The sequence below is a fragment of the Hippopotamus amphibius genome, chromosome 13, assembly GCF_030028045.1.
Source record: "Hippopotamus amphibius kiboko isolate mHipAmp2 chromosome 13, mHipAmp2.hap2, whole genome shotgun sequence".
Taxonomy (NCBI): domain Eukaryota; kingdom Metazoa; phylum Chordata; class Mammalia; order Artiodactyla; family Hippopotamidae; genus Hippopotamus; species Hippopotamus amphibius.
In genome coordinates, this window is record NC_080198.1 from 131867 (window position 1) to 375015 (window position 243149).

At 58.4% G+C, this 243149-nt stretch overlaps 6 protein-coding genes across 11 annotated transcripts; 3 read left to right on the top strand and 3 right to left on the bottom strand.

Moving 5' to 3' along the window:
* The first annotated feature begins 41325 nt into the window (after positions 1 to 41325).
* On the top strand, positions 41326 to 80554 carry ALDH1L1 (aldehyde dehydrogenase 1 family member L1). The gene is made up of 22 exons (XM_057706548.1): positions 41326 to 41467; positions 42874 to 43108; positions 43809 to 43974; positions 45544 to 45645; positions 46370 to 46459; positions 47565 to 47702; positions 49548 to 49673; positions 52198 to 52289; positions 57392 to 57539; positions 58883 to 59002; positions 60027 to 60154; positions 62187 to 62337; positions 63269 to 63339; positions 65751 to 65856; positions 67137 to 67224; positions 72881 to 72974; positions 74284 to 74383; positions 75605 to 75703; positions 76419 to 76584; positions 78774 to 78879; positions 79286 to 79485; positions 80315 to 80554. Exons 1-22 carry the CDS (start codon positions 41341 to 41343, stop codon positions 80368 to 80370), a joined length of 2709 nt encoding a protein of 902 aa, XP_057562531.1. The 5' UTR covers positions 41326 to 41340; the 3' UTR covers positions 80371 to 80554.
* An 11002-nt stretch (positions 80555 to 91556) lies between these two features.
* On the top strand, positions 91557 to 145055 carry SLC41A3 (solute carrier family 41 member 3). Of its 4 annotated transcripts, none has more exons than XM_057705982.1 (12): positions 91557 to 91599; positions 100475 to 100760; positions 112618 to 112725; positions 113167 to 113286; positions 135148 to 135219; positions 137547 to 137691; positions 139543 to 139689; positions 139964 to 140108; positions 140837 to 140916; positions 142306 to 142440; positions 144199 to 144347; positions 144846 to 145055. In XM_057705982.1, exons 2-12 carry the CDS (start codon positions 100506 to 100508, stop codon positions 145053 to 145055), a joined length of 1566 nt encoding a protein of 521 aa, XP_057561965.1. In that variant the 5' UTR covers positions 91557 to 91599; positions 100475 to 100505. The 4 variants fall into 4 exon arrangements, with proteins under 4 accessions (XP_057561965.1, XP_057561966.1, XP_057561967.1 ...); XM_057705983.1 differs by having other exon boundaries at positions 139564 to 139689; XM_057705984.1 differs by lacking the exon at positions 113167 to 113286.
* Positions 145056 to 145210: 155 nt separating this feature from the next.
* On the bottom strand, positions 145211 to 178104 carry ZXDC (ZXD family zinc finger C). 3 transcript variants are annotated; one of them, XM_057705979.1, is made up of 11 exons: positions 177192 to 178104; positions 175036 to 175188; positions 174871 to 174949; positions 173912 to 174042; positions 170963 to 171133; positions 161389 to 162032; positions 160482 to 160544; positions 159842 to 159926; positions 148361 to 148485; positions 147507 to 147608; positions 145211 to 146641 (listed from the first exon to the last, which is right to left on the bottom strand). In XM_057705979.1, exons 1-11 carry the CDS (start codon positions 178084 to 178086, stop codon positions 146564 to 146566), a joined length of 2526 nt encoding a protein of 841 aa, XP_057561962.1. In that variant the 5' UTR covers positions 178087 to 178104; the 3' UTR covers positions 145211 to 146563. The 3 variants fall into 3 exon arrangements, with proteins under 3 accessions (XP_057561962.1, XP_057561963.1, XP_057561964.1); XM_057705980.1 differs by lacking the exon at positions 145211 to 146641 and adding an exon at positions 146691 to 146741; XM_057705981.1 differs by lacking the exons at positions 145211 to 146641; positions 147507 to 147608; positions 148361 to 148485; positions 159842 to 159926; positions 160482 to 160544 and having other exon boundaries at positions 161383 to 162032.
* Positions 178105 to 188181: 10077 nt separating this feature from the next.
* Positions 188182 to 215942, bottom strand: UROC1 (urocanate hydratase 1). Its single transcript, XM_057705987.1, has 20 exons — positions 215817 to 215942; positions 211743 to 211873; positions 211014 to 211107; positions 210153 to 210212; positions 209754 to 209882; positions 209199 to 209260; positions 206656 to 206722; positions 206430 to 206573; positions 205373 to 205461; positions 203993 to 204055; positions 203478 to 203657; positions 202769 to 202866; positions 202525 to 202597; positions 201333 to 201454; positions 200955 to 201025; positions 198404 to 198502; positions 196984 to 197083; positions 194540 to 194621; positions 189223 to 189322; positions 188182 to 188335 (listed from the first exon to the last, which is right to left on the bottom strand). Exons 1-20 carry the CDS (start codon positions 215940 to 215942, stop codon positions 188195 to 188197), a joined length of 2031 nt encoding a protein of 676 aa, XP_057561970.1. The 3' UTR covers positions 188182 to 188194.
* Positions 215943 to 220486: 4544 nt separating this feature from the next.
* CHST13 (carbohydrate sulfotransferase 13) lies at positions 220487 to 232290 on the top strand. Its single transcript, XM_057706728.1, has 3 exons — positions 220487 to 220589; positions 229616 to 229698; positions 231441 to 232290. Exons 1-3 carry the CDS (start codon positions 220493 to 220495, stop codon positions 232281 to 232283), a joined length of 1023 nt encoding a protein of 340 aa, XP_057562711.1. The 5' UTR covers positions 220487 to 220492; the 3' UTR covers positions 232284 to 232290.
* Positions 232291 to 236162: 3872 nt separating this feature from the next.
* C13H3orf22 (chromosome 13 C3orf22 homolog) lies at positions 236163 to 238380 on the bottom strand. Its single transcript, XM_057706280.1, is given in 3 exon segments — positions 236163 to 236394; positions 237152 to 237283; positions 238208 to 238380. Coding segments are annotated over 3 exon segments (537 nt in total).
* Between the last annotated feature and the right edge of the window lie 4769 nt (positions 238381 to 243149).

Below are 243149 nucleotides of genomic sequence, written 5' to 3' on the forward strand. Positions count from 1 at the left end.
TGGAGCTTTCCTGGGGCCGCTTTCCGGCCTGACCCTGGGTGGCCCTTGTGCCGGGGGCCCAGGGACACAGACCCCTCGGGGCGCTCGCTGTCCGCGGTTCTCTTCGGTCATCCTCGGGCTGGTGGTGGTGCCGTGACGTCCAGGGCCCTGGCCGCGTGGGCCGGACGCCTTCCGGGCTGGGTGTGATCCTCCTCCCGGGCCAAGAGGCATCCCGTGCACCCGGGCTCCGGATGGGAAGGTCGCTTGGGCACCCAGGAGACAGGGATTCGAGGAACGCCCGTGCTTCTCTTGGGGTGGGGGTGGTCGTGGGGGCGGTCCTGGTGTGCCTGGGCAGAAGCACAGACGTGGAGGAATTAAACTGGAGTCTGGCGAAGTCCCCGGCTGTCAGTGGGGTCCCCTGTCGGTCCCGGGGCCGATCTTCAGTCCCTGATTGAGGCCGACAGTGGCAGACCCCACAGTCAGGAGGAGTCCAGCCCTGCTGAGTGGCGTGTGTGGCATTACAGAAGACATTAACCTGCCAGGGAGAGACAGCAGGCGGGACCATACGAAGGGTCCACCCCCGCATTTTAGTTGGGGGCGGTGTTTTATCTTTAGGGTGTCTTCAGACGCTTGGGCTCGGAAAGAGGCTCCCGTACGCATTCTGGCCGAGGGGAGTCTGGCTGGGCTGTAAGGTCAGGGTCTGGAGCCTGTTTGACCCAAGGCTGTGACATCTGTAAGGTGATTCCCTGTAAAAATTCCTTGGTGTCAACAGAAGATCTAGGAAGACCTTGTGACCACAGGGTTGCAGCTGCTTGGAGAGTGACTGGAACTGTCCTTGGGTCTGATACAGCTCAGAAAATTTAGGTTTTCCGGAATATGTCTGAGTCTTGCCCACAATGGCCATCCAGCTCTGTCTTGGATGCCCGAAACACACTTTATTTTGGTTTCTAAACATGTTTTTCCTTAATAATTAAAGCAGATGTAGGGTGCATGTTTAATAGACCACAGAAGCAGGCTAGTCAAGTTAAATCATAGGTAAATCATATATGACCCATACCTCAACATGTGAAAACTTTTTCTCTCATTTTTCCTTTTTGTTTGTAATTCCCTTAATAGATCAAAACATTCGACCCTCTGTCCAGGATGGTTGCGGCCTGCCTGGACGTGTGACGCCCCTCGGTGGTGGGCCTGCTTTGTGTTTGTGCATTTGCTTAGCCATCCACCTCGAGGAAAACTAGTCACATATCATGAGCGAGCCCAGAGGTGTGTTGGTGGGGAAACATTTTATAGGCTATGCATTTGATTAGTTGTACCAAGTTGTCACGCCGACATTGTGTGTGTGCGTCTAGCAGCGAGCACTGTACATGTCACGGTAGTTATGCTCTGGGACCATTTCACTACAGAATTTCCTTTCCTTGCCCAGTATCAGGGGCAACAGTACAGCCAACACAACAGCTTTCAGTTCTGGCAGGGCCTGGTCTGTGGGGCATGTGACCCTCCTGTGAAAAGAGACCACTGTGATAAGCTTCGGAAACAAACTTAGAGTATCTTTTTAATAATTCAGCCAAACTTTACAAGTACGAAACAAAACAAGGACATCTGGGAGGTGTCTTGGACAGTGAATGCAGACCTCAATGAACAGAACCAGAATTTAATATCCACTGAAGCAATCCTTTTATCTCTACAATTACCCTCATTTCTACCCAATATAGCCCAAATAAGACTAATTTATCTGCGAAGTAAGTCTGGTTTCAATAAACTTGGCCTGATGATTTCCATAAGTGTAACTGATCATACACGTTCTTTAAACATTGGCTCTGCTGGAACTTTTTATAAGGAATCGCAGATTGAAATTTTAGATGTTTCAAGGCCAGGAAAGCCATTTCAAGGCCTTGCCATCAGATTCTTCCTGCAATATCTATAGAGTTGCGTGAACTGCTCCTTTCTCATGATTCCAAAAATATCTTGAAATTCCTGTACCTGTCAGGAGGTGGCTTTCTTTATTCACCTGATGAAGGTCCTAGGAACCTAAGAGTCTCCAATCTTTGGAGTGATCAGGTAGAGAGAAAAGAGAAATGTTTCATTTCTGCTTATAAAGGTGTAATTTACCAAACTGCTGTAAATTGTAATTAGCTTGAGGGGAAGGATTTCCTTGTATCTGGAAAACATAGATTAAAAGCCAGTAATGTTTCAGAGAGAGCCCATAAAAATTATAACCATATTCACCAGTTCATTCAGTTTTAGGTAACTGCTCTTTCTTCTCGTTCTAACAGTTTTATTGAAGCCATCAGGGTTTCAATTAGAATTCTTTAATTTCTTTACCCAGTTCAGTGATGTGATCTAAAAGTTATATGAAAGCTATGCTTGTCAAAAAGTCTTTTCTATGAATCTTCTTGAAGATAAAGCATTTTTGTAAAAGCATCAGAGTGAAACAATAACTGTTCATGAATGACAAAAAGACTTTTTAAAAGCCTGATTAAAGATCTGATTATAATGCACTTGACAATGCTGTGACACTCATTTTAAGATAAAAACTGGTACTGTGACCAATGACGTTATACCAGAACATATTCAATTTTTAGGACCTTTGTATAACATTTTTTTCCTAGAGAATTTACATTAATGACACTTAGCCGTAGAGTATAACCTAAGAATGTTTATCACCATCCTTCTGGCGTAATTTAACATACCAGGCAATCCTAATTAGTTTCACAGTTCTCTCTGAGATGCCTCAGGGGCTCTTTGGAAAACTACAAGCTAGCTAGAGAAAGAAACTTACAATCTGTGGTCAAGAGCAGCTCAGTATGCCAGGAAGCCTTGTTCTCTTAGCAGAGGACACATCAAACTTCAGCCTTGCACCAACTTACTTTTAACTATAAAGTTCACTTACTTAATTAAATTCAATCAACTCTTAGGCAATCCTGATCACACACAAAACTCTCTTTTCCAAGCTTCCTTTTCCGTGCACCTTTTACAACTTTTGTCTATATTAGTTCAGAAACATGAAGCTTCAAGAAATAATCACCCTCTTTTTCTCTCAAGATTGCATTCCTATTCTTCATATTTTCTTTTACTGAAAACATACCTTTTATTTCTCTTGCATATTAAAGTGTTTCTTCTATTATTTTCAGTAGCTCTATATATTTTAATTGGAATTTTCAACTCTAAAACCCCTTAATTTCTTAGCAGAAACTAAGATGTAAGTGATTAGAAACTGTCTTTTACATTATATTTCTATAGATTGGCAACCTTATAATTACTATTGGTGGTTTTTAAAAACGTGTTTTCTTACGGAAAATGGCTCTGTGTGGCACCAGACCTGTTTATTAATAGTTGTAGACATTTTTATTTCCTCTATAAGAGGAAGCCAGTGTTCAATGATTAATGCTTTAGTATCTTATTTATCTTGAAATGACTTAGGTATTTATTGGACTCATCATTTAACTCAGTTGTGCAAAACTCTGAAGTTTTAAGTTACCAAGCTTCTGGAAAACTAAAACATGATTATTCATAAAGAGTTTACCTGAAAGCTTTTATCCCATTTATCTCTATTTTATTACTTCTGGCAGTATCATCATATCAAGTTAATTTCCTTCTGGAATTTTGCGGCAGGGTTAGGAAGATCTTATTTGAGTTTCAGTAAACCTAGGTGCAGTGAGATATTGCACTTACTGCTGATGACTCTAAAGATGTGTCTGTGTTAATTAAGCCAACAAACAAGCTTGGTCTTATGCATTAAAGAATGAGTCGTAGATCCTATGATGGTGAAATTTATTCTGGCCAGCTTTCTTTTCTTTCTGTCTTCTTCTTCTTCTTTTTTTTTTTTTTTTTTTTAACAGAAATTGACTTTTTTGGTTGAAATGTAGTTGAATTCCAGTATTGAGTTAGTTTTGGGTGTAGAGCAATGTGATACTGTTATACGTGTATATGTATACGTCTGTATATTCTTTTTCTACCATCCTTTTCTATTATACTTCATTACAAGATATTGAATATAGTTCCCTGTGCTATACAGTAAATCCTTGTTTTTTATCTATTTTATATATAATAGAGTGCATCTCTTAATCCCAAACCCCCAATTTATCCCTCTCCCCCACATCCCATTGGTAACCATTAGTTTGTTTTTTATGTCTGTGAGTCTGTTTCTGTTTTGTAAATAGATTCATTTATACTGTTTTTTAGATTGCACATATAAGTGATATATTTATCTTTGTCTGACTTGCTTCACCTAATGTGATCATCTCTAGGGCCATCCACGTTGCTGCAGATGGCATTAGTTCGTTCTTTTTTATGGTTGAGTAATATTCCATTATATACATGTACCTCATCTTCTGTATCCACTCATCTGTCCATGGACACTTAACTTGCGTCCATGTCTTTCCTACTGTGAATAGTGCTGCTGTGAACAGTGGGGGCGTGTATTTTTTTGAACTAGAGTTTTCTTTGGATACATGCCCAGGAGTGGGATTGCTGGATCATATGGTAACTATATTTTTAGTTTTTTAAGGTACCTCTATACTCTTTTCCATAGTGGCTGCATCAGTTTACATTCTCACCAACTGGGTAGGAGGGTTCCCTTTTCCCTTTGCTCCACATCCTCTCTTGTATTTATTATTTATAGACTTTTTGATGATGGCCATTCTGACTGATGTGAGGTGATACCTCATTGTAGTTTTGATTTGCATTTCTCTAATAATTAGTGATGTTGAGCATCTTTTCATGTGTTTGTTGGCCATCTGTATGTCTTCTTTGGAGAAATGCCTATTTAGGTCTTATGCCCATTTTTTGATTGGGTTGTTTGCTTTTTTGCTATTGAACTGTTTGAGCTGTTTGTTTATTTTGGAAATTAAGCCCTTGTCAGCAGCATTGTTTGCAAATATTTTCTCTCAGTCCAAAGGCTGTCTTTTTGTTTTATTTATGTCTTCCTTTGCTCTTCAAAAGCTTGTAGATTTGATTAGGTCCCATTTGTTTGTTTTTGTTTTTATTTCTATTGCCTTGAGAGAGTGACCTAAGGAAACATTGGTATGATTTATGTCAGAGAATGTTTTGCCTGTGTTCTCTTCTAGGAGTTTTATGATGTCCTGTCTTATGTTTAAACCTTCAAGCCATTTTAGTTTATTTTTGTGTGTCATGTGAGGGATTGTTTTAACGTCATTGATTTACATGTGGCTGTCCAGCCTTCCCCAAACCAACTTGCTGAAGAAACTATCTTTTCTCCATTGTATATTCTTGCCTCCTTTGTCAAAGATTAGCTGACTGTAGGTGTGTGGGTTTATTTCTGGGCTCTCTATTCTGTTCCATTCATCTGTGTGTCTGTTTTTGTGCCAATACTGTGCTGTTTTGATGACTGTAGCTCTGTAATCTGAAGTCTGGGAGGGTTATGCCTCCTGCTTTGTTCTTTTTCCTCAGGGTTGCTTTGGCAATTCTGAGTCTTTTGTGGTTCCATACAAATTTTAGGATTATTTGTTCTAGCTGAGTGAAAAATGTCATGGGTAATTTGATGGAGGTTGCATTACATCTGTAGATGGCTTTGGGCAGTGAGGCCACTTTGACACTATTAGTCCTTCCAGTCCCGGAGCAGGGCTGTCTGTCCACTTCCTTGAATCATCTTCAACTTCCTTTATCAACATTTTATGGGTCTCAGCATTTAAGTCTTTCACCTCGTTGCTTGGGCTTATTCCTAAATAAATTTATTTATTTTTGATGCAATTTAAAATTTTTTTTAACTTTCTAATATTTCATTGTTAATGTAAAGAAATGAAACAGATTTCCATGTGTTAATCTTGTATCCTGCTACCTTGCTGAATTCATTTATAAGTTTTAACAGTTTTGTTTTTTTTTTTTTCCTAACAGGTTTTGTGTGGAGTATTTAGGGTTTTCTATATGAAATATTATGTCATCTGCATATAAAGACTATTTTACCTCTTCTCTCCAAATTTGGATATCTTTTATCTATTTTTCATGTCTGATTGCTGTGGCTAGGACTTCCAATACTGTATTCAATAGCATTGGTAAGAGTGGGCATTCTTGTCTTATTCTAGAATTTAGCAAGAAAGCTCTCACCTTTTCACTGTTGAGTATTATGTTGGCTGTGGGCTTGTCATAGGTGGTTTTTATTATGTTGAAATATGTTCCCTCTTTACCCATTTTGGCAAGATTTTTTATCATAAATGGATGTTGAATTTTATCAAATGCTTTTTCTGCATCTATTGAAATGATCATGTGGTTTTTGTCTTTGTTGATGTGGTGTATCACATTGATTGATTTGCGTATGTTGAACTGTCTTTATGACCCTGGGGTGAATCCAGCTTGATCATGGTATATGATCCTTTTTATGCTTTGTTGCATTTGGTTTGCTAATATTTTGTTGAGGATTTCTGCATCTATATTCACCAAAGATATTGGCCTGTGACTTTCTTTATGGGTGGTGTATTTGTCTGGTTTTGGTCTCCAGGTGATGGTGGCTTCATAGAATGACTTTGGAAGTGTTCCGTCCTCTTCAATCTTTTGGAATATTTTGAGAAGGATCCATACAAGTTCTTCTTTTATGTTTGGTAGAATTCGCCTGTGAAGCCATCCAGTCCTGGACTTTTGTTTGCAGGGAGTTTTTACATTACAGATTCTATTTCACTTCTAGTGATGGGTCTCTTCAAATTATCAATTTCTTCTTAATTCAGTTTCAGTGGGCTGTGTGTTTCTAAAAACTTGTCCATTTCTTCTAGGTCATCAAATGTGTTGCCATGTAACTATTCATAATAATCTCTCTCTCTCTGTCTCTCTATGTATTTCTGTGGTATCACTTGTTATTTCTCCTCTTTCGTTTCTTATTTTGTTTATTTGGGTCCTGTCTCTTTTCTTCTTGGTGAGCACAGTTTTCTTTATACTTAGGAATATGTAATTTGTAGGCATTTACTGTTTATCTAAGCCAAGTAGGTAGAGCTCATTTACAAATCAATTTATATGTATAGATAGACAGAACCAGAGATCTCATAGCTTCGTTTTGAGACTTAGTTATGAGCCAGACATCCATATAGATCACAAATCCAAATTCACTGAAATTCCCTGAGATGAGAGACAGACTAACATTAGAGACCTGCTCTTGGACTCTCGATTCTATCCTGAAGGTGGGCATGCCGCAGGGACTGGGAATGTGGGTGGCCGACACTGCTCCCGACGGTGTGGATGTCTGCTTCAGGTTGGCAGGGAGCCTAGAGCCAGTCTACCGTGATCCGTGCCTGACGTACCCTTTCATGGGAGTCTTAAAGCTGTGAGCACCCTGGTGGCTCTTAAGTGCTCGACCCATGCCCACGACTGAGACAGAGACTCACAGGAGCGGCTGGACAGACAAAGCTGCGTGAGACCAAGATCCTGCCAAATTCTTTGACTGAGACTCAACACGTACCTATGACAGAAGCTTAAACTAAATACATAAACAAGAAACAAACAGATGATCTTACTGCATGGTGGCCTCTAGAGGACTTTGTCCAGCCCAGCTCCTCTCTCGCCTGGCCCTCTGCCAGCATGGCGCCAGTGGCCCTGTGCCTGGCATCCCCAGGACACTACCCCCCTGTATGACAGGCATCCCCATCAAGGAATTTTTTGGCGGGGAGGGTCTTAACCTGATGGACACTCTTACGCAGATACTTCAGTGTTATGAGATCTCAAACTTCAGTTTATTATTCCCGTAGAGCTCATTGCCTCAGAGGTCAAGGGTAAAGGCTAAATTGCCCTGTTCTTTTGGTCAGCTGCCTGTTGGCCTCGAGTCAGACGGCCCTCTGACTGCACTCACTGAATGGAACGGTGGGTAAGGAACCACCATCCCACCAGATTCACCAAATTTGCTACCAAATTGGTCGAATTGGTCGTAGGGACCCCCCACTGGGCCCTAGCCCTGCCCCCACCTCGGCAGGGAAGACCCCTTTCCGCTCAGATTCGCAGCCAATAACGAAACCGTTGCTGAGACTGGAACAACACAAGCCCTAGTCAATGGCCAGGGAATGGAGACGCGGGAAGCTAGTTCCCACATCAGCTGCTCATCGGGGGACAGTCAGGGCGCGGTTTTAAAGGCAGGGTTGGTGTGGGGGGGGCACACGCATTGGGTTTCTGGGAACAGGCAGGGCTCTTCCGGGGGCTCCGACGCCACCTCCTTTTCCTCCTCCTGGGTCTGTACGTCCTGCCGTGGGTGCTGGCAGGTGTGCCTTGTAGGTGCTGATGTGTCACAGTGAGAGTATAACGAGGCGAGGCTCAGGGTCTCCTGGAGGTCAGGTCTGCCGGCCGCCACCTTGGACTTGGCTGGTTCCAGCCAGTGCTGGTGGCCTCTTGTTTCCTCTTCTGGCGGTTTCCTGTAAGGCAAAGATAACCCTTCTCCACTTCTTAAGTCCCCTCAAGGAAGCAGGGGCAGGTGGAGCTCAAGGCTAACAGCCATGGTAACAGGTTTACCTGTTGTTGGGTAAACTCTGCTCAGTACACGACAGGCCAACAAGTCGGAGATGAGGTGCTGAGGCAAGGAACACGACCGTGCAGGAAGCTGGCAGACCGAGAGGATGGCAGACTAGTGTCTCCGAAAAACCATACGATCGGGGTCTGGATGCCAATTTCTTTTGTAGAATCAGAGAGGGAGAGGCAGTGAGGAAGTAGAGTAAAAAGGTAGAATAGAGAGGGAGAGGTGGCGGGGAAGTGAAGTAAAAGGGCCGTCAGTCTTGCAAAACATCTCCGGGCATGACGAGCCTCGGTGAGGGGATGTGTTGATTTCTTCTTTTCTGCAGCCATCCACAGGTGGGCAGGGCAGTGTGTCTGTCTGTGAGCTGAACAGAGGCGCTTTAGTTGAACCTTCAGGCAGAGGGGCAGGGTTCCCTGAGGCAGGCCAGCACGTATGATTATAATAATAAAAGCGGCGAAAAGCAAAGATTAAAGTCAAAGAAACAGATTGAACATGGAGTCCGTGTTAGCTTTGCCCTGCTACACCACTGTGGACGACTCACATGAAAGGAATCATGCAGCAGGTGGCCTTGTGGGTCTGGTGTCCTTTACTTCACATAATGCTTTTGAAGTTCCACTTGCTGGCAGCTATCAGTATTTATTCCTTTGCTGTGGCTGTGGTGCAATAAGCACTTTGTCTGACCTTAGTCCCAGGGGTAAGTTTCTAAAACTCTCGGGATTTTCTGCGAGGTGGGATACGTGTGTTTTTCTAACAAGGTGCTCATGCCTCCAGATAACTTCAGGATGGGGGCTGGTCGCCAGAAAGGCCAACCGAGGGCTAGAGTTTGGGAGGCGAGGGGGCCAGAGATGGAGTTTGATCGTGGCCGTTGCCGTCACCAGCCACGCCCATGTGATGGACCCGGTAGAGCTCTGGACCCCGAGGCTCAGTGGACACGTGGATGTGCCCAGAGGGGATGCACCTTGGTTCTACGTGGAGAGGCGTGGGTGCTCTGGTTATTTCCACACTGGCCTGTTTCTTTACTTACCTGGTTCTCCTGATCTGAACCCTTTATAATGAAACTGCAATCACAAGTATCACACTTTTGGGACTTCCCTGGTGGTCCAGTGGTTAAGACTCTGTGCTTCCACTTCAGTGGACACAGGTTCAATCCCTGGTTGGGGAACTAAGATCTTGCATGCTGTGAGGTAGGGCCAAAAAAAAAAAAAGTAAAAAAAAAAAAGTCACTTTCCTGGGTTCTGTGAGTCATTTTAGTGAATTGTTGAACCTGAAAATGTCATAGGAACCCTGAATTTATAGCCAGTTAATCTGAAGCATGGTAGCCTGCAGACCCCCGAGACGTGCAGCTGGCATCTGAAGCAGGGGCACACTTGGAGTCTGACGCCAGCCCCAGGTGGTTAGAGTCAGGACTGAATCGCATTACACTCAACGGAGTTTCCACCAGATTAGTGGCCGTATAATATTCCATCGTATGTGTGTCACAATGTTTATTCACGCGTACGTTGACGGACCTTTGGGCTGTCTGCACCTTTTGGGGCCACGGTAAATGGTGCTGCTATGCACGTGTGTGTATCTGTTTTCAGTTCTCTGGGTAAATACCTCCAAGTGGGTTTGCTGACATATAATTGCTCGATGCGTAAGTTTTTGAGGAGCTTCTGCACATTTATCCACAGCAGCTGAATCTTTTACATTCCTACCAACAACGTGCAAGGGTTCCCATTTCTTCACACTCTTGCTACCCTTGCCTGTTTGAGCTGCTATAACAACCACGTGACACAGGCTGGGTAGAACATGAACAACGGGGATTTCCTGCCTCCAGTCCTGGAGGCTGGCTGTCTGAGATCAGGGTGCCAGCGTGGTCTGGTGAAGGCCTCCCTCCTGAAAAGCTGGTGCTTTTCTGCTGTGACCTCACAGGGTGGAAGGGGTCTCTGAGGGCACGAATCGCATCCCCGAGGCTCCACCCTTGTGACCTAAGTGCCTCCCAGAGGCCCCGCGTCCTAATACCATTACATCAGGAGTGAGGGTTTCAACATACGGGTCTTGTGGGGACATGGACATTCAGACCATAGCACTTGCCAATATTTGTCATTTTCTGTTTGCTTGTTTGTGTTTTGTTGTCATTTTAGCCATCCTGTTGGGTGTGAAATGGTACACCGCTGCGGCTTAGATTTGCGTTTTCCTAGTGATTAATGATGAAACATATTTTCGTGTGCCTTTTACACATCTTCTTTGGAAAAACATCTATTCAAATACGTTGCCTATTTTTAAATTGGTTTGTTTGTGTTTTTGCTTGCTCAGGGTTTTTTAAAATATACATTTATTTATTTATTGGCTGCGTTGGGTCTTCGTGGCTGCACGGGCTTTCTATAGTTGCCGTGAGCAGGGGCTGCTTTTCGTCGCTGTGCACGGGCTTCTCAGTGCGGTGGCTTCTCTTGCTGTGGAGCACGGGCTCCAGGCACGTGGGCTCCTGTGGTTGTGGCTCCCGGGCTCTAGAGCGCAGGCTCAGCAGCGGCGGCGCACGGGCTTACGTGCTGCACGCCTTGTGGCATCTTCCCGGACCAGGGACTGGACAGACAGATTCTTAACCAATGCACCACCAGAGGAGTCCTTTGTTTGTTGAGTTTTAAAAGTTCTTTATATATTCTGGATAGTAGGCCCGTATCAGATATGTGATTTGCAAATATTTTCTCCCATGGTGTAGGTTGCTTTTTCACTTTCTTGAAAACGTCCTTTGAGGCCCAAAAGTTTTATATTTGATGAAATCCAATGTATCTAATTTTTTTCTTTTGCTGCTTGTGCTTTTGTGTCATTGCCTGAACTGCAGGCGGGGCCCTCCCCTGCCCTGCCCTTGGTCTGCACTGCTCCAGACCTCTTATTTATTTATCGTGATTTCTGTCTTACTTCATATTTTTGTTAGCTTCTTTGTTTTTATCTTGTGATCACCTTGCACTGTATTTTCATCTTCTTTATTACTAATATGTAGGAATTTTTTATACCTAAATGCTATTAACTCTCTGTATTAGTTTCCTAGGGTAACACAGTCCCACAACTCTTCCTCTGTTAGAACAGCAGAGATGAAAGTCTCCGTTCTGGAAACTAGAAATCTGAGATCGAGGTGCTGGCGGGTCATGTGCCCTCTGACACCTGCGGGGGAGTCGTTCCTCGCCGCTTCCTGCTTTCGGGGCTTGGCTGGCGACCTTTGGCATCCCACGGCCTGAAGACGCATCGCTCTGACCCTGTCTCCACGCAGCCTTCTTCCCTTTGTGTCTGTCTCTGTGCCCAGATTTCTTCACCCTAATGACTTCGTTTTAACTGCATTACCTCCGTAAAGACCCTCTTTCCAAACAAGGTCACGTTCTGAGGTGCTGAGGGTTAGGTTGTCAACACACCTCTGTGGGGGGCAGAGACACAGTTTAGCCCAGAACTTTCTGCCATGTTCATTTCGGTCGTGAATTTTCTTCACCAGTGACTTCTATCTCTTTTAATATTTGTGGTACGTTTTAGCATAAAAATTCACATTTTTACATGGTTCATTCAGTTATGTTTTTCCTTTCTGACTTCTGAGAAACAAAATACTTCTTACCCCAAGTTTTTAGAATTATTATTGTATATCTTATTGACATAATTTTATTGCACTTTCATGTTTAAATATTTAATCCTTCTAGAAATGAATTTGTGTGTGGTGCAGAAGTATCTCTTGAATTAAATGTAAATGCATACTTCTTAATGAGCAGTGTTAGTTCTTGCTATGCTGAGGAAGGAAACATCTCCTAACTGCCTCTTAATTAGCAAAGAGCCCCCCACTCCCGTGGACTCAGTAAATCACACCATTATCTGAAGTTTGTTCTTTTCCTGCTTCCCTTTCAGGCCTCGCCGGGTGAGAAAGGACCCACAGACCCCTTCCTTTACAGGCTGCTCCCCTGGCAACACGATGAAAGCCTCAGAAATGAACAGTCCAGAAAGGACTGGATTAAGTTATTAGCCAAGGACTGTTACTGTCCTCGGTCTCCATCTGGGAGAAGAGAAAGGAGGCTGCCCGTTCTCACACACAAGCGCAGCCACGTGCCCGTGTGCGCACGCGTGTTACAGTCACGTATACAAGCGCCAGAGTTAAAAACTGTAACTCTGAGGTCAGCAGTCTTACATACTCTCTTATCGTTTTGAAATGGAGAGTTAATATAATGACACTTCTGTCTCTTTCCTTTCCAAAGTTTTTGCCTCATTTCCTGGTCTTTTTGCATTGTCCAGAATTTTGTGGGCAATGTTGGTTGACAGCATAGGTCTTCAATACAGTATCTGCAGTTTCTAAGTGCCAGAAATCTAAGAGTCCTTTCTTAGGTTTGTGGCAGACTCATTGGGAAACACACCCTGACCTGAGCTAATGTTGGCTGTTCACACTCCTGACGTGCACAGCTGGCGAGCGCACCTGGCTGCCGAGATACTGACGTGCTGAGTACAGGGTGCCACTGGCCCCCGTGGCCTGCACCCCGGCGTGGAGTGTACACGGTGCAGCCTTGGAGAACCAGGGAGACTGCTCCCAAGTGTCTCAGCCACTGACCAGCTTGCTCGTGCACTGGCTGGAGTAAAGGCCTCAACTCTAAGCTCGATCTTAGCTGCTGGCTTGTGAGAGAGATGCTCAAGTGGAAGGGGTTTTCTGTGAGTCTGTATTTATTGATCTATTTATGTTTTCTGCCACTTCTTGGTCATTTCTATTTTCTGTGAAAAGATTCAGGCGTAGTTAGACTTTACAATGTCTCGGGACCCCTGGTTTCTGTCCCTCTGGGAAAGGAGTTTGGAATCCATTGCTCCATCCACACAAATAAGAAGCTGAACAAACTGAACACCAACAGCCCTTCTTAGATCCGTTGGAGAGCTGAGATTGTTCCAGAGTCCAAGCTTGCTCTGCTCGCCGCACGACAGGCCAATGAATGGAAGACGAGGTGTTGGGGCAAGGAACACAAGTTTATTCGGAAAGCCGGCAGACCGAGAAGATGGCATACTCGTGTCTCCTAAAAAACCATCTTATTGGGGGCTGAATATCAGTTTGTTTTATAGAATCAGAGAGGGAGGGGCTGGGAAGTATAGTAAAAAGGGTTCTCAGTCTTGCAAAACATCTCCTGGAATGACCAGCCTCGGGGGAGGGGATGTGTTCACTTCACGGGTGGGCAGGATTCCCTGAGGCAGGCCATTGTGTGTGAATAAAGCAGCGAAAAGCAAAGGTTGAAGTCAAAGAAACAGGTGCCACGTGGAGTCCGATGTCGCGCCACACGGTAACAGGATCACAAGGCACGTGCTGCCCCCAAACTGGGCGACGGGTGGAGTCAGAGGCTCAGAAGCTACCAGAACAGAAGCCTCCCAAGAACCAGAGCCCACGCAGGAAAACCTGATGGCCATTGGTGAGTTTCTGGAGCTCAGGATGGACGAGGTTGAGAGTTAAAAACTTCAGGGGGCCCCGTCTTAGTCGGGGTCTGCATACCTTTGTGAGTTTTGCTTCCTCAAACTTCAGCAGATTCACACCGTGAAGATCAGAGAAAAATCCCCCATGCTTCTGGCAGCGGGAGGGGGAGGGGACCATTTTGAAATTCACCCAGAACAGAGTTCTTCTTAGTAAGACCTGCCCTTAGGGAACTATGTACTGAGCCTGCCTGTCCTGGGCGCGGGGGGGGGGGGGGGGGGGGGGGGGGGGGGCGGGGAATACCCAGCTGCAGCTTTCCTGTCCCTCCCAGCAGTAGAGATGGTCACAGCCCGGGGGTGCAGGCTCGCTGAAAGCCTGTAAAACCCATCCCCCCCCCACACACACCTCACCACCACCTCAGCCAGGCTCCTGTCAGCAGAGAAACAAACAAGATGCGACAGCTACAGCCAGCTGTCCACATAGCCTGATGTTGACGTAAAAAAAATATGTATGCATAACGTGAGAATGGCATGCTCTGTTTTATTTGGGGCAAGATGAGGACTGCAGCCGGGAGACAGGGTTTCAGACAGCTCCGGGAAACGGCTCCACGCAGGCCAGGAGAGGAGCCAGGACATCCAGGAGTTTTGCAGCAAAGGGAAGGCAGTCTAGTCAGAACATCAAAAGACGGTCGTTAATGAAAGACAACCAGGTATCTCAAGTTAAGGAAGGTAGCGCTCTTCTCTGTGCGGGAAGATGCGGGCTCTGGGCTCCCGGGAATCATGCCCTGGACGTGCACCTCAGCTGCCTGGGCCTGCGTCTTCACGCCCTGAGGGTCCTCGGGGCTCCCCGTCAGGAGGGGCTGCGGTCTGACGGCTGCTGGATGGCAGGGATTCTCTTCGGCCCTCAGGGCTCCCCGGCTCACCTCGGAGGGCTGCCAGGCTGTGACACGCTTTGTGTGGAAGGAAATCCTGCATTTCTCACTGACACACAAGGATTTCCACGGTCATTACATTAGGTACCCGCAGTCTTCCCTCGTTACCGGGCAGGTGCCACCGGTGACCCCTCTGCAGACGTGGGGAGGCTGACGCTGGACCTCGCAGCGGGCGGGGGGCAGAGCTACAGCCCTGGTGTCTGCTTCCACAGTCACGACACTGCCTCTTCCTTCCAGGGCGTCACAACAGGTGAAGAGGAGGCCATGGGTGGAGGACCCTGTTCTTCCTCGACGCACGTCCGCGCTCTTCTAGCTAAGTTCTGTGTGTTCTCATGTACTTTCTGAGTCAGGGTTTAAACATTTGATTCTGTTGAAACAAAAGTCAGAATCACTTGACTACAAAAGATGACAGGCATGTTGCCATGCTAAGTGTCACTGCCTTCCCATGCTAAGTCATATTGATATGTGTTTCATTTTTAAAAGGAATTACTCCACATTTTTTCCAGAAGGGCTCATTAAGTTTTTGTGTGAAAAAATGAGAATCAGAAATATATAAACTGGTGAGAGTCTTAGAGAGTTCTTTTAACCAAAGCAGGATGAAGAAATACTGATATATGATATGAAGCTGTCTAAATCTTTTCCATCTCTATATAAAGTTTATATGTGCATTTAAAACAGAGTGAGAGGATATTTTGTGGACCAGACTCAACACACTGATTAAGACAGAGCTGTAACTGGGAATGGGAAGGAAGCCTGGGTGACGGCGATGGGGTGGGGGGCTTCCTTTTATATTTTTCACGTATATAAATATATTTTTATATGTTTAATTGTGGTAAAAAAAAATAACTTCTGCCATCTTATCCATGTTTAAGTGTATGGTTAAGGAGTGTTATGTATATTCACATTGTCATGAAACAGATCTCAGAACTTTTTCATCTTGCAAATCTGAAACGGTACCTGTGAAACAACGGCTGCCCTTTTCTCCCTCCCCCAGCCTCTGGTACGCACCATCTTCTTTCTGCTTCTCTGAATCTGACTTTTCTAGATACTCCGTGCAGGTGGACTTATACAGTACTTCGCCACTGGCTTACTTCACTGAGCCTAACGTCCTCAAGGTCCGTCCATTTTGTAGCAGGTGACATGACTTCCTCTTTAAGGATGAACAATATTCCATTGTATGGATGGACCACATTTTGTTTATTAATTTGTCCGCTATAGACACATCTCTTGGCTATTGTGAACACTGCTGCTATGAACGTGGGTGTGCAGATATCTCTTTGAGACTTTGCTGTTATTTCTTTTGGATATATTCCCAGACGTGGGATTACTGGAATAAAATTTTTTTTGAGGAAATCCCATGCTGTTTTCCATGGTGACGGCACTATTTTTTTTTTTAATCCCACCAACAGTGCAGAAAGGGTTCCAATTTCTCCACATCCTCGTCAACACTTATTTTCTATTTCTTTTAATAGCCGCCATCGTAATGGGTGTGAGGCAAGTAAGTACCTCACTGAGGTTTTGGTTTGCACTTCTCTCCTGAATAGTGATGGTGAGCACCTGTTCACATGCTGTTGGCCGTTTGTGTGTAATCTTTGGAGAAATAGCTATTCAAGTCCTTTGCCCACTAAAAAAAATCTAGTTATTTGGTTTTTTAAATTATTGAGTTGCAGAAGTTATTTATATATTCTGGTTATTAACTCCATGTAAAATATATAATTTGCAAATATTTTTTCCCATTCTGTAGGTTGATTTTTCACTCTGTTGACTGTGCCTTTGATGCATAAAAGTTTTTAAATTTGATATAGTCCCACTTGTCTATCTTTGTTTTTGTTGCAGGTGCTTTTGGTGTCATATCCAAGAAATCATTGCCAAGTCCAATATCATGAACATTTCCCCCTATATTTTCTTCTAGGAGTTTTATGGGTTTAGGTCTTACAATTAGGCCTTTAATCCAGCATCACTTTTTTTTGCATGTTGACATCCAGCTTTCCAAACATCATTTTTTGAAGAGACTGCCCTTTTTCCACTGGGTGGTCATGGCATTGTTGAAGATCTTATGACCATATATGTGAAGGTTTATCTCTGGGCTCTCTATTCTATTCCAGTGGTCTTTTTGTCTGTTTTTATGCCATCACCACACTGTTTTGTTACTCTAAGTTTGTAGTATATTTTGATATCAGGAAGTGGGGAGGTCTCCAATTCATTCTTCTTTTTTCAAAATTATTTTGGCTATTTGGAGTCCCTTAAGATTATACATGAATTTTAGGATAATTTTTTTTTTAATTTCTACAAAAATACCATTCAGATTTTGATAGAGATTCTGTTGAATCTGTAGATTGCTTTGGGTAGTAGTGACATCTTAACAAGATTAAGTCTTCCAATTGGTGAACAAGGAATGTCTTTCCATTTATTTGTGTCTTTAATTTATTTCATCAGTGTTTCATAGTTTTAGTATACAAGTCTTTCACCTCCTTAGCTAGGTTTATTCCTGAGTATTTTACTCTGTTTTATGTTAATGTAAATGGAATTGTTTTCTTAATTTCCTTTTTGGATTGTTCATGTTTGTATGTAGGAATGCAACTGATTTTTGTGTGTTGATTTTTTTATTCTGCAACTTTGATGAATTTATTTATTCTAACAGGGGCTTTGGTGGAATCTTTAGGTTTTATACAAATGAGGTCATGTCATCTGTGAACAGAGATAAAGTTACTTGTTTCTTTCTAATTTGGATGCCTTTTATTTCTTTTTCTTGCCTAATTGAACTAGTTATGACTTCCAATACTATGTTGAACAGAAATAGTGAGAATAAGCATCTTGTCATGTTCCTTTTCTGGAGGAAAAGCTTTCGGTCTTTCAGCAAATATGATATGTTAGGTTGGGCTTTTCATAAATGACCTTTATTATGTCAAAGTAGTTTTCTTCTTTTCTTAGTTCCTAATTTGCAGAGTGTCTTTTTTTTTAATCATGAAATTCTATTGACTCTTGTCAAAGGCTTTTTCTGCATCAATTGAGATAATACTGTGTCTTTTTGTCCTTCATTCTGTTGATGTGGTGTATTGCATTGATTGATTTTTTTGTGTTGAACCATCCTTGTATTCCAAGAATAAATCCCATTTGGTCATATTGTGTATGACCTTTGAATGTGCTGCTGAATTGTCTTAAGTTTGTTCGTATTTTGTCAAGGATTTTTGCATCAGTATTCATCAGAAATGAATGTAGTTTTCTTTTCTTGTAATGTCTTTACTTGATTTTGGTACCAGAATAATGGTGGCTTTATAGAATGAGTTAGAAAGTGTTCCCTCCTCTTCAGTTTTTTTGGAAGAGCTTGAGAAAGATTGGTGTTACTTCCTTAAATGTTTGGTAGAAGTCTCCGATGAAGCCATCTGATCCTGGACTTCCTTTTTAGGGTGGTTTTTGATTACTGATTCAATATCCTTACTTGTTATTGGTCTCTTAAGATTTTCTATTTCTCCAGAGAATCTGTAATTATCAATGGGGCCTAATCCAAAAATCAGCTCCTCGAGTGGCATATCAAGAATTTTCACCTGACATGGGATGAGCCTCCCAGCACCGTGGGACAAAATTTGATCATGTAACGTCTCCCACATAACTGGTCAAATTCCTGACCAAGAGGAGAGGATCAGTCACCAGCGGCTGCAGCCCTCCAGTGTGAGCGGGTGAGCCCTGAGGAAACTCAGGGAGGAGAGGAATACCCGCCATCTAGCAGCCATCAGACTGCAGCCACTTTTTATGGTGAGCACTGAGGAAACTCAGGATGTGAAAATACAGGATACAGGCCCTAGACAGCTGTGGTACATATTTTTAAAAAATGATTTCAGTGAGCCCAGGCTCTTGTATCTTCCCATACATAGAAAAATGCCAAATTCCTTAACTTGAGATGCAGTCTTCTCGGTCTGAAGCCCTCAAAATTCCTGATAACTCTCAACTTTTAGTTTGTGAATATTTTTTAAGTTTACAGGTGCAAAGTAGACCCTTCCAAAACAGAACAAAAGACAAATCTCAACATTTGGAACACCGACACTGATGACGGACACTCCCAAAAAGATCCACCTGGAGGGACAGTTAGAACGCTGTCACCCCTTTTCCCACAGGACTGTGGAGTGGCCATCGACAGTGGGGGGTTGTATCCGGGAGGAGCTGAACCAGACTCCATGTTGGATCTGTTTCTTTGACTTCAACCTTCGCTTTTTGCTGCTTTCGTTATTATAATCACACATGCCGGCCTGCCTCAGGGAACCCTGCCCCTCTGCCTGAGTGTTAAACTAAAGTGCCTCTGTTCAGCTCACAGGCAGACAATCTGCCCGGCACACTTGTGTGAATGGCTGCAGAAAAGAAGAAATTAACACGTCCCCTCACCAAGGCTGGTCATACCCGGAGATGTTTGGTAAAGACTGATGGCCCTTTCACTGTACTTCCTCGCAGCCTCTCCCTCTCTGATTCTATAAAAGAAACTGGCATCCAGACCCAGATAAGATGGTTTTTTGAGACGCTAGTCTGCCACCTTCTTGGTCGGCCAGCTTTCCGAATAAAGTCATATTCCTTGCCTCAAGAAAAAAAAAAAGACTTTCTATTCCTTTAAGACTCAGTCTTGGTAGGTTGTGCACCTAGAAATCTATCCATTTCTTCTGGGCACCTAATTTCGTGGTGTACAGTTGATCAAAGTATTCTGTTTTTAATCTTTTTTATTGCCATGGAATTGGTAGGAAATTCTCTTTCACCTCCAACTTTAGTATTTGAGTCTTCTCTCTCTTTTTAAAGTTAATCCACTAAGGGCTTGTCAATTTTGTTGATCTTTCTTTTTAAAACACCAAATGAGTTTCGTTGATTTTTTTTTTTTTACTGTTTTTGTTTGGATTCCTTTTTCTTTTGTGTGTGTTTATCTAATGTAGATTTTCAGTTTGCAGTTACCATGAGGTTTTGATGTAACAGTCTATATATAAACAAGATTGTTTTAAGTTGCCAGTCTTTTCATTTCAAATATATTTCTAACATCCTGTATTTGTGCTCTCGTCTTCTCACAGTTGCTGGCTTTGATACCACATTTGTGGGTGGATCATTTCCTACCTTTACTGTATGTTTGCCTTTGCTGGTGAGCTTTTCCATTCATAATTTTCTTGTTTCTAGCTGTGGCCTCATCTGTTCCATCTAGAGAAGTTCCTCTAGCATTTGTTGCAAAGCTGTTCCTGTGTTTGTGTTCTCTGTTTCATTTATCTCTGCTCTAATCTTTATTATTTCCTTCCTTGTGCTAACATTGGCTTAATTTGTTTTCCTTTTTCTAGTTGATTGAGGCATAGAGTTATATTGTTGATGTGAGTTTTTTTTAATGTAGGCATTTATAGCTATAAAATTGCCTCTTGGCACTGCTTTCACTGTATCTCATAAGTTTTGGTATGTTGTATTTTCATGTTCATTTGTCTCAAGGTATTTTCTAATTTCCCTTGTGACTTCTTCTTTGACCTATTGGTTATTTAAAAGTGTTTGTTTAATGGTCAAATATTTGTGGATTTTTTAGTTTTCTTTCTGCTATTTATTTCTACTTTCCTACAATTGTGAGTGAAAAAGATACTTTGTATGATTTTAATTGTCTTGAATTTGTTAAGACATATTTTGTGGACTAACATGTGGTCTATCCTGGAGAATGTTTCCTGTGCACTTGAGATGATGGTATATTCTGTTGTTGAATGGAGTGTTCTATTTATGTCTGTTAGGTCCAAGTAGCCTATAGTGTTGTTCAAGTCCTCTGTTTTCTTATTGATCTGTCTGGTTAGTCCATTATTGAAAGTATAGTACTGAAGTCTCCTACTGACAATACAAACTTTGTCAGAATTTGCATCATACATTTAGGATCTCTAAGGTTTGCTGTATCAATGTTTATAATTGTTATATTTTCTTAGTGAGTTGATCCTTTTTATCATTATACAAGGTATATGTATATGTCTCATGTAACAGCATTTGTTTTAAGGTGTATTTTTGTCTGTTGTTAATATAGCTACTTCTGCTCTTTTTTGGTTGTTGTGTGACTGCGACGTCTTTTCCATCCTTTCACTTTCAGTCTATGTGTGTCCTTAGATCTAAAGTGAGTGTCGTGCAGACAGCACGCAGTTGGATCCTGTTGTTTAATCCATTCAGGATCTATATTCATAAAGAATTTTGTTCTGTAATTTTATTTTCTTTTGATGTCTTTATGTACCTTTGATATCAGAGTAGTGCTGGCCATATAGAATGAATTGGAAGTGTTCCCTCCTCATCAAGCTTTTGGAAGTTTGAGAAGGATTGTTGTTAATTCTTTTTTTTAAATTTATTTTATTTTTATTTTATTTATTTTTATTGTCTGTGTTGAGTCTTTGTTGCTGCACACGGCCTTTCTCTAGTTGCGGCGAGTGGGGGCTACTCTTTGTTGTGGTGCATGGGGTCCTCATTGCCGTGGCTTCTCTTGTTGCAGAGCATGGGCTCTAGGCGCGTGGGCTTCAGTAGCTGCAGCACATGGGCTCAATAGTTGTGGCTCATGGGTTCTAAAGCGCAGGCTCAGTAGTTGTGGCACACAGGCTTAGTTGCTCCGTGGCATATGAGATCTTCCTGGAGCAGGGATTGAACCCATATCCCCTGCATTGGCAGGTGGATTCTTAACCACTGCGCCACCTAGGAAGCCCTGTTGTTAATTCTTTAAATTCACCAATGAAGGCATTTCATCATGGGATTTCTTTCATTAGGAGGGTTTTTTTAACTACTGATTTGATCTCTTCACACAATACAGCTGTATTGTCCCTCACCCAGAGAGCACGGCACATCCAGGCAACGTTCTCGATGCAGGACCCCACCGTCTAGTCCGTGATGATCTTGGGACTTTGTGGGGGGAGCTGCAGCAGGGCTGCAGGGGCTGGAGGGTCTGACACTGGCAATGAAAAGCTTCAGCTTGGAAGCGATGTTCTTTATTTCTGGGCCAGAGCTGGTCACAGGGCCTCCACTAACGACAGAGGTGGCAGGAACCGGCTGGAGCAGGAGCTGCTGCCACGACCTGGTGCCTGGCAGTTTTGAGAAGAAAAGGTGAAGGATGGAGCTTAGCTTTTTTTTTCCTTTCTCCTGAAGGGCAGTTTGTCCAGCAGAATGCACAAATCTCGTGTGACAGGGTGATGAAGTTTTACACATATAAGGACAGTTACGTGGCGGACATCGTGTGAGACAGCACCCAGATCAAGACATACCCCAGGCCCCCAGAGGGTCCCAAACGTCCACTCTGACCTCTCACACTGTAGATCAGTTTTGCTTGGTTTGTATTTTAAATAATGGAATCCACAGTTGTGTGCTGTTTCGTAGGAATGAAAATTTGAGACTGTGCCTGTGAGATCCACCCACATTGTTGCAGAGTTCGTGTTTGCTTTTGTTACTCTATGGTATTCCATGGCAGTCTTAAATACCACCATGTAATTAATCTTTCTACTGTTTAGAGACATTTGTCTTGTTTTCCATTTGGGGCTAAAAAAAAAAATTGCCAAGGGTATTCCCGACTGTAGCTTTTGGGGGATGTGAGCCCTCATTTCTGCAGATTATGTACCAGGAGTGGAGCTGCCGGTGCACGTGGTTGGTTTGCTTCATCGGATGCGTCCTTGTGGTTTGCCACGTGGCTGCACCAGCTGTGCTCCGTCAGCAGTGCGCTGGTCCACACTCTCGGCCCCACCTGATATGGTGATTGCAGCCACTCTGGCAGGCAGGGTGTGGTACCTCGCAGTGACATTTTATTTGCATTTTCTGGTGAGTGACAGTGTTAAGTGCCTTCTCACCTGTGGACTGACCATCTGGACATCCCCCTTGGTGAAGTGTCTACTCCAGCCTTTCGTCAGCCAGTCTTCACTGAGTTATGTCCTTTTCTTACTGATTTGTTCTTCTTCCCATTTTCTGGTCACAAGTCCTTTACTGGATAAAATGTGGCTTTTTTTAGTTGTTTTTTCACTCTTAACAGTGTCTTCTGGTGAATAGAAGTTCCTTTAATGAGGTTTACCTTTTCGACACTTTCTTTTCTGTTTCATGTTTGGCGGGTTTGGTGCTGTTATAACCAGGCAAACGTAACTAACCACAGTCTCCTTGGCCATTATCCTCGGCCCCAGGGGACACCCCCCCCAAAGCTGAGCCAGTGGCATCACGCGGCAGGGTGTGTGTCCTCTTGTGGAGAGAAGGGGACCAAGGCACCCTCGCTCGAGGGCCCTGTGTGTCAGGGAGCAGGACGTGGACAGGAGATGGCAGGTCATGGACCCTACCTCCCCCGGGGCTCCTGCCTGCAGCAGTCAAGGGATGACCAGTGCCTGACACGTGGCCCTGCAGGGAGAAGCTGGAAAGGTCCACCCGGGCTTTGTCCCCGCTCCTGACTCAGGGGCTCTTGGCCACCTCGGTGGTCAGCACAGCAGGAGGCGGTGGTGCATCACGGCTTCTGGCCTCCACCCTCGTGCTCCTGCACCCCGTGACCCTCCCCTGGGTAGCGACTGTGGACTGTGCACCGGCTTCCCCCAGCTGCCAAGTCTCGGCGAGGCTCTGCCCCAAAGCGCTGGGCGGCAGCAGCTCCACTCCTGGGCGTCACTCAAAGTGTGTGTGCACATGCACCACGAAGCACTGGCTCGAAAGCTCGTCCAGGCTGTTCCTCACAGTCCAGACAGGGGCCGCGCAAGTACAGGATGACTTCCGTGTACTTGCCCAGAAGAAGCCAGACACACAGGAACAACTGCCGTGTGATCCACGCACATAAAGTCCCCAAAGCAGGCAAAACGAACCCATGGTGCCAAAATCTGGACAGGACGGCAGGAGATCGGGGAGCGAGGGGGCTCCTAGGAGCGTGTAGCGTTCGCTTTCTGGGTCTGGGTGATGGTGACATGAGTGTGTCCGTGTAAAACGTGACCAGCTGCACACTGCGGGGATGCACGTTTCCTGCGTGCATGTCGCACGTCCAGAGTGAGAAAGGAAAAGGTCCTGGCCTGGGGAGCCCGTCGGGGTGGGAGGGGGTACCTCACAAAGATAAGCGTCCTAGCCACCACGGGCGCAAGTGTCGCTGGGGCCCGAGAGGGTGGAATGTTTCCAGGAACCATAAAGCCATTTCCCCGGTGGCTCTAGACTCTGGAGCTCCTGGGCAGGAAGGCCCACGTCCCGGGAGGCAGCCCTTTTGAATTCTGGGCGAAAGGACTTTGGCCGCTGTCCCGGAGGCGTCTGCGGACGCTGGGCCGCACGGTCTGCGGCCAGAGCAAGGAGCAGCGAGGAGGCCACGGGCTCAGACGTGCAGCCGGCCGGAGGCGGCCGTGCGGCGGCTGGGAGGGGCCGGCAGCGCCCCAGCCCCTCGGGCCCCCCGGGCTGGGGAGGGCAGGGGCCCTGGCGCTCCGCGGCTCGCGGGCTCTGGGGCGCAGGCCTAGGCGGCGGGGGCGCCGGCTGGGCCCCTCCCTGGAGCCGCCGCCGGGTTTCCGGGCCCGGGCTCCCATCTGCAGCAGCACAAAGCTGGCTGTCCTCACCTCCCCTGGCAGGGCAGCCGCGGAGGGCCGCGGCCAGGGCGGCTGGACACGCTTGCCATGCAGATGAGCCGCGGCAGCGCCGCCGGGTCCTCCGCAGCCCGTCTTTCCCAGGGCCCGGGGGCGCCCTGGGGGCACAGCGGGCGCGGGGCGGGGTGCGGCTCGGCCGCGCCCCCGGGTCTGCGGCGGGGGCCGGCCCCCTGCGCCCTCCCTCTCTTCAGGTGACTTGTTGCAGCAGGTCCCACGCGGACGTGGTGCACGATGAAAAGGAAGCGATGATGCAACGGTCCCTCGCGAAGCCGCGCGTCCGCCGGGCTGCCTGCTCTCCTGCGCCCCCTGCCGGCGTCACCCGCTCTGCGCGCCCGTCGGGGGCCGGGGCGCCCGCGCAGAAGCGCACGGTCCGTGCGTGCTGTGCTCCACGTGCTCCGCGGGGTCCCACCCAGGCCCTGGTGTGCGGGCCCCGTGCTGCGCTCCTGCCGGCGTGTGTGTCACCCTCCCCGACGCTCGAGGCCTCGGCGGCCAGGGCGGCACGTCCCGCGGGCCTCACTTACGGGCCCCCCAGCCCGCTCACCTCCCCTGCAGGAGGCCCGGGCTCAGGGAGGATCCGTGGGGCCTGACCGGCCTGCTGGGAAGCCCCTGAGAGGTGACCCAGGGTGGGCCTTTGGTTGTCAGGGACCAAGCTCGGGGGCTCAGAGGGACCCCTCCGGTCCTATCGACCACCTGGGTCACGAGTGTTCAGAGACCCTCGGGCACGGAGGGCCGCAGGACATGGCGAGCCCCGGCCGGGTGGGGTGGCCCTGAGGCCCCGCCAAGGGGGATCTGATGTGGGGCCCCGGCCAGTGTGGACAGAGGCGTGCCCCGGGGGCTGGGGATGGACCCGTCCAAGGCGTCCGCCTGCCTGTGGGCTCTGGGCCGCCAGAAGAATCAGGCAAGGTGGCAGGGAGCTTGAGCGAGGACGTGGTCGGGAGACAGAGGGACTTCCGGCTCCCGGGCCGGCCTGGGACGTGGCGGTGGGCTTTCCGTCTTGGTCGCAGGACAGGTGTCCGGGTCAGGGGGGAAGGGCACGGCTGAGACAGAGCGCTGGAGGAGCCCAGCGTTCACCCGGGCCCCTCCCGTGGGGCGCAGGCTGAGGCGGGGGAACTTGTGCCACAAGATGTGCCAGGAGTCGGAGGATGCTTTTACCTCGGGGGGTGACGGCCAAGGGACGGGGGACACCCGCCCCTGAGCTGTGCCTTGGCTTCAGCCTAGGACTGAGAATTTGTCCCATGTTGGGCCAGGACCCCTCGTCCCCGTGTGGGATCAGGGCCCCTCGTCCACGTGAGAGGCTGATTTTTCATTTTCAGTGATGGCATTACACATTTTTAAAAGATACTAAAGATATTACCTGACTTAAAGAAAATTTTAATAATTGTTCATACAGCATACAAATATGCCATAAAAACCCAAGGACTCAGGTTGGAGAAACGCTGCCCTGAAGGTAAATCACATGACGGGTGAGCAAGGGGGTCTCAGGGAGGTCCAGCATCCCGGTTGGGGTCTCCCCCCACCCAGGCCAGGTCTGGAACAAGGTCGACTCCCTCTGAGGCCAGGAGGGGAGGGCCTGGACCCTGAGCCCTGCGGGCCCCTCCCTGCTGGTGCCCTCCTGGGCAGCACGGCCCCCCAACCCAACAAGTATGTAGCAGCTCATTTCCAATAAGAACTTGGCCCATCTCAGAAGTGTCTCCGTCTAACTGACTTTGACTTTATGAGCAAAGAGCCACACTGTGTGCTTGAGTCCTGGGGGCTTAAAAATGCGCCTTCCAGGTGGGAAAACGTGTGGTGGGAATTTTGACAGGCAGTTTGGGAGAAATCATGGTCAGAATAGAGAGATGTATGGGAAAGAAACCATGGCCAAAGTGTTCAAATGGTTTGTCAAAATGCCAGTTGATGGTATCGTTTCAGGAGAAAGATGTGGCCAAGGTTGTGTGAAGGCCCATGGGCCTCCGCAGACCTCGTCCAGCTCAGGCCCTGCACGGGAGCTGGGGGTGGGGGGTGGGGGGCAGGGGCACGGGGGCGCCTGAGCCAGCAGAGAAACTCCAGATGGTGAACCAGCACCGCCTTCTCCAGGCGGCGGGAGCCTGGCGGGCTGGTGCTCCAGGAGGAGGCACTGGGACCTGGAGGAAGCAGTCTGGGCATCACGGAGCCCGACTCAGGCCTGTCACTCACACGCCGTGATGTTGGTCACTCACCTTCTTCTCTGGGCCTCAGTTTTCTCACCTGCACAATGGGCTTTTTGCTTCATGGGGTTGTTTGTGGTCTGCAGGCCGTGGGGCCTGGCACATGTCACTCCGCGTCTTCCCAGGAGCCTCAGGTCTCTGCTGCTGTTGGCACAACCTGGACTGCAGGCAGCAGAAACTGCATCTGGTCGACTGAAGCAAGAATCGCGGAGCGACATGGCAGCTCCCAGCATCAGAGAGAAGGTGAAACATCAGCGCTCAAGAACCAGAGCAAGGGCGGCTCCCCCTGCAGAGCTGGAGGACGCTCTTCTCGGGGTGACGGCGGCTCTGCTGTTGTCCACGTGTGTGTTCCTCCAGCCAGGACACAGCTTCCCGGGGCAGAGCCTGGGCGTGTGTCACGCCTGTTGCCCAGGAGGCGCCTTGGCTGACTTCTCACCACAGCCGCGTGCGCCAGGAGCCGTAGGTCCCAAAGCAAGACCAGCGAGCACGTCGGAAGTGGGGCTGGGGCTGGGGGTGCTGGAAGGAAGGGGACCTGTGGCCATCCGGCCCCCCACCGAGTGTCTCCTCTCCTGAGAGCCTCTCCCCCTCCCAGGGTCCCGCAGCTCCAGGGCTCTCTGAGGGCCTTTCCGGATAACAGCACACCTGCTCCACGGCCGTCTCCACGTCAGAAGCACGTTAACATCCGACGTGGGCACCAACCTTTAAGTCCCCTAGTGCGGTCACAGCTCTTTCCACATCCCCCGGCTCTTCACCGTTTGCCTTCGCGCTGGCAGGCAGGGGATCCCCCATTTTCAGGAGGCTCCACAGAGACTCAGACGCGAGGGAGACGTGAGGGAAGCAGCTGACCCCAGGTCGCGGAGCTCACAAGATCGTACTTACTAAGTGTTAGTACTTTTTCTCTTTACTCTCTTTGGTTTTTGTGGATGGAAATAACCATAACTTAGCATAGTGGTGCTTTCTCTCTTCTACTGATTATGCATTCTGTTCTGTTGTTATTTTATTTATTGTTATTTTATTACACTACCCCAGAAACAACAGTCGGTGCCGCTGTTCGCTTCCTAAACTCAATGCGTCTGCCCCTCAAGCTTTGCCTGGAAGCACGATGCTGGTCGTGTGCTTAAGACGCAGTGTTGGTATACAGTAGGTGCTGCCTACATGTTAGTAATTATCATCCCTCTGCCTCACAAGCACAGCCGAGAACCCTCACCCCTTCCCCACCGGGGCTTGGGCGGAGCTGAGGGGCCTGGGGTCGTGAGGCCAGAGGCTCACACGCGGCGGGGCGTGCCCGGCGGACGGTGAAGAAGTCCTGGCCGCTCCGACGGAGACGTGGCGGCCCCGCAGCGGAGGGCAAGGAGCCTGGCGGGACCGAGGCTGCGGACTGACCCTGTCCCGACCCCAGGTGAGCGGGGCTGGGTGTTGGAGGCGTGCGCGTGGAGGGGAGAGGGCGGTCGTCAGGGGAGACGGATGAGGAGGGTTTGCCGCGTGGAGGACACCGAGCGCACCCCGTAGTGTCGGGCAGTGAGCAGCAGGGGGCCATGCAGAGACGGCGCGCCGTGAGGGGAGAGGTCCGGGGTGCCCCAGAGGATGGGGTCCAGAGCCCCGGGGCCCGGGCGCCGGCAGCGGAAGGACACCCCTCCTCTGGAGCGCGGGCAGGAGGAGGAGGCCGCAGGCGGGAGGGCCCTGCTCGGGGCTGGGACTCAGCCTCTTTGCAGGACCCTCCCAGGCGCAGGCCGGGGGTCACACCCCCTGCACGGGACACCGTCCCTGCCCGCATGGGGCTGGGAAGGGGCAGATGAGGGAGCAGAGTCTTGTTAATAAACTGGAATAAACTGGACCACTGCAGGCACGGCTCAGCGCTGGGAGGAAGCGATCGGGGGATGAGAGAGGGGCCAGTGGGGCCCTTGACCAGGCCAAGGCAGGGCCTGGGGCGGCCGGCTCTCCGTGCTCCCGACCTGCAGCTTCCTCCTTCTGCCTGTAACGCTCGCTGCCCACCGTGAGGGAAGGAGCCAGGGAAGGGGATATGCGGTCTGCGGCCCCCGCGACCCAGGCCCTCAACACTCCCCTTCGCCCGGGAGCTTGCCAGGCACAGCCCTGCCCCAGAGCCTATGCTCAGCACGCCCTTCCCCGGGTCTGCCCTTCTCCAGGTGTGCCTCCCCAGGTGTGTCTTCCCCCAGGTGTGCCTTCCCCAGGGGTATCTATCTGCCCCCAGGTGTGCCTTCCCCAGGTGTGTCCTCCCCCAGGTGTATCTATCTTCCCCCAGGTGTATCTATCTTCCCCCAGGTGTATCTTCCCCCAGGTGTGCCTCCCCAGGTGTGCCCTTCCCCAGGTGTGCCCTTCCCCAGGTGTGCCTTCCCCAGGGACCACATGGCTCCCTCATCTCTAGGCCTCCGCTCGCCGGCCCACACGCCTTCCAGGAGCCCCTGGAAACACATCGCAGGCGTCTCCTTCGTCACCTCCTGTGCTGGGCCCTGTTTCCTTGATCCAAATCCTGCTGTTTCTGGGTTTATTTTGTTGTTTTTCTGGGTCATGTACTCCAGTGGCCTCTCGGAAAGAGTGCTGTGTGTGTGTCGGGGCGGGGGGACTTTCAGAACTTTCTTCAAAGTGTTACACTCTCTCTGCGACTCACTTTGTTGGGAATAAGACATTTGGTTGAAAGAGACTTTCCCCCGTGATTCTGAGTGCGGGGGTTCCTGCTGCTGAGGAGCTCCTGTATCTGACTCTCCTTCTTCGTGTGACCTCTGCGTGTGGTTCTCAGTGTCCTCCCTTCTCCCTGATCTGAAATTGTGTGGACACGTGCTTCTGCGTCCATGGAAGTGGTGCTGGGCGAGTCCTTTCCACCTGGACATCCTGGTCCTTTGACTCCTGCAGGGCGGGAGGCACCATTATTTGAGACTGTCTCAAATTATTCACTTTTCATAGGAAACTTGTTTCAGAACATAAAAGCTTTTCTTATTTCCAGTATACAAACGCTTCTATAAATTGACAAGAAAAAGAGAAAAAAAGGAAAATGTAAGCAAAGTATAGAAGAAGAATCCACATTATTAATAAGCATAGTGAAAGGTGATAGCTTTCTCTGGTGTCACAGAGTTGCAATTTTAAAGCGACAGTAAGATTCTGGTTTTGAGTCTCAAGACAAAAAAGTCAGACAGCTTCCAGTGGTGGCTTACCTGCGGGGTGTGTGTGTGTGTGTGTGTGTGTGTGAGACATAATATTCTCAAAAGGCACGTGTGACATCTATTAAGATCGACACTGTCCGTACCACACAAGTCAGCGATTCAGCATTTGGGAAATTGGCCTGCAGAAAAGTTCCCGCGTGTAAGGATGCTCTCCACAGTGTTGTTGGGGGGAGGGGGGAGGGGGGTGGGTGAAGCACGGAGATGTGCCCAGAAGGGCTGACGCTGTCCCAGGGGCCACACGGGAGCCCAGGCCTGGGCGAAGCCGTGGACGCAGGAGCGGCGGTGACCGTCGGCGTCTGGGAGGAGAGCAGCGCGGGGCAGACCAGAGGGCTCGGAGCTGCTGCAGCTGAATTTGAGCTGAAAGTTTCAGTATGACCTTGTGATAAATTCTGTCTTTGCAGGTGTTTCCTAGCTCGAGCTCTGAGCACAATACAAATTTTCTAATCGTGGGGGGTTGTAAGTGTCGGAAAAATCACTCATTCCTGGTCTGGGACAGGAGATGCACAAAGAAGCTGCTATATCCTCTCCTACCAGGGAGAGGAGGAGCTTCAAAGGCCGTGGGGCTCCAGGAAAAAGGAAAAGTAACTGCACAGAGTTGAAGTACACAAAATACATCAAATTCCTGAGTCCACATGGCGCTTAAACAAAAATCAATGGTCACCTTCGAGAAATGCTAGTGAAACCGGTAAAATGAAGTAAAGGATATGGGGAATGACCACAGACATAAAAAAGAGACACAAATAGATATTATGTCGAAAGTGACAGCCCTGCTACCAAATATTCCCGCAACAAACACAGCCAAGTCAAACCTGAGTCTGACGGTGCCTCTGGCTCCAGCTACCAGCCTGCAGTGCAGGGATGGAACACCCCCACATCCAGCAGAAAGCTCGAGACGACAGGTACTCCTTTTCTTTTCTGTATATATTTGTTTATTTATTTTATTGGCTGTGTTGGGTCTTTTTTGCTGTGCACGGACTTTCTTTTAGTTGCGGTGAGCGGGGGCTCCTCTTCGTTGTGGTGCGTGGGCTCCTCATTGCCGTGGCTTCTCTTGTTGCGGAGCACGGGCTGTAGGCACATGGGCTTCAGTAGCTGCAGCACATGGGCTCAATAGTCGTGGCGCACAGGCTTAGTTGCTCCGCGGCATGTGGGATCTTCCTGGGTCAGGGATCGACCCCATGTCCCCTGCATTGGCAGGTGGATTCTTAACCACTGCGCCACCAGGGAAGCCCTCCTTTTCTTGAAAAAATAAATTGTAAAGAATGGATAGAGAGCTGGCGGTAGAGAAAAAGACAGAGACGGGGGAAGGGGAGAGGGTGGGGTTGGCGATTAAAAGGGACTTGAGACAGTCAACTCATTGTAGCGCATGGACCAGACTCACACCTGCTGTGACAGGTGACAGCTGCGGGAGCTGTGACACACGCTGGATGTTTGACCACATTAGGGAATTACGGTTAGTTTTTAAGTGTGATGTGGCTTTGCGGTTGTTTCTTTACAATGATCTTGTTCAGAGACTCATGCTAAAATACTACAAATGGGATGACACGATGTCTGGGTTTGCTTCAAAAAATGTACTGTTTCGGGAGAACATGGGTGAAGACAAGCAAGACTGGCCATGAGTTGGTAATTTCTGAAATGAGATGAAGGGAACATGAGATTTTATTATACTACATCCTCTGATTCTGCATATGTTTAAAATGCCCTGTAATAGAAATTTGACCAAAAAGAGGCAAAGAAATGTAACACATATTTAGTAAAGATTCCTGGGGCCAACACAATTTTAACTACTGAATTTCCTCCTAAACAAGCCTTTTACAGGGACTTGAAAAAGCAATACAATAAATAATTAGTAGCATTCTAGAATATTTGTCTACAAACTATAAATATACACATGCAGAAGGATTTTTTAACGCCTGTCAGTGTGATGTGAAAGAGTTCTTGTGGCTGTGGGTAAATTTCCTAGCGACGTCGCAGATGTAAAGGCTGCGGTATTTCACTCTGACGTGAAGATGACCAGCTCTGGGAAAGTGGGTTCAGGAGTCGACAGGGGCCCTGTGGTCATAACACAAACACTCACGCTTCCATAAAACTGTCCCCAGGGAAAGCACTCAGATCCCTGCCTGCTGACTTCTAGGGACACGTGATGCATTTTTACATGAGGAAAGGCTCCTCAGAACAGCAGGGTTAGCGACGTGGCTCCAATTCCGTGAGAGAGCAGCAGCCTCAGTACCTCCAGGAAGTGCGGTGGGCTGTGGGGAGGATCGGTAACGTTTCCTTCACCCATCTTTGCGTTGTTTCACGTTCTATGATGAGCACATGTTACTTTTGTGTTTAGTTTTTAGCCTTTGTGTAACTTGTATACAGATCTCACGTGTCCCCTTGAGTTTTGACAATTGCACAACTGGTGTAGCCACCGCTCCGAAGAGCTATGGGAGATTTCCATCCTTCTAGAAGGCTTCCTGGTGCCCCTTTTCCACGGCCTCCCCCCACCCCAGCCGACCACTGTCTGACGTATCCCCAGAGGTCGGTTTCAGCTGATCGCATTGCCGCTGTGCGCCTTGGAGCCTGGCTTCCTCGCTTCACATCACGCAGCTACAGCAGGCCTTCCCTTCCATCGAGAGGTCGTGCTCTGCGTATAAACACACCGCGATCTGTTTATTCTTTCTGCTACTGGTGGCCTTTGGGATGTGTCCAGTTCACGGCTATGATGAATAAGGTGCCGTGAAGACTCTACGAGGCTCTGTGTGGATGTACTTTTTTTTCTCTTGGGTAAAATATCTAGGAGTGGAATGGCTGGATCACTGGGTATGTGATTCACTTCTAATAAAATAAATTGAAAAAGCAAGAAAGCTTCAGCAATTAAAATAGGTGGTTGCTGGCCCAGGAATAGAGACAATGCAGAATTGTGTGTCTCCCAAGCACCAGCCTCAAACAGGCCCGCGCTGCCATCGCCTCCCCACGACCTTTCCTGAGACCAGCGTGTCCTGGGACCCTCCACTTCCAGGACCACTGCTTCAGGCAGCTCCCCTCCCACTCTGTCCACGTGTTGTCTCCTTCAGCCTCTGGTCCAGTTGCTCCAGCATGACCACTCGTTGGCCCCTCATCCACTGACCTGTGGAATTGCTGTCATCCATCAGCATTTTACTTGTCCTGCTGAGACTCCGAAGTTCACTACCGCCCTTTGCTTATCACTGGAACTATCTGGGAAAACTGCCAGCCTTGGATGAAGCCGTTGTTTCCTTTTGCTCAGTGCCTGCTCTTCAAGTAGCCTGGTGCTGCTGAGAGAGGGTCTCAAGACAGTACACATTGGTCCTACTCATGGACACCAATCTCATAAGAGCCTTCAACACTGCCCAGGCTACTCAGACATTCTCAAACCAACCCCCTTTCCTCCATCCCACCTCAGCAGATGGTGTTTGGAGAGAGAAGGAAAGCCATGAGGTGAGATCTACCATCTTGTACCAACATGAAACACTGATAAAGGAAATCCGCCACTCATCCATCCACCTTCCATCCATCCATCATTCATCACCCATTCACCCATCATCCATTCACCCATCATCCATCCAACCATCCATCCATCCAGCATCCACCATCCATCCATCCATCCATCATCCATTCACCATCCATCCATCCATCCATCCATCCACCACCCACCATCCATCCATGCATGCATGCATGCATGCATCCATCCATCCATCATCCATCCATCCATCCATCATCCATCCATCCACCCATCCATCCATCCATCATCCACCATCCATCCATCCATCCACCACCCACCATGCATGCATGCATGCATCCATCCATCCATCATCCATCCATCCATCCATCCACCATCCAACATCCATCCATCCATCCATCCATCTATCATCCATCCATCCATCCACCATCCAACATCCATCCATCCATCCATCAATCATCCATCCATCCATCCATCCATCCACCATCCAACATCCAGCCAGCCATCCACCATCCACCATCCATCCATCCATCCATCCATCCATCCATCCATCCATCAATCATCCATCCATCCATCCATCCACCATCCAACATCCAGCCATCCATCCACCACCCACCATCCATCCATCCATCCATCCATCCACCACCCACCATCCATTCATGCATGCATGCATGCATGCATGCATCCATCATCCATCCATCCACCATCCAACATCCATCCATCCATCCATCCATCCATCATCCATCCATCCATCCACCATCCAACATCCATCCATCCATCCATCAATCATCCATCCATCCACCATCCACCATCCATCCATCCATCCATGCATCCATCCATCCATCCACCCATCATCCATCCATCCACCCATCCACCTATGTTTTCATCATCCACCCATCAATCTATTCTGCCTGCCTTGCTTCCCTTTGGTTTACAGTGTCATTGAAGGCCACCCTGAATCTGTTTTCAGGTGCCTTCCCATCCCATCTTTTCAGGAACCACGGACACTACAAATCCTCCCTTTTCTTCCTTAAATGCTCACCTTTTCTTTCTTAGTTGAATCCTTCCCACTGACTTCTTACATGCTTTAGTCTCTCTCATTAAAAACCTTTTCCCCTGACTGCAGGTCTTTCTCCCAGGAAGCCCTCTCCTTATCTTCCACTTAGAGGCAAACGCCTCATACATGCTTGTCTCCAGATTCCCTGCACGCTGGATCCTCACACCCTCCAAGCTGACTCTGCTCCTGCCACTCCAGACACAGAGCTCATCGAGGTCACTGAGGGTTTCGTGGTGCCAAGCCTGATGCACACCCCCCCCCATCCTGGCCTCTGCACGGCAGGGGGTGCTCTTGGCCCTGGGGCCCGAGCCTCCCCTCTTGGCCGCAGCTCCGTCGCAGGCGCCTGGCCTCAGGGCACATGCTCCTCAGGCTGCCTCGCCGAGTGGGGGCCTCTCAGCTTGTTCAGGCCCCAGGAAGCCCTGCTGGGGCACTGGAGGAGAGTAAGCCGAGGCCGTTCTCTCCGGTCAGGTCAGGCAGCCGCTCCAGCGGGGGACATGACTCCTCGATGCCCGGGGCAGCCCTGCCAGCCCCAGTTCCCTCATGGTCCTCTCCTAGGTTTCCTTCCTGCCGGGTGACGCCAGCTTCAGAGCAGAGGGGGCCAGGGATTTTGCAGCCAGTGGTGTGACTGCCACGGAGAGGCCAGCACAGGTTCGTCGCTGGCGACCTCATCCTCCCCTCATCCGTCTGGACTGCGGGTGGCGTTGGGTCTGTGTGCTGCTCACCTCCGGGGGCCTCACCGCTTCTTGTTCTCACGTTCTGCTCTCCTGCTGCTTTTGTAACTGCCGCTCCTGCACTGAACCCGGGTGGGCTGTCTCCTGACTGGACTGGACCAGCTCGCCCGCTGGGCTCCCCAAGTCCGCCCGCCTCCCCTGCTTGCTTCTCTGGAGTCGGACCTTGAAAGACCACATCCCCTGGCCTCTTGGCTTCTGACTTACAGTCACCCAATCTGCAGAGAGGCCTGGCGGGAGATGGAGGCGACGAGGAGGGGCGGGTGTTTAGTCCCGGCCCCCCTCTGGGTGCGCTGACGGCTCCACGTCCATCCCTTTGGGCCCGGAGGTGGTGACGGCTCTGCTGCCCTGGCCCTGGGCACCCCTGCGCGCCCTTTGACCAGCCTGTGTCCTCACTGGACCCCCACGTCCCGGGCTCTCGCCTCATGTTCTCCAGGGCAGACACTGCTTCCTGGATGCCAGGCCCAGGGCCAGCTGGCAGCCGGGACAGTTTCCAACAAGAACAGCTCTTCCTTTATGCTGTTTGATTCTAAATTAACTTTTTAATGAATGTGTGATGATGGCCAGGGGAAATTGACTTTTTTTAAATGAATTGTGGTAAAATAGCACAAAATTTACCATCTCAACCATTTTTAAGTGTCCAGTTCAGTGGCATTAAGTACATTCATATGTTGTGCAGCATCACCACCATCATCTCCAGAACTTTCTCACCTTCCCAGACTGAAGCGCCGTCCCCGTCAGACACGGGCTCCCTATTCCCCTCCCCGGCCCCGGCCCCCACCACCCTACTTCCTGCTTCTATAGACTCGAGGGACCTCATACGAGGGAGACCACACGGTATCTGTCCTTCTGTGACTGCCTTGTTTCACTGAGCATACTGTCTTCCAGGTTCATCTATGTCGTGGTGTGTCAGGAGTTCCTTTTTAAAGCTGGATAATATTCCGGGAAATTGATTTTTTTCCCCAGATGTTCTCACTTTGCAAAATAAAAAGTTGGTCACCCAATGTCAGCTGCCCAAATGCTTCTGGAAGGGCCCTGGCCTAGGGAACGGCACGTCCGGCCAGCACCGGCCTCAGGCGCACGCGCAGACTCGCCGGTGTGGCAGCCTCCTGGCTTCAGCCAGCCGCGTGGCGCGTCACGCTTTCTCAGCCTCCCTGCAAACCACCCCCACGCCCCGCCTCCACACGCCCCTGCCTCCGTTCTTACCCTTCGTTCCACCTGGAATCTTTCTTCTTGTTTCTTGATTCAGTTCGTCCCAGTCCTGCCAGGCTTTATGCCCCCAGGGAGGCCTGATGCACCCCAGGCCCCTCTCCTGGTGTCCCCCTCTAGCGGCCACAGCACTTCCCCAGCTTTGGCTTCTGCGCCCCCACTGGGCGACACGCACCTCCAGGAGGGAGATGGCACCCGACCTGCCCCCCCCCAGTTCTTACTTGTCCTCTTGCAGTGAGCTCCTGGGGGGCCCCCTGCAGCCCAGGCACCGTCCCAGGCGCTGGGGATACAAACCCAAAGCCCGACCCGCAAGGCGTGATGTTACACAGGGGTCAGGAGGCCCCGGGCGAGGGCTTCGCGGGAGAAGGGCTGTGCACTCTGCCCGTCAGCCCAGCTCTCCAGAAACACCTGTTTGTGTGTCCAGGTCCTTGGCTGGTTCCCAGCTGAAAGCCTGGTGCTGTGTGAGGCCCACTCACGCTCTCCTCTGGGCTATGGGCCGAGTGTTTGTGTCCCCCATGTTTGTATGTTGAATCCTAACCCCCAAAGAGGCTGCTATTAGGAGGTGGGGGCTCTGGGAGGTGATCAGGTCAGGAGGGTGAAGCCCTCCTGAAGGGGATCAGGGCCCTTATGAAAGGGACCCCAGAGCTCCCTCACTGCTCCTGCATGTGAGGACACGGTGAGAAGTCTGTGGCCCAGAAAAGGGCCCTCACTCAACCGCTGGCGCCCTGACCTCAGACCTCCAGACTCAGAACCCTGCACGATGAATGCCTGTTGTGAAAAGCCACCCAGCCTGGGGTATCGCATTACCAGCCTGAACTAAGACAAGATGGAAAACCGCAGGAAAACCATATCAAGGAAAACCGCCCTGAATTCTCAGTTCCCGCGGGGGGCCGAGCACCCGGTGACACCACGAGTAATTCACAAGGCAGGCAGAGTCCGGTGGGTGTGGTCGCACTCCGCACCCCAACAGAAGACCCTGGGCAAAGGGAACACTGGCCCCAAGTTGGAAGAGAAAGCTTGGGTCACGCAGTCCCTGTCTTTACTTTCCCAAAGGCCACGGACCTCCCGAGTTAATGTTTCCTCCCAGCGTACACACAGCACCCAGCTCCTGAATTCCCAAAGGACAGCTGAATCATCCTTACACAACAGAAAGAGTCCATCTGGCCACCCGCACGTGGCCTGAGCTGACTTGCCCTCTAAGCTGCCCCGAGACTGTCAATATAATTCTTTTAAAAACCCTCTGTGTCTTCTATGAATCTTACTGAGGTTCAGTCCTTTCATCAACTGGCAGACCCACCCATCTCTTTGAGATACACCCTTGTCTACCTTGGGCTTCTGCTGAATGACAACTTTTAAGCCCCCTGGCAGTCGTACTGTTGAGCTGAAGACTCAGAGGTGCCACTTTTGACCTTTTCGAGAACTTAACAAAGGACCTTACAGCACGCCCTTGGCTTCGTCTTTATTTTATTTTATTTATTTTATTTTTTAAGTTTACTTATTCATTTATTTATTGGCTGTGTTGGGTCTTCATTGCTGCACACGGGCTTTCTCTAGTTGCGGCGAGCAGGGACTACTCTTCGTTATGGTGTGCAGCCTCCTCATTGCCGTGGCTTCTCTTGTTGTGGAGCACGGGCTCTAGGCACACGGGCTTCAGTAGTTGCACCACATGAGCTCAATAGTTATGGCTCACAGGCTATAGAGCACAGGCTCAATAGTTGTGGCGCACGGGCTTGGTTTCTCCGTGGCATGTGGAATCTTCCTGGAGCAGGGCTCGAACCCGTGTCCCCTGCATTAGCAGGCAGATTCTTAACCACTGCGCCACCAGCAAAGTCCTGGGCTTCGTCTTTAGACCCTCTTTTCCTGGCGTGGCCGTGCCTCATGGCTTCCTTCACCTGGGAGTTGTGTGTTACTTTTCACATCGCTTGACATCCAGAGAAGCTAGGAAATTTCAAAACCAGCAAGTGCTGTTTCCTCTTTACTTAACAGTTCTTCAGCGTCTCCGCTCTCACATTGCAGTGTGAGCAGCCGGAAGGAGCCGGACGGCCCCGGCGCCTGGCACACCTGCTTTCCGCGTTCCTGCAGGCGGCGGGGGCAGCGCTGCCAAACCTCCCGCTTAAACTTCTCCGCTCTCTGTACACCCCCAAGACTACGGTTCTTCTCTGATTTCCCAACACCTTTTGGGGGGTCCGGTCTCCAGCCATTCTTTCCGTGTCACCTGTCCCTCTGCCTTCTCTATGCCAGGTTCAGAGTTCTCACAGGATTGTCCCACCCCAGGCTTCTCGCAATCACCATGTATTGCACACGTTCTGCTGAACCCCTGCTACACCCAGGGCACGACACCGGGTGCTGGTGCTTCCTGGGGCTGAGACAGTCCTCGTCCTCATGTTCTAGTGGGGGGACAGTCAGATACTCCTGGAAGCAGCGATGAACCCGCGGTTGAGAGGTGCACGAGGGAACATTAAAGCCCTTCTGTGGCCGTGGGATGAGGGGGTCTGCCCTAGCGGGTGTGTGGTTAAGGCAAGCTTCCCTTGAGAGGTGACCTTGAAGCGGGAAGAGGGTGACAGCGTGCGGAGAGGCCCTGAGCGAATGAGTGAAGGTACCCGGTCTGACCGCTTTCCTCGGTGCTCACCACCCCGGGGCCTTTGCAAAGTCCGGTGCGTCCTGGAAGGGTCGCAGCCCTCCGCTCCCCGCCCCCCCCCCCCCCCCCAGCGTGACTTTCCGCCCGCCCCGCGCCCCTCCCCTCCAGGGCTCCGGGACTGGCCGGGCCCGGCCCCACCTCCCCGCCGCCCGGGCCGGGCCAGAGCCCGCGCGGTCCCCGGCCCGGACCGGACTCGGAGGTCCACTCCGGCCAGAGACGCCTGCGCTGCTCCCTGCGTGGTGAGTCCCCGCTGCCCGGCGCCCCCGGGAGGGAGGCTGCCCCAGCCCGCGGCGCCGGCTCCAGGGGCTCCGGGGGCTCCGGGCGCAGGTTCCCCCGGCGGAGGCGCCTGGGGGGCGCACGAGCCTGGCCGCCGGGACGCGAGTCGGGGTCCCCCTGCGGGCAACCGAGGCTGCGGCCTGGCCGGGGGTCCTCCGGCGGCGGGACCGCGATGCTGGGCGGGGCCGGCGGAGGATCGCTCGGCGCGGGCGGGAGGCGGCCGGGGCGGGGAGCCGCAGGGCCCGGCGGGCTCATCGGCCCCGCGTACGGACGGGAAAACCGAGGCCGGGGAGGGAGGGCCGCGAGCCGCGGGGGACCGGGTGGTCCTGCCCCGCTGCACCGCGGGCCCCCGCCTCGCTCGCTCACCCCACGCTGGGGACGCGGAGCGGCGCCCCGCCATTGGCCAGAGCTGGGGGCCGGGCGCGAGGGCCTCCGGTGGTTGGAGCGCTGCCGCCCCCCCGCCGCTGTCTTCCTTGCGCGCGCGGAGCGGGGACCCCAGAGCCCCGGCCCGGCCCCACCACCTGGGTTGCGGCTCGGGCTAACCCCGGCTGCTCAGAGCCCGCGCCCCCGGGGCACCTGTCCAGGCCCCTCACCTCCGCCTGCCCAGGCGAGGCAGGAATCGCCCCCCGGGTACCGCAGAAGGGGTTCAGTGTCCTCGGACTTCAGTTCCTCCCCTCCCCTCACGGCTCCGTGAACGTGGGCAACGCTCTTAAGCTCTGAATCTTAGTTTCTTGGGCTAAAATTGGGAAGGGCGGTCAATAATGGTCCCTTGCCGCTAAGACTGGTTCCGAAGGAGAGTCCGCAAACGGGTGTTGACCTTCTCAGTGGCTTTGGGAGACAGTCCTGTCCCTTTTGGAGACAAGGAAACTGAAGCCCGGAGATGGGAACGGTTCGCCAGCTGCCACGGTGGCCCGTCCACTGTGCCCAGGACTGTGGGATGGATCGTGAGCCTGCGGGCTGTGGGGGGCACGAGTGTGCCGACTGCCAGGTGCCCAGCAGGACAGACGGACAGCGGGAGCCAAGTCGGCACTGTCCCACGCCCTCCCTGCCCCACCCCCACCCCCCACCCAAAGCACAGCTGGGGACCCACGCCTGTGGCTGACCGCCCAGCTCGCGGGCCTCTGCCCCTCTTAGAGCCGCCACCCCCGGGGGCCCCGCGACCACAGCTCAGAACAAGGGCCCGGGACAGGGTCTGGCTGCTGGGGCGGGGGGCCTGGGGAGCCTGACGGTCCCCCTGCTGCCACCGCAGCCCCACAGCGTCCCCACTCACCACGGGACGAGGGCACCGAGGGCGCCAACTGGGCAGGAAGCCCTCGTGGGCTGTGTCTCCTCCCACCCCCAGCCCCGCCTGACTTTGCAAAGCTCAAGGTCCCCCCAGGGCTCCTGCCCCCCAGCTCCACAGGTGGCTTCCCTAACCCCACCTCCCTGCTTCCAAAGGGGTCTTCTTTGTCCCCTTTATTTTTCCACAAGTAATATACGCTCAATATTAAAAAAATTCTGGTAAGAAAAAGATAATTACCATTATCAAAACACTTCCAAACCCCCAAACCCACCTCTCTGGCATCTCAATGGGCTTCTGGAGTGTTTCCTCATCTGAGCGCTGCTTAGAGGGGTCTGTTCAGTTTGTGAAACTTCATTGAGCTACATACTTATGACTCGTACGCTTTTCTGTATGTCCGAGGCAAGTGATACTTAAATAAAATTTTCCCCCAAATGTATATTTTTTGTAAATAGATAACGTAAAGGAGTGTATCAAGTAGAGAGTAGGCTTCACAGACGTGAGCGTGGGCAGTGAATGAGCTGCCTGCCGTCCAGCCCAGCGTCCTGCCGTGCAGCCCACTGGCACCTGTCCCGCCTCCCACCCCACCTTCTGTCCACGGCCCGTCCACTGGGCATCCTTCCCTCTGTGGCCGTGGTGGACAGGCCCTGAGGCCCAGGCCCCTTGCTCCTTCCTGCTCAGGGAGAGCCTGGCCCACAGGCTGCAAGCATCTCAGGAACGTCTTTCTCATCAACAAGTGAGAAAACTGAGGCTGACGTGACTTGACCGAGATCACAGAACTGGCTGGTTACAGACGCAAGCTCAAACGCGCCCAGGGGGACACGGCACGCAGCGCCTCGTGCCGTGTCGGAGGCTCCAGGGAGGAGTCCCTGAGTCTGCGATCACGTGCGACTCACCACCGTGGCATCTGCAGTCCCAACGTGCAGACGTCCTCCTCCATCGCGCTCGTGGCCGCCTCCCGTGGCGGCCGGCCACCCCCCACCCCCCGGGCCTGCAAGCGCATCTGACGCCGCAGCCGTGTTCCTTTCCCAGGTCCCCCCGCCCGGTGCTGCCGCCATGAAGATCGCAGTGATTGGACAGAGCCTCTTCGGCCAGGAGGTGTACTCCCGCCTGCGGGAGGAGGGCCACGAGGTGGTGGGCGTGTTCACTGTGCCGGACCAGGACGGGAAGGTGGACCCCCTGGGTGAGTGGGTGGCCCAGGGGCACGGAAGGGGGTGCCCCGAGGGCAGCGGCCGGAGCAGAGTCTGCGGCCCCCGTGCGGGGTCGTGGGCTTCCCTGGCCAGAGGCGGCCGCACACGGTCCACCCTGGGCCCTGCCCAGGTGCCAGTGGGCCTCCGAGCTTTGCTGAAACCACGTGGATCGCAGGGTGGGGTTTGTGTCCCGGAGAAGGGCCGCAGAGCAGCCCGGCCTGCTCCCAGGGCCCCGCAGTCTCCGGCCCTGGCACCCGGGCGAAAGGGCCGCCGGGCAGGAGTCACCGCGGCCAGCGTTCTCGGACGCGAGCGTGCCCCGCACTCCGTCTCGGGGTCGGGGAGGGGGGACGTGTGGAGCAGATGGCTGAGGCCCCCACACGGCCCCCGGCCCCGGAGTTTCTGCTCGGAGGGATGGGATGCGCCTGGGGACCTGCCTTTCTAACAAGTCCCCGGGCAGCTGGTGCCCCTGCTCCGGGAGGATCACTGCTGAGCTGGGAGCCTCAGCAACGCGGCAGGAAGCAGGGGCCTCCACTCGACGAGCAGACCCTCGAGCCACTCCCCGGGCCTTCTCAGGCCTGACGGACTCAGAATGCGGGGCCGGATTAGGAAGGGGCCCTCGGGGGGCGGCCAGGCCTGGGGGCCTGGTTCATTAGGAACAGTGAGTCTCCCCAGGGGAGTGGTGCCAGCGGCCCCCGTGCCAGCCAGGCCTCCAGCCCAGATCTGACCGCAGTGTGACCGTGACACAGCCTGAGTCCTCCCCCAGCCTCTCAGTGACCCCGGACAGCAGCTCCGCACCGGGCGGGGGCTGCTCCTTGACCTGGCCGCAGGTGTCCAGCAGACGTCCCTGGTCACGGGGGCACAGCTTTTGCAAGCACAGGCTGGTCTGCTCACATGGACGCACCTGCCTCCACGCAGGGCAGAGGCGGGGGGCCCGAGAGTGCTCAGGCCAGGTGTGTAGCAGAGAACCGGCAGCCGCGCCGCGCTGGACAGGTGCTGAGGCAGCAGGCAGGCAGGGCTCTGAGGAGTCAGGGAGTGGCTGCAGGAGGCAGAGGGAGGAAGCTGTCTTCTAAAGCTTGGAGCCTTGGGGACTGTACATCAGCCCTGCGAGAAGCACGCCCTGCTCCTGGAGCAGTGTGAGTTAAAGAGGTCAGGGGCGAGACAGGGGTCTGAGAGAGGGAGGCAGTCAGCAGAGTCAGTCCAGGCAAAGCTGCCCCCGAGACCCGGCCCCTGGCCGGCGCTGTCCCCTCTGTGCTGCCCGGGAGAGCCCGGCTGGGCAGCGGGGGCGTGGGGAGGGACAGGCCTGGAGAGGGGGTGCAGGAGCCACCCTGCGGGGGAGGCAGAGCTGCTGAGGGTGAGTGGGTGCGGGGGTGGGGGCAGTTTCTCACCCACTGTCCCGCAGGCCTGAAGGCCGAGAAGGACGGAGTGCCCGTGTTCAAGTTCACCCGCTGGCGGGCAAAGGGACAGGCTCTGCCCGACGTGGTGGCCAAGCACCAGGCCCTGGGGGCCGAGCTCAACGTGCTGCCCTTCTGCAGCCAGTTCATCCCCATGGAGATCATCAGCGCCCCCCGCCACGGCTCCATCATCTACCACCCGAGCCTGCTGCCCCGGCACCGCGGGGCCTCGGCCATCAACTGGTGAGACCGGCCCAGACGCCCTCCTGCCCGCGCCGCCCCCCTCCCCAGTGCAGCGGGCGTCACGCGGGGCCTGTGCGTGCTGCCGGCGTGGGGGACAGCAGCAAGGTCCCCAAGCGAGAACCGGTGTCAGGCAGCGCCGCGCACCCCGCATCCCCGCGGTGAACCGCGCGGTGTTCCTGTCCTGCAGCAAGGTTGCCGCGGCAGGGGTCTGAGGGGCTCCCCGAGGCCTTCTCTAACCCCACTGGCTGCTGGTGCTCTCAGCCACTCCCCATGTGGAAAGAGAGAGAAATGGAGGAAAGAATCACCTGAGCAAGATAGTCTGGGATGAGAGGTGATGAATCTGGTGGGTGGAGCCGTTCAGGGAGGGGAGAAATCTGAGCTGGAAAAGAGAGCAGGTTTCTAGTTGGGCTGGTCTGATTGGGATTCAGGCCCCCTGACCTCCAGGCCTGTCGGCTCCCTGGGCCTCAGTCTCCTTATCTGTGAAAGGGGCACGTGGCGCTGTTACACCGACAGAGAGGATAAAGCCCACGAGGCGTTAGGGCCCCGGCACATCGCCTGGCACACGGTCGGTGGGCATCAGGAAACACCATTTTCCCTCTTCAGTCCTCCCCGGGGGACGGGGGCATGCTGCCGGGAGGCGCGGGTCCCAGGGGCGGCCCCCTTCTCCTTCCTCCCGGACTCGGGTGTCACTCTTTCTCAGGACCCTCATCCACGGAGACAAGAAGGCGGGGTTTAGCGTCTTCTGGGCGGACGACGGTCTGGACACCGGGGACCTTCTGCTGCAGAAGGAGTGTGAGGTCCTCCCGGACGACACCGTGAGCTCGCTCTACAACCGCTTCCTCTTCCCCGAAGGCGTTAAAGGGGTGGTAAGGCCGCCCCCGGGCCTCCCCTCCCGCACCCCCCAGCTCCAGCCTGCTGCCGGGAGCTGGCCAGGATTCAGGGTTCCAGAGGCAGGGTTAGGACATGTGACAAACACTGGGTCAGGCGGGACTCTTGCTTACAACCGTGAGAACCACGCAACAGGCTTTGGCCAAAAAGGGATCTTTTTGGCTCATTTAAGAGAGAAGTCTCAGCAGGATGTCGTGGAGCCTGGCTGAGCCCAGAGGCTTACGGCCTGTCATGGGATTCTTCTCTCTGTTTCTTCATCCTGATCCTGCTTCCTCTGCTTGATTCGCGTCTTCCTCAGGTTGGCTGCCCTTAAACAGGAGGAAAAGTAGTCACTGGTGGGTGAAGGTTTACACCTCCGGGTTCCAGGGGGAGAGAAACCCTCTTTCCCCCAGAATTTAAGAATGGAGTATCAAAGGAGACTCTGATTGGCTGGTTTTGATCATGTGATGACCCTGAGCCAATCACTGGCTGGCACGGGGGGGCGCTCTGATTGGCAGCCTCAGTCACATGGTCCAGCCTCGGCGGCTGGGGGCGGAGCCTGTCCCAGGGGTGGTCGCTGCGCTGAGGTCTCCGGGCAGGAGGCTGGCGGAGCGCAGCCGCTGACGTCGGAGCTGGCTGTGCGGGGCCCCGTCGGGGCAGTGTGTCCAGCGGGGGAGGCCGGCAGGGACGGGAGTCGGACGGGGACGTCTGCACAGCTCAGCAGCGACCGCCGCCCCCCGCCCTGGGCCCCGCTCCTGCGGCTCTCAGGAGGGAGCGGGAGACCTGCCGCAGGTGGCGTGTGAGAGACCGGAAGGGGTCACCTTGCTCATCCCGCAGAGGACAACCGAGAGCATCCTTCGGGGCGGGTCCAGTGGGCAGCCGCCGCTCCCGGGTGGTTATTCAGTGAAACTAACTTAACTGAATTGTGTTAACGACTGAGTTCGTCAGGCGCTCTGGCTACACTTTAGGTCCCCAGCAGCCACACAGGGCTGACGTGGACACGTCCATCCCCAGAGAAGCTCCTCGGGCAGTCCTGCCCTAGATGTTGCTGACCTCTCCTGGCCTCTCAGCCTCAGGGGCTCCCCCCACCACCTTCCCTCCCTCCGGCCCAGCCCCCTGGCTCTCCTCCCCTGCTTCCCTGACTCCCTCTCCCACAACCTTCCTCTTTACTGGGGCAGAGAAACTGCTTCCTGCTGAACGTGCAGGGACCTTCAAGTCCACCCGGGATCCTTTCTCCTTAAGAGGCGGGGAAAGTTTTAGACAAAAGCATGGACACTGGCGTGTGTTTCCCCACGTAGGGCTTTAGTGTATACACTCTCCTAGGACCCTGTGTGTGTGTTGGGCGGGGGGGGGGGGGCTTGCATTGCTGTCAGATTGGAGGCAGATTCGGGCTGACTCTGTCTGCTCCTCCAGCAGACATTCCGTGGGTGCCTGTCACATGCCAGGCGTGGCACCAGGCAGGTCTGTTCAGCGAGTGGCCTGGTCCAGACTCAGTGTGAGCCCAGGGGCTTGGAGGTAGGGGCGGGTCCTGATGCTGGGGACCCCAATGACCGACCGTGTCTCCCCAGGTTCAGGCCGTGAAGCTGATCGCCGAGGGCAAAGCCCCCAGGCTCCCCCAGCCTGAGGAAGGCGCCACGTATGAGGGGATTCAGAAGAAGGAAACGGCCAGGGTGAGTGCCAGGGCCCTGGCCCCCCCGAAGCCTGCCTGTGCACGGGCTGGGGAAGACGGGGTTCGCGGGGCGGCCAGGCCGTGCCTGTTTAAGGAAAGAGTGGCCCCGGCGTGGGCAGGCTCACGTGGCACCTGCACAGGCAGGGACCAGGGTCCATTTGGGTTCGTGCCGGTTCCTCCCAGGGAAGAGGCAGGCAGGGCCGCCTGGGGGAGAGCTGGCGGGGGCAGGGGAGGGTGCAAAAGTCAGCGGGGATGCTGGCTCATCACCTCGTGATGAGACGTGAGAGGGAATTCAGTTCCTCAGGGCTGTCGCAGGTCGGGGCGCCTTGGTGGGCCCGTGGGCTGTGTCTCTGCCCAGGCTTGTGGGGTGCTGTACAGGGACCTGTGTGAGCCCCGCAGGTGAGGAGAAGCTGTGGGGGGGCGGGGGATGGGATGGAGGGGACGGGGCTGCACTTTGTGTAGGGCCTTGGCCATCTTCACAACAGACGTTATCTCCCCCAAACCGTCCTGGAGTTTACATCCTGCGAGAGACTGAGGACCCACACGCACCCAGAGCTGGGGTCCCAGGGGGAGGCCCAGCCCAGCTCCGGGACTCGGACTTCCCAGCCCGTCCCCAGGGCGCCACCCAGTGTCACAGTCGTCAGGGCAGGAGGGGGGGCCGGAGGGGTTGCCCGGAAGGTCAGGGAGCGGGAGAGACCGCTGAGCACACGTGTCCTGCCCCACAGATCGACTGGGAGCAGCCAGCAGAGGCCATTCACAATTGGATCCGTGGGAACGACAAGGTGCCAGGCGCCTGGACAGAGGCCTGCGGGCAGGTGTGTCCCTGCGTGGCCAGGGCAGGCCGTGCCCCGTGTGCCCCAGCTGCCAAACTAGCAGAATGTGTGTGAACTAAATGGCAAATAGCCGTTGCCCAGACCCCCAGCGCCCGCCCTGTGCGCCCGCCCCCTTGGTGCCTTCCTCAGGACCCGTGGCTGGAGGACAGGGCTGGCTCTGGGCGAGGCTGCCCGGCCCGGCAGTGGCTCTGGGGTTGGCTGTGCTGGTTGTGAAGTAGTTTGACTCTCACCCCCGGGCTGTCAGAAGTTCCGAGATAGCAGAAGTGAAACCAGTGAACCAGCGAAGTGGTGCTTAGAAAGTTTATCCTGCGCACATGGAAAAGGCAGCTCCGGAACCAGGAGACCAGACCCGACGCGGTCTGTTGATGAGCTTGTGTATCGAGGAGGCAGTGACTGGTTAGAACAAGACTTTTCTTAAATGCTAGGGATTTGGCTCACAGTTACTCCGTATCAATTTTGAGGAACAGCTTAAATTTTGCTTATGATTTCCAGAGACACAAGCGAGACGTGACAGAGGTCAAGCTGGTCCTGCTTGTCTTGCAAAATAAGCTGAGTTAAGCTCTGCTTGTGTGGCTGCACTGGTCTTGTCTGCTTGGGGACTTTTCAAGGCTGGTCTCCATTTGTGTTTGCTTCGAGCAGCTCTCAGAGACCCCAGGCCCAGCCCTGACTTGCCTTTGCCCTTGGTGTTGTGAGGGCTTTGGGGGGACCCTTTGGCCGCACCCCATTGAGGGCAACCGAGTCCACGAATCCCCCAACTGTCCAAACCCCTGCTCACGGGCTGGCCGCCCAGACCATCTGGGGTCTCTGCTGCCCTCGCCACCAGACCGTTTGCACAGTGGCGGGGCTTGGCGGTGTCCCAGGCAGTGTCCTTACTCGGGAGTGCGGGGGCAGACTTTCCGCCGGCGTCTGTCCCCTGGGTCGGAGGTCACGGGCCAGCGTGCGGTGCCACAGGGCCCCTCCCAGGCCTCAGAGCCTCCTCCAGGTCTCGTTGTGCCCCCACCCCCACCCCGTCATCTCCCAGCCCCACCTGGTCCGCCACTGTGAGCCTCTCTCATCCTCTGCCTTCCGGTTTTCCTGCCCTCAACAGAAGCTGACGTTTTTCAACTCGACGCTGAACACGGAAGGCCTGGTGCCTGAGGGAGAGGCTTTGCCCATCCCGGGAGCCCATCGGCCAGGGGTGGTCACCAAAGCAGGACTCATCCTCTTCGGGAATGATGACCGAATGGTAACAGGGCTGCTGCGGGTCCCCTGTGCGTACTGTAGGCTCAGGCCCCACAGGCAGCCTCCAAGCTGTTCTGGAGAAAACAGGGGAAAAGGAGACCACAGGCTCCAGGAGGGAAGACCCTCGACCACTGGGTCAGCCCATTTCCCTGTCCAGGGAAGGCCGGCCCCGGGCTCTTCCTGACCAGGTGCCCCCACCCAAGCTGGGTGCCCTGGGTGGGCATCAGATTCGGGCCCTCTCCAGGGAGCCGAGAACTGGAGTCCGGGGGCACGGGGCACGGTCATGGGACCTCCGTGCTTCAGTTTCCTTCTCTTTGAACAAGGAAGCCAAGCCAGCTTGCGCATAACGTGCAACGACTCACCTTAGCGGACCACAGCTCAGAGGGACAGCTCCGGTTTACGCACTAAATATTTACGGGGCCAGGAGCTGTTTAAAACAATCTGATGATTTAGTTTTTCCCAACAACTGTATGAGACGTGTATTAATATTATACCTATTTTACCGCGTGGAAGCAGAGATGGAATCACCTGCCCACCGTCACCCAGGGTGGCCCGTGACGGAGCTGCTCTCGGGCGCTGATGCTCTCCCTTAGCGCTCACCGCACGCAGTGGTGGGCAGGTCTGGGCCTTAAGGTACCGGGGGCAGCGTAGAAGGAGGAGAGGCAGGGGTCTTTGAGCGCTTCGGGGAATTTCAGCAAACACTGCGAACGTTGAAAACCCTCGGCCTTGGCGGTGTGTACGGGCCGGATGAGTGCAGAGCAGATTTGTTTGGGCTGGTGTGCGCTCACGCCGGGTGCCCGCCCTGCAGGCCCGAGGCTGCCTGGGATTCACAGGGATTGGGTGTTTTCGGCGCTCAAGGTCGATGCCTGCAGACGGTCCGCGTCTGTCTCGGGCCAGGGTCCTGGGCAGGGCTGAGACGGCGTGCTAGCGCGTGGAGGCGTCGAGGGACGCGGCCAGGGCGGGGAGCGGCGCTCAGCAGACTCGGTGCTGGAGCCGCGCGCGCTGGCTGCCCCCACCCCGGCGGGCTCTGCACTGCAAGTGACTTGCGCCGCCTGGGCCCCCATCCTCACGTCGCTCAGGCCCGGGTTCCGCCGCCCCTGGGGAAGGGCGGGGGCAGTGAGGCGCAGCGCCCAGGCCTCTCCGCGTGACCGTGGCCGTTTTCCCGCCAACGGCGGCTGAGGAGGAAGGTGCGGGTGTAGACCACGCGTGGCGGCCGGGGGAGGAAGGCAGCGGCCAGGAGTGACTGGGGCCGTGTCCCCCTGAATCCGCGAGGACAGCAAAGCAAAGAGGCAGCCTTGGTGGAGACCCTCGGTTGAGTGTCTTTCAGGACCTTCCAGCGGGGCCTGGCTGGGCGTCGGCCCCGGAAACCTCCAGAGCCTCTTTGGAAGGCGGCGGGGGGAGGGGCGGGGCGGGGGGAGTCAGCAGGGAAGCCAGGTCTGCTTCCGTCAGGCGCGTGCAGGGGGTGCCGTGTTCACAGACCACCCTCCCCCGACAGCCGCGTCCTCTGCCGTGAGCGCCCCCGGCCCTCCGCCCCAGGGGGCATCGGACGACCCGTGCCAGCTTTCCAGGGGGGTTCTGGAAGCTGGGCTGTTGGGTTGTTTTCTCCATCGACTCTCAAGGTAGCGCTTGAATTATTTTAGTCTAATGAGTAGGCATCAGTTTTATAGGGTAACACGACCATTACTCTTTCTCAGGCTTGAGGGTGTGGGGGGTGGACGAGAGGGAAAGTGAGCCCGGCCGAGCGCCCGCCACAGCCGCCTGCCCTCCGCTCGGGTCTCCCCCAGGCCGGGCTCCCGGGCCTGCCTCCGGGCAGGTGCAGCCGTGGGGCCTGACAGCCGTCCTTTCGCAGCTGCTGGTGAAGAACGTCCAGCTGCAGGACGGCAGGACGATCCCCGCCTCGCAGTTCTTCACGGGCGCAGACAGCAGCGCCCTGGAGCTGACGGAGGAGGAGCTGGTCACCGCGGACGCCATGCGGGTAAGGGCTCTGCAGGCTACCGTCTGGCGGGGCAGGTGTGCGCTGCGGGGGTGTTTCACAGATCGCACCCCTGGGCTCGGGCGGTGCCCACCCCCTCAGGACGTATGTCCTGGCCCCCGGCGCACCAGTGCTTCTGTCCTGTCGCGGGGCGTCCTAACGCCCCACCCTCCTTCCTGTGCCCCCGGACCTGGGATTCGGTCTCTGGGTCCCACTCCTCTGGGGACTCATCGTCAGCGGTGGGTGAATGAAACCGGAGCCCCTGGAAGAGCTGAAAGAGTCAGGTGCCCTGCCGTAGGGGGTGTGCACCGGAACCTTCCGGAAAGGCTTCCCGAGAGGGAGACCCCTGCCCAGTCACCAGCACAGGAGTCACGGTCGGCCGCCCCGGGCCCCGGGCCAGCCTGCCTGTGTGCCGCCGGGCAGCGCTTCCCTCTCGGAGGCCCGGTCTCTCCCACCCGGAGTCCAGCAGCGGCCACTTCCTGGAGCTGCCCTCCTGGTCCCTGCCCACCTCCCTGCCCCGGCAGGCGTGGTTTGAGGGTTTAGCCATGTGGCTCAGAGGGCGTTGGAGGGATCTCCAGCCATTCAGGCACACAGTCGCGTGTTTGCCTGTCTGTGATACACGTCCAGACACTGGGGTGTGGCGGTCGGCCGCGGCTCTGCTGTCATGGGTCCCTGCTCACAGGCAACAGAGCCAGCGAACAACCAGGCCAGGGAAGAAAGTAACTTCTGACGGGAGACGCACTCGGAGGGCAGCAGCGGTGCCTGGTGGCCGGGGCCGCTGCAGAAGGAAGGCTGGGGAGGCGCCCCGGGGGGAGGCAGTTTGAGCTGAGACCGGAGTGGAGAGAGAAAGTCCACGAGATGGAAGGCACAGCCAGTGCCGAGGCCCTGAGCGCCAGGGAGCTGCGGAGGGCCAGGCGGCGGCCGCGGGGTGACTGGGTGCCATGACGCGTGTAGAGCAGGACCCCGTGGGGGGGTGCCGGAGCCCGCCGGTCCAGGGGCCCCAAGCACCTCCTCCGGTGAAGGCTGGACGTTTTGAATGTCTATTTAAAAAAAACAAAAAGCCGATTCATTCAAAAACTACTCTTGGAGCAGTCACTCTGGCCCCGGGTCTGAGCCTGCCCTGGGGTCACGGGGCCAACTGGACCGACAGACTGCCTCCGGGAGCGTCCGGCTGAGCGGTGCTCACAGTGGCCGAGGCTGTGTTTGTGGAGGACGCTGGGTGGCAGAGGAGGTAACAGCTTCGTGGCACCTGTTAGGACCTCAGTAAACGCTGGCAGTGAGCCTAACGTTCACGAGAAAGGCAGATGCTCCCAGAGTATCCGGGCTGCTCTAAACTGAGTTCCAGTCACGGAGCCGAGGCCGCACGGGCTCCTGAACCCCGAGCTCCGCCGGCCTCTTTCTGGGGATCCTCCCGGGGCTGTCCCCAGCCCCTGGCACAGATGAGGAGACCGAGGCGGGGGGGCTGCCTACACCTGAGCGCTTGTCAGGGCCGAGCTGGGGTCTGGACGAGGCCGTGTGGCCGCTCGGGTTCCACGCACCCCCGGAGGGCCGGTGTGCAGTGTCCACACAGCAGCGGTGATCGCTGACCCCGGGCCAAGCGAGCAGAGGGGTCGGTGACGCCTTTGGGGAAGAGGTGACGTCGTAGTTGACCTGCAAGGACGCCCAGGATTTAAGCATGAGCTGGGGGTTCAAGGGTGCATGTCACCAGCGGGTGAGAGCCGGGGCGGAGGCCCTGGGGAGAAGGCGCCGTTGTGTGTGGGGGGGCAGCTCGGGAAGGCTGCTGACGGTCGCCGTGAGCAGGCGGAGCTGGAGGGCGGAATCCGGGAGCCTCCCGCGAGAGGCCAGGGCGAGGTCAGCCCCGGGGTCACGGGGGGCTGGTCCCGGCTGGGCCACGGCCTGGAGCCCGGCCCGCGTGTGGCCCTCCCGGCTCCTGCCCTGGAAGGCCTGGCCCGGAGCTGCGCAGAGAGCAGCCGTGCCCCCGTGTGCCGTCGTGACCTGCCAGCCGGCCTTCCTGGGCCGCTCGCTCAGCTCTCGCTGCTGCCCTCCATGCGCCCGGGACAGAGGGCACAGAGCCAGCCGGCCCCTCGGGGAGGACGAGGCCCAGGCCCCCTGAGCCCCCGCGGCGGGCCCCGGTCCCTCACAGAGCCGCCCCGTCGCTCTCCCTTCCGCGTGGCAGCGCCCACACCCGGCGTCACGTGGGGACGCCCGCGCCTGGGCGACGCCGCAGGTGGGGCCGGGGGGCGGGCTCGGGAGGCACGCAGGCACGTCGGCCGTCCCTCCACCCCCGGAGCGGTGTGGGGGCCCCGAGAAGCTGCGGTCGAGGCGAGGTGGGCACAAGGGCAGCAGCCTGGGGTCCTGCTTCCGCGGGGAGGCGGCCCCCCAGGGCTGTCAGGCCCCCGGGAGCAGCAGCGCGTGGAGGGGACAGGCCAGCCTGTCGCCGGGCGGTGCGCCTCGCCGGGGCCGCTCTCGCCCCCAAGGCCCACACCCAGGCCCCGGGAGCCGTGTTCTCACCGCACCTCCTTTCCAGGGGGTCTGGACACGGATTCTCCCCAGCGTCCCGGAGGTAGAAGACTCCACCGACTTCTTCAAGTCAGGGGCAGCATCGGTGGACGTCGTGAGGTAAGGCCGGGCGTGGGGGTGGCGTCTCGGGCGTCTCCAGGTCAGCAGTCACCCCAAAGCTGAGCGGCAGGAAACCGTGTGGGTCGGGGGCCCAGGAGGGAGTCACGTGTGCAGGCCCCGGGCCCACCTGGAGCGGACCGGCCGGAGCTGGGGCCGCGGGGCAGGCACGTCCTCCCCCGAGCCGTCACGGCCCCAGAGCAGCCACGCTGGGACCTGGACGTCCAGCGGGCGGCTCGCGACTCTACAGGCGTGGGGCCAGGAAACAGACAGGTGCGGCCCACCGCCCTGACTGGTCCCAGTGGTCACAGGCCCGTCCAGGTTCAAGGGCGGGGCGGCGGCCGAGACCGCCCCTCACGGGAGGAGAATCAAACAACGTGCAGCTGTTTTAAAACTGCCACACGCCCGACACCCGGGTGAACGCCAAGGTGTGTGTGGGGAAAGGGCGCAGGCAGGCGGGGCCTGGGCACAGGTGGCCCCACCAGGCTGGGGCGGGGCCAGTCAGGGGATCACGACTGAGTGTCTTTTTACACTTGAGGAATCACTTTACGTGCAGTGACGTGCACAGATCCTGAGGGAACAGTTTGGTGGCTCTGATTCAAGGTGTGTATGCACACGTTATGGCCCGTGTGTCACATGTATGCTGTGACGTGTTTCGTATCTCACTAGCCGCGCCTCGCCCCACGGGTCCCCTCCTGCCCCTCCCCGTCTGTGGCCCCGGGGACGATCTGTCAGCACAGATCAGGTCGCCCAGCCTTCAACTTCACGTGCACGGTCCCGCGTGCCCTCGGACGGTGGTGATAACTGTGACTTGTGTAGAGAGAAGGGTACCTTTGCATCTGTGCCCTTCAGGGATGTTGGCTTGTAGTTTCGTGTCTTGCGGGGTCACGCTCTGGCTCAGGTGTCAGGATGCCGCTGGCCCCGTAAAGGGCGTCTGGGAGTGCTTCCCCCTCTTCCGTTCTGTGGGAGAGTCTGAGTAGGAGGGGTGTTCGTTCGCTGTAAATGCCAGGTGGCCTTTTCTTTGTTGGGAGGTTTTCAGTCACCAGTTCAGTCCCCTTTCTCGTTCCTGGTTTGTCTGGATTGCCTGTGTCTTCGTGGCTCAGTGTTGGTAGGTTGTGTCTGCGGGACTTTATCCACGTCTTCTGCTCATTTAATTTGTTGGTTTGTAATTGCTCATGGGAATCGCTTATGATCCTTTTTATCTGCGTGGTGTCCATTGTGTTGTCTCCTCTTTCATCTAATTTTTGTGTTCGTCTTAGTCTTCTCTCTTCTTTTCTTAGTCTACCTAAAGATTTGTCTCTTTTTCACCTTTTAAAAAAAACAGCCCTCAGTTTTGTTGGTCTTTTCTATTGTTTTTTCTATTGTTTTTTCCCTGGTTTCTATTTTATTTCCACTCTGACCTTTGTTATTTCCTTTCTTCTGCTACCTTTAGGTTTAGTTTGTTCTTCTTGTTCTAATTCCTTGAGGTGTAAAATTAGGTTGTTTGAGATGTTTTTCTTAATGCAGACATTGATCACCATACACTTCCCTCTAAGAACTGCTCTCTCTGTGGTCCGCAAGTTTGTTATGTTGTGTTTCCATTTTCATTTGTCTCAAGGCAGCTTTCGATTTCCCTTTTGAGTTCCCTGACCCGCTGGTTATTCAGGGGTGTGTTGTATAGCATCCACATTTTTTTTTTAAGTTTACGTTTCCTCCAGTTTTTGATTTCTAGTTTTTACCACTGTGGATAGAAAATACGCTTGGTATGATTGCAGTCTTCTTAAATTTAAGACCTGTTTTGTGACCTAACCTGTGATCTATCCTTGAGAAGAATTTGTGCCCTGCTGCTGGGTGGAATGCTCTGTGTATGTGCATTAGGTCCATTTCATCCACAGAGTGAAATCCTCTGTTTGCTTATTGATTTCCTGCCTGGATATTCTATGCATGATTGAAAGTGAGGTATTGAAACCTCCTGCACGTTTCCTGAGGCTGTTTCTCCTTTCAGTTCTGTTAGTGTTTGCTTCATACGTTTAGGTGGCCTGCCGTCGGGAGCACATATGCTAATAGTTGTTATCTCTTCCAGGTAAATTGGCCCTTTAACCACTATAAATGTCCTTTATTTCTTGACAGTTTTTGACTTAAAACCTGTCTTGTCTAATAAGAGGATGGCTACCCCAGCCTTCTTCTGGTTACTGTTTGCATGGAATACCCTTACTATCCTTTTACTTTCAGCCTTTTTGCTTATTTACATCCAAAGTGAATCTCTTGTAGGATATGGATGAATGCTCTTCTTATCCAGTCTTACAGTCTATGTTTTTAATAGGAGAGTTCAGTCCTTTTCCGTTTAACCAGATTATTGACAAAGGCTTTACTTCTGTCTATCTATCTGTTTTCTGTTTCTCTATCACTGCCTTTTTCTGTAGTGTACCACGTTGAATCCCTTCTCTCTCTCTCTTTTTTTAAGCTATCTCTTAATTACCTTGGAGATATCTAACACCTTTAACTTATAACAATAAGTTGGTATTAAGTTGAATAATACCAATTTCAGTGACATACAAACACTCTAATCCTATACATAGTCACCCCACCGCTTCTATTGTTATTATCATAGTTTACATCTTTGTACACTGAATACCCTTTAATATAGGTGCCAGAGTATTGTTTTATGTATTCACCTATTATGTAATATAGTAAAAGGGGAGAAGTTGCAAACCGTACCAAAGGTACAGTAATACTGGCTTTCCTACTTACCTAAGTAGTTGCATTTGTGAGTGCTCTTCACTTTTCCTTAAGGCTTTGAGTTACTGTTTAGTGTCCTGTTATTTCAGTCTGAAAGACTCCCTTTAGGGGCAAGTTTACCAGCAATGAACTCCCTCAGCTTTTGTTTATCTGGAAATGTCTTATTTTCTCCTTCCTTCTTGAAAGATAGTTTTGACGCAGATGGAACTCTTGGTTGATACTTTTTTTCTTTGAGTACTTTATACATTCCATCCCACTGCCTTCTGACTTTCGTGGGTTTTGTGGGGAAATCAGCTTTCAATCTTACTGTGGATCCTTTGTGTGTGATAAGATGCTTCTCTCTTGCTGCTTTCTGAGTTCTGTCCTTGTCTTGGGTCTCAGCAGGTTGACTGTCACGTGTCTTGGTGAGATTCTCTTTGAGTTTATCCTGCTTGGCGTTCACTGAGCTTCTTGGATACACATATTTGTGTGTTTCTTCAGATATGGGAACTTTGGGGGCATTATTTCTTCAAATGTTTTTCCTGTCCTGTTCTCTCTCTTCTCTGAACCTGCCATGATGAATACATCTGGGGATGACATAGCACTGGTCCCTCAGGCTCATTTTTATTTTCATTCTTATTCATTCTTTGTTCTTTCTACTCCTCATACTGGATAGTTTCAAGTTCTCGATCCTCTCTGCTGCTTGTTCAGATGTGCTCTTGAACCCTCTAGTGAGTGTTTCATTTCAGTTACTGTGCTTGTCCACTTAAGAATTTGTTTATTATAATTTCTATCTCTTTCTTGATATTCTCATTTTTTTTCATAATCATTTTCCTAGTTTCCTTTAAGTCATTGAACACATTTAAGACGGCTGATTTAATGTCTTTGACTAATAATCCCTCACGGATGGTTTCTTCCAAATTCTTTTTCCTGTAAATGGGCCTATTTATTTCTATGTTCTGCAATTTTTTGTTCAGACTGGACATTTGGAGTGTAGCGTGTGTCAGTTCTGAGAATCTGATTCTCTTACTCCTGGGAGGTTGTTAAATCTCGTTTACTGAGTGTGTATTCCTTGTTGTGTGTGATCATTGACGTTTCTCTTCTGTTGTCTCTGTGACCATACACGCTACGCAAAGAAAAGTTTGGAAAGGTCACAAGTGGGTGGCTCCAACCTGTGACCTAACCAGGATTTTCTTGAAAGTCTGGCTCCCACAAGGAGGTGGAGAGGGGGAGAGTACTGCCCCTTGAAGTCCCCTGGAAGCTGCTTCAGCCTGTGGGCTTGGCCAGCCTTTGTCCCGGCCCCTCAGCAATCAGAAGCAGCCTCGTTTCTTGGAACCCATGACCCAGATGAGTGGAGGACAAGGTCCCAATTGCCCTCCCACGCCCTCTAGGAGGCTGCAGCAGGAGTGACCTGCCCGAGCCCTGCCTCCTGTCCCGCGCCTGGAAAGCCTGGACGTCACTGCTGGGCCCCACCTCTTCACATCCTCCCCTGGAAGCTGCACGTGTTGACCAGGCTCTAGAATTCCTAAACGCTTGATTCAGACAATTCCTGCCTGTTCCATAGTTGTTTAGGTGGAGGCATGATTTTTGGACCTTCTTGCTCTGCCATTTTGTGTCTGCACGTAGGCTTTTATTTCTCTTGGGTAAAAACCTAAGGGTGTTGGGAAGTGTATGTTTAAATTTTAGGGAACTGCCAAACTGCCTTCCAAAGTGGTTTCCAAAGTACCGTTTTACAGTCCCGCCAGCAGTGTAGCAGGGGTCAGGGGCTCTGCACCCTCACAGTGGCCGGTGTGGTCAGGCTCTGAGGTCTGGACATACCGGGACGTGTGGAGCAGACTCTCTCTGCGGTTTGGTTTGCGTTTCCTGTTGACAAGTGATGTGGAGCGTGTTTTCCTGTGCTTTTCTGCCGTCCGTGTTATTTCCTCGGTGAAGCATCTGTTCAAACTTTGCCTATTTTTCCTTGGGTTTTTTTCTTAGTATTGATTTTTTAAATTATTTATGTATTCTGAGGCCAAGTCTTCTATCAGATACATGATTTGGAAATATTTTCTCCTAATCTGTGGCTTGTGTCTTCATTCTTTTAACACTGTCTTTCGGTGATTATTATTAACCTTCCATTAATTATTAACAGGTGGATGGTCTCATTTACTCATCAGAAAATAGTAGACGAGCCATTGTTAGTCCAATTTCACAGGCAAAGAAGTGGCTTAGAGCGATTGGTCACTTGCCCAAGGTCACGCATTTGTAAGTGCTGGAGCCACAACTTGAAAGGACTGGGCTTTTAACCCTGGCTCTGGGCTGCCACCCACACTTTGGGGGCTGAGATGAGCCACCAGCTGTGCCACCAGGGCCAGTCAGGTCTGCCAGGCCTCTTCCAGGCGCCTGCTTTTCCGTCCTCTTCCCTCCAGACTGGTTGAGGAAGTGAAGGAGCTGTGTGACGGCCTGGAATTAGAAAATGAAGACATCTACATGGCAACCACCTTCGGGGACTTCATCCAGCTGTTAGTGAGGAGGCTGCGAGGCGACAACGAGGGGAGCGAGTGTGTCATCGACTACGTGAGTCCTGGTGCCCACGTGGGCCCGCCCTAGGTGTCTTCGACCACGTGAGTCCTGGTGCCCACGCGGGCCCGCCCTAGGTGTCTTCGACCACGTGGGTCCTGGTGCCCACGCGGGCCCGGCCTAGGTGTCTTCGACCACATGGGTCCTGGTGCCCCACACAGGGCCTGGCCTACAGACCTCGGAGGCACCCATACCTGTGGCTCCCCAGTGATACCTGGGGAAGCCTGGATGCCAGAGCTTCAGTGGCCCACACTTCCCTTAGCAACTCCAGGTGGCCCGAGGATGCCAGGCAGTAGGACAAACTCAACAGAGGAAATTATCATCCAAGACTCAGTATAGGGGACGAATTCGGTCCCGAGACAGGGTATTAAGGAGAGACTTTTGCAGTATTTTCTCTCCCCGCCTCCTTTCTCCTTTGATGTGTTTTCTGGTGTGGCTTCCAGGCCTGCCCATTCGTCCTGCATCCCCAGGTGACCCTCACCCCTGGTTCTGGTGCCGCCACCTCCCCCCTCTGTCCTGGTCATGCAGTGGCAGCGGCCTCCTGCTGGTGTCAACCTCTGGGTTGACTCGAGGCTTCTCAGCTCTTCCATCACCTGTGCAACCCATCACCTGCGTGAAATTCCTTTGGTTGAAATGAGAGCGAGGGAGAGATAGCGGAATTGGGAATGTTTTCCTGACAGATGGCCCTCTGCACTCAGCTTGTGTATCTGAAGTGTGCGGAGTTAACTGCAAAGCTCTTTTTAAAGAAACTGGGAAAAGCATCCCTGGGGCATCTTGGAAGGCCACCACCTCCTATGGGAATTAGCTCTGTGACAGTTCGTCTGGAGGGTAGTTTGGAACAAAGGCTGATGAAGAAAGTGCAGGTGACCAGGTGGACACCAGGCTGGCCTTGGGGCTGTGGACAAATGACCGAGCAAGGAGAGGCAGCATCCCAGAAGCTCTGGGTTCAGTGTAGGGCTGCAGGCCCAAGGAGCAGTGAGTGGGGGCCATGTCCTGTCTGGTGGCTGCACGTGCTGTCCACCCACTGGCACTTCCAGTGTGGAGGCCACGCAAGCAGCCCAAGGTCGGGCGGGCGGGTCTGTGGCGGAGCCAGGGCTCCAGCCGGGCAGTCTGGCTGCAGAGTCTGGCCCTTCGTCTCTTCTTATCACTCAGCTGCCACCTCTGCCCACACGACAGTTCCCTGGGCACCAGGGTTGGGTCCGGCCAGGAGACCAAGGAGGCCGAGAGGCCTTGAGCCTGGCCCCTTGCTTGTGTATTTGGGGGTGGGGCGAGTGGTCCCTGTGTGTCTGGCGGGGTCGTGTCCGTCACAGATGCCCGTTCATGAAGCATTTCCTCCCCAGGTGGAAAAGGCCGTGAACAAGCTGACCCTCCGGATGCCCCATCAGCTCTTCATTGGGGGTGCGTTTGTGGACGCCGAGGGCGCCAAGACCTACGAGACCATCAACCCGACAGACGGAAGTGTGAGCGCAGGCCCAGCACCCCCCAGCCCCACCGCCCCCTTACGGCCCCTTCTCCCATCTACCCCCCCTCCCCCGCCTGGGAGCCTCTGGGTCCTGGCTGGGGGCCTCTGCTTGGACGAGAAAGGGCCGCAGTCAGCCTCCAGCCCTCCCTACGGGAACGGAGTAGAGGGAGATGCGGTGGGGAGGGTGGTGGGCGCAGGAGGCCTCTGGAGGGTCTGGAGTGAGTTAAGCCCCCCAGGAAGGACATGGAGGCTGTTCCCTCCCCTCCACGCTTCAACAGCAACCCCAGCATCAGGAGGGCCCCCCTTGCACCCTGGGCCAGACTCCGCGGCTGCCACTGTCCTGCTCAGAGCACACACACAGCACTGTCACACTCACACACACTCACTCCTGCAGTCACACACCTGTAGAGGACAGGGCCTCCGGACGGGTCCTTTGAGGGGAGCTTAAAGAAAGTGATGGGCAGGGCGTGTGGACCAAGTCAGGTGCCCTCGGGCAGGAATGTTGGGCGCCATCACCACCGCGGGGCCAGTTTTGCGAACCGCGGGCAGGAGGTTGTGTGGCCGCCTGGTGTGGGGGCCGTGGGCAGGGAGGGCACAGCCTGACTGTGGTGACCAGCAAGGAGGCACCAGCCTCAGCCTCTCACCCCGCTCAGGTGGGGGCAGGTGTGGGGGCCTGAGCTGTGGGGCAGGTGGGCACCCTCGGGGACAGAATGCAGGGGGCCAGGCCGGCCTATTTCACTTAAGAACTAAACCTCCCGCCTGGGTCTCTGCTCGTGGTTTGAACACGCTGAGCGGACCCTCGGCCTCGTGGCTGCAGCCTGAGTGTGTCGCCCGGTTTGGGGTCAGTGGGAGAGTGGAGGGGAGAGTGGAGGGGAGGCCTCTGGGACGTAGACACGCAGCCCTTTCCGCGGGCCCCCCGGCCCCCCACCGCGCAGGCCCTCCCCCGCCCTCCTGCCGCAGACCTTCCCCTCCGCGGCTGCCCCGGTGGCCGGGTAGGGCTTCAGGGCTCCGCTCCCCCGCAGGTCATCTGCCAGGTGTCCCTGGCCCAGGTCGGCGACGTGGACAAGGCTGTGGCTGCTGCCAAGGACGCCTTTGAGCGCGGGCTGTGGGGGAGGATCAGCGCGCGGGACCGGGGCCGCCTCCTGTACAGGTGGGAGCCGCGCGCACACGCACCGGTCCGCACCGCGCCTTCCTCGGGCTGGCGCTCGGGCCCTGATGCGAGGAGGCGGTCCCAGCGGGCGGCGCGCCCACGGCCCGCGGCTCCGGACCTGCCTCTCAGAGGACGTGGCCGGAGGGCCAGGCGGGGCTTCAGCAGACGGGGGCCCTGCGGGAGGTGTCCCCGGGGGAGGGGACAGTGTCGGCACAGACGAGGCACAGGGTGAGGGCGTGTGAGAGCAGGGCTGCCCGGGGCCGGCCGCGCACGTGCCGCGGGGGGCGGGGCCAGGGCGGGGCCAGGGCAGCCTGTGGGCGGGGCGGCGTGCGGGCCCCGCCTCCTCGTCCCGCGCGGCTCTGGCCGCCGCAGCCTCCCTCCCGTTCACGCCTTCGGCCCCGCCCGGAGCCCGGGGCAGGACGCGGGGTGCTCGCGGCCGGGGAGGGGCTGCGGCCCGGAAGAGAGCGGCAGCCCTCCGGGAGCCAGGTGGGCCCGCTGGGGAGGGCGGGTGCCCCGGGAGGCGGGGAGGTGCTTCCAGAGGGAGGCCGCCGTGCAGACGAGCCGGGCGGTGTCGGGAAGCCGCTGTCCCCTCTGGGTCCTGGGCAGCCGGTCCGGGGCCGGGTCGTGCAGTGGTCCGCCTGTCTCTGGCGGGAGGGCCCCCGCCTGCCCTTGCTCTCAGAAGGCCGTCAGTTTCTACCCCGGGGGCCGGAGACACCAGGGCAGCCCCCACGCAGGGAGCCAGAGAGGGAGTCTCAGTGGTTTACAGAGGGGCACGGAGCGGGGGGCTTGGGGCAGGCTGGGGCTCTCCCAGCCTTTGCTCCACGCACCCGGAGAGTGGCCGGTGCGTCGCCGTCTGAGGTGATGGTGGGCCCGTCCGCTCAGTCCCCAGTGTCGCTCGCCAGTCTCCGGCTGTGTGTGGGTCGTGTGCCCAGCGGGTGCGGGAGGTCTGGGGCGAGACGGAGACCAGAGCTGTCTCCGTCCTCGCGGGAGAGGCAGACAGTCTGGACACGCGTGTGAGGGAGCGTCTGTGTCGGTCGGCGAGGTTGAAGGGAGGCAGGATGCTGGCAGGACACTGGGGGTGGGGTGGGGGGATGTGATTCGGGGGGTGGGGGCTAGGGTCGGCTCCCAGAGGGTGTGACGTGGAGTCGGGGTCGGAACGAGGTGCAGAGGTCCGGACAGGAAGCGGGAGCGTGGAGAGAGCAGGCCAGGCCCGTGGCACGTGGCTCCCAGGGCCTCGGGCAGGCAGCTGACATACCCGAGCGCCTGGACAAAGCGGCCGTGAGGAGGAGGGGGCAGCGGGCAGCGTGGTCCCAGGAGGAAACGGGCAGGGCCTCGGGCCGGTCAGCCAGGCAGGGGGTTGGGCTGCATCCCTTTGGGGGTCCTGGAGGTGCAGGCAGGCTGGGAGCAGAGCTGGGGTATTCGGGCCGTGCAGTGGCCGTGCGGTGGCCGTGCCGGTGGCCGGGCCCAGAAGGAGCGGGTCAGCGGGCTTCGATCACACGGCCGGAGCTCCCGTGTTCAAGACCAAGGGCAGCTCTGGATGGGTGGTCTCCACCTGCCCAGTCCGCCCTGCCCCCGACGTGTGAGGCCCTCAGATGCGGGGACGTGTCCCAACTCTCAGGCGCCCATAGCAGACGCCCACCGGGACCTCCGAGGGCGGCCGGATGTGGGCTCAGCCTGGAGGGACCGTGCAGGTGTGCTGTCCCAGCACGGCCAGCGTGGTGTGGCTGCTGCTCGAGGCCCGCTCACGGACACTGTCTCTGCGCGAGGCCTCCTGTCACAGAAGCAGGAGGTACAGTTAGGAGGCAGCGGATCCTTCGCTGTCCCAGGAAGGAGGAGAGAGGAATGGGGGATGGGGTGCCCTCCTCACGCCCCTCCAGCCAAGGAAACGCCGCCGTCCCATCTCACAGATGAGCACGCTGAGGCCAGACCCGCGTGAGGGGGCGCCGGCAGGGCCCCCGGCTCTGAGGAAGGGCCCCGAAAGGGCAGGCGAGGCTGAGCCTGGCTTCCCCCCCACCGCCACCCCCCCCCCCAGGCTGGCAGACCTCATGGAGCAGCACCAGGAGGAGCTGGCCACCATCGAGGCCCTGGACTCAGGCGCTGTCTACACGCTGGCCCTGAAGACCCACGTGGGCATGTCCATCCAGACCTTCCGCTACTTTGCCGGCTGGTGCGACAAGATCCAGGTGCGGCTCCCAGGGGGGCTGGGCCGGCAGGAACCCCGAGGGCCGCACGGCACTCTGAGCGCCGTGTCACAAACCGCCTCAACTTTGTGGCTTTAAAACAACGCCGGTTATCCGCTCCTGGACCTGCAGGCGGGAAGCGGGTCGCGCTCCGCCGGGTTCTGTGCCAGGGTCTCGGGGTCCGTAGTGGGGTGTGGCCGGCCGCTCCCGGGGGGACCAGGTGTTGGCAGCGCTCCGGGAGCGGGACTGTGGCCGGGCTCCTGCGGGCCTCTCCTTGGTCCCCCCCCCCAGCCCTCTGCGCCCCGGCCCCACCCTCTGACTGCTGCCGCTACCCGGAGGGAGGGAGCCCTGCCCACCGTGCCACCTCCCCACCCTGAGGCCAGCTGGCATACGTTGTCACCGCAGGGGCAGCTCACCAGGTCCCGGGGGCAGGGCGTCCCTGGGGGCCACTGCTGGAGGTCCGCCTGTGGCCGGCCGTGGGGGGTGAGCCCTTCCAGGGAGAACCGCGGCCGCGGGGCTCTTGGTGTCTCTGCGGGTCTGGCTCCTCTCCCCGCCTGCATGCAGGTGCGAGGACCAGGGAGGACCGGGTAGGTGGGCCGCCTGGTGTCTGCTCCTCGTCAGTGGCTGTGTCACGGGCCTCCTGGGCCGGCGCAGCCCCCAGAGGCAACGGGCCCCCACCCCGGCCCTTCTCTGCCCCAGAGGCCATCCCGCGCAGGGCCTGCTTCCTGTCTGAGGACGCGGCCAGGCTCCGCAGCTCGCCCCCCGCGGCTGCCCACTGCGCCTGGCTCTGGACCCCTCGGCCGTCCCGTCCTGCACGAGCCGGGGTGTGAGGACACAGCCTCTGTCCCTCCCTGGGTCCCGGGCACAGGCCGGCTGCCCCGAGGGAAGAGGTGAGGGGCTGGAGCCGCCCCAGTGACGTGCTCGCTTCTTCCAGGGCGCCACCATCCCCATCAACCAGGCCAGGCCCAACCGCAACCTGACGGTGACCCGGAGGGAGCCCATCGGGTGAGTCGCATGCCGGGCACTTTTCAGGGCTGCGTGCAGAGGCGCGGACGCCCCCTCTCTGTGCATTTACCAGGCAGCGGTTTAGCTGCCGACCGCTACCTCCCAGACGTGGCAGGTGCTGGAGGTGCGCCAAAGAGCAAAGCCCTGGAGACTCCCGTCCTCGGGGGAGACAGCTGTCACCTCCACAGCCCTGCTCCCTGCCAGGCACCACTTAACGACTTTGTGACTCCGGTTGTGTTTACTCTCCCTGCACCAGTCGGGCGTGGGGGGAACAGAGGACACGCCAGGCGTGTTATCTGAAGAGTGTAACGACCAGTGTCCCCAGGGCGAGGATTTCCTACACAGCCGCAGGGGCAGAAACCTGCAGCGAGCCCGCCCCCGACACAGGGAGGAGGACACACGTCCAGTCGACCTGGAAAGACTAGGTGTGGGGGGGTTTTTAACCCACAGCAAGAGGCCACATCTCACCATCCGATGCCCAAAGGCCTGTGGGGGCGGCAGACCCGCCTCGGCCAGGGCCGCCCACCAGTGAGCGCTGAGACCCGGTGTCCTGCCCCGAGGCTCAGTGTGGGGACTCGAGGACGTGGGAGGGGACGGGCTCCCGAGGGGACCGCGTGGGGCAGCGCGAAGGGTTCAGCACACAGTCGCGGATGCCACCCGGACGGGCTCGCTGCCGGGGGAGAGCACGGGGTCAGGACGCAGGGGCTGTGGGGCGCGCCCGCCCCCCGGCAAAGCACCGCTCAGCCAAGGGGTCAGGAGTGCGGAGCCAGGACCGGCTTGGGCCCCGCCAGGCGCAGTCCGCGAGGTCACGGAGCCTCGGCAACACGGTGGGTGCCCACGCCATCGGACGGCGGGCGATGCCGTCGCTGCCCGGCTGCCCGGCGCGTCGGGGGGAGGCCTCCCCGTCCTGGCAGGTGGGGGGCTTCGCTGGGGCCGCGTCGCCAAGCACACAGCCTGTGAGACCCGCACAGCAGACCTTGGTTGTCTCTCAGTCTGGGGACGGGGTTCCCAGACCACGTGTCGGCCGGGCTGGCTCCCTCCGAGGCCGCCCCGCTGGCCTCTGGTGATGGCGGCCACCTTTGTGCTCCTGGGCTCTGCCCTCGCGCCCACGTGGCCCCCTTCCCCTGCGCGTCTGTCTTCACAGGGCGCTCCGTTCATAAGGACGGCGGTCACATGGGGTTGGGCGCCCACCTACTTCAGGAAGACATCCTCTTCGCTAATTACATCTGGGATGACCCTGTTCCCAGATAGGATCACACCGCGGGGCTCTGGAGTTAGGGCCTCGTCGGGGCGTGGGGCGCATTTCAGCCTCGAGGGCAGGATGGCTCTGCTCTGCTTTCCTCTCTGGAGCCTCAGGGCAGCCCCGCTTCTCCCCGGGGGCCTCTCCCGCTTCCCGGGGGCTCTCGCCCCGCTCCCTCCGCTGCCTTGGGTCTGCCGGGTGTGTGGGGGGTGGGGACCCGCTCTGCTGACCCCGCAGCACAGCCTGCTACGCCCAGGAAGGTGTGCGGGGGCCCTGTCCCCGCCCCAGCCCCCACCGGACGCCCGCTTTCCTGGCCCGTGGGCCCGGAGGCGCCTCACCCACCCGTCCTGCCCTCTGTGCACGCTCTCCCGCTGCCGGGGTCAGCTAAGCCGCTGTCTCTCGGGGAAACGTCCTCTGCGGTGGATGGAGGTGATGGGGATGGTGGGGATGAAGGTGAAGATGGTGGTGAACAGCAGTCACCCGGTCTGCGCGGGGCTCCCGTGTGGGCCAGCTCGCCGGACTGACGCGCAGGGAGGGGCCGCCGTCGCCGAGTTCCGGGGGTCGGGAGGAGGCAGGGCCGCACGCCTGCTGGGAGCACAGCTGGCATCGGCGGTTCTCCTGGGACGTGGGGGCTTCCTCCGCGGAGACGCTGCCCAGCCAGAGGCTTCTCTGGGGTGAGGGGCAGCACCGACCCTGGACGCCGTCTCTCGGTGCACGGCAGGCCGGCAGGCTGGCCGCGTCCTTCTCTCCATGGCGCTGACCCGGGCCCAATGCCCAGAGGACCCTCGTCCACATCCACCCCTGCGGCCCCCGACCCTCTCTGGAATCCTCCCGTCCACCCCTGCGGCCCCCGAGCCTGCTGTCACCTGTGCCTGCCTGCTGTCCCGTCCCCATCTCCTGGTGCTGCCCCACCAAACTATCCCTGGACTGTATCCCATCAGGAGCTGTGCAGTGTCCCCTGTAGTCACACCCTGCTGGGAGGAGGGGTCCCTGCCAGACGGGACACACTGCCCTGCCGGGGTCTGGGAGGGCAGGTGTGAGCTGTCCCTGTGCAGGGCCGTCGGGGCCGCACCGGGAGCCTGGCCCTGGGCTGAGGCGGGGCGGCCGTGGCCGGGCCGCAGGGGGCCCGGGCCACGCGGGGAGAGGCAGGCCTGCGTCCCTTGTCCCGCAGGGTCTGCGGCACCATCGTCCCCTGGAACTACCCCCTGATGATGCTGTCCTGGAAGACGGCCGCCTGCCTGGCCGCGGGGAACACAGTGGTGATCAAGCCTGCCCAGGTGGGTGCGGGCGCGTCCTGCTGGGGCCTGCGGCGAAGGAGGCAGGTCGTGGGCCCCTCTCCCCCCGCAGGCAAGGAGGAGGGCTCTGTGCAGGGGGGTGGCTTCGCGGGCCGGCGCGCGGGGCAGAGGCAGCCTCGGGCAGACCCGGTGTTGTCTGGGCCACAGAGGCCAGGTCAGGCTGGCCGGGCTGTGTGCACACCTGCTTGGTGAGCGGTCGGGGTCTTCCCGCAAACGCCATCTCCGCCCCCTTGTGTGGCCGGGGCTGTGGGCTCCGGAGCACCTGCTGGTAAAGCTGGTGCTTCAGAGCCCAGGCGTCCTGGGGAAGCGTCTGCGTGTCCACCACCCGGGCCCCGCCCAGAGAAGCCACGTGACGGGGTCCCGCATGCACGCTGGAGGGGTCTGAGGGGGTGCCCGCGGTGAGGTCACCCCACGAGCCTCCGTCCTTCCTCTGGACTTCGGAGAGTTCAGTTAGGAGCCGAAGGCCAGATGCTGGGGGGCAGGGGCCCCAGGGTCTCACTCCCTCAGCTCCTTTGGGGCAACGCGGCCTCAAGGGTATTAACATAATAAAAACCAGCGGAAGGATGCTGAGTGAGGCACTCCCCGGGCATCTGAACATGCACAGCACACCTCCCAGCGATTGCCTGCATCTGCCTACCTCAGCATCGGAGGTGACCCGCAGCCTCGGCCCTTAGCGTGGGGGGCGCTGCCGAGAGGTCACAGCCTGGACGGCCCCCCTCACCCCGCCCCCTCAGGGCCCGAGCGCCCGCAGACGCACCTCTCAGCCTGAGGCCCCGCGGGGCGGGGAGCTGCAGACCACGGCACCAGGCGGGGAAAGCCACCCTCTTCCCCCGAAGAGGGGCAGCTGCTGGATTGTGGGGCGTCGGGGGCAGGGCTGGCCGCCAGCAGGACCATGCGTGGCCTGGGCGCGCCGGGCACTGCCCGGGTACCGAAGTGCTCCGGGAGGCCAGGGGTCCGCGGCGGCCAAGGCGGCCCAGAGGAGGAGGCCGGTCGCTCTGAGGGGCGGGGCCTCTGGTGCCCCGCGAGCTGGGCGCAGACAGGTGGAGGAGGAGTGAAGGTGCAGGAGGCGCCCAGGCCCGGGCGCGGGGCGGCAGCCCTGCCAGGAGAGGCGCTGGGAAGGCGGCTGAGGCCCGCTGGCCTCGCTCTCCGCTTCCGCTGCGGTGGGGCAGGAGCACGGCTGCTCCTCCCTGCTTTTGAAGCTGCTGCAGAGGAAGGCTGGGGCCACTTCCCTCTCGACCTGATCTCCTGTCCTCTGTCCTCAGGTGACCCCACTCACAGCCTTGAAGTTTGCAGAGCTGACCCTGAAGGCCGGCATTCCCAAAGGCGTGGTCAACGTCCTGCCGGGATCTGGTAAGGGCCGTGGACGGGGGCACCAGGTGCATGTGGTGCCCTGCCCCGGTGGGCAGGGCAGCGAGGGGGTGGCCTGCCTGGGGGCGGGGGAGGCCCTCCGCGGCGGGGAGACGCACACCCGGAAGGGTTAGCTTTCCACTGCCTCCCGAGATGCTTTCCTCCTTCTGCACGTGTGTGTGCTCTGGAATAAGTGACACAACTTGGGGTGATCAGGTGAGAAAGGAAGGGAGGGTGCGTCTAGCCCGTCTCTTACAGTGATGGGACCACCGTTACTGGGGTCCTTTGTTTTTTCTCTGGATTTGAATTAGCACCTGGGTCACTTGTCTCCCATTAGTATTTCTCACAGGTGGGTCTGCTGGCAGCGAATGGTGTGTTTGTTTATCTGCAGATGTTTTATTTCGCCTTTGTTTTTGGAAAGACGGTTTTGCTGAATGTAAGACGCTTGGTGACAGCTCTGTTCTCTCAGCTTGTTGACTGTATCTGCCCACTGCCCTCTGGCCTCTGCTGTTTCGTGATCTCATCAGTTCTCTTCTCTGTAATGGGTGGTTTTCTCTTGCTGCTTTCAGAGTTTCTCTCTCCCTGTTTTCCAGAATGTTCACTGTGATGCATCTGGGTGTGACCTCTTTGTGGCTCTTTGGTGTGGAACCCATTCAGCTTCATGGGTGCTTAGAGTGGTGTCTTTCACCGAATTTGGGAATTTTCCAGCCATTTTTCATTCTCATAGTTCTTGTGCGGCTGTGTCTTTCTCCGTGGCCCCCACGATGAGCAGACTGGCGTTCCTACTGCTGTCCCATTTGTCTCTGAGGCTCTCTTCACGTGTCTTTGTTCTTTTTCTCAGTGTTCTTTAAACTGCATAATGTCCATCCATCTCCAAGTTCACTGACTCTTTCTTCTGCCAGTTCAAACCTACTGTTGAGCTCCTTTACTGAGTTTTCATTTCAGTTGTACTTTTTAGCTCCTGGTTCTTTTTCCATTTGTTCTTTTTTTTTTTTTTTTTTTTTTAAACACAGCAAGATTTTCTGTTGCTTTTGAGGGTTTCCCTAGAACAGACCTCATCTGTTGCACAGCTGTTTCATTTTGGCAGTTTAGAAAGTTGCAGATACAAATGCTTTCTTCAAAGCAAAGACAAGTGAAATGCCCGGTGTGATTGAAGGTAAAGGAGTGCGGGCTTCAGAGGGACAGGGTCCGTTGCTTTTCCTGCCCGTGTGCACCATCTTTGATCAGCGGCTGCATGTGGCTAGTACGTCTGGCCCCCAATTTCCAGACATCCTTTTGAAATCCTGATCCATGGGGCCCCATCTGTCAGGGAAATCAGAGCCCAGCCCTTCAGAAATGTGAACAAGTTGGACACCCGCTGGCCGCATGAGGATCGCTGCAGAGAGCTGGAAGCCGACCCAGAGCTAGTTGGGGCGATCCTATTTTGTCTTAAAGCAGGGGGAATGGCGTGCCAAAGGCAGGACAGGAGCCCATGGTTGGTCCCCCTGTTCTGCGAGCTTAGTAACCCAGGAGACAGGCACCCACCGCGGAGAACTGCACGCTCGGTCAAAAGCGTCTCGCCATTTCTTAAGGGTGTCATCGACGCCATGGTTGACCAGGGAGAGGTCAGAGCAGTGAGCGTGCTGGCTGCGGGTCTCTGCTTGATGAGACATCATTTCACAGCTGCCTTTAGATGCGCTTCTGTCCAGTTCTCTGAACGTCTTTGTGACAGCTGCCTTGAGGTCTGTGAAGGGTGGCGTCTGGGTCCTCTCATGTCAGTTTATAGCGCCTGTTTTTTGTTTCCTGTGATGGGTCACATTTTGTGGTTTCTTTGCATGCCTCATAAGTTTTTTGTTAAGAACTAGATACTGTAGGTAACATATTATACCAACTCTGGGTACTGGTCCCCTGCCCCTTTCCAGAGCTTGTTTTCACCATTTTCCTGTTGGTCTGTTTAGTGACTTGTGGGACCGTTTTTTGCCCTGCAGTGCGCAGCCGGCGAGGCCGCGCCCCGGAGGGCACAGCCGCCGCCACGCAGTGGCCCCGGGGCATCGGGGTGGAGACGCCTCTCTCTCCCCTGGTCTGTTCCTGGGTCTTGCTCCTCTGTTATCACAGCAGCGGTTCAGCTCCACTCACTGCAGGCTGGTTGCTCTGCTGTTTCCGGTGATGCCGTGGGGCTGAGATTGCTCTACAATCTGATCCGAGTACAGTTGGGCCTTTTTGCTCAGCCCTTGAGATTTCTTCTACTCGGAAGGGCTCTTCCCTGGTTCTCGCTGGTGAGCTACCTGACGATGGCTCACCTTGTTGCTGGCCTGGAGCCACCAGCCTCTTCTTAATTGTTCACCCCAAAAATCTCCAGTGTTTTTGAGAACGTCCTTAGGACTGAACGTCCTCATACAGTTTCAAATAAAGTCAGTTCCTCTGGGGAGTGTTTTGGAGCGCTTTGTTCTTATAGAAAGCCTGTTCCCCGGCTAAAATCTCTGAGCCACGGGCCCCAGGTGCTGGGCCCCCTGTGGGAGCTGGGGCCAGGTGGGGGAGGCTCCGGGAGCCTCAGCGACTGCAGTTGGGGAGGGGCCCTCACCGTAGGAGAGGGGCGGGTGGAGGCCACGCTCACCGAGAATCCAGCCTCGGAAACTCAGAGCTGGAGGAGGTGAGCGCCACCGCCAGCCTCCCCTCCTGGAGAGAGGCCGCATCCCTGGACCATCTTCCTGACCACACCTGCCTAGGCTGGAGGCGAGGGCGGCGGTTCACCGCGCGGGTGCACAGACTCTCCTGAATAAATGCCTCCTCACCTGCTGTCTGTGCTTAGGAAAACTTACAGAGACTTTCAATGGCTGTTTTTTAATGACTTTCACCAGTTAGGGTTGTTTCCCTGAGAAGCTGTCCATAGGGCTCCTCACACTGGTATTCAGTGGTGACTCCCACCTCAGACCTTTTGAATATATTGTGTTCATGTTTTTATTATTCTTAAATAATACGTCATTGGAATTTTGATATCCTCTCTGAGACAGTAAGTAAGAGGTTTTTTTCAGGTGCTTTTCCCCCTAAACTTCTGTTCTGATATTTCTAGTTTTATTACGTCACGATAAGAGAACGCACCCTGTGTGTCAGTGTGCTGGGGCCGCCCGAACAAAGTTCCCCGAGCCAGGGGGCTTAAACCACAGGGTTGTCATGTCTCACAGTTCTGGAGGCCAGAAATCTGAGATCCAGGTTTCAGCAGGGCCGTGCTCCCTCTAAAGGCGCTAGGGGAGGACCCTCCCTTGTTTCTTCCAGCTTGTAGAGCGTCCCCCTGACCTGTGCCTTGACCTTTACGTGGTGTGTTTCCTGTGCATGTCTGTAACCAAGTTCCCCCTTTTATAAGGACACCGTTGTCCCAACAACAACCTACCCTGTTCCCAAATACAGTTACATTCCGTGGTGCTGGGTGTGAGGATGCCAGCATACGAGCTTGGATGGGACGCAGTGAAAATCCTGCTTTCTAAAATGGAGAGTTTCCAGTGACCTGGCGTGTGACCCTTCTGATGAATATTTCTTGGATAGCCTAAAACAGTGATAGTATTATTATTAAATAAAGTTTATTTTTCAGAGCAGTTTTAGGTTCACAGGAAAATTGAATGAAAAGTCTAGCAACTCCCATCACGCCCTGTGTCCCTCATCGTGTGCGCCGTTTGTCACAGTTGGCGAGCCTACACTGACGGGTCTTTGTCACCCAAAGTGCATCGTTGACATGAAGGTTTACTCTTGCTGTTGTACATTCTGTGAAGAGTGTAGTATCAGATAGAATGGTTTCACTGCCCAAAGAATCCTCTGGACGAGGAAAAATCCCACTCATTTCTCTCTCCCCCCCAACCCCTAGCAACCACTGGTCTATGAACTATCTCCAGAGTTTTGCCTTGTCCAGAATATCACTTAGTTATCATCACAAAGTGTAGCTTTTCCAGATGGGCCTCTTTCACTTAGTAATGTGCATTTAAGCTTCCTCTGTGTCTTTCCCTGGCTTGATAGCTCGTTTCTTTTTAGAGCAGGGTAACATTCCACTCTCTGGATAGACCACAGGTTATTTATCCATCACCTACAGAAGGATGTCTCGGTTGCTTCCCAGTTTTGGCAGTTATGGTGTTTTTCCTGTGCACGTCTGTATCCAGCCCCCTGTGCAGGGTTGTATGTAGACATAAGTTTTTCACTCCTGTGGGTAAATGCCAAGGAGCATGGTTGCCGGTTCACATGGTGAGAGTGTGTTTAGTTCTGTAAGAAGCTGCTCACGGTGGCAGCACCTTTCTCGCAGTCACGGGAGCTCCCGTGGCCCCACACCCTCGCAGCATGTTTTGTCGTTAGGGTTCTGGGTTCCGGCCGTTCTGCAGGTGTGTAGTGGTGTCTCGTTGTTGTTTTGATGTAAATTTTCCTGATAATGTGTGATGCTGAGCATCTTTCCATGTGCTCACTTGCCACACGAATGTCTTATTTGGTGAGGCGTCTCCTCAGATCGTTCGCCCATTTTTTAATTAGGTTGTCCGTTTTCTTATTGTTGAGTTCTTTGCATGTTTTGGATAGTAGTCCATCATCAGATATATCTTTTGCAAATATTTTCTCCCCAAAACAGTGATTTTTTTTAAACATTAGCGGGGGAAGGAAATCAGTGTCAAAATCACTTATGGACCCTTAACTATATAGAGAAGGCAGGTGTCCTACCCTGAACCTTCGGAACCAGAACTTCTCCAGCGCCGCTGGGCACAGGCAGCCCTGCAGGCGCAGAGGCGGTGATTCATGGACGGGGTGGGGGAAGGTGTGGAGACTGCCGGTTGGCTTGAACAGCTGGCTGCGCGGAGCGGCTGCTGACCGAAATGGAGAACGTGGAGGAGGGGCAGGTCTGGGGGTGCTTAGGAGCTCAGTGTCAAACACGCGGAGTCTGAGAGGCTGTCAGACACCCATGCGGAGGTGCCGAGCAGGCCGAGGGGTGATGGACGGGTCTGGATCTAGGGCTCGAGATACAGATGTGAAGGATGGAGTGCCTGAAGAGGTGGGGGGGGATCACCGAGGGGAGCACGAACTGAGAAGAGAAGAGACCCAGGGTGCAGCCAGAGGCACTGTGTTTTGAGACTGGGGAGAGGGATGTGGAGGCACCACAGTCAGGAGGCAGGAGTAAAGCAGGAGAGTCAGAGACAGGCCCGAGGAGGAGAGAGCTGTCAGCAGGGGCTGGTGTGACGTGTGAGCAGAGGTGACCTAGAGGTCTCACTGCAGAGGAGCCTGGGAGGGTCCGTAGGCACTGGCCACGATGGGAGTGTCCCACAGGCCGGGCAGGGTGTGGGGGGCCGTGGAGCGCAGGGCGGCCAGGAGCCCAGGCATCCCCAGAGGAGGGCAGCAGTGCAGCTCGCTCACCGCCACCCTTCTCTCTGCGTCCTCACAGCCGTCCTCTGTGTCCCTGTGTCCTCCTCTCCTCTTAAGGGTGCTGCCCATACTGGATTAGGGCCACCCTAGTGACTCATTTAACTCAGTCACCCCTTTAAAGACTCCACATCAATACAGTCATGTCTGAAGTCGGGGGCCAGGGCTGCAGCGTGTGCATCGGGGGGACGCAGTGCCCCCCACGCCAGGGGCCAAGGCGTGGTGCGCCCGGGGCACGGAGGCCCCGGGTGGACGGGGCGCGGTGGCCACCCTGACCCCCCGCCCACGCCTCCCCCAGGCTCAGTGGTTGGCCAGAGGCTCTGCGACCATCCTGACGTGCGGAAGATCGGGTTCACAGGCTCCACGGAGGTGGGAAAGCACATCATGGAAAGGTAGGCGGCTGCGGCGAGCGGAGGGGTCGGCCTCGCGGCACCAGGGGCCTCTGGTCCAGTGTGTGGAGTGGACGGTGCGCGGCGTGAGCCCGAGCCTGCGGCCGTCCGCTGACGGGGCCACGGCAGGCCCGGTTCCGGTCCGCGAGTCTGAGGAGCCCTCGGTGCTGCCGGCACAGCGGGGCGGGGGCGGGGAGAGGGTGGGGCCGGGGGCGGGGCGGGGCCTGGGCTGGACGGGGGCGGGGCCTGGGCGGGGGGCGGGGCGGGGCGGCTCAGCCCTGCGGAGAGCCGCGGGCGCAGGCACGCAGGTCCCGGAAACAGCACAAAGTGGGGCATCGCAGCAATTTCTGTATCGGTTACAGGCTGAAATATCATTATCGGTGGGGTTAAATAAAACAGAATTAATTTCGCTGATTTCTTTTGAGCTTCCTTTTAACGGGGCCACGCAACAAACCTTGCCACGAGCTGCGGCTGGTGGGGGGGAGGGGGAGGGGAGGTGCCCGCCCCCTCCCCGTCCCGCTGCCCCGCGCTGCCCCGCGCTGCCCCGCACCCCACTCCCGGCTCAGTGCTCGACCTTCAGCCCCGGACCCACGGGCGTGTGTCGCAGGCTCCCAGCACGGCGTGTGGCGCTGCTGGCGAGCTTGCAGACGTAGCTGGGGCCGGACCCCAGGGCAGCAGAGCTTCCCGGGTGGGGGCTGGGCGTCTGCGCGTTGAGTGACAGGTGCAGGGGGAGAGGAGCCGGGGCTGCTGAGCACACGGACCTGCAGGGTCTCCGAGCCCTTTCTCTGAGGACACCTGACCACCGCTGCTCTGCTCTGAGGGTCCCACGTGTGACCTCCCGGGCCGTCCAGCTGTGGTGGGGCAGCTCCACAGGGGTTACGGCTGCAGCCCCTACCCCAGCCCGGCCCCCACAGGCCTCTCGGTGCCCCTCAGCCCTGGGGGGGGGGGTGTCCCCCTGCTTGAGGACACCACGTGTGTGCCCATCTCAGTGGCCCTACGTGACCTCCCTTGGGGTTGGGCCTGAAGGAAGTGAGGAGGCTTGTCTGCAGGGGGAGGGGTGCAGAGGGGCCATGAGACCAAGGCCTGGGGTGAGCCCTGGGTGGGGCTGGGCTACGGAGGTGTCAGGGTGTCAGGGAGGGGGCGCACAGCGAGGGGGGAGAGCGGCAGGAGGAGGCGCGGACCTGGGTCGCACGCGGCTCCCCCCAGCCCAGACCCTCTGCTCTCCTTGGCCCCTCACCTCGTGGCGCCTCACCCGGTGCCCCCTATGTCCCGGGCTCCAGGGACGCAGCCCCCAACTCCCTGTTCCTTTCAGCTGTGCCCTGAGCAACGTGAAGAAGGTCTCCCTGGAGCTGGGCGGGAAGTCGCCCCTCCTCATCTTTGCTGACTGCGACCTCGGCAAGGCCGTGCAGATGGTGAGGGCTCGGGGGGCGGGGCCTCGGGGGCCGCGGGCAGACGCGCAGTCAGCCTGGACCACAGAGGAGGAAGGAAGAGGCCTTGGGGACGAGGCGTGGCCCGCGCCCGCAGAGCAGACCGCCCAAGAAGTCCCACACCTGCAGGGATAACAGCAGCCAGTTTCAGAGACGGGGAAACGTGAGCCAGGGCTCCACCTGCTCTGGCCGCACGGCCAGGCTTCCTGCCCCACAGAGCAGCAGGCAGAACCTCGGGCACTTGGGCGGGACCCTGCTGGCAGCGGCCAGCCCTGCTGTGCCAGGGCCACGCTTGCTCAGCCCCGCCAGGGACTCGCTGGGCAGCCTCGGGCAAGTCACGTAGCCTTTCTGGGCCTTGTGCTCTCACCGGAGGATGGGGAGAGTGGGAATGTGGGATTCGGCCGTTGTGTCTGAAGGGCGTGGACAGCGCGGCAGGTGCTGTGGGCCAGTTGTCCTGGCGTGGTCATCGTCCCCGTCACGCCTCGGTGTCCCTCTGCATACCTGTGGGTGCAAACAGTCAGGCCACATTCAGCCCGGTGCCCCTGCTGTGCCCCGGAGGAGGATGTGGGCCCGGCACCGCATGAAGGGGGGTCCCTCACTCAAGGGGAGACAGAGGGGGGACTGTCTGTTGGCCCGAGGGTCTTGCCGGCCAGGCGGAGGCCCGTGCTGCTGGGCCGGAGTCCCATCTGTGCCGCTGGGCAGTGCGGTCCCAGCTTCCAGGGGGGCCGAGCTGACCGGTGCTCCCTCCCCCACCCCAGCTCCCCAGGTCCGAAGAGCAGGCTCCTTGGGGCCTCTGAGGACATTTACTCTGGACTTGGGCCTGGGCTGGCACCGTCCCTCCTGAGAGGCCCACCCCTGCTGCCTGCTCCAAGGCACAGACCCCCGTCTCCAGGCTCAGCTCCAAGAGTGCAGCCCTGACCCCTGGTCACCCCCGGGAGCCCGCCCCGTGTGCGCGGTGCCCAGGCTCAGCCACCTCGCACCTTCTCATCCTCTGCTCTCTGGCCTGTCCCCCGGCAGCCTCCCTTCCCACACGGTCCCCTCTGGCCTCTCCTCCCTGGGGACAGTGCCCAGGGCTGCCGAGCCTGGAAGGCCACAGGAGGTCAGGACGCCTGCCTTCCTCCCCTTCCCTCCAGGGGCACCTGGGCAGGTGCGGCTGGGGGCTGACGCCTGGGGCCGTGACCCGGCACTGTCCTCTCTTCTGCAAAGGGAATGAGCTCTGTCTTCTTCAACAAAGGCGAGAACTGCATCGCTGCTGGCCGGCTCTTTGTAGAGAACTCCATTCATGACCAGTTTGTGCAGAGAGTGGTGAGTCGTGCCGCGGGGCCTTGGCGCTGCTCGCGCGCCGGGGAGGGGCCTGAGGGGCAGAGGCAGGTGCAGCCGGGTGCCAGGCCCCTGGCCAGGGCAGCCTCGGGGGAGCCGTGACAAGCCTTCCCTGGTTCTCATGACTCCGGCAGGAAACAGCACCCCCGCAGCTCCCACTGACAGGAGCTGCAGGGCCTGTCTTTGGCCAGGGCCCTCGCGGTGCAGCCCAGGCAGGCGGTCGTGGGGCCAGGCTGGGTGGGCTCCGGGTGCAGCCCCTCCCCTCTGCCCGGTCCGCGCGCCTCGTCACAGGGCCTTACAGAGCTCTTTCTGCACCCCCAGCCCACCCGGTGCCCTGGAGTCCCCAGAACACACACCCCTGCAGCTCCTCCGTCCAGGAAGCCGGGTGCAGGAGCACCCTGTGCCGCCCCCGTGCCCCACCCCCAGCGTCTCCCGACCTCCCCCGCCTCCCTGCACACCTGTGCTGTCCCAGCCCCTGGCACGGGCCCAGGTCTCCTAGCACAGAGGGTGCATTTGGGGCTTCAGCCTGGAAGGCAGGTTTGGAACCAGAATACGGTCCCAGAAGCCAGAGTCCGGTGTGTGGGCTCTTTCAGGGCCAGTGGCCGGTCACTGAGAATACTTCCGTGGGAGGCGGGTCAGGCGGCGGCGGCGGTCAGAAGCCGCGGCACCCAGGCGACACTGACCGGGAGGACTTTGGCAGGTGGAGGAGGTGGGGAAGATGAAGATCGGCGACCCCCTGGACCGGAGCACCAACCACGGGCCGCAGAACCACCAGGCCCACCTCCAGAAGCTGGTTGAGTACTGCCGGCGCGGCGTGCAGGAAGGGGCCACGCTGGTCTGCGGGGGGAGCCAAGTCCCTCGGCCAGGTCAGCCAGCCCTCCCTGCCGCTGGGCAAGCCGAGGCCGCGGGTGGCACGGTCTCTGGGACAGACCGGCGGGCTCCCAGCTCCGGACCCCCATTGGGGACCTCGGGGGTGGGGGGACATTGGGGCTGGCAAGGGGAAGGCACTGGACCCTCCTTTTCTACGCGTGTCACGGCGTCCTGGAAACCCCTTCCTCCCGTGGAGCCCTGTGCTGGATGTCATGGTTTTCCTGTCTTTGGCCATCACTCCTCCACAGCCACGCTTTACCAGAAAGCCCCTCCTCCTGTCCCTTAAATGTCGGGCTAGCCGCAGGTCTGTTCTGAGCTTGCACACTTTCCCTCAAGGGTCTGTCCCCCCGCAGTGGCTCAGAGCCTCCCAAGACCGGTGTCCTCACCCAGACTCCTGAGCCCGGGGCCCCTCCATCTTCACGTCACCCAGGCCCCTCAGTCTCAGGGGTACCAGATCCGCCTCATCACAGCATCCCCAGCCCCGACCTGACCCTAGACGTGCACCTGCCCTCTAGAATCTTCTGTCCAATCCAGCATCAAGGCTGGGGAGCCAGAGCCAGGGACACGGACGGTCTGTGCCGTTTCCGCTCGGAGCACCTGCTCCCCCGTCAGGCGCACGTCTGTGTCCTGCACCGTCCCCATCCGGCCCTTGGTGCCGGCGTGAAGCCCCCGTGGCCTGAGTCACTCACTGGCGGGAAGGAGGGAACAGCTCCTCTCTTTCCTGACCCCAGCTCTTCATTAACTGCCGATTCTCTCAACCCTGGGGACCCTTTTGGACCCCTGCCACCATCGTGCCGACCTCTCAGTCCAGACCGTCGCGGGGCTTCCTGGGGGCCTCCTGAGCCCCCCCGTCCTGCACGTATGCGGCCGCTGAGCCTGGCTGTGCCGAGACCCTCCCGCGGGGGCTGCCTCCGCAGCGGCCAGCCCACACCCGTAGCCGCCAGGGTCTCTCCCCACCGACGTCTGCCTTGCTGCACCTCACCCTCCCTCCTCATCTGCCTGGCGTGTTCCCGCTCTCGGGGCCAAGCAGACAGCCTGGTGGCCTCCTGGCCCGGGTGACGTCAGGCTCAGGCCGGGGCGCTGCGGCAGGTCTCAGGCTCTCCTGGGCACCTCCGACCGCGGCAGAGGGCTTGTAGGCGCTGCGGCTGTCGGCTCCCCCCCCCCCCCGCCGCCCCCACTAACTCGGGGTCCACGGGGCCACAGCGTGGGGCTGACGTGACGTGAAGGCACCTTTGCAGAGCAGTTAAGGGGTGCGGCACCCAGGAACCAGGGGGAGCCGTCCCTGCAGCCCCTGGCCTGAGGGGCAAGAGCAGGGAGCAGAATCCCAGGACCCCGTGGGGGCAGCGCTGTGAACGCAGACCCCTCCCGGTGGCCCACCCAGCTGGAGGCCAGAGGGTGCGGGATTCCGGGTACAGCCCTCCTCCCGGGGCCCAGAGCACGGGGGGCAGGAGGGCAGACTGGCCCCCCAGAGCGCCAGGACCTGGGGGGCACATTTCCTTTGCAGACAGAGTGAGTACAGGCCACACCCAGGGAGTCGACGTGGTCATACATGACTCGTGTTGTAACAATTGTAATTACTGTTAAAATATAATTTATAAACGTAAAAATAGGGACTATTTTATCAAGTGAAAAGTTAAAAAGTGTTTTTTGTTTTCTAAATATGAGAGAAAATTTCAAGTCTCGATTTTCCCTGCGTCAGGTCAAATTAAATCTCCGTCCAGCGGGTCTCAGGGCCCACGGCTCTGTGTCCAGAGGAGAAATAGTCAGAGAAAGCCTTTCTGCCTCCAGAAATGGTTCTGGGGGTGGCAGTCGGGATGGGAGGAGGTGTGTCTGGCCAAGAGCACCAGCCCCTGTGTCCGGGGAGGCAGCCCCTGCCCCACAGTGCCGGGAAGGACGGGGAGGCCATCCTGGGAGGCCTGTGCACCAGGACCACTGTCCCAGCCGCCCTCCATGGGGCCGATGGAGGGCCATCCGGAGGCTGCACCAGCCAGAGGATCCAGAGGTGCTTTCAGACTAAACGTCACTAGAAAAACCCAGGTTTTTTCTTGCGCGAGCTGCAGCCCTGGCGGGGGAGAGACCAGCTCTGGGCGTCAGCTCACGTCCTCACAGCACGTGGTTAAAAGGCCGCGAGGGTCAGGACGCCGGCGCCCACAGCGTCCCGCGCTGCCCTGTCTCCACGCCGCAGGTTTCTTCTTCGAGCCGACGGTCTTCACGGACGTGGAGGACCACATGTTCATCGCGCGGGAGGAGTCCTTCGGGCCCATCATGATCGTCTCCCGCTTTGCCGACGGGTAGGGAGCCCGCGCACGCCCCTCGAGGGCCCGAGTCCCATCCCCGCTGCCGGGGTCTCCGCGTGCGCTGCGGGGCCCGGAGGGGAGCCCAGACGGGCGGGGGCCCGGGACGCAGCCCAGCCCCGCAGCGCCCTCTCGGCCGTGGGGTGGGGGCCCCGGGCAGCGCCCTCCGCGTCTGCACGGCGCACTGGCTGCCCCCCCAGCCCCCGCGGCGCGAGCGCCCCAAACCCCAGAGGCCGCCACAGCAGCCGCTGTCTCCGTGGCTCGTGAGGCTGCCGTCCGGTCGCCGGCTGCCCGTCTGCCCCGCGCCGCGCCGGGCTCCCCTCTGGGCCGGGGCTGCAGGTCCCCGCGTCCTGAGCCCGGCCGTGCGGCCCCCTCACCGCGGCCTCCTGCGTGTCCCCTGCAGCGACGTGGACGCGGTGCTGTCTCGGGCCAACGCCACGGAGTTCGGCCTGGCCTCTGGCGTGCTCACCCGGGACGTCAGCAAGGCCCTGTACGTCAGCGACAGGCTGGAGGCGGGCACCGTCTTCGTCAACACCTACAACAAGACGGACGTGGCCGCCCCCTTCGGGGGCTTCAAACAGTCGGGATTCGGCAAGGACCTGGGTGAGCTCAGCAGGCCGGCTCCCGCTCATTCACTCACCACCCCCGCGTCGGGGGCCGCGCCGCAGGGCCCGTGGGCCGAGCTGACCCCTGGCTGCTCACTGCCTCCTGGGAGGGGACAAAGCACGGCGGAGGCTGGAGGACAGAGCCAGCCTCTGAGCAGCCGGGGGCCAGGTGGGCCTCCCTGAGGAGGTGTCCCCTGGGCCGAGGCCCCCGTGGCTGGAAGAGCCGCCGTGGAGGCCCAGGGTCGCGTGTTCCCGCCAGAGGGGACGGCGGCTCCTAGGGAACCAGCTTTGGTCTCGGCTGCAGAGAGAGGCTGAGGGCTGCAGGGGCCGGGGGTGGGGAGGGGGCCTTGGAGGTGGGCAAGGGCTGCATTGCGGGGGCCTGGGGGCCACGGTCAGGGCCCAGGATTCACCCTCAGAGAGGGGCACCCATGGGGGCCGAGCGTGCCCGTGGGGCACGTGGAGTCCAGCGTGGAGACGGTGTCACCGAGCCTGCCCGCCCGGGGACGTGACTTCTGCCCTGCACCCCCTTTCCTGGCTGCTCCCTGGTTTAGGGTGGGCCCCACTCCCCCATCCTGCTGCTGTGGAAGCCAGCCGCGGGGGACTAGATCCAGGCGGGGGTCAGCTCTGATGCCAGGCTTGGGGGCAGCAGGGCGCAAAGGTGGAGGAGGGCAGCGGGCTCCTCTCAGCCTCGGGACGCAGGGGCTCTGGGAGACGACGTGGGGGGTGGGGGGCATGAGACAGCCGCGCTGGGAACCGCGTGCTGCCCGCCTGCCCGCGGGAGGACCCGCTGGGCCCTGACGCTGCCCCCGGGCTCGCGTGTCTTGCAGGTGAGGCGGCCCTGAATGAGTACCTGCGGGTCAAGACGGTTACCTTCGAGTACTGAGGGGGTCTCGGGATGTGTCCCCCGCTGTGGGTTCGCCCCTCCCAGTGCACAGCCCTCCCCGAGAACGTGGTGGAAGCCTCCTGCCTGCACCCCGTCCCCGTCTGGGACCCCCACCTTGTCCAGTCAGTGTGACCGTCGGCTTGGTCACAAAGTGACCCCATGGAATAAAGGTTCCGGCCAGCGCCTGGCATCCCGGCCTGTCTGTGTGCCCGGGCCCTGCGCGTCCTGGCTCTCAGGCCCGCTGGCTGGGCCCAGGGGAGCCGGGTGACCCCCCGGGCAGGGTGTCCGCTCCGGCCTCATCCTGAGATGGCGTTAGGACGCAGGTCTGCGGGGGCGACCCCGGGAAATGCCAGGGAGGAAGCAGGATGGGCCGCAGACGCCCCCGCCGGCAAGGGGCCGGGCCCTCCCCCTGCACCCAGCGGACCCGTGCAGGGCCCTTCGGGAGCGGCTGGCCGGGCTCGGGCCCCAGGCTGGCCGTCCCAGCAGCTGTGCGCCCGCTTCGCCCGGCTTGTGTCTTCGGCGTCTCCCGGGAGCCCCTGGCCCAACAGCCTCCCCACGGCACTCTCTCTCTCTCCTGTCCTGCCCCCCAGCCGTCCTCCCCGCCCTCAGCGTCCCGACCTCCCCAAGGAGTGGCAGGAAGAGCCGTGGGGAGCGGGTTCACTGTAACTGGACATTCACTGGGCAGACCCAGCCCCCTGGCCCGCGCGTGCGTCCGTCCGTCCGTCCGTCTGTCCTTCCGTCCATCCTTCCATGTCACCTAACCCTCCCGCTGGCCCACAGTTTTACCTGTTTATAAACAAGGGGCCTGCGTGGACGTCACTGTTCTCAGGTCCCAGGTGTGGGGACCGCAGAGCCCCCTGCCTGCAGAGGAGCCCACGGACTCAGAGCCGGCCTGGGGTCCCGGACGCGCCCCAGGGCTGGCCTGGGGAGCAGGCTGCCCCCTGCCCCGCTCCGCCTCGGGGCGGCCTGTCTCTCCGTGTCCACTCAACCCCTGGGGTGAGGCGGCCCTGCTCCCCAGACCGTCTTGGGGTCAGAAAGAACCAGCGGCCCCCCCTCGAGGGGCGACTCAGCCCTGGAGTCAGACCCCCCCCCCCCCGCCCCGTGCCCATTTGCCTGCCCGGCAGGACCAGCCCCCTGCCCCAGCGCCGGGGCTCCCGTCTTGTTGCCTGCAGGGTGGAGACGTGTGTTCCGTCTCTGGGCTCTGTGCCCTGCCTGGGGTGGTCGTGAGGACCCACCGTAGAGGGGACCGGCCCTATCAGCCCTGCCTCGAGCGGCACTCCCACTCCTGCCCCTTTGTCAGATCCCTGCCGTTCCCCCCTCCCCAACACCAGGGCCAGGGCGTCCACAGCAGAGTCTGGTGCTCTCACGGCCCCCTCGCCAGGCGAGAGCCCGCGGGGTCCCCAGGGGGCAGCCTGGCTTCCCTGAACACAGCCGCACGGCGGGAGAGCAGGCAGGGCCTGGAGCACAGGCCGCCCACGCCCAGGCTGAGCCAGGAGACGCCTTCCTCCCGGTGGCCCGGGGCTTGGCGGGCCGGGAGACGAAGCTCCGCTTGAGAATTCTGGTTCAGATGCGAGGCGGCGCCCAGCTCTGTCCTGAATCCAGTCTCACGAAGGGATTCGAGAATCCTCCAGAAACCACAGGCAAGTGTGTAAGAAAAGCATCCAGGGCCCCCCTCCTGGATCTGGCTCTTCGGTGAAGCTCCGTTACTTCCATAGGGAACAGGTCACGTCTGGTCACTGAATGTGCGGGGGAGGTGTCCCTGCACCAAGCAACTCTCTGTGTCACCAGCGTGAGTGTCCTGCGATGTAGCCACATTCTGACCCTGTTGCCCAGAGGTAGCTTCAGACCCCACAGATCGAGGGCTCAGCCCCGCAGGACTGCCCCCCAGGTGCCCGCGCCAGCGGGGTCCCCGGGTTACCCACAGCTTCTGTCTGACGAGGCTGCGGAGCCGAGGTTCCCACCACCCCTTCCTCAGGTTTGATCAGGTTGCTAGAGCAGCTCACAGAACTCAGGGAAACACTCGCCTACGTTTACCAGCTCGTTAACGGGTGTGATGCAGGACGCAGGGCAGCCGGAGCGCTCAGGGTGAGGCCTGGGAGGGTCCGCGCACGGCAGCGTCTCTGCCGCGGACTTGGGGGCGCCCCCTCCCGCCCGGGGGGACGTGCTCCGCCCGGGACCGCCCGCTGGGTGTCCTGGAGGTGTGACTCACCGTGAACTCCATTCACAGCCCCTCCCCTCTCTGGAGGGTGGGGTGGGGAGCTGAGAACTGGAAGCTTGTCATCCTGGCTTGGTCCTTCTGGTGACCAGGACCCAGGAGCCCCCAAGAGTCACCTCAGTAAACAGAAGGCGCGCCCGTGTTCATATCACGTAGGACGTTACAAGGGTTGGGGGCTCTGTGACGGGAACGGGGCAGAGAGAAGGTGTATTTTCTCTGATCTCACAGAAAGCATAAGACTGTGAGTCACCTCCCGTTTCTTCCCCTTTATCTCCTTCTTTCCTCAACCACACGACTCCCAAGTTGCAGGCGGGCGCACGGCTGCCTGAGGAGGACAGAACTCCCAGCCTCCCCTGCAGCCGGGCGGTGGCCGCAGAGCCCAGCCGGGTGGACAGGGCTCCGGTGGACGTGACGCCTGCCCCTCCCGAGCAGCGGCCTGTGCGGGGAGTCAGACTCAGGCTGTCCCTGCCTCCGCCGTCCCCTGGGCCGGGCTGCAGGCCGCCCGGTGGGCGCCGCCCTGGGGGTTTTCGCACCGGGAGGCAGTGGCGTGGCGCAGGAGGGCGCGCGCCGAGGCCCCGCCGTCTCGGAGGGGACCCGCCAGCAGCCCGTTCCGTGGGGAGACGGACCTTGCCTCTCTCTTTTCTATACCTGTAAATGCATCTATCCTCACAGTGTTACGAGAAGGGGTCAAGGCAGTTTAGGAAAATAATACAATTAAAATGCACGCGCGCGAATCAGGGCAGAGAAGCGCAGTGGGAAGAGGAGCGGCAGTGCCACGGGCGCCCAGCCTGCAGGGAGACTCTGCCCGCGTCTCACGCTGGAGCGCAGCGCAGCCAGAGCGCCCCAGCTGCCGCGAGCGGGGAGCCCGAGCAGTGGCCTCATTCAAGGTGTCCGAGTGACGGAAACAAGCTTGCTTTTCTAGAGAAGACAAAGAAGTTCGTCTCATGAGTCCTCCTAAAATACACTTCACAATGTGACGAGCGCTGTCTTACACGGTTTCACACAGCGTGGTGATGAAATAAAACCCGTGTTTTAAGGCAAGACGAGAAACACTTAAAACATAAACTTTTTCTCTGCCTTTGGCCTCCTCCCTCCCCACAGGGTGCACGTGCACCTGTGCTCCGTGTTAACCGGCCCCCCCCCCCCCCCCCCCCCCGGTGGCAGAAACGTCTGCTCAGCCACAAAAATCCGTTTTTCTCCTTCTGGCAACAGCCACGTAGCTCCTTAGAAGATAACATTCCTCTCCTTATCCTGCACGGGGTCACGACGACCCACCACTCGTCTTGTACATGCAGACGTCTTTGGTGGATGGACTTTATGGATAAGGCCGATATATCATTTCCCGTAAAGATAATGACCGGTGCAGAATGGATAGGTCAGGCAACCCGGGGAGATGCGGGCCTGCACCTAAAGGAAGTTCGTAGCTGAGACGCTTACTCATGACCTTATTCACGTCAGTAGCTGTATTCCTCGCATTCTGCCTATTTTACAGAGCTACTGTTTCTTGCATCACCAACAGTGTGACTGAGCCTCCGCTAAAAGTAATGACGACTAGGTGACCTAAAACAATTGACCAGTTACGTAGTTCTGTAAGATCAGTGATGGAAATAGTGTAGCTCTAGATGTGGGAAGAAGCCACAGAGGGAACCATTTCCTGGGCCGTAACAGACACTCAGGACAGGGGGCCCAGAGGCTTCGGGCTACCGTTAACAGCGCTCGTCCAGAAACAGTACCTTGAGTGGCCTGTCCAGGAAATCCTCACCTGACCTGGAAGTGAGCATTTCTAGCGCCAGGGGATAGATTCATCATGAAATGCCTCCTAAACCTTGGTCACGTTAAGACCAAAAGGGAGGGGATTGTGACAAAGAATGTTGCCCACCATCCAGTTCTACAAGAATTAAGTCATCAACTTCCACCGTCACGGACTCACAGGACAGCCTGAAAGGCATTCAGGGAGAAGACCAGGATGAGGCACGTTGTGCCCTGGGGAAACTGGCAGAAATGGCCTTCAGAGAGATATTTTCAGGACAAAATTTTATGAACCTGGATTCTTACCTTTGCTCACACTTAGAAAAGCACTAAAGCCATGAAGACATCTGTCCCTCCTGAGTAGCATTGGGCTCCCACCAGGCTTCATGCTCGGCTGCCCGCACCCCTTCGTCAAAATCACGTATATACGCCGCTCCCCCCCCCCGCCCCCCCGGAACAGCCCTCGGAGCTCTCTGAGAAACTGTCTCCAAGGTTATTATCCTCAGGTTGGCGCACATGAAAGCCTCCGTTTCTTTCTTGGATTGACCACTGACTGATTTTTCGTCAGCAGCAGTGCGTTGCAGACAGTTGCTCTCAGGACCTTCCGCAGGGCGAGCTGAGGACGCGTCCAGCCACAGCCGCTGGGACCCCTGCAGGGCGGCTGGAGTCGGGGCTCCCCTGCCCCAGCTGCAGGGGGCAGGTGGGAGGGGGCTGGCAGACGCCGCCGTTCACGTGGCCGTTCTGGGCTCTCCGAGGATCTGGCTGGAGGAGATGGAATTCACCAGAAGCCTTTTCAGGCCGAGCCTGGCCTTATTCAGAAGAGAAGTTCTGATGTGGTAAAACTGGGGCTGGTGGTGTGTTCAGGATGGAAACACGGCCATGGGATTGTTCCACATAATAAAGGAGAGAGGATGAGAGTGTGGTGAGGGGAGGAGGCCTCGCGGGGCTGGAGGGAGCGGGGGTTGGGGGGTGGGGGGGGCGTGCAGGGTGACAAGTGCTTGGAGAAAACCACCGCAGTGAGGCCTGGGGAGTGCTGTCTGGGGGGAGAGGGGGTGGTGAGCAGGGACCTCAGGAAGGCCCTTCTGATAAGCTGGGATTTGAGCAAAGACCTGCAGGGAGAGGTGAGGTCGGACCACGTGGCGAGTGCTAAAAGCACCACGATCTTTCAGCTGCTTCCATCAGGTAACGGGGTTGCTTCTCCATCCCTTGAATCGCGCAGGCCTGCACCTTGCTGTAACCAGCAGGGCATGGCAGCTGTGATGCCGTGCCTGGTCCAAGCCTCGGCTGCAAGAAGACACACGGCTTCCATGCTTGAACAGCCAGAACCAGTCCTGTGGAGGGTGAGAGACTTGGGCCCAGCGTCGCCGGGTCCCAGAACAGAGCCGCTGGGGTGGCCAGGAACTGACTGTAGATGCACGGGTGAGGATCCACAGAGGCCAGTCCCAGCACTGACCACTGAATCACGGGATAACTGTGACTGCTGTTTCCAGCCTCACAGCGGCTGGTGGTTTTCGTGCAGCAGAGGCTGATTCCGACGGCTTTAAGACGTGACCTCTCTGAGTCAATGTTTCAGTGCGGGTTAGACTAGGGGACTCAGGCAGGGAAGGCAGGGCTAGACTATCGGAGGCTGTAGTAAAGCTATATGTTTTTGAAGCATCCAAAATATCAACCACGAGGGGAAGAGTTGTCAGTGACCTTCAGTGCTGCCCGTCCCAATATCTTCATTTTATGTAACATATTTTATATCACCCTCTTTCCATATCCTCTGATGATTCGTAGATCACATTACCAGCCTACACACATAATCTAAATGAAATTTACATATTGCCCTCACTTTAATCTAAATGAGAAACAAAAGAAAGGGATTTTTAAGTAAAATAATATGTGCTTCTATACACAGCGGGTGGGAGAGCTGGGGTTCCATCCAGGCTCTGGCAACTCACCTGAGTTCAGATTTCTCTCAAGGTAGAACCAGGGGGCTCAGTTGTAAAGTAGGTGAGGGCTGATCAGGCCCTGTCCATTTACGAAAAGCTCCAAAATTATGAATTTGTGGTAAAATACACATTACATAAAGTTTACCATTTTAACCACTTTCAACTGTACAGGTCGGTGGCACTTAAGCATGTTCTCGTCCCCATGCAACCATCACCAGCATCATCTCCAGAAACTTTTCATCTTGCAAAACTGAAACTCTCCCGGCAGAGGCTTTAATGTCAGTGGCAAGTGAGGCGATTCCGGGAGCTGAGCTGTCACTTACCGCCAGAAGGAAAAGGATGCACACTAGTCACCTGTAAATCTGTGCCCAGTCGCTACACAGCACACAGCGCTTCAGAGCTTCTACTGAATCCTGTGATGATTTCATCTAGCACCCTCACGTTACATTGTATTTTAAGCATTAATGTGTTCTAGGTTAAAAGGTTCTGCACTGAATTACAATGTGCGTGTGTGGCGGGGCGGCGGCGGGTGGGGGGCGTGTCTCCACACCAGTTCGCAGACATCCGCTGGGTCAATTCGAGTCAGTTCTGACACAACCTACCTGGACTCAGCGCAGACCCCACAAGACTCCTTCCCACAAGGCTGCCCCCTTCGGACACCAGCTGGGTGTCCTGCAGCTCAGCCCGCCTCTGCCACGGTCGGCCCGAGACGGCAGGTCCCCAGGTTCAGGGCTCGGTCCCGCAGGGCTGTCCCCCCGCCCCTCCTCCAGCTGCAGACGCCAGTGGGAGGCAGGTTGTCCCCTGTGCTCCTGAGCCACGGGCTGCGGGTGGGAGGATCCCACGACCCCGCCTCGGGTTCGGTCCACTTGCTGGAGCAGCTCACAGAGCGCAGAGGAGCGGCTTACGCACCCGATCGCAGGCTTCTTATAGAGGATGTGACTCGGGAACAGCCAGCTGGGGGACGTCCGGGGCAGGGCTGGGGGAGGGTCCCCGCGTCCTCGCCTCCCCGGGCCCCACCCTCCTCTCCCTGTCTCCACGCCTCCCCCAGCCCGACGCTGCATGGGCTGGCCGTGGGCTGCTCATTCCACCGCCGGCCCCCTCCCCGCCCGGAAGGTCAGGGGCTGGGACCCACGTTCCAGGCCTCTGCGCACATGGTGGGCTCCACGGGCAAGCGGCCCCGTCCTTGGGTGGTTCCCCAAGGTCGCCTCATCCACAGCGACTGACGCCGTCGTCCCTCTCAGCCCAGGACGTCCCCGGGGCTCGGGGAGCTCTGGGTCAGGAACGGTGGACAAGGACCAAATACTTATTTCTCATTATAAACCACGATGTCACACACATTGACATTTACGACGCACTGCAAGGAAGCCCGTTTTGGCATTTCTTCGTCTGTTCAACACCCTGCCAACCTCTAAGCCAAGGCGCGGCCTTTGGGAGGCGCTGTGGAGGGAACAGCTGCATCTCTTGGGTCAGCGGACAGACTCTCGCTGACCCCAGATCTCTTCCCTTTGCCAGCTTCTCTGAAAGTGAAGTCAGCCAAACCTGCGAGACTATTTTTAGCGGTGGCTCCGTCACCTCGAGCCCTGCAGGTCCGGGGCCCTGAGGCGTCTTCCCAGTGGCCTGTCCCTCCGGGGGCCCCACCAGGCTGGGTCCTGGGAGCTGGACCATTGCTCCCGACGCCCCACCTCGAGGGAGAACCAGCAGCTTCTCCAAGGCCCACGGAGCCCCTGCATTTCAGGCAGGTAAGTCCTCCCGTCCCTCAAGGCATGGCCTTGACCTTTGGGAGTTTCCTTATCCTTGAAAGAGGCCGTTACCCTGGGGGTCCGTGGTGATGTGCAGACAGCACCCGGACCCGGAGCCAGTGCCTGGAAATCGCCCTCCCTGCCACCTGCACCCACTGCAGCCCGGGTCGTGGGACCTGCGGGGATGCCCAGGAGGTCTCTGCCTTTGGGAGCCGCCCACCCACCTGTCCTGAAGGTCCAGGGCACCACTGTCCCGGAAGCAGCCCTCACTTAAAGACTGGCGGGAGAGGAATTGGCAGGGCCTTGGGGTGGGATCTCTCTGAGGCCCCTGGAGGTCCTGGCAGGACAGGACTGAGCTCCAGGCGCCCACAGCTGCCTCCCCGCGCCGTCCCACCCCCACTCTCCCACGGTGTTTCCTGGGACCACCTCCCAGACAAGCTCCCAGAATGTTCATCTCCAGGTCTCTTCTCGGGGCAGGACTCCAAGGATGAACCAACAGAGCCCCCTGTGGAATTCACCGAGTGAGAGGCAAAAATATCCTCCCTCATATAGCAGGGTGACACAGCTAAGAGGTCGGGAGATGGCAAGGAAGGAGGCGAAGACCCGTGCCGGAGGCTCCTGGGGCGACAGTCGAGCAGGGGCCGGAGGAGGCAGTGTGGAGGGAGCCGGGCGGGGCGGGGCGGGAGCAGGCCGACCTCGGCTCCTCCGAAGGCGCAGCTGAGCAGCACGCCAGGCAGGTGGGCTTGTCGTAGGAAGAGGCTGAAGGCCCTAAACTCCAGTCACTTTGTGGGGTCAGTGTGTGGGGCTGGGCTGCACCCCTCCCCTCCCTGCAGAGGGGAGGGCAGGGCTTGGCCAGCCTGTCACAAGGACCTCTGCCCAGCTGGTCTGCCCGCCGGGCCTGAGACTGGGTGGGCATGGAGGGGCAGGAGGGAGGGGGTGGGACCAGGGCTGCTGCCACCAACCGGAAGGCCATTTGGGGAAGATGAGGACTGGCCGGGAACATGGGATGATGCCATGGTAGCAGAGTGACAGCAGGAACCTGGGACAGACATGAGGACAGGTGCAGGCAGGGTCAGGCTTTCCTTGTGCCCCGACTTCGCCCAGCGGGCCATGCGGGTGCCTGGAGTCCCCGTCAGAACTTTAATAACAACAATAAACCCAGTAGCAGCAAACACACACTGGGCCGAGGGCTTCACAAGGGATTCCTGTCATCCTCAGTCCTGTGAGGCGGCACTAATACCACCCCCACTTTACAGATGAGAAAACTGAGGTTCATAGCTTGCCGTGAGATACAAATCCCCTGTCTTGGTCAGCGGGGGCTGTTGCAGCCAAGTGCCATGGACCGAGCTACTTAAACAGCAGACGTTTATCTTCTCACGGCTCCGGAGGTGGTCGTCCCAGGTCAAGGTGCCTGCAGGGTGGGTTTCTGGCGAGGCTATCCTTCCTGGGGCTCGGAGATGGCCCCGGCTTCTCATCAGGACACCAGTCCTAGCTGGGCCCCACCGCGTGACCTCGGTTCACCTTTACTGGCTCCTTTAGGCCCTATTTCCAAGTGAAGGCACGTTGGAGGGACGCACAGTATCCCCCACGTCGGGTGGACTGTTATCACTTGCAGACGTCTGTGTCTCTGCACATCTTATACCCCCATCCCCAGACTACAGCTTGGGCAGGGTAGCTCTTTGCAAGAGCTGCTCACTGCTTGGAATCCGGCCAGCGCTCTGGACTCCCAGCACCGTGGGCACCTGCCAATGCCGGTAAGAGGGACGCGAATGGGCAGACTGGGCACGACAGCTTGCAGGACCTGGTGTGCGCTGCCTGCCCCCTGCCAAGGCCCCTTCGCAAGAGGGCTGTGTTCTCCTGTGGTTTCTCTACTATGGAGGTCAACTGTAAGTTGTCATTTACGGTTATGCCTTTGCTGGCTTATTTTTCTTGTAGTGAAGTTAAGAATACAATGAAATGTTTCTTGTGCCCATAACTATACTGAAACAAGACAGTCCCACCTCAAAATTTACAGAACCCAGGGCAAGGGTACAAATGGGGGCCCACAAGCCATATTTGCATTTATAGGCATTGCAAATAAAACACACAAGCTGTAATTTCTGGCCTTGACAAATGTACCTCCACAGCAACCTGGGAGGCCACCGGACTTGGCCCTGTGCGAAAGGACAGCCTGTGTTCCTGGACCCATTTCCTCTCTGGAGCACTGAGCTGCGCACACATCCCGGAAGGGGCTTGGAGCCAGTGGGAGTTCCCTGGTCCCAGGTAGCTGGAGCAGGCCTAGAAAGCTGAGAGCAGGACTACTGGCTACAGGGGACATGACCCCTGTTCCATGGGGGGGACAGGAGGGTCCAAAGGAGGCGGGCCCTCTGAAGCCCAGGTGCCTGGGGAGGTGTGCGGGCAAGTTCCAAAACCAGATATGGGTCAGGAAGGCCGCGTGCTCCTGAAACACAGAGTGACGTGTGCCTGTGACTGGAGAACTGTCCGTGTTTCACAGGCAAAGCTTTCTCTTGCTGAGAGAACAGAGGGCAGCATTTACTGAGGCTTGCCGGATATCTGGCCTCCATCTGCATCCCATGGTCCCTCCTCTGCCCCGACCTCCCCCTGAGGCACCACACGGTGGCTCTGGCCCTGAGCAGATTCCCAGCAAACCCTGCAGGTGAGCGTCCCCTGGGGCCTCCCTCCAAAACCTCCCTTTTCTCCTCCCACCTTGGCTAGAGCAGGCCAACGGTCAAAGGACAGTTTTGAGTCCCTCGGGGAACACTGGGCCGCTGGGTGCTGTTCACTTTGCCAGGTGTGATGCTGGTATCACGGGGACGTTCCAGAGAACAGGCCTTATCGATTAGGTAAAGACTCGGGTATTTACAGGTGAAGTGCGTCTGCCGGAGGCTTTAAAATGACCGCATGAGGAAAAAAAGGTGTGTGCGGGGGCGGGATTTACGGCAAAAAAAGAAAAAACAGGGCAAGGCGCAGCGCAGGCCCGAGGCGCGTGGGGCCGCTTCACCGCCCCCGGCGGCCAGAGCGCGTCCCGGGCCACAGCGACCGGGGGGCGCGGGTCCTCACGGCCCTCCCGCGCGCTGCAGCCGCCTCCGCAGAGGACCCCCCGGCCCCGGGCGGGGGTCGTCGCACGAATCCCGGGAGCCCTGCGCCGCAGCCAGGAAAGGGGGCGGGCGATCTGCGCGGCTCGACCCTCCCTCCCCTCGCCGCCCCCCGGCCTGTCCCGCCCCCCAGCCCCCGATCCCGGAGTCCCGGGCCGCGCGGCCGGGCGGGGCGACGGCCGCTCCAGGACCCGAGGGCCCGGGGGCGGGGACTCCGGGGGCGGGGGCGGGGACTACGATGGGGGCGGGGCTCCGGGCCCGGGGGCGGGGACTGCGATGGGGGCGGGGACTCCGGGGTCGGGGGCGGGGACTCTGGGTCCCGGAAGCGGGAGCTCTGGGCCCGGGGGCGGGGACTACGATGGGGGCGGGACTCCGGGGCGGGGGCGGGCTTTGGGAGACAGCCGTCCCGCCTCCTCCGTGGCCCCTGCGGCCGCGCAGCCCTTCCCGCCGCGCCGCTTCCCGCCGCGCCGCTTCCCGCCGCAGCCCGAGCGCGTCCGGTGAGTGCGTCTCCGCGCCCCGTGGGCCCAGGGCTGGGTGCGCCGTGGCGGCAGCCGGGGGGTCCGAGGCCCGGGCCCGGGTGCGGCAGGACGTCTGCGGAAGAGGAGGCGCGGGCCGGGGAAGCAGGGGGCGCCCGCAGGGCCGGGGCCTGGGGAGCGCGGTGGGGACGCCCCGCGGCCCGGAGCGTGCAGGCTGGTCGCTCAGGCGGCTCTGGGGCCTGGGCCCCACCCCCACCGCCCATCTGAAGGCACCAGGTGGGGCCCGCTCTGCCTGCCCTGCACCGCCGCTCCAGGCGGTTCTGCCGCGGCTGCGGTTAACGCCGCCGCCCTCACCCCGCAGAGCCTCAGGGTTTGTGCCGGGGCGGGGACAGGCCACTGGGCCTGCGATGCGGATGCACTGTCCCCTGTCTCTCCGCGACCCCAAGGACACACGTATAGGAGGGGAGCAGCTGGGATTCCAACCCCACGGGCAGCTCCGGGGCTCCCTCTGAAGCAGGGCCGCTGTGAAGCCCAGAGGCCCTGCGGCAGCCCTGCCGGGTGGTGGGCGGCCAGGTGGAGCCCGTTGCTGCCAGCGCCTCCTGCCCAGTGAGTGGTCAGGAGCGGCCCCGCCTCCCTGCTGCGGGCCAGTGCGAGGCAGCAACCAGGTCCCAGACCTGATGTGTTGGAGCTGGGGGCGCCAAGGCCAGGGCACCTGGGTGTGGGGGCTGGGGAGGTGTGGGGGCTGGTGTGATGTGGGTGCTAAGGTCTGGGGGCTGGTGTGATGTGGGTGCTGAGGTCTGGGGGCTGGGTGGAGTAGGGGCTGGGGAGGTGTGGGGGCTGAGGTCTTGCTGGAGATGTGTCTGTCACCGCTGGCCTGGCTCTGGCGGCATGCAGGGAGGGGGCAGATGGGTGCTGGGCGCAGAGGGACGTGTCTCTGTAGTTGTGTCCTGAAGGGCAGCAGAGAAGTGGACTGAGAGCTCGGGGGCAACTTGAGGTCAAGGGAGCTTGCTTTTGAGGCAAATCCTAGAGCAGGTTCCTTTCCCAGCAGACAACCCTGCAGAGGTTGAAGGGAGAAACTGAGATGAGGTGACCTTGCAGGTGGGCGTCCTTGAGTGGCTGAGGCTGGCCTGGGGCAGGGTCTGCCTCCCTGGCCCCCTCCGCCCTCTGGTCGGGGGTCAGCGGGGCAGTCATGGTCTGACCGTCGTGGGGTCTGGTGAAGATGAAGGAGGTAAAGAGTCCCCATGTGTCATGGGAGTGGGGTCGTTAGTTTTGAAGTGATTAAGGATACAGCACTGAGGCCCCGGGCCCACAGCCCTGTTGTGCTCCGCATCCTCCTCCCGGTGGGTTCCACGTAGGGCACGTAGAGTGGAGGCCGGAGATCCCGCGGACGGCTCCGGGCGGGGCTCCGTGGGGCGGGCCTGGACCCCCCCCTCCCCCGCCCCGTTACTGCCTCTGGACCGTGGCCTGGCGTGGCGTCCTGGCTGTTTACCAGCACTGCCAAGAGTGTGGCAGGAGTTTGCAGGAAGGGGTTGGGCTCAGAGGGTCGAGCATCAGAAAGCCACCGGGAGGTAGAAGTGGGTCCCGCCCTTATGACGGGCCAGGGCCTGGACCCTCGGTGAGGGCAGCCCCTGTGGGCGCGCGGGCGGGCGTCGCTGGGCCGGCCAGCAGGAGGGGCAGGGCGGGTGGGAGCAAGTAACTCCCTTCCTTGTTCAGTGGTTTACTGCCTCTTTGCCCCAGTTTTGCAGGCCAGACCCTAGGGCTGCCTGGGGGGCGCTGCCAGTTAAACTGGTCGCCGCGTGCCTCTGCTGCCTTCTTCCCTTTGCTCTTCCTGAGCCTGTAAATCATGTTGGGAAAAAAGTTCTGCCAGCAGCTGGTGCAGTACCCCCATCACCTCATTCCTTGCCTGAAACTGTCCGGGATCAGGTAGAGGGTGACAGGAGAAGGTGTAAAGAAGAGAGGGGTGGAAAGATGTGTACATTTTATATTTAAAAACACCCAGGGTCTAGCATGTTGATTTAAAAAATATATAGTGTGAATGTGTGAGTGTGTGTGTGTGTGAGAGAGAGTGAGTGTGAATGTGTGTGTGTGTACATTGGAAGGATATACACTAGACTTAGCATTAGTGACCTTGGAGCAGTAAAGTTGTTGGGGACTTAAACTTTCTTATTGATACCTTTTTTGTATTGTCAAAATCTGATTTCTCATGAACACTACTGTAATAAAAGCAATCAAGCGATTTTTATTTTGGAAAGGAAAGTAAGTAGAACAGATGAATGGATTGTGGGGTATTCACACACTTGCCTTTTGTACAACACTAAAACGAAACGGATTCAGCAATGTGGCTGAATCTCAGAAACAACGTCAAGGGAAAGGAACAAGACATGGAAAGCGGCAGGGCAGTGAGATTTTACTGCTCTAAGTTGCAGAGTGAGCAGACAGTGTGATGGGGTTCCTCCCGTTACCCCGGGGGTCCCGTCCCCACCCGCACCGCCCGCCCTGTACCTGTGATGGAGTTTAACTTGTAAACCAGCACAGCATCGCTGCACTGTGCTTGGGATCATTATGAAGTAAAACAAGGGTGACTTGAAGAGCAGCACTGCCGCAGCACGGCGGTGGGTCTGGTGACCCTCCCAGGCTGCTGAGGGAGTGACTAACGGGTGGGTACACCAGACGAAGGCGTGGTTCACGTCCCTAGCAGAGCCGAGCTGAACAGGCCGCACGTTCATCACACGGCTCAGAACAGCACGCAATTTAAAATGTGTTTCTGGAATTTTCCATTACTTTTGGACTGTGGTTGACCTCAGGTAGCTGAAATTGTGGGTCAGGGAGATGACTGCCTACCGTTAGGGCTGTGGTCAGAGCTGGTAAAACTGAAGGAGAGCGAGAACAAACTGAGGTGGGAACGCGTCCGGAAGCAGCACGGTGGTCCCCTCTGGTGCGGAGTAGGTATTTCAGAGAGTCTGGGAGGCCGGGTGTGTTCTGCTTCTTGATCTCACTCCACAAATGATTCCTACTTTTTAAAAAAAATTCATTAATTTACTTACTTTTTTATCTCTCGGCTGCCTTGGGCCTCCGTTGCTGCGCGTGGGCTTTCGGTAGTTGCGGTGAGCAGGGGCTGCTCTTCGTTGCCGTCATGGGCTGCTTATTGCATTGGCGTCTCTTGTTGTGGAGCACGGGCTCTGGGGCACACAGGCTTCAGTACTTGTGGCTCACGGGCTCTAGAGCGCAGGCTCAGTAGTTGTGCACACGGGCTTATTTGCTCTGCGGCATGTGCGATCTTCCTGGCCCAGGGATCAAACCTGTGTCCCCTGCCTTGGCAGGTGGATTCTTAACCACTGCGCCACCAGGGAAGCCCCGATTCATCCTTTTTATTGAGATATAAATCACATACCAAAAAGTCACCCTTTAAAATGTACCGTGCCGTGGAACAGAACACCCGTGTGCACACGGACTCGCCCGAGGAAGGTCAGAGCAGCATCTCTCCTACAGCGTGAAGGGGAGACAGCCCAGGTGTGCATCACGTGAGGGCAGCATACCCGAGAGCTGGTCCAGCCGCTCGCGGAGCGCTCTTCAGCCGTAAACCGGGGCGCAGTGCCGATTTGCGTAACAACGTGGCAGAACCTTGAAAATAGCATGCGAGGTGGTATCTTCGTGTGGTTTTGATCTGCCTTTTCCAGACAGCAAATGTTGAGCATCTTGTGATGGCTTGTTTACTGGCCGTTGTGTGTCTTCTTTGGAGACGTGTCCATTCAGCTCCCTTGCCAGTGTTTAAATTGTGGATGTTGTTGAGTTGTAAGTGTTCTTTTTATGTTCTGGAAACTAGACGCTGATCAGGTCCATGATTGGCAAATATCCTCTCTCATTTTGCGGGCTGTCTTTTCACTTTCTTGATAGTGTTCTTGGAAGTGTAAAACTTTGAAATTTGATAAAGTCCGTTTTACCTAATTTTTCTTTGACTGCTTGTGCTTTAGATGTCACTTCTAAGAAACCGAAGCCTAATCCAAGGTCACTGTTTTCACCTGTTTTCTTCTATGTGCCTTAGAGTTTTAGCTCTTGGGTTAGGTCTCCAACCGATTCTGAGTTAGTTTTTGTACATGATTTGAGGTAGGATCCAGATTGGTCCCTGTTGAAAATCAGTTGATCGTAGATGCCCGGGTTTATCTACAGCCTCTCAGTTCTGTTCACTGATCTGTATGTGTAGCCTTACCCCCGTACCACATGGGCTTGACTACTCTAGATTCATAGTTAAGCTTCGAAATCCTGAAGTGCATGTTCTCCAGCTTTGTTCTTTCCTCTAAGATTGTTGCGGATTCTGGGTGTCTTGCATTTCCACATGAATTTTCTCCAAATTAGGCCACTGGAATTTGGACAGGAATTGCGCTGAATCTGTAGATCAATTTGAAGACACTTGCCATCTTAACAGTATTCAGCCTTCCAAACCATGAACGTGGAATATCTTTCCATTTGTTAGGTTTGCAAAATTTTCTTTCAACAATGTTGTACAGTTTTCAGGGTAAAAGTTTTATACTTCTTTTGTGAAATGTGTTCCTAGCTAATTTATGCTTTTTGATGCCATTGCAGGCACAACTATTTTCTTAATTTAATTTTTGGATTGTTCATTGCTAGTGTATAGAAAGACAACTTAACTTTTTTGTGTCGATTTTGTATCCTACACGCTTGCTGTACGGGTTCAGTAGCTGTAATAGTGTGTGTGTTCCTCAGGATTTTCTACGTACACAATCGCGCCGTGTCTAAATGGAGGTAGTTTTTCTTCTTCCTTTCCAACCAGCATGCTTTGTATTCACTACTGAAGTTGCCTGATCTTGGAGTTTTCTTTCTGAGAATATTTTTATGACTAATTCACTCTTTCGTTATAGGTCTTTAAATTAAAAAATTTTTTTCCTGGATTAGCTTGTGTGTTTCTGGGAGTTCGTCCATTTCCTCTAGGTTTTCTAATTTGTTGGCATACAGCCATTCATAGTATTTCCTCATAATTATTTAAAAATTTATAAGCTTGGAAGTAATGTTCCCTCTTCAGTATTTGAGTCTTTCATTTTCTCAGTCAGCTAAAGGTTTGTCGGTTTTTCCAGTCTTGCCAAAGACCGGGCCTTTGCCCTTGTCGGCTTTCCCTTGTTTTCCTCTTCTTTGCTCCACTGTTAGCACTCTAATCTCGATCGCTTCCCACCCTCTACTTTTTTGGGGAGGTGGTGAATCTGCCCTTCTTGCTCATTTTTCTTAAGGTGAAAGATTAATTTATTTGGGTTTCTCTTTTGTAACATTGGCTCTTATAGATATAAATTTCCCTCTAAGCCCTGTCTTCCCCAGCATTCTGTAAGTGTTGGGATGCTGTATTTTTATTTATCTCAAATAATTTTCTGGTTTCTTTTGTACTTTCCTCTTTGGCCCCTCAGTTATTTGAGCATGTTTTTTAATTTGCACATATTTGTAATTTCCCACATTTTCTTTTGTTGCTTATTTCTAATTTGATTCCATTGTGGTTGAAGAACATACTTTGTATGATTTCAGTTCTTTGCAATTTGAGGCTTGTTTTCTCCCTGACATGTGGTCCATTCTGGAGAATGTTCTATGTGTACTTCTTTTTAATTTATTTTTTCATAAATTTATTTTATTTATTTATTTACTTATTGGCTGCGTTGAGTCTTCGTTGCTGCACACAGGCTTTTGTTGCTCAGCGAGCGGGGGCTACTCTTCATTGTGGGGCACGGGCTTCTCAGTGCAGTGGCTTCTCTTGTTGTGGAGCACAGGCTCTAGGCGTGTGGGCTCAGAAGTTGTGGCACACGGGCTTAGTTGCTCCGCAGCATGTGAGATCTTCCCGGACCAGGGCTCGAACCCTTGTCCCCTGTGTTTGCAGGCAGATTCTTAACCACTGCGCCACCTGGGAAGCCCCAGTGCTGTGAGTTCTTGATGATGATATGTGTGTGCTGTCGCTGGGCTGGCGTGCTTTGTTTTCTGTTTTACGGTTCTTTCTGTTCCTCTGCCCTCCATCACTACCTTCTTTTGTACTAGATCAATATTTTCTAGCGTGCCCTCACCCTTATCATTATATTTATATACGTAAGATATTTATAACATATAACTGGTTATTTTCTCAGTGGTTGCCCTCAGGGTTACAATGAGTGCTTTAGCTTATGACATTCTAACTCAAATTGATAGCAACCTAATTTTACTGCTGTATAAACATTGTGTCCCGTGTAGCCCTGTGCCCGCCCCGTTGTGGCCTTGCTGTCATGCAGCCTGCACCTCCTACACTGTGCCCGTCAGCACTGGCTTACAACTGCAGCATTAGGCAGCTCTCCTTAAATCCGACTTGAGAGAAGAGTTACTGACGAGAAGATATGCTTACACCAGTTTTCACATGTGCCTGTTACCGTCTTTACTTCTTCATGTGGATGCACAGCTGTCTGGGTCCCTTCATTTCAGCCCAAAGGTCTCCCTTTGGTGTTTTCTCTAGAGCAGATGCGCTAGTGACAGGTTCTCTCTTCTTGTTTATTGGGGAATCACTTAATTTCACCTTCATTTTTGAAGGTTAATTTTGCTGCTCGTAGGACTCTTGAAGCACTTTGAACATGTTACGGCTTCTTTTTTGGCCCCATGACTTCTGATGAGAAATGAGCTGTTAATCTTACTGAGGGTGTCTGTACGTGAGGGGTCATACTTTCCTTCTTTAGACATGGTGCCTCCAGTTCTTTGAACATATTTTATTTTATTTTAGATTTTTTTTATGTGGACCATTTTTGACCCCCCATCCCCCCTTTTTCTGGCTGCACCACACGGCACGTGGGATCCTAGTTCCCCAACCAGGGATGGAACCCATACCCCTTGCGGTGGAAATGTGGAGTTTTAACCACTGACCTGCCAGGGAAGTCCCTTTTGTTTTTTTTTTTAAGTGTGGACCATTTTTAAAGTCTTTATTGAATCTGTTGCAATATTGCTTCTGTTTTATGTTTCGGTTTTTTGGTCACGAGGCATGCGGGACCCTAGCTCCCCAACCAGGGATCAGACCCACACCCCCTGCACTGGAAAGCCAAGTCCCAACCACTGGACCACGAGGGGAGTCCCTGAACATATTCTAAATAGCTAATTTAAAGCTTCTGTCTACTTGGTCTGGACATTTAAAATAACATAACATGACAAGCCTGGAAATCCGAGTCTCCCCTCTTCTCAGGGTCGTTGTTAATGCTGCTTGTTGTAGATGTTGTTTGTTTCATGACCTTTCCAAGCTCATTCTTTAGTCTGTTTTCTCTGTTGCATGCGGCACTGGAGTCTCTGCGCAGTGACTGGTGGAGATTTCCTTGAATGCCATGCCTGGCGCCAACAGGTCCCCCAGTCCTTGCCTCAGGGGCCCCAGGGGCACGTCAGGGCATCCCGTCAACCCTCAGTTAGGTCATGGACAGCCCTGCCGAGACCAGCTCGGCGACTCGAGGTGAGTGACGGGTGCCACAAGCTTGAAGATGACACAGACACAGACTGAAGAGAAAAGTGGGACCGGGGGGCTCAAGACCTCTCGGATCAAGAGCCTTGCTGACTCATCCCACGTTGCTTTTATTGAGTTCTTCCGCTAACATTCTCAGGTTACACCCATAAACAATCAAAGGCCTCACATGACTGGGGCAATTATCTTTGTTTGCTTCCTGGGTCCGAGTTGAGCAGGTGTGGATTTGAGCTGGGCCTGGAGAGCAAAACAGCCCTGGGGGCAGGAGACCTCTCTCAGATATTGGGGGTCTGTGCCCCACCCCTGTTGGCCCCCTCTGCGGCTGTGCCTGTCTTAGGTTGTTCCTCCTCTGAGGAATCTTACCCGTCTTTGGCTAACCAGCCATCCTTCAGGGCCAAACAGGGTGATATTAGTCTCCATGCCCCGCACCCTTAGCTCCTCCACTGCTCAAGCAGGACATTCTGAATCCCATTGCTCGGCCCACACACTTTAACATTTTCAAGGTTTCAGAAAGGTTCCCGAATGTCTTCCCACACAGCCCTACCTTAGCCTTCGCTTCCTGCTCATGCCGTGCCTCCGGATCTACCAGCGGTGAGAGCCTGGGCCTCCCCGGGTGTTTCCTGAGCATGTGCACACCCAATCCCCATGGCCTCTCACATCCCAGGAATATGTGGGGACTCTTCAGAACCCACAGAGGTGTCTCATCCCCCAGCTTTTCCTCTTGCACTAGGGTGTTAACCCCAACTATTATCCACTGCTTCGGGCAGCCTTGAAGTCCCCCAGGGAAGAGGCGTTCTAGGCAGAGTGAACCACAAGTCAGTTTTGAGATACGGAGAGTCTGCAGGAGGCATCTTCTAGTGAGCTACCTGATGTCCAGCAATGGCCGTTCTTTGGGAATAGGCTTTGAAAAAGCTCCAGCCATTCTGCTCTTTCCAGGCACGTGGTTTTTAAGGCTGCTGCAGAGTTGGAGAGCAGGGGACAGGACGAAGGCAAGTGGAAGCGTTACAAACGCTGTGAGCATCAGTCTGAGGCTGTTCTTGTTGCGATTCAGCATTTTTTCTTGAAGAAATATGTTGCTGCAAGCCTTTGATGATATCTGTAGTTCTGAAAAAGAAGATTCTGACAGTTTTTGTCAGTTTTCTTGTTGCTTTTATGGAGGAAAGGGTTTCAGAAGTCCTAATACCTCCAGTTTTGCTGATTCCAGTTTATTTATATTTAATGCTCCCTTCTGTATGTATTTTTTCCTCAAACGCGCATATTAAACTAAAAACTGCTGTGGACTGGGGTTGCCGGAGGCCACGTGGAGCGGGCGCCCAGAGAGGGGCTGTGGATTAGCCCGGGTGATGCCGCCTCCGCCAGGTAGAAGGGCCTGGGGGCTTGCATGCTGTCGGCCCCGGGGTCAGGAGCTCTGCGCTACAACCCTTGTTGCTCTGTGTCTCCCAGGTTAAGGCTGCCGGGGCCCAGCTGTGCTCACATGGACGGGACGGAGACCCGGCAGCGGAGGCTGGAGGAGCTGGGGCTGCTACACGCCCTCAGCACAGGAAGACTCCCCACAGTCTCGGAAGATGGACTGCTGAGTGTCCCTGAGAGCCAGAGGGCAGCCCCTAAACCTCTGGGGCCTGAGCTCAGTGGGGAGACTGCCTTGTCCATCGGCCTCCAGGTGACAGTGCCCTTCCTGCTTGCAGGCCTGGGATTGTCCGGGGCAGGCATCCTTCTGAACTATTTCCAGGTAAGAGGGGACTAAATGGGGATGGTGGGGGTGGGCTACTGTCCAGTGTCAGCCTGGGGAGTAGGACATTGTGTCCAGCTTGGGGACAAGGGGCAGGGCCTTCTCAGATACTACTTTTCTATAATTTAGGCAAGACTCTTTTAGTTACTGATGGCAGAGACTAAGTTTAACCCAGGCTGAGCTTTAAAATACAGTTATTCGCTCATATAATTGAAATATCTGAGGGGTTGGATTTCAGGCATGGCATGATCCAGGTGCTTAAATGGTATCAGGATGCTGGCTCTTTATCTGTCAGCTCTGTTTCATTTTCAGGCCACTGAGCACTGGTTTCCGCAGCCACGTGCCGAATCTGTACCTCCTCTGTCTCTGGTGACACATACACACTGTTGTGTGCTTTGCGGTTTTTACTTCACAATGTATCTCAGAGGTTATCCTTTGTACACACGTTAGGGGCGTCCTTCTGTTTGACAGTGTTCAGGATCCCATCGGGCAGACACACCAGGGTTTAGTTACCATTTCTCTTCCGATGTTTAAGCTTCACAGCTGTGTCAGTTCGCTCGGGCTGCTGTGGTGCTTTAAACAACAGACACTTGTTCTCCCACCCTGGACACTGGACGTCTGAGACCCAAGTGTCAGCAGGGCCGGCTCCCCCCGGGGCCCCTCTCCTTGGCGTGCAGACGGCCGTGTCCTCCCTGTGTCCTCGCGTGGTCGTCCCTCTGTGTCTGCGTCCTGGTCGCCTCTGACTGTGGGGACTTGTGGGATCTGGGCCACCCGGTGACTTCCGTAAAGATCCTGTCTCCAAACAGGTGCATCCTCAGGTGCTGGGGGTTGGGCGTGGGGACACGGTCAGCCCTTAGCAACTTCGTGCCATGTCTCTGGCGGTGCCACACCTCCACACGTCTGGGTGCACGAGGGGGATGGATTGTCGCAGCGAAAGCGGCCGGATCAAAGGGCACGGCATCCGTAACCTTGATGGACGAGGGCCTGCTCCCCGTGCCCCTCGACACGGTGTGTTTTCAGCCTCTGTGAACTTTCACGGCCGTGCACCGCGCGCCGTGGTCTCTGCTCCAGGGAGTGAGCGGTGCCAGGACTCCGGCTTAAGCAGCCCTGCGCCCCGCGGCTGCGGTGTGCCAGCAGTTGCAGGTGTCGTGCGGCTGCGGCCGAGCGGCCGGCGTGCTGTGGCCTCCGTCCCCTCCCCCTTGGGCGCGTCCAGCATGGCGGCTTCATCCAGGTGCGGGGCTGCAGAAGGAGACCGTCTGCTGGGGAGGCGGGTCCCGGGGCAGCATCTCTGGAGGCTGCCGGACAGGTCAAGTCCCTGGGGTCCGCTCGCCCGGGGTCGTGGTTCAGAGCCCGGGACCGCGGCCGCCGGGTGCCCCGCGGTGTGATTTGCATTTCTCCTCAGGAGTGCGTGAGGTTGAAGGTCTCGGGTGTTTCTGTTTATGCCCTTTGTCCGCGTTTCTGTGCAGTGGTCGCCCTCTGTGTGTGGACTCCTAGGGGCTCTTTACAGCTCAGGGGAGCTGGCCCTTCCATCCTCATGTGGATTGAACATATGTTTCTTGCTTCTCTGCTTATCTTTTGACCTTGCTTTTGGTGGTTTGTGCTGTGCATGTACTTTGTTCTGTAGTTAGATTAATACACTCTCTTTCAAGGCTCCGAGACTGCGTCCTGCACAGCGACAGTGGTCGCCCGTCACGCAGCCCCTGCAGGCCGCACAGCTCACAGGTCACGGGCACGTCTCCAGGAGACGGAGGCCACGCTCTGTCACGGCTGCTCTTTGTGTTGCGGGTAGGGAGAGTTCAGGCGGCCGTCCGTCTGCAGACATTGAGCTGGTCTGCCGAGGGATCACCAGCCCAGGGCCCTGTGTCGCAGCCCGGAGAGGCTGGGGGGGGGCACGCGGGCGGCTGGAGGGCAGAGGCCTGCCCCTCCCCTCCCGCCCCAGGGTGGGAGGCGGCCGACCACTCGCCGCTGCTCACAGCCCGGGGTGCCCTTGGGGCCGTGCTGGGCACCCAGGGAGCCGCAGGGGCTGGCGGGGTCGCTGCTGTGCGGGGAGGGGTCCGCGGCTTCTCGGGAGAGAAGAAGACCTGCCGCCCAGCCGTGCCCTGGATGCGAAGGGCTCCGTGCCCTCAGGCACCGCGTGGAGGCTGCTTGCGGCCCCTGCAGTCCTCCCGTTACAGCCGCGCACGGGCCTTGCACCCCATTGACGCTGGATGCGCCGACACCCGCCTGGACCCAGTGCGGACCAGGACCTCCAGAGAGTGGGCTCTTGACAGGATGCAGAGCGTACGGGGACCTCTTCGTGGCCAGTGAAGGCGACTGAGAGGCCAGCGTGGGGGTGCGGGGGTGCCTGCCCCTGGGCGCGTCCACGTCCACCGGTGCCCGCGGCAGGGGTGATGCCGGGGCCTGAGCGGGAGCCGTCGGCGCCGGCCTCGGGGGTGGGGGTTGGGGGGCGGCTGTCCCCCTGCGTCCTCCTGAGGAGCGGACGGTCGGGGGTCCCGGCAGGCCCGGGGCCTTTGTGCGGGCGGACACATCTGTCGCGTCGTGTGTTTGGAGTGTGCGGCAGGCAGGTTCCTGGGTCCCTTCGCTAAGGCGGCGGCACGGAGGCTGTGGCCCAGCCTCTGACAGGCCCAGATGCGGCGCTGAGGTGCTGCCTGGAGCGGGGGCGCCTGCGCGGACGGCCGGGGGCTCGGGTCCTGTACCCGGGACATCCCGGTCGGGAGGCGAGGGCGATGACCTCCACCGAGCGCAGCCGTGGCGCCCACGAAGTGCACACACCCCCCTGGGTCCACCCGGTTGAGCTTGGGGGCTCCCGGGAGCCCTGGTGTTGGGGGTCATCTCCTCTGTGTGACATCTGAGGACCGGGAGGCCGCGCCCCCCCCCCCCCCCCCCCGCAGGTGGGAGGGGCGGGGCCCAGGGTTGCCACACACCCCCCCCCCCCCGCCCTGTTGAGGCCCCCCCCTCAGTCGCTGTGCCGCCAAGGGCGCCGCAGGCAGCCGGGCACCCAGGGTCCCAGCGGGCCTGCGAGAGCCCCCTTCCCAGGACAGCACCCACGTGGCTGCCCTGCTGGTGGGCGCCACAGGCCGGGGGTGGTTTCTGGCCTCAGCCTCAAGCTTTCGGCGGTCGGGGGGCCCCAGGGCCTCTTGAGGGTCCTCTCCAGTGGCACAGTCTCTAGGCCCGACGGGGGTGCCTGCTGGCTCTAATGGGGCCCCTCGCTGGAGGGGCCGGTACCGCGCAAACGGGCAGGAGTAAACTCTGCTGATGGAGATGGTTGCCTCCAGGATCCAAAAAGCCGCGGCAGGTGCCGGGCTCATGTCTCCACGTCAGGATGCGCTGCCCCCAGGGAGCAGAGGGCCTTAGGGGTCTGAGCGTGGGGCAGGCTCCCCGTGCAAGGTTGGTGGCGGCCCATCTTTTTGGGGGGCTCCTTTGGAGTGTTTGGGTGTCTTAAGGAAAGTGTCCCGGGAGTGCGTGGAGGGGGCTGCCACCTGAGCCCCCCAGGAGGCGCGGCGAAGGCCCGCCCTGCAGAGACCCTGCGGCGGCGGCGGGTCTGCCTGGAAGAGGCTAAGGTGAGCGCGCGTGGAGGCTCTGTTGGAACAGCTGCCCAGCAGAGCGGGCGGGCCAGGTCGGGGCTCGGGGACTACTGGCTGCCGAAGGGGTGTCAGTGTCTTGGCAAGACGGCATGTTGGGTGTGGGGCCCACGGATGGGACCCCAGCTTTAGGGTTGTGGTCCCCGCTGTGAGGCTTTGTGTCTTCCAGGGTTAAGGACAGGCCGACCTGGGCTGTCGCATGGAGGGCCACGGGTACCGCCGTCACTCAGTAGGCCTTGTGTGACCAGTTTCAGCCCCAGAGGCCAGGAAGGGGGTGCCACGCGGTCCCCGTTCCTCAGGCGACTTGTGAGTCAGGCTGGCGGCAGGGGCGCCTGATGCGGTCAGTTCTCCGTCGCTGTGGCCTCGGGGGAGGCGGTGCCGCCCGCAGCGGCGCACGTGCCCGCGGCCCTCACGGTGCCGGGGCCTGGCCGGTCCGCAGAAAGCAGCTGGGCGTGCGGCCAGGGTCAGGCCGTCCTGGTCGTGACGCCAGGTGCAGTGGCCGCGCCCCCGGAGGGACCCGCAGCCTGGACGGCTGAGATCAGAGTTGATCCGCCGCGCTCAGGGGCGCGGCTGCTGGGCCGTGGAGCGGGCGCTGCGGGAACACGTGCCGCGTCCCGTGGGGGCGACGGCCGCGCCTGTGTCCCGCGGGCTGCTCGGGGGGCGGGGCGGGGCTGCGGGGCCCCCCCGGTGTCTGGGCCGCCCATCGGGGAGGCGAGGTGGGCCCCACGCCCTCAGCCCGCGGAAGGCTGACGGCGTCTCCTTCTGTCTGCTTCTACGGTGTGTTCCTCCACACAGCACACGCGTGGGCCGCGGACCAGCGGGGAGCGGCAGGGGCGCGGTCGGGGTCAGGCGGTGGCAGGGGCCCTGGGGAGCCAAGGGGCAGAGCCGGGGGGCGGCGTCCCCGAGGAGGGGGCCGGGCTGAGGCCTGGGTGAGCCGGGGCAGGCCGGCCACGCTGGAAGCGAGAATAAAGACGACCTTCCCTGTTACTGAAAACGTAACCGCCTTGATCTCTGGGTCTGTCACCGGATGAGGGTTTCAGGAGTTCAAGAGGGACCGTTTCGATCAGAACCGGCCCAGGCTCAAGATGACCCGGCAGAGGGATGGGAGGCTGCTGGGAGAGTGTGCTCCTGGGTTCCCACCGAGGACCCCGAGATGCGCAGGAGGACGGGCCGCACCCCCGCCCTCCGCAGACCCTCCTGACTGTCCCGCGAGTCGCGCGGTTGGGCTGGTTCTGGCGCCGCAGCTCTGGGTCCGCAGGGGCTGGGCTCCTGTTTCCGGAGTGCCCGGGCGGTTCTGAGCAGAGGGGGCTGAGACGTCCTGGTGGGGCCGTGGGGGTGGGGTCGGAGGCCCAGGGAGGGCAGGGACTCTTCGAGGTCACCCGGAGCCACCTGGCGCCTGGCCCACTGCAGCCCCGGAATCTGGCTCAGGCCCGTGGAGACTTCGCACCGTGCCACGGAGCTCCCGTTAAGATCACATTCCTCATTTCCTGGGTTGTGGCCCGATAAGCTGTGTTGACATGGTTTGTCCTCAAGTCACCTGGGAAGGTAATCTTCCTCACACGATGGCATCTCTTATTTGTTCTTGGTGACAGTTTATTTTCTGATGGTTATAAAAGCAAATAATTACCACTGATGTAGAGAAAGTCAGGATCCCACCACCCAGAGGTACCCACTGTGAGCATTTCGGTGTGTAGCCTTCTGAGCGGCTCACTGTGTGTGCGTGTGTGTTTATTTCTCCTTATTTTTAAAACACAAATGAGAACCACATCTGTAAGGATTTATAGCGTGCTCAGTGAGGGCCCTTTTCCTGTGTGTGATCATACAGACAGCGGTTTCTTCCCCATCTCTGTCCTGACGGCAGTGGCTCGGGGACCCACTGTGACGAGATGTTGTATCATGATGTCTGACTGCATTTAAAACCATAAAGAAATCACAGGAGGTGCTGGAGCCAGAGGAGAGGGGGCGCTAGCCGGGGGCCTGTCCAGCTGCGGGCCTGGGGACCAGGGCGGCCTGTGTCCAGAGCGGGCCCGCCGAGAGGTGTCTGTCTTGAATGAGCTAGTGGTGTCAGATCCATCGACCTCTGCCACACTTTCCTTAGAAACGTGCCATTTCCCTCAGCCTCCTGCTCTTGTGTGAACTCTCGCGTGAACACAGCCACCCTCATCTCAGAGGCAGGCAGCGGCAGGGGTGAGGGGCAGTGGGCCCTGGAGTCACGGGTCAAGGTCTCGTTCTGCCTGTGATGCTGCCTGGCGGGCGGTCGTGGGGAACCCTCGCGGGGCCTTCGGCTTCTTATTTGCAAAACCAGGGGCTGTGCTTCCTGGCGGGCATCCCGGGGGTGTCTTGAGTTTGGTGATGGACGGAATGTGACACCTGTGCACGTGAAAGGGCACGAGGGGTCGGCTGTGGCCCGAGAGCCTGGGGGGAGTCTGAGCTGCGCAGGGGGGTTGGGGCTGCTGGTCGATCTGAGAAGGTCCCCTCTGTTCCTGGCTCTGAGGCAAAGTGCGCCTGACACCGTGGCTGGTGGGAAGCCCTCCGTCAGCAGGACACAGAGTCCAGGACCGTGCCCTCCCGTGGCAGGACGGCTGCTGTGGGCCACCCGCGGGGCGGCGGCCGGAGCACACCCGAGCCTCTCCTCGGCGGGGTGGGGGGGCCCCGCGTGCCAGCGTCTCAGGAGGTGGGCGGTGCCGCCGTCGGATGCCCAGGGTCGGGGCCCAGAACCAGACGGGGTAGCACCTCCCGCACTCACACACGAGGGGGCTGGCAGAGCCCAGCCCTTGCTGGGAAGCGGTGCTCCTTCCGCCCGGTTCCCGGGAGGGGCTTCGTGAGGAGGTGAAGGGGGTGAGGAGAGATGCAGTGAGAGACGCCCGGGGGGCGGGCGGGAGATGTTGTCGGGGTCCGGCCGGAACTGGCGAGGAGGGGGTTGGGCCTGGCCAGCTCGGTGGGATCTAGAGTGGCGAGGGCTGGACTCCAGGCGGGGGCTGGGCTTGAGCACGGGGTGGACCGTCCGAAGGAGGGGAACCAGCTGAGGTGCCCGAGAGGGGTGAACGCGCGTCCAGCCCTCAGCTTGAGCTCCTGCTGGGTGGCCTTGACCCTGCTCAGCCCACCCTTGGGCCTGGACACTGTCCCTGGCGCCTGTGGGATGCCCAGCGGACACCCTCCCTCCTTCCACGTCGGGACCCCCTCTCGTTGGGGTTGGGGCGCCAGCTCAGGGCGGGTCTGACCTCTGCCGGCACGCGCCCGGCCCCTGAGCAGCGTTCTACGGTCTCTGTCCCTCGAGGGAGAGCAGGGCTGCGTTCCTTCTGTGAACACAGCCTCTTCCCGTGGCCGTGAGCCCCGGACACCTGGGCCGTGTGTCCGCGGGGCGTGGCTTCTTCCTTGGTGGCCTGCAGGCCTCGGACCCGGAGGGGTGGTCGTCCTCAGGGGCTCAGACCCGGCCCGAGCAGCAGGTCCTCCGGGCTGAGATGTCCCCAGGCCCCGCACGGCCTCGCCAAGGCCAGGCGTCACGTGGCCCCGGCCCTCCGGTCCGGCCTGAGCCAGCGTGGGCTGGACAGCTGGACGCGGTCAAGGTCGCTCCCGGGGACGTGGCGCCTCCTCGTGGGGGCAGCCGGGGGAGGTCCCGCCGGACACGGCCGCCACTCTCGGAGGAGAACCTGACCTGCACGGGGCGGACGGCGGGAGTGTGCGAGCCCTGGGCGAGGCTGAGTCACCGGCCTTTGTTCCTCGCTCGTCGGCCCCGGCGCTCGGCGGCGGGCACTGGGGGCTGTGCGCGGCACGGGGCGCCGGCAGCGCTGCCCGGGTGGCCTCCTGGGGAAACGTGCCTGGTGTGGGCCGAGGCCAGGACGGGAGCACCCGGGCTCGGACATCCAGGGAGTGCGTCGCTGGCCCGGCCATGGCGGTCACCCAGCTGAACCTGGAGCTCCGCTTCCAGGGCGCGAAGCTGCGAGGCGTCCGCTGTGAGCTCACCCGCTGCCCCCGCGGGGTCCTCCCCGAGACCACCTTCACCATCGTGGGCCAGGTCGTGGTGCCCGTTCTGCTGTCCGGCCTGGGCGTGGTGATGGCCGGGCTGCTGATGGACACCGTGCAGGTGCGTATGGGGAGCGGAGGGGCAGCGCGGGCCCTGGGGTGGGGGCCCGGGCCCAGGGGCTGGCAGGAGGGTCCTCGGGGACCTCGGCACCCGTGACCCTCCACGGTCAGCCTGCGTGAGACTCGCCAGCCTGGGAACGCGAACCTTTCCCCTTCCAGCAAACGCAGGCCCGTCAGGCAGGGCCCGGGGGGGCCTTGAATCCTGCTCTGCCCGTCCCTCCCTGCCCCCCCACCCCGAGGGACTCAGGCATCCTGCCTCAGTCTCCCCACCTGCAAACCGGGCAGGGAGGTGAGGTGGGTGTGCTGGCCCCAGGGTACCTGCCCACCCACGACCATCTTTAACGGGGCTGCGGGGCTGAGCACAGGAGACGGCAGGGCATTTCCCAGGGGGCTGGGAGCTTGGCAGGGCCCAGGAGGTTTGGTGGGGCACGGGCGGCGGGGGGGGCATGGCTGACCATCGGCAGATGTGCCCCGGGGCCGGTCCAGGAGGGTGTCCAGCTGGAGGGCACAACGCCCTTCCTGCCTGCCTGCAGGTACCGTCTGGGAGGCAGGCCCAGAGCAGGTGTGGGGAAGGCTGTCTGCAGGTTCGGCCTTGAGCCGTCAGCTTCGGGAGGGCCCGCGGCCGGGAGGAGGGAAGAGCTCTGGATGTCACGGCCCTTTGCTTGTCCCCACGTTGCACACATGGTGCACGAGGGTCAAGGGTCCTCACTGGCTCTCCGCTCACCCCACCTGGCAGTGTGGGAAGCAGCCTCGCGGCTCCCAGGGGACCGCCAGGCTCCAGCGGCACCCAGGCCAGTGCCTGCCTGGAGCCGCGCACTGGGCCTCAGGGCTTCTGAGCCCGCAGTGAGGTTGACGACCTGGCCCGACAGCCGTGCCGCATGGATGGTGCCCGACGCGCTTCTGTGACTGGCAGGGTGTGTTTCACTTACGCTGTTTGGGGCTGGGAGTCTGTTTCTGGGGCCTGGGGATCGAGACCCAGTAAGTGGCCAGAGTAGCAATTCTGTATCTTCAAAAAATTACTTTTCAGTTACACAAGTGAGGTGTAAGTATTTCTTTTTATGAAACAAGCATTGCATTTGGGTTAAGCCGTCTTGACCACGGCGGCAGTCTCCGTAGGTCCCTTACTTTCGGGTCGTGTGTGTCTCTCTAGACCTTCTTGGGGTTTTCGTGCACACGTGGGTGCCAGGGACCGTGAGGGCACGTGTCCTTGGTCTTCCCGGATCGGGGCTGACCTGGACAGGCTGGCTGCTCGCAGCAGCCGGGAGCCAAGTGCCAGGCAGGTGGGCGAAGCCACTTGTCTTCCGCTTCCTGCTCTGTTTGTTCAGCGTATTTGGTCGAATCCTGAGCAGACACGGAGCTTCCAGCCTTCCTGGCATTCGTGTCTGGTGGCCATCGGGCCACCCCCCAGACGAGGGGGCGGGGGTGGAGGCAGCGAGGGAAGGGGGCAGGTCGCTGGGCCTCCGCGGGGGCGCTTCCAGGGGTGCGGGCAGCAGTGAGCCGGCGGGCGAGGGGCCGTGCGCGCAGAGTCGCGGGGCGGGGAGGTTGTGGGGGCGGAGGGCCAGCCGGGCGGGCGCCGAGGGCGACGCCTCCTTGACGTGGTCCTTGTTCTTTGTCGGAAAACAAACGTCACGTTTGGTTCACTGGGGTCCAGCTCAGGCGTGGAGAAAACGGCACAGCCGGTGAGCGCGCAGCGTGGTGACCCATCTCAGGATGAAGGCACACGTGAACCGCCGCACGCGTGAACCGCCACACGCGTGAACCCACCGCACACGTGAACCCACCGCACGTGTGAACCGGCCAGGTGGAGGGCTCCCCGCCCCTCGCCCCGATCTGCACTGCCAGCCTGTTCCTGCGTGTTTGCGGGACGTGCCCGCGACTGGCACTGCAGTGAAAGGGTGTAAGGGGCTGAGTGACACGTCCTCCCTGGCTGCCAGGCTCTGAGATGACCCAGAGGTGCTGCTCAAGGCCGCAGGGGAGAGCTGGGGGCCGTAGGCGTGATTCTGAGCCCCCCCCCAAGTGCACGAGCGAGCCTGCGGGGCCCGTGCCGCGGGGCCGGCGTGGAGCCCTGGGTGGGGGCCTGTGGGACGTCCGGCGCTGTCCGCGGCCAGGGCAGGTGTGAGCTGGGCCGCGGGGCTGGCGCCGTCAGCGTGCTCTGGGACGGGGCGGCCAAAATCCCAAGCCCTCCAGGTCCCCGCGAAGAGGCCTGCAGGTCAGGCAGCCCGCGCCCCACCCACCCGCTGGACGTGGTGTCCCTGGGATCCCGGCCTTCCGTTCTGCTGGCACTGCCCACGTTTGCGGGCTTTGTCCCCGAGTAGCTCCTTGTGGTCGTCTGACCTGATGTGTCTAAACCCCACTTCCCGACCCTCCTTGGCCGTGACCGTGTCCCAGCCCAGGCGACCCCTCGCAGGAGGATGGGACCACCACCCGCAGGCTCACCTCCCGCTGCCGCTGTTGGGGTGGGTTAGGGTTGGGCTTGAAGAGAAGGGAGAACCGTGGCAGGAAGGGGAGTCAGGGTTAAAGGGCAGGGGTCACGACCTCGGTGTACTGTGGCAGAAGCAGACGCGAGTGGACCGGGTGAGCCCAGGGAAGGATGGGCGGGAGCGTGTGCCGGGGCCGCAGGCGCCTCGCGGGCAGCCTGACCTCCCGCCGCCTGGCTCCGTCCGTCCTGTAACAGGGACTTTCTCGGCTGCAGAGATGGGATCTTGGAAAAGGCTGACCCTGGGTTTTCCATTAAAGCATAACAGTCGTGGGTGGGTCGGTCCCACAGAGTCAAGGCCGCCGTGGGCGCTGAGACGTCTGTGCCTGTTTCGAAGGAGAGATGTTTTTAGACCTTGGTAGCCTTCTTTCCTGGAGAGAGGAAATAAGTCCCTTAAATTTTGAAAATGTGAGAAGTCCAGAGGAAGACGAGGAGCTCTCGGTGGAGACCATGATGGGACAGTCGGAGGTCAGCGGGGGACGGGGGTGCGGCCCAGCAGCCCTGTGGACACAGTCATGGTGCGCCTGTCCCGTAGAGGGGGCGGGGCTCCCACGGGAGACGCCCGGCACACAGAGGGTAGGAGAGCTGGTGGGACCTGCCCACTGGAGGACCGCCTCCCTTGGGACGGGTGTCACGGGGGCAGCGGCCACGTTCCGTGGTGCCGGGGGAGGGGGGGCCGAGAGAAGGGGGCTTACTTTGGGGGGTGGGTGCTCGGTCTTGTGTGTCGGAGAGAGGCGCGCCAGCCCCTGGGAGGGGGCTTCCCGGGCGGGAGGGGGCCTCTGCTGGACGGACGGCAGTGCCTCCTGGCCGGTGACACGGCTCCCTCTGCACTGGTAGGAGAGGGAGGCTTGTGCCTCCGTCAAAGCTGGGGTTGGGGTCTCGCCGTCACAGCTGTGTGCAGGAGGCAAAGCAGAGAGAACCGTGAACTGTGGACCTGGGAAACGTCCCAGACTGGAGGACCTGGAGGGGTCTCAGAGGTCCTGGCCCGACCCCTTGCCTCCGGGTCCCACAAGACACGCTCTGGGGCTGCTCTGTTGATGAGCCTCTGGGCCCCCAGGGTAGGTGGCCTCTTGTCTTGGGGACGGGGGACCAGACCCCGCGCCACCTGCCTCCCGGCTCACAGAGCCGCAGGGATTTTAGGGCCAGCTTCTGCGTGAGGTCAGGAATATCTCGAGGGCCGGGGAGGTAGGAGTCGCTGGTCGTGTCCGGTGGGGCCCGTCTGACTGCACATTAAACAGGTGGGAAGAGTTTCACTTCACAAAGAGACGTCTTCTCATGTCCTCGAAACATGCATCCCTTTCATCCTTTTTACGTTTTTTTGTCTTCGCATTCCATCCGTTTTCGGAAACCCAGGGCCCCCACGTGGCCTCGGGGCCAGGGAGTCCCTGCCTGTCCCGGGTGGTCCTGCCACCTCTCCTGAGAGCAGTCCCGCGAGAAATCCTGTCTCTACACCGGTGCACCCAGGACAGGGCAGGTCTGCAGCTGGACCCGGCCAGGGGGCCTCCGGGACAGGCCCGGCCCCGGTCCCCCGGCTGCCAGAGAGGGAAGGGGCCGCTGTGCACGGTTCAGCGTTACTCTGTGTTTGGTCTGAAGCCGTTTCGGGAACTGGGTACTTTTATGCGCCTGGCAGGGCGTGAGGATCTGCTGTGGTGCCTGCCGGGCAGTGCCCGCGCCGGGGCGCGCGCGCCTGCACTGACCCCCCGTTCTCGCCCCACAGCACTGGCCCGTGTTCACGGAGGTGAAGGACCTGCTGACCTTGGTGCCGCCCCTGGTGGGCCTGAAGGGCAACCTGGAGATGACACTGGCCTCGCGGCTCTCCACCGCGGTGAGTAGACGTCCGCAGCCCGACCTCCCGCTGGAGCTCGCGGGCGGCGGCTTGGCCTCTGGGGACCCGCCGGCCTTGTTGGGAGTTGCTGCGTCGTGGGGTCACGGTCACTCGTCCTGGCCGTCACCCTGCTCCTCGGCGCGAGGCTGGGCCGCGGACGAGGTCTGAGCACGGCCCCACGTGCCCAGATGTCAGGGGCGCTGTGTCCCCGCGTCCCCGTCCGTGCGCGCGCCTCCGGCCGGCTCCACACACGACCCAGAAGCAGAGGCCTGATGGGGTTTCAGGGCCAGAACAGCCTGTGTTGGGGGAGTTTGTCCTCTGAGCGTCCTTGAACCCCGTGCCCTCCTCTGGGCTCTAACTGTCCCTGTCCCCAGCTTTGCTGCCCTCCTCCCCCTCCCAGCCACCCCGGGGCGTGGAGCTCCCTTTCCTTCTATTGTGCAGGTGGTCCCCTTCCTCTGTGAAGACGTCCTGATGTGCTGTGTCCTAGGCACCGGGAGGAGGGCGATGCAGCTGAGGTGCTGCAGGGGGTGGGCCCCCCGGAGCCCGAGGCTGGAGAGAGAGGTGAGGGGTGGCTGGCCGGGCAGTAGCCCCCGACCACGTCCACGTCCTAACCCGTGGAGACTGAATGCTCCCTTACGTGAAGAAGGTCTTTGCACGTGTGATTAAGTGAATGCCCTCGTGGTAGGAGATAACCCTGGACTGTCTGGGGGTGGGGTGGGGGTGCGGCCCCGTCACGAGGGTCCTTAACAAGGAGGGGGTGCGGGGTGTCAGACAGGAGGAGGAAGCGGCGTCTGGGGGAGCAGACGCTCGTCACCGGCTGAGAACGCCGAGGACGGGCCGTGAGCCAGGTGCAGCTCTGCCTCCCGGCAGCGGCAGGAAACAGCCGTCCCCCCGGGGCTCCCAGGGGCACCGTAGAGCCACTGCAGGGCCCTGGCCTCCAGAACCGAAAGAGGAGACGTTTGTGTCGCTTTCAGCCACTGAGTCGGTGACTCGTGCCAGCGGTGAGAGGGAGCTCAGGCCTGGGGCCGGACCTCGCAGGGTCCTGGGGGCCTTTGAAACATCTCAGGTGGGAGGTGACCTGACGCCGTGTGTGCGCGCGGGCACACGCACACGCATATGCACACGCGAGAGGGATTAAACGGGTCATGAGAGGGAAGGAAATGTGGGGGGTCCTCCCTGCCCTGGTGGCACTTCCGGTTACGTTTTTATTGCATGGTGGTAACTGCATTTTCAGCACTTCTGTGCCGTGATTGTGTCTTAGAGTGAGAATTTGTTTTAATGCGTAAAACGTGGAGGGGAGAAAAGAATGGTCACCGCCACGGTCTGTCCGAAGAGAACAGCCCGGTCGTCCGTGCAGTAGAACCTTGGAGAGCGTTCAGCACCCAACTCTGCATTAACGTGTAAATCCACACAAGAAGGTGCAGGTTTTGAGTCCGTGTCGGTGACTTTTGACAAAGACACACCCCCAGGTAACTGCCCCCGCGTCGGGATCCGGACCCCGCCGCCCGCAGGCCATCCCAGCCGCTCCTGACCCACTGCCAGTCCCTGGAGCTTATTTGCCTTCAACACCCACTCACGATGTGAAAAAACACTCTCAGCGCGTCTTGAAGGGGAAGGATCTCTCACTCACGTTGTGCTGGATGTTTCAGTTCGTGGAGTGTGCCGGGGAAAGGCACCAAGACGCTCCCACAAACAAGGGGAGAGACACTCACCATTTGCTGTTGATGTGCTTGTAACATGAAGCAAATCAACTAGAAAACTTTTAAGACTCATAATCTCAGTGAAGGGACCTAGTTTCAGAGTATCTAGATGAAATTTAAAATAGACACTAACATAAGTGTGTAGCTATATGCTGCTGCCCGCGCCGAAGACGGCCCCTGCCGAACACAGCTGCGTTGTAAAGGTGAACGGAAAAAACTGCACAGGTGTCTTTCAAACTGTGAGCAAACAGTTATCCAGTTATGCGTATATACACACATTCTTTTTTATATACACGTTTCCATTAGGGTTTTTTTATAGGATATTAACCGTAGTTCTCTGTGCTGTACGGCAGGACCTTGTTTAACCATCCTATTTATAAACGCTTACGTCTGCTCACCCCAACCTCCCACCCTCCCCTCCCCCACCCCCTCCCCCTCGGCAGCCACCAGTCTGTTCTCCCTGTCCGTACTTCTGTGTCTGCTTCATAGGTAGGTTCATTGGTGTCATATGTTAGATTCCATGTGTAAGCGGCACCATGTGGCATTTGTCTTTCTCTGTCGGACTTACTTCACTTCATCTCTATCTGCATCCATGTTGCTGAGAATGGCATTATTTCACTCTTTGTTATGGCTGAGTAATATTCCGTCGTATATATGCACCACGTCTTCTTTATCCACTCCTCTGTGGATGGACACTTAGGTTGCTTCCACGACCTGGCTGTTGTAAACAGAGCTGCAGTGAGCACTGGGGTGCGTGTGTCTTTGAATGATGGTGTTCTCTGGGTACATGCCCAGGAGTGGGACTGCTGGGTCATGTGGTAGCTCTATTTTTAGTTTTTTAAAGGAACTTCCACATTGTTCTCCACAGTGGCTGCACAAATTTACACTCCTACCAACAGAGTATGAGGGCTCCCTTTTCTCCACACCCTCTCCAGCATTCACTGTTTCTAGATTTTCTGATGATGCCCATTCTAACCGGTGTGAGGTGGTACCTCATTGTAGTTTTGATCTGCATTTCTCTAATAATTAGTGATGTTGAGTGTCTTTTCAGGTGCCTGTTGGTCATCTGTATGTCTTCTTTGGAGAAATGCCTGTTTAGGTCTTCTACCCATTTTTTGATTGGTGGTTTGTTTTTTGTTGCTGTTGAGTTGTATGGGCTGTTTTTATATTTTGGAGATTAAGCCCTTGTTGGTCACGTCGTTTGCAAATATTTCCTCCCATTCTGTAGGTTGTCTTTTCATTTTGTTTATGGTTTCCTTTGCTGTGCAAAAGCCTGTAGGTTTGATTAGGTCCCATTTCAAACTATAAACAAAGTTTTTTTTTAATTTTTAGATTTTTTGGCTGCATTGAATCTTTGCTGCACGTGGGCTTTCTCTAGTTGCAGCGAGTGGGGGCTACTCTTCGTTGCAGTGTGCTGGCTTCTCATTACTGTGGCTTCTCTTGTTGCAGAGCACGGGCTCTAGGTGTGCAGGCTTCAGTAATTGCAGCACGGGGGCTCAGTAGTTGTGGCGCACAGGCTTAGTTTCTCCGTGGCTTGTGGGATCTTCCTGGACCAGGGCTCGAACCCGTTGGCAGGTGGATTCTTAACCACTGCACCACCAGGGAAGCCCTCAAACTATAAAAAAATCTTACAACCTTTTCATACTGAAGCCTCAAAAATAAATGTGTGGGACCCATACAGATAAAATGACAAAACCCCACAAAGGGAAATAGATGCTTGGAGGGAGATACGGAGTTTCTGATGGGAAAACATCAATGTCGTAAAGTTATCAGTTCTCCTTGTTTTAGTTTATAAACGTAATGCAATTAATGTCAACATGCCAGAGAGATTTGGGGGAACATTTGACAATATTATTTTAAAGTTTATCTGGAGGAATAAATGAGTCAGAATAACCATGAAAATATCGGTAGGAAAAAGAGAAAGAAGACTAATGGTGAAATTTGATTTCCAGATTTTACAACGTAACGTAAAGTTATAGTAAGTAAAATATTTTACAGGCAGTCTCAATTGGTATATCAGAGAACAAAACAGAAGATGCAGAAATAAGCTCAGACTTAAGCAAATACAATCTACTGTATGATAATACTGACATTTAAATCAGCCAAGAGAGGGTGAATTATTAATAAATGGTTCTGAAATAATCGGCCAATTCTTCACAAATACTTTTTCTTTTACGTCATAGATAAATATGTATTTTGAACACATGGAGTCATGTAAAGTTAAGCATGATGCCAGAAAAACACAGTAGTGTTTTTAGAATTGGTGATGAGAAATGGTTTTCAGGTAGCAGGAGAGATGCAAACCCCGTGAAGGAAAGACGATGCCTTGTCTCAGTTACACTGGGAGCTACGTCATAACATTAGTTTCCTGGGGCTGCCGTGACAAAGGACCACAAACCCAGTGGCTTAAACAGCAGCAGTGTGTGGTCTCCGAGCTCTGGTTGTAAGTCAGAGATGGAGGCTGGGCTGGGCGGGCCCCTCCTGAGGCCGTGGGAGACGCTGCTCCCGGCTCTGCGTCTGCTGTGACCTCCGCTGCTCCGTGGCCTGTAGCCGCCCCGCCCCGACCCTGCTTTGTCTTCACGTGGCTCTGCCTGTGTGCACACCTGTCCGAGCATCCCCCTTCTGTAAGGACAGCAGCCACGTTGCATTAGGTGCTCACCCTTCCCCAGTGCGACTCGACTAAGTACATCTCCAACCACCCCGTTTCCAAATCAAGTCGGTGGCGAGGTTCTGGGGGTTAGGACTTCAAATTCTGTTGGGGGGACACAGTTCTCCCCATACCGGTTTCCTTGCACAGATTAAAAGGGGAATAACCCACGAGGGCAAAGTCACAACGTACAGCGTTAACAGAGCGCCTGTATCCTCAAGTATCTAAGCAGCTCTTTCCCGTTAGCGTGAAGACAGACCCTCCGGAGCGGCGTGAGCAAGGCTGTGAACCAAAACTTCTTGTTCACGAATAACCAGGATGCAAGTCAGCAGAAGAAACCTTCTCAGTCACTCTGGTCGTCAGTGGCTGCTCGCTTCCCGATGCAATGTCACTGCGTCTCTGAGCCGGAGCCCAGACGACGGTGAGCGTGTGTCCTCGGCCGGGGACGTGTGTGTGAGAGCTCTCGGCGCTGCAGCTGCTGCGGGTGTGACGCGGTCCAGTCCTTCAGAGGGGCCGTTTGTAACCTGCACATACGTGTAAAGCCCGTGCCCCAGGAATTCTTTCTGGTCGTGATGCTAAAGAAACAGGTGTACCCAGAGATACCAGTACAAGAATAGTCCTCCAAAGTGTTTTTTCTACTTTTTAATTATTCTGGATGAGCAGAAGTTTTTTTTTGTTTTTTTTTACAATTATTTTTGGCTGTGTTGGGTCTTTGTTGCTGTGTGCAGGCTTTCCCTAGTTGCGGTGAGTGGGGGCTGCTCTCCGTTGAGGTGGGCGGGCTTCTCACTGCGGTGGCTTCTCTTGTGGAGCACGGGCTCTAGGCACGTGGGCTTCAGGAGTTGCAGCACACGGGCTCAGTAGTTGTGGCTCGAGGGCTTGGTTGCTCCGCGGCACGTGGGATCTTCCCAGACCAGGGCTGGAACCCGTGTGCCCTACATTGGCAGGCGGATTCCTTCCCCCAGGAAAGCCCTGGATGAACAGAAGGTTTCCGGGACGGTACAGGGGGGACCTCCCTGCTCCCTCAGTATCTATGTCTTGTGTGACCACAGCATGTTCCTGAAACCAGGAAGGCGACCTTGGCATCATTCTGTGTCCTGTGACCATGTGCAGGTTCGTGTCACCGTCACAGTGAGGGTGCAGAACTGACCCCAGCAGAGACTCTGCCCCTTCACAGTTACAGCCCACGGCCCGCACCCCCCGAGCCCTGGGACCACTGCTCTGTCACTTCCAGGTTTTGACTGTTGCAGATAAAACTGTTGTGATCATTTCAGGATTAAGTTTTCACTTCTCTGGGATGTCTAGAGATGAGATGGCTGGGTGGTGCAGTACTATTGAGTTTTTAAAGAAACTGCCAGGGACTTCCTTGGTAGTCCAGTGGGTAAGACTCCGTGCTCCCAATGCAAGGGTCCCGAGTTCGATCCCTGGTCAGGGAACTAGATCCCAAGTGCTGCAACTAAAGATCCTGTGTGTCGCAACTAAGAAGCCCACATGCCTCAACTGAAAAAAAAAGATCCCACATGTTGCAACTAAGATCTGGTGCAGCTAAAATAAATGGTAAAATAAATAAAAATTTTAAAAATAAATATTAAAAGAAACTGCCAGAAAATTTTATGAATTCTTACCAGCGGCTTTTGAGATATTCAGTTTTTCTGCAACCTCACCAGTGTTTGGTTTTGTCTCGTTTTCATTTTAGCTGGTGTAATAAGTGTGTAGTGGCAGTGCATCTTGGTCTTAATTTGCATTTCCCTAACGACTGACGATGGTCACCTCTTCTCATGTGCGTCTTTGCCATTCACATGCCCTTCTTAGTGAAGCGTCTATTCATACACTTTCCCGTTCTCTAATGACATTGCTGTTTTTACTCTTGAGTTTTGAGAGTTCTTTATAAATTCTATACACAAGTCTACTGTCAGATACGTGGTTCGCAAAACTTTCCTCCCAGGCTGTGGCTTGGCTTTTCATGACCACCCCCCCCCCCACCCACCCAAGAGTATCTTTTAAAATGTCTTATTTTAATTTTAGTAAAATAGACATAATTTTTACCATCTTAACTGTTAAGTGTGCATTTCTCCACATCCTCCTCAGTACTCGTTATTTCCTGGGGTTTGGGGGGTTTTTTTTGTGAGGAGGGGGGAGGTTGGTGTTTTGTCTGTTTTTAAACAGTAGCCGTCCTGGTGGCTGTGGTATTATTGGTTTGTGTTTCCCTAACAGTTAGTGGTGGTGAACATCTCTGCATGTGCTTTTTGCCATTTTCAGTTTTCTTGGAGAAATGTCCATTCAAGTCCTTTGCACATTTTTCAGGGCGGTGTGTTTGTTGGTTGTTGAGCTGTAGGAGTTCTTCCTATATTCCAGAATTTAACCCTCCTCAGGCATGTGACTTGCCAGCACTTTCTCCCTTTCCATTTGTTTTCTTTTCACGTGTTTGATTGTGTCATTTGATGCACAAAAGTTCTACATTTTGATGCAGTCCAGTTATCTATTTTTATTTTGTTACCTGTGCTTTGTAAGTCATATCCAAGAAATCATAACGAAGCACAATGTCATAGGATTTTCCCCTGGGTTTTCTTCTGAGAAGTTTATAGATTTAGCTCTAATGTTTGGATCTTTGATCCATTTTGAGTTAATTTTTGTATGTGGGATTAGGTACACGTTCAGCTTCATCCTTTTGCATGTGGCTGTCCAGATTTCCCGGCACATTTGTTGAAAGGACTGTCCTTTCCCCACTGACTTCTCCTGGCCTTCTGGTCAGAAATTCTGTGGCCACACGTGCCAGGGTTTACTCCTGGGGTCTCTGTTCTCGTCCCTTGGACTGTGTATGTGTCTTTATGGCCGCCCCAGGCCATTTCAAATCCCGCAGCTTTGAAACAGGTTTTACAGTCAGGAAGTGTGAGACCTCCAACTTTGTTCTTTTTAAAAATGTTTACTGAAGTACAGTTGACTTACAGTACTGTTAGCTTGAGGTGTACAGTAAAGCGTTGCAGTTATACATACATATTATTTTTACATTCTCTACCATTATACGTTATTACAAGATACTGGGTATAGTTCCCTGTGCTGTACACTCGGTCCTCGTTGCTCCTCTGGATATAGTAGTATGTATATTTCAATCACAAACTCCTAACTTATCCCTCACCCCCCTGCCCTGGTAACCATAAGTTTTCTATGTTTGTGAGTCTGTTTCTGTTTTGGAAATAAGTTCATTTGCATCCTTTTTTTAGATTCCACTTGTAAGTGATATCATATGGTATTAGTCGTTCTCCTTCTGACTGACTTCACTTATGACAATCTCCACGTCCCTCCATGTCCCTGCAAATGGCATTATTTCATTCTTTTTTATGGCTGAGTCATATTCCATTGTATATGTTGCTTTATCCATTCATCTGTCCATGGACACTTAAATTGCTTCCATGTCTTGGCTATTGTGAATAGTGCTGCAGTGAATATTGGGGTGCACGTGTCTTTTCAAATTATGTTTTTCTCTGGATATATGCCCAGGAGTGGAATTGCAGGATCACATGGTATCTCTGTTTTTAGTTTTTAAAGGAAGCTCCATAGTTTTTCCACAGTGGCTGTACTATTTTACTTTCCCATCAGCAGTGCAGGAGGGTTCCTTTTTCTCCACACCCTCTCCAGCATTTATTTGTAGACTTTTTAATGATGGCCATTCTGATTGGTGTGAGGTGATACCTCATTGTAGTTTTGACTTGCATTTCTCTAATAATTAGCAATGTTGAGCATCTTTTCATGGGCCTTTTGGCCAGCTGCATGTCTTCTTTGGAAAAATGTCTTTTTAGATCTTCTGCACATTTTTGATTGGGTCTTTTTTTGATACTAAGCTGTATAAGCTGTTTGTATATTTTGGAGGTTAATCCCTTGTCAGTTGTATCATTTGCAAATATTTTTTCCCATTCTGTAGGTTGTCTTTTTGTTTTGTTTATGGTTTCCTTTGCTGTGCAAAAGCTTTTAAGTTTAATTAGGTCCCATTTGTTTATTTTTCTTTTACTTCCACTACTCTGGGAGACCAGTCCAAAAAGATATTGCTGTGATTTATGTCCACGAGTGTTTTTGCTATGTTTTTCTCTAAGAGTTTTATAGTGTCTGGCCTTACATTTAGATCTTTAATCCATTTTGAGTTTATTTTTGTGTATAGTGTTAGGGAGTGTTCTAATTTCATTCTTTTACATGTAGCTGTCCGGTTTCCCAGCACCACTTATTGAAGAGGCTGTCTTTTCTCCACAGTATAGTCCTGCCTCCTTTGTCATAGAGTAATTGACTGTAGGTGCCTGGGTTTATTTCTGAGCTTTCTATCCTGTACCATTGATCTCTGTGTTTTTGTGCCAGTACGATACTGTTTTGATTACTGTAGCTTTGTAGTATAGTGTCAAGTCAGGAAGCCTGATTCCTCCAACTCTGTTTTCCCTTTTCAAGATGGCTTTGGCTATTCAGGGTCTTATGTGTTTCCATATAAATTTAAAAATTTTTTGTTCCAGTTCTGTGAAAAATACAGTTGGTAATTTGATAGGAATTGCATTGAATCGGTACATTTGCCTGGAATAGTGTAGTCATTTTGACAGTACTGATCCTTCCAATCGAAGAACATGGTACATCTTTCCATTTGTATTATTTTCCATTTCTTTCATGGGCGTCTTAACAGCTTTTGGGGTACAGGTCTTTTGTCTCCTTAGCTAGCTTTATTCTTAGGTATTTTATTCTTTTTGATGCAGTGGTAAATGGGATTGTTTCCTTAATTTCTTTTTTGGACCTTCAGTTATTAGCGTATAGAAATGCAACAGATTTTTGTGTATTTATTTTGTGTACTGCAGTTTTACCAGATTCATTAATGAGCTGTAATAGTTTTCTGGCAGTATGTTTAGGTTTTTTTATGTATAGTATCGTCATCTGCAAACAGTGACAGTTTTACTTCTTCTTTTCCAATTTAGATTCCTTTTATTTCTTTTTCTTCTCTGATTGCTGTAGCTAGGACTTCCAAAACTATGTTGAATAAAAGTGGCGAGAGCAGACATCCTTGTCTTTTTCTTGATCTTAGAGGAAATGCTTTCTGCTTTTCAGCATTGAGTGTAACGTTAGCTGTAGGCTTGTCATATGTGGCCTTTATTATGTTGAGGTAGGCTCCACGTATGCCCACTTTCTGGAGAGTTTTTATCATAAATGGGTGTTGAATTTTATCATAAATGGGTGTTGAATTTGGTCAGTACAGCTATTGAGATCATCATATGGTTTTTATTCTTCCATTTGTTTCTGTGGTGTGTCACACTGATTGATTTGAGGATACTGAAGAATCCTTGAATCCCTGGGATAAACCCCACTTGATCGTGGGGTATGGTCCTTTTAATGTGTTGTTGGATTCAGTGTGCTAGTATTTTGTTGAGGATTTTTGCATCTGTCTTCATCAGTGATACTGTCCTATAATTTTCTTTTTTTGTGGTATCTTTGTCTGGTTTAGGTATCAGGGTGATGGTGGCCTTGTAGAATGAGTTTGGGAGTATTTCTTCCTATGCAGTTTTTTGGAAGAGTTTCAGAAGGATAGCTGTTACTCTTCTCTAAATGTTTGATAGAATTCTCCTGTGAAACCATCTGGTCCTGAACTTTTGTTCAGTTTTTTAATCACAGATTCAATTTCAGTACTTGTGATTGGTCTGTTCATATTTTCTTTGTTCCTGGTTCAGTCTTGAGAAATTGTATCTTTCTAAGAATTTGTCCATTTCTTCTAGGTTGTCCATTTTATTGGCATAAATTGCTTGTAGCAGTCTCTCATGAGCCTTTGTATTTCTGTGGTGTCAGTTGTAACTTCTCCCTTTTCCTTTCTGATTTTATTGATTTGCGTCCTCTCCCTCTTTTTCTTGATGAGTCTGGCTAAAGGTTTATCAATTTTGTTTATCTTTTCAAAGAACCAGCGTTTAGTTTCATTGATCTTTGCTACTGTTTCCTTCATCTCTATTTCATTTATTTCTGCTCTGATCTTTATGATTTCTTTCCTTGTACTAACTTTGGGTTTTGTCTGTTCTTCTTTCTCTAGTTGTTTTAGGTGTAAGGTTAGGTTGTTCATTTGAGATTTTTCTTGTTTCCTGAGATAGGAATGTATTGCTATAAACTTTCCCCTTAGAACTGCTTCTGCTGTGTCCCATAGGTTTTGGATTGTCGTGTTTTCCTTTTTGTTTGTCTCTAGGTATTTTTTGATTTCCTCTTTGAGTTCTTCAATGATCCATTGGTTGTTTAGTAGCATACTGTTTAGCTTCCATGTGCTTGTGTTTTTTACAGTTTTTTTTCTTGTAGTTTACTTCTAATTTCATAGTATTGTGGTCAGAAAAGATGCTGATATGATTTCAGTTTCTTTAAATTTACCGAGGCTTGCTTTGTGGCCCAGCACGTGGTCAGTACTGGAGACTCTTCTGCACGCACATGAGAAGAATCTGTATTCTGCTGCTTTTGTTTTTGTTTATGTTTTTAATTAATTTATTGGCTGCATTGGTTCTTTGTTGCTGCACACAGATTTTCTCTGGTCACAGCGAGCGGGGGCTAATCTTTGTTGTGGTGCGTGGGCTTTTCATTGCAGTGACTTTTCTTGTTGTGGAGCACTGTCTCTAGGCATGCAGGCTTCAGCAGTTGTGGCACGTGGGCTCAATGGTTGTGGCTTGCGGACTGTAGAGCACAGGCTCAGCAGTTGTGGCGCACGGGCTTAGCTGCTTCCCGGCATGTGGGATCTTCCCAGACAAGGGATTAAACCCACGTCCCCTGCATTGGCAGGCAGATTCTTAACCACTGCACCATCAGGGAAGTCCCTAATAGTCTTTAAAGTCTGTTTTATCTGATGTATATTTTATCTTATAGTTCTACTCCAGCTTTCTTTTGATTTCCATTTGCATGGAATATCTTTTTCCATCCCCTCACTTTCAGTCTGTGTGTATCTGTAGGTCTGAAGTGGGTCTCTTGTAGACAGCATATATAAGGTCTTGTTTTTCTGTCCATTCAGCCAGTCTGTGTCTGTTGGTTGGAGCATTTAATCCATTTACATTTAAGGTAATTATCAATATGTATGTTCCTATTACCATTTTCTTAACTGTTTTGGGTTTATTCTTATCAGTCTTTTTTCGTCCCTTCCTTTCTTGTTCTCTTTTGGTTTGATGACCACCTCTAGTATTGTGTTTGGGCTGCTTTTTCTTTTTTGTGTATCTATTGTGGTTTTGGGGTTTGCTGTTCCCATAAGGTTAATCACAATGACACCCCTCCTACCGTCTTGCTGTGGTTTCTACTTTGGCTTTGATGTAGGGTATCTTTTTTTTTTTTGTAGGTTCCAGCATTTTTTTGTCATTGGTTGTTCAGCAGTTAGTTGTGCTTTTGGTATTTTCTTAAGAATGGGGTGAGCTCACATCCTTCTACTCTGCCATCTTGAACTAATCTCCCAAACAGACTCTTACTATGTCTTGCATAGGTGAGTTGGCACCTTTGGAACGAGGGGCCACTTACACCTTAGGGATCTCTGCCTAAACTTATTTGCTCTTAGTTCTAAGAGATTGTCAGTCTGTCTAGGATACCTTTTTCTTACTTGTGTGTGTATCTGTTGTAGATTTTTGGTTTGCGGTTACCATGAGGTTTTGATACAGCAGTCTGTGTGTGTGTGTGTATGTTAATTTCAATGCGTTTCAGATATCATGCATTGGTACCCTCCTTATGATTTGTGGTTTAGGTATCATACTTGTGTGTGGATGGTTTCCTGCCTTTACTCTATGTTTGCCTTTATCGGTGAGCTTTTCCATTTGTAATTTTCTTTTTTCTAGTTGTAGGCTTTTCTTTTCTGCTTAAAGAAGTTCTTTTAGCATCTGTTGTAAAGCTGGTTTGGTGGTTTTGAATTCTTTTAGGTTTTGCTCCTCTGCAAAGCTTTTTGTTTCTCCATTGAATCTGAACGAGACCCTCGCTGGGTAGGGTATTCTTGGTTGTAACTTTTTCCCTTTCATCACTTTAAAGATATTATGCCACTCCCTTCTGGCTCGCAGAGTTTCTGCTGGCAAATCATCTGATAACCTTATGGAAGTTCCCTTGTGTGTTATTTCTTGCTTTTCCCTCATTGCCTTTAATATTTTCTCTTTAATTTTGGTCAATTCAATTACTATATGTCTTGGCATCCACTTGCGTTGATCCTGTGTGGTATTCTCTGTGTTTGCTGGACATGGGCAACTGCTTCCTTTCCCAGGTTAGGGAAATTTTCAGCTATTATCTCTTCATGTGTCTTCTCAGGCCCTTTCTCTCTCTCTTCTACTCCTGGGACCCCTATAACACAAATGTTGGTATGTTTCTTGTTGTCCCAGAAGTCTCTTAAACTGTCCCTGTTTCATTTTTTTTTTCTTTATAATGGTCTGAGGTAGTGATTTCCACCACTCTGTCTTCAAGCTCACTTAACCGTTCTTATGCCTCACTTATTCTGCTCCTGATTCCTTCAAGTGTATTTTTCATTTCATTTATTATACTCTTCAACTCTGGTTGTTCTTTATTTTTTCGAATTCTTTGTTAAAAACTTCTTGTAACTTCTCGCTCACGCTGCCGTTCCCTTCCTGTGATCTTGAGTCATCTTTACGATCAGTACTCAGATCTGTTTCTCGGGTAGCTTGCCTGTCTCCACTTCACTCAGTTGTTCTTCTGGGGTCTATCTTGTTCCTTCATCTGGAACATACTCCTCTGCGGTCTCATTTTGTTTAAATTTCTGTTTGTACCTTTATATATGTAGTGGCTTGGTTACATTTCTCGACCGTGAAGAAGTGGCCTCTGCAGGGGATGTCCTGTGTGTCCCAGCAATGCTCTCCCCTCTCGTCACCCAAGGGCCAGGGACATGCTGGTCCCAGGGTAGGTTCTGACCTGTGTTTTCAGACTCAGTTCTGTAGGCTCCAGGACTGTAGTTTCCTTCCTTCTGGTGTTGGCCCCTGGTGGGTGAGGCTGGTCTAGAGGCTTGCGCAGGCTTCCTGGGGAGAGGGGCTGGTGCCTGCCCACTGGTGAATGGAGGTGGGTCTTGACCCTCTGGTGAGCAGGGCCGTGTCAAGGGCATGTCCAGAGGTGGCTATGGGTTCAGAAAGTCTTTAGGCAGCCTCTCTGCTGATGGGTGGGGCTGTGTTCTACTGTGTTGGATGTTTGGCCTGAGGCATCCCAGCACTGGGGCCTACAGGCTGTTGTGTGGGGCCAGGTCTTGGTGCTAATGTCCCAAGCAAGATGTCAGCCTTCAGATGCGTACTCCTGGATATGTTAGTCACCAGCTTTTATGTCCTGAGAGAGAGCCACAGCTGCCCCTGCCTCCTCAGGAGACCCTCCAAGACCAGCAGGGAGGCCTAGCCCAGGCTCCTCTGGAGTCACTGCTTTCGTGCTGGGAGCTGGTACACACAGGACCTTGTGTGCACCCACCAAATGTGGAGTCTCTGTTTCCCCAAGTCCTGTGGAGCTCCTGCAGTTAAGCTCCACTGGCCTTCAAAGCCAAGTGCTCTGGTGACTCCTCCTCCTGATGCCAGAGCCCCAGGCTGGGGAGCCTGATGTGGGGCTCAGAGCTCTCAGTCCTGTGGGAGAACTTCTGTGATACAGTTATTCTCCAGTTTGTGGGTCACTCACCCTGGGGGGTATGGGATTCAATTACACGGCAAGTGTGCCCTTCCTACTGTCTTGTGATTTCTTCTTTGTCTTTGGATGTAGAATATCTGTTTTTGTAATGCTCCAGTCTCTTTTATTCATAGTTGTTCAGCAGTTAGTTGTGATTTTGGTGTTCTCATGGGAGGAGGTGAGCTCAAGGTGTTCTACTCCACCATCTTGTCTTCTCCAACCTGTTTTTTGTTTGTTTTTTGATTGTTTTGGCTTTTGGGGGGATCTCTTGAGACTCCATATGAATTTTTTAATGAATTTTTTCTATTTTTGCCATTGGGTTTTTGATAGGGATTGCATTAAACCTGTACATAGCTTTTGGTAATATTGATATCTTAACAATATTGTCTTCCAATCCATGAACGTAGGATATCTTTCCATTTATTAATGTCTTTCAAAATTTCTTTCAGTGACATTTTGAGCATACAAGTCTTTCACCTCCTTTGTCACGTTAATTCCTCAGTGTTTTTTTCTTTTTGATGTTACAAATAAGTGAAAGTGAGATTGTTCAATTAATTTCTTCTTCAGATTGTCCATTGTTAGTAGAGACACACAAGTGGATTTTTGCTGTTGATTTCATATTCTGTGACTTTGATGAATTGCTTTATTTGTTCAGTTTTTGTGTAGTCTTCAGGGTTTTCTGCATACAAGATCATGTCATCTGTGAACAGACATTTTACTTCTTTCTTTCCAATCTGAATGCCTTCTGTTTCTTTTTATTGCCACATTTCTCTGGTTAGCACTTCCAGGACTGTGCTGAATAAAAGTGGTGAAAGTGGGTATCCTTGTTTTTCTTGATCTTAGAGGAAAAGTTTCAGTATTTCACCATGAGTATGATGTTAGTTGTGGACTTTTGATATATAGCCCTTATTGTATTGGGGTAGTTTCCTTCTATTCCTGGTTTGGTGGATGTTTTTATTATGGGAAGTTAAATGTTGTCAAATGCTTTTTCTGCATCAGTCAAGACGATGGCATGGTTTATTTTCCTTCATTTTGTTAGGAGAGTGTATTGCATTGATCAATTTTCATATGTTGAACTAGCCTTGCATTCCAGAAACAGATCTCTCTCGGTCATGGTGTACAGTCATTTTAATGTGCTCCTGAGCTGTTTGCTAATATTTTATTGAGGATTCCTGTGTCAGTATTCATACGGGATATTACTCTGTAGTTTTCTTGTAGTGTCTTTGTCTGGCTTTGGCATCAGTGTAAAGCTGTCCTCATAGAATGACTTTGGAAATGTTGCCTCCTCTGCAATTGTTTTGGAAGAGTTTGAGGAGGATTGTTGTTAATTCTTCTTTAAATATTTGGTAAAATTCACCAATAGAGCCATCTGGTCCTGGACTTTTCTTTTTGGGAGGGTTCTGATTACCTGTTCAGTCTCCTTACTGGTTATAGATGTGTTCAGAGTTTCTATTCCTTCATGATCTAGACCTGGTAAATTGTGTGCTTCTAGGAATTTATCCTCTCCATCTAGGTTGTCCAGTTTGTTGGCATATAATCGTTAAAGTACTCTCTGATAATACTTCTTATTTCTGTGAGTTGAGTAATAATGTCTTCTCAGTTCTGCTTTACTGGAGTCTTTTCTCCGTTAATCAGTCCAGCTTACAGTTCAGTCACTGTTGATCTTTTCGAAGACACAACATTTGTTGATTTTCTCCATCGTTTTTCTATTTTCTACTTTATCCCTGATATTTAATTTTTCTTAATTTTTATTGGTGTGTAGTTGACTTACAACGTTGTGTTTGTTTCTGCTGTACAGCAAAGTGAGTCGGTTATACATACACGGTATCCACTCTTTTTTAGTTTCTGTCCCCATGTAGGTCATTACAGAGCATTGAGTAGAGTTCCCTGTTCTGTATACAGCAGTCTGTATATGTCAATCCCAATCTCCCAATTTATCCCTTCCCTCTTCTCTCCACCCCCCCACCCAGGTAACCACAAGTTTGTTTTGTACACTTGTGACTCAACTTCTGTTTTGTAAGCAGGTTCTTTTGTACCATTTATTCAGATTCTGCATATAAGCAATATCATATGATATTTGTCTTTCTCTGTCTGAGTTACTTCACTCAGTATGACAATCTCTAGGTCCATCCGTTTCACTGCAAATGGCATTATTTCATTCTTTTTTTATGGCTGAGTAATACCGCATCGTCTTTATCCATTCATCTGTTGATGGGCATTTAGGTTGCCTCCATGTCCTGGCTATTGTAAATAGTGCTGCAATGAACATTGGGGTGCATGTGTCTTTTTGAATGATGGTTTTCTCCAGATATATGCCCAGGAGTAGGATTGCTGGATCACATAATTCCATTTTTAGTTTTTTAAGGACTCTCCATACTGTTCTCTATAGTGGCTGTACCAATTTGCATTCCCACCAACAATGTAAGAGGGTTGCCTTTTCGCCACACCCTCTCCAGCATTTATTGTTTGTAGATTTTTTGACGATTGCCTAATATTTATTCTCTTTTATTCTAATAGCTTTGGGGTTTAGTTTGTTCTTTTTTTAGTTAAGTTGTAAAGTTAGGTTGTTGATTTCAGATTTCTTCTTTTTCAATGCATGTTCCAGGTGCACTGAAGAAAAACGTGTGTTCTGCTGTTGTTGGGTGGAGTATCATGTATCTGCTTATTAGGTCCAGTTCATCTGCAGACATGTTCACGTCCTCTGTCTCCTTCATAATCTTCTGTCTGGTTATTGAAAGTGGAGAATTGAAGTCTTCTATTAGTGTAGAGCTGTCTACTTCTCTTCAATTCTGTCAGTGTTTGTGTCCTGTATTTAAGAGCTCTGATGTTCGGTCTACGTATGTTTGTAATTGTTATGTATTCCTGGTGGCTTTGTCAATGTATAATCAATATACATTTTATCAATATGCAGAGTCCTCTTATCAGTATATAATGCCCTTCTTTGCTCCTTGTATCAGTTTTTACTTACCGTCCACTTTGTCTGATACTAGTATAGCCATCCTTCTTCTTGTTTGGTTACTATTTGTAAGGAATATCTTTTCCCGTCTTTTCTCTTTCACCCTATGTGTGTTATTAGATCTGAAGTTACTCTCCCATAGACAGCATGCAGTTGGATTCTTGTATTTTTAAAAATTTATGCTACCAATGCACGTTTTCTGCTTGGGAAGTTTATTTACATTTGAAGTAATTAGTGATAGAGAAGGACTAATTATTGCTGTTTTGGTATTTGTTTTCTGTGTGTCTCAGCTTTATCTCCCCCTCATTTCCTCCCTTTCTGCCTTTTTGATGAGTTCGTTTTTTGTAGTGATAAGTCGCGACTCACTGCTCATTTTCCTGTGTCTGTGCTGTCGATGTTTTCTTTGTGGGTACCATGGGGAATCTGTATAACATCCTAATGTTATAATCATCTGCTTTAAACTGATACCAACTTACATTACAGTCAAAAACTCTATTCCTTTAAAGCTCTGCCCCCTTTATGTTACTGATATCATGACATCGTTTTATATACTGTGTACTCAGTAATACAGATTTTAATTATTTCTATGCTTTTGTCTTTTAAATACGACAAAGGAATAAAAGTGGAGTTATGAACCACAATTACAATACACAGGTTTTTATATCTGGCTGTGTGTTTGCCTTTACTGGAGAACTTTATATTTTTCAATTTATATCTGAGTTACTGCTTATCATCCTTTCATCTCAACTTGAAGGACTCCCTTTAACACTGACCGCAGGGCAGGCCTAGTGGCAATGAACTCTGTCAGCTTTTGTTGATCCAGAAATGTCTTAAATCCCCCCTCATTTTCAAAGGACAGTTTTTCCCAGAATTACTTGTTGACAGGTTTTTTTCTTTCCGGACTTTAATCCTGATCTGATATATAAGCTACACTAACTTCTGGTCTGATCTCTGAGTCAGATGAGGGAGAAGCCCATCTCTTGGGAGCCCTTAGGCCAGCCAGAAAGTCACAGACAAGCCCACCCTTGCTCTCTGTTCTAAGGGAGGCCCCGGGGCTGGACGGCTGCCTCCTGTCCACGCAGGGTCGTGCAGGGGACTGGGGCAAGGGCTACACGTACCGCGACCTTGCCTAGTTGTGAGTGAGGCTTTTCTTTGGCTGCCACTGGGCGTGGCCTGGCTTTTAACCCTTCCACAGAGCTGCTGTGCTCGGTCTGTGTGGTTCATCCTGTTTCCGTGGAGGAGCGAGGGCTGGGCTTCCCCGTCTACCTCCGGCTGCGGTCAGTCCCCGCGGGCTTCCTTTGAAATGTATCTTTCATCTGGTTTCTGTGTGCCGTCCAGTACCTGCTTCAGCGGAGGGTCCCGGGAGGTGGGCTGTCTGGACCCCCAAGTGTGACGGGGCCTTTATCCTCACAGTTGACCCCAGCCGGGCCGGCTGGAGAGGCAGTGTTCACGGGTATCTTCCCTCCACTGAGGCAAGTTTTCAGTGTCCTCTGTACCCCCTGTTGCCTCGTGTCTTTTAGGTAGTCTGTTTTATCTTCCTATTTGCACTTTTTTGGGGCGGTGGGGCACGGCATGTTGCATGGCTTGCAGGACCCATCCTCCCTCCCCAACCAGGGAGTGAACCGTGCCCCTGCAATGGAACTGTGGAGTCCTAACCACTGGACCGCCAGGGAAGTCCCCCATCTGTACTTTTTTTTGCATTTTTCTTTTCACCGTGTTCTGAAGTTGCATCATGGTATTTCTGGCATGGACCGTTTTCTCTTGCCTTATATGTACTTCAGATTTTTCAATCTAAAGACATAGGTCTGTATTCAGCGCTATGAAAACCCTGTTTTTTGTGACTGCTGGTATTTTGATGCGCATTCGTGTCCCCTCCCTCTCTCTAACTGTAACGTGTAACGTGCAGCTTCTGGTTGTGCCTTCTTCCCTCTCTCTGTCCAGCTGTGCTTCGTTCTGGGAAAACCCTTCCGCTTGACTTTCCATCTCACTAATTTCCCCTTCACCTCTCTCTCACGTGCTGTGCTGTTGAGGTCATCCATGAGGAGCTTTCTTGGTTTTGTGTGTTTTTTAAACTCGGAGATCAAGCTTGTGTGTTCTAGGATTCCAGATTGTCTTCGTTTACAAAAGCGCCACCCTCTCCCATGTCTCAGTTTACCTGCCCTAGAGTCTCATTCGGGTTCTGACTTGACTGTTTCCTTAGGCTTTTGCCTGCACGTGGCGAGTCTGATGCATCTCTGTCACGACTATGGCCTTCAGGGGACAGTGGCTCCTGGTCATCTGGGCATCCTTCATTTTGGGTTTCCTCCTAGTCTGCGGGTCTCTGCTTTAGAGCAGGTGACCCCTGGTGGCAGGGGGAGCATCACGGTGTGTTGCCTGCAGGTGCGAGCCAGTCTCCGGTCTCACGGTCTGGGGCTCCGTGTCCCTCTTACCATGGCCACTCTGGGTGCTTCTCTGCCCCGACCCCAGCGCGCACTCTCGCTGCCTCTGCTCAGGCAAGCGTCCCGTCGTCGGCACAGGCCGGTCAGGTGAGAGCAGGCGGCTCCTCTCGGGGCGCCTGCTGTGCCTCCTGAGCCAGGCGTCCACACTGCCGTCGTCCCCTGTCCGGGGCAGGAGACCTTTCCTGTCTTCCTTTCTGGGCACGGGTCCTCTGTCACCTGACTCATCTGCGCGCCTGCTCAAGGGCATCCTCTCTACTATGTAACACCGTAGACACCGCTTCTCGTTTTCCAATGTATATTTAAAAGCTGTCTCCTCGATGCCATCGTGGGCCCTGGGACAGTGGACTGGAGTCGGAGATATCTGTATAAACTCACGTTTATTTTAGTGTGTATCACAGAGACAAGAATAAACACACGTGTGGGCATGGCTGCGGTGGGCACACATGCGTTTCCTGGTTGCGTCCACTGAGAGGACCTAGAGGCCCTGACACCCCAGTAGCACCAAGTGTGAGAGAAGCAGGGTCTGTGCACGGGTCCAGGAGTCTCCCCGGTGCCTGTGGATCGCTCTGGTGGTTTTAGGAAACGCGCTCTCAGCTTCGCCCTGCTGCCCCGGGGGGGTCGGAGCTTGATCCCCTCCCCGCGAGCGCGGGCCACACCCGACGGCCGGCTTCCAGCCGCCCGCGTGCGGGGAGGGAAACTGAGGCTCCAGTGGAGAGTCCCGGCAGACACGCCTCACCCGTGATCGAGGTCAGGGCACCTGTGGCGTGAGCAGCCATGTGGGGTCACGTGCCCCGGGTGCCACGCGAGGAAAAGTCACCTCCCCTCGGCAGCCTCTCCCCTCTGAACCCATGATCTGGGTTCAGTCGGGGGGAGGCCTCCTGCAAAATCCTGAGCGGTGCTCCTCGAGGCGTCACGGTGAGAGAGACAAGGGACGGTGAGGCCCCCTCACTGCCTGGAGGCGGCCAGGGAGCCCGCGGGGGATCCGGACTCACTTCCTGGAACAGAAAAAGGACAGCGGTGGAGACGTGGGGACGGCTACGTCCTGTTGTGCAGTCGTGGGTGTCGACCCAGGGTCGGTGTCCTGGTTTGACGACTGTGCTGGTTCCGTAAGGTGCGGACGTCAGGAGGAGCCCGGTGACGGGTGCACGGGAAACTCTGCACTACTACAAAATAGAACGGTAAAAGGTTGTCTTTCCCTGCCCTCCCGTCTGGGGAAGGAGAAGGACAGCAGGGGCCAGGCCTCGTCCGCAATCCAGTGAGCATCGGTGGGCCAGGCAGCCTCGTGAAGCTGTACGTCAGGGGGCAGCTCAGGGCCTGGCAGCAAACAGGGCGCAGACGCAGGGCGCGGATGGAGCGGAGGCGGGTCCGCCGCGAGGCTCCCCAGGCCGGGCAGCGGCAGGACGCGATCCTCAGCTCGGCCTGCGGGGCAGGCGGAGGGGCCGCTTCCTGTCGCCGAAGGAGAGGCCGGTGGCCGAGCTGTGGTCGGGGTGCGGGAACACGGCCGCTGCGCGGCGGGAAGGGGAGGGACGCCCCACCCCCACCCCCACCCCGGGGCTCTTCGTGGCCCCCACCGGCCAGAACCGGCCAGAGGCGGCAGGGCCCGGAGGCGTGAGGATGCGGCCGTGGGCTCGGGGAGCCGCAGGAGGCCGGGGGGTGTGTGGGCGCGTGTGATGCGCGCGCCGCGGGGAAGGGCCCCCGGGCAGCTGAGGGGCCGGGGCGGCCCAGGGACGCTGCCGCTCTCCTCCCTTCCTCCCCTCCGCTCCCGGGCGCCCCAGGGGGCCCCCAGCCTGTGCCCGGCCGTCCCCCGCCCCGGCCTCCCCGGGGAAGACCGGGACCCGGCCCCGCCCCGGGCCCGCCCCGCTCCCCCACGGCTCCGCCCCCTGCGGCCGGGCCGGCCCAGCTGAGGGGCTCCAGCTGCCCACCAGGCCCCGCCTGGGTCACTGATGCCCCTCCACGCGGGTGGCTCCTCTGAAGCGTCTGGGCGGGAAGCCAGCGCCCGCCGCCCCCGCGGCCTGGACGCGGCCTGGACCCGGTGTCGGGCCTCCGGCGCCGGGGGGCAGCGCCAGGCCGAGAGGAGCAGCCGCCTGCGGGGCTCCGTGGGAGACAGGCTCGTGCACGTGTTGCAGCCCCGTGGCAGCCGGTGGCGAGGCGGCTCCCGAGGGAGGACCGCCTTCCGAGCCGCCGGGGACGCGCCGCAGCGGGTGGGCGCGTGGGGAGAGGTCCCGCTGTCCTCCACCTGTTCCCGGGAGGACGGCCGAGGCAGGCGTCAGGCCACCTGGGTGAAGCTGGGGTCGCCCGGGGCCCCCCGACCGCGACCTGATGTGTCCCAGGTGCCCTTCGTGCTGAAGACGAAGAGCCTCCCCTTATCTGTACAGAGACGAGTAATTCCGGGGACGTCCCTGGTGGCCCGCGGTGGCGACTCCGTGCTTGCGCTGCAGGGGCCTGGGTTCGACCCCTGGTCGGGGAACTAAGATCCTGCAAGCCGTGCAGCACAGCCAGAAAGAGAAAAGTTCAAAAAAAGAAGTAATTCTGTGTTTTCCTAGAGTTCGGTAACTTTATGAACTCAGTACAAAGGCGTCAAGATAATACCCTTGCTTTCAAACCTTTTATCGGCGTCCTGACGTTCGCTGGCAAAGGCTGCGATGTTAGGCGCAGCTCCCGCTTTCAGAGGAGAAGCCTGCATTTCCAGTCTCGCTTTGTTATCCCAGGAGGGGCCTACGGACGCTTCTCAAGCAGGACGCTTTGCCGGGGTTGGGGGGGGGGGGGGGGTGGCTGCCGGTCGCGTGCGCTGTGACTCACGGGCGGGCGGGAGGGACGGCGGGAGCCCAGCGCCCCACGCGGACCGGCTGCACGGTCGCGGCGGAGGGTGTGCGCGCACACCTGGAGGGGAGGAGCTGGGCCGCGGCAGCAGCGGCTCCTCCGGGGACTGCGTCCCCGCCTCTCCCGCCCCGAGTCACCGTTCTGAAAGCCGGCAGGACACTGGCACGAGGTGGCGTTTGCTGGCCTGTCCCGAGACCGCGTCTCCGGGGAGCGGGCAGCTGGCCCGGGCCCCCCGCCGACTCACCCCGCGCCCTCCCCTCGTCCTAGGCCAACACCGGGCAGATCGACGACCCCCGGGAGCAGCACAGAGTCGTCGGCAGCAACCTCGCGCTCATCCAGGTGAGCCTCCCCGCCCCCGAACGCCGCACGCTCCTCGCAGGCTCGGGCCGCCCCCTGAGTGGGGGTCCCGGGGCCTCCCGGGGCTGGAAGCCCGAGGCAGCCGGAGGCGGGCCGCCGCCACGGGGGCTGGGCGTGGACCCGGACGGCCGTGGGCCCCCCTGCACGCAGTTTGCGTTCGGACACCTGCCCCCTCTGCCGGGGCGCGGCCTGTGGCTGAAGCCCCCGGAGCGAGAGGTCTCGCGAGCCCCCAGCACAGGCTCTGGCGGGGCGGGTGGGCTTGCTGCCCTGTCCCCGCCGCTCCCGCGCCCGGCGGGCACCAGGTCCTGGCGCTGCTTCCGCGCGGTCTGTCTCCTCCATCTTTAACAAAGCTTAACATCAGAGCAGGAAGGATGCGGTACGCTCCATAATTAAACTTTTTAAGTAACTTCAGCATATCCTAGCACAGAAGCCTACCCAGGAGACAGGTAAGACGCGTCGCAGCTGGTACAGCCGGGACCTCGCAGGTACGCGCGAGGGCAGGCGCGGGGCGGGCTCCGCGGGCGCGTCCCCCAGGCACCCAGCGCCCGCGCGCCGCCGCCTGCAGCGGGGCTCCTCTTTCTGTGCAGATTTCTTAGGAGCACGTGCCACTCGCTCACAAGGTACGAACAGTTGAGAAGGGCGAGGAAGTACCTGCGTGCTTAGCGCAGGGACAGCACCAGTGTCAGCACCCGAAACGCGAGTTCCTCCTCAGCCAGCCTGGTGGGGGCGGGGAGGGGCCGCCTCTAAACCCCTTGTGTTTGCGAACACACGGGTGTGCCCACAGACAGTACACGGTAAGGTGTTCTGTGTTTTTAAGCATAAAGCGTACGGTGCTGTACGTGTGGTTTCGTAATCAGCACTTTTAGTGACGACTCAACGCACGGACGTGACTCAGGGCAGAGCAGCCCCAGTCGCCGGCATGACGCTGCGCCTTTCTCCCCACGCCCCCGTGTCCCTGAGAAAATGAGGTCGTCAGGCATTTGCATAATTTACAGCCAGAGTTGCTGTAGCAGTGCGGCCATCATCCCACACCTGTCAGTGCGTCCTTTATACGCTTGACCTTTGAATTTTATCTCATCCGACGGGTAAGAAGCGTGTATCCCATCCGTGCATTTACCCGGTGAGCACAGACCCAGCACCGAGAAAATACAACAGCACTTACTTGTTGTTAGAAGAAGACCAGCTCCAGCTACAAACGAGGGGGTACCGTCCCGCTAGGAGTTGATCTTAAATTTTCCCGATCCCCGGGGACGTGATCCCGTCGTGTGTCGCGTGCCCGTGTGTGTGTCCTTCCTGTGGGTGACCTGTCGCGTCCCTCGTGCATCGTTCTGTCAGGCTGTCTCTTATCATCGTGGTGGTTTTGATTTGTGACATCAACTCACTATTCGGGATACTACTCTTTTATTACATACGATGGAAATATCTTCTCTAGGTCTGTCCTCATCTTTGCTTTGTGGTGTTTTTCATCCCATAGAAGTCACACTTGGACGTACATAAATCTGGCTTGTGTTTTCCTTTATATAGGTTTTACATGTCGTGTCTTTAACAGGAAGCCTTCCCTAATCCAAAATTTGGATTATATTATCCAATATTTTCATCTGTTTCACACTTTAGGTTTTTATGTTTAGGCGTATGTGTACAAATGGTATAAAGTCAGAATCTATTTTATTTTTCCCAAGCAAATGTCCGGTTTTTCTTATTTATTCCATCCTAATTTGAAATGCCACCTTTATCATAGTAAACTTTCCTGTGTTCATAACTAAATTTTCATACATTAAATTTTAAATTTTCATGCATTCATGATTCAATTCCTGGACCCGGTTCTGTCCTGCTAACCTCTTTGTTTTTCTGCCATGCCACCCACATTTAATTACTATAGTTTTAAAATACATTTTCATAACAAAAAATGCGAAATTTTCCATCTTCTTTCTCAAAATTGTTATGGCTACTCTTGCACACCTACTCCTGTTTGTGAAATTTAAATTTGAAATGACTTGTCAGGTGCCGTGGACCATCCTGGGACTTGGACTGGAGTTCGCTGGGCGAGCTGGGGTTGGGGCGTCAGCCCCGGCCGCTGTGGTGTCTCCTGGGGGTCCTGGGCGTTGCCACGGGGGTGGGGGCGCCGCCTGAGCTGCTGGAGGTCACAGCACGTCGGTCCCGGCCTGAGAGAGGGGAGCTGTGAGCGAGACGCGGGCGGCCCCCGACGGAGGACCCGACACCAGAGGATGGGGAAGGGGGGCGGGGGCCGCGGTTTCTGCGGGTTCTGGCGAGGCGGGCAGGCCCTGCCTCACGTCTGCTTCTACCCGCAGGTGCAGGCCACCGTCGTGGGGCTCCTGGCCGCCGTGGCGGCCCTGCTGCTGGGCGCGGCGTCGGGGCAGGAGCTGGATGCAGTGGAGGCGGAGGTGCTGTGCGCCAGCAGCGTCGTCAGCGCCTCTCTGGCGGCCTTCGCCCTGGGTGAGCGGCCCTCGGGTCGGCTCCTGCGCGGGTCTTCCCCCCCCTTCCCGAGCCGCGTCCTCCGTGGCTGGCGGGCGGGGGCGGGGCCTGCAGGCTGAGCGAGGCACGTCCTGTGCCCCCTCCCCACCCCCGAGGCCACCGTGCCCCGCGCTCCTGCGTCCTGTCCCCTGGCCTGTGTCCCCTCCCTGCCTCGCGCGTGCCGGGTTCTGTGCTGAGCCCGGGACTCGCTGGGGCCCGCTCTCGTTTGGGGTGAGCCCTCGGCGCGCAGGCACGCGGGTGACTCCGGGGCCGGGCCCCCCCCGCCCGGCTCCCAGACACGGTTTCCTTCACACGCGTGTTCACCTGTGTGCAGTCCGCGTCTCCCCCGACAAGCGAGCAGTGTGAGGGCAGAGCCCGAGCCCGTGCTCTTTCCACACGGAAACAGCCCAGGCATAGCCGGCTCCCAGGCTGGCTGAAGGGACGGGTCACTGCTTCTCTCTGGACCCTGTGTCTGTGTGTCCTGCAGACGCACCCACGCCCAGGAGGGAAGAGGGGTGGCCTTCCGAGCCGCCCGTGTTCACGCGTCTGCCCCCAGCAGAAGGCAGCGGGGGACTGGGTGGTCTCGGTTCCCGCCGGGCGGCTGCAGCCCTGCGCGGGAGCCCCGGTGGGGAGGGTCAGAGCGCGGGGGCCCGGGAGCAGATTCACAGACCTGCGGGCGGTGCCGGCGCACCTGGGCCAAGGAAGGGCTGACGCTTCTGAGAGGACAGAGCCCAGGAGACACCGCGTCTCCAGAGGGCCGTCCCTCTCCCACGGGCCATCCTCGCTCCCTTTTCACAGAGGAGGAGACTGAGGCCCCAGACGGGGTGCAGCTGAGTGGCACGGACGTAGCCAGGACGTAGCCAGGATGGTCGCAAGACGAGTGGGACTCAGGAAGTGTGGCCGGTCGGTCGCGGCGTGACCTTGACCTGTCTGAGCCGTAAAGCCAGGCGGTAGTGCTGGTGGCTTGTGATAAGTTCGTAATAAGCTCTCAAACCAGTGGTGTCCTCTGTTCCTCCCCGTGGGGCTGTTACCAGACCACCGGCTCAGCCAGGCAGCATCGAGGCACTTACAGCCGACACGGCGGGAGAGCGAAGCAGCTGGGACCTGGTCACAGAACAGCACAGACTGTGGCCAGCAGCTTTCAGTGGCATCAGGGTGACAATTCTGATTATTTTTAAAGTCACAGAATGCTGGGTCCAGTGTTAAAACACCAGCGACCAAGACATGGTGTCTTCCTAAGGCCCACACGAGAAGCTGGGTTTCATCCCGGGCAGCGGGGGGCGGAGGCTGGAAGCACGTGACAGTGGCCCGAGAAACGACTCGGAACAGAAAGCAGGTCCCGGAGGTGTGGTGTCCACGGCGGCGGCGCCCTGCACTCACGGCTCCCTGCTGGGCCCTGGCAGCGCCTCCGGCCCCCCCGCGCCACGCTGCCTTGTGTGTGCCCCGCTTCCCTCCCTCCCGGGGCCACCGGCACTGCTACCTCACGCCGTCCCAGACCCCATCCTGCCACCTTGCCCACAGGCTTTGCCATTTGGCAACGGCTCACGGGGCCAGGGGCCCCCGCTGCTCACAGGTGTCTGGGGTCCATCTTCCCGCACGAGGGCTGTGAGCTTCACTTCACGGGAGCCTGTCGCTCTCGGGGGTCCGGGAGCCCAGCACCCACCCGCCCGCGTCTCCCCGCCGGCTCGGGGCCACTGCGCAGCACCAAGCCCGCGAGTCCCGGCCAGAGTCCAGGCCCCGCTGCCCCACGCCCCCCGTGCAGGGCGGAGCCAGGAGCGGGCAGCCCCGCCCCCTGCTCACCGGCCGCCTGCTCCCCCACCCCCCGCCCCGCAGGGGTGCTGATGGTCTGCATAGTGATCGGAGCGCGGAAGCTCGGGGTGAACCCGGACAACGTCGCCACGCCCATCGCGGCCAGCCTGGGCGACCTCATCACCTTGTCGCTCCTGGCTCTCGTCAGCAGCTTCTTCCACAGACACAGAGGTAAGGCCCAAGGCTGGGGTCTGTCGCGGTCCTTTCACAGGCGAGGCCTGGGGTCACCGGGCAGCCGGGGGCCGCCCCCGGGGGCCGCGGGCTTTCCCACGCACGGGGGCACAGGTCGCCCTGGGCAGCAGACACAGGCGGTCAGTGTCCACCTCCGGCAGAGGCCGGCCCGGGTGCTTCGCGGCCTGGGGGGTGGAGGGGGCGGCATCCCCGCCCGGGGCCCCCCCCCGAGCTCCGGCCCCGCAGCCCTCACGCCCCCCGCTCCCGCCCGCAGACAGTCAGTACCTGACACCGCTGGTCTGCGTGGGCTTCGCGGCCCTGACCCCCGTGTGCGTTCTCATCGCCAAGCAGAACCCGCCCGTCGTGAGGACCCTGAAGTTCGGGTGGTTCCCGATCGTCCTGGCGATGCTGCTCAGCAGGTGCGCGGACGGGGCGGCGCCTCGGGGTCCGGGCGCGTGAGCGGTGGCCGCGAGCGCCTTCGCCACACTCTCTGCACCTCATCCCTCCCGAGGACCCTGGGCCTGGGGTATCCCGCGGGGCAGCCCCGTCCACAGCGGACGGGCCCCGGCCACGGCCCCGCCCGTGCGGCCCGGCCCCGCTGAGCTGGCCTCTCGGCCACGGCTCTGCACGCCCTCCCCGCAGCCTGGCTGCTGGTGGGACTCACGGGGCTGGGGGCAGGGGGCTGGAGTCAGGGCCCTGGGCCCTCCACCCCATGCTCCCGTGACCCCTGACGGGGGCCCCCAGTCTCTTTTGACGTGCTTTCCTGACGCTCGGAGGGGGAGGCTGTGGCCGAGGTGTCTTTGCCACTAGAAGCTCCTGGGCTCTAGGCCTTCGCTAAGCCCCAGGGCTGGTGGGCCAGGAGCTGGCAGCGACGTGGGGGGCGGGAGACGTCACGTGGGTCCCACTTAATGCTGAAGAGCAGCTCCAGGCTGTCACGTGGCAGGGCCCAGCCAGCTAAGTGGCCTTGGAAAGGGCCCGAGGGGTTTTCAGTGGGCTGACGTCGGTGGTGGGCTTCCTGCAGCAGCTGAGTTCAGAACACAGGTGGGAACCACGTGTGGCTGCAGGGGACACGGGAGACCAGCTGGGGGGGGGGGGGCGCTGACAGAGTGGCCGGCGTCCACTCTAACCGCCTGCCATCTCCCCCCAGTCTCGGGGGGCTCACCTTGAACAAGACCATCTCCAAGCAGCCGTTTCAGGGCATGGCCGTGTTCGCCCCCGTCATCTGCGGTAGGTGCCGCGCCCCGCCCCCAGGCCTCTGGGGGGCGGGGCCAGGGGAGCAGTGCCCGTGGGGGTTGGGGCCCGGGCGGAGGCTGCTGCTCTCAGGCTGAACGCAGCCCCGGGGAGAAAGCCCTGCCGGCGGCTCCCCCAGATCACACCCGCCCGCACGGGCTCCCAGGACCTGAGCTGGGACCTGCTGACACCTTAGGCCACGTGTGACCACAGGAGTCAGCTGCCACCGGATGGGCCGTCAGCCCCAGTCCCCTCCACCCCCTGGGTCTCCTACAGACCCTCCACCAGTTACCGTCCAGGCTTAACCTTGTGTGCACCTGTGGTGAGGACCCCTCTTTTAACCAAAGCTTGGTGTGCGTCCAGTTTCTGGTGAGGCCCTGGGAGTGGGGCCAGCCGGCTGGAGAGGTCTGACAGCGTGACAACCCACTGCCCAGGCCCTGGCCGTCTGGCCTGTGTGTCTGGGCCGCCCAGCAGGCCTTCCCCAGCACCAGGCTGGCCACTGCAGGGGCCGCAGGCCTGGAGGGTCCCCTGGGTGAGGGCTGGAGTCCCGCCCGCTGCTGGCCGGTGGGAACCGAGGCCCAGGGCTGCCAGAGCCAACTTGTCGAAAGACTGGCATCTGGATTAAGGGCATGATTTGTAAATGCTGCCAATTAATCACTTTTTTTAGTTTTTTAAACCATCACGGGCCAAGCGAAACCCGCAGCTGTCCTCTGCCCGCGGCCGTGCTTTGCCTCCTCGGGAGCTGCCCGGGTGGTCGACCCCCGTGCTGGAGGCCACCAGGCCCACTGAGGGGTCGCCATCTCGGGCTGAGGCAGTAGAATGGGGGCAACCCAACCGCTCCCTGAAGGGCAGTCGCCAGGGGCAGGCCCCGCTCTCCGCCAGCCTCACACCTGCACCTGCAGGAGCGCCGTGTGGCCTGTCACCAGGGCCTCTGGTGGTGGCAGAGCTGGGCACAGTCAGCTCCCCGGGACGCCAGGAGCCCCCTCCGTGAGCCCAGCACGGCCGCCGTGTGACCTCCCCCCCTTCCGGCCCTCTTTCCTCTCCTCCCCACCTCAAGGTGACACATTCCTTCCCTTTTCTCAGATGTTCAGCGTGCCCGTGCAGTCAGGTCCCTTCCCTGAGTGGCTTCCTGAGACCCCCTTGCCCGCTCCCCTCCGTCCCGACACGTGGGTGTCGGAAACCACCTGCGCCGGTCATGCCACGGCCTCCATGCCACCCTCGTGTGGTACCAGGGAAGATCTGTGGTCAAGTGGGGGGGGGGGGGTGTGGAAAAGAAACCAAGTGCTGCATCAGTCAAGGAAGGCTTCCTGGAGGAGCTGAACTTAAAATAAGGCATGGAACTCAGAGACTGACCTAAAGGGGAAACCGGACTCTCTCTCTCTGCAGGTGTCGGTGGCAACCTGGTGGCCATTCAGACCAGCCGGGTGTCCACGCGCCTGCACCTGCAGAGCACACCTGGCGTCCTGCCCCTCTGGATGAAGAAATGCTGGCCTAACCCCCGTGCCACCTTCTGCAGCTCAGGTGGGTCGGGGGTCTTCCAGAGGCCACGTGGCTGCTTCCTCTGATAAGAATTTGACGTCGTTAGGATCTGGGGCACTGCCTGCCTCGGACCAGCGCTGACCTCGGCACCTCTCCCCAAGCCCCGACTCCCCGATGTGGCCTCATGGGTCCACTCGCTTGCCCGGGAAGCTGACCCTGCCCTGGGGACACGTGCTCTGGAAGAGCAGACCCACACGGGGTCCCATGTTGTGCGGTGCACAGAAGGGCCGGGGAGAGGCTGACAGGAGGCATCCCCGCCGGGGACAGGCAGGGGAGGGGAGGAGGGCCTGGGGCTTGAGGAAGGACCCCAGAGTCTGTTCTGAGCACTGGGACCCGTGTGGTTCTCGAGGCCTGTTCCTCAAGTCCCCCGCCTGGCTGGAGGGGGCAGGGCTGCAAGGCTCTCGGACGGGAGGTTTCTCTGTGGCCTCGGCAGCGGCCAGCCGCTCCTGGACCTTGGCCTGGAGGGTGGGCTCGTGCCACCTCCTGCAGCCACTGGCCCTCCGGGTTCTGGCCGCTGGCGTCGGGCCTGGGACGGGAGGTGGTGTCTCAGGCACCTGACCCCGCTGCTCCCTGGGCTGCGGACCTCAGCCAGGCCGCCTCGTCCCCCCACCTTCCAGAATCTTCTGGTCGTTCCACATGACATCCAGGGCTCTCAGCTGGGAATGTGAGAGGGACGGGAAGGGTCTGCCCCACCCTCTTCAGAGGGGGCGTCCCCAGGATGTCTTCTGAGGTGTCACCTGTACGTAGAAAGGCTCTTGGCTCTGTTGTAATTTGCGTGCCCGTCTTAGCACCACAGGCTCCAGGCTTATAGACGACACACGTCTTATTCCTCACGCGCTGGATGCCGGATGCCCCAGGTCAGGGCCCCGGCAGCCGGGTGCCCGGCGATGCCAGCCTCCCGGTCCACAGGCAGCGAGGGTGCGGGCGAGCGCTGCAGGGCCCTTTCCTCACGGGCTGCACCCTCGTGAACGGACCACCTCCCGGCACCACGGGGGCCAGGCTCGTGGACTTGAGGGGAACGCGCAGCCCGGCGCGGCACGTTTCCCTGAATTCTCGTTTAGTTTTTCGTAGATTTTCTTGAGTTTCAGCGTCACTTGCCAATCGTAATATTTTGCTTCCGCCTCTGTAAGTTTTTTTAAGGGAATCTTCTCTTAGCTTGGAGCTGGTCTGGCTGTTCGTGGTGAACAGAGCCTGGTGCTCCCGTGCAGGCGTCCCAGGTGACCTCAGGCGGACTTTCGAGTCGTCTGCTGCGTCCTCTGCGTCTTCACGTAGCTGACGAGACATGGTGCTCACGCAGAGGGAGAGGGAGGCGGGCGCCCCTGCAGCTCCCACGTGGGTCGGGGGGGGCGGGTCGCACACGAGCACGGACACCGGGGTCCTGGGGCCTCGCAGGACGGAGGCGCTGCCCACGCCCGAGCCTCCGTGCTGACCCGACCGAGCGTGGGCCCTGCACGTCCTGCTTCCTCCGCCCGGGGACGCGGCGTCCCCCCACCTCCCAGCACGGCGCCCGTCGCGTCTGCCCAGCGCTGTCAGGTGTGAGGTGACTGTCCTCGTTTGCTTCTCCACTGGACGCTGGTTTTTCTCTCTTCTCTAATGTCAGCTCCTGAGGGGATGACAGGCCACGTCCCTGTCGCTAGAACACGCCGCACACGCAGCTGCTGCGTGAACACAGGCGGCAGGAGAGGGTGCGTGTCCCCCGCACCGCAGCACGCACACCGCCGCCTCTGCTCTCTCTTCCAGAAACCAACTCCGCCTCTGCCCGCGTCCTGCTCCTGCTGGTGGTTCCGGGCCACCTCCTCTTCTTCTCCATCATCTACCTGGTGGAAGGCCAGTCAGTCCCCAACGACAGAACCTTCGTGCTGCTCTACCTGCTGGCAGCCCTGCTCCAGGTAAGGATGGCCACTGGGTCCCATGGGCAGTCAGCCAGCTGTGCCCCGTCCTGGGAGAGGTCCCTGGGCACACAGGACACGGTCCTCACCTTCCAGAAGTCAAATCAATTTGTTCAAGCCCCACGGCGTGATTTGGACGCACGGCTGAAAGCACGTGTGGGCTTCCGTCAGGCTGCCTGCCGACGCTCTAGCTGGGGGCCTGGGGCCTGTGCAGGGTCACCGCGGGCTCGGTGGGCACTCCCACGAGAGTGGCAGGGAAGGGGCTCGTCAGGGACCTGCCCAGGCTCGTGCGGCCTCCACGAGGGGCCAGGTGTGCGGGGAGCCACCCCACACGGGCCTCCAGCGCGGCCAGGCTGCACCGGCAGTCAGACCCGGGAGGAGCCCAGGGCGGGCTGCGGTGGCCGTATCCACCGTGGGGTCGGCTCCCGAGACCTGCTGGTTTCCGGGCAACGCCTGGATTTCTCCTCGGGCATCACCTTGTCTCCTGGTGTGTGACAGGTGACCATCCTGCTATACCTGGCAGAAGTGACGGCTCGGCTGACGTGGCACCAGGCCCTGGACCCCGACGACCACTGCATCCCCTACCTCACGGGGCTGGGGGACCTCCTCGGGACCGGCCTCCTGACACTCTGCTTCCTTGGCCACTGGCTACTGAGGGACGAAGCGGGGCTGGACGGCACCTTGGAACCAGCGCCTGGACCTTCCTAAGGAGCCCAGGCGTCCCCGCTGCTCAGGAGACCCTCCCCTCATGCTCGAGGGAACCGGACACGGCACCTCCCCAGCTGGACCCCGGGGGGCGGCCCGGCCTCTGCACACCTGCGGCCGCTGCCTGAGCCCATGACAGGGCCTGAGACGCTAACCCAAGAGGCGTGTCTGCGCGGGGGGGGGGGGGGGGGGGCGCGGCACAGCCCGGAGCCCCCATGGCCTGGATGCGGTGCCGGAAGACCCCCTTCTGTCCCCAGGCTCGGGGCACTGAGCTTCAGGGCTGTCCTCACTCAGCCCTTCCCGGGACAGGGCCACCCACCCCTTCTGCTCCCAGCATCTCCTGTTTTTTCTCCTTCATTAGAACAAACCTCTGCTTAGATTTTAACGATCAGAGAAGTTTAGAAATAAAACTGGACTCCCAGTTCCACCCCAAGGTGAGCGTGAGATCAGCCCCAGTGCAGAGACGGGAAGAGGACTCGGCGAGCTGGACAGGTGGGGTACTGCTGCTTGCCCGAGGGAACGTCGGCTTTCCATGCGCAGCTCTACAAAACTTCTATCTACTCGCACGAGGAGTTGCGCCCAACGCCTGCTGGGACCTCAGTGCCCAGGAAACGGAAGCCAGTCCTGAGCACCTCAGGGGGACACCAACTGGGGGTGGGCAGGACAAAGGTCCAGCCCCACGGCCCAGACTCTACTCCCGCCGGAGGGGGCCCTGGACGAGCTGGGGCTGAGGTGCCACGCACAGCACAGAGCTCTGCAGGGAGAACCCCCCCCACAGGACACAGGAGTCACGGCAGAAGGCGGGCGTCATCCCCGAAAGCCCCAAGTCCAAAAACTCAAGAGACAGACAGAATGGGTAGAGTTTGGATGATTCCAAGTCAGAGAATCAAAACAGCATCGAACAAAAATACTTCAAAAGGCACAAGGCAAAAAACCCACTTCTGAGAGACCCTGTGTGTAGTCCTCTAATAAATAAATATGTGCAAGTTCACTGACGTGTCTCCTGCAGGACAGACCGCATCTGAGAACACACACAGGGACACACGCACACCCTCACCCTCCACAAGCCACGCGCCGTGGTCACCGTGCCGCACATTCCTCGGTGCTCAGAACGTGGCTGTACAAACCGCTGTCCAATTGCCATTACACGGTAACACCCCCAAACAGAATTTAGAAAAATCATTATAAAGGTTTTAACTACATTTGGCCTGTGCAGGGGCTGCGAGCAGGCCTGGGGGCCAAGTCACCCGTCACGTTCCCCAGACGCCCCGGCCCGGCTGCGCCCCCCACAGAGGGGGACGGCCTGCTCGCGCTCCACCAGTCGCCGGGGCGCCGCACAGGATGAGAACACTGCCCTGAGGGGAGCGTCTGCTCCGACAGGCACGCCAGATGCTACAGCCCAAGTCAGTCCCTGATAAAACGCAAGAAAAACACTTGCGAAAATGTACCCCAAAGTCTCTGACGAACGAGGCCGGCCTTTGGAGCGCGCCCCTGGCGCCGGCAGGGCAGCTTCACTGCGGGGCCTGCAGGCCGCCCGTGCTCTGTGCGTCCTCGGGCCCGGCGGCCCCTCCGGCTGCAGGCAGCACCTCCTGCAAAGCAAGCACCGCGGTGAGCCCGCCCGCAGCACAGCACGCACCGCTGGCCTCTCTCCGTTGGAAACGCTCGTCTTCCCCTGATTTAACCATGTTCCTTGAAGGAAAAAATTTTAGTATCAATAAAACTAAAGGAAGGTGACCTGTGTCCTCTACTGTGCACTTCCTCAATGACGGGACCTGTGACCCTCCCCACCCGCTCTGGGAGCCTCCTCCCTGGTCACGAGCTGCCGTCCACGTCATCGGCGCGGACGGGCTCCAGCCCCGCAGGCTGCAGTGCCCCCGGCCGGCCCGCCTCCTGCAGGGGACACCCCTCAGCACCAGGTTTCAGGCCACACGGAACGTGTGTGCTTCTCAGGAACGACGGCCAGAGGCGAGGCCTTCTGGATGCGGTGACCGCACGCCCTCCAGGTCACCCCACCCCGGAGACCCCCACCTGCACTCCATTCAGCGTTCACGTCTCACGGAAAATGCTGAACAGCCCAACTTGAATATAAGAACACCAAAATTACTATCAGTTTGATTTTTACATACATTTGAAATGTGATAAGCTACGTACTTCATTTTTTATACTCAAATCTGAATGACCCGCTGCCACCCATACTCAGCTTACCCACTGAGTCACACAGGCCCGGACTGAACCTGTCCAGGCCTGTTTCTCCACCTCATCCAGCACGACGAGGGACCGAGCTGCACCCTCAGCCTTTCCCTTCCTGACTCCTTACCCACCTTTTCTCAAAAGTGGAAACACACCCTGGCAGCCCCACCCGTGAGTCCACGTGAGGAACCCCGGGGACAAGCCTCAGGAAGCCGGACGCTTCCCGAGTGGACACAAACCCCAAGAGCAAGGACGCATCCAGACCTGGAGCACGTAGATGGGCAGGTCGACAGCAAGCAGCGGGTGGCAGGCGGCGGGCTGCGGGCTGAGCGCCAGCGGCGGGACTCCGTCCCCCGAGGGGTCGTCCTGGGGAGGCAACGGCTCACGGTTCAGTAACCTTGGCCACCCTGAGACGTGGCAGAACCAGCCCACCCGCCTTTCAGGTGAGGCCTGAGGCCTGGCAGAGACCAGGGCCGCGGGCTGGGCCGCCTGCCTCCCCCGACCCCAGCTCGAGGCCCAGCGACGTGGTCCCGTGGCCCGAGAGCCATGAACACGCAAGGCGCTCAATGAAGAGGTGGCAGGCGAGGGGGCTGGGTTAGAGCTACCCATCCTTCAGCGTTAAAACCTCTTCTCTCCCCAAACCCTCTCAAATCATCTTCCAGCCCCTGGAAAGTGAGGCGGAAGGTAACCGTGTCCCCAGAGCCCCGGAGGTGCGAGTAACCGCAGCTGCAGGTCCCCGCTGGCCCGGGCACAGCCCAGGAAGCGGCCGGCCCTGCCCCAAGGGGCTCAGTGTGGCAGAGAAGACAAGAGGGAAAAGGCCTGGCACAGTTTCCATGAAAGCCGCCGCCTCCAGGGCCATCGTGAGATGGGGCGAGCAGGCTGCCTTCGCCCAGTCCCACGAGGAGAGGAGAAGCCGGGTCTGGAGGACCCAGCAGCGCCGCCAGGCGTCCGTGGGTGCGGCCATGGGGCCGCGGGCAGACATGGGGCGGAGCGCGGAGAGCAGGCTGCAGGAGAGCCGGACGGGGGAACGAGAATCCTGACGGAGGGGAAAACGTGGACACGGCAGGGTGACAGACGGGAGCGGTGCAGGGCAGGACGGGCGGCTCGCGGGCTCTCACCTGCAGCAACCGGACCTGGACGCACGGCAGAGCCCCGCCGGGCACCGCGAGGCTGCCCCACAGCCAGGCTCCTGGGCCGGCGCGGACGTCACCTTCCCCCGGGCTCGGTGCAGACTCCGCGGCCCCTGAAACACACAAGCCCACGTGCTGCTCGCAGCGCGGCCCCCAGACCCACAGCTGCTCAGCCGGAGGGAAGAGGCCAAGAGACCAGGCCTCCGCTTAGAAGCTCAGCTCAGCTCTCCTGTGTCTTCCGCTCTCGACGGCGGACTCCCCTCACCCTCCAAGCCTGGCAGCTCGGGGTAAGCAGGGTCCCCGACACGCGGAGCACGACAAAGCCCGCAGAGAAAGGAGCAGGGAGGGACCCCCACCGCCGGCACCATGGCATCTGCTGAACAGCTCTCTCTCCAGCTTCCTTTGCACAATCATCACTTTCCTGGTTTCGTAACAGGCTTTAAAAAAAAATTAAGCACAAAGAAGAAAGAAAACATGGTAACACCCAGAAAAGGTTTTCCTGGCCCTCGTAGGAACGCTGGATTCAACCCTGGCTCCACCACCCCGGACGGGGGAGCTGAGCTCGGGCCCGGGGCTCCCGCCGCAGAGCGTGGGGAGGGTGGACCTGGTGGACGTGCTCAGAGTGCAGGACCTAGCCCGGCGCACAGCGAGCACCCAGCGGTGGAGGCGCCGTCACTGCTGGGTGGACATGGCGGGCACGGTCTCACAAAGACACCTTACGGAGGACAGCACACAAGCTCGTCTTAATAAAAGCGGAAAGAACGCGACGAAACAACGTGCTCCCTCTACAGACCAGTGCCTCATGACATGTCTACTCGACCACAAGTGGAAGATGAAAACCACGCCAGGCCGGCCGCTTGCTCAGGGTCCGGCTCCCCTGACGGGCGCAGCTGGCTCTGCTGCTCACCCGCCGCCTGCACGTCCCCACCTGCGGGGCCTCACGGCAGCCCCCCCAGGTGCGCCCGGCCCCTGCTGCCCCCTCGCCCGGGTGGGGGGCGCCTGTGCTGTTCCAGCCGACTCTGGAGCGTCACCTGCACCACCGTTACGCTCCGAAGCCTTTTTTCACCCTGGTGCATTTCCTGCAATATGAATGTGCTTGTAAACGGAAGTATTACTTATTTTTAAAGTTTACTTCCATATACTTTCTAGAAGTGCACATTCTTCATCTGAAAAGCTGAGTTACCCTTGCAGTGACGCGTAACGAGACCCACTCAAGAGAAAAAGACGTATTACACGTCGAGCGAGAACGGTGGAAAGGAAACCTGCTGGGAAAAGCGCGGAGAGGAGTGCCCTGCGGCCTGCTCCCAGGCGGCTCGTGTCTGCCTGAGCACTGAGGCTGGAAACATACGTTTGCCCCCTTAAAAACATGTCATAAAATGAGCGTGTGCTTAAATACAATTTCGCCCCAACTCCGCAGCTGCAGAGTCCGCTCCCTTCCCTTGGATGCAGCCCACGCGGCAGAGTCAGCCTTACCTGGAGGAAGGGTCCGACTTCATTTTTTAATCCGAATGAACATGCCGAGACCTGCTTCGAGGACCCCTGTGAGACCACCACGGGACGCCGAGGGAGGCGCCGAGCACTCTACCTTCTGAAGTTACTTCTAAAGCCACGCAAGATGCAAACGGCGCGCACCTAGCACTCGCCATCCCGTCACACAACACAGAGAGGAGACGCACGTGAGTCGCTTCTCCCTACTCACGCGGCCGAGCCAACGCCGGCTGCGCGGGCCTCCCGCGGCGTCGCCCGTGAAACAGCAGCTCGTCAAAGCCTCGCTTTCTCGCCCAACGGCGGGCACGCGTGCTACTCCACGGGGGAAACGAAGCAGCAAGCACCCGCACAAATCAGAAAGAAAGCCCGCCGGCACCTCCAGACATCGCGAGCACGCGCCTCCCCGATACTTGAAGAAAAACGGGTCCACGCTGCTGAAAGCACGGCTAGACTGTCACTGCGTTATTGAGATCAGGCGCAGTCAGTTCTACCACTGGGGGAGCGCACGCTTCATCTGAAAGAAATCACATAAATCTTCTTCTTGATGTGGCCTTCAACCCAGAGTCAGAATCTGCTGACCCCACAGACCCCGGAGTCACACGGACAAGACTCACTGCCGCTGGCGTGAGGGGCCCTCAGCCGGGGCCCCTCCCCGTCCAGGTAACGACCGGGTCCGGGACGAGAGGCCCGCAGCTGCAGCAGCCCCCGTGTGGACCCTCTCCTCCAGGAGCTCATCCCGTGACCGCTGCAGAGGCTGGGAAGGTGAGCGTCTCCAGGGAAATGCCCTGCCACGGCCCCCACACACGCCCCATCTCCCAGCACCTCCACACTCGCCCCGGGGAGGCCCGTGGGAGGGAGGGAGGGCACGCTGGCCACGTCCACCTGCACAGGGCTCGTCCCTGGACCAGCCCGCGGGGCCTGGCCGAGGGGCTCGGGAAGACCACGGGCCTGTCCCGCGCTCTCCTGAGGGGCCGCAAGCGGTGAGGCTGGGGGGGGGCGCCGAGGGCGTCTGTGGAGGGAGAGGGAGGAGAGCCCGCAGCGCCCCTGCACTCGAGGCCAGAAGAGGACATGGGGAGGGCGGCCCCAGCCCCTCCCACGCCGAAGACCCAGGCTGAGCCCTGCTGTCGGCACCCCGGGGGGGAGGCCTCAGGATGGGACCCTGACCCCCACGGGGCGGGTGTCCCCCAAACTCCCTGCTCCCTGTTAGAGCCATCGGGGAGGGTGCTCCGTTACACGACCCCAATGACAGTGCCATCAGGTACCGTGGCATCGACACGCGCGACACCCACATGTTGACCACACACCTGGGCTGGATGGGAAAGCGCGTGTCTGCAGATGCGTGAAGGTCCCCACACAGAGCCCACGCAGCCCCGAGGCCTCCCTGGGAAAAGATGCCACGGCCCTGAACGCAATCTGCCTGATTTAATTAACCGGCCGCCCAAGAGAGACATCAAGACGTCCTCTTCCACGGTGGAAACCCACAAGTCCTTGCAAGGCAGGAGACCATCACGCCGCAGAGCGCTCCCCGCCTTACCCGGAACGCGGACCTGCGCTGGGGGGGCCTCAGGAGGGAGAGAACGCGCGTCCAGCCAGCAGGTGCGTTTCTGCCGAGCAGGCCTCCAGAGACCGTCTTCCTGGCGCATCAACACCGCAGGGAGAGCAGGACTCCACACCACGCGCCCGACCCCCGGCCCATCCGTGAACCGCGGGACCCCCACCTCCCCTCCAGGGCCCGGCGAGAACCAGGTGAGGCCGGCCACAAAGACCTGGCTCGGACCACGTGCCCGCGCACCCAGCTCTCCTGCAAGGTGGCTCTGTGGTTCAGACGAGGAACCCCCGTGTCGGCAGGCACGCCCCTGCGCCGACAGACCCCTGCCCGCCACGTCCAGTGGGCCGGGGGCCAGGAGGCCACTCTCTATGGGGGTTCCTCGTCTGAACCACAGAACGCAGCAGGAGACAGCAGAGCCCATCCCCTCGATTCTGGCGAGGAGGGGACATCTGACACCACAGTACAGACGGCGGAGGAACGGGGCATGGCGCTCCGTTCCCGGCGGCGAGCCCTGCACAGTGGTCGGGACGGTGCCCCACGACAGCAGATCCCGTCACGGCAGGGGGCCCACGTTACTGAGCAGAAAGCAGCACGTGCGCATCGCTTCTTCAAGATACACGACACGTGCCGTTTACACGTGTGGAAACCGACTCGCATCAGAACCATGGACGTGGCCTCCAGGGCGGCGGCGCTCAGGGAAAGTGAGTGAGAAGCCACGCTGCTCTCTCCCCACGAAGACAGCATCACCAGAGCCGCTCACTGGACCCCACGCTCTGCTCCGCGCCCAGGGCCGCCCCCGTGTCCCACGGGCCAGCCCGCCTCAGGTCCCCAGGGCCCTCCCAACATCTCGGTCTCCTGAAGATGCACGGAGAGTCTCCCCGAAGACTGAAAGAACTGAATAAAAGACGTAAATCCACACCAGAGGCAGCGTGTTCCCATGCAGGCCCGGGGCACCCGTCACTGGGGCTGTCGAGCACCTTCTTACTCTCCTTCCCACTGTGAGTGAAATCTGTGTGTTTAGTTACTCTTCTTCCGGCTATTCTAACCGAGAAGCTACTAACTGCTATCTGCTACTTTATTGTGCAACGAGCTACCTACTAACCCTCTTACCTCTAATTATTTCCGTCAGTTCCCCTGGGTTTTCTAACCATCGCTGGAGAGCAATCACCAGGTCTTCCTACAGCCTGTCCTCCTCTACACAAACCTTCAGCAGAAGTGCCCGCAGCACCGCACTGTGGCCTGGCTGCCTCTTCCCGACGGGCGGGAAGCGATGCTGCCAGTGTGACTCACTTCACTAGGGAAATATTTCTGGTTGATTAAGGGTTATGGTTTTTAAAGATCAGCCGTGATGACTTTTACCAACCACCATACTGGCATCGGCGAGGACACGCGGTTTCCCTCGGCCTCCTGCTGGGAGAATCCTGCCAACAGGGCCCACCCTGAACCCCGACCCCGACCAGGCCATCGTCCAGGCCACGTGCTGGCTCCCCGGAAGCACCGCGTCTGCCTCACTCGCGGGAGGTGAGACACGGCCTTCCTGCCTGCGAGCTGGTGCCGCGAGGGCCCCGAAGGCTCTGCAGCCTGTGCCCTGGGGTCTGTCCCCACTCAGGCTCCTAACCTCAGGCTGCTGTGAGGACCTGGAGAGGGAACAGGGAGGGAGCCCAGGACGCGGGGCCCAGGACAAGCCTCGACGTCACCTTTAGCCCTCGTCCCCGCGTAACGCTGCGGGGCACCGGGCTGGACGGAGCACCCGCACCCCGGAGCTCAGGCCCGCTGGCCGTGCACTGAGTAGCTGTGTGTGTTTCCAGGGACGTACAGACAGGCCCACGCCCACACGCGATGACAAGGGCGCAGGGGAACCCGACTACACCAGGGGCCGGGAGGCCCTGAGCGAGGTCTGGGGTCACAGAAGCAGCCACGACACATCACTGCCCCCGAGAGCTGTTTCTCGCCAGGGGTCAGTCGGGGCCCACTGGGACCCCAGGGACACCATGGCGTGGCACCCAGAGAGACTCCATACAGATAACGGGTACAGAGGTGACGGTGCGCCAAGGCCTGGGCCCCCGGGCAGCACTGCAGGAGGACAGCACCGCCCCGGAGCCAGGGAGGGGGACAGCACCTGGGGTCAGAACCACGGCAGGGCCGCCCCGCAACAGCAGGCCCGGGGACCCAGGGCGGACGAGGTCCTGGTCCCCTCTCCTGCCCACCTCCCGCCTGCCAGGCCCGGCCCGGCCCCCAGGAAAGAAAGGCCAAGATGGTCCTGCTGCGACGGGCAAGGTGAAGAAAGGTGGACAGACCCCCAGAACGAGCCGGTGCCATCCACAGCAAAGGCCGCTGGGGCGCACGGCTGGCAGGCCCAGGGCCGGCGGGGGGTCTGCGAGGCCAGGGCCTGAGAGCACACACAACCCTGCCCACCGCTCGCCCCACTCCGCTCCCACGGCCGTGTGGACGGTCTGTGCATGTGCGCCGTGAGCGCCCAGGCCCGCAGCCTTCCCTGCGCACGCCACGTGCTGCCTGGGGCAGCCACACCGGTGCCACGCTGACCTTGGCAGGGGGACCCCAAGAAGCCCCCCACTCTCCCTGCCTCTTCCACGTCCCTATGGTTCGTTTTCAGAGGAGCAGCTGGAGTGCTCCTTTAGAAAATACTGCGTCCCTCTTCTAAGCACGTGCTCGCGGGAGCCCGGTTCTAACAGCTCCCACAGCACTCCCTGGCCAGCCGCTCCGCACAAAGGCCCCGTGCTGAGCGCCCTCTCCGGACGCGGGCCTCGCCAGCACCGCCCCGCCGGGCCTGCGCACCCTCAGGGGCTGCCCCGGCTCCGCCCCGCCCCCCTCTGCCTCGCTCATCGCCCCGCCCCCCAGCAGCAGAGTCCCGCGTGCCCGCCTGGCCGGCGCGTCTCAGATCCCCTGCTCTCAGGTCCTGCCCGCCCGGGAGACAGCCTCCTTGTGACAGGTGCCTTCTCCACACTCCCTCCTCCAAGCTGCGGCCATGCGGGACCTCCTGCCTCCGAGGCTGGGCACGTGGGTACCGTCTCAGCCCCCCCACTTTCCAGGGCCCTCCCGGGCGCTCGTCTCTAAGCCACTGTCCATCCCTCCCTGCAGGCCTCGTGCACCCCTCCTTTTCGGTTGACTTCAAGGGCCAGGAGCTCCAGGACAGCGCTGACTCAAAGGGACAGCGGCAGTGAGTCCCCGTCAGGGTGGGGCTGGCTTCTGGCTACAGAACCTTCCTTGCATTCCTATTTCCACCAGGAACAGATACCAATTTATACAATAGAGAATCTGTGCAGAAGAGAGCAGCTCTTCAGGGACCCTTCACTGTGAGACCCGAGGAGTGGACCTCCTGCCTGCCACGGTCGCCTCGGCTGCCTGACTGACCCGCCGGGGGACAGCCACACGCCCCACAGACCCCCAGGTGTGTTCTCTGGGGAACAGCGCTCTATTTTCAGAAGTCACCATCCTGGAGACGCCCAGATCTCCCACGGCCACTCCGAAGGGTGCTGACCACGCCCTACCAGGAGCAGACCCACCTGTGCGACCGCCTGCAGCCCAGCCCCAGAAACACTCACTCCATCCATGGCGTCCGACTGCTGAGACTGGTTCTTGAATAATGGTGATTTGTCTTCTTGAAAAATTATGCATTTTATTGCAAGGAATCCAATTTATAATCGTGTCGCTTAGAGAATTTTTATTTATTTTCCACTGAATCTGAGGAATTCACTTAGGCTTCCCCTTTTCCTTTGTAAAGTTGCTCAGACGGAGGCAGAAAATGGCAGCCCAGAGCTGTACCCACTGCCAGGTGTTCTGTTTGGCCCACACGGAATGTTTTTTTCACTCTGAGTAGGTTTTCACACTTCAGCGTCAAAATCAAGATTTCTGACTCGTCTTAGTCTGTTCTGTTCCTGTCATGAAACAGCCCCTCTTCCTTGTTCAAGAGGAAGGCATCCCACTCAGTGCCCCCCACCTCCCCCAAAGAACCGCCACCGGCCGACCTTCCAAGGGCTGCAGGCACGACACCCGTCCCCGCTCAGCGCAGGCCCCCAGGAGCCTCGGCCCCGCAGGAACCCTCTGCCCCCAGGAACCTCATCTTTATTTTTCCTGCTTGATCTGCAAATAATTAACAGATTCCAAAACTGCTAGGTTTTCATCCGATCCTCCTAGTGTTCCATCAGCTTTTACTTCATGCTGTTTGATGTTGTAAGTCTTCATGTAACTACTCATCCAGATGGTCACAAGTCATAGTTACACTGTTGATTACATGTGAACAGCAACCAAAAACAGGAAAAATCTTCTCTACCCCAATTGTTTTCCTTTGAATTCTATGCTTCTAATATTAGTATTCACCTCCGCTTTGTAATTCTTGTTTTCTATTTTGCTTTATCTTGTCTTAATTCGAGCCTTCTAAACACCTCTGTCCACAATGCCTGTCCTGGACAACGTGTGGCTGGGACTGTGCTTCAGTCTCAACAGTCGGAGTCGCACTCATTTACAGACGCACGTGTCCTGCTGGTACGTCTCCTCCGAGGCGCCATGCTTTCCTGCCCTCCCTGCCCTTAAAGAGCAGAGAGTACACATCCGTTCACAGTTCTGAAGTTAGGTACATTTTTTTAAAATCGTATTTTGCTAGCTACTAGCTTCAAGGATAAAGTTTCCCTTTTATACATACATATTTTTAATAAATTTATTTATTTATTTTATTGGCTGTGTTGGGTCCTTTTTTTTTTTTTTTGCTGGGCGCGGGCCTTCTTTAGTTTTGATGAGCAGGGGCTGCTCTGTTGTGATGCGCGGGTTCCTCACTGCCGTCACTTCTCTTGTGGCGGAGCACGGGCTCTAGGCGCGTGGGCTTCATTCGTTGCAGCACACGGGCTCAGTCGCTGTGGCGCACGGGCTCTAGAGCGCAGACTCAGTCGCTGTGGCACACGGGCTTGGTTGCTCTGGGGCACGTGGGGTCTTCCCGGGGCAGGGCTGGAACCCGCGTGCCCTGCACTGGCGGGCAGGTTCTCGACCGCTGCGCCGCCAGGGACGCCCCTACCTTTTATATTGAGAAACTATTCTTGGTTTATTTTGAGGGGGAACCTCAACACCAAAGACAAAGAAACTGGCACAGCTTGTCTTCTATACTCAACAGCAACCCAACGGGCACAGTCTCCGACTTTACACCTTACGTCCACTCTGCAATCGCTCAGACTACACATCTCCTAAGAACCACCATGCGTGCGGCACTGACCCTCGCAGACACCGCGAAGCCCCTGTGTGTACACAGCGTGACTCCAGTGGCAATCCCACGCCCGCAGCTTCTCTGCTCGTGGACCTGTTACACCACATGCCAAAACCCCGAAACCCTCACACCCAGGTTTTCCCCCACGTCTGATGCCAAAAATAATGTAGCAGCAACACACAACCGCAACACCCATGAAGACCGTGTGCAGTCTTACTGACTCACTTAAGTGAACGTGCTGTGCTGAAAAGCCGACGCAGAACCAGGTGTGCTGAGAATACAGAGCGTGTGGGCCTCACGGCCTCCCTGAGGACGGACACTGAGTCCAGAGCGCACGGCGTGGGTTCACGTGCAGGCGTCTCCCTCCCAGCAAGCCTGCTGGGCGCCCGGAGGCAGCCGTGCCCTGGGGCAGCGGGCACCCTGAGGAGCGGCTGCTCCGGGGCTGGGGTGGGGCTGACGCCAGCTGGGCCTGGCGGTGCCAGGAAGTGGGGGGGGGCCCCAAGACCCAGGACGGGGCCTGGCGAGGGGGCACGAGACTCCAACCACGAGAGCTGCCAGTGGCCAAAGCTGGAGCAACTTGTGCAGCAGAAGAAATGCTGACCCACCGGTCACAGCCCAGCACTGGTCACGTCACCCACAGGGTGACGTCCACGTCTCTGAGCCACCTGTCTGATGTGACTGACTGAACGGACGAGGGGAGAAGGGACGGCTCTTCCATACAGAAAACTCTAACACACGCACAGGAGGAGGCACAGGGAAAGCTGCCACCAGACCGCCACAGCACCCGCAGCACAGGCCACGCTGCCCGCACGTGTGGAACACGCGGGCAAGTGAGTGGGACAGACCCTGCGCCGCGCGGGACCAGGCGGACCTTTCCCTGTGTCCCAGCTCCCAGGAAGGCGTCCCGAGGCCCCTGCAGACAGCCTAACGAGGTGGCTCGGGGCAGAGGCCTTGGGCCGCAGGGGACGTGGGCGTCAGCACTGACCACGGCGCCAGGGACAGGCCGGCCGGAAGCTTCCCTGGGAGTGTCCTCTGCCCGCGGCCGACTGTACCACGTCCCTTTGCGGCAATGATCCGTAACCGTGGGTTCTGTGCCCTTCTGGAGAATTTGTGAACCTAAAGAGTCACGCAGACTCTCAAACGTGCTGGTGGTCAGAGTGGAGTAATCCAGCAGGTCTGCACACCAGCCCACAGCAGCCACCTCAAAACAGACGTTTATTCAGTACAAAGGGAAAACCAGGAATTTAGCACGGAGGATACGGCAGACCCCACCTTAGCCCAGGGGGCAACGTCAGCCTCACCCCGACGTTTACTGCATGGACCAACCCCGATAAGATGCGGTGAGAAGGGCACCTCACTTCAGGCCCCCCAGAATGCATGACCTCGGTCCAATCAAGAGAAAGCACCAGGGAGGGACGCCCTGGACTATCGGGCCAGCATCTTGACACGAGCACCTGGAAGTGGAGGAGCAGACACAGATGGAGGAGGCCGAGGGGCCGACCCGGGACCCCGGGCAGCAGAGGGCCCTGGGGGGACCGTCACGGGCACGTGAAGTCCGAGCCCATCCGGGGCCCGAGGCCCCGGGCCTTCGCCAGCTCTGTGGACACGCGTGATCCCGGGACCTGTCCACACAGGGGAGGCTGGGTGAAGGGCACCGAAACTGGGGACAGCACATCCTGCGCGTCTAAAGCTCCTCCAAAGTAAAGGGTCGGTCCGGGAAACACAGAGCTGGCCCCGAAGGTTCTGGAAGAGGGACTGTGGGCCTCTGTCAGCTGTGACGGGACTCAAGAGGGGTTTCCAGGAGGACACATGGGGGCAAAGGTGAGCTTTCACGCTTCCAGAAGAAACTTTTCTACTGCCTTCACATGTGAAGGCTGGATACTGGACAGGTTCCAGATTCCTGTTTTCCTTAAAAGTCAGTAAGCGATTTAAATCGATGAGCATATACAATACCCTGACGACCCCTGCAGGAAGCAAAGAAACCAGCCAGCTCCTTATTCTGAGAACTGACAGAGAAAGACTGACATTTCTCCTGACCGTCTGGTACGAGCAGAAGTATCGTAGCTTAAAATGAGAAAGGAAAGAAATCAGCGACCTTCTGCACCCGACGCAGGCACAGGTCCAGACCCTGGGCACGGGCGGCTGGGCCGGCCGCCGGGGCTGCGGCAGAGCCCCACAGACTCTAACTCCCGTCAGAGCCGAGCCTCCAGCCAGGGGCACTGGTTTGTAGCAAACATGGAGATGGAGGGACCCGTTACCCCGACGCCATCGGCAAAATACAGACCTGCCAACCCGACGGGACAAACCGCCCAGGCTCTGCAACGCACACACGTGCACACACGAGAGACAAGGGCGGCGGGGAGGGATGCGTGCAGACGTGAAAGAGACCCAAGGGACGCACCCACGCGCGGTGAAGACGAGCCTTACTGCAGTGAGTCCAACACACAGATGCAAAAACCTTCATGGCCTCTGCAACGACTGAGAAGTGGAACACTTGCTAGACCCTGACGTTAAGGAAACACGCAGTTTTAACGTATAAAGGGGAGATAACAGTGCCTGGCATGTCTTCAAGTGTCCCTGTTTTTAAGAAGACAAGACTGAAGTATTACAAAACCAGCAATAAACAACCAAAACCGCCTCTACAGATGCCGCCCCAGAGCAGCTGTCTCCATGGAGCTGAGGCCCCAGTCCCCTCACCACCTCCGCCCTTGTGGATCCTGCCACCCCCCGCCCGGCTTCAGGAACCACAGGGCAGACCCTCCGCAGCGCAGCGGACACGGACAGGCACCACGCTCACCACGGGCAGTGTTTATTACTGCCCCAGAAAACAGGGTGTTATTATTTTAAATAAGATGCTACCACATTAAGAGAAAGATATAACACAGTATACCACTAGTCCTACATGCTTTTTGATACTTCTGAAATAAACTTTAGATAAATATTTTTTAAAAATGAAACCTACAAAACAACGCTACGTGAAGCGTTCAGCGTCCTCTTCACAAAAGGAAGGACCTCAGTTTCCCTTAAGCACGACTGGGTCCCGTGACTCCATTTTCAGGATGAACGGAGGAGGTCACACACGAGCAGGTCTGGCCTGATCCACTTAGTGTTTTTTCAAAATTCAAAAAAGGGGCTGACGTTTTAAAATGAGAAGCGTTCCTGCACTGCAGGGAGACCCCCAGCGCCACACCCCCGCCCCCCGCCCCGCGCACAGCCTCACCTGCGTGGCTCCCGGCTCCTTTCTGCTTTTGCTCCTTGGCTAGCTGAATGGCTCGCGAATCAGTTCTTGCGGAGCCCCCACCTTCCTGAGACCAAAGAAAAGCGCATCAGTGACGGGACCCAGCCGCAGAGGGAGGGGCGCAGGGACCTCCTGAGCGCGGGGTCGGCTTCCTGAACAGACCCCAGCAAAGGCTCAGAGAGTAACTGCCACGTCCAGTGACAGCGAGAGCTGCACGATGTCAGAGCTGGAACCACAGACATGATTCTATTATCCAGAAGAGCAACGTTTATTCCTTCAACGTCTAAAACATATTAAAATATTCGACACAGAAACCACCTTAAAGTCAACTGCAGACCACTCTGCTGTCTAAAACACAGAACCGGGGTCCCCGGTGACCACGCCCCTCCCTGGGCTGCAGGACGTGTCACACCACGCCCGCTCGGCGGTGCGCCCCTCGGAGGCTGCTCGGGGCAGGCGCTCCACTCCGGGTCACACCCGGCAGAGCAGTGAGGGCGTCACCGAACCCAGCACGTTTACCAAGGGACCTGACACACACACGCAGGACTGGGAGTGCCGTGCCCTGCAGACGCCCCGGGAGGACACAGTGGAACCCTCACCCCCACAGAGGCGCTGGGCGTACCTGCGGCCCCCTCGCCACGTGCCTTCTGGGCTCACAGATGCCAGGCTGGCCCACGTCACACAGCTAGCGAGAGAACGGACAGGGTCAGGGTCAGTCTTGCGCGGCACCAGCCCCTGGCCGCCGCCGCGGCCCTCACAGCGGGTGCCGGTTCCAAGGATTAACTTTTCTTTAAAGTGTAGTAAAATAAAACTTAACTTTTTGAATATAAACATCACCATCAAATTTAACCTGCACCACAAAGAAAAACCTACTTGATCACTCCCACCTGAGGCTGAGAAAAAAAGACTCTCTTCCAAGAATCTCTGATTAAATTACTTTAAGTTATATTAAATGTATAACTGACATATAGTTAAAATATACTAACTGTCAAGCCTCACAACTGGAGAAGTGCTCTTATCACCCTCCAAGACAAAGCCTGCCTGTTTTCTCTTGTTAATTCTAATTAAAATGGTTTGCATGGTTTTAGTTTCCATTAAACCTTTAGAGACAGTTGATGCGGCAATTCCTCTTGGTCACGAGTCTGCCTGAGGACCTGTTATTACGTGATAAGCTCAAACACAGAACGTTTCAACGTTATGAAACACCCCAGCTTTTTTTTTGGGAAAAGACACATTATCACGAAATCACAGAACTCGAAAAGACCTTTGAAATCATATAGCCAAAGGCCCTCATTTTAGAAATAAGTGAGAATTTAAGGCTCAGACACATTAAGTGATTTGCACAAGGTCATAAAAACGGGTCCATTCCAGACTCAAGGTTGGAATTCAGATTTCCAAACTTGCAGCCGAGGGCTCCATCCTTCTGCAAACCCCTAGGAAACGTCTGCGCGTAGAAGACCAATCCAGGACACCACACGAGCGTGCGAGACGTGAGCTATGTGCTGGTGACTGAACGGAGCCCTTCATACCAAGTAGAAGCCGCCGGTCCCCACACCGAGCCCGTCTCTCCGAGGACCGTGCTCCTCTGCGGGGCTGGACTCCACCGGCCGAGGCACCTCTCCGCTCCACTCCTGCCGCCCAAGGGCGTCGGGGCCAGGGGGCGAGTCCGGTTCCGCTTTGACGGGAACCAGCAGCTCCGGGGCACTGCTGTTTCCCTGGGGGCAGCTGGCGGAGGTCAAAGCCTGGGGGTCCCGACTCCAGCTCTTCACAGGCAGGGCCACCAGACAGCCCAGCGCCCCCGCACCCACAGCTGGCCCCTCGTCTGCAGGGAGGCTGCCCTGCTGGAGAACTGTGGCTGCCGGCCCAAGGACGAGGGGGCTGTCCAGGCCAGGCAGGACATCACCGTGGGCCACCAGGACCAGCGGGTCCGCTGGCCCTAAGGAAGCCTGACCGGCAGGGAGGTCCCCTCCGAGAGAGGCGCTCACAGGAGTCCCATCCACCGTCAGGATCCCAGGGCCCGGGGCCTCGGCGGGGGCCCCGGGGGCACCACTGCCGTCGCCCGGTGTGTCGAAGAGGACCGCCAGGTCCACGCTGCTGAACTCGCGCGGGCCGGGGCTGCCCAGGTCGCTGCTGGGCGTGAGAGTGCTCGGAGCTCCCAGCGGAGGGAAGAGGTCTGAAAAGAGAAGAGCGCGCGGGTGACCTCAGGCCCTCCAAGACCAGGGAGCGCTGTCTGTGCGCGAGATGTGTGCAGGCAGCCGCCGAGGGGAGAAGGACGGCTCTTCCTGCAGCCCCCGCCGACGACGTTTCTATCGCAAAACTGCGAGAGACGTCTACGCGAGCCGCCCGCCGAAAGGAAATAAACAGTGACCAAATTCAGAGCATATCATCTGCACTTGTCGTATTTCTTCAAAGCTGAAAAACTAGATCGATTTACCCTTCTTCTGCTAACCATCGAGTACCAAGGAAAACGTGTGGGAGAAATGCCAGTGATTCTTTGAGGAAGTTAAACATGGAAACCTCTCTTTCAAAACTTTCCGCAGTTTCATCAACAATCTTGATGACTCAGCTCCCCGTGATAAGACCAAGGAGAATCTAGGCAAACAGATACCAATTTGCTCATAAATTTCCTATTTAATTAGCATTCTGCTAATTTCACAAACATTTACTGGAAATCTGCCAACATGCAAGGGCCAGATACTCAGAAATCAACAAACTTTAACACAGAGCGTCCAGCATTAGGCCACGTCACGCCCTCACTCCAGCACCTTCTTGCCAATGTGACCCCTACACAGGAGCACTGTGAGGGGGCCCCAAACAGCCAATTCAGGGCCTGGCGGATTCCGATCACCATAACCAGATGCTCCCAAGCACCTATTTGTCACCAGACGAGACGGGGACAACCTCCCCAATGCCCTCCCCCCGCCCTGACCTGTCACCTACCCGCATAACAAGACCACATCACATCATAAACGCAGGGCCTGGAATGCACCCCGGACACCTACCAGACACAAGACCACGTCACATGATAAATGTGCCACCTGGGATGCGCCCCGATCACCTATCTGACACGAGACCACGTGACATCATAAACGTGGGGTCTGGACAACTGGCTCATGATGGCAGAGTAGAAGGACGTTCGCTCACGCTCTCCTGCAAGAGCACCAGATCACAACTACCTGCTGAGCAATCACCGACAGAAAGACACTGGAACACACCAAAAAAGACACCCCACATCCAGAGACAAAGGAGAAGCCGCAATGAGACGGCAGGAGTGCCGCAATCACGGTAAAATAAAATCCCATAACCGCTGGGTGGGCGACTCACAAACTGGAGAACAGTTACACCACAAAAGCCCACCCACTGGAGTGAGGGTTCTGAGCCCCACATTAGGCTTCCCAACCTGGGGGTCTGGCAACAGGAGGAGGAATCCCCAGAGAATCAGACTTTGAAGGCCAGCAGGATTTGACTGCAGGACCTCCACAGGACTGGGGGAAACGGAGACTCCACTCTTGGAGGGCACACAAAAACGTGTGCTCACCAGGACCTGGGGGAAGGAGCAGTAACCCCATAGGAGACTGAACCAGACCTCCTGCTGGTGCTGGAGGGTCGCCCACGGAGGTGGGGGGCAGCTGTGGCTCACTGCAGGGACAGGGACACTAGTGGCAGGGGTTCTGGGACGTGCTCATTGGTGTGAGCCCTCCCGGAGTCCTCTATTAGCCCCACCAAACAGCCTGTAAGCTCCAGTGCTGGGTCACCTCAGGCCAAACAACCAACAGGGAGGGAACTCGGCCCCACCCATCAGCAGACAAGCAGAGTGAAGTCTGACGGAGCTCCGCCCACCAGAGCAACACCCAGCCCTACCTACCACCAGTCCCTCCCATCGGGAAGGTGCACAAGCCTCTCAGATAGCCTCAGCCACCAGAGCGCAGACAGCAGCAGCAAGAAGAACCACAACCCTGCAGCCTGCAGAACAAAAACCACAGCCACCGAAAAACAAAATGAAAATGCAAAGGATTATGTACCAGATGAAGGAACAAGATAAAACCCCTGAAACATAACTAAATGAAGTGGAGACAGGCACCCTTCCAGAAAAAGAATTCATGATAATGACGGTGAAGATGATCCAGGCCCTCAGAAAAAGACTGGATGCAAAGATCGAAAAGATGCAAGAAATGATTATCAAAGACCCAGAAGAAGAACAGCACAGAGATATGCACCACCATAACTGAAATGGAAAACACACTAGAAGAGCCAACAGCAGATCAACTGAGGCAGAAGAACAGATAAGTGGCCTGGAAGACAGAAGGGTGGAAATCACTGCCGAGGAACAGAATAGAGAGAAAAGAATGAAAAGAACTGAAGACAGCCTGAGAGAACTCCGGGACAACGTTAAATGCACCAACACTCACATTATAGGGGTCCCAGAAGAAGAAGAGACAGAGAAAGGACTCGAGAAAATATCTGGAGAGATTATACTTGAAAACGTCCCTAACGTGGGAAAGGAAACAGGCACCCAAGTCCAGGAAGTGCAGAGTCCCAGGCAGGATAAACCCAAGGAGAAACACGTTGAGACAGATACTAATCCAACTGACAAAAATTAACAAAGAAAATTGTTAACTGACAAAGAAAAATCGACAAAGAAAAATCATTAAAAGCAACAGGGAAAAACGACAAATAACACACAAGGGAACTCCCATAAAGTTAACAGCTGATTTCTCAGCAGAAATCCTGCAAACCAGAAGGGAGTGGCATGATACATTTAAAGTGATGAAAGGGAAGAACCTACAACCAAGAATACTCTACCCAGCAAGGATCTCATTCAGATTCAACGGAGAAATCAAAACCTTTACAGACAAGCAACAGTTAAGAGAGTTCAGCACCACCACACCAGCCCTACAACAAATGCTAAAGGAACTTCTCTAAGTGGGAAACACAAGAGAAAAAAAGGACCTACAAAAACAAAAACAATTAAGAAAATGGAAATAGGAACATACATATCGATAATTACCTTGAATGTAAATGGACTAAATATGCTCCAACAAAAAGACACAGACTGGCTGAATGGATACAAAAACAAGACCCACATATATGCTGTCTACAAGAGACCACTTCAGACCTAGGGATACATACAGACTGAAAATGAAGGGATGGAAAAAGATATTCCATGCAAATGGAAATCAAAAGAAAGCTGGAGTAGCAATAGTCACATCAGATAAAACAGACTTTAAAATAAAGACTGTCACAAGAGACGAGGAAGGACACTACATAAAGATCGAGGGATCAATCCAAGAAAAGGAGATAACAATTATAAACATATATGCACCCAATAGAGGAGCACCCCAATACATAAGGCAAATGCTAACAACTATGAAAGAGGAAATCAACAGCAACACAATAATAGTGGGGGACTTCAACACCCCACGTACACCAATGGACACATCATCCAGACAGAAAGTTAATAAGGAAACACGAGCTTTAAATGACACAATAAACCAGACGGATTCAATAGAGATCTATAGGACATTCCACTCAGAAACAGAAGATTACATTTTCTTCTCAAGTGCACACGGAACATTTTCCAGGATTGATCACATCTTGGGTCACAAATCAAGCCTCAATAAACTTTAGAAAACTGAAATCATATCAAGCAACTTTTCTGACCACAATGCTATCAGATTAGAAATAAATTACAGGAAAAAAAAATTAAAAACACCAACACATGGAGGCTAAACAATACACTACAAAATAACCAAGAGATCGCTGGAGAAATCAAAGAGGAAATCAAACATACGCAGAGGGACTTTCCTGGGTGGCGCAGTGGTTATGAATCCACCTGCCAACGCAGGGGACACGGGTTCAATCCCTGCTCTGGGAAGATTCCACATGCAGTGGAGCAACTAAGCCCGTGTGCCACAACTGCTAAGTCTATGCTCTAGAGCCCGTGTGCTGCAACTACTGAGCCCGCACGCCTAGAGCCCATGCTCTGCAACAAGAGAAGCCACTGCAATGAGAAGCCCGTGTACCACAACAGAGTAGCCCCCACTCACCATAACTAGAGAAAGTCCATGCAGAGCAACAAAGACCCAATACACCCAAAAATAAATAAAAATAAATAAATCTTTAAAAAACAAACAAACAAACAAAAAACCTAGAGACAAATGACAATGAAAACACAAAGATCCAAAACCTATGGGATGCAGCAAAAGCAGTTCTAAGAGGGAAGTTTATACCAATACAATCCTACCTCAAGAAACAAGAAAAATCCCAAATAAACAATCTAACCTTACACCTGAAGAAATCAGAGGAAGAAGAACAAACAAAACCCAAAGTTAGTAGAAGGAAAGAAATCATAAAGATCAGAGCAGAAATAAATGAAATAGAAACAAAGAAAACAAGAGCAAAAATCAATAAAACTTAGTCTTTGAGAAGATAAACAAGACTGATGAGCCGTTAGCCAGACTCATCAAGAAAGTGAGAGGACTCAAATCAATAAAATTAAAAATGAAACGAGAAGTTACAACAGGCACCTCAGAAATACAGAGGATTGTAAGAGACTACTACAAGCAACTATATGCCAATAAAATGGACAACCTGGAAGAAACAGACAAATTCTTAGAGAGGTACAACTTTCCAAGACTGAACCAGGAAGTAGAAAATATGAACAAACTAATCACAAGCACTGAAATTGAAACTGTAATTAAAAATCTTCCAACAAACAAAAGTCCAGGACCAAATGGTCTCACAGGTGAATTCTATCCAACATTTAGAGAAAAGCTAACACTCATCCTTCTCAAACTCTTCCAAACAACTGCAGAGGAAGGAACACTTCCAAACTCATTCTAAGAGGCCACCATCACCCTGATACCAAAACCAGACATAGATACTACAAAAAAAGAAAATCACAGACCAATATCACTGATGAACATAGATGCAAAAATCCTCAACAGAATATTAGCAAACAGAATCCAAAAATTCATAGAAAGGATCATACATGGACTTCCCTCGTGACGCAGTGGTTAAGAATGCGCCTGCCAATGCAAGAGACACGGGTTCGAGCTCTGGTCTGGGAAGACCCCACATGCCGAGGAGCAACTAGGCCTGTGCACCACAACTACTGAGCCTGCACTGTAGAGTCCGTGAGCCACAATTACTGGGTCTGCGTGCTGCAACTACTGAAGCTCATGTGCCTAGAGCCTGTGCTCCGCAAGAGAAGCCGCTGCTATGAGAAGCCCATGCACCAGAACGAAGAGTAGCCCTGCTCGCCGCAATAAAGCCCGTGCGCAGCAACGAAGAACCAACACATAAATAAATAAATAAATACACACATACATACATACATAAATTTATGTATGTATTTATTTAAAAATAAAAAAAGGACCATACACCATGATCAAGTGGGGTTTATCCCTGGAATGCAAGGATTCTTCAATAGACGCAAATCAATCAATGTGATACACCATATTAACAAACTGAAAGATAAAAACCACATGATCATCTCAATAGACGGAGAAAAAGCTTCTTACAAAATTCAACACCCATCTATGATAAAAACTCTCCAGAAAATGGACACAGAGGGAACCTACCTCAACATAATAAAGGCCACATACGACACACCCACAGCAAACATCATTCTCAATGTGAAAAACTGAAAGCATTCCCTCTAAGATCAGGAACAAGACAAGGATGTCCACCCTCGCCACTACTATTCAACATAGCTTTGGAAGTCCTTGCCACGGCAGTCAGAGAAGAAAAGGAAATAAAAGGAATCCAAATTGGGAAAAAAGTAAAACTGTCACTGATTGCAGATACAATGATACACAGAAAATTCTAAAGATACCAGCAGAAAACTACTAGAGGTCATCAATGAATCTGGTAAAGTTGCAGGATATGAAATTAATGCACAGAAATCTCTTGCATTTTCTATACACGAACAGTGAAAGATCAGAAAGAGAAATTAAGGAAACTATCCCATTCACCACTGCAACAAAAAGAATAAAATAGCTAGGAATAAACCTAACCAAGGAGGTAAAAGACCTGTACTCAGAAAACCATAAGAAACTAATGAAAGAAATCAAACGACACAAACAGATGGAGTGATACACCATGTTCTTGGGTTGGAAGAAACAGTATTGTGAAAATGACTATACTACCCAAAACAATCTACAGATTCAATGCAATCTCTATTAAATTACCAATGGCATTTTTTACAGAACTGGAACAAAAAATCTTAAAATTTGTATGGAGACAGAAAAGACCCCGAATAGCCAAAGCAACCTTGACCAAAAAAAAAAAAAAAAAAAAACAAAACTGGAGAAACCAGACTCCCTGACTTCAGACTACACTACAAAGCTACAGTAATCAAGACAATATGGTACTGGTGCAAAGACAGATATACAGATCAATGGAACAGGATAGAAAGCCCAGAGATAAACTATGGTCACCTAATTTATGCAAAGGAGGCAAGAACATACAATGGAGAAAAGGCAGCCTCTTCAGTAAGCAGTGCTGGGAAAATGGACAGCTACATGTAAAAGGATGAAAGTAGAACATTCCCTAACACCATACATAAAAATAAAGTCAAAATGGATTAAAGACCTACATGTAAGACTGGACACTATAAAACTCTTAAAGGAAAACATAGGAAAAACACTCGTAGACATAAATCACAGCAAGATCTTTTTCGACCCACATTCTAGAGTAACAGAAGTAAAAACAAAAGTAAACAAGTGGGACCTCATGAAACTTAGAAGCTTTTGCACAGCAAAGGAAACTATAAACAAGATGAAAAGACAACCCTCAGAATGGGAGAAAATATTTGCAAACAAATCAACAAAGGATTAATCTCCCAAATATATAAACAGTTCATCCAGCTCAATATCAAAAAAACAAACAACCCAATCAAAAAATGGGCAGAAGACCTAAATAGGCATTTCTCCAAAGAAGACATACAGAGGGCCAAGAGGCGCAGGAAAAGCTGCTCAACATCACGAATTATTAGAGAAATGCAAATCAAAACTACAATGAGGTATCACCTCACACCAGTTAGAAGGGGCATCATCAGAAAACCTACAAACAGTAAATGCTGGAGAGGGTGTGGAGAAAAGGGAAAACTCTTACACTGCTGGTGGGAATGTAAATTGATACAGCCACTATGGAGAACAGTATGGCGGTTCCTTAAAAAATTAAAAATAGAATTACCGCATAACCCAGCAATCCCACTACTGGGCATGTACCCTGAGAAAACCGTTAATTCAAAAAAATGTGGGGCTTTCCTGGTGGCGCAGTGGTTAAGAATTCGCCTACCAATGCAGGGGACACGGGTTTGATCCCTGGTCCGGGGAGACCCCACACACTGAGGAGCAACTAAGCCCGTGTGCCACAACCACTGAGCCCATACTCCAGAATCTGTGTGCCACAACTATGGAGCCCACGAGCCACAACTACTGAAGCCCATGGGCCTAGAGCCTGTGCTCTACAGTAAGAGAAGCCACTGCAATGAAGGCCCGTGCACCACAATGAAGAGTAGCCCCTGCTTACTGCAACTAGAGAAAGCCCAGGTGTAGCAACAAAGACTCAACGCAGCGAGCAAATAATTAAATAAATAGAAGACACATGCACCCCAATGTTCATTGCAGCACTATTTACAACAGCCAGATCATGGAAGCAACCTAAATGTCCATCGACAGGTGAATGGATAAAGAAGATGTGGTACGTATGTAATACGGAATATTACTCAGCCATGCAAAGGAATGAAATTGGGACATTTGTAGAGAGACGGATGTAGAGACTGTCATACAGAGTAAAGTGAGTCAGAAAGAGAAAAACAAGTATCCTGTGTTAACTCATATATTTGGAATGTAGAAAAATGGTGCAGGAGAATCCGTTTGCAAGGCAGAAACAGAGACACAGAGAGAACAAACGTATGGACACCGAGGTGGGAATGCGGGGGGCTGGGGGGGAATGAATGGGGAGACTGGGATTGCCACACCTACACTAACATGTGTAACATAGACAATAATAAGGAAAAGAATGGATATATGTGTATAAATGAATCACTTTGCTAAAAAAAAAAAATATGCAGGACCTGGGATGCACCCGGGTCACCTATGTGACACATGCCCACGTCTCATCATAAACGCAGGGCCTGGGACAACCACCCCTCCACTCGGCAGCAACCAGGCAGGGGGTCACGTTACATTACAGTGAGGAGCACGGGACGCCCCGCAATCACCTGACACGTGACCACGTCACATAGTAAATGCGGGGCCCGGGACATCCCCCGGCCACCTACCCGACACGAGACCATGTCCCATCATAACTGCGGGGCCTGGGACTCCCCCGACCCCGATCACCTACCCACGTGAGACCACGTCACATCATAAATATGGGGCCCTGGACGCCCCCTGGTCACCTACCCAACACGTGCTTCGCATGGCAATGCCTCTCCCAGGACCACAGAGCTGGGACATGGCTGTGCCCAAGGCTGGGGCGGCTTGCCACGTGGGTGGCACTGAGCAGGGCCTGGCAGCAGCTGCTCGGGTGACTACAGCTAGGACATCCCTCTCCAGGCCCTGCCAGGAGCAGCAGGCCCGCCTCGGCCCCAGGGAGCAGGGAGGCGGGCGGCGCCAGGGGAGAGGCAGCCCCACGGCCCCTCGGCCCCTCCGCGCCCTGCCCGGGGGCCTGTGCAGGCGGCCTGGAGGGGCAGGATTCTAAGTCCCAGGCCTCCTGGTCTGTGAGCCCAGAGTCGCCCCCAGGCTCATCGCGGTTCATGCTCTGCCGCTGTCACGTCCAGAAACAGCTCTGTTCTGTCTCCGAGGCCTCTCCTGGGCAGCGGGATGGACAGGGGGAGCTGAAGCAGACAGATGCAGCGGAAGGGCAAGCTCAGAATACAGGGCAAGGGCACAGAGAGACTCAGGAGCCCAGAGACACGCGGGAGCACCTCAGAGACAAGGGCGGGTGAGGGGGTCAGAGGCAGGATGTGGCAGCAGAGAGGCGGTGCGGCGTGGCCGCTGCAGTCCCCGGCCTGGGCGCCGAGGAGGGAGCCACAGGCCGCGTGCCTGACACAGGCGCAGTGGCACCCTCGGGGCCGTGAGCGGGGCCCACCTGGGTGCCGGTGGTGCTGCCTGACCACGTGGGCCTTCATGCTGTGCTTGGAGGCGAACAGCCGGTCGCAGCTGGACACTGGGCACCTGCTCTTTGGAGCGGCCACATCCTGCAGGTGCTTCTTGGAGTGAATGTAGAGGCTGCTTCGCGCCGAGAACCTGGCACAGCACCCTGGGCAGAGAGGGGGACACATGTCAGCCTGAGGGTCCCCGTCCCACCAGCACCAGACGGGGCACGCCCCCACTCTGCCACCAACGAGCGCCCCTCAGGCAGCGTCACGAGGAGCCCTGAAGCCCGGCATCAGCCGCGGATACGACGTGCAACCTGGACAAGCTAACTCCGGGCCTGCTTCGTGCCCCCCAACCCAGGGCTGCGTGGACAACTCCATCCTTCAACCGCTAAAGTCACACTGACCACCTCTATTAAGCTGCTACTGGAAGAAAACCTGTGACCCCGTGACATCTGGGGTTGGAGGCCATTCCCACAGACCCATCACTTCCTCTCATTTCGCCTCTGAGAAGCTGCTGCCCAGAGGGGCTGAGCAGGTAGCTGGGAATCGGGGGCAGGAGGGGAACCTGGAGCTGGCCCTGCCCGAGTCCGCAGAGCACAGACACGCACTGGGGCAGACGAAACCACCAGGCAAACCCAGAAATACAGCCAACCTTCTCCACGCCCCGCCGTCCCACCGCTGGAGCTCGGCACAGTGGGGTCACGGGTGGGAAGAAGGGTTCCTGGCGGCCACAAGCGCGTGACCTGGCAGGGACACGTAAGTAACCAGCTACGCTGACAATGGTGGACGGAGGCCAAGGGTCGGGCCGCCCGGCGTCCCGGGAGCAGAGGACAGCGCACCCCGAGAGGAGGGAGGGTCTCAGGAGACAGGCCACGCGTGAGGTGCGGAGTGGCGGGGTCACCACAGCCGAGAAGGTGTGTGGCTGCAGGGCCGCCGAGCCAGGGCGTGGGGCCCCGGGCAGAGCTGCGCCCTGGAGCTGCGGGACCGGGTCCCACCAGCGTGTGGGGACTGAACGGTCCTCATGGTGCCCGGAAGAGACGCCACAGCGGCAGTATGTGACGGCATGCCTCGGGATGGCGAGGGGGCCGCTGGAGCCCAGGGCCTGGAGAAGGGCTATCTTAGGAAAAGAGGCTACAGGATAGGATACGGCCACAGGAGTGACGGCTCTGCCGCTTCCGAGAGGCGTTTTAACTGATTTCATTTTCAAACAATACTTAAAACCTGTTTCCAGGTCAGGCTCAGCACAGGGCACTTGGAAAACACAACAGAGAGAAGAGACCCCTCGGATCTCACCCCCAGGGAGGGCCCTGTGCTCCACACCCTCTCCCGCTGGGACCCGCACACAGACTTGCAGAGGCCGAGGCGCCGGCGGGGCCCGCGCACACCTCCTCTCGCACTGCCTTCCCGAGCGCGGGGGCGACCTCAACACGGACGTCCGCACGCTCCCGCCGGCTCGGGGTTCCATTCGTAAAGACACTTGCCAACCAACAGGGAACCAGACAGGCCTCAGTTTCATTCACGTTTCCTTTGATGATCAGGAGTGTGATCATTTCTCACGTGTGTCACCCTACCTCTCCTCCTACTTGCAACACAATCTATCGAGACGTGTGTCACTTCTTTACGCATCAAAGACATTCATAAACAGCCCCACACATTTCTGCCACGTAACCACCACCCAGGGGAAGCGCAGAAGCAACGCATCCGTGACACCCTTCCCTCCACACCCAACTCGCCGGGAGTCTGCTCAGCTCCCACCCTCCGCTCCCGGGGGACCGCGGCAGACAGAGGCCCGAGAAGCCCCCCCGGGCACACTCGCTGCCGTGCCCCCTCCCCGCCCTCTCCTTCTCCTGCTGCTACTGAGGAAAAGACGGGTAGTGGTGGCTTTTTTACTTTATTATGGCAGGTATCCAACACCTACTGAAACAGAGAAAACACAGCCACCCAGACTCCAGGACCGTCCACTCTCAGCAAATCCAAAAGAGGGTTCTGGGGTCCCTCCCCCAGCCCCGCCCGCACCTCCACTCCCCGACCAGGCGCTGCTGATCACCCCCGACGGCAAGCCAGCGCACAGCTCTCGAGGATGCTTTACCCAAAGCAAAAGCCACCCTTCTGCCTCACTGGCTCTGCCCCTCAATCCGGCTCTTTCCCTCAAGCCCCTCTAGGACGGGGGCACAAGCCTCTCCCTGCGCGCCTCCGCCCACCTCTCAGACCTGCTGCCGCCAGGGGAGCCCCGCAGGCCTCACCCAGCCCACTTGCCTCCCTTCCCAAACACCATCTCCTGTGGGCCCAGTGCCCACCTCTGCCCCGCGTGTCCTGCTCAAGCCCCTCCCAGGGCTCCCTCTACGCTCCTGCCTGCATCTACGGCCATCCCCTGGGCTCAGTCCCAGCCCTTCTTCTTTTACCTAACAGGGAATGACGTGTGCTGACGTTCTCTCGGCCCTTCATTAAACTCACTCACCCGCCGGGCCCCCACAAGCAGCCGAGCGTCACCCCCACCTTACGGATGAGGCGGGGAGGCAGAGCCGAGCTGCTCGCCCAGGTCACAAGAGCTGCTGCGGCGGCAGAGCTGGGAGCTGCACGCAGGGGTCTGACCCCAGCCCCCCCCCCCCACACCGTACCTCCTCTCTGCAGCACACGCTGTTCCCCGAGACCTGCGCCCACGGCCCCGGCCACGGCTGTGCGCGCTGCCCCACCCCCAGCCCACCCCTCACCACCCCAGCAACACCTCCCCGGCCTTCTGAGCATCTGCCGGGAGAGCCCGCAGGTACCTGAAACCCGGCAAGTCCAAACCCACCTCCTGCCCCCCGCACCCAGCCCCACCCCAGCCCCGCCGCCCTGTGTCCCCATCTCAACTGAGACGCCGATCCAGCCGCCGCCGCCACCCCCGCCGCTCCCACCCCGGAACCCGCGCAGCAGCCGCGCGGCCGGCTCACACCTACCCTCCACAGGACACGCGAAGGGCTTGGTGCCCAGGTGGGTGACACTGTGGCCCTTGAGGTGCTCGGCCCTGGTGAAGGACTTCCCGCAGCCCTCGACGGGGCAGGGGAAGCGGCGGTCATCGTCGTGCTTCCTGCGGGACAGAGAGCAGCGGGCGGTGAGCAGCCACAGCCGGAGGCCCCAGCCGCACGGGTGACGACGCGGCTGAAGCTCTGCAGAGCATGCCCGACTACATGCTCTCTACGTTACGGGGAGAAAAGCCATATTTCATAAAGACCTTGACTTTGTCTCTAGCCCTCGTGGGCAGGTCAGCTTCCCGGCGGAGGCGACGGCACACTCAGACGCGGAGCCGTGGGCGGCTCCCACCCAGGAGCGGCCGCCTGCCCGGGGCCCGCTGAAGCCACTGCCCCGCTCGGCAGGCCGCACAGGCTGTCCCGCCGCTGGGGCCCTCCCCTCACACACGCGGGCCTGCTCTAGGGAACCCCCTGGGCCCAGCTGTGCCAGTACAGACACGCCACCCGACCTCTCTGGGCCCCAGTGCAAAACAGGAGAACGAGCGCTTCAGTGTCAGAGCTGCTGAGAGGCCAAATGAGGGACACCGGCCAGGAGCCGGGTGTCAGGTGTACACGGGCCCAGTCCTCCAAGGCGTTGTCACCACCGTGGGAAGTTTCTACTGACGCGAGGAAGGTTCAGCCTGTGACTTCAATTTTTTTAATTATCAAACTGCACGTGAAGTATACCCATTAAACGTAAAAACAACCACACACAGAAAAAACTGACTTCGGGTGATCAGATTCTGTGTGGTTTTCTTCTCACACGTTTGCTGAATTTCCCAAGTTATCCACGTTGGTTTTGTATAACTTAAAGAACTCCACGGGTTATTCTATCTCTAGGCTTCTGCTACTAACAGACAACTCACTCGTTTTCAAAACGGATAATTCAACCAAAACGTAAAGGTTACCTTTTGTGCCTCAGGAGTTTAGACATGCTGGTGAAGGTCCAGCCACAGCTGTCAGAGTCACAGATAAAAGGTCTCTCGCCTCAGAAAAGAAAGAAAGCACACCGCGCGATCACAAACGGGAGCTGCGTGGAGGGCACGCGGGGCCCAGGTGTCCCAGCGCGTTACCTGTGTGGCTCCTCAGGTGGATCTTCAGGCGACAGGCTTTGTCGTACTGCTTGCTGCACCCAGGGAAGGAGCACGAGAAGAGTTCCTGTTCCCTGAAGTGGGCCCGGTTGTGGGAGAACAGCGCGCTCACCGTGATGAACGTCTTCTCGCAGCCTGCACGGAGGACACACACGCCTGCTCACTGGCCCGACACACAGCACGGGACACGCGGCACCAGCCACCGCCCCAGGACGCTGCCCGACGCCGCAGGAGCAGCTCCGGCACTTGGCGTCTGCGGCGCAGCAGCGCAGGCAGGGGTGGCCCGGGGCAGCCCGTGGGACAGGCCACCTGTCCCGATGGGACCCGGAAACAAGCACTCGCTTAGGGAAAGCCCGCCAGCACCGCCACCGGCTGCCGTTCTGCGGCACAGACGCGGAGGCCACGGCGGCGACTCCCCCGCCCAGCCCGTGGACGGTGAGACCGTAAAGCCGACGAGAGCAACCAGGCGCTCAGGAACGAGATTCTGCCCGGTCGGGCTGAGGGTGGAAGGGCGGCGCACCACGGCAGTGACCGCTGGGACGCTCCCAGGCGCAGGCGCGGGCGCGAGGCCGCAGCCCCCTCCGCGCACGCCTCCTCCCCGACCTCCTCGGCGGCCGGCAGCCCGGCCTCGGGCGCTGAGCGTCTCTCCCTCAGGCCCGCTGCCTCGGGGTTCCCTGCTCTACGCGGGGTCCCCTTCGCTCGCGCGGCCTTTTCCCACCACCCGCACCTTCACCCTCAGCCGAGCCACCGGACTGCACAGCACTGGCTCCCCTCGGACAGAAAGGCTCAGCTTCAAACAGGGCAGGAAACGCGGGGCGACAGCACGCCTCCCGGAGCCCCGCCGGCGCCGCCCAGCGGGCCCAGCGCCGTGCAGGGGACCGTGCAGGGCGCCGGCCCGGGCAGCCCCCCTTCCGCGGCCACTCTTCGCGGGGGGACGCCGACCGTCCTGAGCGCCCCACCGTCCCCTCGGGCATGAACCTGTCTCTCCCCAGAGGCCCCGGCCGGGCCTGAGTGCGGGCTGCGGTGTCCCCCCCACTGGGCCGGCCGGACCGGAGCAGCCGCGGCAGGACGCGCCCCCCCGACCCACGGTCCCCCTCCGGACCCAGCCCCGCAGCCCTGCCCACGCGCAGGCGCCTCCGCCTCCCCCCGGGCCACCCTCGGGACCTTCCGGCCTGGAGCGCTTCACGGGGCTTCCCTGGTCCCCTCCTGCTCCCCCCACCTCAGACACACACCCCACCGACCGCTCGCCTCTAAACCCCCGGGGGGACCCGAGCCCGGAAGCAGGCGGGATGCCCGCCCCTCCCGGAGCGACGCTCAGAAGGCCGCCCTCTGAGCTGGTCACCACGAGCCGCCGCCAGGCCCCACGCGCAGAGCCGACAGAGACGCTGCACCGGCGGCCAGGGCCCCGCTCTCCGCAGACGGAGGTGCGCGGGACAGGCCCCGGCGCGCGGCGTCCCCCCCGCCCTTCAGGACGCTTCACACCCCACACGAGGCGCAGCGCGCGCCCCGCCCCCGGCACGCACAGCCGGCCGCCGGGCGCACACGCGAGCTCGGAGCCCCTCCCGCACCGCTCCCTGCCTCGGCGCTGCGGCGCGGCCCCCGCTCCCCAGGCCCTCCTTCCCGGGCGGGAACCTCCCCTCTGCAGAGGGACACCCCCCCAGAGCAGCTAGAGTCGCCTATCCCGCTTCAGGGGCGCTCACGGCCGGGAGAGACCCCTCGTCCCGCTGCGTCCACCCGCCCAGTCTCTCCATCCGAAGATGAAGACGACGCGCAGGGCTCCACACAACCGCGAGATCCGAAGGAGAGGAAGGTTCTAACGGCATAAAAGCGGGGGCACCGTACCCCCGCGAAGACGCCCTCGGCGCCTCAAGGTCTCGCCCGGGCCGAGCGTCCCCGCGTCCCCGCAGCCGGGACCGAGGGACCGCGCAGGACGGCGCGCCGACACGCCGGGCACAGCTTTTCCCAGAGACGAGGCCGGGCTCCAACCCCCGTCTCTGCCAAGACGCCGGGGACCGGGCTCCCCGCACGCACCCGGGGCAGGGCGCCGAGGGTCCCCGAGCTGCCTCGCCCCGCAGGCCCGGAGGCCAGGCCGGGGCGGGAGGCGGAGAGCCGCCGCGCCCGCGCGCCCGCCCGCTCACCGGGGAAGTCGCACTTGTAGGGCCGCTCGGGCTCGAAGTGGCAGCGCTGGTGCGAGCTGAGCCGGGCGTGCGTGGGGAAGCGCTCGGCGCACACCTCGCACTTGAACACGCTCTCCTGCTCGTGGCCCTTCATGTGCGCCTTGAGGTTGTACACGGTGGTGAACTTCTTGCCGCAGCCGCCCACCGGGCAGCCGAACGGCCGCAGCTTGTCGTGCGACTGCAGGTGCCGCTTGAGCTTGTAGGCCGTGGTGAAGGCCCAGCCGCAGCCGTCCAGCGGGCACCTGAAGGGCCGCCGGGCCCGGCCGCCGCCGTGCGTCAGCAGGTGCACCTGCAGCTGCTGCTTCCTGGCGAAGGCGAGCGCGCACTGCGGCTCGGGGCAGCGGTAGCCGGGGCCGGCGGGCGCGCGGCGGGCCTCGGCCGGGCCGGCGGCCTCCCGGCCGGACGGCGGGCCCCGGCTCGGCGCAGCCAGCGCGAGGACGCCGCGCTCCAGGCGCGCCAGCAGGTCCCGGCCGCCGGCGGCCACGGGGCCCGCAAGGGGCGCGTCAGGCCGGGGGGCCGGGGCCGCGGCGCAGGGCGCCGGGTGGGGGCGGCCGGCCAGGCTCGCGGCGGCGCCGGGCTCCGGCTCCGGCTCGCTGCCCCGCCGCCCCGGGGCCTCGGCCTCGCCGCGCGCCACGTCCAGCAGCACCACGAAGGAGTCGTCGTCGGCGCCGGGGCCCGCCGGCCGGGCCTCCCCGCGCCGCGGCCCCTGCGCGCCGTCCTCGGGGCCCCGCAGCAGCAGCAGGCGGCGGCGCGCGGGGCCCGGGGCTCTGCGGGTCCGACCGGGGTCGCCGCCGAGCTGGGGTCCGCGCGCGGCGGGAGCCGGGGCCGGGGCGGCGAGCAGCCCCGCGGCGTCCATCTTGGGCCGCTGCGCGTCCAGCCGCCGCCTCGCCGGAAGCGCCGCCCCGCAAGCCCGCCCGCCGAGCGCGACGCCGTGCGCGACGCACGCGGGTCGGCGCCAAAGCCCGGCGCGGAGCACGGCCCGGAGAGCGCCGCAGCCGGTCCCAGGGGCGCGTGCGCGTGCGCGGGGCGGCGGGCGGGGCGAGGGGCCGTGTGACGTCAGGGCGGCGCGCGTCGGGACGGTCCGGCGGCGCGACGCCGCCTCAGCGGGCGCCGCCTCTCCTCCCGCCTCTCGCGCGCGTGCGCGGGCGCCGACCCGGCCCCGCCCTGCCCCGCCCGCCCTCCCGGAGCGGTCCGGGCGTGCGCCGTCGCCCGCCGGACTGGGGTCCGGCCCTGGGGGGCTACCCCCGAGGCCCTCCCCGCGCCTGGGGCCGCGCTCACGGCGGGGCCTTGCGCGTCCCGGGCCCCCGGCGCCTCCGCGAGGACGTGCCGCGCCGGGGGCTCCGCACAGGCGTGTGGGTGCAGGAGCGCTTTGTTGTTAAAAGTGCTGTGAAAAGAGGGTGCTTCGGCCCCACACAGGAGCCCCTCCATACATAAGGCAAATGCTAACCACTGTGAAAGAGGAAAGCGACAGGAACACAGTAATACTGGGGGACCTGAACACCCCACTCGCACCAATGGACAGATCATCCGCACAGAAAATTGATAAGGACACACAAGCTTTAAATGACACAATAAACCAGCTGGATTTCATAGATATCTATAGGGCATTACATCCAAAAACAGCAGATTACACGTTCTTCTCCAGTGCACATGGAACATTCTCCAGGATAGATCACATTTGGAGTCATAGGTCAAGCCTTGGTAAATTCAAGAAAATTGAAATCATATCAAGCACCTTTTCTGACCACAACGCTATGAGATTAGAAATCAATTAGAGGAAAAAAACTGTAAAAAGCACAAACACATGGAGGCTAAACAATACGCTACTAAATAACCAAGAGATCACTGAAGAAATCAAAGAGGAAATCAAAAAATACCTAGAGACAAATGACAATGAAAATACAACGATGCAAAACCTACGGGATCCAGCAAAGGCAGTTCTAAGAGGGAAGTTTATAGCAATACAATCCTACCTCAAGAAACAAGAGAAATCCCAAATAAGTAATCTAACCTTACACCTAAAGAAACTAGAGAAAAAAGAGCAAACAAAACCCAAAGTTAGTAGACAGAGAGAAATCATAAAGATCAGAGCAGAAATAAATGAAACAGAAACAAAACAATAGCAAAAAATCAATAAAACTAAAATCTGGTTCTTTGAGAAGATAAATAAAATCGATAAACCTCTAGCAAGATTCATCAAGAAAAAGAGGGAGAGGACTTAAGTCAATAAAATTAGAAATGAAACAGGAGAAGTTACAACGGACACCAGAAATAAAAGACACCATAAGAGACTACTACAAACAACTATATGCCAATCAAATGGACAACCTGGATGAAATGGACAGATTCTTAGAAAGGTATAACCTTCCAAGACTGAATCAGAAAGACATAGAAAATATGAACAGACCAATCACAAGTAATGAAATTGAAGCTCTGATTAAAAATCTCCCAACAAACAAAAGTCCAGGACCAGATGGATTCACGGGTGAATTTTATCACACATTTAGAGAAGAGCTAACACCCATCCTTCTCAAACTCTTCCAAAATATAGCAGGAGGAGGAACACTCCCAAACTCATTTTATGAGGCCAGCATCACCCTGATACCAAAACCAGACAAAGATACTACAAAAAAAGAAAATTACAGACCAATATCACTGATGAACTTAGATGCAAAAATCCTCAACAAAATACTAGCCAACAGAATCCAACAACACATTAAAAGGATCATACACCATGATCAACTGGGGTTTATCCCTGGAATGCAAGGATTCTTCAATATACACAAATCAATCAATGTGATACACCATATTAACAAATTGAAGGATAAAAACCACATGATCATCTCAATAGATGCAGAAGAAGCTTTTGACAACATTCAACACCCATTTATGATAAAAACTCTCCAGAAGGTGGGCACAGAGGGAACCTACCTCAATATAATAAAGTCCATATATGACAAATCCACAGCAAACATCATTCTCAATGGTGAAAAACTGAAAGCATTCCCTCTAAGATCAGGAACAAGACAAGGATGTCCACTCTCACCACTACTATTCCACATAGATTTGGAAGTCCTTGCCTCAGCAATCAGAGAAGAAAAAGAAATAAAAGAAATAAAAATTGGAAAAGAACTAAAACTGTCACTGTTTGCAGATGACATGATACTATACATAAGAAATCCTAAAGATGCCACCAGAAAACGACTTGAGCTAATCAGTGAATTTGGTAAAGTTACAGGATACGAAATTAATGCACAGAAATCTCTTGCATTTCTATACACCAACAATGAGAGATCAGAAAGAGAAATTAAGGAAACTATCCCATTCACCATTGCAACAAAAAGAATAAAATACCTAGGAATAAACCTAACCAAGGAGGTAAAAGACATGTACTCAGAAAACTATAAGACACGAACGAAAGAAATCAAAGTCGGCACAAACAGATGGAGGGACATACCATGTTCTTGGATTGGAAGAATCAACATTGTGAAAATGACTATACTACCGAAAGCAATTTACAGATTCAATGCAATCCTGATCAAATTACCAATGGCATTGTTCACAGAACTAGAACAAGAAATCTTACGATTTGCATGGAAACACAAAAGACCCCGAATAGCCAAAGCACTCTTGAGAAGGAAAGACGGAGTTGGTGGAATCAGGCTTCCTGACTTCAGGCTATACTACAAGGCTACAGTGATCAAGACAGTATGGTACTGGCACACAAACAGAAATATAGATCAAAGGAACAGGATAGAAAGCCCAGAGATAACTACGGTCAACTAATCTATGACAAAGGAGGCAAGGATATACAATGGAGAAAAGGCAGGCTCTTCAATAAGTGGTTCTGGGAAAACTGGACAGCTACATGGAAAAGAATGAAATTAGAACACTTCCTAACACCATACACAAAAATAAACTCCAAATGGATTAAAGACCTAAATGTAAGGCCAGACACCATAAAACTCCTACGGGAAAACATAGGAAGAACACTCTTTGACACAAATCACAGCAAGATCTTTTTTCATCCACCCCCTAGAATAACGGAAATAAAAACAAAAATAAATAAGTGGGACCTAATGAAACTTCAAAGCTTCTGCACAGCAAAGGAAACTATAGGCAAGACGAAAAGACAACCCTCAGAATGGGAGAAAATATTTGCAAACGAATCCACAAAGGATTAATCTCCCAAATATATAAACAGTTCATCCAGCTCAATATCCAAAAAACAAACAACCCAATCAAAAAGTGGACAGAAGACCTAAACAGGCATTTCTCCAAAGAAGACATACAGATGGCCAAGAGGCACATGAGAAGCTGCTCCACATCACTAATTATTAGAGAAATGCAAATCAAAACGACAATGAGGTATCACCCCTCACTGGTTAGAATGGGCATCTTCAGAAAATCTACAAACAGGAAATGCTGGATAGGGTGTGGAGAAAAGGGAACCCTCTTGCATGGAATGTAAATGGATACAGCCACTATGGAGAACAGTATGGAGGTTCCTTGCAAAACTAAAAATAGAACTACCATATGATCCAGCAATCCCACTCCTGGGCATATACCCAGAGAACACCATCATTCAAAAAGACACATGTACTCCAATGTTCATTGCAGCACTATTTACAATAGCCAGGACATGGAAACAACCTAAATGTCTATCGACAGACGAATGGATAAAGAAGATGTGGTACATACATACAATGGAATAGTACTCAGCTGTGAAAAGCAATGAAACTGGGACATTTGTAGAGGCATGGATGGACCTAGAGACTGTCATACAGTGAAGTGAGAAAGAGAAAAACAAATATCGTATATTAACACATATATGCGGACTATAGAAAAATGCAACAAATCAACCAGTTTGCAAGGCAGAAATAGAAACACAGATGTAGAGAACAAACATATGGACACCAAGTGGGGAAAGCGGGGAAGGTTGGGGGAAATGAATTGGGAGATTGGGATACCAAAATGTACACTCTAAATATATGCAGTTTATTGTATGTTAACTGTATCTCAATAAAAGTTCTTAAAAAAAATAAGATGTAAAGAGAAAAACACCAAGTTTTATTAAAAAAAAAAAGAGGGTACTTCGGGGTCCCTGGTGGCCCCAAGGTCGGGTGTCACACTCTCACCGCAGTGGGGGGCTTAGGGCCCCAAGTCCAGCCGGGCAGCGGACACATGAACACATAAGAGAAGGTCCGTCGGCGACACTTAGAACAGCAGGAAACATCTTTTTACACGTGTAACACTTTGTGCCAAAAATGATCTCCTCCCGTGAAGGAAACAGCCCTGTCAATACGTGGTCTCGGGAGAGCTGGGCGCCCACAGGCGGCACAGTGGGTCTGGACCTCCGCCCAGAACCAGACACAGAAAGGAACTCAAGACGGACCGAGGCCTCACGTGAGAGCTGTAACTATGAAACTACCAGCAGAAAACATGAGTGTAGACCCGGGTGACCTCCGATCAGGGAATGGTTTCTTAGATGTGAAACCAAAAGCACACCCGGTGCAAAGCAAACTGGGCTTCAACAAAACTAAGAACTCTTCTGAGTCAAAGACACAAACAAGACAGTGAAACGGTAACCCACAAAACCGGAGAGATTTTGCAAGTCACATATCTGATGGGGATCAACTATGCGGAATGTCTTTCAAAACTCATCATAACTCAATCGCAGAAAGACAACCCCACTTAAAAACACACAAAGGAACTTAATGGACATTTTTCCAAATTAGAAATACAAGTAGCCAATATGCCCAAGAAAAAAAAGCTCAATATCATTACTCACCAGGGAAATGCAATTCAGAACCACCATGGGATACCACTTTGCGCTTACTAGGATAGCTATAATTTTTTTAATGGACAATAACAGGTGTCTGTGAGGGTGTGGAAGAACTGGAACCCTCATGCGTTTCTGGTGGGAATGTAAAATGGTGAAGCCGCTGCGGAAAACAGCTTGGCCGTTCCTCAAACATCAAAAGATAGAATTTTCTTATGACCCAGCCATTCCACTCCTAGGCATGTATCCAAGGGAAATGAAAACCCATCCACACAAAAACCTGTGTGTGAAGGTTCACAGTAGCACAATGCTACACTGAAAACATGGAAACAGTCAAGTGTCCATCAACAGACACAGGAGTAAACCAACTGTGGCCTGTGCACACAAAGGAATATCACTCAGCCGTACGAAGGAATGGAGTACTGATACACGCTACAGCGTGCACGAACACTGAAAACATCCTGAGGGAAAGAAGGCAGACCCAAGAGACCACATGTTGTGTGATTCCTTCTCGTGTGAAATGTCCAGGACAGGTCAAGCCGTGCAGGCAGAAAGCAGATTAGTGGTTGCCGGGAGATGGAGGGAGGGGAATTAGGACGAACTGCTAACAGCTAAGGGATTTCGTTTCGGGGTGATGGAACGTCCTGGAATTAGACAGCGGTGACGAGTACACAACACAGCGAGTCTACGGAAAACGCTGACGTGTACGCTTTCAAACGGCGATGGTTATGTTCTGTATGTCTCCGCGAAACGTACGTTGTTAGAGGTCCAGGCAGAACGTTGCTGGGGAGGACCTCGTCTGTTTAGGGGGGAACTGTACGCGTGTTCACGTGCCTGCGTATTCCGGGGAAGCTTCTGGGAAGACACAGACTCTGCTAGCACCTGTGAGTGCTCTGAATGAGGGGGGAAAGGGCTCTTCCACTCTACACTCCCTCTGACACTTTTTCATTTTGTTTTAAATCATGAGTGTTTTTAAAGTAATTTTTATAATTAAATACTTTTTCCTGCTGTGGAAAGCAGTGTAGCAGTTCCTCAAAAAACTAAACATAGAATTACCATATTGAAACAGGAGGGAAGGAGGCAGGACACAACCTTTAAAAGAATGACATAGCCGTTGCGGACACGACAAAAACTGGGTAGAACCCATTAGGTCCAGGATGGCAGAAGATTCAACTTCCAGTGGACCTAGAGCCTCATTACAGGCTCGCTGTAACGCATCAGCTAAGTGACACACCCAGGGACCTCAGTGGTTAAGAATCCGCCTGCCAATGCAGGGGACACGGGTTCGAGCCCTGCCCCAGGGTGATCCCACACGCCGTGGAGCAACTAAGCCCGTGCGCCACAGCTACTGAGCCCACGTGCCTAGAGTCTGTGCTCTACAACGAGAAGCCACCGCACAAGAGAAGCCACCACACTGAGAAGCCTGCAACGAGCAGTAGCCCCAACTCGCCACAACAAGAGAAAAACCGTGCACGGCAACGAAGGCCCAACGCAGCCAAAAATTAAAAATAAATAAATGACACACCCACAGGTGCCAGGATGGTTCCGAGGTGGGCCATAAAATGCCGAAAAGCAGGCAGTGGTCCAGCTGCTGGAAATCCCACCCCTACTCAAGGCGGTTGGAATAGTCGTCCGTCTCATCAGCCTCTGGAATTGCCCAGCCCGTAGAAACTAACCCCGCATCGTATTGCCGGGACGCTTGCCTCCGAGACGCTCCACTCGGTCTGTGGAGTGTGTTTCTCCCAGGGCTGCTGTCACCTTTTGAGACGGTCCGTGTCCTGTCTGTGGAGTGTGTATCTCTCTAAACAAATCCACTTCTTACCTCTCACTTTGTCTCTCGCTGAATTCCTTCTGCGCTGAGACATAAAAAACCGGAGCTTCATTAAGTCCCGAGACCAGGTGTGCCACCTTAATTAAAAGACCACGGGTTCGAGTCCCAGTCTGGGTTTTGGCTGGGCTCGCCCCCTCTCCGCTGTGTGGGCTCAGTATGGCCCAGCAACCCCGGCTCTGGGTGTGAGCCCGGAAGAACTGAAAGCAGAGACTGGAGCACACACTTGCACAGCCACGTCCACAGCGGCAGTCTTCACCCTCACCGCCCAGTGACGGACGAACAGATAAATAAAATGGGATTTATGGATTCAAGGGGTTATCATCCAGTCTTAACAAAGAAGGAAATGCGGGCACACGGGACGCCGCGCCCCGTGCAACGCGTCAGTCACGGGGAACAAACACTGAGGACTGGGATTCCCAGAGACAGAAAGCAGGCTGGTGCGGGCCTGGGGCTGGGGGGCAGTGAGTGTGTGATGAGGACAGAGACGCCGTTTGAGAAGAGGAGAAGGTCCTGGAGACGGTGGTGCTGGTGGTTGCACAAACAATGTGAACGTACTTAACACCACTGACCTGTACACTTAAAAATGGTTAAGATGGTAAATTCTATGGTATATGTTTTTTAACCACGGTAAAGAAAATACAAATTTCTTATCGTAAATCGTTATACCACAGAGTTAAACGTCTGCACCAGGGATCGTCGTGATGGTAGATTTCACGAGTCACGTGGATCGGGCCACTTAAACACTGCTTCTGGGTGTGTCCGTGAGGGTGTTTCCAGAGGAGATGAGAATCTGGACGGGTGGCCTCCCCCAAGCAGGTGGCAGGCATCGTGCAAGTGGTGACCCATATGCCACCCAGCTCCATCTGCCTATGGGTATCCACCTGTATCACATACGGATATACGCATGGGTATACCTCCTGGTGGTTCTCTCGAGGACCCTAGCACAGACGCAGATGCAAACCCCGACAGAGGCCACGCAGGTGACACAAACGTGGAAAATAGGCAGGTGTGAGAAATCGGCAGCTCCTGTACGAAAGTACACAACAGACACGCTTGGCCTCGCCACTGGAGCACAGGAGAGACTGGTGGGGACTGCGGGAAACTAAGACAAACCTTGGCCCCAGGGGCCTCCAGCTAACGGCTGCCACGAGCCAGAGGACCCCGGGGCCGGGGTTTCTCTTGACTTCTTTACTGAACTCAAAATCTGGATTTTTTTTAAGTGAAATCTCCTAATTTCTAAAAAATGGTTACAAAGCCAAAATATTTTTAAAGAGGGTGGGCCAAATAAAACGCAATGGCAGGTCAAGCCCGGCCGCAGCCCCCAGGGTAGAAGCCCCCTCTGGAGAGGCCAGGGTGAGAGAGCTGAGCCCTCCCGCGCTGGCCTGGGCTGGCCGGCACGGAACGCCTCTGTTCCCGGGCGGGTGCAGGTTCCCAGGAAGCAGAGAACGCCCAGGGAGGGGCCCAGAGACTTTCATAACCTCCAGTTTCCAAGGCAGCCGAGCCCACGCCCATCACGGCCAACTGGTTTCTATGTCATCGTTTTGCTGACGACATTTCTGGGTGGACTACACATCTCTGCCTTCTTAGAGAAGGTTGGCAGTAGTCAACGAGGTTGACTAGTCAACTAGTCCTTGCTGCTAGCCGCGAGAAGCAGATATCTAAGTGAATGGTTTTAGTGCTTTCCTACGTGTGGGAACAGGTAAGAATCCAGGTTCATAAAAAACTTCTGCAGAAAATATCTGAGTCTCCGAGGGCCTGTTCCGCCAGCTTTCCCAGAGCACTGAGAGCCTCATTCTGATCTCGGCCCTGCACTCGCCGGGCGTGTTGGAGCTCAGCGGCTGCAGCGGCTGGTGACTCCATCCTTGCAGAGCTGTCACTGGGAAGCCCCTCGGCTTCCGAGGCTGCGGTCACTGGCCCAGCTCCCCCGGGCCCAGTGGTGGCCCCGCTCTGGGTGTCAGCTGTCCCTTCTCCCCACTGGCCCCTGAGGCAGGGGAAGAGCCCGCTCACTGGCGGGCTCAGTAGGGAGCCCAAGGAGGCCTGGCGCCCTTGCACATGGCTGGAAGCCTCCTGAGACCCTGCACTGAGGCTGGCCGAGCCCTGACTGTCCTGAATAAGTGAGGATGCCGGCCGGGGACGGATGACGGGAGGGCCTGGTCTTCAAAGTGAACGTATCCTCTTTGTTTCTCCCTACGAACAGGAAACCTTCATGGAGATACACGCAGCAGGGTGCCCTCCATGCAGACTTGCTGACAGGGATATGATCATCTGGACCCCGTGCTCACCGTGTGGAACAGAAGCCCTGCCAGGATGGCCTTAACAGATGAGGACCAAGGAGAAGGAGAGGCCATCCAGGGCTGGTACAGCAGCTTCCGGCGCTGCCCGGAGCCCAGGCGCCTCTGCCTTTCCACCTGCCTCCAAGTACCACGGTGATCCTCATGGTCACAGCAGGGTTGCTGTGCCTCAAGGCATCACACCTGAGGTTCTGGCACAAGAAGGGGCAAAGCCAAAAAGCAAGGCAGCACATCTGTCCATTTTTATTACAGCTTTCCCAGAAGACCCACCCAGCAGACTTCCACATCTTCTCATAGGCTGGAACGAGGCCAGTGGTCACCCCTCATTACAAGGATGGCTGGAAAATCAACCAGTTTTCACGTGTATGTTGCTGCCCAGACAATGCGGGGATTTTGTTAGTTTTGGAAAAAGCGGAATGGCCAGCGGGGAGGGGAGAAGCCGTGTTGAGGGGTTGAGGACTCGGCACCCGGCTGGATGTAGCGGGGGAGGGGTGTCAAGTTTTCTATGGCTCCTTGGAGACCCGTCCCCAGTCTCCTTCTCAACTTAAGCCTGTCGTGGGCCCAGCAGGGGCTCAGCTAAGACAGAAGCGAAGGAGAATGAGGAATGTGGTCAAAGCCAGGCTGCTCCGCGCCGCGAGGTCGCGGGTCCAGGGCGTGGACGGCCGGCCTGGGTGGTGGGGTGGCCTCTGCCTGGTTCCCGCGTGGGTTAGGGAAGGCAGGGCGATGGATGAGAACCTGGACAAAGGAAACCTGCCCCTTGGTAGGATGAGGAATGGCAGGCGGCGCGGGGACAGGTGGGGGCCCTGCTGGGCCAGTATTCTCGGTGCCAGCCCCGCGCCCCCTGAGGTCCCTCCGTGCCAGGCCTGCGCTCCCGGTCCCCACTGGAGCCACGTGGTGACGCGAGGGCCCCAGCCCTCCGGCCTCAGCTGGCTCATCTGTGAAATGGGGCTGTGCTGGCACTCCCTCCGCAGTGAGGCCCGGAGAGGACGCGGGGCAGCGGAGGGCGCGGGTGGCGGCGCGGCGAGGGCGGGACGGAGGGGCCACGCGGCTCCCGCCCGGCTCACGGCCGCAGGGCCTGCTGCAGCAGACGCTCATCGGCCACCTCGTGGGGCAGCGTCACCACCAAGCCGCTGTCCTCCTGCATCGTCCGGCGGATGGTCTCGTAGGCCTTCCGGTTCCCGGACCAGCAGCGGCGGGCCACCTGCAGGGGCGGGGAGAGGCGTGCGGCGTGGGTGCCCCCGCAGCGGTCCGCGGGTTCCCACGAGGCATCCTGCAGGCGGGACCCCTGTGCCATCCGCGGCCGGCAGACCCCGCGGCCGCCCCGCGTCCACCCCCCGCTCAGACCTCCTCCTCTCTGAGGCCCCCGCCTCTGACCCGACACGGGCCATCCTTCTGCCCAGATGCCCCATCCCCGGCAGGGGCCCCGCCCGGGCCGCCAGCAGCAGCGTCCACAGAGCACGTGGACCTCGGCGCTGCCCTCAGCCCCGGCCTCTCTCCCGCCCGCTTCCTTGTCTCCACGGGGCCCCGCGGTCCGGGCTCCCCTGGGCAGCGGCCTCGGCACCTCCCCCGCCCCCGCTGCCTTCTTGGCACCCCCACCTCCTCCCCTTCGCCGCGAGGACCAGCCGCCTCTGCTGGGGGCTCCCGGGAGTCAGCCCCGCCCACCGTCCTGGGCTCCCCCAGCCCCTCCCCATTTCAGCCACACCTGCGTACCTGCCCCCCCCACCCCCGACCTCCCACGTGCGCTGCCTCCCCCTCAGGCCCTGCGATGCGGCCCCAGAGAGGGACGGAACCCCCGCACCACGCGCGTGCGCACACACCACGCCTGCGCTCTCCGTGGCGCTGTGCCAGGAGGTAGCGCTGGGGGAGGGGCGCAAGCCCAGGCCCCCTGTGGACACTGGCTGGACTGCAAACAGCCCGGCTGGGATGCGGGGCGTCTGCTAAGGAGGAAAACCCTGGTGTGGCCGCAGGGGTGGCAGGGGCGGCAGGGGCGTTCCAGGCTGTCTTCTGGGCGGAGAGGCAGCGCTCCAGCTCCGGTCTGCAGCGCGGGAGGCAGAGCCACCGACGGGGAGGGGCCCGGCGGTCACTCACTCCGTTGGAGACGTCCCAGCTGAGCATCATCTTGGCCTTCTGCTCGGCCTCCTGGGTCCCGTCCAGCACGAGGCCAAATCCCCCGTTGATCACCTCACCCCTGCGAGAGGCCAAAGGGTTTCCAGGTCACTCCGGGTCCCAACCCTGCGGAGGGCAGGCCCGTCTGGAACCTGTCCAGGGAGGTGGCCAGTCGGCCTGCAGCCCAGGGGATGCAGGAGGCTGCCCGCTCGGGCCTCTGCACCCTACCCGCGGACCCCGGGCCCACCTGCAGGGACCTTCCCGCCCACCCCCCCGTGTCGCCTCCATGGGTGACGGGACCACGTCCTCCCGCGGCTCCTGCTGCTCCGTGCAGCTCTCTCCTCCTGTGGGCGTATCTGGGGGCCTGACTACTTGATCTGAGGGCCAGGCTCCTTGATGTCCAGCACTTCCTGGCCCACCTCCTCTCCTGGGCGGGACGTGTTCGGGGGTCACTGGTGTCTCGAGAGCCGTCTTTCGCGTCTCATCATCTACGTGTGCCGGTGCTCCGCCTCTCCTGCTGTTTGCACCGCGGTTTCTCTCCATCAGCCACGGGGACCATGTCCTTCCTGGCGTCCTGGGTCCGTCCTCACCGGCCCCCCCACCCCCGCCTTTCTCCAAGGCTCCTGCTCCGCTCACACCGCTGACCCTCCAGCCCCCTTCGGTTACACACGCAGGAAACACCCTCAATCCTGTCAGCACCTGCCAGGTTTCACTGCCAGAGTCCAACCCCTGGGATCCCCGCAGCGACCTGCCAGGTGACCCTGCACCCTCAGGTGCCTCGAGTTCCTCGTGTCTCAGATCCTCCGGCCCGTCCGGCCTCACCCACTTCTTTGCCCAGCTGGACCCTCCTGACGAGCTCAGCCGGCTCCCCCCGGAGGTTGAGGACGCTCTGTTCCATCCCCACCCCGGGCGCAGAGAGAGCCCCTGCACGAGGGCCCGCGGCCCTGCAGCCAGCTGCCCTGTGCCCGTGTGCAGGCTCCCAGCACCTCCCACGGCCCCTGGGCGGAGGGGAGGCTCCGCACAGATTCAAGGTCATCAGCTCGTTTGTTGGAGGCTGGTGCCAGGGATCAGAGGACAAAGCGGGCGGCCGCCACAGTCCTCTGACCAGAGAAGCCTTTCAGAAATTAAAATGACATCTTTCAGGACGTCCCTGGGGGTCCAGTGGTTAAGACTCTGAGCTCCCAATGCCGGGGGCCCAGGTTCAATCCCTGGTCGGGGAACGAGATCCCACATGCATGCTGCAACTAAGAAGCCTGCATGCCGCAACTAAGGAGCCCACATATCACAACTGAAGATCCTGCATGCCACAACTAAGACCCAGTGCAGACAAAATTAATTAATTAATTTAAAAAGAAAACATCTTTTGTTTTGGGAGCCTGAAGCCCAGATGGTCAGAGAGCAAAGGTGCTCAGCTCCAGGCGACCTCTGCAAACCCTGCCCGGAGGAGCCCTGGGCCCTGGAAGATGGAAAGGAAGAGGACCCCTGTCTCGGAGCAGTTGCTGGACAGAGAACTGCCCTGTTGAGAAGGACATAAAATCAGAGCCCTGTGTCACATGTAAGAAGAGTCAGTGCCGATGTGCTAAGGAAGGAAATGCTCAGCACGGTACAGTGAACACGAGCACACGACTCAGGAACAAGACCCTGGGCGAGAGCGACTCAAAGCGAAACAACGGGGCCTGCGATTCTCGCCCAGCAGGCTGGTAGCCCCGGGCTTCGGGGCCGACAGCAGCCAGGGCTGAGGTTACGCCAACAGGACTCTTCATGCCGAGAACGGCGGTGGTAGCTGTCAATGTTTAAAACGCCCACCACGCACACCTGATAAAGGCTCGCGTCCACGGAGGGGGTGCCTCGGGGGGGGCCTGTCCCAGCTCCTTCGCCGGAGGCGGCCGGTGGGTCTGCTGGGAAGCCCAGGCCTCGCTCTGGGTGCGGCTGCCTCCTGGACGCTCAGGTGAGCTGAGGTGTAAGGGTCCCGGGGGAGGCCGTGCGCGGTCGTGCACTACGCCGGCCTCAGGGCCCTCGCCCATCCGCACCTCCAGCCCGCTAGGCGCGCTGCTATCACGACTGTCCATGAGAAACAGGCTCGGCTTCACTGGTGCAGACAGGTCCGCCCGGGGATCCACGCCCTTCTCTGGGCCTGTGAAGACGCTGCCGGCTACGGGGTGGAGGGTGAGGCAGGTGTGCGTGCGCGGCCGCGGCTGCACCGCCAGGAGCTGGGCAGGGATGCCGGGTCCTCCCAGGGCCGACCGGCCGGCGGCGTCTGCACCTCAGCAAGCTCCTTGGGGATTCCCACGCGCGGCCGGGCTTGAGATGCGCTCTAGCGGGGAAACAGCGTCTGTCTCCAGATGAAGACAGTGCGCTCATTCCTCAGAGACGTGGGCCCCGCGGCTGGACCCGGGCGCGAGGACGGAAGGTGAGGACACGGGGACGAGGCGCAGGCTCAGCACCAGCAGCGGGGCTGGTCCCGCCCGTGCAGCTCCCAGAACCGGTGCACCTCCCTGGAGGAACGGGACCACGCCGTTTACGGAGCTGTCCCAGCAGCCGAGAGCAGAGACCGACCGCCGGCTCTGCCGTCCTGCGCCCCGTCTCACCAGGAGCGGACGCGGGGACCGCGGGGCAGGCAGCACAGCGCGGACGGGCGCCGGCACAGCCAGAGGAGACGGGGCGGCACAGGGCGCGAGCACACGCGTGAAACCCGAAAGCAAAGCAGGCGATGTCAGGTCACGTCTTCCAAACAGAAAGCCAAGCAGAGCCGGCGGTGGCGGGAAGAATGGGTGTGGGACAGACGCTGCCCGCGGCCCTGGCAGGAAGGTCTGCAGTGTCTGGCGGGTGAAACCACGCAGCTGTGGGTCGGACGGGTTCCGGGTGAACCTGAGGCCCGTTCCCTTGAGGGCGGCCAAGGCTGTGCCCTGTCAGAGCCTGTGGGGTGGCCCGGGGGCGGGACCCCTGTTCTGGGAGCCCCGTGCAGGGTCAGGGGCGGGCAGTGCCCTGAGGCCCTCGTGTCCTGCATGCTTCCTCGGGGGGCCCGTCCTGCCCCGTCCTGCCTTCTGCCATCCTGCCGTCCACGTCACAGATCCTGGGACACAACAGCTCCGGGTCCAGCTCCGGCCCCTTCGGAGCCGCTCTTTCGCCTCCAAAACAGACCCAGCAAATCCAGCGCTGAAATGCCAGACGCCCAGTGACCAGGCGCTCCCTCCGTCCTGCTTTCTCCAGCCTGTGTCTCTGAAAGGACACGCGCCCTGGTCGCACTTCCCGTTCATGAGGGTCACCCGGCTGGGCTGCACTCAGCCCTCCGGCCTCGAAGGCCCCAGGCCACGCCGGCCCCGGGGACGCACGGGGAGCTGCAGCCTGAAGGACCTGGCCCTGGGGGGAAAGGCCAGGCTCGATCCGGCCAGAGCAGGCTCAGAGGTCAGTTCAGAGGCGGCCGGCCTGGGGAGCTGTCCTCTCCTGCGGCGCCACGGCACCCCTGCTGCTCTGAGGACCAGGAACCTGGCGCGGCCGGAGCTCCCCGGGCGATCCCCCCCCCCACAGCGGCCGCCCGCTGCCTCGGTTTCCTCATCTGTAAATGCGTTTCTTTTCCGAGATCAGGTGAGAGAGAGGGGACTCTCAAGTGCTGGCCACGCAGCCCGCATGCACCTCACATCAGCTGTTCCTCCGTCGCGGCAGCACGTGTGACTTCGTGGTTTATAACGAGAAATGTATATTTGGTCCTCGTCCACCGTTCCTGACCCAGAGCTCCCCGAGCCCCGGGGACGTCCCGGGCTGAGAGGGACGACGGCGTCTGTCGCTGTGGATGAGGCGACCTTGGGGAACCACCCAAGGACGGGGCCGCTTGCCCGTGGAGCCCACCGTGTGCGCAGAGGCCTGGAACGTGGGTCCCAGCCCCTGACCTTCCGGGAGGGGAGGGGGCCGGAGGTGGAATGAGCAGCCCATGGCCAGGGCTGTGGCCAGTCACGCCCCGTGTGAGGAGGCCTCCACAGAAAGCCCGCAGGAGGGGCCCAGGCAGCATCGGGCTGGGGGAGGCGTCCACATGTGCAGCCCCACAGGCCAGGAGGGCTTCGAGTCCTCCCCGCGTGCATCTCCTCATCCGGCCACTGATTCACACCCGGTGACGTCTTTTGTAATAAATGGGAAATCCAGTGAGGAGACGGGTTCCCTGCGTCCCGCGAGCTGCTCCAGCAAATCGGCAGGGCCCGAGGAGGGGCTGCAGGGACCTCTGATCTGCAGCCGTGGGTCGGGAGCACAGGTGACAGCGTGGACGTGTGACTGGAGTCAGACGTAAGAGGTGGGGTGGGGACAGCCCTGGGGGACGGAGCCCTCTACCGTGGGACCTGACGTCACCTCTGGGCAGAAAGTGTTGAAACTGAGCTGACTCACAGGACACCCAGCTGGCGTCGGAAACGCCCACGTGTTGGCACTGGGTGCAGAACGATAGGCACATCCCCCTGAGGGAGTCTCCCAGGAGCCCAGCTCCCTCGTGGCTCGTGCTGGAGACAGGCCTGGGCGGGCAGACCAGGGCCGGGACCCAGGGAGCCCAGCGCCCAGGTCCCCGCCTCCCAGCCCAGCCCCTGGCAGAGTGACAGGACGGGGCAGGACAGCTCTGAGAATCCCTGGGAAACGTGTGAAAGCAGCTTGAGGGGGGCGTCCCTGGTGGCGCAGTAGCTGTGAACCCGCCCACCAGTGCAGGGGGCCCGGGTTCCACCCCTGGTCCCGGAAGACCCCACGTGCCGCGAAGCCACTGAGCCCGTGCGCCACGACGACTGAGCCTGCGCTCTAGGGCCCGCAAGCCACAACTGCTAAGCCCGTATGTCACAACTACTGAAGCCCACGTGCCGGGGCAGGGGGAGGGTGTGAAAAAAAAAAAGCAGCATGAGGGACTTCCCTAGGGGTCCGGTGGGTAGGACTCTGTGCTCCCAATGCAGGGGGCCCGGGTTCGATCTCTGGCCACGGAACTAGATCCCGCGTGCACGCTGCAACGAAGAGTTGCCATGCCGCAGCGGAGATCCCACGTGCGCAGCTAAGACCCAGAGCGGCCAAAATAAGTAAATAATAAATATTTTTTTAAAAAACCAACACGAAAATGACAGGAAAGGAGGATTTACGGCCCCGACGGCAGGCCTGGTGTCCCACGAGACAGGTGAGGCTCCAAAAGTGGGGTGCTGGGCAAGGCGCCCCCTTTCCAGCTCACACGAGCAGCCCTCGGCAGAGCGGGCTCAGGGCGCAGGCCCAGGACCCTGGAGGGTCCCCCGAGACGCCCGCAGGGGCCCCCACCCGTACCACTGGCCCCCCGGAACCTCCTTACCAGCCGACACCCCCGCCGTTGTGCAGGGCGACCCAGGTGGCCCCCCGGAACGCGTCTCCCACGAAGTTCTGCACGGCCATGTCTGCGGACACAGAGCCCCGTCAGCCCCCGAGCGGGCGGCCCGGCCGGCCAGGGTCAGAGGGACAGGTGGGAACGAGGGAGGGCAACTGTGGGAACAGCAGAAATTTTGTTTTCCGAGCCGAGCAAAGCAGGAGCGACGGGCGTGTGCCCGACGGGCGAGCTCTGTCACCCCCGCCGCTGGCTCTCTAGCACCGAGCGCCAGCTACCGTGCCCCAGAGGCACCAGGACACAGGAATTCAAAAGGATGTGGTGGCGGTGTCAGCTCAGGTGACAGAGTGCCCGTCCCACCCTTCACACACACACGCTGAAGGCTGGGGGACAAGCTGCCCATTGCCACCTGCTCTCGGCCCCCCCGAGGCCTGACGTCCCAGCGCAGCAAACTAGCCAGGGCTCTGCGGGGAGGCCGGCGCCCGCAAGGAGAACGGGACCCGAGCGCCACCCCTGTCTAAGGCCTTGCTGGACGACAAGCCCGGGCTCGGCTGAGCCCCAGGCCCCTGGGCACGCGGACAGAAGGGGTCGGCCCCGTCTGCTCTTCCTCCAGACCCCCGCTCGTGCCCACGGAGAAGATGGAGGGGGTCGTGGGAATGCTTTCCTCCTAGTGGGGGGTGGTGAGATTCAAGAAGAGCAGCTCTATGTCCTGGAAAAGGCCAGGCAGCGGACGCCCCCCTGCAGCCCCCGGGACGCCACAGCTCTGCCCACACCTCGACTTCAGCTCCGAGAAACGGACTTCAGACTTTGGACCTGCAGAACCACGAGGGGACACATTTGTGCTGTTTCCAGCCTCTGAGGCTGCGGTACGTTGTCACGGCGGCCAGAGGACACGAATGTAAAGCACACGCACGTCAGAGAGCTTCGCAGCCAGCAGCGCCCTGAGGGGTAAAGGGGGCCTCACGGGGCGCTGAAGAGACAACAAAGCTCCACGGGGCACAGCTGACGACACGGCCTGAACGCACACGCGGCAACGCGGATGAGAGCTGAGAAGAGAGCAGACAAACCCACAGACACAGCTGGGAGCTTCATCACCCGGCTCTCGGGGGTCTGCGGAACCAGTCGGCAGGAAGTCACTGAGCATCTAGACAACAAGAACAGCACTACCAACGGCCATGACCCAGGGGACACTGAAGGAACGAGCCCCCCAGTAAGCGCAGGACACACATCCTTCCCACGTGCACCAGGAAGGACCACACTGGGGGCCGCAGTACAACCCTTAACGGATTTCAAAGAACAGAATGAATACAAGCAAGCTCTCGGACTGCAGTGGAATTAAATCAGAAGTCAGTCATGGAAAGATAGCTGAGAAATCTCCCCAAACTTGAACATTTAGAAAGATACTTCTCAATAGCCCACAGGTCCAAAAGGATGTCTCAAAGGAAATAAAAATATTTTGAACTGATTGAAAATAAAAATATATTATGTAAACATCTGTAGGATGCTACTAAAGCGGTGTTTAGAGGGACGTTCATAAGATACTTTTATTAGAGAAGAGAAAACGTTACCTCAGCTTCCACCTCACGAAACCAGAGAAAGAAGAGCCAATTAAACTGAAAATAAATAGGAAGAAGGTCATACTAAGGATTAGAGTAGAAATCAATGAATTTGGATTCATTGGAAAAGGAAGAGAAAAAACCACTTAAACTAAAAGCTTCTTGAGAACATCAATAAAATGGATACACTTCTAGCCAGGCTGATCGAGGAAGAAGAAAGGAAACACAGGGACTCCCCTGGCGGTCCGGTGGCTGGCGCTCCGCGCCCGCACTGCAGGGGACACAGCTGCGATCCCTGCTCAGGGAGCTAGGATCCCGCAAGCCACACAGCAGCGAAAAAGAAAGAACAAAGACACAAAGGACCAACATGAGGAATGGCAGAGTGGACCGGCCCCGCAGACGTTAAAAAGATAATAAAAAACACAATTCCATACCTATACATTCCGTAACTTAGATAAAACGGACCCGCTCCCGGGAAGAAGTGACGTGGACGGTGCTCCCGAGCGCGTCTCCTTCCCCTGGGGCCCGTCCGTGAGGGAAGGAGCCGCAGGTTCTGGGAAGCGGCAAGGCCTCGGGGACAGGGACGCGGACTCTGCCGCCGCCACCCGCCACCCACGTGCGCCAGCGCACTTCATTCTTCACAGCAGCCCTGGGGGCGCGACCGCGGTGGTCCCCGCCCTGACGGCACCCGGACATCACCCGGCAGGCACCCGGCCTGGCTCACAGCCGAGGCCCGCGGCCCGCAGCCCGTGCGCCCGGGGCGCGTCGCCCTGTGCCGCGCCGCTCGGTGCCGGCGCCGCCGGCCGAAGGCCTCTCTTGATTTTTAGATAAAATCCCAATCCAGCAGAAAAGAACGCGTCAGCGTGTGGTCTTCCTCACCGGCGCAGAAGGCAGAGCCGTCGTGAACGTTGGAGGTTTCCCGGAACGGGCTGTCTGTGCCGCTCACGTCATGGTGGTCTCGGGTCAGGACCACTGGTGCCTGCGGTGTGGGGGACACGAGCCGTCAGACAGCCGTGCCCGGTGCCCAGCGCGGCGCAGACGGCCGGGCCGGGCCTCGCCACACACCGGGCGCCCTCGGGACTCCCCTGGAAAGGAGCCCTTCGGCCAGGGGAAGCACAGCGTTTCCCAGGCCCCTGTGGCGGCTCCGAGACGCACGCTCCGTCCACCCGGAGCCCCGCGCACTCCCCAGGTGCCGGCTCCGCGTCTCCCCAGGCCCGTCCGGACGCTCGCCAGGCCCACTTTGCGGGAGGAAGAGCGCGGCCCGCGGACGGCAGGACACCTCCCTAGCAGCCCAGGGCTGAAGGGACAGGCTGCGGTCTCCACCGCGCAGGGGGCCCAGGGTCTCACGGCGCCCTGTCCCAGGAGCCGCCCTGCCCTCGCGCACGCCGCGTCTGCTCCCGCCTCATCTTTGCCCTGAGCCGTCTGCCCCGTATTCTGACACCTTCTGGACACGCAGGCCTCCGCTCTGACGCAGAAGGCCCCTCCTGACCCCTGGCGCCCACGTCACCTCACTCGCTTTCTGCACAGAGTCAGCACCATGGACCGCCCCTGGACTGACAGCTCTGCCTGCGGGTCCAAGCCACCCTCCCCCAGGACCAGGCGGGACCCTGCCTACCTCGTCCTCTGCACACACCCCAGTGTCACAGCAAGGCTGGCTCCAGGGGCACCGGGGAGGGAAGGAGGGGGAAGAAAGAGGGAAGGAGGGGGAAGAAGGAGGGAAGGAGGGGGCGGAAGGAAGGAAGGAGGGGGAAGAAGGAGGGAAGGAGGGGGAAGAAGGAGGGAAGGAGGGAAGAAGGAGGGATGGAGGGGGAAGAAGGAGGGAAGGAGGGGGAAGAAGAAGGGACGGAGGGGGAGGAAGGAGGGACGGAGGGGGCAGAAGGAAGGAAGGAGGGGGAAGAAGGAGGGTGGAGAGGAAGAAGGAAGGATGGATGGAAGGCGGGAGGGAAGGCGGGAAGAGGCGGTCTGTGCCCCACTCACCGCTCCAGGCCCCCTCGCATAGCGGGAAGTGCACATGTGTGAGGTGGGCGGGGCTGACCCGGAGGGAAATGGGGGGAAAGGGGGAAGGTTGTTGTGGTTTGAAAGAGGCAACTCAACAAAGCCGCGTGAAACACTCGTGGGAAAGCCACGCTTGGAGGTTACGGGAGCCTCCTTTCTGAGAAGAGGCTCAGAGGGGACCCCTGAGGGCCCACAGTCACACAGCAGGGACCGAGTCCTCAGAGCCTGGGCTTGAGGACCGCTCCTCCCTCCCGGGGCGGGGCTGGCCTGGCAGGGCGCCCACCCGCAGCTCCGGACAGCCCACCTTGATCTTCCCACAGGCGATGGCTTGGTTGAAGGCCACGGCGATGCCCACACGGCCTTTCTGGTCTGAGTAGAGGATCCTGGCCTGGGAGCCCACCACCTGCGGAGAGAAGGGTGTGAGCTGCCTGACGCGGGGGCGCTGGGGAGACACGTCCGCCAGCAGCCAGACCGCCGCCTCCAGGGAGGCGAGCGGCAGCCCCGGCGTCCGCCCCGCGTGTGCGCGTGCGGTCCCCCGCGCGTCCTTCGTGGCCCATCGCGGCAGGTGAGCCCCCAGGGGCCCCCAGGACTCCGACTGGCCCGTCCCCGGGGATGTCACCCATTGTGGGCGTCCCCCCGCTCGCCCTGCCCACCAGAGAAACCGCGACACCCCCAAGGCCGGCTTGCTGTGCCCGCCCTCCTCCAGCGTCACAGCCTGAGTGTCCTCAGTGAGTGTGCGAGGGAGACACGCGTGTGCTCACCGCAGGCGGGCGAGAGGCCGAGCCCCGCACCGCCCGCAGGACGCAGCCCCTTTGGGGGCGGGGCAGTTGCTGCGGGAAACAAGGCTCCGGAAGTGAGCAGGGGTCCCTTAGCGCAGCGGTCCTCAGCCAGGCCACCTCTCCCTGGGGGCGGCTGCGGACATCCTGGGTGCTGCTCGTGTGGGCAGGGACGCTGCGCGTCGCCGGTCCCCGTGAAAGAACATCCCGCCCCCAGGCGCTGGAAGAGACCTCAGCGCCCACGCTCACGGCGGCCTCATCCACAGCAGCCGAGAAGCAACCCCGTGTCCACTGCCGGTGATAGATAGACAGGTGTGGTCCGTGCACACGGGGAGCAAGATTCAGCCCAAAGAGGAAGGAAGTCCTGACACGTGACAACAGGGATGATCCCTGAGGACACTGCGCTCAGGGAAAGACGCCAGACGCGAGGGATGGGGAGGGGCGGGGGAGTGAGTGTCTGATGAGGACAGAGCTTCAGTGTGGGCAGATGAGAAAGCTCTGGAGATGATGGTGGCCATGGTTGTACAACAACGTGGATGTGCTTAATGCCACCAAGTTGTGCCTTAAAAATGGTTCAAATGGTACATTTTATGTTACGTGCATTCACCACAATAAAAAAGATCTGCCCGGCCCCAAACGCCAGCAGTGCTCAGACTGAGAGACCCGGGACTCTCCAAAGGGGACGCAGGTGTTTCCCTCGGCCGCCCGCCGGCTCTCCCAGGGACGGGGTGACACCCGGGGGCCTCCACGGGAGCCCCGCACACGCCCGCCTCGCGCTTTCCACCCACATCATTGCTGGGAAAACTACACCATAACTCAGCACAGCAGAGATGTTCAGATTTCTTGGATCCAGAAAAAAAAAAAATGGGAGAAACTGACAGGATGGCCAGCCTTGTCAAGAGTATACAGTGAAAGAAACAATTAAAATTTTAAATAGACCCCCTTCTGTGATCACCATCTTGAGAGAGAGAGAAACCTGAAACAAGGGGGATGGATACAATATCCGGATAACTTCACCCCAAACACACAGAGAGCCCTGCTCCTGGCCTCGGGGCCGCGCCCAGCTGGCTGCCCACCGGCCCTCAGCCCCCCGACCCCCTGCGGCCCCTTCCAGGTGGTCGTGCCCCTCCCTCAGGGCCCAGCCTGCTCTGCTCTCCAGGCCTTCGCTGGACGGCCCGCCCCACCCCGGGTCTCCGCCTCCTGCCCCACCCTCCCCAGGCCCGGGCCCTCAGGTTCAACAGGGACGGCTGCGGGCACCGCGGGCACTGGGTGGTGGGCACCAGGCACTCCGTGGAGGGATGCACAGGTGACCACTGGGCCAGGAGGCGGCGGCAGCGGCCTGGGTGGACGGAGCTGGACTGGGAAGCCCAGGAGAGGGCACTCAGGGCTCAGGGCCGGCGTGCCCAGGACCCACTGGTCCGGGTGTGGCGGCAGCGTCCGGCCACCAGGGGCTGTGGCCGCAGGCGTGTGAACCGAATGCCCATTTTGCATCTTGTCCTGGGGCGTCCGGCCAGCTGCCTCCTGAGACCTGCGCACTTGCTAGTCCCTCTGCCCCCCCAGCGGTCACAAACCACCCCCATCCCTCACGTAGACCTGAATTCACAGTCAGCTCCTCGGAGACACCCTTCTGGGGTCCGTATAAACCAGTCCCCACCCCGAGCCACCCGATTCGTGGTCACGCTCCCAGGCACGGAAACGCCCACCCGCTCCGCCCTGGCCGCACAGCGGCAGGGGGCCTGCTCCAAGCCCTGCGCCACAGCCCGGCGGCACGTGCCGCGTCCAGCACCTCCGCGGTGTGGACGGGATGGGAGGCTCAGAGAGGCCGAGCCACTCACCCCAGGTCACATGGCCGAGAAGCCGGGAGGCCTGGCTCCAGGGCCCTGCAGGGGAGTGAGGGAGGAAGCACCTGCCTGACCCCGGTCCCTGTCCCAGAGCCCAGGCCCCCTTCTGAATAGCCCCGGGCTCCCCTGTCCAGCAGCCCCGGGGTGAGGTGGCCAGGAGGGACGCCCCCCGAGCAGCCCAGGTGGCAAGCAGAACCCCACCTCGGGCAAGGTCCGGCGGCCCCCGCCCAGCGCTCACCAGCCGGTGCCGGGCAGCCTCCCGGATCCAGTGGATGTTGTCCATGTACTGCTGCTTCACGGCCGGGTTCACTGCAGGGAGATGGGGCGAGCGCGTCACGGGCACCGGGAGCCCCTGCCCCACGGTGGGGCTGCAGAACCCCCCCTCGAAGGCTGCAGGGCAGAGGCACCTGTCTGTGTCCACAGACAGAGCCACAGACGGCCTGCAGCCGCCCTGACGTGGAGAGAGCAGAGCAGCCTGGACACGTGGCGGTGACGCGGCAGACGCGCACGGGGCCAGCTCCAGCAGCCAGAGTGCCGTCCCAGGCAGCACCGGGCCCGTGTCTGTGGGACCTCGGGGGACCACCCGCACGCCAGCATCTTCCACCGACAGTCTCACCTCCGCCAGCAATGGCCTCCTCCAGCACAGACGTGGCCAGCTGATCCGTGACCGCCAGGTCCTGGGGGTCCCCCGACGTGCACACCCAGCGGAAAGGCCCGAATCCCTGGGAGAATATGTCCCTGCGAGGGCAAAAGGCTCGTCGCCTGGGGGCTTCCCAGGCTGGCTGCACCCCTGGCTGGGGTCACCATGGTGCAAGGTTGGGGAGGCCGCAGACACTCCGGCACTGAGGGTGAAGGCTGTGTGCTGGGCGGGTGCGTGCGTGGGGGCCTGTGCAGTGAGAGGGGGCGTCAGGGACCAGAATTGTTGCCGGAAGCCCCTAAGCCACTAACTGGACGGTAACTTCAGGGCTCCGCTCCCCCGCCCCAGTCCGTCCCCTCAGCGTCCCCCGCGCAGGGCTGCACCATCTCTGGCTCGGGAGCAGGGCGCTGGGACACAGACAGGCAGAAACTCCTTACGTTGCTGTTCAGAGATGACCTGGAAACCAGGCAACTGAAGCTAAACACGGGAGCACACTAAACGGAAACTCGGCCAAATCTGCCTTAGGTGGGCCGACCTCCCCAGGTGACTCCAGGGGAGACGCAGGGCCCTCCCTGGGCTCCAGGCCCGCCCAGCCCCTGCTGGGCTCCCTTCCCGCGGCCCCCTGGGGACGCCCCCGTGGCCCAGGGCCTGTGGTCGTGGCCCAGCTCTGGTCCCTGCGCTCCCACAATGAACCTGAGAAGGATGCTGGTCTCTCTCGCCACCCCTCCCCGCCCCCGCCGGGGTTCCCTCTGGTGCAGATCCGGGCTGCGCCCGCCCCGCCCCTCCCCCGCTGCTCAGGCCTGGACTCCATGCTGCCCTCTCCCTCCGAAGGCTCCCCCGTCCCTGCTTGTTCGGGGCCCACACAGCCAGGAAGGCACGCGGGCTGCAGGGATCAGGCCCTCAGCTGCCCACTCAGGGCTCCGGCATGGCTGGGGGATGGGCGGCTCCTGGGTCAGGCCCCAGCGTCCTGTTCTCTCCCTGAGGCCCTGCGCGGGATCTCACGTTTTCAGCTCCTCTTCCCCTGCCTTTTGGGGTAGAAATCCCGTGACCCAGTGTTGTGGCCCCTCGGGGAGGTACGTGGGGTCTCAGCAAGTGCCCTGAGCACTGGTGGGAGGAGGAGCTCTTCAGACCTGCACGTCCAGGACAGACGCTGGAAGGGCCCGTCACTCACCCCATAATGTGCTGGACATACGAGGGGTAGCGGAACTCTGTCCTGTGGGCGCCCGTCTTCCCCACGTCGGCCCCTGTGCACAGAGACCCGCCCAGCATCACCTGGAGAAAGCGAGGCCCCGCGGAGCCGAGGCCCTGGCGGGGCCGGCTTCCACCAGGCACACGCGGTCTGCCCCACCGGCCATGCCGCCCGGCCCACGAGGCCTGCAGAGAGGGGCGCGTGCCAGGCCCCCCTTCTCTCTCACCTGCCCTCCAGGCCTCCAGCAGGAAGGCGTTGCCGTAGTCCCAGAAGAAGAAGTTCTCCTGGGCCAGCCTGTTGATGGCCGAGACGTGCCTCCGCAGGCTGCAAGAGGCCGCTTGGTGGTCCGTGCTCAGTGGTCAGCGCAGCACCCGCCCCCACCCAGGGCTGGGAGCACAGCCCAGCCCAACCCGACGAGACCGCCCTGCTGACTCCTCCCCCTGCTGGCTCCACCCCTGTTGACCCCTCCCCCTTCTGACCCCACCCCTGCAGGCTCCTCCCCCAGGGCCTCCTGCCTGGAAGCCCACACCCCAGCTGGCTCCTCACCTCCTCTTACCCGTCAGCACCCTGCAGGCGGCCCCTAAACTAGCGCCCGCGGGTCAGCGGCCAGCCAGCCAGGCTCCAGGCCCAGGCTCCGTGCTGAACAAGCCACGGCCTCTCGCAGCAGCGCCTCAGGCTCCCCTCCCTCAGCACCGACTCAGCACTGACGCGTGCTGGAAGCTGCCCCAGTGTTTTGCACATGTCACCCCGGTCTGTCCCAACACCCCCACGGGCCAGTGAGCCCATGACCCCGTGTGACAGAGGAGGAGACAGAGGCCTAGAGAGGTTAAGGGTCTTGCCCGAGGCCACACAGCTGCCACGGGGTCACCGGGCAGAGGCCAGAGCCTCCCAGTCCAAAGTCCCTGCCCCCCCAGGAGCCCCAGGGCCTGCATTACCTCTCCTGGACCAGGCCTTTGAAGGCAGCGGGGTCGGAGGCCATGAGGTCCTGGGCCTCTGTGAAGCCCAGCTGCACGGGGTAGTAACCACCGTTGAACGGGTTGTGGCAGGATGTCTGGTCTGACCCCAGGTCCACCAACAGCTCCCCCGTCGTGTCCAGCTCATGGACCAGACGCTCCCTGGGGACACGCAGGTGGTCAGGGCAGGGCAGGCACTGCCGGGGCCCGAGGTCAGGGTGCAGCCCTGGGGGAACGCGGCATTTCCCAGCCCACACGCCCAGCAGCCAGGCACCGAGGCTCGTCCTGCTTCCCCCAGAAAGGTCCCTGGCGGGAGGGCTGCCGGGCCGGGCAAAGGCTGCTGTGACCTCGGCCACGACCCGGGCCACGAAGGCTGGGAGCAGAGCCCCAAGCTGACACTTGAAACCTTGTGTCCGGGGAGCACCTGGCCAGCATCGGGACCGTGGCTGGAGGGGGCTCACCTGGAGTCCCCAGGGCTGCCAACTCCCCCCGCTTACCAAAGATCCACCACGTTGCCATGGTAACCAAGGCTGAGCGCCTCCTTCCTCTTCCTTGCTTCCCTGGAAGGGTCAAGGGCAGGAGAGATGGCCCCATCGCACCCGCTCATGGCTGCCCGCCCTCAGCACACAGGCCCCAAGCTGGCGGGGATGCAGAAGGCTCAGGAGGCACCCGAAGGAGGCACCCAGGCCCGTGGGGAACAGCAGACTTGAATGCCCTGGAGGACAGGCTGACAGAGGTGACAACCCTCCCCGCCCCGAAGCGTAGAACCCCACCGGCAGAGTTAGGGCCGCTGCTTCCAGGACCCTCATGGGGGCCCTTGTAGACCTTGCTCAAGGCGGTCCTTACATCGTGATTCTAAACACCACTTGGAAAATGAAAGGGCAAACGATGAGACCCTATTTGGGGGAAGAGAAGACTTGAAAACATGACAGCCTCACCGACGTGGGAGGCTCCCCGTCCCCATCTGCGTCTCTGCGGCGCAGGGAGTGGAAAGGACGCGACAGGCTGCTGACAGTGTGTGTTTTGCTGATTTGGACGGACCGTTTTCACATGTGTGACCGTGGGAATTAAGTGCCCAAACTCTGTGTGAGTGACGAGAGGGAGCAGGCAGGTGCAAGAGGGGTATTTAGGCATGACGGAGACGTCACAGTGGTCAGAGGCGTGTGTGTGTGTGTGTGTGCGGGTGTGTGAGCAGGTGTGTGTGTGCGCATGTGTGAACAGGTGCGGGTGTGTGAGCAGGCTGGGGTGTGTGTGTGCGGGTGTGCACGTGTGTTCTAGATGCACACGCAGGGTTGGAGCCAGGTCAGGGAAGACCCTTCATGCCACACGAGGAGATTGGAACTTCTCCTGTAAGTGATGGAGCGTTTTCTGCCAGCTTTCTAAAAGCGGTGTCTAAAAGGACCCAGTCCTGGGAACGGGCATGTCCTCCCCCTCTGTGTGACTTTGAGCCGCCTCACGAGGTCCCCGCAGCCCCTGGGGGAGCAGCTGCGGCGGGGGAGGCCCCTGTGCCTGGCGACCTCCCCCGCGGGGCTCAGCTCTGCAGAGCAGATTCGGGGACAGGCAGCTGACGGGCGGCCTCCAGGGCGGCCCTGCCGTGTCCCCACGGAGACACCTCAGGGACGGCACAGCGGGGACGCGCCCAGCGCCCCAGGGGTCCCGTCCAGGAGACGTCCGGCCTCCCCCGGGTGTGCAGACCCGACCAGCACCTACTGCGCACCCGGCTCTGGGCTGGGCACCGGTGCAGCAGTGGGTGAGCGTCAGGGTCACCGAGAGAACGACTGAGGTCGGTTAGACCACGTGTGTGGCAGCAACCAGCGCGCAGCAGAAACCCAGCCGGTCCCAGCCTGGTCCACCCAACCCCGAGGCGGGCGTCGTACCTGAGTCTTTCAATGCAGCCGTCCAAGCTGTCAGTCACTTCCATCAGCCAGCCCTGCTTGTGGCGCTTCATGAGGGCCGTGCCATCCACCTGGGACCACCAGGCACGGGGGTAGACCACCTGCTTTCCCAACAGGGCAGGCAGGCCCTACGAGCTGCTGTCCGTACTTACTCCCCACCCCCCACCCTCCACATCAGCAAACCTGGATGTCACTCAGGGTGACACGGCACTCGGCCCCAGGGGATGAATCACATCCCAGCTACTCACAACTGCCCTGCCACTGTTTTCAGCCTCCCTTGTAGATAAGAATGTCTATTTGATCCCATACTGACCCATGAGGTAAAAGAAGGAGTTTCTAAGGCATTATTTTCCTGCAAACATAGAGTCAGACATAGCTGGCACTTCCCCTTCTCCTTGCCTTGAATACAGATGCGATGGCTGGGGCTGGGGCAGCCACTTTGTATCCATGAGGGAAGCCCAAGAGACTCTAGATGTTGGCCCTGACATTGAGCTGCTGAGCCAATGCCAGCCCTGCTGGTTACGTGACAAAAATAAAACCCTATTTGTGTAAGCTGCTCTCGCTGGGTTTTCCGTCGCCTGCATCCAAGTGGGCTCCTAACAAGTACACCTGTGTACGTCACAGGCTTACTATCGGCCAAGTGCAGATCCCATGGGTGCGTGCCCCCGGGCGTTCCTCGCGGCCACCCCTCCTCATCCACTCCCCACCCTCTCCTCCTGCCAGAGGAGCTGAGAGCCAGAGGGAAAGCTCCTGCGTTCGCCCCAGCTCTCCCCGCACCCGACCGCTCCGTCCGAGGTGGCGGGCTCTGCTCATTAATTCCCAGGTTTACTGTCTCCCAGCTCTTCTCCAGGGCCCCGGGGAAAGGGGAGCCCGGCTACAGGCCGGCAAGTCCACGGAGGAGTGCTGGCAGGCCCTGGCCCTGGCAGGCGATGGGCACTTGGAGGGCAGGGGCGTTTGCTGCCCTGGGGACCCACACTGGGAGGCTTTGGGGGGCGGGCGTGAGAGAAGAGGGGGTGAGCGGGGGCCCCCGTGGACTCACCTCTGCAATCACTCCCACGCACCCCACGATGACGGCGGCTTTGGCCTGAGCCCCACTCATCCCGCCCAGCCCGGAGGTGACAAAGACCTTCCCGGCCAGGTCCTGGACGCCCAGGTACCGCCTTCCGGCGTTCAGCACGGTGAGCTGCAGGGCGAGGAGTCGGGGGCACCGTCCACGCCAGCTCGTCCACCCCCAGCCCCGTGGCCCGGCGTGGCCCGCCTCTCACCACTGTGCCGTGGACGATGCCTTGGGGACCGATATAGCAGTAACTCCCCGCCGTCATCTGGCCGTACCTGCCCACAGAGGAGGAAGCGGGGTGAGCTGGTGCGTGGGGCCCCCACTTCAGATGGTCTGCAGTGCCCTGTCATCACCCCACACGCAGCAGCACGTTCTCCTTAAGAAACAAGAGACAACCCTAGAAGAGGCCACAGTCCCCCACTCCCGGTCCCCCTCAGATCTTTCATAAACAGGTTTCGTTCTTTTAAAAACTGTGATAAAAGCGGCAAAATCACTGGGGAAGCTTGGCTGCATCGACAAGAGTTGACGTGACCCAGCACCTCCAGGTAAAGGCGCGTCGCCACTGTCACCACACCTCCCGGTGCAGCGGCCAAGCCTGGGGCGCTGACGCCTCCTGCAGGAGGAGAGCGGGGGCGGGGCGGAAAGGCCGAGGCCTCCCGGCAACGCCCCGAGTCCAGGTGTGCAGGATTCCCCTCCTGGGGCGTCCAGACAGCTTCCCAGGGGCCCCTCCTGCGGGCACCCTGCACAGCGGCCAGAACCGCACACCCGAGACGGCGTGCTGCGTGCGGGCGGAGGCCAGGCAGCGACACTGGCAGCTGTTCTGCGAGGCGGGTTGTTGTTTACGTACGTGGCCCTGTCCTGTAGCCACGGTTTCCGGAGCTGCGCTTCCCTGACACAGGCAACGCCTGCGGGGGCCTTTCCGCATCAGGAGCCGCAGACCTTTCCGCGGCCGCACAGTCAACCCCATCAGAGGCCACAGGACGTCCGCTCTCCCTGTCGGCCAGCCGGGCGGCCCGGCTGGCCACGGAACTAGGCTGCGGCGAGCGACCTCCCGGGCCCGGCTGTGCCCTCCAGGGTAGAACCCAGGACGGGGTGCCGGCATCACGTTCCCCAGCAGGCCGACGTAACAGACATCCTCCCGGGAGGCGGCCCCCGCCCTGGGGCGTGCTCCCCGGGAGCCCCCGTCCACGCAAGCACACGTCGGGGGCCAGAGCTATCACTACGCCAGCTTTGCAGGCAGGACCGAGTCCCAAGCTCGCACGGGGACACGCGGCGGGGCTGCGAACAGACCTGACCCGCGGCCTGCTGCTCCCGAGATCACTCTTGGGGGTCAGAGTCTTCTCCATTTGGCACTTTGACCTCCCGCACCCCTGGCTTGGCCGTGTTGACCTCGACGCCCCAGCCTGTGGTCGCCTGTCCCCCCACGAGGTCTTATCCCCACTTCCATTTTTGTCAGCCTGACGGTGGAAAGCCTTTCCTCTGGTCAGCGGTTCTCAGATTCCTTATACAGGTAACCCCTTCCCATCTCCGTGGCGACCTGCATCTTCTCCTCAGTCAACTGCCCGCAGCACCTGGGGTCAGCCCTCGGGGCGGCCACAGCAGGTCTGACTCTGTCCCTTTAAACTTCCATCCCGAGCCCGTGGGACAGAAGCACAGGGGCTGGTCCGCGGCCGCACCCAGGAGGCGCTGACTGTCCCTCTGTGCCCGCTGGTGCCGAAGAGGTCCTCAGGCCTCATGATAAACGACAGTAACAGCAACGCGTCACATAATAATAACTACTTAAGACAAAGCAGAAAGGTAATTGGATTCCTGAGCCTCAGTTTCTTCCTCCACAAAATGGGTAATGGTCCCTCGTTCAGAGGCATCTGTAAATCCTAGGTCTCGTGGGGCTGGCTCCAGGCACTGCAGACGTGCTCGCACTTTATGAGGCACCACTCCAGCACGAGGCTCCCGCCACGTTCCTTCCATCCCCAGAGAAAGGAGGACAGCCCGAACCAGGTTGCAAGACAGCGCGACACAGCCCCGCAGGCGAGCCCTGCGCGTCCGCCCGCCTCCCGAGAGGGACCGGCAAGAGGGCAGCAGGTGCAGAGGGCGCCGTCCCCGGGCATCCAGTCACCCCCTTCCAGGGCCCACACGCACGAGGGATGTCGGGCAGGACACGGGAGACGCAGCAGAGGGTTCTCTTCTCGCTGTGGCGTCTTCTACAGCGTGTGGGGGACATTCATGTCACAGTGCACGGCGGGGGGGTGCTGCTGCTCTGCGTCTCCGTGGCGTGTGGCGGCACAGACGCGTCGTCAGAGCTCACGGAACGGAGCACACGATGTGTGTGCATTTGTGCATTCGTGAATGTCACTTCAAAAATTCACGTGTAAATTTCACTTAGAAAGAAAACTGTGGACAAATGTCGAATTCCAGGCCATGATACTTGCAGCCGACTTTGAGATACATCAAAAAAACCATGATGGACAGACAGACAGACAGGAGATGAAGTGAATGCAGCAGTGTGTTAATCACAGAATGTTCCCTGCTAATTCTTTCAATTTTCTGTATTTTGAAATTGATTATAATCAACTGTTGCAGAAAGTAGGATTCAAATGACACATTCACTCGCTCACAGGTATATAAACATTGTGGGCATATTCCTGAAGCGAGCGGGAAATACACAAAGACGAAATTGTGCTGTAGAGCTGTGATGGTGAGGGGTTTTCTAAGCCTGGCAAAGACTGTAACATAGGCTGAAATAGCACTTACATCGTAACCCCCATGGCAAAGAGCTTCTCGTACTCCGTCCTGGAGGAGTAGTTGGGAATGACCTGCAAAAGAGGGGCAGGGACTTCCTAGGCGGTTAAGAATCCACCCGCCAATGCAGGGGACACGGGTTCGATCCCTGCTCCAGGAAGATCCCACCTGCCGCAGAGCAACTAAGTCCGTGCGCCACAACGACTGAGCCTGCGCTCTAGAGCCCACGTGCCACAACTACGGAGCCCACGTGCTGCAAGTACTGAAGCCTGTGCACCCTAGAGCTCGTGCTCCACAACAAGAGAAGCCACCGCAATGAGAAGCCCGTGCACCACAACGAAGAGTAGCCCCTGCCTGTGGCAACTAGAGAAAGCCTGTGTGCAGCAACGAAGACCCAACGCAGCCAATAAGTAAATAAATAAATATTAAAAAACAAACAAACAAAACCAAAAAAAACATGTAAAAAAAAACAGAGGGGCAGGCTGGGGGCTGGGGGCAGCACCGTGTCCCCGGGGACAAGGGCTCGGTGGTGTGGGGCACCTGCCCTCCCGCTGCCCCGGGACCCACCATCCCGTTGGTAATGACCAGCCTCGGGGCACTGGGGCTGCTGGGGAAGAGGCCCAGCGGGTGTCCACTGTACATGACCAGGGTCTGCTCCTCCGTCATCTGGGACAAGTAGGACATCGTCAGCCAGAACTGTGGGGAGAGCGAAACACGGGGGCTCCGTGAGCGGGGGCCCCACGTGGGCCCCGAGTGCCCCCTCCCCGGGCCCTCCAGGCCGCCACGCTCCCGGGGCTCTGCCTCAGGACCTCCGACATCCCAGGTAGCCTCCAGGGCTGGGGTCTCGGGCGTCAGGGAGCAGAGCCCGTGTCCGGGGCCTGGTCTGTGAGGTGCCTCCAGGACCGGGGCCGCGGGGGCGGAAAGGCCTGGGGTGGGGGCGGGGCCAGGCCACCCCTTCCAGCGTACCTGAGCCCAGTTGCTGAACACCTGCCCGTTTCCTCCGTAGGTCACGAGTTCCTGGGGAAACTGGGGAGCACACGGAGCTGTCTGAGATGGGGGCCGGAAGGGAGGCCCCCGCGTGCACCAGGTTCAGGGGCCAGGCGGCCGACGGCCCCTGAAGGAGGAGTGGAGGGCGGGGGAGAAGCCAGAAGGGGCGAGGCCCGGGGACAGTGGCCCACCCGTGACCGCCTAAGGGCTCAGCCTGGGTTGAGCGTCAGAGTTGAGCCTGGGGTCAGGGTTGGGGTCTGTGTGGGCCCAGGGCTGAGGAAGCTCCCACCACTGGCTGGAGTGGTCACATCCTAGGACCCTTCCGCCTTCAGGGACCCCCGAAGCCTGTCCTCTCTTGAACACGTACAGACTGGCACTCAAGGATGCCGGGACAGGCACGTGTGGCCAGCTCTGCGTGGTCCACGTGTGGCCACTGAGCACTTGAGCCACAGCCCACTTGATGAGCTCTAGGAGTAAAATACACCCCAGGTTCCAAAGACGTAGCAGGAAAAAAACACTACGAAATATTTATATTGATGATTGCATGTTACATGATAATATTTTAGGTATATTGGGACAGACCACAGTTCTAAATCTGTTTCTGTTCAGCTTCCGCGTGGCTCTCAGGAGATGTAAATGCGCATGTGTGTCTGCTGTGCCGGCGCTGGCGCCGCGGTGCTGATGCTGCGTCACAGCAACCGGAGACGCAGCCCGGCGCCTGGAGGAGGGTCGGGCCCTGCCTGCACGTCCCGGGAAGCGACCGCTATTTCTACACACACAGCTGGAGAGCACCGCGGGCGTCTCTCAGCCGTGCCCGCCCTGCCCCGCCCCCCGCGTCACCTGGGCCACGGCGGGGTCCAGGCTGTTCATCACCATGTGCATGATGGCCGCGGCCGCCCTCGCCCGGCAGGGGTACTGCTCCACCGCGTAGGCCCTGCAAGGGGGTGCAGTGCCAGGCCTGCCGCCAGGCGGGCACGGGCTCCTCCCTGCGGCAGCTGGGGCGCACCCCGGCCGGCTCACAGACGCGGGCAGCCAGCCCTGGCACCCCGCAGGAGGCGCCTCGGAGTTCCCGGCGGCCGCTGGCAAATGCCCTGGGGCTTTGGGCCCGACGCTTCCCACCGGGCCACCCCACCTCCCCGCCAGGGGCTGGCTCCAACCGGGAGAAAGCAGACTTCAGAGCCAAGCGGAGCCGCTCCTCCAGGCGCCCCCGACTCATCCGTCCTCTCCCTCGACCGCCAGTGCCCCTGGGGATCAGGCTGCCGCCCAGGCGGGGCCAGAGCACGCGGCTCCTGCTTTGTGGGCTCCCTCCCTCCAGTCTGGGCTTCTGGCATTTCCAGCAAAAGTGGTGCTGAGTGCAGTGCCCAGGGTGGGGGCAGCGCCTCCTGGAGACGTGGGGAAGGCAGGTCCTCCTGCCTGCAGCTGGCGACAGCCCCGAGCCTGGCCTGGGGCGGATGTGCCCAAAGGCCTCCTGGCAGGGGTGGCCTGGGCCTCGGCCTCCCGGCGCCCTGACCCCAGCAGGTCCCTCCCGGGGGCCTCCCGCTCTGGGCCCCTGTGAAGCTGTGCACTCACTTCATTTCAATGTCGGGGCAGAAGCGGTACATGTAGATGTGCCCGTACAGTCGCAGCTCCTGGGCAAACTCGGGGGCCAGCAGCTCCTGGACGTCCGGGGGGAAGTACCGAAGGGCGTTCCTCAGCGCCAGCTGGCGGGGTGGAGAGGAGGGCAGTGAGGGCGGCAGGGGGTGCGGGCTCCAGGCCAAGATCTCCCATCTGGATTTGCCTCTGCTCCACTCAGAAACCTAGGGCCCCAGCCAGAGACCGCCTAGTTCCCACCCCAGGCCCGTCTACCGTGTCACCTCCTGCAGGAAGCCTTCCCTGATTGCCCTCCCTGCTTCCTGTTGGCAGCCCTTATAGTCCCCCCCCTTCTGCTCCCTAGGGACCAGGCTGCTTGACCAGAGAGGGGCCTGCCCCAAGGCCTGTGGCCACAGCGGGAGGTGCAGACTCAAGGGGAGGGAGAGCCAGGCAGGAGGCTCCTTGTGCAGGCGTGGGGCAGCACCCGGGCGGCCAGGAGCCTCGGGCGGCCGGGAGCCTCGGGCAGGCGGCGCACAGCTACCCCCAGGGTGGAGCCTGAAGCCAGGGACGGGCGGCCAGGAGCAGGAGGACGCCCTGGGGCTTCTCAGCGCACAGGGAGAGCAGCGCCCGTCAGCCTTCCCCCGACGCCCGGCCCTCGGCCCTCGGTCTCCTGTCCGGCCTCCGGGCCTCTGCCCCCTCCCTTCCCGCTGCCCCGGCCCCGTGCCACCTGCCTCCCTGGGAGCCCATCCTCAGGGCGGCCTCGACCTCGCCGTCCCGTCCGGACTCCCGGGCTCCCTTGTTTCTCCCCCCAGGCTCTGCACCCGGAGGTTCCACGGGTGGTGCTTCCCTGCCCCTCATCGGTCTCGCTGAGCTCGAGGGGGCCAGGGTCCCGGCAGACCCCTCCCAGCGCCCAGCAGGCGCCCGCAGGCGGGGGCACGGGTGACGGCCGGTGCGGGGGTGGATGTCGAGGCCGTTTATTCAAGCAGCCCGCCCCGGAGAATGACCTGCTTTGGGGGCGCGAGGAGGACCCCCGTGAACACCGCCGTTCAACACGCGCCCACGGAGGGCGAGGCGGCGCGAGTCTCGGCGGAGACGGGCGGGCGGCAGCGCGGCAGCGAGCCTGCGCGCAGGCCTGGGCCCTGAGGACCCCAGCGCGGGGCGGGCGGAGAGAGCAGGAGACGGATGCTTCAGGAAGGAGCCGAGGCCAAGGAGGGCGACGAGGGAAACACCAGCTCAGGAGAGGCGGGAACTGGAAAAGGTTTGCACAGCGAGTCCCTCTGTAACTTCCACGTAGACTATTGATAAAAGTGCACAATCCCTGCTCTCTCGGAAGGAACGGATCCGAAATATAAGCGTCTCCCTTAAGAAAGGCGGCGAGGAACACGCCCACAGGAGGCCCTCGGACTCCAGCAGGCGTGAGAGTCGCCCGGAGGCTCAGGTGCATCCGGAGGGACGGGCCCCCCACCTGCAGCGTCTCCGTCGCGCATTTCTGACCCGTTCCCAGGGGCGGCCGCTGGCCCAGGACCCCCGCGGAGGAACGTGCGAGCCCCGCGCAGCAGCCGGGCGGGAGCGGGGGGCCGGCACGGGAAGGACGCGCTACAGCAGGCCGGGGACGTGGGCGCGAGGCCAGGCAGGGCGAGGCGCTGGGGCCCTCAAGGTCGTGTCCGTCCCCTCGGCCTGGGCCTCTGGGGTCCATGTCACACCTTGACACAGAGGCTGGGTGGTTTTTTCTATGGGTATACAGCTTCTAACCAGAGCTTGCCAAGTGCAGCTGAACGTTTACAGTTTCCAAAGCAACCTGTCACTCACACACACACACACACACACACACACACTCCACGGGAGGCGTGACTGTATTTCAGGGGCCCTAATACAGCCTACAACTCTAGCTTCCCTGATTTCATTTTCTGACGCATACTGGTTCCGACCCCCTAAGCCCACTCCCCGGCAGGTGGGGTCGGGGGCACGTCCCCTAGTACACGATGTCCATTCTGGGACCACGGAATTTCTCTTTACCTCTGAAATTCAGTCCATTAGCCTGCACGTGTCTTCGTGTCAACTATTCTATACTGGGGTTTCTTTTTGTTCTTTCGAGGATAAACTGTCTTTTTATCTGCAATTTCATGTTTTTACTAGTTCAGGAACGTTGTCTTCTATTACATCTTTGTTCAATACCTTTATCGTCTGTGTCTCAATTTGCATAAAGGCGAGCAGTAAATATTTCTTGAGTGAAAAAATAGAAAGAGCAGCAGCTCTGCTGGCCTGGATTCGCTACTCCGAGCTCTGAATGGGGGCAGCTCTCAGGGTTAGGGTGAGAAGACGGACCTCAGGCAGGTGTGTGACCTGCCTCCCCGGGAGGGGTCGGTCCTGGGGGAGGCGGCCTCAGCAGAGAAGGGGGCCCCATGAGGACGGGCCAGGTGGAGAGACGGGTGGTTTCCCAATGAGCTCAGAACGGCAGGCCCTGCTGGCCACCGGCTGGACCAGCTCGCCCACCCCAACTTGGCACAGGTCCGTCTCTGCACCTGCACTCGCTGCCTCCCTCTGTCCCAGATGCCTCCCCTCTCAGATCCCCCCATTTGGGCTTGGGCCTGTCCAGAGGAGCTCCCGTGTCCTCCCGCAGGTCCGTCCTGGGACTGGACTTGTGTTTCCTCCAACACCCATCACTCCTCCCACCTGGCTGCGTCCTACGATTCAGTCCAGCTCTGACACCATGGACCGGAGTCCAGCCAGACCCCACCCACAGGCCAAGGGCTCAGCCCCACGAGATGCCCCCACTTCAGCCGCCAACCACACGCCCCGCTGTCACCTGCGCTCCTGACCGACCTGCTAGAAATGGGGATCCCACGCCCCTCCTCAGGTTTGATAATTCACTAGAACAGCTCACAGAACGCAGGGAAACAGGTTCACTGGTTATTACACAAGAAAGGATGTGATGAGGGGTCCAGGTGAGGAGAAGCCCGGGGGCGGGGAGGGGGTGCTGGGGCAGGAGCTCCCACGCCTCCTGGGTGCCCCCCCCCCCGGGCACCTACGCCTGTTCACAGACCCGGCCGCTCCCAGCCCCGTGGTTGGGGGATCTGGGGGCTCCTCACGTAGGCGTGAGGGTCATGGATTCCGTTCCCGGCCCCTTGCGCCTCTTGGGAGGATGGGGGTGGGGCTGGAAGTTGCAACTTGTAATCGCAGCTTTCTGGTGACCGGTCCCCACCAGGGGCCCCTGCAGTGGCCTCTGACCCCAGGGGAATTGCAGCAGCTTTAGGAGCTCAGGGTCGGACCCGAGGTCAGAGATTAAACACCAGCAGGCAGGGGGAGGGGCAGAGTCCACACGCCTGTTTCTCCTCATCCCACAGGACCAGGTGCGGGCTCCCCACCTCACCCCCATGCCCTGGGCGCCCACCCCAAAGATCCAGCCCCTCCCACGGCTCAGCCTCCCCAGACCGCACGTCACCCGGCTCCAAGGGCCCGCGTCCTGCAAGCCGATCCCGTCACCCGGCCATCAGGGTGTCCCCGGGGATATACAGGTGGCAGCACCCTTGGAACCCTCACGGCCGAAGGTCGCGGCATCGGCGCCCAGCAGGAAGGTGGCCAGGTGACCTGCTTGACCAGGCGGGCGGAGCGCGCCCCCAGAACCCCACAACGGGTGGCCTTGGTGGGAGGGCAGCGGCCTCCACCTGGGCGGAGGGATTCCTCCTCATCTCTGCGCTCCGTTCCCCCCGGGATCCTGAAGGGACGTGGGAGAAAGCGCCCCGGCCTGAGGCCCGGCAGCCTGCGCACGCCCGTGTGTGCGGCCAGCGCGGGGGCGCCTGGCGCTCAGGAGCCGCGGCGGGTCGTGCCGTCGGGGCCCCGCGCTCGGCCACCGTCCCCGCCGCGGGCTGCGGGACCTCGAGCCGCAGGGCCCCTCCCCGTCAGTGAAGGGCGGCCGCGGGGGTCCCGGGCGTGGAGGAGAGCGGCCGCGGCATGGCCGGGGTGCCGCCCCTGCCCCCCCGGCGGCAGCTCCCGGAGGCGGAGGCCGGGCGGAGGGGCCGCAGCCCCCGCAGGGGAGCGGGACACACGCCCTGCGGCGGGGGCGCAGCCTCCTACCTGCTCCTCTGCGGGGCTGAGGCCGGGGGTCCTGACCGGGGCGTGGGGCACCCCGGCGCGGCGTCCCCGGTTCTGCGGGAGGGGCCGCAGCGGCAGGCCGGAGCACAGCGCCTGCAGGCTGCTCATGGCGCTCGGGGCCGAGGCGGACACGCGCTCTGTGCGGCGGTCGCGGAGAGGCCGGCGGGCCGGGTCCGGCTGGGCGGCTCCTCCGGCCCCAGGCCCACCTCCCGCCGCCCCTCATTGGGCCCCAGGCCTCCGGAAGGAGCCGTGCGCAGGTCTGAGGTCGTAGGGTCACGGCCCCCAGGCTGGCGGCCTGCAGTGTTGACCTGGGGGCGGTGTCCTGGGAGAGGCCGCTTTCGTGCCAGGGACGCCGGGGTGAGGGTCTGTTTGTCCTTTTAGTGGGGTGCGGGCCCCCAGGGGTGTGTTTCTCAGGACACAGCATGGGCAGCTGGGGGGCTCCCGTGTTGGGGTTCGCCCCGTGGCCTCGTGGGGGAGTTACACCAGCCGTGGGGTGTGTGTCCTGATGACAGGGGACCGGCGACGTGGATCCCGGCACAGACGTGGTGCCCCTCGCACCGCCTCCCGGCCCGCTGGGTGACGGCTGTGGCGGGAGCCCACGCCCCTCAGCCCCCACGGAGGTGCGGGCCGCCCACCCCTTCCCGAAGCTCTCCGCTGAGCCCCCACACAGCCGGGAAGAGGCCCCCCCAGAAGCCCAGCGGCCAGGGAGGCAACACCACTGGGTGTGAACCCTGCTCGGCTGCCGGCCAGCCCGGCGGCCTTGGGCCCCGTCCCAGGCCCCGCGAGGCGTGGGAGGCTCACGCCCATCAGGTGACCGCCCAGCGCAGCGCCTGCGCTCGGCGCGGGAGCAGGACGGCTGACACCTCCTGGTGTGCACCCCTCGGAGCACTGCACGTCAGCCCCGCTGTGACCTCGCGCTACAGACGGGACGCTGCTACCGGGGAACAGGGCACACGGGTCTCTCTTACTACCTCTTACAAGTGCACGTGAGTCTACAAGGGTCCCCAAATAAACAGTTTAATTTCTAAACACCCTAAAATCTATTTAAAAGGACTGGAATCTCACAGGTGTTAAATACAGCGGACAGGGAGGTTGGAATCTGGCTATGCCACTCATCAGCTGTGTGTCCTTGGGTCAGTTCCTTAGCCTCTCTGTGCCTCAGCGCCCTGGTCTGTAGAATGAAAGCAGTAACAGTGGCTACCTCGTGGGATCTGTCTGAGGATGAATTGAGGTAACACACGTGAAGGTCTTAGAACAGCACATGCACAGAATCAGCGTCGGTTAAGATATTTTTCTAATGGCTGCCGCTATCCAAGAAGTAAGGAGCAGAGCAACGCGGCAGCACAGCAGTGTCGGCACGAACATCTCGGAAGGATCCACGAGGAGCCACAGAGAGCAGGAGCGGAGGAGACTCCTCCCTGTGCCGCCTTCCACACTGTCAGGGCACGAAATGCCACCGAATCGTACACTTTCCAACAAGCACTTTCACGTTACGTGAGCTTCACTTCAATTCAAAAGAACTCTGGGGCTTTTGAGTTTCGCTCCACGGAAAAGCCAAGTAAATAAAATGTAAAACCCACACGAGTAAAGAAAGGCAGGCAGGCCCTCAGCATGTCCCCCCCGGGCCCCAGCCCTTGGGCACCTGGTGCTGGACGTGGCCTGTCCTCGCCAGCGTCAAGTGCCTGCCCTCCTGCCTGCTCAGCCTCTCTTCCTAGCACCTGTCGACCAGCACCTAAAGCCCAGCCCTGCCCGCCGGGCACCGCCACCCAGGCCACGCTGGGCCCCTGTCACCAGCAGGCCCATCGGGCCCTCTCGAGCCAGGCAGGACCTCTGTCCCTTGGACCATCAACCTAGTCCCTGGGTCCCCTCCAGCCACTCTGCCACCCCAGGTGCGTCCTCTGAGGCACCCTGACCTCTGACCCCTCTGCTTCCAAAGTATAGCCTGGGCCCCGAGACCACCCCACCCTGGTCCACGCCCCTCATCTCTCCCAGAGGCTGCACCAGCCTCCCTCCTGGTCCCCACCCCACCTCACCTGCAGTCCATCAGCAACAGGGCAGTTAGAACAGACCACGCCGTGGCCCGCGATGGGCTGGGGATGTGGACGCCCGTCTGCCTCTGCGACTTCTCCCACCCCCCTCGTCACCGCAGCGCCGCCTGTGCTCCCTGTTCAAGGTGGTGTTAAACGTGCCGGCAAATCCTTGCGTGGCTGCCTCTCCGAGCGAAGCTAGGAGGGCCCCACGTCCTGAGTCTGGGCAGCCTCGGTGCTTCCCGGGGAACCAGCAGAAGGCAGGCCGCAGCTCCGTGGGGGCAACCCCGGGCCCGGGGGGGGGGGTGCACGGGGTGCGCGGCAGGGATGGAGCCAGCGGGTCGGCCAGCCTCCGGGGGACCCGTCCCCATGGCCGTCTGGAGCTGCAGCGTGAGACACCCAGCGAGACGCTCCCAAGTGAGCCCCTTCCCCCCCGTTCCTCGCCCGCTAAACTGTGAGCGGGATGGACGTGTTGGACGCCTAAACGTTAGGGCAGTTTGTTAGTTATCAACAGCCACCAGAACGGCCGCTCCTCCTGCAGCCCCGCCGTCGCCGCACCTCTGCCGCGGGCGCTTCTCCAGGCCCAGGCCCGGACTGGCCCTGCACCCGGCCCTCTGCCCCCCTCACCACCTCCACAGCACGTGTGCCACTGCCAGGACCCACATGGCCGCTCCTTCTCCTGTGCCCCCCACACCTGCACCGTACCCCACGAGGGCGGAGCACGGACTGTCCTGCGGTCCCCCGCGGCCTCCGCACCCGGGAGGAGTGAAAGCGTGTGAGGCCCTGTGAGAGGGCAGAGGCCGCAGCTGGCATCTTCTCGCGGGAGCTGACGAGGCCCCGGGCGTCTGGAGAGGGATGTCCACCCTCCCACCCCAGCACCCAACACGGGGCCCCCAGGGGCCGGCCTCCAAGGACTTTTCTGCAGGGGAATGGGCCGAGGTGGTGTCCTCAACATTGGCCACCAGGTGGCAGCACAGGGACCAAGACGCCCGCCTGAGGATCGAGAACCAGGTCCTCACGCCGGCGCGGGGAGATCCGGGGCCCTGGGGGTGTGGATACCGGGGAGTCCCGGTCCGGGGCCCAGAGAAGCAGCGGCCCTGCCCGCAGGCCATTCTGGGGGCAAACTGGACGCTCTCGCAGGCCCTGCGTCCCGGCTGTCTGGAAAGTCATAATAAGGAGCTTCTGGTCTGTCTGTGGGCTGTTTCCTGCCCCTCTCGGCCACTTGAGATCCACCACGGCACTTGGCGCCGTACCTTCCAGACAGCAGACCTCTTTATTTACTTAACGTTCGCCTTTAAATAGGCCTTTAAAGCTTACACGTAAGGGGAGGGAGCTTTCATATCACCACCTGAGCAGACTCCAGAGTCACCCCAGAAACAGACAGCAACCGTACAAATAAAACAATCACCAGTGTGGAGTACTTAGACGCACTCACTGAGCACCAGGCGCCGCTCCAGACATCTCCTGTGTCTCATTCAGTCGCCACGACATGATGAGGGCGTCCTAGTACTACCCCACTGCACAGGGAACTGGGGCACAGAGAGGTTAGGCAACTCTCCTGAGCTCACCCAGCAGGTAAGTGGCACCAGCAGGGTGGGAGGCACCAGATTCTTCACACGGAGCTTAGAAACGCACCCTTTTCTGCACACCCCCCGGCTCAGCGTTGGCCCAAGCACACGCGCATCCACACACACCGGCACGCACAGCACCAGCTGCCCCCTCGGGTGCCCTGCCAGCCTGACTTCTGGGCAGCAAGACCCTGCGGCCGGGCCGGGTCTCCCAGCCCCCAGGGAGCTGGGTGTGCCCACATCTCCAGGCTGGATTCACTCCCATCCCCCTGCACTCGGGAGTCCTCAGCGAGTTCTACCTGCTGCCCTGGGGTCTGGAGCAGCTGTGGGGGGGCCGGCTGAGGCACCGCAGCTCTGATGTCCCGAGGGGAGAACTGAGACCGCATCTCAGCATCCCCGCCCCCCACCGCCCCCAGTCTGGCGGCCACCTGCCGCCGCTGGATCCAGGCAGGACCTGGAGACCCGCGTGGACAGCAAGGCTACAGGGTGGGCTTGTGGGGAAAAATAGGCACCCCTGTGCCTGATGCTGGGAACGGGGGGCCCGGGGGAGTCACGTACAGGCGGGTGGTCCCCCAAGCCCGCCCTCGAACCCCTGGACCTAACGCAGTAAAAAGGCTAGGGGCCACCACGCTCCCCCGCCCCGGGGACCAGGCTTCTCGGCCTCGGGCCAGGGGAAGCGGACGGCGGCGCCGGCGATGGGCTCCCTCCACCCAGTCTCCATCTCCGCGCCCCGGACCGCTGCCCCGGTCCCCAGTGGGTGGCCCCGGGGGCGGGGTGGGTCCCCAGCAGTCGCCGCCTCGGCCCCCCCGCCCGCTCCCGGCGAGCAGAGCCCTCGGGCCCCCATCCCCCCACCGCGCCGCAGGAAGTGGTATCGGGTCCGGATCCAGGTGCGAGGACCAGTCTCTGGCGGCCCAGGGGCGGGTTGGCGGGCGGTTTCGGGTCGGACTCCGGGGGCGGCTCCGGGACCCAGGGCTCGTCCGCGGGCGGGCCCGGGGCGGGGCGGCTCCGGGGCGGGCTCCCCGGGCCGCCGGCCGGACCGCGCAGCGCGGAGCACCGGGCGAGCATGGGGAGGCGCTGCTGGCGGCGGCGCGCGCTGGCGGCCGCCTGTCTGGGCGCCGCGCTCCTGCTCCTGGGCGCCGCGCCCCGCGCCCTGCGCCCGGGTGAGTGCCCCCCGGACCCCCGACGGCCGGGCCCCCGCGGTCTCCCCCCCGGGCGGAGGGACGGGGGCGGGCGGGCTCGGCCAGGCTCCCGGCTCCTCGCAGGGGCCTCGGCCCCTCGGGAGCCGGTGTCACACGGCCCGGAGAGCCGAGGGGGGACGTGCGGGCCTCCCGGCCTGTGCCCGGACCCGCCGAGGGGCGGACGGCAGAGAGCACTCGGCCCCCCCGGGGAGCCTGGCGCCGGGAGCGCCTCCGGGTCCGCGGCCGCGCGCGGGGGGCGGGGAGGACGCTCCGGGTCCGGGGGGGGGGGCCCTCCGCGCGCCCCGCCGGGAGGGGCTCGGCTCCTGCGCACCCACCTCACGGGCCGGTGGGGGAGGCAGCCAGCCGGTCGTGACCCGCCCCGGGCGCACACCTGCCGAGTCCCCGCTCAGCCGGGGCGCCCGTGAGCCGCCGAGCCGCCGGCTGCGCAGTCCCTGGGGCTGGCGGTGCCCGCCCGAGGCCTGTCCTGACCTCTGCTCTGTTTGCCTTTTCCTGGTGTGAGTGAGAGTGAATGTGAGTGTGTGTGTGGGGGGGGCTCTGCAAAAATCCTTGTCGTCCCGCCTTTGGAGGCTGGCAGACGCGGCCCAGGGAGGAGGTAACCATGTCCCCGGGTGGACAGGGACCGTGGGAGCGTGGGGTCAGGGTGGCTCGAGAGCTGAGGCTGAGGAGACTTCCAGGTCAGCACCTCTGCACCTGGCTGGGTCTGGGTTGATGGACGAGGGCCTACCTGCAGGCTGACCTGTCCCTGCCCTCCCAGGGCCTCAGCACTCCCATCTATAAAATGGGCTGCTCAAGTTCTTCCCTAGAGGGCCTCCGGGGAGGTGAAGTTCAATGGCAGCAAAATGCCTGGCCCCCAACCTCCCCATCGAGGCGGCTGTCACAGCGGTGGTGTGGTGTCCCCTGCCTCCCGGGGTGAGGGGCTTCCATCTCCTGCTCGCCTCACGCCTCTGGGACTGCCTCTGGGCTGGGGTCCGGGTGAGGCGGGCGCAGGAGGCCTCCTCGCGGCTCCCCTGGGCTCTGCCCAGTCACCCTGCTGTCCACTGTCCTCGTGTCTGGACACAGCTGCCCTGACCCGGCTGCCTCCCCACGCCCTCAGGAGGGAGCTGCGGTCGGTCAGTCTTTTGACCCCTGACCAGTTCTGAGAGCCGGGTGGCCATGGGGGGTGGTGCTACCCCCGTGGGGAGTACCAGCTCCCATGTCTTAGTAGAGCCAAGCGCCCCTGGCACCGTGTGGACTGTGGTCCTAGCGTCTGGCCACCCACTCTTTCTTGGACGAATGTTTACCAGGACCTGGGGCTGGGCAGGGCTTGGTGGCCCCTGGCCCCCAGGGCTCAGGCCCGGCTCTGAGGGGAGAGAGAGTCTGCACTTTGTTCCTTCCAACCTCCCCCCTCCTCCAGGAGTCAGGAGGCTGCCTGCCACCCCCCTTCCCCAGCCTTTGCCCAGGCTGTGCCCCGTCTGAGCCGCACCTGCCTCACGAACACCTGTGGCCACGACCCTCTCCCCCGGCAGGCTGGCCTCACTGCGTCTGGCCTGGCAGACCCTCCTGGAGCCTCGCTTCCACCGCCCCCCGGCGGGGGGGTGGGCCTTTCCCCTGCTTCCCAGAGCCCCTCTCTGCTCCTTCGGGGCTCTCAGACCTTTTCCCACGGCCTGCTGCCAGCCATCAGAGCTTTGAGGGTGACCTCAGACCAGCAAGGGTTAATCAAGCCACCCCACCCTGCTGGCTCGTCTGTCCCCAGACCCTGAGCTGAAGCCCCTGACCCCAGGAGCCGGAGAGGTGTGCTCACGGTGGGCCTCTGGAAATGGCCTCAGTAGGGCCTTCGGCATCTCTGAGTGTGTCCCAGCAGCGTGGCCCAAGTCGGAAGGGCGTGGGAGTGTGGCTTGTGGCTGGGGAGTAGGGCTCCAGGGCCCCGGAGGGGCTGCAGCTCCATCCTCCAGGCAGCCGGGTCTCCGGAGCAGCGGGGGTTCACACAAGGTGGACAGGAGGCTCCTCAAGGGGGCTCTACGGCCCCCTGTCTAGTGGGGAGGCCTGAAGAACCCAACTGGCGCCTGGCAGGCCAATGCTGAGCTAGCGGCCAGGGTCCTGGGGACGAGGAAGATGCCGGAGGAGGCGGGACAGCGGCCCGGGGCACCGCGGCCCTCAGCGCCCCACCCCCGCCCCAGCCCCAGCGATGGCCGCTGCCCGCCTGTCCCCCCGCCCGCCCGCCCTTGGCTTCCCCTGTGGCTCACCTGGTGGGGTGGCTGCTTCGGTGTGATGCCCTTGACCACGTGTGCGCTGGGTGCCGGCTTGTGCCCGCGTCCACCTGGGCTGAGACAGAGCTTACGGCCAACCTGTCCTCCATTTTAACATCAACACCCCGAAATGCAGCCGGCACCCTCCGCCCCCAGAGGCACACCCAGGGAGAGCCGTGGCGGTGCCACGGTAGCTGCCCCGCCCTGCTGGCCCACAGGGGCCTTCCTGGGGGGCGCCGGAGCCCACCCCGACTTGACCTCCCGTCCCCTTCCGGGTTCACAGGAAATCAGGGGTGTTTCTCTCAGAGCCAGGCGGGGCCTCTGTCCACGTCCAGGGGATCCTGGCTGGGGGAAGAGAAGAGAGGGTGTGGAGGGAGGTCGGGTGGGGGCTTGTTCCCAGGGCCCCCCCCTCCTGGACTGGACCGTCGCCCTCCTCCTCCTCCTCCTCCTCCTCCTCCAGGGCACACCCCTTCCCTTAGGGCCCTGCCTCCTGTCCGAGGTCCGAGGGCGATGCGTGCGAACGGGAACCTTCTCCCCCACGCTTCCTGGAGGGGCTTCAGGGGGAAGGACCCAGGAAGCGCAGGCGGGGACACTGACTCTGTCCCCGCTCCCCACCCCCTGCCTCCCGTGGCACCGCAGCACCTGGGGCCCCGGCCGAGGGGACCACAGGCTCCCCGGGGGTCTGGGTGCCCCTGCCGTCGTGCAGCGCAGGGGCCTGTGGGCGGCCCCCGTTTCTGTCTGGTCCCGTGCAGCATGAACGCAGAGATGCCCAGCGACGCCGGGGGAGCCCAGGAGCCGGGCCGAGGGGTCAGTGAGGACCGCGATGCCCCCGGCCTTGGGGACAGGGCCCCCGGGGCCTTGGCAGCAGCCCCGGTGCAGGGGTCGGGTCTTGCCCGCGGCTGCCCTGTGTCCGCTACCTCCCCGGAGCCCCCGGCCCACAAGCGCCCCAGTGCCCGACTGGACCCCACTCCTTCCTGTCCTGGCCCCGGAGTCACAGCAGGTGAGGGGCAGAGACGGGGAGCCCCCGGAGGGCCGTGTCCCAGGCTCACGGGGCCAGACGCCGGGCCTGCAGGGGCGCGGACCGCGTCCCCAGCTCCAGGCCCGGCTCTTCTCCGGTGGCTTCGGGCCCAGCTCCCCAGCCCGAGGCGGCTCCTTTACCTGTGATTTCAGCCGGGATCCCAAGGGTGCCTGTCATCGGCCTGGATTGGGTCACATGGTGCCTGCCTCTGAGCCAATCGCTGTGGCAGAAAGGGACGGCATGCCCTGATTGGCCGGGCCCGGTCACATGCCCAGCCCAGCAGCTATGGCAGCAGAGAGCCTATCAGAACCACCTGGAGGGGACAAGCAGGGTTGTGTCTGGAGGGGAATGAGATGGGCAACGCAGAGGAGGGGGCGTGGCTGCTGGGAGCCCAGTCAGCAGATGCCACCACGCGAACCACTCTCCTGAACTGCTAGAGGGTTCAGAGCTCTAAGGCACCTTCCAGGCCTCCGGGGAGTAAAAGCCGGCTGGCAGAGTGGTAGTCTCATCCTGCAGCAGAAGATGCGAAGATCAGTAGAACGAAGTGGCTTCCTCAAGGCCACCCAACTAGGAAGTGTGGGTGCTAGGATTCACACCCGTGTCTAAATCCTAAACCCATATGCTTTCTACTCTACAGGGCAGGGGTATTTGGGCTGGGCTTTGAGGGCTGCATAGGAGTTTACAAGGTGATAAAGAAGGAAAGGGAATTGCAGGCAGAGGGAGTGGCACAGAAAAGCAGGGAGGAGTGAAAGGGCCTGGTGTGCTAAAGGATGTGCTGTGGGTGGAGCTCAGGGTGTGTGAGCGGGAGGAATGACGCGGAGCCCAGGAAGGTACTGTGGGGTGGCCAGTGGCCTTGAATGGCAAGGTAGGAATTGGGGTGCTCTCCCCATGGCCAGGAAGGGCCACCAGTCTTTAGATAAATACTCCCAGACACGAGGTGAGGTGTGGGGTTGTAAGAAAACAAGACAGTGCCCTGCCTACAGAGCTGACCTTCCAGACGTCAGCCCACACAGACTGCACAACCTCAGCAGTAATGAGTGCCGTGAATAAACTAACGGGAGTCTTTTCATGGAAGAGGCCCTCTTTCTGGAGGGACATTTGAGCTGAGATCTGAACAAAACGTATTTGCCCTAAAGGGTAGAGGTTTCTGGAGGAGCGTCCCAGGCAAGAGTCAGTGCAAAGGCCCTGAGGTGGGGGCATACCTAATGTGTCCGCTGACCAGCAGGAAGGCAGTGTGGCTGCAGCTGAGGGGGTGAGCGGGGAAGGGTGGGGCGGCGCCTGGTGGGACCCTGGAAGGAACTGGGACTTGCCACCTGCCAGTGAGAAGCCACGTGGGTTTTACGATCACACGGTGGCAGGAATAAGGCCTGTGATTGTCCCCGGCAGAGCGGACGTGACTGTACCGTGAGGATTCCGTGCTGGGGGCTGTGGAGCACAGTGTAGCGTCTGGGTCTCAACTACAAGTGGACAGATCGCTACTCTTCTAAAAAAAAGAAAGAAAAAGAGAGGGCGAGAGAGAGAGCGAGCGAGGCAGGATTGCTTCTTCCTTGTGAAGGGCTTGATCACAGGAGGAAATAGCCCTGCCCGGGGCCTGCAGGTCACCAGGGGACTGAATGGACTGGGCAGTGCTGCTCCTGCCCGTCTGGTCTTGCGACACTGGCCCAGCCAGAACTTATTAACCAGGAGCCGTGCTGTAACCTCCGCTCCCTGGGCTGGGGGTCACGGGTGCAGCCTCCCAAGCAGCCCAGGTGCGGCTGCACCGGGCCTATCCTTGGGGTGGCGGTGCCCAGCCCACCCAGCCTGCAGTGTTGTGAGGACGGGTGGGGGAGTGCGCAGGGCAGGGTGGGTCCCGACAGGGCACGGCAGTTAAGGACGCACTCACACTGCGGCCTGGCGTCAAGCACGCTTCTGGCCCTTACTTGCTGTGAGGTCTCGGCACGTTTCTTTGCCTCTCTGAGCCTCGATTTCCCCATCTGTCAAATGGGGATGACGACAGCTCCTGCCCCCAGGAGAACGCGTGTCCGTGAGCAAAGCAGGGCACGGTGCCAGGCGCTCACCCGCCCAGCGCCTGCTGCCCGGCTCCCGGGCGACTCCTGTGCTGCCAGGACGCGTGTGACAGCTCAGGTGCAGCAGACACTGGGGTGTCGGGCTGGGCTACTGGGCCGGGACCCAGGCCCGCTCGTGAGCCTGGGGCTGCGTGCTTCCCCTGGCCTGGAGCCCTGGCCTAGACCCTGGGCACCCCCAGTTTGCGGGCAGCTCATCCCCTCTGCTTCCCGCCCCTCCGCACCCAGCTGGTTTGCTTTGAGCTATTTCACACGTCCCGCCGTTTCCCCTCCTCCCAGCCTCCGTCCCTGTCCTCCTGGGTAGCTGCTCTGTCTGTCTGTCACCCCTCAGTCCCTCCCACCCTCCTTCTGCCTCCCTTTCCCCCTTCTCTCTCTATAACCTATTTTTGTGTCCCTTTTCAAAGCAGAACCGCCTGTGGTTTTGCCTGTGGCTGCTCTGGGCGGGTCCAGGCCCCTCGCTGGCCTTGCGGCTGGGTCGGCCCGCTCGTCCCTCCGGGCCGGTCTGCCCCACAGCGCCCTCGGCAGGGTGGCCTGGGACCTGGAGCCTCGTGGAGGGGCTAGGGGCAGAGGACACGGGCAGGAGGGGCTTGGGCGGCGGGAGTGGAGGTTGCAGGATGCCTCCGCGTGGCCCCCTGGGGAAGGCCCGCACCCCCGGCGCCCCGGCCCCCCGCTGTGCGGAGTTGGGGGGCTGCATTCCCCTTCAGCCCTCCGCCTCGGCCAGCCTGCCCAGCCCGCTGCTCTGCGGCAGCAGGGGTGGAGCTGGGGGTGGCACCCAGCCCTGTCATCGCTGGCCGCAGCTATTCTGGGCCTCTCGCCTTCCCCCCACCGGCTCCTGGGGTCTGGCGTGGGGCCCACGTTCCTCCAGGCTGCGGTCTGGCCAGGGGGCGAGGGGCTCCACGCAGAGGCTGGTGTTTCTGGACAGCTGGGTGGTTCCGAGTCGAGGGGCTCTGGGGTGGGGACGGCCCAGGTTTGCTCCTCTGTGTGCCCCCCTGCTGGGCGCCAGCCTTTCCTCCACCCCCAGCTGTGGCCCCGACGGGAGCCCGTCCCCTCCCACGGCCTGCCCTCTCCCGTCTGCAAAGCGGTGAGGCGGACCCCTCCTCCAGGGCTGCGTGGTGCCTGCCCGCAGACAGAGGTTCAAGTCTTGGGACCACCAATGACCCCCAAGACACGGGCAGGCCCTGAGGGCCTCGCCCCTCCACGGGCCCCGGTCACAGGAGGGCCCAGCCCTCGTTCCGGGGACCCTGGAGTGGGGAGGGGCGCAGAGGCTGCCAGGGGCAGGCGGCCTGGACAGTGGGCTTCAGGTGCACGCGGGGGGTGCTGGAGGCCGGGACAAGGCCCCTCCACGGGCACTGCTCCAGCTCAGCGGTGCCCGGCCTGCGCGCCCCGGCCAGCAGCGGCGGCAGACTCACGGGCCCCACTCCAGGCCGGCGGGGCCAGAGCCCCTGGGTGTGGGGCCAGGCCACCTGCGTTTCAACAGGCCCCCTTGAGACGCTCAAGTCTGAGAACCACTGCTTGTGGCCCATTTGCCGACAGATCAGTCCATCAAGTTTTCCAAGTCTGTTTGCCAGAGACTGGTCTTAAGGAAAACTCTTGAATCCCGGTGGCATCTGAAGACTCTTCATTTGGTTGCAAGCCAAGGAAATGTTCATTCTTTTTATGAGTATATTACTGCCTCATATGATCCTGAATTCTTAAAGATATTCTTCCTATAATCCATATTCTTATAAATTCAATGATTTCTTGATAGCCATTGAGTATAAATTTATAAACCAGAGTTACACAAAATGCTCTTGGGTATATTATTTTTTATGGTCAATATTGTTTATTTTTATTGAGAAACACACTCATTCTATAAAATTCAGTTTTTTAAAGTGTACAATTCAGTGGTTTTTAGCACATTCAAAATCTCTGCACAGCCATCGCTGTAGGAGCCCAGAACCTTAGCCCCTGGCCGTGCCCCCGCCACGTTCCCAGTGCGTGCCTGCCCCCACCCCCCAGAGTCCCAGGAAACCACCCATCTCCCTCCTGTCTCTGGGGATTTCCTGCTCTGGGCGGTTTACGCAGAGGGTGACACAATCAGGGCGGAGCCTTCTGTGACTGGCTGTCTTCCCTCAGGGTCGGGTTACAAGCTTCATCCACAGGGCAGCGGGCCTCAGAGCTGCATTCCCACGTGTGGCCATTTACTCTGTTAGCTGCGGGGTTTTCCCAGGTGGCCTTTATCAGTTGAAGTTCCCTTCGATTCCTGGTTTAGCGTTCTCATCGTGAAAGGGTGCTGAATTTTGTGCAATGCTTTTTCTGCATCTCTTGATGATCGTGTGGGGTTTTTTCTTTATTTTATTAATATGGTGTGTTACCTTGCTTGCTATTTCTGTGTTGAACCAGCCTCGCATTCCTGCAATAAATCTCACTTGCTCATGGTGTATAACCCTTTTTACGTGTTGACCAATTCAGTTTGCTAGTATTTTCTTGAGGATTTTGCATCTATATTCATAAGAGATATTGGTACATAGTTTTCTTTTTCTGTGATGTCTTTGGTTCTGGTATCAGGGTAATACTGGGCTTAGATAATGAATTGAGAAGTATTCTCTTCTTTTTTGCTCATTTTTGGAAGAGTTCGGTAGAGACTGGTGTTAATTTTTCTTTAAACATTTGGTAAAATTCACCAGTGAAGCCACCTGATCCTGGGCTTTTCTTTGTGGGGATTTTTAAAAATTACTAATTCAATCTTTTTACTTATATATCTGTTGAGTTTTTCTATTTCTTCTTGAGTCAATTTCAGGAATTTGTGCCTTTCTAGCAATGTGTCCATTTCATATAGGTTACATCTGCTGTTGTGCAGTTGCTAATAACACACACCTCAACCCCTTCTTATTTCTGTAAGGTCCAGTACTGACGTCTCCCCTTTCATCCTGTTTTTAGTAATTTAAGTCTTATTCTTTTTCCCTTGGTCAGTCTAGCCAAAGACTTGCCAACTTGGGTGATATTTTTAAAGACCGCATTATAATGTAATAGTGTGTTAATAAGTATAGTCATATTTAAGAAAAACAGGAGCCTGTGGTAGTTCTGGGAAGCTTGAGGAATGCCCGGTGAGACAGCCCGTCCCTGCCCTCGGAGGCTGCCAGCCTGGGCAACAGCAAAACCCGCGTTCACCATGAGCGACACACACACCCCAGCAGGCGACGTGCAGGCCACTGCAGGCGTCCCCAGCGGGTCACCTGAGCGGGTCACCTGCGCTGCCACCTCCGCTGCTGCCCAGCCCTTTCTGGCTGCCCGTGCCCGGGGTTAGGGGAGGCTGGAGCCCAGCCAGCCTGCTGAGCCCTAACCCTCAGGGCTCCGTGGCCGTGGCGGGCACCGCTGGGCATGAGATGAAGGCAGGTGGAGGCAGCTGTGGTTGGATGGTCAGGGCATTCCCGGAGGGCGGCGGTTTCCCCTTTCCCTCTTGCTCCTTCCTGCCTGGCACCCTCCACTCTGCAGGGCAGGACATGCGGGCAGGAGTGACACCAAGCACCCTGCCCTGGTGGACGAGGCACCCTGTTGGTGACCCCTGAGGCAGGCGGGATGCAGGAGGGAAACTGAGTTCCACAAGTGGATCTGATGTGCCCAGGTGAGCTGGCCAAGCCCCCAGGGCCACGGCCAGTCTGTCTGGTACAGCAGTGAACGCCTCTCTCCTTCTCCCCCCAGCATCTGAAAACAGGGCCGTGGGCTCTGGCTGGCTTGGCGGGAAGAGGAGGAGTCCCCTGCAGATGCTCTATGACCTGGACCAGGTAGGTGGACAGACGCCCACCCCTCCCTGCCCCGCTTCCAGCCATGGAAAGGCCCGAGCCCCCTGTGGACCTCCCGCATGCAGGCTCCGTCCAGGGAAAGAATGCTGGGCTGTAATAGGGCAGATCTCGGGGGCGGGTTGCGAGACGTGGGGTCTCCCCACCCCAGCCGTGGACTGAAGCCACGCTCTGTGCAGCACTGTTGCACGTGGTGGACATAACCACCCGCAGGCTGGGTGCCACCCACAGCAGGAGGCAGCAGCGGAGGCGCTTAGTGTCACGGCGACAGAGAGACAGGCCAGGTGACCGCCCCAGGGCAGGGACCTGTGGGGACCACGCACGGTCCCCAGTGCACACAGCTGTGCCTGCTGGGTGCACACCCCGCCTCACACACGCCCCCGCAGCCGCCCTCAGACAGCACGGCTGAGCACTGCTCAGGACGCTGCGCAGGCGGGCCACCCGGGTCCCTGTCCTTGAGGCATGGATGGTCCCGGATCCGACGGTCGCCTGCACTGATGCGCGTCTAGAGGGGTGGCCCAGGCTGCCCTGAGCTCTGACTGGGAGAGCGCCGTGTAGGGGGGACCATCTCTGAGAAAGGGACACGGGACCTGCCGAGGGAGAGGGACGATGCAGCGGCGGGGGGAGCGAATGCCCGATGGTGGCGGAGGACACGGCAGGGTGTGTGGGAACGCCAACGGGGGGCTGCGGAGAATGACCAGACAGGGTGGGGAAGGCGGCGACTCACTGAAGCCTGAAGGGCTGAGCAGACATGCCCCATGCCCTTGGGTTGCAGGCGGGGAGGCCTTGGTTCAGAGAGGGTGACGGGCTTGCCCTGGGCCACACAGCGAGCGGAGGGCAGGCCGGCCTCGCTGGGCTTCTTAGGGGCAGGTGGGGCTGGCTCGGGCCCCTTGCAGCCTGAGGGCCCTGTGGCCGCTGCATGTCAGGGCACCTTGCAGCTGCACAAACAACAGCAGAGAAACAGTCCGCCCGACAAGTGCTGACCGTGCGCCGGGCGCTCGAGCTCTGCGAGCCCCGCAGGCGGCTCGGCAACCCTGCAGGATGGGGCGTCATTCTCCCCGTTTACCGGTGGCACTGGCCCCTGGCACAGGGAGACCGAGGGCCCTGAGACGCTCACAGGGGCCGTAAGGACTCAAGCCAGGCTGAGGTCAGGCAGCCGAGTCCAGCCAGGCTGCAGGGATGAAGGCTGAGGCTGCAGACCTGGCCCCGAACCCGCGTGCACAGCCCCAGGCCTGCGGGACCTGAGTCGGAGCCCCAGCCTCCCGACTTGAGCCGTCCGCAGCCGCTTCCTCTGAGCCTGTGTTCTCAGCTGTAACAGCCAGACGGCGGTGACTTGGTATTTGCGGGGCTGCAAACAGCAAGAAAGCTACCTGAGGCCAGCTGAGGCCGTGGGGACTGTCACAGCTTACTCCCCCAGACGCTCAGAGACCAGCAGCCCCGGCACAGCTGTGCCCAGTGCGCCGCCCCGTCCTGCGATGTCACTAGCCCGTAAGCTGCTGCTCTTGTACCCCACCTTGGGTTTAGGGAACGGTGGGCAGAGGCCCCGTGTGCGCTGGCGCTCAGCGCTCTGACGCCGCGCTGACTCTGACGTCGCGGCTCGGCCCTCGGGGTCCCCAGCGCCCTGCACGCGACCCCTCACACGCCTCGGCCCGGGCAAGTCCATCTTCCCCCCTCCAGGCGCCCTGCCACCCGCGGGGCCCCGACCCACCGCCGTCCCGTCCCCGCAGGGCCCGCGCTCCGCCCTGGCCGAGGTGCACCGGCAGCGGCGAGACCTGCTCCGCCGCGCCTGCAGCCGCCACACGCGCCGGCAGCGCCTGCTGCGGCCCGAGGACCTGCGGCATGTGCTGGTGGACGACACGCACGGCCTGCTCTACTGCTATGTGCCCAAGGCGGCCTGCACCAACTGGAAGCGCGTGCTGCTGGCGCTGAGCGGCCGCGGCCCCGCGGACCCGCGCGCCATCCCCGCGCACGAGGCGCACGCGCCCGGCCGCCTGCCCTCGCTGGCCGACTTCAGCCCGGCCGAGGTCAACCGGCGCCTGCGCGCCTACCTGGCCTTCCTCTTCGTGCGCGAGCCCTTCGAGCGCCTGGCCTCGGCCTACCGCAGCAAGCTGCAGCGGCCCTGGGGCGCCGCCTTCCAGCGCCGCTTTGGCGCCCGCATCGTGCGGCGCCTGCGGCCGCGCCCGCGCCCCGACGCGCTGGCCCGCGGCCACGACGTGCGCTTCGCCGAGTTCCTGGCCTACCTGCTGGACCCGCGCACGCGCCGCGCCGGGCCCTTCAACGAGCACTGGGAGCGCGCCCACGCGCTCTGCCACCCGTGCCGCCTGCGCTACGACGTCGTGGGCAAGGTCGAGACGCTGGCGGAGGACGCGGCCTTCGTGCTGGGCCTGGTGGGCGCGCCCGGCCTGCGCTTCCCCGAGCCGCCGCCCGGGGCCCGGGCTGCCGCGCGGGACCGCGCCGCGCGCCTCTTCCGCGACATCAGCCCCTTCTACCAGCGGCGCCTCTACGGCCTCTACGGGATGGACTTCCAGCTCTTCAACTACTCGGTGCCCTCCTACCTGCGGCTGCGCTAGGCCCGCGCGCGGGGGGCGGGCCCGACGCCGCCCGGCCCGCCGCCTCCCCGGTGCCGCCCGGCCCGCCGCCTAGCCTCGCGGGAGCGGGACCCCCGGTGCCCGCGCCTGCTTCCTCAAAGCGCCCCGAAGCCCCAGCTGGCGGCGGCTTCCCCGGGGCCTCTGGGTGGTGGGTGGCTGAGGGTGGGCCGGTAGGTTTCCAGGCTGCGAGGGCCTGTTGTCAACCCCGTCCGGAACCTACCCGTGGTGCAGGATTAGAGGGCCGACTCAGCGTGGCCCGTGGCCCGTCGGGGGCCCTCCCCACCTCACCCGGCCTGGTGGGGACGGCCCTGGCCAAGGAGAGAAGCCAGACCAAGGGCAGGGACAGCCGTGTCACCAGCTCGGCTCAGGCAGCGACCTGCCTGCCACCTGGGCGTCCTGAGCCGGGCGCTCCCGGAGGGCCCTGTTCCGGCCCTGCCCTTGGTCTCAGCCCGGCCACATGCGAGGTCCTCCTGCGCCCACCGAGCCCAGGCTGCAGTATAGGCGCTGACTTTATAGGACCCTGGGGAGCTGGGGACCTCATGTTTTTGAAATAAATGGGGTTTTGCTACTTTGTGATGTTTTGGAGTATCTGTGTCTCCTTCTGCCATTTGTTCTGGGGGCATGAGGTTGTCTGATCTTGAGCCTGGGTCACCTTCACAGCAGCCCACAGGTGCCACAGGCTGTGTGGGGAGTGGGACAGGGAGGCAGCACCATGGGGGGTGCTGCAGTCCCGGTCCAGGGGCGACGGTGACACTTTGGGGAAACATCCTTTCACTCTGCCTGGGCTGGGGATTAAGGCCAAACCAGCTCAGCCAAGCCCTGTGCCTCAGGGGGCCTCCCACCCTGGGGTGTGTGTGCACACAGTACGTGTGTGCGAGCAGAGTGTGCGTGCACGTGCAGTGTGTGCGGTGTGTGTAGTGTGTGTGCGGTGTGTGTTGGGCTGCTTGGCAATGCAGATCCCCCCTCAGAAGCCACACACTGGCTGTGTTACGTGCCCTCGCCGCCCCGACGACACGCAGCTGTGTTCCGCGCTCACTCAGGCCCACGCAGCCTGTGATGTGATCTGTCTGCTGAGCTACCCCCTCCAGAAGCCACCGCCCGCCCCCCCCCCCCCACGCCGCCCTCGGTGCATCACAATTACCAGGCAGCCTCCTGCTCTGCCGTGACACTGCCTGCTGTCCGCCCTCGGCACGGCCGGCGGTCGGGTGCTCAGGCCCTCAGGTGGCGCGGCAGCGTGCGTGCCTGTGTCTCTGTGTCCCATGCCGCAGCCCACCACGCAGCCTCACCTCTGCCCTGCCCTCGCCTGCCTCGGGGGACTGCTGCTCAGACCCCTCCGGCTGGTCGCAGCACATCTGTGCTCCCAGATCACATGCTGTCAGCCCTCCCCGCCTCCGCCCCGAAGGTGGGTCACTGGACAGTCCGAGAAAAGCAGGGTCTCACGGTCAGGGCTGGACAAGTCGTGAGGGTGTCCGGGGGGCTCTCGATCAGGCACCCCACCAAGGATTTTCTACTAAAACCAGGCACAAGTTCCTAAAGGGCCCGAGATCACTGAGGATCACACGGCGTCCCAACTCGCTCACCGGTCCCGGTTCTGGTTCCTGCGGCTCCAGACCTGGGTGGTACCGGTCAGCATGTTCCGCAGGGTGCAAGAGCGTGGGTGGGTTGGTTTATGGAGACGTGTCAGTGTTCTTTCGCTTTTTATGGCTTTCATTGTCAGGAAAACGTTTCCCAGACTTTTGTAGTTGTGGTGTTGGTTTCTGTGTTTTGTTTTGAGCTTTATGTTGTGGCTTTGTCATCCAAGCTGCTTCCTGGAAGGCATATTTGCATGGCTGAAAAGTTTGCTAAAATAAACACCTGGTTCTTTGGGCCTGGAGGGAGGCGCACGTTCTGTTTCCCGGCGGAACCCCCCGGGTGACCGGGCCTCGCAATTCACCCGCCGCAGGGCAGGCAGAGGGAGCACCCTTCGAAGTAGCAGCTTCCAGGGAAAAGCCCTCAGCCCCGGCTGGTGGAAGTAGGGGACCCACCCTGCAGCGTGTGCCCCTCAGGTGGGGAAACTGCAGGGTGCTGCTGGGGCGCCCGCAAGGGCCGACAGCTCGGCGCAAAGCCCTCCCTCTCCTCGTGGGGCCCCCTGTATCCTCATCCCCAGTGAAGGAGGTGCACCTACATCCTTGCCCCCAGACCTGCTCCGGGCGGAAGCTGCTGCAGACTCGCTCTTACTTCACTGGTCCCGCGATGACAGGTGGTTGGGCTCACCTGTGCCCTTGCGCACACCTGGTCCTGCACACGTATATGTGACAGTAGGGGACACCCCTGGAAGGCAGCCCCGGCCTCCAGCTCCTTAGGGGCCCCTGCGCTGTGCATGTGCTGCTGTGACTGAAGGCGGGGCAGGAGGACAATCGTGGTTTGGGCGCTGCACCTGCCCGCGGGCAGCGTGCCCCCTGCGGCACACGGCTGGCGTGGTTAATTCTCAGGTCTGGGGGTGACTCTGCACAGGGAACACGGCTCAGCCTCCCCTGCACTCAGGCATGTGGCCTGTGGCCATCTGTCTGTCCGCAAGGTGCTTCCTGAAGCTTGTTTTCTTCTCTGAGGACGTCGTGTACACACACTCAGCGCACAGCGTGATGTACTCCCTAAATGTGCTCTTTTTAGAGTAAACTTGCGGGCGAGGCGCCCCTGAAGACCAGTACATTTTATGACCGGATGCAGGGGACTGGCTGAGCTTTTCCTACGACAGGACCACTGGTTTTCCCCTGCCTCTGGCAAGAGCCCCGCGTGCCCTCTGGCCCCCTTTCCTAAACGCTCTGGGGCCGGAGCCGGGACAGCTGGAGGTGGGGCTGCCGCAGCCTTGCTGCCCGCCGTGTGGCCACGGCGGAAGGCCCCGGGGAGGCGCGGCAGCGCCTGCAGGTGAGGGTGGGTGCTCAGGAGCCCTGTGGCTGCACGTCTTCTCTGGAGACGGGGCGGGGGGGGGGGGGGGGGGGACAGGAAGGCTCAGAGCAGCCGCGTCCACAGCAAAGAGTGGAAACACCAGACGTTACTGGAAAGAGAAGGGATACCCGCGCACCCTGCTAAGGTGGCCACCCTGGTCCTCCCCAGTGTCCCCACCCCCTTTCTCCCAGGGAGAGGGCTCCACGGAGGGTCCCGATCTAAGTTCTCTCCCACGCCTCCAAGGTGACTTCCTAGCCCCGGTCTTCACAGTCCTCCCCACGGTGCTCCTACGAACCCGGGGGACCCTGCGCGGCTGGCGAGTAGCAGGCCGGGACCCCGCCTCCTTTCCCTGCGACTGAAACGCCAGCCACGTGGTGTGAGGTTCAGGCGCCGTCCCCAAGTCCCCAGCTTTTCTACCCAGAAATTGTTGCCTGCTCCACACGTGCGCACACAGACACGTGCAGACACACGTACACCCACACACCGCTTTCTAGGAACACACAAGCGGCAGCATTTTAGACCCTCTCCGCTGTGCCTGAAGGAATATCTGCACATCCACTGCAGGCTGTTCCCGACCTGCGCGGAAAGGGCCACGCCTCCGTCCCCGTGGCCCCTGGTGCTCCGGGCGCAGCGGCCGCGTCACTTGAAGCCCCCGCTAACTGACAGGCGCGCAGGTGGCTTCCAGTCATGCACCGTTCCCTGCAGCGCTGGAACGCACGTCCCTGTCCAAACACCTTTAATTACACGTGTGAGCACATCTCTGGGGTCAATTCTTGGAGACGATATTCGCACCCTGCAGGACTGACCGTCACCCGTTTTATGGAGGAGAACACGGAGCCGGACACGCAGACCACCATCCAAGGGGGCGGAAGCCTGCAGCCTGTATTTGCGGGGTGACGGCTCCCGGCTCCTCAGGGCTGCTCGCCTCCCCGCAGGTCACCGCAGCCCGGAGGGAGCTCCCTGCGGCCGCTGCCCGGAGCGCCGAGAGAGAGGCGGCGCGGAGCCAGGCTCCAGGACAGGCCCCCGTGCGGGCGGGCGGGTGGGGGCCGGCGGTAGGGCCGCGGGCCCGGGGAAGCGGCGGCTCAGCCGCACCAGCTCCCAGATGTTGCGCGGCGACGACGGTGGCGGCCGGAGTCTGGACGGGGGCGTGAAATCCGGGGCCCCCAGCCTGGTGAAGCCACGCAGAGCCCCCCGCTGACCCTCTGGCCGGAGACGTCGGCCCTGGCTGCAACCAAGACGCTGCTCCCGGCGCGAACCCATCCCTGGCCGCCTTCCAGCTGCCACCCGCCCAGACGTCCAGCAGCCCGACGCCTCCCACATACTGCTCCTACCTGGACCCAAGGTCTGCGCAGCATGGGAGCGAGTGACAGCGGACACCTCCAGGAGACCACCCTGGCCACTCCCCTCCCCCTCCCCCCCAATGGACCAGCCTCCCCACTTCTCCCATTGGACCAGCCTCCCAGCTCCACGTGGACCACCCCGTTGAAGGGAGGGAGGGGAGGCCGTTCTGTGTCTAACATCTGAGTGCCAGTTCCAGTTCTGGGTGAGTGTGTGTGTTTGTGCGTCTTTATGTTTGCGTGTGGGGGTCTTTACGGGGGTGTCTGGGTGTTTCACTGCCTGTCCCCCTGTGCACGGGTGTGTGTACACACCTGACCAGGTGCGGGCTGCCCAGCAGGGTCCCCTGCCGGCCCCCCCACCCCTAGAACCGGCTCTCCTCCACTCCACGCTCCGCCCTGCTTCCCTGCCTGTGGACAAGGCCCTGCCTTAGCTACTCTGCTGGCTGTGGGAGGGACCCCAGGCTCTAGTGTCTCCCCCGGGCCTCAGTTTCCTCAGCCTGGAGGTGGTGTGTGCGTGTGTGGACCGCGGTGGAAGGGTGGGTGGCGTGGTCCACGGGCGATGCCTGCGACACTGGACCTGAGACTTACCCTCTGACGGGGATGGACCTTGTCGGCACCAACATCTTCTGCAGCGGCAGCAGCTCCCGCAGCGAGGTGTTCATCTTCGTGAACTCCCAGGGCTGCAGGGGCTCCGAGCTGGTCTCTGTCAGCCAGGAAAACCTACAGGGACACGTGGCATCTTTGGGGGCTGCAGCCCAGCCACGTGGAATAGCTCTCGCTCACCTGGAGCTTTCGATGTTGCAGGCACTGCTCCGAGTACTTTATAACCATGCTGGGAGGGAGGTATTTCTATGCACACTTTATGGATGGGGAAACTGAGGCACAGAGAGGCTAAGTGACTTGTCCAAGGTCACACAGCTGGGAAGCAGCCGAGCTGAGACCTGGGCCAGCAGCTGGCTCCAAGCCATGTCTCGGCCCCACAGCGGCAGCCTGGCCCAGGGAGCCTCCCGGCCCCAGGTGTAAGCCTCCCCTTGCTTCACCTAAGGGCCACTCTGCCACGTGCATCTTCCACACTGGGCCTTCCCGGACAGAGCCTGGGGCCTGGTGACAGGACGAGGGTCGAGGTGAGGACAGGTGTCCAGCCCAGCCTGCTGTGGGTGCATCTGAGGAGGCCGTGTGCCCCCAAGGTTCGGCTCGGGGCAGCCGTCAGCCCTCCTGTGGCCTCCCGGGCCCCTCCTGCCGGTTGAGCACACGGAGAAACCGGCCATCCTGGCTGAGGCCCTGCACCACCAGGTCTGTGGCCTTTGCTGGCTCCCGAGTGCCCCGAGGCTTTGCAAACTCCTGCCCCGCAACCCCCTGCACCCCACATCCCATCACACCCTCACAGAAGCAGGTGTTGTGAACAGGTGGCAGGGCCCTTGCCCGAAGGAAGTGGCTGGCCAAAGCTCTGGGGTGCCTGAGGGCCCTGGGCACCTCGGCTCAGGGTGGGATGGGGTCGAAGGTGGACCCCCCCGTCACGGAGCACAGAGCTGCTCAGGGAGCCCCCCGTGGACCAGACCCCCACCCCATTCCAGCCGTGGGCCCGCGTGCGTCCCTGGGCTGCCTGTGGGAGGCAGGACTTGGCCTGGGGTCAGGGTCTGGCACCTGTACGGAAACTTCCTGGCAAACTTCTCCTGGGTCCTGGTCTTACTCTTCTTACCCTGGTGGGGCTTCTTGGGGGCCTTCACGTCCATCGTGGAAGGGGCCTACGCTGGGGCACGCCCTTCAGCCACAGCTGGAAGACAGGCAGGAGGCGCCGGTCGGGACCTGGGGGGCATAGCTTCCCCTTGACGGACTGCAGCACCCTGTCTGCTGAGGAGACGGGGCGAGGGGAGGGCGGTGAGACGCCGGTGACCTGGGGGCCCGCCTCGCCACCCTGCTCCAGGAGGCTTGCTCTGGGGTGAGAGTGTGTGTGTGTGTAGTGTGTATACATGTGTGAAGGTGCGTGTGTGTATACATGTGTATGAGTGTTCGTGTGTACGTGTATCTGTGAGTGTATGTGTGTATGTGCATATGTGTATATGTGTGTGTATAGTGTGTGTGTGGGAGCGTGCGTGCAGCTCTACGCAGTTCTATGCCATGTGCAGCTCCGTGTCACCCCCCCAGTCGAGGGGACCCTCGGCTGACCGGCCCCAGGAAGCTCCCGCGTGCTTCCCCCGCCGCCGGCAGCCACATCCACCCTCCACCACACCCCAGCCACGGCCACCACGGATCTGCTCCTGTCTGTGTGAGGATGTGGCCGCAGGGGTTGTACAGGCGGAATCGCGTGGCCAGCACCCTTTGGAGACTGGCCGCCTCCTGCTGTCGCAGGGCTGGGTCTGCAGGGGCTCCTGCCCAGGGCTGAGCCGGACCGACTGTCGCCCACAGGACCCCAGGGCAGTTCACAGGCTGGGGAGGTTATGAAGAGAGCTGCTGCGAATGTGCACGTACAAATTTCTGCACGAAGATACGTCTTTGTTTCCCTGTTCTACGCACCTGAGAGCGCAGTGGCCGGGCTGCTGGAGGCCTAGCTTCAGTTTTAAAGGGAACTGCCACACAGTCACGGCAGTTACGAGTGGTTCTCTCTGAAGGCACCCAAGAGTAAGGAGAACCCAACTCAGGGCTGAGAAGGGCTGGGGTTGAGACCCGACCACCCCCAGGAGCCGGCTCCTGGTCAGCACGTGACCTTCCCATGCCGATGCCAGGTGCCCGCCGCCGGCCAGCACCCCGGGCTCCACAGGCGCCAGAGATTTTGCAGCACTGGCCGGCTGGGGCCTGGTTCCAAGCGGGGACTGTGTGGATGCTGTCAGCGCCCCAAGGACGTGCCTGACTGGCAGGTCTGATCTCACCGGGCAAGACAGGTCCCTGGGAGCAGGTGCCCTTGAAGCAGCCCCACCGGCGACACAGGGACGGGGTGGTGGAGGGAAACCCGGCTGACAGGTCCCGTGGCCAGGAGAGCTCCAGGGTGTGCAGCCCATCGCACCGTCCACAGGGGACCCGGCAGGACTGGGCAGAGTTGCCGCCATGGGGACAGAATGCCAGTGCCGAGTGCCTCTTTCCCTCCTTCTCACCTCCCACCCCTGCCAAGTACAGCATCTCACAGCACCATGCGCCTGATCCCGTCGTGGGAGGGGCTGAGCACCAGGACCCAGGCCTAGAGGATGAAGGCTGGTCAGGTCCCCCCAGCACCGTGGCAGACCACACGTGAGCGTGCATGCAGGCACACACAAGCACACAGGTGGCCATCTGCCCCGGCATCGCTCCCCATCACAGCCCTCTGGAGCAGGGCAGCTGCTCTCTGCTGGCTCCTCCTTCCCTGTCGGACCTGGAGCCCACCCACCCCTTCTCTAGCCCCAGCAGCTGGGTTTCCATGGCAACACTTTGCCTGATCACGCACCTCCTGAAATCTGGAGAAAAGCCTCCAGGAAACAAGGTGCCCCTTCCCAAGTCTAGGGTTGGGGTCCCCAGGAGGCCGTTGTCCCAGTGGGGGTTGGGTTTTCTCTCCTGGGGGAGAGGTGGAGATGGGCCAGGCTGCTCCCCCCGGGGGCTCTGAGGGCTGTGTGGGGTGGGTGCCCGGTGCTGTGGCAGAATGGCCCCCCGCCCTTCGCCATCAGGTACGGCTTTCCGGCCCCCTCCCCGGAGAAGCCAGGCGAGGGCCCTGGTCCAGGACGAGGCTGGGTCCGTGCAGGAGTGACGTGTCTGCTAAGCTCAGTGCAGGACCTGGTTTCATGCTCTCCACCTGATGGAGGACAGATGAGCATCTCCGAGGCTCCGAAAGATGAGCGGCTCTGCCTGCGTCCCCTGCCCCCACCGCTGTGTGGGGAAGAGGTGCGGTCCAGGGCGGTGTCCGGGCCACACGGTGCGGATGGTCCCGGACAGGCTGGGTGAGGGGACCCCACCAGCGACTGCAGGGGCAGCGGCATTGCTGCGGGAATCCAGGGGCCTGCAGGAGGCCCACCCGTCCCCGCCTCAGATCCTCTAAGCCACGGGCCTGGCCCTGCAGACTGCGCCGAGCCTGCTTCCTGGGGCAGGAGGGCCCTGCTGGGTCTGGGGCAGCACTCCGTCCCGCTGCTGCTCCCAGGCGGACTTGGGGCTGCCCTTCCCGGCCACCGAAGGCTGCCTCCCCCATCCCAGGAGTGACACAGTCAGGGCATGGATCACGGTGCCTGGCATTGACCCTGCCCAGGAAGATGCCTCTGCGAGGGCCACTTCCCACCCCCAAGGCCGGCCCCCCAGCCGGGAGCCCGCAGCCAGAAAGGAGTGGGTGAGCGAACCCCCTAAGGGGCAGGCTACTCACGGGCCACCCTGAGTGATGCCCAAGGAGGGGCACGCTGGCCCGGTCCTGGCTGCTGTGGCCCTGGCCTCACGTCAGCACCTGGAGCCCCTGAGGTCACAATCAGTGACACTGCAGCTGCTGGGCCATGTGGCTCAGAATCCGGCCTGAAGCCCCCCTGGCTGGGAGTGGCTGTGGGGGCGACTGCGTGAGGGCCGGGCTGGTGGACATTCTAGCTTCGAGGACCCTGGATGGAAGCACCCACACCTACACGTGTGGCAGAAGAGCCCCCACCCCCATTCAGACCAAACGCAAGAGAAGGCCCAGGAAGACAGACACTCACCTCGGGTGCAGAGAAGCTCCTTTTCTGGCTGACCTGGACTGAGCCCAGGAACCGCCAGGCTGAGCCCGCCCAAGGGAGTGCGGTGGGTTAGGGCGCAGCTCCAGGGCCTGCTACCCCACTGAGGGCGGCCACTGGACAGGCAACAGAGAGCGTCCCCGGCCAGGACCCGCCTGGCAAGTGGGGAGGGGACTGGAGGAGGGGAGAGGCCCTGCACCTTTATCCGCAAGTGAACACGTGTTAGCTGGGGTTCCTGGGAACAGCCCTGAGATAGTGGTTCCAGTTGAGGGACTTGCTAAGAGAGAGATGAAGGATGGGCAGGTCTGAGCGCCGACTGGCCCCAGGGGAGCCCTGCAGGGACCCCCCCCCCCCCACCAGAGCTGTTCTTGCCCTGAGACGGGGGCAGCCTTTCGGGCCGGGCAGTTCCTCCTGGCACGGGGCCTGCAGTGTCCCGTCCCTGGCACAGCAGTGCTAAGTCAGCACCTCACAGTGGCGGGCGCAGGGTGGCGGTGCTGGGGGCACCAAGCCTGGTCCAGGGGTCCACGCAGGGCCAAGCTCGCGGTCACGGAAGAGAGGCAGAGTGAGGGAGCTGGAGGAGGAGGTCTGAGGAGATGGCTGTGCTGTCATGAGACTCCAGGGATGTCTGAAGGGAGCTGAGCGGGTCCACACGGGTGTCCAGGGCTGTGCAGGAGCCGGACTTCCAAGCAGGCTGTCCACACCCTTAAGCCTGATTTAGGTTCCCCTGACTTGTCTCTGGGCCAGAGCACGCTGGACAATGGCTTAGAAGGAACAGCAGGCGAGTGTTGGCACGGGCTGGGGCCCAGGCCCCTGCCTGCCCAGAAGAGGGTCCTCAGAGTCTGCACAAGTGGCTGGGGCTGTGGAGGGCTGGGCCAGCCCTGGGGGCGCCACGGGAGCGCCCCACAGCTGCCCGACTCGCCATGCGGCCCCGGGCACACACAACCCTCTCGGAGCCCCTACGGCCGCATCTCATGGCCGTGGGGAAGGGGTGGGGACTCTCCAGGGGTCCGTGCACTGCACGGGTGTGAGGTCACAGTGCCGAGGGGACATGAGCTTCGGTGCAGGAGGTGGCAGGCCCGTGGGGCCAGGTGGGCGCTCAGGGATCCATGCTCTTATTATAGTCCCTTTCCCTCCTTTCCAGCCTGATCATCAAGCAGCAGAGCTGAAAGGAGGCCTCTGCTGGCGAGAACAGTGGGGCCGGGCAAGGCGGGGCGGGGGGGTGGCCAGGGCTGCTACAGACGGTCCCTGAGGAGAGAGCGCGCACGCTGGCGTCCGTGTGGAGAACCAAGAGAACGGGGCCGGGAGCGGGAGCGGGAGCGGGCGGCCGGCAAGGGTAACTCCCGAGAGACGGCGGCGCCTTGGGGTGCGGGGCTGACGGGGGGAACGGCCCGAGAGATGGTTAGCAGATGGAGGCAAACAGCGTGGCGACGGAGGCCGCGAGGGGCTGAGGCAATGCCGGGCTTCCTCCGCTGCCACCAGATGGGACTGCACGACGCCTCGGGGGGAGACCACGAGTCCAGGCCGGGTCAGGCCGGGCCTGACCTCTGAGACGTCCCTCCGCCGAGGCAGTTACACACCTGGGTCTGAGATGCAGGGGCGAGGCCTGGCCTTACACGGGCGGCTCGGGTGTCGTCAGTGTGTCCACAGTAACTGAAGACACCCATCCCGGGGCGGGAGCACAGCAGCAGGAGGTCAGAGGGCCTCGGGCTGAGGGTGAAGACGCTCTAATGTTCCGTCACCAACTGAACATTCTATGCCCACAAACCAGACAGAGACACAGACAGGGGAGACACAGCGAGTGGTGCTGCCAAAGCCAGGGGACCAGCTGCTCCAGGGCAGGAGCGTCACAGCCTCGGTGCCGTGGGGGCGGCGACGTGAGGGCTGAGATACTGGCGTCTTGGGGCCAAGTCCTTTCCTGCAGAGCTGGTCCTGAGCGG

What these genes read in the sequence shown, in the direction of transcription:
- ZXDC (XM_057705979.1), bottom strand. Translation starts at nt 178,086, where the DNA reads ATGGACGCCGCGGGGCTGCTCGCCGCCCCGGCCCCGGCTCCCGCCGCG. An exon ending in CCACCTGAGGAGCCACACAG is followed by an intron (nt 174,950 to 175,035) that starts GTAACGCGCTGG and finishes TTCTTTTCTGAG; the next exon opens with GCGAGAGACCTTTTATCTGT. An exon ending in TCCAGGTCCGGTTGCTGCAG is followed by an intron (nt 147,609 to 148,360) that starts GTGAGAGCCCGC and finishes TTGCCTCCCCAG; the next exon opens with GACGACCCCTCGGGGGACGG.
- CHST13 (XM_057706728.1), top strand. Translation starts at nt 220,493, where the DNA reads ATGGGGAGGCGCTGCTGGCGGCGGCGCGCGCTGGCGGCCGCCTGTCTG. An exon ending in GCCCCGCGCCCTGCGCCCGG is followed by an intron (nt 220,590 to 229,615) that starts GTGAGTGCCCCC and finishes TTCTCCCCCCAG; the next exon opens with CATCTGAAAACAGGGCCGTG. An exon ending in TGCTCTATGACCTGGACCAG is followed by an intron (nt 229,699 to 231,440) that starts GTAGGTGGACAG and finishes CCGTCCCCGCAG; the next exon opens with GGCCCGCGCTCCGCCCTGGC.
- ALDH1L1 (XM_057706548.1), top strand. Translation starts at nt 41,341, where the DNA reads ATGAAGATCGCAGTGATTGGACAGAGCCTCTTCGGCCAGGAGGTGTAC. An exon ending in CGGGGCCGCCTCCTGTACAG is followed by an intron (nt 60,155 to 62,186) that starts GTGGGAGCCGCG and finishes CCCCCCCCCCAG; the next exon opens with GCTGGCAGACCTCATGGAGC. An exon ending in ACCCGGAGGGAGCCCATCGG is followed by an intron (nt 63,340 to 65,750) that starts GTGAGTCGCATG and finishes CTTGTCCCGCAG; the next exon opens with GGTCTGCGGCACCATCGTCC.
- SLC41A3 (XM_057705982.1), top strand. Translation starts at nt 100,506, where the DNA reads ATGGACGGGACGGAGACCCGGCAGCGGAGGCTGGAGGAGCTGGGGCTG. An exon ending in TCTGGCGGCCTTCGCCCTGG is followed by an intron (nt 137,692 to 139,542) that starts GTGAGCGGCCCT and finishes CCCGCCCCGCAG; the next exon opens with GGGTGCTGATGGTCTGCATA. An exon ending in CTTCTTCCACAGACACAGAG is followed by an intron (nt 139,690 to 139,963) that starts GTAAGGCCCAAG and finishes TCCCGCCCGCAG; the next exon opens with ACAGTCAGTACCTGACACCG.
- UROC1 (XM_057705987.1), bottom strand. Translation starts at nt 215,942, where the DNA reads ATGAGCAGCCTGCAGGCGCTGTGCTCCGGCCTGCCGCTGCGGCCCCTC. An exon ending in GGAGGCCATTGCTGGCGGAG is followed by an intron (nt 201,026 to 201,332) that starts GTGAGACTGTCG and finishes ATCTCCCTGCAG; the next exon opens with TGAACCCGGCCGTGAAGCAG. An exon ending in TCGCCTGTGGGAAGATCAAG is followed by an intron (nt 197,084 to 198,403) that starts GTGGGCTGTCCG and finishes CCCACACCGCAG; the next exon opens with GCACCAGTGGTCCTGACCCG.